Source organism: Cylas formicarius, unplaced genomic scaffold (genome assembly GCF_029955315.1).
Source record: "Cylas formicarius isolate icCylForm1 unplaced genomic scaffold, icCylForm1.1 PGA_scaffold_6__28_contigs__length_40554024, whole genome shotgun sequence".
Lineage (NCBI taxonomy): Eukaryota > Metazoa > Arthropoda > Insecta > Coleoptera > Brentidae > Cylas > Cylas formicarius.
Window position 1 is genome coordinate 4679417 of NW_026844347.1, and position 245713 is coordinate 4925129.

Below are 245713 nucleotides of genomic sequence, written 5' to 3' on the forward strand. Positions count from 1 at the left end.
GGAATAAAAAAAAATATCAGAGCTTGACTGAAACTGAAACTAAAACTGAAGAAACCAACAGGATGATTGGCGAAACGTCAGCAAGTTCGAATCAGCAAAAACAGATGCAGGAGGAATCCAAAAGTTTTGTAAAAAGTATTACAGTAGCCTGTGGAAGTTTCTTTGAAAAATTAGTCAGTCCTCCATTACAATTTAGATGCTCAAGCCCGAGGGTTTCGGCCCCCAGTTTCGAGTACCTGATTCTTCCCGCCACCTGGAATCGACATAATACGTATGTGCTCTGCCTTGTCCTTATCTTCCCAGATCCACCGACACTCGTCATTATTGGTGAGAACGATCTTGTCGGTATTGGAGGCTGCATTGTCAAGTAATTTTTCAGATTTGGTCTTTTAATTGCTTATAAGGTATCGGTTGTGCATTTAGTCATAGGAGATTTTACCACTGTCTTCGGCTGGGTTAACCACCCAGTATGCAAGAGTTTTCTCCGCTATCCACGTTTTGATTGCATTCCTTAGCGATTGACGCGATATAGTCAACATTGTTTGTAGACCTATTGCTGGCAACTTGGCTCCTTTCCTCGCTAAGAGGTTGGCTTTTCTCGTTATCTTTCATATCGCGGAGCCCTTACTTGGCGGCCCTAACTTGGAGGAGCCAGTACTTGTTTTAAACACCTTCACTGTCGTCTGATTGTCCTAAAATATACTTTCGCGCACCAGTTTCTTCCTTTTCAGCATCCTTGCATAGATCCCAATCTGCTTGGCGTATACTTGGGATATATGCCACTACTTCACTACTCCAAATGCCAACTCCAACGGCTTCATGCGCTTTGGAGCCTGCCCCCAAGAGGCCAGTCTTACATTGAATCCACTTATCCTTTTTTGGCAGATTTACTTCATAAGAAAGGTCCGTCAATAATGTCATAGGCAACACGTCTCATAACATCCCCACACGGCTAGAGTAAAGATCATACTCGAGATGTTGTTGCACCGTGTTGCAAGATTTATATGTATATATTTTTTTATATATAAACCTTCCCAATAGGTGCCAAATAGTTTGACTAACTAAGCAGATTTACAGAGTAATGCAATATGTGACTACATCGCTAACACCTGCATTAAAGCGGCGTAACGTCTCCATCTAACTGAATCACTAGTAGCAACGAGAACGAACTTATCTTTCCATTGCAGACAATATTATCCGTAAATGGTAGATTATCAAATCGAATGCAGCGACGAATAATGGCATTGTGTAACAAGGGTAATCGTATTTCCGTGACTATCAAGTTTCCATAAGTTTCCTAATCAATTCCAGAGTGAGATTAATCATAAATTCGTAACTCGCTTGCAATATTTAAGGGAAAACTATTTTAGAATCTGTCGTAAAACGGGTGTTCCCGGTCCAATTTTAGAGGCGAAAATGAAATTTTATATGACGGTATAAGCCAAATTGCTCGCCGCAGGAATACGTAATCTTGCGGCTCTCCTCTCATTCGACACGAGCCATAAAACATCAAATTAAAAAACAACAACACCAAATTAGGTACTATTGTCAGTTTCTACGCATAGTCTTCATATTTATCCTAATAATAATGCACACACTAGCGCCGTTCCTATTATAGTATCATAAGTGTGTGCTATAAATTTACAGGAAAATCCCATTTTGAAATTTTTTTTCAGTATCGATAATTCTAATATTAAACTTAGAATAAGGTCATGATATAAAAGTTATAATTTTTCAAAATAATTTTTGGCTGCTCGATTTAATATTATTTAATTTATTTAATATTTCTGTAGCTGGTTGCAGTAGCATATTCACGGTTCACATAGGCATTTAAAAATTAGCTGACGACCATACCATTGTTACATTTTTAGATTCTATGAGAAATGCTGGAACTTTCAATGAAAAATTCTTGAGCTATTTTTCAGAAAAGTATTTTGAACTCTGTTCTTCGCTTGCCAACTCTGATTAATGCCATGCAAAGTCATAGATGCGATAAAAGTAAATTACAGCAGCTTGTACAAGTTTAAATGCAACAAGCATTTTTACGAGATATTCCTTTGGTCTCTGATATTCATTTTGAGTTACAAAAAATCAAGAGTAATGAAAAATATTAACAAAAATCGAAAAATTCTAAAAGTAACTCTATTATGGACAGTAATAGCACATCTGTGTTCTAGGGACGTATCTGCATGTTGATTACGGAAGAATTGACTCTGCAATGCAATATAATTAGAACTCATCTAGATACTTGCACAACTCAATAAAAATTACATCAGCTGATTGAAATGCTGTCTATGGAAATGCCAGAAATAGAAATAAGAAAATAAGAAAAATAAACAATTTAAAAAAAAATCTGCAGACATGGTTACAACCACAACATAGGCAACATTAATGCACACACGATGTTCATAAAATTAGGCAAATGTGTAAAACAAACGAAAATTTTCAAAGGAAGTCCGGAATTTTGTGGTGACAATAAAAAAGAGCGATTCCATTCTTGATCTAAAAACATTATACAAAATACCGTATTTGCAGATGAAATCGAAAAATGCTATGAGAATAAGTCTTTACTATTCTCAGTACAAAGCTCGCCACAATTTAGTGTATTTGATCCACTCATTTCAATAAAAATAAGCTTTACGTCTCAATATGTAAAATTATTAATTATGAAATTTACTTTTTACCGCTTTTATTCGCTTTAGGCAAATAAAAAGGTATTTTTATATATTTTATTGATTGCAATGAATAGAAACAAGGCTCTTAGCTCCACGTCTCAATATGCGAAACTCTTCGTAGCAACTTGATTCAATCTAGGTCACTGTTACGATGAAAAAAACAAACTTTTCAGTTCTCTAAATATCTCTTTTTAATTTGCTTTTTTGCAAATTCTTGATAATCACAAATATAAAGAAATCTTCGCAAGATATATATTTAGGGAGGTAGACAAACAATCGAATCGAACAAACCGTTTTTCCGCGCTCAAATTATGTGTAATACGTAAAAAAAAGTTACCGGTCCCTCTCAACACAATAGTTTTTTAGAATCATAAATTAATTTTAGTTTAAATTAACATCGTCATTACAAATGTTCGGCGACACAAAATCTGAGAGTAGAACTAAAAGAACGCTCTGGATGGTATGCACATATAATTTAATAAGCAATTTCATATTTCTACTTTTTACCTTAAAATACCCAATCATACCCAAGCATGAGCAAAATATCACTTTGAGACGTCGTCTATCCAGCCGTTTCCGTTACTTGAGTTACGCGTTCGGATAATTTCGATAAATTTTAACCACGAATGGTATTTTTAAGTTTACACATGTGAATGTTACTGTTTGGCAAAAATGTCCCCAAAATGATAGTAGAAAAAATATAGAATCCGACACGTTCACAAACTTCTTCAGTACCGTGCTTATTAAACACTCCCTCCACTAGTGACAATTCAAACTCGTGACTAACATGGCGCAAATTAATATTAATCTTATAATAATTTCACATTTCTTTTAAATTGATGCAATAGGATTCTCATTTCTTCAAATAATCTAAAATTGCACTTTGTCGAACTACACTGGTTACTCTGTAAAGTAAGACCGGTATTTGACACAAATTTCAGATTAAACTTTTAAAAATCTAGTCTCCGCTACCTTTAAGTCTGCACACCAAAGAACGCGCATTCAGCATCAATATTAACAGCAATAAATTTTTACATATAAACCGCGGATCGATTTCTTTCACAGGATAACTATTGAGAAAAAGACCATGAAAGTAGGCCGAGAAATTTTCTCGATACACACACATGCATTAATCATCAATGGTCCTGGCGTTACTTACAGACTTCAGACTCCTGGGAAATTAGAGATATCGATATTTGTGATAACTCCCGCAAGCCTCGTGGTAATATTTCGGAAAATCTCGAGCCCCTTTTAGTTTGCCAATACGGACTGACATGGCGATTGCGATTGAATTGTCGATACGCTTTTTAATAAACTCGTTTTCTAGTTTTAAATCATTGAAAGATAACGAAATTATTGAAGCACAGGAGAGAGAATAGTTATATCAAGCACAAAGGTTCATGTTTCATCCGTAAATATTAAGATTGAAAACAAAATTGAAATATAATTTGGCAATTGTCAAATTTTACCTTTTATTTCCGTAATTGTGCTTTAATAAAGATTTGCATTGGCTAGGAGTATTAAAAGTTACAAATTTTCCTCAAACCTCAAAAATTACAGTACAAACATTCCTTGATTATGAAAATATTATTCATGTTAAAGTGACATAGGTAGGCCTTTAATTGCAGCAAACCTTTAATCATTGATCATTTGTAAATAATTTCGATGAGCACTGAAAGTATTTACAGATTGTCCAGTGTAAAATATGATATATTTCCCAACCTTTACATACAGCTGCAATAGTTTGGTGTTGGTGGACGAACCTTTATCGATTGTGTATTTTAAGCTAATCAACTGTTTTCGTAGCTGATTCTCTTTATAAATATCTGACAATATCACAACCTTTAGGTTAAAAAGAGATGTCAATCGAGTACAGTATAAATATATTGGGTGTACTTTTTTGGACATATCTCGCCATATTAAATTTTATACTTCTTTAGTAATCCAAATACAAGTTTACTAAGTTGGCCTACCTCGTAGCTTCAATACTATATTAGAAACTTATAATTTTTCATAGAGACGAAATTTTTAAAAGTTCGGTGGCTCTCGAATTTCCAAAAGTACAGAGGTACAGAGGTTTTGATTACAATTTGCTAGATCCCGCTTATGGTTTATTGTCTTCGAGAAATAATAAATATACTCTTAAGTACCTAACGCGCATTGTTAAATTTCGCTGAAACCGTGTGGTGCCGGATCGATAATTATGACGGTATTATTTTAAACCTCCATAAATTGAACCGTCATTTTAATGCATTTCTATTCCATTAAACGGCTTTCATCCATTTAATTTCGTCGACATAAATATAAAGTGCAGAGCAAATAAAAGCCGTATTTCGGTTTTATCGACAACTTTATTTCCGACATCCGCTGCGCCTTCGTCCCGGCCATTTACTGTTTAGCATTTATTTACGTAAGAAAATCTATAGCGAAATCTAAATACGTTTACTCACGGTTGTTTTAGACTTGATTTTTCTTTATAACAACATCAATAACAATAACAAATTAAAAATATATATTCCAGCGGAAAAAATGAAGAAATAGGAAAAGATGTGTTTAAGAAAAAAAAGTATCTTAAGGGGAAATCATTTAATTTCAAAAGAAAAAGAATCACCTGAAAGAACGCAATTAGAATCTTGAAGAAATATTCTCCACTTATGAGTTCGTAGTCGATTACGCAAAAAAAAACACAAGGACCGGTTCTGTTTGTTCCTCTTTGACTATTTTAAATTGTTAAATCTCCGTGCGCAAACTCTTCCAAAATACTCACTATGAGGATTAAACATTTAGCGACTTAGCCTAACACATTTATTCATTTGTTATTCTATGAAATTTAATCGGAGGGCATCGTAAGGGCACACACAAACACAGCTTATCTGTATAACGGATGACAGCCTGCCAGCATTCTCCAAAGGTCTCAGCAATGTGAAGGACACCCCGGACTCGTCGACCTCAAATGTCACAGACCAGAGCGGAGCTCGGAGGCTCGTCCAGAGTCTAGGTCTTGAGACACCAGAACTGATGGAAAATTCCTGGTCACAAGTACCCTCGTAACTTCGAGAGTATTATACTAAGAGTGGAATAACCGATGACGCAACGGCGGTGCTCATGTCTTTATTATTGGCACGAACGTGAATTAGAGGAAAAGAGGCGGCCAAACTGCACTATAAACAGACACAGCACTCAACCTCCACAATATTTGGTTCTACAGAACCATCAGGCACAAGAACAACCGCTAAAAAAACCCTTCCGAACAACTTGCGAGAGCTCCCATGCGTAATCTCAGAGAGCAGGTATCCCATAGAAACATACGCTACGTTCAACGTTAAGGTCTTAGTGGCTCTCCCAGCCCTTATTGGATTTTAAATATCACGCGGAAACAAGGTTTGAAAAAGTATCGGGCAAGTGGGACTTTTGAGTCTAGGGACTTCAAGTGGAACCATGAAGGGTCCATTCTATTACCACTGTGGCCGACCAGGGGCGCAGAGTAAAAGTAGGCAAACTCTATGGCGTCACTAATGTTTAACGCCTTTAGGCCTGAATGGAGCCTTATCATCATTGGTGCAAACTAGCGCGTATGTTGTTGGTACTAGGATCGAAATCCCAAGCGCACTGCACTGACGGGACAGATGGTGATAACCAGCTCGATATCTATCGATTAAGGATGCCGATAACAGGTGGGAGGAAAGCACTTTTCCCAATCAAACGCTCTGGAATGTTAATGTCTGACCTAAAATAATCGTGGAGGTCGATCGAGGACCAAACAACCAGGATATCGAAAACCACGGACTCAAAATCACCAACAAAAAGGGAAGTAACCTCAATTGATTGTTTACAGTTTTAGTGGTAGCGAGATATTCCGATGGTCGAAATCTCTAGGCGAACGACCGATAGACGATGCGGCACAAAATGCCTCAAAATGGGAAAAAGACCAACAATTACAAAAAGGTAAAAAAAAAACAAAGGATGAATTAAAAAAAGGATTGGACGAAATGCTTTTGCGCTGTCCGCATGGAGGAGGTATCCTTTTTGTCGAGGTGGGTGGTATTAGGAAAACTTTAGCTGCTCTGTTTCCGTAATCATTATGACGAAACTAACAAAAGTCATTTCGAAAAATTTAGATTTCTCCATTCATTTAGGCAATGATATTTTAAAAATAACCCAGCCCACTGCTATTCACACGCCAAAAAGAATCAGACCGTTTCAGTGGTTAACCAGTCGATAATGTCTTGTCGTCTCCAAGATGAAGTTGGATCATCTCAATACCTTGGTATTCCGGAAGAAATTTTTAAATTTCAGCAAAACAGTCTTCAAAAATATTTGGCACGACTGAAAGATTTGCAATATAGTCAATTATGATTCTCTTCCCTTTTCCTAATCTTCTAATAAAAAAAAAACAACACAGGAACATTGAAAAAAATTCTGTTCGGGATCAAAAATCAATCCTTGCCATTTAAATATTAAATATCAAGTGATCCATACGTTCTAAGTTAGTTTTTCGAGCTGACATCTCACTGATAACGCGTATGAAGTTGCCTTCTAGTACTTAACGCAGACTGATCGGATAAACAAGAGACTTGACATACCCTTAAAACTAGTGTAAAACGGAGAGATGAATTGCTCACCAAATTCATTACGCAAATTTTTCATGTTTTGTGTATGTGACACCGTCTTCTTGAAACCACAGGATAACCGAACTCAGCTCGTGTATTTCCTTTTCTCGTTGTGGAATGACATAATTCCAGTTCTTTCGAACGACGACTAGTAAGAAAATCGAAATCTTCAGCAGCACTAGCGACTACAACTCCAATATTTTCTTTTGGCTACTCTGCTCCGTAAGAAGACCATTAAAATGGTCAAAGAGCGCTAAACATATTTTCAGTTTTTTTTTATTTAACAGATTTTGATAACAAAATTCAACGATTTTTATAGCGTTGTTCGTTTCTAAGTCTTTCCATGATGACATGGGATTGCAAATTGAAAAAAATTGACTGTGACACATGGCATTCATCACGGGTTTTGTTATGCAACAAGTGCGGCAAACGGTCTTTGACTCACGAGTTACTTAAAAATTTTACCGAACGTGTTGCATACTATACTTTTTCTACGACATTTTCGCAAAACAACACGAATACATTCAATGACATGACCGTCAGAACTGACAAACGTCAAAATTCAAGGCGTGAGAAATATTTCCGAACACATCCGATTGCTCCCAAACCCGTGCGGCAAAACCCCAGAAATGTCGTAAAATACCTAATTACACACCGATCTAGCGTGCGGGAACCGTCATTTTACCACGTCAGTTTCGTTTCCCACGAATCCGAGCCACTTCGGACATTTCTGTCAGTTTACCGGGTTTGAGAGCAAACGGATGTTTTCGGAGATATTTCCCACGCTTTGAATTTTGACGTTTGTCAATTCTGATGGCGATGTCAGTGAATGTATTCGTGTTGTTTTGCGACAGTTATAAGTCCAAATCAACATACAAGGACAGGCATCTTTACTTCTTTACTGCCAATTTTTTTTTGGTTATGGAATTAAATGCACGCAGTAATTGAACAAATCGAATGAAGTAATAAAGAATAGTTAAACATTTTGTGCTACCAAATATAAATTTCAGCAAACTAGCATAACTAAAACTGCCACTTAAATATATTTCTAATCCCATAGCAAATCTTAACAGTTGGCAAGCAATTCTTCCAAAGTACTTCCCTATATTTCGCGACCAGCCTCAATTGCGTGCCTAAAAATCGATTTTGCGCCCCTGTTAGGGAAATATCTATTTTAACGCTCGATTTCGCATTGCATGCAATGTAGTCATTGACGAAAGTTGATCGAAATAGAAACGTAATGGTTCAAAGGCACTAAACATGCAGATGATCGAAATAAGTGAAAATATCACTGCAATTTTGCTTTCCACTATTTCGCAGTCCAAAGGATATCTGATTTAGCGATGAGTGAATTAATAGAGTGTTGTGAATAACAAACATCCGGTCGCATACAGTTTTATTCGACAGCTAAGAGCAATTTTGAATTTAGATGCTCAAAAAGGAGGCGGCTTTATATTTAAAAGATGTATTTTTTGTGTTTTGAAAGAAAAAACAATAACCTGATTTTGAAATCTGTGAAGTGAAAAATTTTATTCTCCCCTTTTTATTTTATTTTGAAAAAGCAAGAGCAAAACTGACTTTTATGATTTACAGAATTCCAATTTTTAAATCATTATGTCTCGTAGAAAATGATGATTTTTAGCAAATTATATTTGCAATTTTAATTTCTTATGTATTATATTATAATTTTTCGACTTTCTGAAACCTATTTATATTTTACAACTGATTTAAATTAAATTACATTTCAATCCTTTCGAACAAATTATTTATTGCCACTTTCGAATTTTCTCCTAAATTAAGATTTATGAAGACTCATAAATTTAAGTGTTGCTGTTACTTTTATGCCTTTTTTTATTAATTGATACTTCTGAATAACATAGGTCTATGATGCTCTTTTTAGGACCCTTTGTAGGTAGTTCATCAAGAACTCTCAACGAAGCAACTGCGTTGTTCCGTTGATCTGCGTTTATTTTACCGTATTATATTATTAACTTATTTTGTTTTAATAAACTGCACTAAGTGTTGAATTTTTTTTGTAAACAACAAAAAGTACAATATAAACAACAATATAAACAACAAAAGGATATAAAAGATTTTTCCTGATTCATATATAGTTTTCTTCTCGGAGTTCTTGGTAGAGTGTTGACTAGATATTTTCATCTTTCTTACGTCAGGTCTACCGGGCTTATAACCAAATTATTCAAAAGAGGCTTGAGGGTTTTAGATTTAAATTCGACAGACTTTGCAGATTCGGTTAATTGAAATTATAATTAGTGACCGTTTCTATGCAAATCTGTGAGGTGTCACCGAGCGACAGATGGAGAACAGTCACGGAAAAGTTATTCCGTATGTAGATGCGGGTTTACAAGAATACTAATAATATGGTTTAACCGTCTCGAGATTTTTTTCTGAGCCCCCCCCTACACTCCTTACAAAACCTAAAATTTGGCTGCTTGAAAGATAAAAATTGTAATGTAAAATGCCCAACGAACAAAATTTGTCGAGACTTTCACTGAAACATAAAAATTTAATTCAACTACACTTTGTGGCAAATTGAAACTCGTGAAGGTTTCTAAATATAATTGTTGCACCGGCGAATCTGGGAGTGAATATATAGCTGCAAAACGAAATTGTAAATGCGACAAAGTAATATTTGCATATTGTGAAAGATATGAGAAACTCTCTAAGGTATAAAATGCATCATGTCCTTAGCACGAAGTTTTCCTAGCAATTTTCAGGAAAAGCGGGAAACTTATATTAACGCCAATTTCTCTCATATCTAACTGCAGATGTTAAGAAGTTAGTTAGTATCGAAATATAAGGCTGGGTGAGCGTCGACCGTAAACAAGCGATTATGCTCGCCACATCCCAAATAATGTATTTTAGTAGTAACCTCGTGAGTTATTGATTGAAGTTGACGAAGTTCCTATCAAATACATTACCTGAGATGTAAAGTATATTTCAGTAGGGTGTAGAGTAATAAAACCTCATTATGTATTCAAAAGAAATTTAGAGTGACCTAAGGAATACTTAAACCACTTTCCCTATCGAGTGCTGATAGTACCACCCACTTTATTTGTACATATAATTAGGCATCTTATTTTTTATTAAATTCCCAAGATCCCCGCCTCTTCTTTGATGACTTACTGGACTGCTTTTCGCCAGTTCCCTAATTGACTTCTTCAATAGCTTTATCAAATAGCTCCTTCATTGTGAATGCGGTGTTGTGACTTGCTACAAATCTTTTCACTTGCGCCTATGTAAGTTCTATAAGAGATTCGCAATGTGACTGTGTGCAAAGCACAGTTATATTCAAATTCCGTATGACCTTATTGGCTTCTTACTATTTCCTGAAGGCGCCTTAAAGTCGATTAAATTTCCACTTTTCTAGTACTGCATAAGCGCCATTAATATACGTCTCATCAAGATCAAATCTTTTCTTCTGCTCTATTGGGCACTTCTTTATACTTCTCAAGTATTCTCCTACCAGTAAACAACTTCATCGCGTTCCAGTAAAACTGGATAGCTTTACTATTATACTTTTCCCAGAAAAAAATCCCTATTTTTTGAAGTGGTCTATTAAAGTTTTCTGTGCCACTAAACTGTTATTCATTTCCATATACTCGGTCATAAAGAAATAATCAGGGGTAATGTAACAGGTAAGATGGTAAACTGACAATAAAGCCTATTCATTAGTATCGGATGTATAATTGCGCACATAGCCATTTGTTGACGTTCTAGTCTGATCAGCTCGTATTCGATTGTGTATACGCTTCCAATTGACACATGGTAGACTAATTAAATCCTATCTAACAACATTTGGCAAACATTTTTTTATTTAAAAAAAATATATAAAAAAAATTATTATTTCGTAAAGTATTTGTCATCTCGACGAAAAGCCAGTATGTTGCCGCTTCTTCGCTAGGATGATGAGGACTGCAAAGGAGCAGTTGAAAATTCCCACTACAAATATTAAACGGTTTAGGACAATAAATAGCGTCTGCTATAATAAAATACCGTAAAAATGTTCACGTTCATGACCTACAAAAAACCACTTCCGTTAAAGTTTATGGACGAAATACAGAGATTTAAAGAAGCACAGGTTGTTTTATAACGAAAATCTTCTGGGATTCACAACCATATCGACCGAAAATCGACACAAAAATAAATTAACTGGAGTATAGGATGTGCCATCTGATTGGCAATTTATAACAATAGCAGCAAATATATTCAGAAAATAAAAGAATTCACCCACTCCATTATCGTCTGCAACTTTTATTTCCGAAGGAGTTGGTACAAAAGTGTTTCCAAAAGCAAATTTTTTCAAGTGATAATACTAGATTCTGAAAAGCCTAGAACGTCTGCTAAGTGACAACTTATATTGCGAAACGGAAACTTTTACAAATTTGGCCTAGGGAAGAGGTGTTATGGATAATCATCAGAAAATTAGGGCTTTATTGTCTGATTAATTTTACTCATGCTGACGTAAAATGGTTGTTGAAGTTGAATATGTCGATAGGGCTATCGGATTGCAACTCCATATCATAAAAGCGTTCCATGCTGTAAATTTTGCATTATAAAGAATAATAATAGGTATTTGGCAGTAGATGTTAGGGGTGGTACCTTATAACAACCAATGTGGATTTGTTCTGATTGGTATTTGTTTTCAATTTGTTGTTATGAAAGGTAATATGGCATCGTTATAAGTTATCGGGAAATCACAACAACAGCGACATAACAATCTATGTCTTCAGCAATACAATCAAGCTGAAATGAACCGACCGAAAACTATCAGAGCACAAATTAAAGGCATTTTATTTTTAGACGACGCCGCACCGGACGACACGATTAAGCTTTTAAGTCATATAATATTAATTTCTACAGCAATATGACTTTATAGGTTTATTATAAGAGAACTGGCCGAGTTTAATCGAAATAAGAGGGAATGTAAATCACAAATACATTATCAAAAAGTCACGCACGCAGGTACACCGTGACGACGCTCCGAAAACCTAACCTAAATTATAACAAATGAATGCGCAGAATAAACGTGACAGATAGCCCCACTTGGGCGCAGGGGAAAGAATTATTCCACTAAGTTAATAAACAATGAAAAATGATATTACTGTATTCAGACATTATTAGAAACTAAGGGCACATAAAATAAGATTACTTGGCCATTTCTCTTTGCCCCTGTCGCGGTTTTTCTTCAAATTCTGGAGAAAATTGAGAAACGATGATGTATAATTCCTGTATTTTATTATGGTTTTAACAACAATACTATGCATATTGGCTCCAGACTAATAAAAACTCTAATTTTCGCCTTCTTGTACGCTAGATTAGTAAACATTTAACAAATTGGGTGTACATGTGATATGTGGAATTAGATATATAATTATTTTATTTCCTGTTAAAGAAACTGCAATAACAATTAAATAGTATTCAAGTTATTTAGTTTAGCATTTACATCATTCCATTTATATGTTCATGAAGATATTTTGGATGCATTGCATTTTTTCTACGTACTAAGTACAAGAACTGAGTTAATTCAAACAATTAGTCTGGCCCAAAACCTAAAAAGTTATTACGCGGAATACCTAATCAGGAAAACGTTATACAATTGTTTTGATGTGATAATTTAATTCAGATTTTCCTAAATCGCCGAGAAATTTCCCGAAGAATTCAAGATAAATTCAAAGGAACTGTGTGCATAAAAGGTACCAGGTACCAGGGTGTGGAGCGGAGGTCCCCTCTACGAGTATCCGCTTTTAGGCTGTCGTTGATTTTGGATTGGTTAGGTTTTCTACATATTTTAAAACAATCCAATAAATATTATTTTAAAAAATGATTGCATAATAATGCTTAATATTGTCCATAAGCATTGAGAATGACCTGTAAAGAGTAAAAGTATATACTTTAATTTTAGTGTTATTTCTAGCAAGGGTTTCGCATCTTTATCACCGAAGACAACTTATTCCATATTTCCAAAAAAATTAAGATAAAATTCCCCCGAATAAAATTACCTCGGAGTCTTACGCTTTATTAACATAACTTTGAAAACACTTTTTACAGAATAAAAATAATCCTACGAGTGTTTGAGCGTCTTACCACAGCCATTTCTGTGTTTGCGCATAATAGAGATAATTCAGAAATATGATTTCAGTAAAAATATGTCTGCCCATCGATTTTACTCGACGTCGCGCCATCTCCATGTTTACCCCATTCGACTCGACAATATTTACTAACAATAAAACCGCTTAAATTTGGTATTCAAATTGCTCTGGAGTTTATGTATCGCGAACATCTTAAACTGAAATATACTGTAATATATCACAATTATTATTAGATTTTCTACGAAGCTCTCCATTCTGCAAGAGAAAACTTTTAACTAGAGTTTATCCGAACAATAACAAATATCTTTACGAGAGAGTCTTTACGAAAAAGGCATAAAAATTTAAAAGGCCGGTACTGTTGAAAAGCTTTTCCTTTTTTTTCTACTCCCTTCTTTAAAATGCCTAATTACACACATTTCCGGGATATTACAGCATAGGTTTGGGAGCAATCGAATGTTTTCGGAGATATTTCCCACGCCTTGAATTTTGACGTTTGTCAATTCTGTTGTGTATAGTAAATTTTGATAAATTTTTTAAGTCAATGGATTATTAAGCGCTCGCTTTGCTCGTGCCAAATAAACTCGTGACTCAAATGCCGTTTACCACAATTATTGCAAAATATACTATTTCCATTCACTACCAGTTTTAATATTTAATCTTGTATTGCTTACCGAATATTTTTTGATTTTTTGTTAGGCTGTCGCTGGTCGCCGTCACGTTATCAGAAAATTATCAAAATAATATGATCCGAATAACAAAATAACTTTAATGGGTCAGTTTAAAAAAAAGAAGAAGAGAAATGTAATTATCGTTTTAAAATCTATTCTATCCTGTTAATATCAACCTATCAAGGTAAACGATATAAGATCTGAAAAAATAATTGTTTTAAAAACAATAAAAAACGTAGGAGCACATATGGTAAGATCCATTGATAATTGTTCCTGGATTTACGTCAATCAGCAGGAGCAGGGACAGTTCATGTAGAATTTGTAAAGACCTTCGACTTCCTGGAATAACTAAAACTAACCAAACCAATTTGCAATTTCTGTCGCAAATTCTGATCTTTGTTCACCAAATCAAAAACCCCTTTCATTGCAATTCTATTGGCCGTTAAACGGTGCAAAACGAGAAATAGAAAGATTTAAATTACTTTCGGTTGTTTTTCTGACGATAAAAATTCGTTATATTTTTCGATACGACTGTAGAAACACACTATTCCCATTTTCCCGGCGACTCTGTACTCGACGATAAAATTGGTTATTGATTCTGTAATAAAGCTTTTATTTTAAATTTTTGTGGTAGTTGCCAAGTTAATAGAAACGAAAATGAACAAATTTCGTACCGTGGAGAATTTTTTAATTAATTTTGAACATAGACCATGATAATCGATATGCAATCGATTGCAACGCCGCAAGTAGCAGATGATTTGCTGTGATATGTTGAAGTACAAGTACATAAAATCACCGGGAATTTATGTGCTTCTTGAGAGTCACATGGGACGTAACCGTCAGAACGGACAATCGTCGAAATACCATGACTAAAATCTGCCGAAAACATCCAGTCGCTCCCAATACGTGCCTCATGTACCGGAAACGACCGAAGTTGATATTTTAAATGACACTATCCCCACGTTTGGTGGGTGCATAATAGGGTATATTACAGTATGGAGTAGGAACCACTGCTTTTATATTCTGGTTTTAAATTTTTAACACGCAACACGCAAATCTGGTTGCCTGCCCGCAAACACCCAATGTCGTATTTTTATTGCAACAAACCGATGTAGACCGACCAGCATTTGCGTTAAATGAATCATAATTTATAATAAGGCAACTAACCTCAAAGCGGTATTTGCTCTCTGCGATATATGGCTGCGAGGTAGGCCACACGCGGATTTTAACACTTTAACGCCCGTAAACAGCTTGTAATATTAAAATTGTCGACGCACAAACTGATAAAAAATTCAGGGACACTTTTATGATGATAACATTTATATGAATGTACTTTTTAGCATTTCTCTCGATAAAGGTAAGTCGGTAATTGTCGGTAATGAATCGATCACCTGTTTAAAGTTAGTGGTTCATGGTTGAACTGTGTTCGCCGTAGATTTACTAGTATAAGTAGATATTCGGTAGTTTGACGAACTCTTTCTGTGTTTTTGTTTTCAATTATTTGTCATCTTTCTCTCTCTCTTCCTCGCTATCTATCTATCTATTTCTCTCTCCTTTTCTTTCTCGCCCACTCAAACTTACCCATACACACACTGAGGTTGTGACTCAGACAAAAGATTGTTATTAATTGTTTTATGGCACCGTGGATATTTAAATTTTGGTCATAATTCGGCAGTTAAAAGTAGATAGTAGATAGGTTCGTAGATAACATAAATGTCAGTTGACGCACCCATACTATTTTATATCAATTTTTCATCCATTGTTGGCAATTATTCAATTATCATTTCTGTGTTAATATTAGTTTGCTCATGGCATTTAATTATTTTCCAATTTCATGTACCTTGGACTTATTTTACCGTTATTTGGAATCACTGGAGGAACGCAGGCGATAAGTAAAGTCAATCCAAACAAGATTTTGGATGACAAAGGGGATTTCTTAAGACCCAAAGTTATTTGAAAATTAGTATTTTGAATACATGAGCTTTTGTAAAGTTTTATATATTGAATGAACCAATTACCAGACAAGGTTTCAGTGATAACTTCTTCGTTCTATCCAGTTATTGGCTAGTGAGAAGGCGTCTACTAAAATATGTGTAAGTGGGGGTACCAAATCTGCAAGAGAATGCAAACTATCAGGAAAGATTATTTTTTCACGATTGTTTGGTTGTGGTTGGTTATTACCACTGTGTACAGTAAATTGCGACTTTAATTGTTATATTGGATGAAATAAATTTCCAATTTCAATCCATCCAAGGCTGTGATCCATACGCAGAATGTATAGCAAAAAATAAAGCTTCAGAGTAAATTTACTACCTCTGAAGTCCTTTGTGGTCAATAATCTCTAATAATTTGTGTGGATCACTAGACTTAAAACTACCAAACACTTGTTTGTTCTTTAGTTAATGCGTCGATTGAGACGTCAGTTATCATCAAAAACCACCTAATCAACCTAATTCAATTCACAACTGTGCAATTTTTAGATGTCCATCGGTCCAAATTTCCAGTTCATTACGTAATTAATTCCGACGAGGGTCAAGAAACTACAGCGGTTAGCATACCAGATTTCCCATAAAACTTCTCCTTGCCTTTAAATATTCTAAAAATATATGAAATTATATTATTTTAAGTTTCTCAGAACTTCAATAGAAGAAAGACAATTTTTTGCCGACATCTTTGTTTTATTCTTAAATCATTAACCGTTTTTGCAGCGTTGTTAATGATACTCACAGCGAATTTTCAAACATGTCCTACACTTATTTAAGCAAGACATGAACCGAATCTCTTCCATATTTCACCCACGTGAGTCACCCACCCTGCAAAATGCAGATTTATCAATTTCGGCAGTTATTAAAAGCACTAAACAAACTAATCTGCTTTTCTGCCATCCAACAGAGAATTCGAAAATTTTGATAACGAAAAATGCAGGTCCAGTAATCAAAGAGGAAAATATAAAAGTTTGATATTTTAAAATAACTTTACATTGCAAATATTTAGAACAAACAGTATGACTGCCACATCATATAGATATTGAATATCATCAAAAACCTCTTGGCCCGATTCCAGAAACTAGAGACTGTCCCTTTTGCAACAGATGTTCTGTTTTTATCATTCTTACCTCCTTTTTCATTAAGTTGGTAGAGATAGAGCAATCTTCTCATAGGAATGCGGTTCCCCATATTCAAGAATTAATACCCAAGTTTCATCAAACAGCCAATTATCTCTGTCAGATTATGAACTACACATTTTGTGTTTCGAAGTGGAAAAGTATTCAATATTGAATGGATTTTTTTTTAATTTCGGATTTTTGCAGAATACCGCGAAGGAATTCTTGATTTTGAAAGATAAAGCAAGCAACGAAACATATTTTCTGATTTTCTAAGTTGCTTAATGAGTGCATAAAAAATGAAACCCAAAATTAACGCCAGAATGACCATAACTATCACAGCTTATGTGTTTCCACCTGAGCGGAATATTAAGATATGCAATGTTGATATGGCAAACGGCATGTCCTTTTCAGGAACATGCACTTGGTAAGGTATCCAAGATGGTAGTACAATTGCTTTTTACAAAACTTCTGGATTCCTCCTGCGTCGGTTTTTTCTTAGTCGAAATTCCTGACGTTTCGCCAATCATCCTGTTGGCTTCCAGGATGAAACCTGGGTTTTAATTCTTGAATCTGGGGAACCGCATTCCTATGAGAAGATTGCTCTCTCTATCTCTACCAACTTAATGAAAAAGAAGGTAAGAATGATAAAAACATAGCAGGTGTTGCATAAAGGACGGTCTCTAGTTTCTGGAATCGGACCCAAGAGGTTTTTATGATATTCGATATCTATACGATGTGGCAGTCATATTGTTTGTTCTAAATATTTGCAATGTAAAGTTATTTTAAAATATCAAACTTTTATATCTTCCTCTTCGATTACTGGGCGTGCATTTTTCGTTATCGAAATTTTCGAATTCTCTGTTGGATGGCAGAAAAGCAGATTAGTTTGTTTAGTGCTTTTAATAACTGCCGAAATTGGTAAATCTGCATTTTGCAGGGTAAGCTTGGATGCATTTGGATATCGATTGACTCACGTGGGTGAAATATGGAAGAGATTCGGTTCATGTCTTGCTTAAATAAGTGTTGATAAATGTTTGAACATTCGCTGTGAGTATCATTAACAACGCTGCGAAAACGGTTAATGATTTATGAACAAAACAAAGATGTCGACAAAAAATTGTCTTTCTTCTTTTGGAGTTCTGAGAAACTTAAAATAATATTATTTTCATATATTTTTAGAATATTTAAAGGTAAGAAATTTTATGGGAAATCTGGTATGCTAACCGCTGTAGTTTCTTGACCCTCGTCGGAACTAATTACGTAATGAACTGGAAATTTGGACTGATGGACACCCAAAAGTTGTACAGTTGTGAATTGAATTAGATTGACTAGGGGGAATTTGATGATAACTGACGTCTCAACCGACGCATCAGGATAAACAATCATCGCATCGAGTAAACAATAGTACAAAATAAAATTAACATGAAAATTATTATAACTAAAGAACAAACAAGTGTTTGGTAGTCTTAAGTGTAGTGTTCCACACAAATTATTAGAGATAAGAGACCTCAAAGTACTTCAGAGGTAGTAAATTTACTCTGAAGCTCTATTTTTTGTTTTACATTCTGCGTATGGATCACAGCCTTGGATGGATTGAAATTGGCAATTTATTCTATCCGATATAGCAATTAAAGTCGATATTTACTGTACACAGTGGTAATAACCAACCACAACCACAACCAAACAATCATGAAAAAATAATCTTTCCTGATAGTTTGCATTCTCTTGCAGATTTGGTACCCCCACTTAAACATATTTTAGTAGACGCCTTCTCACTAGCCAATAACTGGATAGAACGAAAAAGTTATCACTGAAACCTTGTCTGGTAATTGGTTCATTCAATATATAAAACTTTACAAAAGTTCATGTATTCAAAATACTAATTTTCAAATAACAGGATGATTGGCGAAACGTCAGCAATTTTGACTAAGAAAAAGCCGACGCAGGAGAAATCCAGAAGTTTTGTAAAAAGCATTACAGTAGCATGTGGAAGTCTCTTTGAAAAATTAAAATGGTAGTACAATGTAAATTTTTTGACATAATGACACAATAAAATGAAAGAATGTCCCAATATATATGTAAGCCCGTTTTATTGACAAGTAGAAACATGAAACATTAAAGAAGTGTGTTAGGGATCAATGTTCCAAAGCATATGAAAATTTGAACATTTACAAATATTATTTTTATCACCTACATATATGTAATATTGTAGAATTCGAGTTTTTCCTGACACATTTTACTAACTAAAGAATGTTAAAGGTACTTCTCCAAAAATACTATAAAAATTAAGGCTCATATAGTGTAGTTCCTTGAATTGAATACGTTTATCGTTGTACGACAAACAAAACAAAAACTTTCCATGCTATTTGTCAGCAAAGAGTAAAATCATTCTTTAATCGTTTCCAAGGAAATTAAAACCGTTGCGTCAAACGCATTTTTCTAGCCGTCAGTGGATTTCACGTCGTCAAAGAAAAGAAAAGGGGTGCAACCATTAAATTCGACGCTGTATGTACTTCAAATATGAAATTGAGGCGAGAAGAAAAAGTTAGACCCTTTCGAGTCGAGCTAAATGAAAAAGTGTTATTGCAAAAGGTCACGCAAAAAACGAAAACTTATAACTAGTTCGTTTTACGAAATACTAACCTTCCGCACACCAAAAAAGGGATAGTTTTTAGTAATAAGTATAATTTGTGAGAAAATACATAGTTATTTGAGATTCCGTGATATTCGCATAGGGTGATATTTTAAAAGATTGAACAGTTTTTGTTTGTTGTACCAGTTTTTTGTGTAATATTGAATAAACCGGCACAAAAATTTGCAATGAAAATCATTTTTTGTAGAAGTGAAATATTACTTAAGACCATAATGAGGTTTAATTGTAATATTCACTTCGCCCATAAGTTTTTTATTTTGTTTAAATGAGTTGAGATGGAAAGATCTAGCCGTCCGTATCATCCGGTTCATTATTCTGGATTCTTTTGTTATGAAGTGGAACCACTATTGGAACCCATGCTGTTAGCAATTTCGTCAACTGCAGCAGCAAAAAAATGCTTATACATTTTAAAATAATCTCGCCAAAAATAAATCCTGAGACCAAAACTAACTAAAACTCCAAGTTAAGTGAAGAATAAAAAAAATAACGCTCATCTGACAAATAAAAAGGAACCGTACTATTTACTCCACTTCTTTCCGGTTCGTTTCACGAAACTTTTCGTTTCACTTGAGAAGCTGCACTTAATTTTAAGAAATGACCACTGTCACTCCTAAACTCGACCTTAGAGGGATTATTTATATAGGAAAACAAATCATTCCCGGGCGTTACAGAAGAATTGCATTCATCTGGCTTACGTCTAAGCTCGTCCTAAAATAGTTTTTCTTCCTTCCGTGACACGTATACAGAAGGATTGTTTTTATTTTCAAACTCTGGCTTTCGGATATTCGAAAGGCAGCTTTTAAAATGGCAATTTAAAGTCGTTGACCGTGTGTACAATTCGCTAAAAAGGGATCGTGCTAATCTTATACTGATAAGACATCCATCAGATTAATAAAACCAGAATTAAGAGTCGGACTTCTGACAGAATATATTTTGTCGTATTTCTCGTCGTCGCAGTCGCCAATCCCATTTAGTTGCTTGCTCAGAGGGAGAAAGGGATGAAGGAGACATTTAAAATTGGTATTTAATTTGAATCTCTCGGAGACAACATTAAGGACGAGTGTTTTAGACTGCGTAATATTTCAATGGGATTTCAGATCAGAATTCTGCACGAATTAAGGAACAAAATGCGAAAAAGGTTGAGTTAAAATCAAAGCCAATGTTTTGATTAGGTTATAATTCATTTCATTAATTTTGCTGGATAAAATACCTTTTGGTCAAACAAAATTTTAATCCCATATTAAAAACATACCACTTTGTTAGGAATACAGTTTACGAATTATACAGTTACTTACATTAATTTTTATTTTTCAATCACGCAAATGTTAAAAAACCGTGAAAAATTTTTTGGGGTATCCAGTGTTTCAACCTGAGAGATCTGCAGATGTCGTCCGAAGTTAAAAAAAAACATATATTTGTATATAATAAATAATATATCAATACTGTACAAGTTTTACAATCACTGTCACAAATTATATTACCGAAAAACCATGACATGCTATTTTGTAACTTTTGTCTTATTATGTAAAAAATACATAAAAACTTGGACTAACATATACTTGTTATTTTTCTGGACAAGTACCAACTTTCCTATTTTAAATACACTACTCTGTATATTAAGGCATTTTGTTAAATTCCCAATTTTCTAGATATTTCAAGTCTTGCCGTTTCTGACATATTTTGAATAAAAATTAACGTTTGGAGGTCTAAATATATCGATTTCTTCGACTGGCAGCCTTTGGTGCACATTTGGACTTGATTTTGAATGTTGATTAATACAAAGTTATCAAAAACTAACACTAATAATTAAAGTAAAATTTATTTCGGATGCAGGCACCCTATTTTTATAATTTTATCGAATTAAATATTTTTAAAAACGGTGACATGGAATAATGTTGCCTATTTAACAAAAACTGTGGATTTCGAAATATTACCAAAAAAACGTTTTTCTATTCGAAAATTGTTGTACGCATATTAATTAGTCAAAAAGATGAAAAATAAAAGAAACAAAATAAATTTGGCACTACAGAAATGGCAATTTCTATAAATCTTATAAATCGTGCCTGGTAATTGAGTGATTTTATCAAAAACATCTTGACATTTACTGTGGTAAACTAAAAAATAAAAGTATAAACATTTTCGAATCGTAGTATAACCGTTATATAAAAAATCTCATTTACTGGTAAATTGGTATTTAATCAAGCAATGATGGCGCAGATGATAAATCATTTAGGAATATCCTCCGTTCGTTTGTCAAGTTTCGATTAACACATACAAGGACCTTTTATTTATATTGAACTCAAGTAGTGTCTCTAACACCTTTTATGTTAAATATAATATATTAGAAAATTAGTGCCTTTTCCAAAATACTGATGCACTCTCTTCACCACACTCTAACTAATGATGGATGTGTTAAGGTAATTAAAAAAAAAATCTTAATTAGTGTTTGTATATATTACGAATAAATTATTACGAGTGTTTCAGACAAATTAGTTGACGAACGATTGGCGAAGGCGCAAGAACAACAAGAGCTCATGGAGAAATATATTATTTTTTAAGAATAATTTTGCTTTAGAAACTTTACTTTTAAACTTTCATCCATTCCCACGCCGCTTTAGCTCATTGAAATCTTACAAGATGTAGCAAGCATCAATTTTATTTTTTGCAATTTAGCACAGTAATCCTCGATTGAAAATGAACGCATAAAATAAGATTGTTTTACATTTTTTATTTATAGGACATTAAAAAGACGTAAAAGTCGCTATTTCCAAACACTAAGTCGTATCACGTAACGTGAGTCGAGTTTGACAGTTTCGAACTATTTTTGGTGTTGTCTATTATTTCGTTGGTTCAATATGTAATGGTCGCAGAATGCAAAAATATAAGTAGTAATGAAATTCGAATACAAAATTACTCGAAAGCTTAACCTCACATAAAAAATTAACAGGTAGCAACTTCGTATCAATCATCTTCGTAGTATTTTGATTACGCAAACAATTATTATATTAAATACATTTTGTGACGATAACAAGTAATCATATTTAGCTTTAACTTTGTTCTCGGTGTCAGTTTGTTCTGATTACTTTTGCATATTCCCATATTTTTTGTATAGGATCGAGCAATCACTGTACTGTTGGCATAATATCAATCAACAAAAGATATAAACAAAATAATGAATGGATACTAAAATAGATACACGTGGCTGAATGGACTTTAAAAAATCTTTGGGGCTTTATTCTCTTGAATTCAGGACTGACATAAGTCAGATTCAGTTCAGATTTTGGGTATTAGATTTATAATCGGACCTGGTTTTATTGAACAATTTAAATTAAACTAAAATTAAGATATTGCAAAAATAACATCAAAACTGAGCCGTGCCTCTTGGTTTTCCAATTCTCCCGAACTTTAAGCTCTGATATCTCAGACCCGGCAAAGTGTTTCAGTTTAAAATTTTAAATACTGTAGGGTGAGTTTAAATTATTTTGCCTTTAAGTTTGCGGAAAGTTAAGTCATTAAATTAGAAAAATAAGAAGTCTTCCAGTAAGCGGTCAGTGATGCGACAAATAAGAAAAATCATCTATAGATTCTTTGAACCGGGAAATCTATTACAGAAAAATTATCCTAGAACGATATATTCCTTTTTTTTACTTTTTTACAATGCACTAAGGTATCGGTCTGTGTGCCTAGGTTTTTTAAAAACAGAGTGACCCAATGTGAAGTCTGATTTTTAATGGTAAAACGTGTGGTGGGGAGTGTAGGGTTTAAATGGCTAAGAAAATCTCGGAGGAGTTTTTGACCATCAACCTAGCGTTTTCATAGTTCGGGTTTTAGATGAAAGGTGTCGCGGGCTTTTTTCTCAAAAATTTATATAAAAATATTTCCTATCACTGGAGAATTTGTTTTTCTGATATTTGTTTATAAATTTGACAGTTATAAGAAAAATATGTTTGATTCCTAATTCTCCCATTTCAATATATCTAAAATAATGTTGAGTTTCGGAAATAGTTATTTAATAGAAACTAGCCATAACATCGTTTGCATCTAATGTAACAGCCAACAGCATATCAGCAAGTACAGAGGAGGATGCGCATCAGTTTCAGTTTAGCTCAGAAGAAGCCAACAGAATAATTAATGATATGTCAACAACTTTGATTTATCAACAACCTACGCAGGAGGAATACAGAAGATTTGTAAGTAGTGCTAAAAAACATGTTGACTGTGGAACAAACCTAATGACGGTCTATAGAAATTGTCACTGGACAGTTCTAGTTCTAGTAGGTGGTGTGGTAGTTGATGTGGTAAATAAAAATATCACGCGAATTTCTGCACCTACAATATAATGCTCCTCGAAATATTTGAGGCGCCCGAACAACCGGGTGTGCTCGTAATCTTTTGTTATTTAGAGTTTTCTCTCACAGTTTACTATGAATAATTGAAAGTATTGTCCCGTTTGGGTTTCGATGAAAGTTCTGATAAACTGAACACTTTTTCTAAATGTCATTGATCACACGCCATGCAGCAGTTTGCTTGAAATATAAAGCAAATTATTAAAAAACGGATTCATCCTTGGTTCGATAAATAAAGGATTTCGTCCGTATACAAATGTATTTTTTCACATGTGAATTACATATGATGCGCGATATACATATATCTATCTAAAGGGTCTATTTAGGTAGATTCCAATAGAACGTAAATGACACCAGCAGTTGTCGCCTTTCCGGTAAATAAATTAAATTATTGTCGTTAGCCGAATATTTAAACAATTTTGCGAGATCGCCTGGTCGAATCGGACTGTGTCGGATTATCGTTTGGCGTATTCGAAACGTCATTATTATGTACGTTTAATTGTCAGTATTATTTTGCGTGTGTTATAATAACGTTAATCTCGGGCGCAACTGGAATTTCCGTTGCCGTCGAATTTTGGTTTATTAAATTATTGCGCATAAGTGAGTCGGCGTCTGTCCATGGACACGCGTTTTGTTAACTTCTCGCAAGCATTATTATAACCTGTTGCAAACTGAATAATTAACTGAATTATAATAATAATTAACTTCCAATGTTGCGAGAATAAAGTTAATTGTTGATTTTCCTAACTTCTCGCCATGTGCAATCGCAATACAATATTTGCACTCAATAATTCTTCTGTATTATATGGGATATTGCTCCCCATTATCATTTTCTCCTTGCTGTTACACGTCCATAAATATAATCGCTCGTAACATTATTATCAAAAAAATATGAGACGAAACTTTTAATATGTTTCAACACAACAATGCCAATAATGTGTTAGAGTGACACTGCAATTTATTTTATTACTTTACCGTGAAATCGAGCTACAATTTCACAATTTCACATGAATTTGTCATAGCTTGACTTAACCAAGATATGACACCAAAATAAGCAAATGCCTCTTGAACTTTGACTTTTTTTGCTGGGTTATTATTTTTTGGATAAAAATCAAGGTAACATAACATGCCTCAATAGACCTTTTAACAATTACCTAAACTACGAAGAACATTCTATTCTCAGTCTCTAACATCCGATGTCGTGGGAAAGGAGGTATAATTAGGAATGAAATAGGTCCCTTGGTGAAGATAAAAGAGATTTTGGAAATGCTGTTGCTTTACTACATCAAGAAAGCATATGGTGTTAAATCGTATGTCTGGTATTAGCCGCTTGATCACTTCCATTGCATAGAAGATTTCAGGTTGTCGACTACAAATTGAAAGCTTCCAAAACGCTATATTGGTTAGTTTTGTTTTTGTGACTTGAAGTAAGTTTGAACATAAAATTCCATAATAGTATTCCTTTAGACTCGTTCAACAGAAATACAGCTATGCGAAATGCAGATTAGGATCTGACATCGAACAAGGAAGCAGCACACACGATCTAACTTCACTATCTTCGGTGGCCTGTCCAACGAAAATATCAATCTATATCAGCAGCTTCTTTATAGCACCTCTGCCCATCAATGGCAACCGGCTTCCATGTTGTTTTTTTTTCTCTTCCGTTCCTTCGGTACATGATTTTAGCAGTCTGGAGGCATCCAAATCCATATTTTCTTAGATAATTTTATTAGGTAACAGAGTTATAAAAAAAAATCTTTAGCGATCTTTGATAACATATGTTTTTCAACCTTCTGTATTGTTATACAAATATTTCATTTTTCACGATAAAGCTGAACAATGTGGCTACTAGTTAAATAAAGGGTCTGCCTATGCTGATAACACAGGAACTTTTGAAGTGACGAACGGAAAATATGTTGAGGACCAATCAATATGCGCATGCGCAGTCGTTTGAGACTTGGCGACTTCCAAGAACGACAACAATTCGACAAGTTTCAGCAGCATTTCCCCTACAGCATTTTCTGAAAATATATCTATATTTCGTTAAATATTATATTGTAAAACGGGTTAAGCGTGCTTCTTTAGGAAGAAAATGGCGCCAAATGCAGGTTAGGTTGTGAAACTTAGAGGCACTCTCGTCACATGTGCCCTGCAATATCTTCCGCAACCTCTCCTTCTTCAGATCCGCAATATTGTTAGATTTTGTTGTCCAGACCTGTTGGATCCGCTCATTGTCATAGTCTTAGCCTTAGCCTTAGTCTTATTGCGCCTGAGGAGCATAAATTTTGACCGTCCTTAGGTCACTATATTATTTGAAGCTATATTGCATCTAAATGATAAAATTAACATTTTTTTACAGGATAATTCGATTGGGATGGACTGAAAATATTATATGAAACCTTGAATAAAATATGAATAAATGAACTAATTTTGGGACTCAAATTCAAGTAACTGCCTCTAATCGATTTTCGGTTATTCAATTTGCCGAATAATTATAACCAACGACCAACTTTTCCCACAAAATGTCAATTGCTGCGAAATATTCGAGCAGATTATTGTCATGTTATTTGTGTGTGGTATTTTTCAAACATTAATAATTGGAAATACCAGTCTAGAAATAAATACAGATACGAAGAAAATATGAACAGCAAATCAAAGTACTCCTTATTAAATAGATAGAAAACTCTACATCATCTTCACAAAAGTGATTTTTAATTTCTCTTCTTACTTTTTCTCTTAATATTTAAAAAATATTAAATTTAAAAATTTAATTTTTTTTAACTTTCTAAATGGTAAATTGTTTGGTAAAGCCTTTACCGTTGCCGAAATCCCTTCGCTGGGTATCCTTGTCTTGAATAGACTATGTATGAGCAATGAATACCTAAAAAAAATATTCTTCTTCACAGACAATTGTCCTAAATTAATAGGAACAGTTTAAAATTTTCATTACAAAAAAATGTGGATGGACAGTACCACGCGCCCTTAGATAAAATCATTATTTTTTGACATTGCCCAAAGGACAACGATTACATTTTCCAATATGCCATGCTAAACCAAGTAATATTGCAGGAAATAATTTTTCCTGCAATCCAGTCTTATGCCAATCCACGCGGCTGAGAAAATTCCGGTATTAGAAATGGCAATCAAAGAATAATAGATAATTAAAACCCAAAGTGCAAGAAGCCGAGATAAGGAAAAACTATTAGCGGCGAAAAAAATTCTATTTTCGTCATCATCTCATTATCAAGATCGAATTGAGCAAGTTTAAAAACACACGTTGACATCTTGACGCTATTTTTCGAAGATGTCATTCAAATTTCTCATGAATATTTTCCTTATATTGGGTCAACAGCCGACAAACGCGTGCGGTATAAGCGCTGCAATTTTATAGGACCGAATTAGATCGAGAATATTTTAAACAAAACATTATATCGATTAGAAGACCTTCCAAATTAGGTTAAAAATAAACATCGACCGATTCAGGGTTTCTCGAATCATCACTAACATGCGTTATACAGCGGTTATTTACTTGTAAACTTGAATTTATTTCAACCTTTTGCGGGTTTTTCGAACCGTAGAGGTTAGATTCATTATATATTAAGTTCCTCGAGCATTCCAAATGCTGAAACAGCCTCACATGTTTCATTTATAATTAGAAAACACCGCCAACGATAATTGCGAGCAAATATAAAATGAAAGAAAACTTACCTGGGTTCGAAAAAGTGTTTTCGGGGATTGTTTCGACACCGACCACCCTCAAAGTAACACGTTTGCCAACTTATTGGCCAGAAACAGAACCGAAACGTGAAAGAACCAGAATCGGCATTCGCGCATTGTGTTTCGCGGCCGAGGATTCGCGATTTTGTCCTCGGCTGAGATCGGAGCTCGGTCGGAAACGCGGAGACCGCTGTCTACCACGATGCCAAATTGTCAATCAGATATGTGCTTATGAATCGGAACTTTTAAATCGAGGAACTAACATCTGTCGCTTAAATGTTCACGAGGTTCGTTTATCAATCAATTTTAGATAATAAGAAAGAGAATTGACACTTTTTTGTTCATAATTCTTATTGTATATGCTAGTTCCTACATAATTGAGGAAACAAACATTTTTTTAAAAGCATTTATATGATTAGAAAGTTTTCTCAAAGAGATAAAAGGTTAGATTTCTTTCATTCGAAGGAAACAATCCCACACTCGCCACCAATAGAAGCATCCCACGACCCAGTTTTATTTTAGCGAAGTGGCAAAGTCGCAGACTGAACGCGACTGCAAGCCCTCCATAACCGTATAGTGGCGGTCCCTTTAGGTTTTATACCGTATTAGACTGCTGTTTCATATTGATTTTTCCGCCCATGTTTTGTGTTCTCTGATAAAGGATCCATAAATTATTGTACATTGCCGCCGTTCCACATTCGAGTCCTGTTAAGTCACGCAAAAAGTGTTGTCTGCAGTTGTGAGGCGAAATTTAGGGCCCGCTCGATGTTTCGCGTTTTTTCAACGTAGACCTTTCCGCTTCTTAGGGAATTTTGCGATCGAATATTATTGTCGTATATTATTACAATATATTAATTAATTAACAATTTTTACCGGTGCTAGAAGTGAGAAATTTTTGTATTTGACTAATGAGAGTGATCGTGGGCGCTCGATCCTCGATCACAAACCAGCTTATTACCTACAGGGTGGCTCAAGACTGTAACAAACTACAATTTTTCCTTATTAAGCACAATTTCGCAAAATTATTTGCACTTGTGCTGCATAAAATTTGACATTTGTACAAGAAACCAGAAATCTTTAAATGGCACCCCAAATATTTTTTAATTTTATTGCGACCTTGGAAAAAATATTTGAGAAAACATGCTTTTCGATTATCTGCTAGAACGGTGAACATAAAATAAAAGTTGACATTTATATTTTAAATTCAAATAATGGATTTAATTTGCCGTCTGCTCAGGAATATGTTTTTGTTGTTACGATATAGTATCTTATTGCTTTGATTTGCCTTCAGCCGAAACAAAAATAAAAACAGATAAGGATAAAGCCACCGTTTACGACAAAGAAAGAAGTACAAATAAGGATAAGAACTTTTTTTGGAAATTCATCGAAATTTGGTTATGGTTTCCAGAGAAGTGTTGAATCATATTGGCTTCTTCACAACTGAAACAGTTCCAGTTAAGCTCTGAAAAAGCCAACAGAATGATTGGCGAAATTTCAGCAAGTTCGATTCATCAACAACCTACATCCAGAAGTTTTATAAATAGTATTACTGCATAAGTTTCTTTGTTTGTTGATTGACATTTTTTTGTTCATAATGGTTATTGTATATTCTAGTTCTTATTTGTAATATTTATGTGCATCTATGAGCCATTTATAACATTAGAATTGTTGACCATTGGTGCAAGTAACTAGTTTCGCGTAAATCTCTCATAATAATGTAGCACTCAGTATAAAAACGAATCAACTCGACGTGTGGGACCATTTTCTGACGCCGGATTGGGAAGCGAACTAGGGGGTCGCAATCAAGCACTTTGAGTAGCCGGATTTAGAATTATTCACCCAGTGTTTATATGCCCCGTTGCCAGAGTCAATTAGGTAATACAGGGGCGGTAGATACCGTAAAATTGATGCACCTCAGGCGGCTATGATGGTTTCCTTCAGGAGGGAATAATCTTCGGTGGATGCCTGGAAATTACAAACATTAACCTGCATTTTGCGCAATTTTCTTTCTAAATAGCGATCTTCAAACACTTAAATGAAAATGTTATGAGATCTGGGCGTATTTTGAACAATTTGGGATGTTCGCTTCAAAAGTGCCAATATAATAAGCATAGGCAACGGCTCTATATATCTAGAAGCTAAAACAACTGCGTCAGATGACTCCGCAGTTTCGATCTCTATGGTCGATGAAATTCCATAACTACGTATGATGGTTTGGGTGTTTAGGTTTGTGATGTAGTTTTAAATATTTTATTGCCAAAAGGTTATGCTTACGATAATGGATCCAAATTGTAAAACAGGCAAGTTTATTTTGAATTACACAAGCGGCCGTAAGCCATGGTGCCCACCCATTTAAAAAGTCTAGTTTAGCAAAAATGGCACCCATTTAATAATATTTTATTATCTTATATATCTTATATCTTCATATCTTATATATCTATATCTTAAACTGCACCTTACCTTTTTTGAAATAAATGTGACCCACAATTGACATAAAAACTTTCCAGTAGGCGGCAGCTTCAGAAAATTCCATTTGTAACGAACCACCACTGCACGGATGCCATTATCTTAACCGCAACGCCTTGAGATGGCCCGACGCAAAAAACCCTTTGATCCCGCTCGGACCCCGGCACGTCACGACTAGTCCGGATTCCGACACGGCAGTTGCGGTTCGACGGCGTTACACGACGGACGCGAAGCTTTATTTTCGTTTTATTCACCCATTTGATCATTCCTTTTGAAACAAATTGTTAAAGATACGCAAACTTAGTAAAATAGTAAGAAGTCTGTTCCGTGTTTTTCGTGCTACTCACTTTGCCCCGAGAGGACCCCGTGTCTTACAGAATTTCTTTTCATACAACTACCACCTCTTTTTAGGACTCCTTGATTTTCTACTCATTACTTTAATGAAAGAAACAAATCACAATACATTTTGCGCTGTATGCGATAAAAACAATGTCAGCGGGTTAATTTCTTAAATAAAATTAAAAAATAAATACCATGCAGACACTATTTAAAAAAACTGCAATAAGAGCGTTTCCAATTTTCCTACAATTTTTTTTCTCAAACACTCTTTTCGGTTTTCTATTCGGTAAATTCGACGAACGATACTTTGTTACCAGAATTCAAGAAATTAGTTAAACAAAATGTGTCAGGCCAAATTATAGTATACGATTGCTGTCACAGTCAGATTTTATCTCACCTTTGACGTCAATCTGTAATTGTAAAAAATACCCACAGCGCCAACATCTTTGTAAATTTTACAATTCAACAAATAAGCTTTCGGCAAATAATTTTTTGGCCAACTGCATTGTAAATATCACGAAAGGTTCCAATCTCACTAGTTTTGGTTAGTTTTACATAGTTCCGCTGGAGATTCGTATTGTATTTGCTGTTTTACTTTAAATAAAATAATATAAAAAAAATCAAACTATTACGAGAACGTCAGGCCACCAAATATATCGAACCAATCAAATAATGGCTAGTTTGCCAAGGTATTTGCTTAACTGTTTCGAATAGATGAACTTGATAGAATTTAATCTTATGTTCTTGACATTAATAAAATTACTGAGAACAATTAATTTTGGGAAGGTTTTTAAAACGCTTGCATTCAATTAAATGTTTTTGAAAATCTCACATTATTCACAATCAAAAGAACAGACCTAAGTTCTATGTAAGCTTTACTAAAATGTAACCAAATACAAAAGATGGAACCCTTTCAAACATACTCTCTAACTCAGAAACGAAAAGGACTAGGCAAATTAAGTTAAATAATAACTTAGCTAGGTATTAATCTGTTAATATCAAATGATTATGCTTATTATTTCCATGTACCATGCGTTCAATTTATTTTAACAACATTTTAATTGCCTGTAACTTTTTTTGATTTTAGAGATATCAGGGCAAACAAAAAAACAAAATGTAGGGTTAATAGCCAAGTTTTTTCCAGGTGAAGTATAAAACTAAATATATGGACTGATGAAAGTTCTTTCACTACAAGAAAGGGTTATAATAGATAAAATACGCGATATTGGTCTTTAAATAATGCTAGACAAATACACGAAATAAAATCCCAATCATTTAATGTATGGTGTGGTGTGATAGATGGACATATTTTGGATCCGATATTTATAGATCAAAAATAAACTGGAGATCATTATTTGCAACTCTTAGAGCACCAAATAGAACAATATATAGAAGAGTTACCCCTACATATATCAGCGCTGATTGTACAGGCAGCAAGGCGGTGCCCCTCCTCACAATGTTGTGCAAGTTGTGCAAAATTTTCTTAACATTGAATATCCCAAGGGTTGGATAGGGAACGGCGGAACTATGGATTGGCCAGCCAACAGCCCCGACTTAACTTTAATTGATTTTTTTCTTTTGAGGACACGTAAAAAATCACGTGCACAGAACTGTAATAATGTCGTTTAATTTCGGCAAAGGATTTCAGAGGCAATCAATCAGTTAAGAAACAATCCGCAAACGTTACCAAATGCAAGACATACAATTAGAGTGTATGAGAAATGGAAAATAGTGGTCACATACCTTTAGTTTTTAAAATAGAGAATTTTTTACTTTAGAAGGTCTTGTTATTTTTAAGGTTTTTGTTCTACTTTCATTTGTAAATAATTATTGTTGTTGCGGTCAGTCACGACACTCTTTCAAATCTTTTAGACGATTTGTTAAAAACAAATGGTCTAAAATATAAAATGTGTTACATCATTATAATCGGAATAAGATATTAAACACATATATAATATACAGGGTGTTTAATTTAAAAAATATATGATGTAGGCTTATATGTCAGAAAATTAATAGTGTTTTGTTTTATACGTTACTTGGAAAAAAACTTGGCTACTAACCCTACATTCTGTTTTTTTATTTGTTATGTTATCAAGATTAATTAAACGCACGTTACAGTTGATGTCGAACAGAGCTTGCAAGGAATTTGCAAAAAAATGGTGCAACAGACCAAATTTTATTTAAAATAATAGTTTTTCAGTTTTCAAAACATTTGATTCACCAACTTGAAACGGTATTATAAAATCAAAATCATGTATCGAAATAAAAATATTAACCACATTTTACTATCGCATTCAACTGCCCTGTCGATTTTGATATGAGTTAACGAGACGTGTACCACACCTGCCTGTTTTGAAGTTTTATTGCGTTGGATTCGTTAGCGCATTGTTCAAACAATAGTCGAACCGTTTTTAACCTAGTGTATAGGATTTGCCAATTAGCTGATTGCAAACAAATTGAATATTGTTCATATTTTGGCGGCAAGTGATTTAAATTTGGTTAATTGTGTATCAAGCATTTCAATTTCGACTCCCAGCGTTAGGATCTGAGAAACGCGAACAGATACAGGATGCAATTAAACTTCCAACCATGACCGACGAAGCTTTTCATCTACTAATGCCTTTTTTTAACGAGGTTAAGTTTGGGCAAGGAACAATATTACCAATTCTATTTAGTATCTCATTGAGACAAACGCATAATAAAACTATTAAAAAAATGGCCACCGAAATCTGCTAAAATTGTAAGAATAAATGAATAAATAAACATTTAGTTAAGTAATTAAAGTCAGGAACTATTTTTGATTCTCTAGCTAGCTACTTCAACAACAAATGAACTTCTGCTTATATAGCACCACATATGGGATAAAAAGCAACAATCCGGTTTCGGTTCTTATGCAGTAATTTTTAATTTTATATGTCTTTCTGTTTTCAAATTCATCCATTTTTATTTATAGTATTACTTGTTGTCCTATGGCGTATATATGGGACGCACTGTATATTCCACCAATTTCTTAAATTTCCTAGTACATTTTCGCTGAAATCAAAAAAATTAAAAATCAACCTCCATCGCTGTAACCCCAAAGTATTTGTACTCCCTATCAATTTCTAATTTTAATAAACCACTGTGAGTGGTATTCACATTTGCGTTCATTTTTTAATTTCGAAAAGTATCTTTCATCCATTCTGCTAATTAAATTTTTCCAATACCTAATATTTCCTATTTTCGAAATCTATGTCTTCTAAAGGAGACCGGGATCCATTTGCTGCGTACCTACGGCGAAAAAATGCATTTGCCGATTACCTGCTCTTTGTACTCTTCAGATTATATCAATTTGTCAGATTCCAATTTTCTTTTAGTTCAGTAGTTAGTTTTTCAAAGCGAAGCCCGAGTTTTTCTCGAGAATTGGTGTACGAAATTTCAAAAGAAGGACGACTTCGAAGTAAAAAGTGGAAAAATTAGGTTTTACTTATTACTGTGTATGTCTGCGAACAATGTATAGGGTGATCCAGGCAGGGAAAGTAAAGTACAATGTCATTGTAATCAAAACGCATTAATTCCATAATGGATGTATTTTAAACAAATATGTATTTTACAGGGCTCTCTAGATAGTGATAAAGTAACGTATTTTTGTAAATGTTTAATAAAAATGAATACTATGCGAAGCCTGAATCGACGGATAAATTTCAAGAGGCGCAATAGGTGAAACCGATAAAGCCGTTAGACATAGTCCATTGAAAAATCTGAGAAAAATTTGTTCAAAATTTGCCAAGTTGGCAACATTTTTTATAACATCCTGTGTGACATAATTACGCTTTCCAAACTCTAAGTAATACGTTTGGCTACCTTAATGTCCATTTTTGATATTGTAAAGTGTAAGGATGGAGAGATCTAGAGAACAATAGGAAAGCTTTTGAAACATTTAATATTTTTGCCAATAAGTTTCATGAATATTCAAAAACAATTAAGGTGTCATGTAAACATTTCTTGGAAGAATCATTAGTGCCGCAAAAGAGGCACCACAGATGCTCCGATCACTGTTAAATTCCTTTTGCCATGGCAGCAACTTGTTCAATTTCCTGTTGGTAAACTACAGGTTCTTACCACTGCGCAACTGCAGTCAGCTGTAAACATTCATCAAAATAAAGTTTATTCTTCAACTCCTTGCACGGTGACTGAAACCATCGTTAAACCGTCAGTGAGAACAACTACTCAAACAGGCAGTAAAGTGGAACTACAACCTGCACCCACAACAACAAACCAGAGAACAGAGGTCAGCAGGTAGTGCTTGGTGGCAACCAGGTGCTGCCAAGGTGGACAACGGGTGAGTTTCACTCTGTCATCTTAATAAAAATCCGTAACTTGTTTTATATTGAATTGAATTTGAGTTCTTTTGCTTTTTTTTTTAGAAATTCGGATTTATTATCTGTGACCGATATTCTGACCTTCCGCTATGACCTGATGATCCATTGCCGCACGCTCACAAAATATTGACTTCTCTGTCAGATTCAGTCCTAATAAAAAGGCAGTTATCCTATGATTGCATGATTTTAGTCAAAGTTAGCTTTTTCGCCACATATTGTAAAGAAAACTAGATCGAACCTGCAGATATTAACTTAAGAACTTCCTGTGTCATGCAGTAACCTCTTTTTTGACGATTTCAATAAAATTACATTCAAAATCGGGTTTCTGCCTTATATTGAACAGAAAACTTCCTGTAAAAAATACCGGCGTCGACTAGGCGTCAATCCACGTCAAAGAAAGACCGCTGCTACTGCCACCCCAGTCCTGAACTGGACTTAGAGTTAGTTTACTCTTTTTAACGAACTCCCAATTTATAACACCTCCCTTCCCTGGTCAAATAGTAGGTTTTCCTTCTTGATTTCTTACAAATTTGAGTCATAATCGGCTTCACCGCCAGTTTCTGGGTCCTAACAAATATAAAGGGTAACAAATCTGAAGCTTTTGTTGTTTCCTCGTTTTATAAAAACTATCGCGCACTCGACATTATTGGCGAGGTCGATCTTGTGGGTATTTGAAGCTGGAGTGTCTAGAATACATCTCTAAGAGAATTTCCGGATTTGAGAACATTCTATCACCGTCTTCGGTCATCACACCTAGTGTGCGCGAATTTCCGCTGATATCCATGCTTTGATTGGATTCCTTGCGGATTGACGTAATATAGCGATCATCGGTTGGCTATATCACATCGGTTTATTGGTGGTGCCTCCGCTCTTTTTGCATTTAGAAGGTTGGATACGCGTTTAGTACCGCCTGACCGATTCCTTGGTGCACAGCCACTTCAATTATATGTTTGGATAAGTTTAACATCGACAGGCTGAACACGGTGCAAAATGATAATTACGGTTTAAATATGCGACCAGGTATTGGCCTTAATAGGTTTTAAGTACATTGTTTAGTATATTTCCATAATATTATAAATTGGGGGCTTTTTTATATTAGGGACCTATCTCCTCAGCATTCCACCTTTTTTAAAAGAATATTTTCCTATCATATTTACATTAATAATAGTTTCCAAATTTGCATAAAATATTTAAACCCATACCTTTAAGTAAGCGTTAAAGAACTGGCTGTTTTATTGGTAGTCCACATTTCGCATTTTGTTTGCAAATATAAACGATTTTTTTGGAGCTGAACTAAAAGCAGTGCTAGAACGACTTTCTGTAAATTTAATTCCGCGTTGCATATATTATTAGTTATTGTAAAGAAAGTTAGAATGCAATACAATAGCCCATATTATTTTTATATCCATTTTGGAATGTCAGAGTGCATGTGCATTTAGGGCAAATATTGTATTGATTCATCATCTGTTTTACATTGCATGACTTGTATGTACATGAGTTTTAGAAAATATTGGGACTGCTAGTACTGCAAAAGTGTTGGGTGTAAGACGGCTACTTTATTTTCGTAAAGGATATAATTTTACAACATGCAAGTTAAAGTTAAGTTGTAAGCACTACCCTGTTCTTTAGCAATTTTCTTTTTCAACAGCAATCTCTTTCTATATATTTAGTAGCTATATGCCTTTATGGCATCAACTTCTTACAGTGAATGTTCCGTTTTTCATTTTTTTTTGTTTTAATTTTCTTGTTTATTGTCAACATTCAAATCAGTTCTTTTCTGATAAACTTAGTCATTTCGACTTTAAAAAACTTCCTATTTATAGGAAACTCGTGCCTAAAGTTGCATTTTGAGGAATTCATTTTCATATTTTTGATTGATACTGTAACAAAGCTAACACAAATTAAATAATGGAAACATCACTAAATTCATGAAATCAAAAATTTTCATATAACCATTCTTCCCTAGGCATATTTGAGAGTTTTGCTAGCCTTGGAAACGCCAACATTCTAGGACCGTTCTCTGCTGACCCAAAGAAACAAAAATATCAAGAACTCCTTCGGGTCTAGAAATCTACATTTTTTGGGTATAGTAATAAAGAATCTTTTATACCGTCATCATATCCAGAAGGTACAGAAATTTCTCTTTGCGAGTAAATTTAGATGTATTAAGTAATTGGTTTTTAGATAGATCCAAGATAAATAGTAATGGCCTCTAAATTTCGTAATAACATTTCGCTTTCAACATAAATCACCACATTTTACAGTCGAAATGACTTTAACTGATTACGCGCACTACGACTTGTGACTTTAAAAATAAAAGTAAAATAGGCAACACTCAGTTGATTGTATTATTTTTAAGTCTATTAATTTACCACACAAACACAAAAAAGTCGTTAACTAAAATACAAAATATATCCCCGTCAAATTTACACGAAACTGTCAGAGTTGCAAAATTTTAATATCAGGAAGACTACATTTTCATTTAAATTGTAATCTTATCCGCCAAGAAATAATTTTCACTGTAATTACTCGGGATATTATTCGCTGCATCGATCTGACATTTTGACCTTTCGGAACCGTGTCATCTCATTCCAACGAATGATTCGAAAACTGTCGTCGAGAGCATATCGTGGAGAGTTTCGTTTACCTGAAATGTTCTGCAATAGTGTGCTACATGTTTAAGATATAAGGCCTTTTGTATTGGTACATTTTAAAACACCCTCGGAATCTTTTCTTTGTAATAAGTCAAATAAATAAGATTAAATAAATAAAAATTTACTCGTCTCTATAAATACCCGAGAACTTAGAAATAACGAAAACACTTACGACTACCGAAAAAATAGCTATAAGTCTCTCAAAATCTACAGTTCTTCAGAATCATAATAAAGAATCTTTATTAAAATCAATTAATAATTAGTTGGATCAAGAACATTTTGAAACGCGAATCTGTGAAGAACAGACAAATTTTAGTTTTTTTGTTTACAATAGTCAGTTAGCGACTTTGTTAAAACCAATAGTCTTTTTTAGTGTAGAGAGAAAAGGTACTAAAACTGATGAATCCTGCCCTTGGTACATAATTATCGAATAGGGTTTTGAATATTAACAATGTTCGTGCCTAGGTTCGCAGTAATAATTAATCCAATGCCTTTTGTAATCCTTGTAGATGAACTAATAACCCTCTCATATTTGATCTTATTAAATTACCGGCAGTCATTACTGATATCACACCGAGGCCATCGAGGTGTACGACAAGCATTTTATACCAGATCCTTGATGCTATTTTTGTCGAATACTAGACTACCATCTTAACAAATATTTTTTCTACTTCTTTCTTTAAATTTCTTAATTGTTCAGCGTGCGTGCCGAAAGTGTCATTTTACCACGTCAGTTTGGTTTACCACAGTTGTAAGCCACTTCGGACATTTCCGGGATATTACCCCACGGCTTTGGGAGTAAAAATATATAAAAAGTGTAGTATGCAACACGTCTACCACACTTGTTGCCTTAAACAAATGAGCAACAGCTATAAACAGCCATTTTCCAGACTATAAGGCGCGGTCCACAGTTGCTCCCAGAAAATTCTCCAAAATTAGTTAAATTAAATTTAGTGGATTTTTTTTTTATGTCCGGGAGGTTACTTTTCTTATAAAATTTCATTTTTTTTTAAATTTCAATAATTTTAATAAGTGGAGGTTTAAATTGTGTTATATCCACAGGTTCCTATTCGAAAAATTTTCGAAATTTGGTATGCCATGTTTGTTTTTTGTGCTTTTCGAAATTTGAATACTTGAATTTGCCATTAGGAAAAGTAAATTTAAAGGATATAAGTAACGAAAACATATTACCAGTTTTATAAAGCAAAATCACTAAATGCTCGCAGTAAAATAAAGAAACAATGAAGGTTTGAAGTAAGATGTAAATGTTGAAAAAACTATCAAAAATTAGAAAAGTCACTAAATTTCAATTTCAAGATTCAACTCCTCCTGACAATCAAATGATCCAATTATACATTATAGATGGATTCATGCTATCTTAACAAAACTCAATATGGCTAAAAATTATTAATTAATTTAATTAATTAATTAATGGATTCATTATTAGACATTTTTGCTAATGGTTTTAAAGTACTTAATTAAAAATAATAAGTTATATGCAAAGTTTTAGAGTTTCTGTTTAATAAAACCCTTGTGCTGCGTCACACTTTTGTTTTAAGTTTAAATTTAAGAATTTAAGACTAATCAAATACAAACAAGCACGTATATTATAACTTCAAAAACACAAGAAAAAACAAAATATTTTTTTAAATTTGAATTAATGCAATTTTCTTGTCCTTTTATAGCAGTCCACTGTCGCTATTTTAATACCAACATAAAGCAGATTCTTCCAAGTCGTTGTTATAAGCCGACTGAGTACCGGGCAAAAGATGAAGCCCAAGGGCGAAAACTGACATATAAAAGAATGTATGAATATTCTTACCGCAATTACTCCAAAGTATTTAGTAACAATATGCGTTACCTTGATTTTATTACGAGATTGTTTATCAATCAATTCGATCTCACACCTTCACAACACTCACAAGCGGAGATCATATCCAGCGGGGATACGACCAATATTAAACGTTGCAGCAGTGACCTGCAATTATCTAAGGTCAAACGGCATCAATTTGTTATAAATGAATTATAAAAATCCGCTGCATCACCCCGCATTTCGATCAAAGTGGGTCAGGGTGAAAATTTTACTGCTTGTTTTTATAAATTTTATTACTTTATACTTAGTTGGTAGAATGTCTATTTTCGTCTAGCGCATTTAACGGCAATTAACATGTCAATGCTCGCCCATTATACACTTCGTTTTGGTTCTGGTAGTGGTTCATCGAGAAAACCACTACCACTGTTATAAATTACGGATCTATTTCGCTGGGTGAGAGTGATCACTTTGTGTGGTTTGTTTGTTTAATTAATTTTTTGACATGGTTTGTATAAAAAGCAAACATTTTCAGCTTTTTCGTAAATCCTTCTCATTAATTATTAACCATTATGCAACCCGTGGTTTATGTGTTTCAAAAACTCTGGTAAGATCGGTCTGTGTTAACTACAACTATTATCGAAGCAGTCACAATTTTAAATGTTCAAAAATATCTCTAATAAAAAAAAATTCTGCAAATTGCAATTGACCGAAGAAGGTTCCAAAATGGCAATCTAATCAAAACATTTTAATGGATTATTTCCACAGCCCACATATACCGACAGATTATAAAGAATGGTCCGAATTATAATGGAGAGCGTATTCAGCAGATAAAATGCTTTGGGCGTCGAAATGTAAAAAAATTGTTTTGTCTTATTTAAAAAAAAATGTCTTCTAGATTTTGCTTTAAAACTTGGTAAGCACATAAAATTACTATTAGGCTTTTATTATAATATCCGCAAAAAACCTTTGGTTTTAGTGAAAAAACTGAAGAGACGATTTTTATTTACCAAGGATCAGAGTGCTATAAATCAATGGCGTATCATATTAAATTAATTATAACGCTCTCGCGAACGCCACTGGTTAAGCAAAAAGTTTATCTATGCTATAAATTTGTTTTTAATTGTCAGATATATCTACTAAGTTTGAGAACAAACTCTAGAAAAAAAGATTTTTTCTCAACATTTCAATACCTTCAAAACATAGTATTTTTGGACATAAGTTTGTATGATTTTTACTGCATGCTGTATTGCTAGACATATTAATATTAGGTAGGTACTTATGGCAATTCTCACCAACCTGCCCCTAAAGTTCTTTTCTTTTTTAGTAAGGTGGTAAAATCGAATTTTCTTTTCATTGTTATTTTGTAATGCAAGAAGTTTGGTCTAGGCCACTTTAGTCACGCGTTTGATTTGGAATGAATTAAATAAATTAGTGACCGAAGAAGTTTATCAATGTGTTACATACTATAATTTTCATATGACAAGTTTTTGTGTACCTACAGTTTTGCAAAACATCACAAATACATTCACTAAGTGACCGTCAGAACTAGAAAAGGTCAAAATACCAGACTAAAATCTACCACAAATATTAGATCGACCGGTCACAAACGCATCAACCTCGTGGTCAAAAAACTGAATTTTAGTCTATCCCAGGTATAACTTCACATCTGGAATCTTGTCAAACCGCGCGTACAAACAAAATATACCGAAAATATAGATGTTAATACCAAGATTAAAGGCACTTTGACATCAAAAGAAGGATTCAAAAAAGTTAAACGAAGGTTTGCAACTTAATTGCACTGCCAGAATTGCATCATAGCAAGCATATAACTCATATTGTAAATTGCGCAAGCTTAACCTAAACGGACCAATGCCAATATCTCTCATTCTAACAGTGGCCAAGGTCCTGGAAATGGTTATTCAGTCTCAGTTATACGAGTGCGCTATAAATCAGAGTTCAACCATCCTGTTAGCTTCTTTACAGCTTCACTGAAACTGGTTTGTATTCTGTTAAGTTCAATCTGTGTAACTTCAGTTAAGCTCTGAAGATGCCAACAGGGTAACTGGCGGAACGTCAGCAAGTTCGATTCATCAGGAACCGACGCAGGAGGAACCCCGAAGATATGTAAATAGTATTACAGTACCCAGTGAAAGTTGTTTTGAAAAATTAGCACAATAATACTTCAACCCGTGCCAATATTACCAGTGAAATTATTGCGGCGCCGGGCAATATATTGTTAGTTATTGTTAGACTACCCAAGCCGTTCAACACTCCAGATCACAACTTATTTGTAAAATACTCGCTTACTATAAGTTCGACCAATAGTTTCATTTTTCCAATCGCACTCACAAAGTAGTGCTGGAGGAGAATGAGTCGGAGTTGAGGCAGATTTTCTTTCAGTAATACACAGCAGACCCGTTCGAAGAGGGTGTGACGGTTTGATTCAAGCGTTAGCAGACGACACTCAATTAGTTCACTTGTTTAATATTGGGGACATTAAAAATAAACAATTATTCGCAAATAATTTTTACCTATGCCATTAGAAATTATCTAAAATTAAATTGAAATAACTGTCCAGTAGAATGGGATTCACCCAAAAAAAATAAAACTGCCTTCCCAAAATAATAACCTTGTCCAATTTATAGATGGACTAAAACTACAAGTTGTGATAAAAGCAAAAAATCTAGTTTTATGCTTCGGCAAACGATTCGAAGAACTCTTTGTATCGTTTAAATAATTCCAGATAATCTCGAGCTACCAGCTCCGTATTAATTTAAGGGTATCTTCAATTATAGAAACTGTTCTTGTAAACATTTATTACACAATTTTGAAGTTAGATTTAGTAAGATCAAACCATTTTCTTTCTTTGATATATAATGTACCTGAGCGCATAATACATAATTATCATTTTAATTTATTTTATTGGATAATTCTGAAAACGCGATTGTCTTATAACTTTCAACCAGATTGTTTTATAGCAAAGCCAAGATAGTCGAAACTAAGGATAAACCTCTGGAGATGTGCAAATTTGGCAATGTCCTGGAAATACATGAAATAGAACATCAAGTTATTAAAGCACAACAGCTTAAAGCTTCTGGCGAAACAGAATATAACTAGAAGCTTTTAAGTTATAATTCCAGTTGTTTGTTTCTCCTTTATAAATATTTTAACAGAGAATAATGATAAGAATTGGATGCGGCAGTTTTTTTTTTCGATTAATAAGAACTACATTATGAATTAAATTTTCCAAAGCAAAGGTTTACATTTTTTCTACTAAGATTTGAAATAGTCTTAGCGCACATATAAAACAACGTTTTTTTAATTCATAAGCACAGCGTATCGACCACCTTTTAATATTTCAAGATTAATCTCAATAATGAGCTATTTAAATAAACTCGGGATAAACTATTGCAGATACCAATATTTTGCTAACAACTTGGGACCTTTGAAGTTAGACTGCAAAAAGAGCTTTGCATAATCAAAATAAATATGAACTAAAAGTTCAGTTTTTCACGAAATTATATATTTTTACATAATAGTTTCGACAACACCGTGTCTTTATCAAACGTTTTGATAAAAACACGGTGTTGTCGAAACAATTGCCATGTCAAAATATATAATTTCGTGAAAATCTGAACTTTTAGTTCATATTTATTTTGATAAATGGATTTTCATCAAGTAAAAGCCACCTCAGTTCAACTTTGCATAATCGTAATTGTGAGAAAATATTATTATCAGCGTCGTTGTTTTTTGTTTTTATCTTTGGTTTTCATTTAATTTTATTGAATTTTTAAGTGGCCGTTGGCAAAACCGACTTTTCTTTGATTATATGTTTATTATTTGTTGTTAACTAAATAAAAATACTATTTTAATTTAGTGCAGTTTTAGTTTTAGTATATTCAATTTTATCTTCCTCGCATAAAATTGAAATTGAGACTCCACAGAGGGGTGTGCTTTTAACGTTCCTGTTTGATGTCTACCAGAATCACCTACCCTAGAGTGTATTGTAGATGCAGATGATACAGTATGTGAAGCGTCGGAGATTAAGCTTTGAGGAGGTTGTTACAAAAATTGAGTTATTCAAAATTTGTTACTGTTTACAATTTGGTTCTAAATGCCAAAATATATGTGTGTTGAATTCTACAAATTCAACAATGTAACATTCTTACTAATTCCAACACTGTTTCACTATCAGAAGGATCCAAATACCTAAGATCACTAATTAATTTTATTCCTTTCTGGCATAGTGAAATTGATATTGCGTTGAAAAAGTAAAACAAAGCTTATAGCTTATGTTTTTTTTAGGACGGAACGACTTTTGGGGAAAAACATTCTTACGTCATGTGAAATCAATTTCTATAAACTATTTCTCTATATTCATAAAAACAAGAATAAATATTTAAAATATAAGGATATCCATGATATCTAAGAATTTTGCTTATCAAAACCATCCCGTGAGTATTATAAAACATACCTTTTGTATAATGGCTTCAGATTTTATGACATATTGCCAAAAAGCATTAAAAATTAATTAAGAGAAGAATGTTTCTATAATATGCAAGAATTCCAAATGTTTGTAATAAAAATGTAAAATTGAAATATTTACTTAGTCTAATATTTGAAATGTTTGCTTAGTGTGATGCTCTTAAATGAAACATATACTTCACTTACAATACTTAGAACTTATGGCATATTCTTTTTTGAAATTTTTATTTAATAATTTTTTATATTGTTTTTACGTCGAAACTTAAATCATACTGGGTAAAGGTAATAAGGATATTGTATTCTACTATTTTTTTAATATATTTTATTTATTTCAAACTGTTTGAAGCAAGACGCACAAGATTTATACCATGGTTAACCAATGGCCCCTGCTGCTTACGTGCTTATTGATAAATGAATTATTCCCTATAAAGACCCGAGACTCTAGTTTCTAAAATGTTAAGCATTTGTCGCCAAGTTTTAAAATAAATTGAAATATTATTAAAATATATGGGATTTAGGTGTGTTTCAAATATTGAGTAAAAAGTAATAGGTATAATGTAATAAAAACATACGAAACCACCCTATTAACTACAAGGATACATTTATTAATCCTGACACGAATCCTAAATAACATATTTTAAGATACAAAGCGGTATTATAAAGTATGTCCCTGACCTCTCTGTTGTGGCCAACTATTTTTATTTTATTTATTTTTTATAACTATTTATGTCACCCTCGCAAATTTGCTTTAAAGTTATTTTCTCATTTTTTACCTTTTATTACCTATCTCAGCCGTTGTTGACACAACCTATCTCCGTTGTCGCATTACAAATTTATTGCCCAACTTCGCGGAACAACGTGCTTTGCAAATCATCTTTGATATTGAGATTAATTTGATATTCAAACGACTTTTACAAAGCCAAGTTCGTCGAGCTTAAAACTTTCATAACGCCTACTCCCGCTCGATAATCTGTGGCGTTTTAATTATGTATATCCGAGGTTAAAGACAATGGTTAACCTGTAACACTGTCATATTGCGCAGTTGTCAGTTTGATTGCAATTTTTAAGTTAACCCCTTACAAATTATTTGCTATATGATAAAACAACGTATGAGTAGCAATAAATAATAAGACACACGGGGTGACCAAAAATAATTCACAAACGCAATGATACCATAAAAATAAAGAAAACTATTAACATTGTGCTTTGCTGCATCTTGTAACTAGCGGTAAAATTTAGGTATTTTAGTATTATGATTCGTTTTTGGTTTTTTCTCACTTTGACTAACAAAAATGTAAAACGAATTAAATTGTTGTTTTATGAACTTTTTTAGTGATTTTTTTAATTAGTAGTATTGTTAGCGTCTGTTTAACACCAGTTCCTAACAAATCTCTTTAATATAAAATGAAAAGAAAAATATAACTTTAAGCAATAACCAAAGTTTCATACTGATATAACTAATGAATTGCCACAAGACAAAGATAAACTCGTAAGAAGTAAACATATTGCGATCCACTAAACCAAACGAAAAGGTGTTTTAATACATTGAATTTGGCAATATAAGAACCTTTTCTCACAAAAAAAAATCTCCCTATATTGCTTTTAATTTTGGAAGTATGTGAGCACAATCCACATTAACAACCAAATACCACTGATGTGACGAAAATTTTGATCTATGAATTTGATGTTTAAAGTATTATTTCAAACCTTTTTCTAAAGACTACCTGTCGTCACATCTTAATGGTCTCTTAAATTATAATCACGCAAAGATTGCAAAACTTACTTAAATAATCCTCTCCCTGACCCCATCACGATATCCCAACCTAACGACTCTACATTGCATCGCATAATCAATAAAGCAAAGAAAATATTGTTGACATACAAACAGAATCACACCAGCTTTAAATCCAATAATTGCAATGTAATAAACAAGTAAGCGACAAATTAAAGACTATTTGGTTAGATATCTTATAACGTTGATGTTTTGCCAAAGAAATGTAATCGATTCTTTCAATTCCAAAGTTGGATCTAAATGAACATTTAAAAATGTAACACAATTTACATTTTCGACTATTTCGACGGTTGAATATTATTTTACAATAATTTATGATATTATATTATTAATTGTTTTAGTCACGTTCAAATAAATCGCGTTTTTAAGAAACCAGTTTGTTTGTTCGTTGTAGCAACTAACCTTTAGCGCACTAAAAATTCTTCAATGGCAATATGGAAATTAATATCTATCTATCTTCTGTTCTATTATTCTATATATTTCATAACGACTTAAATTGTAACTGCTCAGTAGATTTAATAAATCACCCAGCTTTTGAAGGAGCAAAAAACTAAAACTAAAAAATCAAATATTTGAATATTCCTCTTCTTCGTCAACTATAGTTTTAACCTTAGTTACTGAAATAGTTTAGAACAGGCACGCAATAATGAATTTTGCATTAACGGGCAATTTAATATCTCAAAGTGATAGATAGATGGACAGCTTTAATTGAAATATTATGTTAGTTTTCCATAATGTTCGCATCAAGTACTCAGCTCAAAATTAACAATTTCGTATTTTCCCGAGCATAAAATAACTAAGTTAATTTCTAACGCGGCAAACGGAAACCTGCTTTATTAAATTTCAAATATAAACGTCGAACAATAATTTCTTCTGGAAGGAGCTTATTATGAGAAATTACTTGCTTGCTAACTCGTAAGTTAATATTCAACACAACAACAAAAATATTACATTTATCTATCTGCCTACAGCTAAGAGAAATAGATAAACTAAGCTAAATTTGTCCTTCTTTCAGAAAATATCCTTTGCTTTAAGAAATCCTTCCTCTTCTTTACAAAATGGATTTAAAAAAATGCTGGTATTTAGTAAAATAACTCTCATGTCTAGAAAAACAAGATAACATCAAGGGGAAGCCACTAACATGACTGAAAATATCAGCATTCTAGAAAAGTGACAAACATCGGTAAACTTTTGACACACTTATTAAACAATCAATCTTTCTAAACAAAATTTAATTACATCAACATTATTTTTGGAAATAAATCGTTTTTATAGTATATAATAATAATAATAATATGTAATAATATGACTTTATTCTAAATTCATTACCAGAATAGATCACGAAAGGGGAAGTTGGAGTTACAGCCTACAATTGCCGTATATATGAATTATTTGATATGATAGAAGCAAATTACACAGTAGAAAAAAAAAACAACCCCATATCAAACATATACCTATTATTATTTACATCACTTTATTTATATAAAACAGTAAGAGGAAGATAAGGTGATATGCACTCAGAACAAGGCCCAATCGTTTATTAACAGCCATTTTGAATGTTGTAGGAAAAATTTTAATACTACGAGGAATCCTGTTACAATCTAAATAGCATATGTACAGTTGATATGTGTATAATTCATTGCCTCAATTCAAAATTATTAGTATCATATCTAAATATAATTATTGCTAATATATATTCAAGGCATCTTTTGCTGATTATACAATCACTAAGTGATTTATGACGTGACGGTCTGACCGTGGCTAAAATCTAACGAAACATCCGATCGCTACCCAACCCGTGGCTATGAGAGTCAGCAATCTTCCTGTCCGTCATTGCGAGGATCTATTGCGACTCTCTCCACAGCTATAGAGCGTTAATCAGGTTCGTCTCTCGGACCAGACAATTTCGATAGTGGCTGTGTAGCTGATTGCCTCTGGTTTTGTTACGCCCAACAGATGAAAACACTCTCAATAGACCTTCACCCTGACCTAATATTTTTAATCCTGTTTCCTCCTCTTCTTGGCAGAATATGCATTCAATTTTTCCTTTCACTCCCAATAGACTTGAGAGATGTTTCTTAGCAGTGAAGGCGCGTCAGTTGTATGATCGGTCCTCGTGCCCTGCTAAGCCAATAACGTTGAGGTATTCAACAACCAATGTGTCCGCTGGCAGATCGTCAATAAGTTTGGATTCGGCATTTTTAGGGTACTTTTTCTCAAAATATGCCTAGATCTCGGTAAACGTTCCAGAAAAAAGAGTTAAGTGTGTAGAAATCTCTGTCGCGTGCGCATGTTGAATAAACCTCAGGCAGCGCCTCTATATCTCTAGTAGCTATAGAGACTATATATTTAATAATTAGATAGTAGCGTGTTTCACATATTACCACCTTTTTTTATATAATTATGATAAACACACTTAATTTGTTCGACCAAACAACACAAAGGTGGTCTTACTGAAATACTTTTCGATAAGAATCCTTTAGAATCTACAACAAGATGAGCTAGGAAGTTCAACAATTTTTGAATCTCATCATTTTAAGGTATGTGAGCTTCGTTTTTAACGCCATGAAGTGTTGCAACCTGAACTGTTGAATCAACAGGACAGTTTTTTTTAATTAAATTTTATCAGTGTTAGTATAGTCTCCATGAAAACAATGTCACAATTAAAAGGATCCGGTAATGATCCTTTAAATGTATCTTGAAATTTAATTTTATATTACTTAATCCCAATAAAATAATTTTGATATCAAAAATATATACAAAACTATGTACATGATACTTTTAAAAAAATAAAATGAATTTTTTAAAATATATGCACTCCCCTCCTCTATATGCATTTCTAGACCACTTTTACCTATTCAACATATTTGTACTAGGTTTTAAACATTAAAATAATATTAAGCAATTAAAATGACTTTCATATTATAATGTGTCGTCTCACACTTTAGCGTTACGCGGACTGGCGATGTACGTGATGTTGATCTCCGTTTGACACGTTAAACATAACAAACTGAAGTCAGTTGTTGGTGGTGAAAATAGAATTACAATTTTCAAGAGGTGTTTGGCAAGTTGGAGTAAAAATGTTCGATGAGAGTACGCATCTGTTCAAAAACAGCTTGTTCCACCTTGGAAACTATTATATTTCAAATGCTGTCCTCCGGTAACAGGTTTCCACCATACATTGCTTTATTAAAATTATGTTATATATTATTTTTATTAATATGGCTCAGCGAAGAAGAGAACTTCCGCATGTATCCAATGTTATCCTTTTTCAAGAAACTAATAAGGAGTGTTTTTTTTCGATGTATAGAGCTTTAAGTTGCAATAAAACAACGATGGATTATTCGATTGACATAAATTTTATTTATCCAAAAGATAACATATGACCGCCACGGCTGGCGCGGATGTAGTCCAATCTGGATGTCCAATTTTCGATTACTTTTTCCAACATTTGTGGCCGTATATCGCAAATAACACGGCGAATGTTGTCTTCCAAATGGTCAAGCGTTTGTGGCTTATCCGCATAGACCAATGACTTTACATAGACCCACAGAGAGTAGTCTAGCCGTGTTAAATCAGAAGATCTTGGAGGCCAATTCACAGGTCCAAAACGTGAAATTAGGTGGTCACCAAACTTGTCTTTCAATAAACCGATTGTGGCACGAGCTGTGTGACATGTTGCGCCGTCTTGTTGAAACCACATCTCCTGGACATCATGGTTATTCAATTTAGGAATGAAAGAGTTAGTAATCATAGCTCTATACCGATCACCATTGACTGTAACGTTCTGGCCATCATCGTTTTTGAAGAACTACGGACCAATGATTCTACCAGCCCATAAAGCGCACCAAACAGTCAGTTTTTCGGGATGTAACGGTGTTTCGACATATACTTGAGGATTAGCTTCGCTCCAAATGAGGCAGTTTTGTTTGTTGACGTAGCGATTCAACCAGAAGTGCGCTTCATCGCTAAACAAAATTCGCTTATGAAAATCGGGAACAACGGCAACCTCGTTTTGGGCCCCTTCGACGAATCTACGCCTTACTTGATGATCGTTTGGCTTCAATTCTTGCACGAGTTGGATTTTGTAAGCACGTAAACCAAGATCCTTCCGCAAAATCTTCCATAAAGTGGATGGACACAGATCCAATTCCTGTGCTCGATGGCGGATGGACTCATTCGGGTCTTCCTCAATGCTACGCTCTACAGCAGCAATAGCTTCTTCTGTACGCACCGTACGGCGTCTCTAGGGATGCGAGTTATCAATAAGAGTAAACGTGGTGCGAAAACGTTCCATGGTTAATCGAATTAACTGCTCTGATGGACGATTTTGTCGACGATAAAATGGACGTAGTGCGCGATACGTATTCCGCACAGAACCATTATTTTCGAAATAAAATTGCACTATTTGCAAGCGTTGTTCAGGCGTGAGTCTATTCATGAAGAATTTCCAAACCACGAATAAATCACTTGACAGCTGTTAAATCGGTCGCCATCTTGAACAGTAATGCCAAATTAAAGTTCTATACATCGAAAAAAAACACCCATTACAATAGTTTTGGAGCCGTTCGACAAAACAAAAGCCATTTCCACGATTTTTTGAAAATGTGCACACTGTATGTTTATGTGAGTACGAGAAAATGAACTTAGTCGTAAGTAGCATGCACACATCCATCTTGCGTATTTACGTCGCGCATTTGCGCGAAAATAACTGGAGCGTGTCTCAAAGCTTTGTGCCCGGTTCTTTGGGCATGCACATTCCGTGGTTAAATGGCGCTTTTATCTTTAAATTTCTGCAGGCAGTGTACTTATGGCGGCAGACAGTTTCCCATCGTCAGTCTTGTGATTAAGTCTAATAGACTTGCTTGAATTATATATTACATTGCGCATTTTCATTTTAGAGGCGTAGAATTTAAATGGGAACGCAGAAACTTTGACGTGTGTCTCTAATTGAAAATCCCCCTAATCTCGTGTGCCTCTTTAAGATATTTGCTAGAGTAAGTAATCACTACAAACTTCGAAGGTTGCCGTATGCCTGAAAAATTTAATGCTGATCTGTATTTCAACCAAATTTATTGTTGCAGCACAATATTTTGGTAATAGTTTAAGAACTTTTTTTTGTTTTTTTTTTAAACGCATGAGGCAAGTGAATTTTAAAAAAACGTCTGGGTTGTCAAGAATCTGTATATACAGAGATAATAGCTGTATTTCAATTTTCCTTCGTTTTAATTTATGGGCGTTTTCTACATCGGGTTGAAATAAAAAAAAAAACAAAAAATTTTTGTTTATGACTAATATTTCGCATTTCGTAAGACACTTAAATCAAATTGGCCCACTGCCCTTATCATGGTATAATTCCATAGCCAAAAACTAAAATTGCGCTAAATATAGCTCTTGAAACATTTCAGGTACGAGCCTTTAAAGGAATGGAAACGATATGAAAAATATAATGAGATGAGTCTTTCCAATTGCACTAATCTTAATTTCCAGCAGGTACGCTCCATAAAAATAGCCTAAACCGAAAGGAAACCTGTTCGGGAACTGCTTATCCCGTGATTAAATGATAACAAAAATGAAATCTCAGCGTGCATATAATGAAAACAAAAACTGGAACTAGAACTAATGTACTAACGCTGCATATATCCCCAAAGACGTCACGTACAGCATGGTGACAAAATCTATCCATCAGAATTTAATGAAAAAAAAAATGCGGCCTGCATTCCCTATACTGGCCTCTCACACAAACAGTTGCAACTAGTAGAGAGGAAATGTTCTGCAATATGACATTTATTATCTCTATCTTTCATTTCAAGTGTCTAAGGTTATCTTTGCTAAACTATAAAATTTATACAGCGAATTTAGTTGATTTGCCATCATGTTTCCTTCCTCCCTTTTCTTTTTCTTTCTGCTCTCTGCCCTTCTCATTCCTACCTCTATTATACGTTTAATGGTTGAATCCTAAATGCATGTTTTAAGCTTTTCAGTAAACTTAATTTTTATTGCATTATTATTGTTTAACGATTTACAAAATACTACTGGTTGATGAAACATAAACACAAATAAAATTAATCAATAATTGAGGAAAAATAACCTCGAAAGAAATACATAAATAAATTCAATTCAAGAGCGTAAAACAGGAAGAAAACGCAAGGAAGACAAAAGACTCTCTAATTTTATGACCCGTCCGAGCATGTATTTCGAAATATTGATCCCAAGCGTTTCATGTGAAATTGTATCAAAGGTTAAAAAACTACTCAAGTGTGAAAGTTATACGTTGTGTCTTATTCGAACACGAAAGAAATAGTGATCACTTTCATTAACCTTGAAACCAGCAGAACCTTCAACGCTGGTTATGTACAGGGAATGAAATTTGGATTTTTTGCGAATATTATTTGTCGTTTTTAATTTCGCATTTGCCTTTATTTCAAGAACTTCAAAATTTCTATGAAGTCAAAAAAAGTTAACAACTGAGCTAGGTGGTAGGCGGTAGTATTGTATAAATTACGTACGTCTTACATTATTACATTATAGCAGAGATTTTTGTTTAAATAGAAAATTTTAGTTTTTGAATATTAAAGTTACCGTTTTATTGTAAATTTATAATAACATATACATTAAATATTAATTAAATAAAAGAGAAAGTGTAGATGGCATTTGTGAGTCCATTTTCGCTAACAGTGACAGTATTGTTACTAACAGTAAAGCCCACAATTATTCAGATTTTAGCCAATTTTCAAGCTAAAGGAAAATAAATCAAACAATCTCTGGCAGTCACGTTTAATTAAACTACTGCGAAATAATTTTGAAGAAACAACAAAACACCAAAAAGTATTTTATGTACAGTTGAAACTCAACAGCATGAAGGCAGGTCAAATCACAACATTTGTTTGTGGTTAACTGTGTTACTACATTGATAAAATAAAATTGTCGTAATTTCTTCCATTTTTTTCTAATAGACAATTAATAATAAATTATTTTTCAGCATAGGGAAAAGTATAAAAAAATATCATATAGAATCAAGTTTGAGTTAGTCTACCGAAAACATCCAGTAGCTTTCAAACTCATGAATAAAGGTACCCGAAATATTCGAAGAGGCTCGCGGCTGTGGGTAAGCTGTTAGCTTCCGTGCGCTTATTTTGTACATAATTGTGTATTTTAGAGTAAGGAGTAGAAAAAATAATTTCCCGTTTAACCAAAAGTGTTTTTTAATTTCAAAAAACTGTGTATAAAACTGAGTAAAATTAAGGACTACTACCTCTTATTGCAATCTTACTCATCCAATAGAATGTCTCAGTTAAAAATAATAATTCCGATTCAATTCTTATTACATCTGGGGTGCCACAGGGTTCAACATTAGGGCCACTATTAGTTAGAAATGACATAGAACCAAGCATTAAAAAAATGGAGAAGAATATGATTGTAGGATATTGCAAGAGGGTGTTAATAATTAATTTAAGTCGCCATAAGATAATTTGTTAGATAATAATATCAAAAAGTGTCACTCTACGTGATTTAGATATGTAAAATGACTTCATTTTTTTAAATATCAATAGTTATTTATTTATTCTAAAGAATTCTTAGATTCTTAATTCGGAAAGCAGTCGAAGAATGATTATGGTAGCATAAGTTTGTCGCCTCATACTAAATATATACAGATGATCGAAATATTTTTAAAAAATCCTTAAATTTGCCAACTATATTCTAAAAAGAAACCTGGTATTTGTGTCAACAACATAGAACATGACAAAATGGTAACACGGCGCAACAGAAGAGTCCTGATTCAGTTCCTATATTTTTTTATAACCATTAACAATCTAGTCTTTGACAATGCAACATTGAGTTTGTTATTCGTACGTCTCCCTAATAAAATACGTTAAAAAGGCTACAGGACATTTAACGTCAAACGCACACCTAGAATTAATTAACAGTGCAAAAGTCCATTTATGACATCTTATAATCATTACTAAACTAAAATAGACATATTTAGTAATACAAAAGGATTATTGGCAAAATTATTGCAATCTTTATTGCAGAATGTTACCAATGCAATTTATAAATTTTTATTGAACGATTGTACCGCGCGTTCAATTTATCTTGATAATATTTTTTTGACTGCAACTTTTTCGATTTTAGAGATATCAAGGTAAACAAAAAAACAAAATGTAGGGTTAGTAACTAAGTTTTTTTCAAAGTGACATATAAGCCTACATCATATTTTATTAAATGTATATTATATATGTGTTTAATAGAATGGGAAACAAAACTGACGTCGTAAAGTGACGCTTCCCGCACGCTAGATCGGTATGTAATTAGGTATTTTACAGACGGGAGTAGAAAAAATACCTAATTACACACCGATCTAGCGTGCGGGAAGCGTCACTTTACTACGTCAGTTTTATTTCCCACGGATCTGAGCCAATTCGGACATTTCTGGGATTTTACCGCACGGGTTTGGGAGCAATCGGATGATTTCGGAGATATTTCCCACGCCTTGAATTTTGATGTTTGTCAATTCTGACGGTCATGTCAGTGAATGTATTCGTGTTGTTTTGCGAAAAGATATCCAAAAACTAACGGTCGTAGAAAAAGTATTGTATGCAACACGTTCGGTAAACTTTGTAAGTCACTCGTTTATTAAACACTAGCTCCGCTCGTGTCAAATAAACTCGTGAGTCAAATGCCGTTTACCGCACTTGTTGCATACATATACCATTATGTTTGACATATTAGTAAACAACGTTGATGGTTGAATTATTGTCCAAGTCATTATTGTTAACATGTTTTTTCGCAAATTTAGCATATGCTTCAAGTATACTTTCTGAATAATCAAGGGCAACCGCAGCTCGTCGTCAGTATATTAGACTTTATCCAGAGCGAAGAGCTCCTTCAAACCAGATATTTCCAAGGCTGCCAAAGAAATTTGCAGAAATGCTGGAATCATAATGTTTTAGATGAAGAAAATAAGGCAAAATTAGGATTCTATGCACTCCAGTTTGTACTAATATTAGAGTATATGAAGAGACAGGTATTTCGGGGGGATCACTCTACTCAGTTTCGAAAGAATATAAATATAATACATTTCAATTTTGCAAAACTCAAAAACTAAGTGCAGAACAATGTGAAAGGAAGATACAATTTTTTTGTTTGGAAAACCAATTAATGGACTGATGAAAGCTCGCTCACTACAAGAAACGGTTGTAATAGACAAAATACAAGATATTGGTCTTTAAATAATCCTAGACAAATACCCGAAAGACAAACCCAGGGGTACCAATCAATTAATGTAGGGTGTGATGTGGGTCCGATATTTATAGATCACAAGTTAAGTGGAGATCATTATTTGCAAGCCGGAGAGCACCAAATAGAACAATATATAGAGAATTTACCAGTAAATATATCAGCGCTGATTATATGGCAGCAAGACGGTGCTTCTCCTCACAATGCTGTGCAAGCTAAAAATTTTCTTAACATATCCCAAAAATTGGATAGGGAATGATTGAACTATAGATTGGCCCGCCAAGAGCCCCGTCTTAATTTTAATGGATTTTTTCTTTTGGGGACACATACAAAATCACTTGCACAAAACTTGTTATAATGTCTTGGAACTAAGGATTTCAGAGGCCATCAGCTAAGAGACAATCCGGAAACGTCACTAAATGGTCACATACGTGTTTAGAATAGTTAAAGAATTTTTTACTTTAGTGAGTCTTGTCATTTTTAATGTTTTTGATCTACTTTCATTTCTAAATAATTATAGTTGGAGTCAGGGCACTCTGTGGAATTATATAAATATTTCCTATTTTTACCGATTTGTCAAAAACGAATGGACTAAAATATAAAGTGTGTTACATAATTGTAATCGGAATAAGATATATTAAACACTTATATAATATAGAGGGTGTTCCATTGAAAAAAAGTGTGATGTAGGTTTATATGTCAGAAAATTGTTTTATACCTCCAGCCAATTAAAATGTTATCAAAACAAATTGAAGTAACTATTTAGGCATATCGTTATTATTACATTTAAAGTTAATTTTAAAGTAAATTTTAAGGTAATTTCACCTTGTTATTGAGCTTTGTCTTGAAAATCTGAATTTCAAAAATTAAAATTATGTTACTTATGATCCAATTCTAACACCAGAAAAAAATGATATTAACAATTTAAAAGTTGCTGATTTAAAAGATAAACGGCCAGTAAAAACTGCTCCCAGTTTCATGGTTGACATCCTCGCAAACCGTTTCTCCAATTTTGATTTTTATTAAGATTTAAATTGGGAAATAAAAACGTATTTTTACAAAGCGATATTAGCTCTGTTTTAATTAGAGATAGAATCAGACGAAGCTATAAAAATGCAGCAATTAAACATTCGCAGAAAACTAAAAAATAAATAATAATTTAAATATAAAGGAAAATCTCAATAGAATCAATAAGGTTTGTCCCAAATTGTTGTGGAATGCCATCAACTTCTTCACGGAGATTCGAACCTAATGCTTCAACTTGACTGACCAATTCTTTATCTTTATCTGCAAGCTCTGGTTTAGTAGATTTCAGCTTTCTTATTGCCGACTTTTTGGCTAATTGGATAAGTTTGCCACAGATTCGATTGACTGCACTTTAATTAATTAAAAATCGCTTGGAAATTTTGCTTGTCTCAGAGTATTACTTTGTTTTTAGGTTTCGCATTTTCTCGACCCAAATCATTTTGTTTGTGCCAATCCCACTGATTTCTCTAAACTGATATTCTCAGTTTATTTTTATGTGCGAACATTTGCCCTCGTATCGGAATCAGCACCGTTTTTGAAAGCGTTTCCGATGCTTCTAAATGTGAAAACAAAGAATTTTTCCGAACTAATCTTTTTTCAAATGTTTCTTCTGTTCTTTGTTTCTAGAATAAATACATCTTAACCGTAATAGGAACTGCTCCGTCCTTATTGCCGGGAATCTATTGTAAAACATTAACATTAACAATATATTGTATACTACGATCTGGCGCTAATTACCAACGTAAAATTCCCATTAGCTTCACCTGCGGAGTCTGGTAGCGAGTGAGTAATAATTAAGAGGCTTATTGAATTACTGGCGTTACCCTGATTGAGTTTGCGCCTGAAACACATCCCTTCGAGGTTTGGTCTGATAATCTGTTTTGGGACTAAAGCAAAACATCTACGCGTGATGATTAAAATAGCAATTATTAATTTAGTTAGAAGTTTCACAACTGGGGGTCTTAGGAAATATAAGCGTCAGCCCACATCGATCACACCACATAGTATACATATAGCTAGACTATATAAACATGGAAGCAGGTTTTCAATTCATCCACTACTTTTGATTTAGAATTTAGAGTATTGTACAAGTTATGGGGAGTTCCTCGTTCGAGTTCCCCAAACACGACATTGTCTGCTCGATATTTTATATTAAAATCGAACTCTTGTAGCTTCTGGATCATCTTACCACTTGACCTTGATCGTGCTTGTTTTCGGCACTCTTAAGACTCAATTTCAATTCCGAGCTTTTCAAACGTTGAGATACCTCTTTCAAGAATCTCATATAACTTCCGAATTACAAATATATCGTTCAGGTATGTCAAGTCAGTCTACAAATAGAGTCCATTTAATACAACAGTCTCTTGAAAGTGCAACTGCATTGCATAAACCACCTGGCGACACCGTAAATTCCTATAATCTCATGCCAATGGTAAATAAGGTCATCTCTTTGTCTTCTGGTGCCACCTTGGCTAGCCACTAGCCAAATCCAGCGTCGAGAAAATTTTCGATTCTGTCAAAGTGTCAAATGTTCGAAGTCGAGAAGAGCTGTTTTTCGGCGTCAAATTGTTGAATCGAAGATAGTTGACACGAGTAGGACAATATTTCTTCTCCATAAATACGAAAGGTGCAACCCATGTACTGTTAGGCTCAATGATGCCGATTAGGCTTCTGTCTGTCGAGTTTCAATCTACCTCTGCTACTCTTGTCTAAATGACCAAAGTTAGCTTAAAGTTCGATTAGCTATCATTATCTAATTCTTTATCAGTTGTTGATAGTCTCCTCCCAATGTCAACGCAGGGTTGTTTTGAACTGGTGCAAGATCTTTTCCAACAAATTTAAGTGACTTCATACGCATTTCGGGCATTATCAGTAAACATCACTAGACATCGAAATATCCTGCTGTTCTTTATTTTCACTCAAAGACTTTAAACGAGGAAATTTCTACTTATTGTACTTGATGAAAACAGAATATTCTGCTGTCTTCCTCCTTGAATTGACTGTAATTCTGCAAATCCGCGTAGAATTGCGTTGCGAGTTTCTGGCACAATTCTGAAAACTACATTTCAAATAAATAGGATTTTTACCTTCTGTTTCCAAATGTGCGCCAAGTCGTCGTCTCCAAATCTTGTTCCTCCAATTCCCGCTGCCAATCGGCACCCTTTAACTTATGACCACTTTTTCACTCTTTCCTTGTTTACGTCATCCCTAGACGCCAATTAGGAGTTAGGTTTTTCGCGAAAAAATTAAACTTACACTTAAGTCACTAAAAGCTGCACCCAAATTGCCCAACACCGCTACCATCTGCTCCCTCTGTTGTCGAACAGTGTGTCGCTTTTATAAATCGTCATCGTCCTCTCGGATAACAAAGAAAACAACTGCGGACTGGTAATTATCAAATTACGATCTTGCCTATTTCGAATAAAATCTAAAAAAATCAGCGAAAACTGCCATATTGATGACCTTTTAAACACCGAGGACATTGGAGAAATATTAGTAAATACGAAGAAATAACCTCCTCACCAATTTTTGATAATTAGTAATAGCAGTATAACTTTGACCATTCCAAAATATGAAAAACATGCAATTTATTTCATATCGATAATAATAACACAACAGCATAATGCCATTGTATCTAGACAACAGAGGGATATGGTCATCAAATGCTGGCCGCCGTCGTAGGAGGCTGGTTAACCATTTTAAAAATATTCTCACCGTTGCAGTGTTTGCCAGATCTACATACAAGTCATAAAAACATTGAAATTTTAAATGGATCACCGTGTAAATTATTCTATTTTCATGTTCTGCGCAAAATTATAAATTTGATGAATATCCAAAATATAGCAAACAGGCTTAACAGGTTTAAGAACAGCTTCGATATAAGCAATACATAAGAACACTACATCATACATATATGATTCTGGCATATTGACAAGCTAACTATTTATCAATTTAAAAATATATTAAATTATTGAGAACGTCAAGTTTTGAGGTTGTCTTTTAAAATGATGTAACAAGATAGCCAAATGGGCTGAGCTCGGCTATCGGCCAACCCCGTCTGTGTTTCAAGAACTCGCGGGTTGGAGGAGATCAGAACGAAATCATGCTGCTTCTCTAGAAGACGGCTCGAATGTTCCACCCACATAGCGACCAGGCTCAGTGTTAAAAAAAATAGAGAAGTTATATAAGTTATTAGTAGTGTGTATAGTGGGAATAGTAGAGAGGTTGTGACTTCGTTATTTCCAACGAATTAAATAGTTCCATCAAGTTTGGCGCAGAGTGACTTCACCATCGCGCTTGCCCAACCCGAACGATTTTAAGTCGATTCAAAAATCCAAAAATAATTATATATATCCAAAATAAAACATAGCGGCAGGCGAGTTCCATTTCAAAACATAAAGTAGAGTGCGATAGCTTTTTGATCTAACTTTTTGTACTTATTCTGAAGCTGCCACTGAATTCTATGCAAAAAGGGTGTTTCAAAATTCAGTCTCAAGATTTAAATCTTAAAAATGCCTAAATGATGACCTAGAACTTAATTATTAACTGACCAAACTTCAATTTGAATGAGACATTTCAATTAATAGAAAAAATAAATAAACTCTGACCACGTATAGTTCCGATGCTGATCCAGATCGGATGTTTATATGAACTATTTTGCTTAGTGTGATTCATCACCCCTCACAGTTTGTGTTTTAATTTTTATAACATTAACATGGATATGGATTTCATTTGTGCGATCTTTCATCTCACAGAAACTATTCACTCTTAAACCGCATATTTCAATATTTAAAGTTAAGTGAGACATCCAGCAAAAGTGTCGTACATTTTGTACGTTACAAGAAAATAATTAAGGTTCGAAAAAAGGGCAAGAACATACTTTAAACGAAACGAATCGTTAAAAATTGCAGCGTAGATTCGATTCAGACTGTATAATCTAGGTATCCATGCAAGAGTAATTTGCCGCAAACCGAAATATTTTATGCATCGGTTCGTCGCTAATGAACCCGGAAAATTAATCCGCGTGCCGTACTTTTAAATATTAATAGTAAATAATTTTACTTGGCGCGCGAATTTTTACCACAGCGTAATATTTCGGCATATGCAAAAATCACGGTTCAATAGACAAGGGCGGAAAATTCATTTTTTTGTTTTCAACGTTTTAATTAAACCCGGACTGCCCTTTTTCCAACAAATTTTAGTAAATGTTTATTATAGAAAAGTTAATGAACTAAATAAATATGTAAATATTAAAATAAAATAAAATTCTGAAAAAAAAAGAAATTTGCACATATTGAAAAACATCTATTTTCTACTTTTGAGATGGCTATTATATAGAAAATATGTGTTAAATTTACTGATTTTAGGTATTAGTTTCGTTGGCAGAAAATTGAAGAAGAAAAAACTTTTGTAAGTTACGAAAATATTACAATTAAAGTAAAACTATCTTTTTCGAATAAAAACTACCTATTTTTACACTTTACAACTTTTTCAGGAACAATTTCTACAAAAATAGCATACAGTTCCCACTTTTTGTTTGTAATAGTGCTACGTATAATTTAAGCGGGCCTGTATGGTTATTATAATAATTAAATATGTTACATTATAATAATTAAAAATAACAGCAACGAACAAAGTAAAAATGGTTATGTTTCGGTTTTAATAAACAAATTGAAGTAATTTTCCTTAGTATAATTTAAGCACGGTGATTGACAACAATTTACTGACTGATCGCAACACATATATCTGTGACCCATGTTTTTCAACGATGTCATTGTTAACTTTATATAAGTCAACATACGAGATATCAGGATTATTTTAACAAGAAAAATAAATTTTCAATATTTCGAAAACTTTAAACAAAGTTTTAGTTAGAAATAAGATCAGATTACAAAAATTACTGATTTTAATCATATTTAAATAATTTTTAGCATCAGCCTGAATCAACATTTATCGAAATTACTAACTTTTTAAACACATTTTTTTCTAAGTTATTTAATTGAAATTCTAACGGTTTTTTTTCTTCGATCTGGAAGTCTCAAAAAAAGGCAAATTTCACCTATAAGAGTGGATACATGAAATATATTTAGAATTTTCCGAGAAATTGAAAAATACAATATATCCGTCAATAAAAATAAATGTCCCTAAGAATCGTCATAGTCAGCAGGATACAAAAAGGCATACGCCGCGGAGCAGTGAGGGCGCCAAACGATCATTTCTTTACTTTGGAACTTTCTTTAAATCCGGGAATCTAGAGTGTCCAAGGAAAACGTCAAATTTTAGCATTTTCGAGGCACTAAACTAACCAAAAATAGATCATAAATAATCACATGCCGCGTACCTGAGCGATTATCACGTGATATATTTGTGGGTAACAAACTCAAAATTTCCGGGTGGAAAAAGGGGAGTTTCCGATCAACTTTAAACACGCTGTACACATTAATTTGTATTCCTTAGCAAAATATTACAAAGTTACAATTTTTAAATAACAGATGAAAGTAAAAATTCTTTAGAAAAAATGAAATGGCTTTCACGAAAAAAAAAACTAAAGTGGACATTTTAAAAATCACCCAACTCACAACAACGATATTTTCTATTTTGTAGAGTGACAAAATGATAAAGCGGCAATTTCTTTTGCGTATTTTTTCTGGCTATTTGAAAAACATTGGATAATTTTGTACCTCTAGCTTTTATTTTTTTTAAATCTTAATCTGTTATTTATTATTAGAACCAAAAATAAAGCGCTTACACATAAAATGGGGCTCATTTAGATTACCAGTTTAAAACTTGAAACTGGGATTATTATCTCAATAATAAGATATATTATTCTCTTTCTTAATATAACAACGCCATTGCCACTTCAAGCGATATACTTTAGCCATAAAATCTTGCATTGGTGAAAAAAACATTTGCCTTCGAATAAAAAGATTATAGCTTTTCAACTCATTTCACTATCGAATCAAGATGGGGGCAGTGGGGTACAACCGGTCTTCTTGGTCGCGTTCGTAACAGTACGTCGACGTTTCAATCAAATGTGCGAGATTTAAAGTGAAAGGTTTTCAAGCAGGACTTGGCAGTGTTTCTAGTGAGTTCGTATAGTGAGCATTAAACACGACGACAGCATGACCGGGATCAGGGCCTACGTTATAGTTGCTATTGCTGCCTGTTTCGGTGAGTGTAATAAATTACTTTGGCAATTTTCAATTGGTTTTGACCTAAATTTTATAAACAAATATTTAATCCAAACTGGCAATCAGAAGTTAAATTTTTGTGGTACATGATTTTGGATCCAAATTATTATAGACCAAAATAAATTATATAGGACGATTGACAGGGAATCACAGATAAGCAATTTATAGTGAACAAGACTTAGGACCGTTCTAATCAACTTTGATGTTTTAAATCAGAGACCCTGTATATTATTGAATTTTCAATTTCTTGTTATTTCCGTGTAATACATCCCTATACCTTTCTGGAGTGGTTATCGATCAATTAAGTATTTTCCATATTTTTTGTTTCTATATTTTTGTTTAATTTTAGCTAAAGTTTAGGGAGGTTCCGTGCAACAGTTTTATATAGACAAGATAATGAAAGTTTCATTTTTTCAAATATATGTTATCATCATGAATTTTATTATTTGGCATATTTGCCTTAGGTGGATATGAAATTGTTATTATTCATACCTATACCGTGAAAGTGGTCACAAGCATTTAATGGGGGAAATATATACTTGATGAATTTTTCATGGACAATACGGTCAAATTTTAGCAAGAATATACAAAAATTCAACGAATTTTGATTTAGAATCAATGAACAAGAAGTTTGGACTATTAAAATGTGATTTCATTAATTATGTAATGTTTAATAAAGACAACGTAATACATGTTCTAGCATATTTTAACGCTTATCTTCTGCGCACAAATAATGTTATTTAGTCGCGGAATAAAAAATTCATAGAGGAATTAGGTGCCAAAAGAATATTTAGAGAGTTCCAAGTTTAAACATTCAGCAACTACTTTATTATACAGTGACAGCGTTTTTAAATTAATATGTTTCATATTTTTTATAGCATCTCAAAACTAACCTAAACAAAAATGATATTTCTCTAGGTATCAGTTTTCTTCAAAGTAATTTTAAATTTTAAATTCTTGTGTCCGCTGCATAGTTTCATTAAACGTAATCTGTTACGATAAAACAATTTTGATTGCATTTTAATGGACGCGATTACATTAAATTGCGCAGTATTCAGTGATTAACGCTCTTTCGTACGCAATACTGAGTATTGTGTACAAAATTTTTGATAAATGACAGGATTCTACGACACGGCGACATTTAAGTTCAACATCTGGTTTAATTACACCGAGTAATTTCGGAATCCTTTTAAGGAAGCTTGATTTCAAAGTAAATAAGTTCAAAGCCCCAAATGGTGATAAATAAAATATAAATGTTCGTCTTCAAACACGTGTTTTAAACGGTCACATATTTATAGCAATTAATTTAAAAGAACGAATTCAATTTTAAAAAAGTATCGTCATCCAATCTGAGACCACAAACAGTTTTTCTTTATCAGAACTAGATCTGTTAATAACTTATCCTAAATTATATCCTAATATTTTATTAATGCAATTTAACACAGAAGATCTAGTTTCGAAGTTTAAATTAAAAATGTTCCAGAATTTTCAAGGAAAAACTAACCAACCAAAATGTGGACCATCGTTTCGTGCAACGGAACATCTACTTTCAATAAATTCAGTTGAAAAGAATAATAGTCAAACGTATTTGTACACGTTAGACAGGTTTTTGTCGATAAACTCTGTTAAAGTTAAAAAAAGAATTGTTTTAAATTATATTTCACACACATTTTTTTATCATTAAAGGACATTTTTTGCAGCAAAACGTTTTTTTCGTAGTAGTAAGGAGTCTCAAAAAAGACAGTAAAAGACTGAGAATACAAGTTATTTTCAAAATTCCTCTAAAATAACGTGATACACCCTGTATGGGTTTTTCAAAGTTCAGCAACAAGATTTTAGGGGTATAATTTTTCTTTCAAATAATACGTTTCTTTTTTCTTAAAGCATGTATCCACAAACGTTTCGTCGCACATCTACAGAGTGTTTTTTTGAGTTTTTTCTTTGCAGCTTTTAAGGCGTTTAGATCAAATTAAAGCTTAGCTTCCGTGACACGGAAAAATATTTTTAATCTGTTCTTTCTCACTTAAACTTTCTGTGGTAAGTCACTAATGCATTCTAAAATACAAAATTTGCTTTCTGTTTTGTTCAGAAAATATTCAATTCTGCGGGTCGGTCACGAAGCGTTTACGATCACATGTTTGTTGAACAAAAAGATCTTATTTATTATATATTATCTTATATATTATCAAGCAGCGAAACACATTTTTTGATGTGAAATAATTATTTTAAAAATAAACTATTGACCATAACCATTTTTTTCTAAAATAATTATTAATTGCCAAATCTTTATTCAATTTTTAACGAATATGATCTCCTGACTTTTTTCCTAAGAAATAATAATAAAAATGATAAACACTAAAAACCCAAAGTTTAATTTTTTTTGTTTTAATTTTAATCATAATTTTGGTGCATCATTTTTTCTTTAAAAATAATTTCATTTCCAATGAGTGTGCAAAATGCAAGTGCAAATGCAAAAAACAGTGTTTCCAGACATATGTTTATATAAGACACTGGGGCTAATGTTCGACGTAGAATACCCATAAAAATTTGGCGCAATAATTTCTGAACACCCTTATTTTTGCCATAATAAACTTTAACAAGATAAATGTTGTTAAAGAAATTAACAAATATCCATTTCACATCGCAATCGTAATGACTAGCAACGATCCTATGTCCGATTTGTATTATTAAAATTGTAGAAAAAAACGCTAAAGCAACCACCTCGATATCCTTGGGGTCCGATCAATTAAAATAAAATGTAAATAAAAATAGCCTACCAATAAAGAGCTGAAACCGTTGAAAACTAAATTATTATCATTGTTGTTGCTGTGATTAATGCAAGAATTAATTATTATAAGAATGACAGTAGTGTTTTATTGTCGTTGTTTATTTCCTTATGACTATTAGTTCCTGAGAGATAACGTGAATCAAAATCAAATCAATGAATCAAACGTTACAAGGTTTTCAGGGTAATGCTTTGTACGGTTCAAGACATTCAGACGCTTCAAACAAAAAAACTGATGCATTTCTAAGTGCTAATGAATAGTAGAAAATAATAAAAAGTCATACACCAATAGAGTTCCTGAAAAAGATTAGGAATGTGTTTCTTTCCACGATCTATACTTTTTGGGTACACCTGTGGCGAAAGTACCAGAAATGTCAAAAGTGGCGGATAAAAGCTTACACCTCATCGCTGCATAATTGGATATTTAGAATAGGAAGTAGAAAAAAAAAGATTGTGGTGGCTGGATGGGATGATCCTGTTATATAGAGAACTTACCCGAAGTGTCAAAGTAATAAATACCAAAACCATTTGCTATGGGCAATAATTATATTAATGGTTGGCAACTCGCGATATACCGTTGCGACAACAACGTTAATGCATGTGCGAATAGCGTAATTTCAAACCTCTAAGCATACAAAAAACGGCATTACGAAATCCATCAAGAGCACTTGTCTTTATTATTATTACCCAGCAACAAAACATCGGCGCAATAAACATATTTACCCAATTTAAAAGTTCGAAAGACGGGCGTAGAAGCTAACATACTTTCACTTTATGAATCCGCGAAGAGCTGATAAACTAACGAGGCACCAATTTGATAATTTAGATGGTTGTATAGGGTGGCCCGTTTATCAGGGGCCGCTACCTTGTCTCAGAAAATATACGAGACGAAAATTTTACTGGAAATAAAGGGCGATAAACCAGACACTGCTTTTTTTTTGTAAATAATATTCTAAAAAAAATATTTTTCTTATTTTACAATGATTGTTAAAGTTTAAATTAAATTAAAAAACAAATTCCCGCTCTTTTTGATTTCTTTAAAAATTTTAAAATGAAATTGTATTGTATTTACTGGGTAGACGTTGTTTTTGACACTTCAGAGACAGTAAACCAGTAAAATGTTCAAATAAACGAAATTACGGTTTTATAAAATTTAGGCATGTATATGTTTTTCATAAATAAAGGAGAAACAGTTGAAAAAATGATCTGTAAAACGGGCATTAAAAGACATCAAAAGTCGCAGGATAATTTTTTTCAAAGAAACTCTCACAGGCTATTACTATTTACAAATATTATGAATTCCTTTTGCATCCGTTGTTGATAAATCGAATTGGTTGACCTTACGCAGTTTCTTTGGCTTCTTCAGCCAACAGCAGTTTCGGCTAAGCTCTGATGAAGCCAACAGCAAGTTCGATTAATCAACAACCGACGCAGATATGTATTTTCATTTCCAAAATTTGCATTTCAATTCAAAATAATTCGCATAGAATGAACCCGGGAAATAAACATTTGGTATAGTTTAGGCAAAAATCAAAAATCGCTATTTCTAAGAAGTCGCCATTTCAGGTTGAAGAGGTCTGTTTCATATTATTTATTTATTATTTTATATACTCGAAGACTAATGTCATGTTGACTTAATTCCTGTTGCTGGATATTGGTGAATATTCAAATAAAGAGTTTATGATCGTTTCACAAAAGTTTCCAAAATTGAAATGATCTTCCGCAATGGAGAATTTACACAATATAAGTTTGGGCATGACTTAAATTGATACCTGCTAAAAAACAAAATAATTTTCTTTCAACCACAGTTTGCACTGTGGCCTTTTTATAATTACAAAAACTGGTTCCAGAAAGTTTTCTGGAGCAGAAAATTTCTTCTGAGCAGAAGCAGAGTCTGCCGAAAGACAAAATAGTTCTACCTACATTTTTCACAAAAATTAAAAATACCTGTCTACACAATCGACATACATGTTCAAGGTCAAGGTCATCGTCTATTCTGTAGAATATACAGACAAATATTGCTTCTTATATTAAACGTCTGATGATGTAAGCGCGCGCGTATTAGTATTATCGATGCTCGCAATGTATAAATTAAGTTGCTCCACTTAAAAATATTAAATCGAGTGACTTAATATGCCCTGCGGATTATACAAAAATGCAACGCGTGCTGCGCTGCGCCGCATGCCTCTCGATGTGCGCCTTGCCTTATTGTGACTGTTTTTGAAAAATTGATCAATCTAATAAATACCAAAGCTGTTTACAATTTAATTCCGCCACTCTACTCTGAGGATTTCGATAAAACCGACAGACATCGGAATTGAAAATTACGAACAATAAAGTTGCCGTATTCGCAATCTCGACAAATTGGAACCGCCATCAGTTGCGAAACAAAAGACATCTCAAACAAATTTATGCAATTATCTTCGTTTCGTTAATGAAGAATAACCTGAAATCAGGTAGTTACAAAAGGTTTAATAAAAATATGTCTTATTTTCTTAACTATCCATTAGGTCAAACGATTTTTGGTTTATGATCCAAAACCATAAAATGATGTCCGTTTAAATCAGAGCCTTATCTTCGCTTCCATGACGGTATAAGTTTCAAAAAGTTTACAAGTACAAGCACTTTTTACATAAACAGTCATTGTTGTAGTCGCTGTTTGTCAAATTGTTGAACATCGTCGATTTTGCAAAAGAAATTATCGGTTACCATGCGCTTACATCGCTCACCATCGACTTTTACCGCCCACGGTCAAAAAAATTAGGCCATCATAAACATTTCGCCCCATATGCGGTTATGTTGGTTATTATCATACTCTGAGGGATGAAAAGGTGACTAATCATTTAAAAAAATCAAGATCGCCTTTATAACACCCAAGTTGTGTAAATCTATGGTCTTCAAATTCTAAATTTGTGATCGCGAATATTTGACACCTTGAAAATGATTTCGCATAGGTAACAACATAAGAACTTTAAATTAGATCACCTATTTACATACGATGATGTCCACATCCATCCTTGTCAAATAGCCAACGCGGATTAAATTTGAAAATCTAGCCCTTTTTTGAAATTTTCAAAATCTGTGATACAAGTCTGTCGCATCAGCTTGTAACTTCACATGCTTTACTACAATTAAAATGTCGATTTTAATCGCTTAATTATTCACACTGGCATTTTCATGATTAAATGTCGCATTTAACCATATTATGCAATTTTATTATATCTGAATTACATTACAATATAATTTACATTTGATATAAAGAGAAAACGATGCAAAAGCATTTTCGTCGGATAGATATGAATAGTTAGTTAGGTAATAAATAAACGTTTAAATTCAGAAGATGCGGTTGATGGTACATTCGTGTCTACAATTATACGTTTATCCACAAATCTTGAAAGTATATTTCAAATATTAAGCAATTAGAAAGTGTTTCTCGGTAGCCATTTTAGTCTACGAGATAATGCAGAACACATTTTTTTACATGTGTTCGCAACCTGTGTTCGTTTAAATTGTATCATTTATAATAAGTGTTGTACGAGAATTCTAAAAATAGAAAGACAATTTTGTTTTTCTATTACCATCAATTTGAAAATTTTAATTAATTTGGCATTTAATTCATTATTTGCAAAATGCCAAAATTCAACGTTATAAATAATAATTCACAAAACTTGATTAGTATTTAGTACAAACCGGAATACCAGAAACCAAAAAGAAACTTGGAAAATGACATGAGAGGTTTTTGACATTGACAAATATTCCCGTAAACGACCGGTTAGTTTATCATAGCCACAAAGCCTTGTCATAGCTAACATCATCAAAACTTTAAATGTAAAATATAGATCTATACTATACACCGCACTACACACTATACACAAGTCTTACAGACAAGCTCGGAACATACGTGTACAGAACCTAGGACACTGGACGCAACGTTGCCAGTTCTTCATGTTGACTATTATATTTTTGTTTTACGTATCAATTTTGAATCCAAAATATGCGGTTAGGGACATTTTACTTTGGGATATTCGTTTTTCTTTTTTGTATAGACCGAGATCTAGATTTGTTTTGTTGGTTAACGATATTAGTATATTATAATATTAATATATTATTGACTCACGAGTGACTTAAATAAAATAGGTTTACGGAACGTGTTGCATGCTATACGTTTTCTACGACCGTTATTTTTTGGGTACATTTTACCAAAACAACACGAATACATTCACTGACATGACCGTCACAATTCAAGGCGTGGAAAATATCTCCGAAAACATCCGATTGCTCCCAATCCCGTGCGGTAAAATACCAGGAATGTCCGAAGTAGCTCAGATCCGTGGAAAACGAAACTGAAGTGGTAAAGTGACGCTTCCCGCACGCTAGATCGGTGTGTAATTAGGCATTTTACAAACGGGAGTAGAAAAAATATTTTACCGGCCAAACCCGATGGCCGTTTATTCCTTAGAACTAATTAACCTCAGCTGACAAAAACTGGCAAAATATTTAAAGAAAAAAACTCAGTTTCTTTGATAAAGCATTATTTCACAAAAACCTGTAATTGGACTGGAACCTGCGCACTTCCTTGAAATGAAACTGGTTAAGAGCAGAAAATTTCATAACATCAAAACTGGAGATTGGTAGGGTTGTTATTTGATAGAGAAAGGTTTTCAACTATAGCACCCTTATATTTAATAAGACTCGCAAAAGCCCGACCCTTTCAAGTCCCAATTTGAGAGTAGTGAGATTTTTGAGAGTACTGCACCGCAGGTTTCGAATAAAGGTCACACCGGATGACACGACCCTCGCTAAGCAAATGAATTTAATAAGTACGAAATGACTGGCAAATACTTCGCTGTGCATAATAAAACTCGTGCAAACCAACTATGGAGAGAAGCGCTTAAATTTTCGGACGGACGTCCTCGACTATGCTCGTTTGGCTTTATTTGAAACTGCAATGCGAGCCGACGAAATTCATCGGTGTTGCAGATAAAAACGTGCGAGTTTGCAACTCCCGAACGCTAAATTTCGGGAATTAATTCGCGGTTTGTGTGGATGTTTCGTGTCGCCTAGGACAAAGGATACGGAAAACCTTCCCCGAAAGTATGTTTCTCGGAAATTCGTCCCATTGCTTTATGCGAATCCACATATCGTATTTTCAAAGTAGGACATAAAACAACGTAACAAAGTAAGCAACTTTAAATTTGAATCAATTATCGCACTAACATGTGCCTGTGAGTAACTCGCTAAAGAGAGCATCAACTTCGACCGACCCTAAAATTTTCATGATCTACACCAATGGATACGTTTTCAGGCATATTCAACAAAATATTACTAAAATGTTCTTTTTTACTTAATATTGTATTTTTGGGTGGAATTTAATAGATTTCTTTGAATGTATATTTGCAATGACCCTCCAAATGATCGATTTCCGACTTCAAACTTGTTCCATTAAAAACTTTGGCATATTCGGTAACTTGTTTAGGACTGCGTATTCAACAATAAAAAAAAGCGAAATATGATCAAGACGAAAGTATCCGTATTATTTTAAAAAATAAAAAGTAAAGTTTAAAAAATTCTCGCATTTATTTAAGTTTTTTGTAAAAGGTCCAAAAACATATTAAAAAAGATATATACTATTTTAGTCTGACACTTTTGAAGGAACATGGCTCAAAGGCAAAATAAAATAGTGGCAACTACGACTTTGTTTAGAAGTATTGTCTGAAACCTTCAAAAATGCATTCATTGGTACATAAGGATAACAACGCCGCAATTTAGTAAGACCAACACTGCAAAATCCCTCCCACACAGCAAGAAATCTTTCTGATACTTATTTTGCCACTAAACGAAAACCAATACCCACTCATACTGCAAATAATAAACATCAGGAATTTGATATACGAAACAAAGTTAGAGTTGTGAAGGGTCCATTTAACCTGTGAGCCCATAGAACGCCGTAAAATCTTGCAAGAAATCCTATGGAAAATATGTACTTGCACATAATGATGCAGCATGAGAATGAAGGCATAAAGATGGGCGATAACTGCAAGCTTTTTTGGAAAAATTATCCCTTTCGAGCTGGGCTCCATTATGGTCTAAATGTTCACGGATATTTACAAGACATTCTGAAACTTTTTGTCATTCCATTTTCTGCGGAAGAAGGTCTAAACGTTCTTCTTCAACGCGAAACCCTGCACTGTAGCCCAACTCCACACTGGTGACTCATCCTGAAGAACATAATATTGAGCTTTAAGCAGGCTGAACGTAAAACCCATAGAACATTTTTGGGATATTCTTCTGGGATGGTTAAAAGATCGCCAAGTTTGCTTGTTCATTCTAATTTTCTTTATCTTGACAACCAAATATAATTTATTTTGCCTTATCACAGTAGTAAGTGCTACCAGAAGTACCCAACATACCGTGGCGATTGTAACTTTTTAAATATTAAACAAAATTCCCATTTGCAATTTAATGCACCACATTGTATAGAGTTAAGAATGTACAGATGCAGGAAGATGTGCTTAAAGTAAGCAAGGTCACAACCAGGTTGTAACAGTACCTACATATCATTATGCTAATACAAGCGACCAGATATTAATTCTAAAGTTCTGAAAAAAATTAACAACAGCAATATACAAACTCAACTCGTGCCTAAACAACGTCGTGATTAAAACATGTTATGTTTTTCCATTGCAGCAATTTATCTAAGATGTAATAATCAAGTACCATTTATTTATTTATTTGATTTTCTATCAGTTTTTGGTTTCTAGCCTTACAGGCAAAGTATCTCTAGCCTGAAACTGTCAACGTGCCCTCCCTAGGGCGACTACTGGACCAACCGGCCAATTTAAATTCATTTAATGCGCCCTCGGGGGCGAAACTTTTCAATATCCTTTAGAGGAAAACTGCCGAAAGTACAAATAGAAAGAAAAGGGATACGGGTCCTTTCGTCGACCCATGTTTATGTAACTAAAGAGGGGCAATAAACGTCTCGAGATGCGATATAAAAAGAAATGTAAACCAATTTCAACATCGGAGAAAAGTTTTGCCGTAAAAATGAAGGCATTGCCATTTCTTGTGCCACGCATTAGCCATAAAATATAACGTTTTTTTTTATTATTTAAGATCGGTAAAACGATGCTTTATAGATTCCAAACACTATTCATTAAACTCAAAATAACAATTTTCAAATACTTTAATCCGGCATACCTAAAAATTTCAACTTCTATTCTTATTAGATTTTTAATTAGAAATTCCTAATTCACAAGGCCAAGTATTCTATTAAAAGAATACTCTACTCTAGATTACTAGTAATATATTATTAATATTAATAGAGAAGACACCCAAACAGCATCAATTAAATCTTTCGAGAAATGGATGTACTCATTAATGTTTAATAGATTATTAACTAAATGTGTATTTAGACTGCGATATATGAAGAGTTGTATATCATTCCGAAAGAAGTCACACTGATTAATAAAATAACAAACAACCGCCAAACTACACACAAAAATATTTTTTTCTATTCCCGCCTGTAAAATACCTAATTACGCGCCGATCTAGCGTGCGGTCCGCGTCACTTTACCACGTCAGTTTCGTTTCCCACGAATCCGAGCCACTTCGGACATTTCCGGGATTTTACCGCACGGGTTTGGGAGCAATCGGATGTTTTCGGAGATATTTCCCACGCTTTGAATTTTGACGTTTGTCAATTCTGACAGTCATGTCAGTGAATGTATTCGTGTTTTCCGAAAATGTACGCAAAAACTAACGGTCGTAGAAAAAGTATAGTATGCAACACGTTCGGTAAACTTTTTAACTCACTCGTTTATTAAACACTCGCTCGTGTCAAATAAACTCTTGAGTCAAATGCAGCTGACCGCACTTGTTGCATAATATACTATTTTCTACTCCCGTCGGTAAAATACCTAATTACCCACCGATCTAGCGTGCGGGAAACGTCACTTTACCACGTCAGTTTCGTTTCCCATGAATCCGATCCACTTTTACCGCACAAATTTGGGAGCAATCGAATGTTTTCGCAGATATTTCCCACGCCTTGAATTTTAACGTTTGTCAATTCTGACGGTCATGTCAGAGAATGTGTTCATGTTGTTTTGCGAAAATGTACCCAAAAACTAACTGTCGTAGAAAAAGTATAGTATGTAACACGTTCGGTAAACTTTTAAGTCACTCGTTTATTAAACACTCACTCAGCTGGCGTCAGATAAACTCGTAACTCAAATGCCGTTTACCACACATGTCGCATAATATACTATTAAAAAACTGGATTTTCTAGTAAATGTGGGAAACAGAGGCGCTGAACTTAAGAACACTTCATAAGTCATTCATAAAATTGTTGTTTCCTAATTGCTATGGTAATCACGTAGGGTTAATCAATGTCGTGTGAGATTATAATGTATCAATATCAATTTTTTCATAGTTATATAATATATATAAACAAACTTAACACACTTTTAAAGATAATGCAAATTACATCCGATACCTTTGAGGGTGCTTTGGAAATCTTTGAGAGAACATACACAAAAAAGACACAATATACGCAATACGCAAATACACAAAAAAGAAAATAAGTAGATCCTACTATGAAACAGGACGTACACGTGAAATTGGATTTCGGAATTCAAACCGCCAAGTTATTTGCAAACTTCACAGTATTGCGACATTTTTGCTATCAGTCTTTGTAATAGCAATATCCAAAAACACCTTTTTCTACTCCCTTCTGTTAAATTCCTAATTATACACCGATCTAGCATGCAGAAAGCATCACTTTGCCACGTGAGTTTCTTGTCCCGCGGATGGAAACCCCTTCAGCCATTTCCGCGATATTACCGCACGGGTTTGGAAGCAGAGATTTTACCGCACGGGTTGAATTATGACGCTTGTCAATTCTCGTGCCAAATAATAATAATTTCACTGTGGAAAAGTCGTTACAACACGCACCTGAAATCATGGTTATAACCTTACATTTGCGTTGTCATGTTAAAAAAAGATATTTTCTTAGGCCTAGTACAGACCTCGAATCAAAATATGGAAACTTTTTCTAAACTTTTTCAACTATTTTTAAATGTATTTAAAACGCTTTTGAAATAACTTTGAAACATTGTTTCGTGTTTACACCATAGAAAATGTCGAACGGAAACCGCAGGAATTTGTGCGAGTTATATGTATTTTACTTGTAAGGCAAAAAAAACCTAGACGTTGGCGACAGAAGGTTTCTATTGCGGGCAAAATTGAATGGCAAATTTAAAACTGGAAGATGGTAGTGACGAAATTTTCTTCGGATGACGCCATCTAATTTTGAGGAATTTCTGAAAATGATCTTCAATAGTACCAGAAACAAGAAATAAACACGTCCGTTTCCGAAAAACGTCCGGACTTGCAAACTTTGTGTCATGTTTTTATTTAACATTTAAAACTTGTCGAAACTGTTAACTCAATGTCTTGAAACACTACTGAAACAAATCGTAAATATTTCCGAAAGGTTTCAAAAATGGTTTTAAAAATTGCTTCTAAGCAAAAATTTTCTAGGTATATTGTTAAAAAAACAACTATTTGTTATTTCGTGGGTAACGTTTAATGAAGTATTAGCATATTTTAAATACATAAAAATATTATTCGGTATACACTGGCACTCAGACCGTCAATATATTTGCATCATATTAGAGTTCTCTAAACGATATATCGTTTTTAAGACATAATTTATTTAATGTTTTAAATTTTTATGAAGTTCTAACCTCAGACCTGGTTCGCTTCTTCTCTTTGTAACCCTCAATAAATAGATTCGCAATTCCACAATGACGTTCCAGAACCGTACTTCGGTACTTCGTACATATAAATGCTGAAAGCTGAAGGTAAGATTCCTCGATTATGCAGTGAAAAATCAAATTCAAAAAATACTGTTTCATAAAACCGACAGCATACTCCGACTTCACCAACCCCCACAAACCAACCAATAGGAAACTGGAAATCATCCATTACAAATCAATTATCTACATAAAATTTTGTATTTTAAATGTTAAACCCTTAAATTGCAAATCAGTTTAAGCTTTCCAATGTGTTTTTAATCAACATATCTAATGGGCAAATTCTACTTGAAGTCGAGCTACCTCAAGTATGGACTGTTTTAGGAAGATTTATAAAAAGCACACTAATATGAATTAATATAACATCTCAAATACGGCCCTGGCTTGTGGTACACTTGCTGAAAAAAATGGTCGCTTCTGCTTTACAGCAGGCGGGTGTTAAACTTATTCCGAAATCATAACCATAAAATGTTGTAAAAACGGTATATCGTTCCGATAACTCCAACATTGCTTGCTTATATATCTCTGATCTGAACTGCATTCACCAGCGACACAATGAGTGAGCTACCGGATTAACTCATTTTCTGACGCTGGGTAGAGGAAAATTTTATTTAACCTTACTTTCGATTCAACTTTTTTTTTCGAGTAATTGTTCATTCTACCCCAATATGACACAAACCAAACAGGTACATACATAAAACCATACAATATAAAGTAATTTATTTTAATATAAATAAATATCCGATATTCATCACGTCTTTTTTCAGCTGATCCTTGCTAACACAGAAAAAGAGAGAAACATATATATAGGTCGTAACTCAATTTGTTCAATTTTTTAAATAAAGTGCTATTGCGATTATTCTTTTTAATTATTCTCTTTTTATTACTTTTGTGGTATGTGTTTATGATACTGACAGAAGCACGTTCTTCACCTTTGTTCTAGAGGTTTTGATTTAGCGCCAGTTTAACGATTAACAAATAAACAAAGAACTGCTTTTTATGTTCATACAGTTAAATTTTAATTTAAGTTAATTGTAAAATAATTTTTTATCAGACGAGGAACACCTTTATGGGATGCTGTAAAACAATAAATAACGAACCAGTAAAAAAACAATTACGCCGAGAGCACTAGGCGTGACGACGTATTCTCTTTATGAGAAGAGAATGTTTGCTTTTATTAACGAGTGAGAAAATGCGGAAAATTTTATGCACTGCAGAATGCGAGTTTTATATTGAAATTAACAAAAGGTCGTGCATTTAGAATTCAAAGCCCACAATCTCTTATTGTAGAACTTCTGGATCATTAGTTTTCAAGACGTCGCACTCGCGTCGCTGCCAAGGCAAACACCAAATATATTAGTTAAATATTTAGAATATTTGTTGGAGACATTTTCATTTAATTCGTTGGTGATTTAAATATTCATTTACTCAATACGATAATCTTAAATTTCTAATTAACAGCAGCTCATCCTGTCAAATATGTTGTTTGTTCGTTAATTAAGAAAAGTTAAACAATTTTCTAGTTTTATTCATCCGCAACCCGGAATATTGCCAACAGATTATACACGGATACATGGAAAAATAACATCTTTTTAAATTATTAGCATATTAAACGAGTTGTCCCAAAAGTGCAAATTAAATCAAAATTGGCTTTTGGTAGTATAATACTTGGGTCAAAACGTAGTTGTTTTGTTGGATGTAACCTAAATTTGTTGTTCCAGGTATTTCATATTAAAGTTTAAGAAAATGACCAAGAACTGATCTTTCAAATTACCTACACTTGTTTAGCACTTTAGAAAGCTGATAATGGACGAAGCACATAAGATAAGAGTCATTCCATGTAATTCCTTCCCAAATCGCTAAGCAAATTAACAGAATTTGCAGCAGAACCAAAAACATTGCAGAATAAACTTAAACTTAAATTAGGAACCATTCAAAAGGACGAGAGGTTTGCACATATTTCCTCTCTTAAGTAGCGAAGCTAAAGTTAATTAACGACGAGCGAACTTTATTTGCCAAGAATTCTGGTTCAAAAACTACTTTAAACATAATCTCAATTAAAGTTGATAGAGATTTCGATTATTGTCAGTGCATTTTTTTTCTATTATCTTATATTTCTGTACTCTAAATACACTCTATACCATCTATTCTAAAAAACATACAACGTACAAAAATACACAGCGAGATAGTGATTTAATTATAATGGCTTCTGATTTCGCTTGTATAAAACAAATATGTATATAAGTGTCTGAATAATGTAATAAAAATATATTTTTTTTGGCAAACCTCTTATAATTTACAAACCCTTAAAAATTAGAAATGAAGAATGCAAATCTTTTACTTTAAGCAAGTTTGAAACAACCTGTGCATTAATAAAACTAATTTTAAAAAGTGCCCCAGAAATATCACAAGTACTCCACTCCACAGTTCACAGAAATCGTATGTAGGTCATCCATCCACTCGACACACTCTTCCGGCTACAAGAGTATTACTTACACAGGTAAACACAGGGAATAAAACGAAGGTGGCCAATTAACATGCCCTTGAGTAAATATGATAAAAATAGATTCTGTTAAATCGATCCCGTTCAACTCAATGAGCAATCCGTTTGACATTTACTTAAATGTACTTACGGGGTTGTTGTTCTGATTACAGGTAGCGGTAACGGAGCTCAGTATTTGGGGAAGTTCCTGGGTAAACTTTCCGAACTTCACCACGGAGTTTCGGGAGAAGTCTACGCGGTCGACGGACGAACTTTGCACATTAAGGACTTTACATACGACGGCCAGGGACCAGGTAAGTGGTTACTAGCCAACTAATTAGAAGTACATTCGTAATTGACCCGGTACATTTAATTGAAATTATTTAGAGCGCATTATACGCCCAAAAGTTTCAATAACAATAGAAGCATATCTTTTCGGATGCGTTAGAGGTAAGGAGAGTCAACTTGATCGTTTAAAATTTCGTGGAGGATTAACAGGTCTGTTTGTGTTCTTTTGTTTTGGAGAGTTAGAATTTTAAATTTTGATCTAATATGCTTGTAGTTGTGATTTTCAATGTTAATGTTAGTTAAAAATCTGTTTTGTACTCGTTCCAAACTAGTGATGTGGATGTTGTAATTAGGATTCCAAATGACTGAAGCGAACGAAAGTTTACTATGAACAAAAGCAGAGATGTGGGATTTTTAAAATCTATTGAGTTTTTTTTTTTCATGAAACCGATCATTTTATTCGATTCGATTATTACTCTATCCATATGAGTCTTAAAAGTTCACTTTTCGTCCAGCGTTACCCCCAGATCTCTAATCTCCGTCACTCGCTCTAAGTTGGTGTTATTAATATTGTATGTTGAGTTTATTTTTTTTACGTTTATGATGAAGAATATCCTTTATTTGGCGGATTCAAGAAATAGATGATTATTTTGAGAGTATTGTTCCAAGCGCAGAAAGTTTTCTTGGAGATTTAGACAGTCATCGGAGGTTTCGATCTTGGTGTATATTATCAAGTTGTCGGCGAAGAGCGGTATTTCACAATGTTTGAAACATTTTTGTATTGAATTATGAAATATGTTTATAAAAAACAAACGACCAAGATGATGTCAAAAAACTCCGATTTATATCCATCGACTGTCACTCTTCCTTTTCTATCACTAAGATAATTGCTGGACAATCTAACCATTTCGGCCTCAACCCCGACCTCTGCAAGCCTAGTCGACAATATTTGGTGGTCTATCTTGTCGAATGCCTTACTAAAGTCGATGTAGACTACGTCAACCTGTTCTTCACTGTCAAATGACCTAGTAACAAATTCAGAGAAACTCAGTAAGTTTGTTTCGAGAGACCTCCTTGGAAAAACACTATGTTGTTCTTGGATTATTTTATTTTTTATACCGAGAAAAATAGTGTCATACATGAGTTTCTCTAGAATTTTGCCAAAGGCACACAACTTGCTTATAGGCCTATAGTTCTTAACATCCTCTCTATCGCCGCTTTTAAAATTTGGAATAATTTCACTTACTTTCCAACGTCGCGGGAATGTGCCAGACACAAGTGACTTGTTAAATTATGTGGGCATTGTTTAATAAAAACAGGTGGTATGCCATCCGGTCCTGGACATTTGTCTAGATTTAAGTTTTGACATACTTCTGTGATTTTATTACACGAAAACTCGTTCTTTTTCCTTTTATTATTGTTCAATTTCAAGTCTTGCATAAGAATTGTGTTTGATTTAATGTACACACTTTTAAAAGAATACGCAAACGCTTCGGCAAAATTTTTGGCGCCCTTTACGAGAGTTTGGTTATGCTTTACTGTGTAGGGAATTGAGACATTGTTTTTTCTTCTACTTCCAATAAAATTACAATTTTTTTTGAGTTTTCCAAAATGTTGGTGTCTATCCTTGCAGTATATTTATTATAGTCGAATCTGATCATTTGCTTTGATACGGTTCGTAATTCATGGAACCGATCATACGTAGCTTGGCATTTTTTATGAAATTTGTTTTTTCTTTTATTGCTGATATTGTTTTAAAACTAAAAACTTACCAAAACTAAAATAAAAAAAAAACTAAAAAAATCTTGCGAATTGGCACATTTTGTTGAACGATTCTGTCTATTATGTTGCAAAATTGATCTGTCATTGAGTCCACATGATCACCTGTCAGAGTCCGATTCCAGTCTATTTCTGATAGATAGGTATTTATATCGTTAAAATTAGCTTTATTAAAATGATATATTCTTTTGTTTGGGGGATTAAGGAACTTAACGCATGACACAGACCAGAGGAATTCTGTAGCTTTACGATTGGCATTTTCGTGTAAATTCGTGTAAATTTGCAATATCCTGTTAATATTATTTTTTATATGATTACCGCGGACGGAACTCTCAAGTAGAGTTTTTTCATGTTTCGCCATGCCACTCAGAAACGCTGTCGTTGAGTAATTGCATCCAGGTGGGATGTAAGTACAACAGATGATTGCGCTCTCCCGTACTTAACCTGATAACATTGATAAGTTAAGAACTGAATTAATTGACTCAAAACTTTAAAGGTTAATCCAAGGAATTGTACGTAATACCAATATTAAAGAAAATGTAATAAATCAATAACACCTTTGCAAGAAACACCAATAGAATCCTATGGTACAAAACTCAAATAACATAGTGCAAAAACAGGAATAAAAATTTTACAGTTTTTTTAAGACTGCAATATTAACAAATAAAATAAAAGCATGAAAAAGTGTCACAAATCTCCAAGACCGTAATACAAAACGAATTTATTTTAATTATAACTTTTAGATTTTACGTTACCATTTCTAAAGTTACTTTGGTAATACCACTAAAATGGAAACCTCTTCAAAACATATGTATGTAGTACATTGAATCTATGGTTGGTCCGAATATCAAAAAAAGGTCTTTGACATCAGTTTTTCTCCATTTCATTAAACGAATCTGTTCAAATTTTTCTTATGACACAAGTATATGTAATTTTTTTCACAAAATATTTACGTAAGGATTTTTGTTAATTTTGTGCTGGGGTCTTTGTGAATTATCAAAAACAAAGTTGGCAACTCTTTAATAAGGGAGATTTTCTATTCAATCTTGTACAAGGTGACTAATATCGAGTTAAGTTATAATTTTAAAGTCATTATTTGAAATAATTCAAGATAAATATATGCCGAATAAAAGAGTGATCGCGAATATGTAATTTAGTAATGTTCCACCGTGGGAAAATTAATTATTCAATGAATAGTGGTGTAAGTGGGACTAATTAAATTATATTACGAATTCATTCGACTGTATTTATCCCTAACGGAGGTGCGATTATTACTGGCTGTAATAAACGTTCAAGTGCAGGAGTTTTTAGGCGAGAAATAATGGTTTATATTAAATAATGGTTTATGAACATTCTTTATGTCAAACCTAAAACTAGTGGTGGTTTGTGGCCTTTATTTTTGTCACAAAGTAAAGCATAATGGAGTGTGTTGCAGTTTGCAGACGAAAGAAGAAAAACCTTTCAAGTTGGCTTCAAAGGCAATAATTAATTACATAAAACTGCAGGATAATCTACACCTGGCAACACAACGTTGCAAGGCTTTCCAAACCTATTAACGCCCCACACAGATACAGAAACATTCTCCCTATGCTTTAAAATACTATCGAATCTTGTAATATACGTACACTTCTGTCGATTGTTTAACTATTATTTGTATTAGGTATTTTCCTATTCGAATTAAAAATAAAACCTTAAAAATACTATTTGTTGAGCAACTGCCAAAAAAAACCATTTACATCCCCTCTTATAATAGCTTGAACCTTCAATGATTGATAATGGATTGATTTTTGTTAGTTTTAAGGGGCATCGAAAACATCAGATTGTGGGCCTAAAGCGCTACAACGATTTTCCGAATACCCGAAGTATTATTTGCCGAATGTAAGTTTATCAGGACACTAAGTGAATTGTACTTACGAGAATGTGCCATCTAAACAATAAGTGCAACTGTATTTTTATTAATACAATGAAACCGTGACAAGATATTACGAGTTAAAAACATTGCAGAGTCACAAATAAACTCATGAAACTCCTCCATATTTTATTAGACGATAAAAAGCACCAGTAAATCAAATCTTGCACATGAAATAATTGACGACATTTTTGGAGAGAATAAAACCGACAAAAGTTTACAAAACTAGGTCATCTGATAATAATTTGCAAATAACTGGTTAGGATTTCCGTCCTATCCGATTCTGCTTGATTGACCCGATATGCAAATAACTCACCACTCCGAGATAATTATAATACTATCAAATAAAATACAAAGAAAACGATTTTTTTTTAATAACTGGTTTTGAATTTAATAGTACGTCGAAAAAAATACGCGCAGATAACATCGCCGCGTGGCACAGTTCTTATAGAAAGCCGGTATACGCTGTTAACTCCATCAATCTTTTTCTTTCTGATCCGCCATTATGTGCGGGTTTCGTGTTCCCATTTTACCTTTCCTGTCGTAAGAACGCTTTTACATCCCGTAACTGAAGATTATGGAACCTGCTACTATTATTGTATAAGTTGCCGATAGCATAGTCAAGTTTACCCTACCGATATAAGGATCGGGTAAATTTCATTTTAACGAAATTCACCGCGAGTTAAAACAAAGATGACCTGACAAGTCGCTACATTTAAAAATTTAAAATAAACTATTAAAAACACACACGTTATTGCTGGTGGTTTCCCGATTTTTGCGATCTGTTTCAAATTAATAAATTAACCCTTTCCTAAAACTATTTAACTATTAAATTGATAAATAACCATACATTACCTATTATTCCTTAGGTTATAATTTTCATCCTTTCTATCGGTGTTATGGAAATAGCATAATTACTAAAAATTAGAAAAATTAAAATGACTCGTAGTTCCGCTAAAGTATAGTCTTGCGATTATATATTTTTGTTAATTTGCTTATTTTAATTTATCGAAGATTTATTATTGTTGGTTAAGAGTTTTTTTGAATAATTTAACAAATTCTATTAGTTTCATTTTCAAATCAGAATCATTTTTTTTAATTGTGGGGCACCCATCGAGGTATAGAAACAGGTAAAATCAAACTAACCAGCTTTTGATAATTGAATAAGCTAAATCTCAAATAGCAAGTGAGCCAGCTAGATTTTTAATGACCAATAGCTAGAAAGTAACATTTTTTCCTATAGTTCATTGAGTATTCTTAAAAATGAAAGTAAACGTAAGCTGGCACATTTGGGGCGGGGGTAACCATGACGGCCACACACACATGTACAATAATTATTAAAAAAAAAGCAATATCCAAAAGGCTTTACTTTTCTTATATGATATTAATTGCATTGTGTATACTCAACGAACTGTACAGTGGTGTATTATGTCATTTTGCAACGTAAATATGTGGAAGATACAAATACAAAAGAAAGTTGAAATTTGGTTGAACGATAACTTCATTAGTTTTATTTTTAAAAACAGTTCGCCGAGTTTATTCGTGGAGGAGAAGTGCCCAGCTGGCAATCACAAGTTATTACACCTTTTTATTATTACAACCTTTTTGCGTTCTTATATATGTATTATGTAAGAATAAAAATTAATAAATAACAAAATCCAAAAAATCGAGAACTTTATAGAGTAGTTATTAAGTTATATGAAAAATGTTTTCAAATTTAAGAGGGATGCTCAGCTGATGCAATGAAATGTATAACGTGCCTGTGCTTGATCTGTAACTGGTAGCAGGCTGACCACTTTTCAACCGTGAAAAACTCACCGTTTTTTTAATAAAATTTAATAATAAACTAACCGAAACAATCTCTTCACCAAATTTCAGCTTCCTTGATATAAGTTTAACTAAGCAATATTTTACACATGTTTACTAGGGAAGCTGACGTATAATACACAACCGTAGAGTCGGCTGATTATGATTATAAAAAGAGGATATTGATTTATTTGGACACTTTTAACCATTTAATGGAAACACCGCCCACCTACTGTTTCAGTTATATAGTGTTTTAAAAAAGCGCTCACTTTTTTTACAGAAAATTTTGTGTTTCTTTAAAAACAGTTCCCCGCCATTATGTTACTCTAAATTTAATAATTTTAATATAATATTTTTAAATACCTGTTAATAGTATATTATGCAACAAGTGCGGTAAATGCAATTTCACTCACGAGTTTTTAATAAACGAGTGAGTTAAAAAGTTTACCGAACGTGTTGCACACTATACTTCTTGTAAGACCGTTAGTTTTTGGGTACATTTTCGCAAATCAACACGAATACATTCACTGACATGACCGTCAGAATTGACAAACATCAAAATTCAAAGCGTGGGAAATAAATCCGTGGGGTAAAATCCCGGAAATGTCTCGGATTCATGGGAAACAAAACTGACGTGGTAAAAGGTATTTTACAGACGGGAGTAGAAAAAAATATTTTTTTCTACTCCCTTCTGTAAAATACCCAATGATACATCGATATAGCGAGCGGAACGTGTCACACCAAATTAGTTTCGTTTCCCACGGACGTTTGCGGAATATTACCGAACCGGTTTGGGAATTTTGACGTTTGTCAATTCTGACGGTCATGCCAGTGAATGTATTTGTGTTGTTTTGCAAAATTGTACCCAAAAACTAACGGTCGTAGAAAAAGTATACTATGCAAACTTTTTAAATCACTCGTTTATTAAGCACTCACTTGATGCATAATATACTATTACAACCTCAACATAAAAGTCAAAGGCCCTAACAAGACTAGCAAAAGCTTAAAAAAAGTACAGTCCACACGTACACACAGTACCAGAAAAAAAGAATGGGTCAAATGGTTCCTAGGAAAATGTAACCGAGTACGGCTTTCGCGTTGATTGTTAAAATATAACATGCCTTTACAGACAAAATTTGGCAAGGTGGAATTGCCAAAATATCAATATTTTTGGAAAGAAAATTTTAATGTTCTTTTCAATGATCCAAAAATAGACAGGGTATCCACGGTGTAAAAAATCGATTTTTCTATAGATAACTAATACAATAATATTGTTAAAAATAACATAGCATTTCGTTTACTATCAATATGAAACAAAAGCAGAAATCCTCAACTTGCATTCGATGATGACCCAAAAATAGCAGCTGACTAAAATATACCGGTCGAATTTCCTTTACGTGCCAGAAGTAATAGCGTTCTCTGAAAATTTGAAACTTTATTTCAAAAAATTGTGGAAAAACCTTCGTGGTTACCAACTATTCTAATTCTGTTTTCTAGAAAATTTATCTCGCAATGCGTTCAGGAATTCAAAGGATTGATATATCTCCCCATTGTCAGGCTAAAATAAAAGCAACTTACATGTTTATAGTATCACATTAAATTAACTAGAAATGTAAAATATCTACCTGTCGTAATATCAGATATATATTCACTGCCATATTTCAGCGGCCTATTTCTATGCCAGTACCTATAAAACCGCCGACAGCCGGGGATTCAGATTAAGGGATGAAAATAACAACGGAGAAGTGATCAGGAGATACAGGAAGGAAGGGGTGACTATAACCCTCCCAGAAGGGAAGACATTAAGCAGTATCAAGATATTCTACGTGTGGTGCGAGGAATTCGACGTAAGTGTTTACTTCCTTTATGACTTTGTAACTGTCATGGCCCTAGTTAGTTTTGGTTAGTTAGGTACTTTACTTGGATGCAATATTTTCCTGGAGTTATTTATGGTGTTAATTAAATTTTTAATGTTAAATGTTTAATAGATAAGTTATATTGCGAACATTTCATCAAGATAAGAAATATCGTAATTAGATATTCAAGGTTTTCGCGGTAACATGTCACCTGAAATAAAAAGCTTTTTCAGAAATTGTTTTCAGAATCGGTATTGTTTCCCGTCAACAATTTTTTCGCAATAAATGTCTAAGTTATTTCAATTAAATTTTAATTATAAAATATTATAATTTAATACAATAATTTTTCCATATTCTGTCCGTATGAACTTGGGTATAAATCAACGACCGACGATGTCGGTATCTATTAATCTAATGATGAATTTTGGCCACATTTGAATTTATAAATGAAAAGGTTCACATAAATATATAAGTTAGCATTTAATATAATTGTAACAAATATTCAGATGCAACCAGCGGTATTTGTTTTGATGCATTATTATTGCATGCTTTTGTCTTTCAAGTTCTTTTTTATGCACATTTGCACTTATGGTCGGTAATAATATCTTTAGGGTTTCTCCACCTTCTAACCCACTGGCCTTTTAAGCCTTTCTATTTTATTGATCTTCAACACCATATTCATGAATGTGCTATCTTTTTTTTTTCTTGAAAGTTCTGTACTTCTCGATTAGTAGTACGTCGGAGCTCCCTATAGAACAATGTTATACATGTTAAGAAGTATTATTTCGGCTAAGATGAACGTTTTTGCTTCCGCTTCGCCGGCTATGTTTACTTGGTTAAGATGATAAGTTTTTTGTCTCAGATGGCTAGAATTTGGTAAACTTTTAAAGGTTGAGAGTTTGATATCCAATATGATAATTTCTCTCTCTTTGAACGGAAATGACGAAAAGCCGCCTAGATACATTTTTTTAAAGTCGAATGAAAAATAAATGGAGTTAAAAAATATCAGAAAATATTCTGCTAAATCTCAAAATGTAAACAAATACTGTCAGTGCTGTTTGAAATGCGAAACAATCGAGTGAATTTATTTACCCCATTTAGTTTAAGTACTTGGTTTCTTCACTGCTTTTAAGTTCCAAGAAAAAAATATTTCAATTGGGAGGATCAGAATTCAGAAATAAGAAATAAGTAATATTTTGAACATTTTTCGAACGGACATTGACCTGCTACAATTGTCTTTAACAACTTTTTAAATGCAATGGTGATACTGAATTAGACATTTGCACTTTTAGATATTCTGTATTTAGTGATATTGATTAATTAATATACCATTCGTAGATTTAGAAAAAACATTAATTATCAATAAATTATCAAGATGTCATCACTGGTCTTCACAGATAAATACGACACACTCTTTCCGTTAAATTCATTTTCTCAAATGTGACCTAAAAATGTAATTAATTATTACTTAAAGATCCGGTTACTATTCTCTCGGTTTTGCTTATGTGGTTATTATAAGAATATTGCGCTCTATTTAACACTAATTTTATATTTCACATTGGGAGTAACACGCAAGGTATGTGAGAACGTGTAGGCATATTTTCCGCCTAAATGTCATTAAATAAATTATTTGTGTATTAATATGTTCGGGGTGACCCGTTTGTTATGGAATGATACGTTATTTCAGAATGTGTAAAAAATATCAAAAAAGCTTAAAGACAAAAGTTGAATTCATTTGTAAAATATTGTATTATTATACAGTGTTTTTGTATTTTCGTAAATATTTAGCAATTTTCTTATTTTAAATAGATAGATATATACCTAAGTCCGTTTCTGACATGTTTTGAATTTTTCTCGGACTGACGGCTTACCTTATATATTTTCCGTTGATTTCATTATATACGGCGCTCTGTAGATTTCGAAATATTAGCAATATAACTCGTATTCATTGTGAAAATGATGTGACGAAAAAACTTGGCAAAAAAAAACGAACACTACAAAAACGTCACGACTTTAACTTGCTGTGGGTAGCGAAATCAATGTTGATAGTTTTATGGCCACCTAACTAGATCATTTTTTGTAGTTATATATATGTATATCGCAAGCCTATAAGATTTTTTTCTAAAAAAACTAAATAATGGAGAAAATACTTATAGTAAATAAAACCCACAGAAAAATATATAATAATGAATTTTTTTATAAAAATTAATTTATTTTTTATAAAATATAATGATTTTTTATTACAGCCCTTAAATATTTTTCTAATATTCGTTTAAAACAGTGCTTTTTGTAGGTTCTTGACCTTCTAGATATTTTATAGCAAAGGTCTAAATGTGTTTAGTAAAATTTGTTCCATTTTTAAGCAATAAACAAAGTTAAAAGCATTTGTGTTAACTTAATCACCAGACATGATGTAAATCTATAAGAAAATTGTGTTTTATTGTTATTTTTTTCTGTCATATGTCGCCATTATTTTCTTGATCAATTAGTAGCCGTTTAGCAATTTTACAACAAAAAACTTTTTATTGTTAATATTTCAAAGTCTACAAATTTTTGACTTATCAAATCTTATACAAAATGAAATTATAAAAATGGGATGTTCCCATTAAAAAATATATATAACGATTTTTTTCACCGCCCAGTATAATTTATTTTTAAAATATCAACATATACCACTAAAGTAGATCCCCTTATATACGAAAATCCTATAGTTAGACATGCAAACGTCACTTTTGAGATAAAATTAAAAATGTCACAAACCATATAGGTTAGTTAGTTTATAAATAAAATATGCCATTTAAAATAAGAAAGTTCTTAATTTTGGTTAATACAAACACCCTGTTTAGATAGCAAACTTTTATATTTAAGTTTACACAGATTCTGAGATAAGTTATCCTCCCGCAATGTGCATATTTCTCCTGGGTGATAATTAAAATTAGGAAAATATATATAATTACATCAATTAACGTATGAAAAAAACTTTTTCTTGGTTTCAGGTGAATTTTGGGGACGTCAAAATATCCCAAGGGTTCGACTTTCCTCGTCCACAGAAAATCGACGCCCTTAAAGGAGTACACTCGATCTCCTCCGACAATATCGTCATCGTCGACGCTCAAACTTTATTAATTCCCAACTTGTACTACGACGGGGAGGCCCCAGGTAAGAATCTTCTCTTGCCACACTCCCCGCTTCCATTCGCGACGCCACCCTATCGCGAACATTAAACGAACATGCCTAGCATTACTTTCGGATAGTTCACGAGTTATTGACGGCGCTTTCCAAGTCTTATATGAATTTTGTGTCGATTCTGAAGCGGGGATGTCAACGGATTACGGGAAAACTTTCACGTTAAAGGGAGGGTGCTTGAAATTCCGCCTCGAATATCTGCTGTATTATATTGAGCAGATTAAAAATACAGTCTAGAACAAAGTTAACATTCTCTTAATATGAAAATTGCTTGAAATAATAATTTTAAAAACCGTGATGAGTATGCAGGGTGACCTGTCGAAAAGCTTACAGCCTGAGAAAAAACTTTTCACCACTTTCCACTAAATCAAACAGTACATTTAATTTCTTGGTCACAGGGACGAATTTTGACGGAAAAACCTTTCACCCGAATTGTTTCAAATGGGAAGGATGGTGAAGGAACACCTCATTTAATTATAATCTCTTATACTTTGCTACTTACTTTTTGAAAGTCCATCCACTCGTATAAAACTTTAAAATGCCAACAATAAGTGTGAAAAAAAGTAATTTAGTTAATTTTTCTGCACAGCTTATTCAAATAAATTGCAGATACTTTAGGTACATTTTTGTGTTCAAATAATTATGATGTTTCTGCTGCACATTAATATAGGCCAAATACAAGTAGTTTAAGAACCTGCATACAACGAACAGGAACTGGAACGACTAGAACCCTGAATAGGATGAAGGGTTGCTCAGTTACACCATTTAACTCCTTTAGATTTTTATACTCCTGAATACTAGACTAGAAATCTAAAACAAAGAAAATTGCACTGGCTCTGTTTTGACATTGTACTTCTACCATTTCTGAATTGATGCAAGTTTTCTAACAATACTTTAGTAATTAACCGTCTGTAATTCTTAACTTTACTTTCATCTCCCTTTTTGAGTTTGGGGATAATTATGGATATTTTTAACCTACCTGGAAAGTCACCGCAACAAAACGAGAGATTCGCGAGATGAGTAAGTGGTTTTATAATGTAAACATAGCTCGTTTAATTAAAAAGTTTGGAAGCTCATCAAACCCAGTTCATTTTAATTTTTTGTATTTGAATAAAAGTAAATCCGAGAGTTCCTATTCTGTGTAAGCGTAAAATCTAAAATTACATGAAAAACGAAGTTGGACGGTGAGTAAACATGAGTTATCATGACATCACAAGTAGGTACACTAAGGTACACTAGATGAACTTGACTGATATGATATACACCTTGTTGGCATTTCCAAGGTCCATTTTTTACTTTACCAGGCAAGTGAATCAAAACTGTCTCAAAATTAATGCAACCTACGTAACTCCGATCGCTTATTGGGTCACTAAACTCCGTTCAAAAATTAAACAGACTAAGAAAAAGAGGAGACAGTATCCTTTTGAGAAGTTTTCAACAAATATTTTTTTTATATAATTACTTATTAGGCTATAAGCTATTAAGCTAGTATTAAATGAACAGATTTTATCAGTTTTGCTCACGCATCTGCCAAATGGCCATGTGAGAGAGAGAATTTTTTCGCCTGTGCTAAATGTAATTTTGAACTGTTAAGTTGTTGCATGGTATTCCGATTTTATTTTCTCAAGGGCAATTTTAAACTGCGGCATTCTTCCATGACTTCATAGGAGTTAATTAATGACTTTGCTTGAGTTATGTTGTAAATCTAACGATTAACTATATGAATTATAGACCAATTGAAAATGCTTGTGTAACTTCGCCTTATTGAAATTCTGCGCCGTCGAATAAATTTTGTTAAACGCTGAGAAATTGGAGAAATTTATTTATACCTATGTATTATTATACCTGCTCGAACGCACTTTCTCTACGACCGTTTCTGGTTTCATTTAATAAACGACTTTACCCGGATTTCGATGGTTTTTTTGGCGTACACAGTGTGCGTGAATTTGCTTAACAATAGCGAATTTCTTTTAAAAATACGTTAACTAAAAAGTTATTTCTGTAGATATGGAAAAAAATTGTACTTTTAATAGTTGTTAGGAATGAAAAGTTATGTTTATATACGTACATTTAGTCTCATTTAATGTCTTTTAACGACGTTTTACAAATATATTATACCATCCAAATAGGAAATTTATGTTATATATCTTAACATAACTCTTAACTCTATACAACTGTTTTGAGTACAGTGTTTTGCTATCCATTCTAGTAAAATTATTTCATTGTGTTGCAAAATGTGCGTTTTGAGTTCAACCTTCTATAATGTACATGTCAATTTTGATTGATACTAAACCAGTTTTAAGACAAGCTAAACGTAACCGGCAGTAACAAGTTTTTGGGTAACGGAATATTAAAGCAAATTTCTTAATCAAATTTACACACAGACTGTAGGTGATTCACACTTTTTGCTAATTAGACTAAATAATAGTTCTTCCAGAGCTAGTAATATATAGTAAAACAAAACACAAATTCAAATCAGTATGACGATGTCAAAAACATTGTTCTCGAGATTTCAGTACGACTAAATAAAACTAATCGAAACTCACGCCACCTTTTAAAGGCAGAAAATCACTAAAGCTAGAACATTCATAATTTGAAGTTATTACCGTAACTGTTTTTATTAAACGAATTTGATACGTAGCTGTGGTAGTTATATAAACCGGAAGAACAACAGGAAAACGATTCCAAAATTTACTGTAAATTTAATAAGGCAAACGATTTACATTAATTTCTTTTTATATCATATATTCATATGATGGCAAACTACATAAAAGTGACTATGTTCAATTGTTTTGCGCTTTAGTGCCGCTTGAGTTTGTTCACCCTATATATGCTAATTAGGAAATATAAAAGAAAGGGAGATGTTTGATCTGCCCCAAACCCGATAATATTGCAAAAGTTCATCAAAATATAGTTAGACTGTTGAAACTAATATTAGTTTGATGTTATCTTTCACTTGAGAATATTTTTTATAAGCTAATATTCCAGATTGATCTTGAAAACTTCTTTGTGGTGCCCTGTATATAATTATTTGGATGAATGTTAAGTTTTTTTGTAAAATAGTTCAGAATGATAATGAAATATGAATAAATAAATCAATCGAATACGTTATACTTTTCTTATGGTGAATTATAGGACGAATCACATGCCTAAATAACCACATCCCTAATTTTTTTACAGATGCGAAGTTTTGGGTCGGAAGAGGACCAAAACCGTCACCGCAAGGTATACGTGTTCCAGACGAGAATGGCAAAGAGGTACCTCTCAGAAGATACAACGGCAAAACCGTAGTGCTTACCTTGCCAGGCGACTTAACTGTATTTGACATCGGCCACTTCGGAATATGGTGTGAACAATTCACCGTCGACTTCGGCCACATCCAGATTCCTCAAACATTAAACGTACCGCCATCTTTAAAAATGCTCGGCGTTAGCCCACAGGTAAATTTCACTAATTAGTCCACTAAGATTTTGCAATCCTATCGAATCGTTTCAAATTTTCATGGTAGAACATAGCTATTATAAGTGTCCCCCGAACAACTTTGTTGCCTCGTACATGTGCCATTGAAACTGACAGGGCAGTCTGAAAAAAATTGGTTACGCTTAGGTTTTTTTTTAAATTTTTGCTTTGCTTTGCTACTTTTATTATATGATGCTCATAAAATTAAGATCAGGTAAGTACTACTACTGTCGCGTAGTAATTATTGTTCTCCTGTGTGAAGGTTATACGTACGGAAACATTAATTTTCTCTCCGTAGTATATTACACTATTCTCAACGACTACTCAACATTCTTGTACTCGTACCCTTTGTTAAAATTTAAACTTAGGTGTACGAGTTAGTCACGTACATATATTCCCAGTGACTCAGGCTGTTCCTCAGTAAATTTATCCCAGTCAGTAACTGCTCCTCTCTCTGTTGTTGCAGACCCCCCGTTACCCGATCCCGGACAACTCGAGAGAGGTGTCGGTGCACAGGCCAAGAGTAGGGGGACACTTACAAGCGACCACCTATCGACCACCCAATTTTTTTGCAATCGCACAACGCCGCCAAGGAGATTTTAACCTAGCGCCGCAACAAAACGCGATACAACCTCAACCTTATGTGCCTTTTCAACAATTACCCCAAAACCACTATCAACAAACCCAAGCTAGATCATTTGAGTATCAACCCAATCACCAATACGTCCAACAACCAACGCAGTATAACTTCGCTCAGCAACAACAACAATATCAGCCTCTATTGCGCACTCATCCCACTGAGCAACAATATATTCAACAGCCAATACAAAATCATCAAGTTTATCAGCAGCAACAGCTACAACCTATTGCTTATCAACCGCTCGGTCAAAGATATAATGAACATTCGGCTTACAATTCACAGTTGGAAGAGCAACAAAGGATCGCCTCTCAACTTGCCAGACCTAGAAATAGATTTGATTTATCTGGAGCTCATCAGCAATCTTACGGAACGTTTGGTTAGAGATTTAGTTCAAGTGCATTCAGTCAGTTGAGCTCCGATTGAAATCGACCGCACAGTGGGCGTGACAGTATCGGTTAACTTATTTTTTTTTGTGAGATGATTGGCAAGCATTGTGATAGGAAGTATTATTTTATAATTTGCAAATTGAGGCTGTATGTTTCCGAAAAGTAGCTTGGGTATTTTTGAAAAATGACACTTCTAAAACGTTTCGATTACTTTTGTTATCAGAACTACCTGCAACAGAGTGAACAGTCCTAATCATCACCAGTTATTGCCAACCAGTTTAACAAAATTTGCTTGTGTGTTAAAATTTAACAAACTAACCAATTCAACAAAAATATGTCAATATTCAAGAAGAATTTATAACTTGTTTAAATATACAATTATTCGTATACAAATATGTAGGAAATTCACTTTATAAATTTTAACTTGGCTGAATTCATTTCAAGAAAACGTGCGATCTATGGTTGGACCCCGAAATTCTTACGGGTTTAATTATAAACTACAAAAATATGGAAGTTACAAATTGCTGAAAAAACCAGAAGGCTCTATAAGACTTAGAACTCTACAATTATTATTATTATTAAGCTATTTTGCATTGTAATTCTCTGACGTCATAAAGTGTTTTCTTTATTTCGCTTGACGTCTTTCAACAAATTTAAACCAACTTCTAAATTAAATTGATCAAGCATTTTTTTCATACAAGCTGCAATTTAGCATGTATTTAGTATCTATTTTTGTTTTTTGTTCACCAAAACCTCGTTTTCAAAACTTTTTCAGACTCGATGGCTGCTTTTTTGGTTGTCTAACTGCATTTTTTTTGACTGGATGAATTTTTATATCGTCGAGTGTCAAAATCTTGCCGCTTTTGACTAATTTATCTTAAAAATTTAAGATGAAGTTTCATTACCAAATTGTTATTGCCAGTGAGAATATGTGTGATGTATAATAACACACATTATTTTAAGAGTGAAATGTATTTATGTGGCCAGTTTCGCTATAGTTATTAACAGAATAAAATATACATTTTTTATTTAATTTTTGTATATATGTTTGTAAATATTTTTGTAACAAATGCTTCCGAATGCATCTATTGAGTTATTTGATTTGACGTTCCCATAATTATTTTGCTCTGTCAATAAATTGTCGGAATTTGAATATCGATGACACGGGATCCGTCCTAATATGTTATTACGTCGAAGACTAAATTGCTGTATTATGGGCAGATTTATGGTCGTGGTTCCCATTCGGCGCGGTCGTGATTTATTGTGTTCGGTTGTGTGCAAATTTGTGACCTTATTCCAGCAAGTGCGCCTCTATTGGTAGAACAGAGGTGTCGCTTAATTAAAATTTGGATTTGGAAAAAATACGATTGGCTAATAGAAAATAACTTTTTTTTTCAAAATTTTATAGCGTCCTACATATACATACACTCGCTTATGGCTGGTTCTATGAAGTGTGCTAGTACGAGTTCTAGAGAACTATTCCAATGCATGTCTTCTACCTTATTCAGAAAATATTGCAATAGTATAGCAGATGCTTTTATTGTGGTTTTTAAAAACAATAAAATATTTCTATTTTGCGTATAGGTACTACCGAGAATATCAGTAAACCAACTTTTAAATGGCTATTACCCTAAAAGAGAGGAAAGTCTTTTCAAGATTATTAAAATTATTAAACAGGTATAGAGGCGTTGAATTTCTTCACATTTCCATTGAATCAAACAAATGGTATTAATAAAAATTTCCGAATAATACAACTATAATGCATCAGTTTTAGCAAATAGACGGAAAGAAATATGTTTATGGGTTCAAATTCGCTAAAAGCATTCTCATTGGTGATGACGTCAGCGTTTGTATTGGGACATAAGCAGCCGAACATTTCAAACTAACCAAACTTTCTTTTCTTCCGCTAAGTTTACTATTACACGAACTTATATTTATACCTTTCTAGATTTTGAGAGACTATTGGTAACAACCGCCTGAAAACAGCAAATTATCGGTCATGGTTAATTTTGATATTGTCGTAAAAATGTAAAATATAATCCTAGAAGTGGCAAAAACACACATTTTTTTATTTCTTTATTTTTATAAACGATGGGATTGAGAAATTTGACATGCTAGGTTCAAATGCATTGCTGAAAGGATAACTTCAATTTCTGGAGATGCAAAGAACCAATTAACACATCGAGGAGCGAAAAAGGTAAAATATTCATAAAAACTGAAATGTAAGGGAAATTATGCAACAATTAAGCGAGTTAGTCAGACTTTGTAAGTATCAGTCGCTAGAGGCTACAACACTAATAATTGTAAATAGAAAAACGGGATTTCCTCTGTAATTTGACCACCTATTCGGTTCAATTAATGCAAGTCTTTATGTAATGCATGTTTGATACTAATTCCTTTATTCTTCCTCATAAATCATCTGGTTAGGTATAAAAATCGTGAATAATTTCTTCATTTCACTCTCAGTCTAAATAGTCTCATGCATCATAACGTCTATGCAGTAAAAGACAAATGTTATTGTTTTCAAAATATTTGACAATCTAATAGAATCGGTTCATGCGGCCATCCTATATCAGTAACGGGTAAATGTTCCATACTTTTTTGCGAGCTTTGCACTTCAAATAATGGTAGAAACTTTATTGAACTTTCTTTGTCTGATTGCAACCATATTTTTGGAAGTTAAGACTAAGACGTAAAGCTAGTAGTGAAAACCACAAGTTTCTGTTTTTTTCCCTAACGTGGTATTAATAGAAAACTAGACATAAAAGCGTATTCACGCAATATGGCAGAAATATTATCACCAAAATAGTTTTAGATACATGCGGAGGTGTATTTTTTAAAATTAATTTCATATTACACATTATTCAAAAAGTATTAAAGTTGTACATTTTTCCTGACATTTTTGGGGATTATCTGGTCGCAATAAGTATCTTTTTTAATACTGTTTATAATTCCTTAACCTAAAGGTAATTTCAATGTTGTCAAAATATAACCGAATTTTATTTCAATTAATTTAGAAATAGTTATGTTCCGTAGGGGAAATTTCATATATTTATATAAAACTTATAGTTGATTTTTCAAAAGGAATTTAAAATTTAACGAATAAAGTTCGCAGATGCGGATATAACGGATCATAACGCGTTTTTCCGAATACGGTGTCTGGGAAAAAAATCACAGACGGTGAAAATGTATAGAATTTCTTTTAACGGGAGCAGTTTCGAAATAGAATCCTTAAACCCAATGGAAATTTCGAATTTAAAAAATTTGGGTCAAGATGACGATGCCAAAGTTGTACATTCACTTTGATATTTCCAAAATGTGCAATCGCGGGTCAACGTTCGCTTTGCTCACGACATTTCGAAATTGCGCTTTTACCTTTTGAATTGCAAATTATACCCACGTCAGATGAACAGCGGTACTTAATCTTATCCTCTTCAATAATTCTAATCGTTTCGATTATCAGTCAGAAAATGCTAGACATTGCCATCCATAAAATCAAGGACTATAATAAACTATTATAGCGCTCCAAGGACGAAGTTTAGACATTTAGGACCACGTTGATATAAACGAACATAATTTTTTTTTTTAAATATAATCAAATATGGTTCGAAATCTTGAAATAAACGCTCTACTTAAAACAAATTTTATATATACAGATCCGCAAACGACTGTCAAGTGAAAATGACTATAATGGGAACGAAATATTCTAGAAATTATTTTTCCTTTAACTTAAATAATCTTAAATAACTTAATAAATCGCTCAAACTTATTTGAAAGAATTAACGTAATTGTTTTTAAATTATTTAATGGTATTCGATAATTTCAAATACTTTTTTAAATCCCACTGTTGATATTGTAATCGGAAAGCAAATTAAATTTCAAAATGAAAACCTTCGATGCCTTCGCCCTTTTCGAAGTTATTGCCAAGATTTTATGATTGTGTTGTAAGTGATTCCTTTAGAATTAGAAATACTAATTGAAAAATTCTAATAACTCATTATTGTGCTGATACTGATATTAATTTAAAAACGTGTAAGTTTCCATGCAAAGTACTAAATTGGAATAGCTTTCATGTGCTTTAATTTTGACGGTAAGAAAAATTGAATCAACTGTTTACACGTCTAGATCAATGGCATTTTGCAAAATTTTAAGCAATATTTCCTTAAAACCCTAATAGCTACAAAGTTAAAGGCTTAAAAAGTATTTTATTAGAAATGACTGTAAAACTTGATTTTTTAATTTTCCTTGAGTCGTAAATTTAGTCTACTTTATGTATGACATAAAGTTTCCGGGCACAATAACATTTCCCTTTAAACAATATATTCAAATAAGCTTGAGCAGATAAATGGTTTAGAAAATACTTAAGAGCTTCCCTCGAATTTATTGAGACCCTTCATTTAAAAATTTTCGGAGAAGTCTTGTATGCTTCTATGATTCGCCTTTAGAATGAAATATTTTTTATCAAATTTTTTAATTAACACGTTTTAATATTTTTGCAGTCAAAATTGAATTGTGAGGTGCTAAACGAAGATCTGGCATTTGAAGTGCGCTGGGCAGTTGCCGGAGAGAGTATTGTTTTACAATTGGTTGCAAAACTGGGTAAGTAGGTAGTGAAAAAAATGAAAGACATCTCGTCTCACTAGTGTTATCATGTTTCTGTATATTTTTCTATATTACCATTAAAAATTTATTATTTCATTTTACTTAATATATAATATAATATATAATATAAACTATAATTTTCTGATGCTTTTGACCTTCGATTCACATAATACACATTTTGGAGAATAAAAAAACAGAACCATAAGTTATCTTTGCAGCCACTTTTTGCCGGTAGCATAAGGCAAAAAAAGTAAAAAATGCAAAAATGACATCAGTTAATTTATCTATTTATCCCACAAATGGGCCGATTCAAGATATTGTTTAGAAAGAAGTTTAGAAAACTGAATAATTTTAAATGTCGAGATCTAAAAGCTTAGTAAATAAAATAGTACCTGAAATAAATGCTCCTATATGTAGTAACTATACTTAGATTCGTTTGCATAACCATTGTAAGATCTTCTTCAGACATATGCTGATTGATAAGAACTATTCGGTTTTCCTTTTGAGCTGTTCGCTAAATAAATTACATTGCTAACGAAACTAGAAAAGCGCTTCTCATCTCATTGCTTCGATTATTTTGCTCTTGTCGCGTGTTTCCTCTTTTAAAATGTGACATTATTGTCCAAATATAAACATTTATTTCCATCAGAGTTACAACCGAAATTTCAAATTTAGATGGCAACGAATACATGTCATTTGGAGTATCTGGCGATGATTCAAAAAGCGTTATGATTGGTGGCGATGTCGCTGTAGCTTGGGTAGACAAAGAAACTCTGAAAGGGTATGCCCAAGATTACTACCTGGCTGACAAATCACAGTGTTCTGGTCCAACAGGCTCCTGCCCTGATCTACGATTTAGAGTAAGTAGACAAGTTTTTAAATGGCCCGTGATATTAGTACTGCGTTAGAATTCAGGTATCACCAATAAAAAATAATTAATATTTACCAAACAACGGAGCTATGTGTCTTCTAGGAAAACACGGAAAATATTCGCCTTTTGAATGCCGCTCTGGTCAACGGTTATTCGATAGTGACTTTCCAGCGCCCGCTGAAGATGTCTGATGAATACGACAAACCTATATACACCAACGGGTCGCAAGCAATTATTTGGGCAGTCGGACCACTCAATCAAAGAAATGAAGTTTCTTTCCACACGAGTTACCTCAAAAGTGAGCTTTTTGGAAAATAATTTAATTGTTAAGCGCAGTTTGGAGTTTTTTTTTGTACAATTTCCAATGTGACATATGGAAATAATTTTAAATAATTAAGTCAATATTCTGTTACACAGAAAAAAGGTTCTAATTAAATTGGCTATACCCAGTCTTCACTTTGCGAAATTGAATCACAAATAAACACAAAATTATTGTTTGCATAGTTTACAAGAATGCGACAGATGAGTTAGGTTAGCCCACTTCTTGACATTTTTCCAAAAAATCAAATCTACTAATTGATAATATTTTTACTGATTTCTTTGAGTAATTTGATTTCGGTTGTAAATAAAAATAATTCAAATGGTATCGAAATTATTACGGAAAACATTTTTTTTAAAGATTTTTTTAAATATTTTATTAGCCCTCGAATACCCCTGAGCATTGGCTCCACTAAGGAGAAAATTTATTTCGAATTTGCACTATTTTGGCTCTAAGTTCCGGCAATGTTCGATGTGGGTCGACAAACCACTTCTCGATGCTTGGTAATATATTGTTTTGCAGTATTTTTTGATACTTGGAAGCAATTACGCATCACCAACGCAACATTTATTGATAAATTACTAATAAAAATTACTCTAGACCAATCTACTGGCGACTGAATTTTGACCATGCAATTTTGGACATTTTCAGTGGCTTTCCTTTTGTCTAAATGAAAACGTTTTAATGTTAAATACATTTTCAATTGTTATGAGTGTGATTTAATAAAATTTTAGTCAACATTTATGAATCCACTGCCAACTTGACAAATTTAATACAATTTCATTCATTATTAATATTAATTAGGTTCCTGATTGTAACCTTAGAAATATTAAGTGACGTACCCATACCTGTATTACGGAAGTAACTTTTAGAACTGAATAATAGAGGCAGGGATACTACAGAAATTTGATTCTGAATTTTGATTTTTCGTTCTAATTGTATTATAAAACTAATAAAAAGAAAGGCAAGCCCTCGAATTCCTTCATTTCATAGGCAGTTCCCTTTGTCCCATAATGTAGTTGCTATTCAACAATTACGAAATAAAATCGGCTGCAGTTATTTAAAAAAATAATAACTATTAGCAATAGCCGTAGCTGGAAAGGAAAATCGCATTTTCCCTAAATATAAGAGAGATTTTATAACATCACATAAACATTTTGTACCAAGGTAACGGATTTCTAAATTTACTGAACTTTTCAGGACGTTTGCTTTTAAACAAAAACGGTGTTTTTTTATGTCAGAAAGTTCGCGTATTTATATATTATAATAAAAAAATAGAAATAGAACGTTATTATAATTATATCTTGCAGCTGATAGTTTTATTGAATTCGCACGTCCTGCTAAATGGAACTGCCCTCTACCGGAAGGAGAACAACCTAAGACATCAACGTCATTAGATAACATCACTGAAGAAAAAGTTGCCGAACCAGCGCAACCATCGACAACATCAAAAATAAGAAACAACGAACGTAGACGCGGGTCAAACAGAGGTAGTTCAGTACAAAGGTCTTTATTCAAAGATATCCAAACTCCATTTTACCGCTCTCAGGTACATCTACAAGGCAACCAATTACCAATATAGATGATTCGGAAAATGCCAACACCAAACAACATACAAGGACGAGGGGGCCCACGAGAGGCACACAGAAAACTTCCAGGGTGCCCCCACCAACTCCCGTAAAACACATAAAATCTTGGGACATTCCAGCAATTCAATGCGACGAACCCGATGATGGAGTATTCTACGCTCAAATGGGACCGACTGGTGGTAAACGTGGCTATCCTGCAATTACAGGTTTGTTTGATTTTACGCTCAGGAATAATTATTTTAATTTTTTTTTCTAAATTCCGTGTTATTTTCAATTATTTTCTTTTACATTTTCTCGAACTTTGACGGGAACTCATGTCAACAAACTTGATTCTCCAATGATTGAACGATAACTGCTAACCACCGATTATTAAAAAAATATATATGGTTCTAATGGAGTAGATAGTGCTCCTGTTAATATAACATTATATCGCGACCTTAGCGCGATCACATTTGTGAAATCACGTTTCAGTAAGTCTACAAAATACGTAGATATAAAGCAAATAATTTAGAAAAAAATTAAGTCTTTTGATGGGAAATAAAGAAATACAGGACGACCTATTTAAGGAAGCGAGATATTACACATAGAAGCTCTAACCATGACGTGTCACATTGACAAAATATGTATGTATTAACGGTTTTCTTCTATCACACACGCTGCTCGAGATATTTGAAAAAATCCATGTGAAAATCGCCCTCGATATAGACGCGATGACGTCACTTACTATTACGACGTACGGTGCGCTACATTGTTTCAGATAAATATAATTTTCTCCAAAACCATTTACTCTATTGGCAAACTTTATCTACCACGGAACGTGCGAGATTCTGGGTTTTAATATCGATTTCCGTAATTTTTCCGATTATGTACAGGGTGTCTCGGTTATGGGCAAAAGATCTGAAGTACCGTGAAAATTGCCGTTATCGTGTATAAAATATTAGCTGTAATTGAAAAACTGTAAAAGATAGGAAAATTTGGCTTAAAACGTATTATGAACTGTATTGAGAGCTACAATTTTCGGATTTAGAGCTTTCGTCTACTATGCAGGGTGCGTATGTATGAGTATCCTATTTAACTTAATAATTTGATTTTTGATGATTATTTTTTTCTATATGTTCTTCATTCATCTTTCACCAGCACCTGCCTCTTTTTATATGAATTACCGATACCAAATCTCATTTTGATACACGAAATACCACATAGTATGGGAATCAAACATGTTGAGAGGTTGTTTAGAATTTACAATGGAATGGATTCGTTGTATTCTCAATTTTTTTAAATAAAATTTGCGCTTCGTTCGGTTACTGTTATTGTAACATGTTTTGTTTAGGACACGTTGGGTGGGGCATTTCGTGGTACATAAATGGCTTGCTGATCCCTGAAATACACGTGGTCAGGGGACAAACTTATACCTTCGTTGTTGAAGGAGGCAAGGACCCAGAAATTCCTGCCAAGTACCATCCATTCTACATCACTGATGACTCCGTAGGTGGTTACACATATAAAACGCAAGAGGAAAGAAAGGTTGGCGTAATTCCATAAAATATTTATTTTCTTGATAGTAATTTTGATTGTAGAATGTGAGCATATTTGCTGGAGCTCAAACGAGTAAGGATGGTACCGTATATCCAACTGGCACCGGAAGGTTGTGTCATTGGACCGAAACTAGTGATGTAGATGCTGACGATTACGAATCTTTTGGTGCCTACCAGAGAACTTTAGAATTAATATGTGATCCCGGAGAGCCTGGAGTTATTCAATGGACGCCAGATAATGATACTCCGGATACAGTCTACTACCAAGTAAAATTAAATTTTATTTATTCCGAATATTTTGAATACCGGACTAAAGCCAAAATTAGCAAAAACTTAAATTTACAAAGTTCGTTTCACGAGGATGGTATTTTAGCTTTCGCTTCATTTTTATATTTTGGATGCTACAACCGTTTATAAGCTCATAAATTTGTTTCAGTCTATTTTTAATCCTTTTGCATTTGTTAAGAAAGGTGAGGCAATTGATGACGTAAGTATAAGCCTTAGTGAAATTTATACTTGTAAAATTTTTATACGCCGCTCATTGTTTCTCCTGACTATACATACCATACATACATACATAATATAGCAAATATCCCTTTTCGTTCAGCAAATATTCCTAAGAATTAACATTAACTATTGACAAATACAATATTTACATATTAATAAGTATTGTGTGCTATTTGCTTGCGATGCGCGTACTAGAACAAACGCCTTCTCCAACCTTACTTTAATGTCTGTTTAGCGTAACCTCAAAAACTTTATTCGCTGTACTTCAAACAATATAACTTTAGGTACTTTCACTAGTACCACTATTTTTAAATGTTATGAATGAATTGAATAAAATAGTACAGTATGTTTACATTTAACTTAAATGGCCTATATTTTTATTTTCTTTATTCTTTATTTATATATGTTCTGTTTTGTCCGGTTGTGTTTAATTTATTTAACAAAGTTTTCTTGTCATTGCAGTGTTTCTCGCATCGGTACTTGGGGTGGAAAATTCACGTCCACGACTCTTGCGATACGAAAACAGCCGCGAGTGAATTAAAACCAACCATTGTAGCGTCGCCGACCCACACTTTTGACTCATTCTCAGACAAAACAGAAGCTGAACTAGAAACCAGCCCACCAGCGTCTGTACCAGCAGTGACAAGGGTAAATGAAAATAATATCGAGGACGTCATTAAGACCGATAAACCTTATCAAATTACAGTTTTAGAGCAGACCACAGATCCTACCTCAGTAGATCCTAGACCGGCTAGTGATCCGCCACAAGAACCATCACCACATCAGAATGATTCGTTACATCAGATAAATACGACCATGCAATCACATATCTCACGGGTCGCACCCCCAAATTTTCGACCGAGTCCGACATTAGAAGTGTCACTTGAAGAACTTCACGCTTTCGGCACATTTAGCACTACCACTCCACCACAGCGCGTCGCTCAAGGTTACATAATCGCACCGCCATTGCATTCGAAACCGTTTCAAAACAAACCTCTATTCCATACACACGCGCCCGTGAGACCCTCGCCTCCAAGACGCCACTTATCATCAAATCCCGCTAAGCAACCCTACTTTAAAGCCACACACCCCACACGATACGTTAAGCCACATAATACAAAACCACTGCCGAAGGTCATCGCCTTAAATCCCGTAACTAAATCTCCCCCAATTATATTATCCTCTCCTAGAACTGCGGGTGTGTCTGAAACTGATCTTTTGGTAAAAGACATTGAAATTTCCCCAATACAAGCTTCTACTGAAAGAGAACCGAATGTCCCGGCACCAAGCTATTTACTGTCAATTTCAAACTCCTCTGCAGATGTCCTCCGGCTACCGCTAGCTAAAAATAGCGGGTTCAAGCCTGAAACTATAGTCATCGAGAGTGGATTTAAGCCTATTATCGGCAAAGTTATTGAAAACAGAAATGACAATGACAGGATCGACCTAGAGTTGAATCCGGAAGGCCAAACTGGAATTATAGCAACGAAGGGCAAAAAAGTCATACCCATTGATAGTTTCGAACCTATCTTTATACCATCTCCCACAGATAAATCGTCAAAATCGCCAAAAACTTCAAAAAGGCCTCTCAAGAAGCACGCCTTGAAAATAATTTTCCGCACTAGACGTCTGGTCGATCCCAATTTCGAACCCGGAATGGCCGCATCAGAAAGAACCGATTCTTATTATTTACCTCCACCTGGTCACACAGAAAAACCCAAAATATTTGACCCAAAGCAACCATCAAACATAGATGTGGCAAGTCCATCCAGCATGGAGTTGGCGGCATCACCTCCCGATGTCGTAGTGACCTACGATGGTAAAAAGGTGTCGGGAGCAAGTTTAACTGCTAAAATATTTGACAAATCCAGATTGTTTGAACAAACAGGTTCCAAAGCAACAGAATTTATCAAAGCGCGACCTCAGTTCGGGCCGTTTCGAGGTGAATTGCCTCCGCTGGGTTCCGACGTATTATTTGACGGCAAGGAGCCTTACCATCGAACTCCCAAGGCGGGTGTACTAAGTAGAGAGCTTGACACTCCACTTCCGCCTCCACCAGGAAGCAGTTCTACAAGACTGACGAGAGTGGAAAGATCAGCTCATCATAATCCCGAGCACACCGCACAACAGTCTGTATTCAACAATTGGTAGTGGATCATTCGTGCTTACAATATCCTCATTCAAAATGCTGACCCTGGTTTTGATTTCCGTTATGCTTATTCGTTTTTAAGATTAAGTATTGTCGTGGTCTAGTTAAGTTTTCTGATTACAACGGGATGTTTTTATTCGTCCCATTTAATCTAATAAAAATTAGTCTTTGTGATCAGTATCTTTTAAGTATTTTTTTTATATTAATGCTGTTTGTAATAAATATTTTTAATACAATTCTGACGTCTTTTGAATGGCTCAACTACAAATGATTATTCGTCGCCCTGTACTAACCGGGCTGTTGGCTCTTTTCGATGTAGTCGGAATGTGTTCAACAGATTCTGGAATGGATGCAGAGGTTTTTCATTGGAAACCAAATGTAACCTTTATCAAAATTATTGGTTATTTTATTTGGCTGAGGTACAACGTTTTTGCAAAGTATTAGTGTAAAGGGCAGCCAGATAAGAATGCAAAGTAGTGTACTCTCGGAAACTATCTGTTGTCGATATTTGCAGTGGCCAAAAGACCACGGAAAATATTTTCGAATTTATAAGATGCAGGGGACATAACTGCGATCTTCAATTTTTAATCTCAACAAAAAAAAAAGATAAATTGATATAGAGAATTAATTTATTGCTTACGTGTCCAAAAAAGCATTGATTTTCACAAAGTTACAGAGTTAGGAGATTCTATATCACTTAGATCAGTTGAGGTCTTTTAATTTTGGCCTATGGAGGGTAAATTTAAAATAACGTTTACTTTATATATGGGCAAATAGATGGCAATCGATTTATTCCAAAAATTTGATAAGAGATTAACTTATTTTCATTTTTTTTTTAACAAAACACCCTGTATATTATTTATGGCCCGATGCACAATAATACGACCTTCATTGAAGATTTTTTTCTCTATATCTGCTTTCAAGGGTTTTCTTACTATCCTATATTTTCAATCTAAATATCACCTTAACTTTGTTTAAATAAATGAAATGGCAAAAATACACTTTAATTAGCACATGAAACCAAAACAGGAACATTGGAATTTAAAACGTAATAACCAGCTATATATATAAAAACATTTTTCTTCAGCCACTTAATCAACTCTAGTATTATTTGCGTACTAAACCTTCGAAGTGCTTCTGGATTAATAGTACACAATTTATTTTTAGTACAGCCATAGAAACATACTAGTTCGTTTAAACAGCCACGATGTGGAAAATCCAAGGTATACAAATCGGCTGATCGGAAATTAAGTAGAAAAAACTTTGTTGGGGTAGCATGAAATGTTTTCAGATATACAAAAACAAAATTACGTTAAGGATATTCTGTTTAAAATAAGGTAAGGAAGATAAATTCTGTATGATAGTTATCAAATACCCTGTACAATTGCATGCACATTTATAAGAACAATGCAAAATGCAAATACTACGTAAAAACAGGTTACTTCAAAATTTATTTCTTGCCCCACGAATCCGAGCATTTTCCGGATATTACCGCACGGGTTTGTGAGCAATCGGATGTTTCGGAGATTTTACCGCTCTGGTTGAATTTTGGCGTGTATCAATTCTGACAGACATGTCAGTGGACGTATATTCGTGTTGTTTTGCGAAAATGTACCCAAAACAACACGTTTCGTAAACTTTTTAAGTCACTCGCTTTTTTAACACTCGCTCCAGTGGTGCCAAATAAACTCGTGACTCAAATGCCGTTTACCACACTTGTTGCATAATATACTATTTTATAGTAATAGGTCGGTAGGTTGGTTTTTGACCCTACGATTAAATAACAAACAACTCCTTACTTTAAACAAGGTACCCGCCCTTTTGTTCGACGCATGTTTTTTTAAAACACCGTTTCAAAAATTAAAAAATAAGATTTTTTTTTTATAAGAACATGGGACCGGAAATGCAGTCTTGGTTAGTTTACAGTTAGACACAGGGTAGCTTTTGAAAAATCTTGCGTCGTTTTCAAGAAAAAAAACGTAAACCAGTTTCCTGCATGTCCCTGCACTTAAAATTTTTATTCTAGTTAGTTAAATTAGCCTCATATGACTACACATAAAACTGCTTCATTCTAACGAATCTGGATACAATGTTAATAAAAACCGATTAGAATTTGTTGCCAATTAGGGACATAATACAAGGCAAAATACTAAAAAAAAAAATGGACAAAAAAATTGTTTATATTGCTTAGATGTTTTAAAAATTGTTAAGTCAAAAAAATTCGGTAAGGTCCCCCCACCCCCGATTACATGGGACACAACTACACTTCATAGTTTTAACAAAATCGGTCAGTCGGTGAGAAAGATATTTATTAAAAACCCTTTTGTTTAAGTTTGACATGTATCTTGAAAACTACATATTTCCAAATCCATGTTTATATGTAAAAATTTTCTTTCTTAAATCGTTGGAACCCTGATAATGACCAAGAAATAAAACTTTTTTTATTTTAGTCAGGAAATAACTGTAAAACAGTCTGGTACGATATTTCAACAAAGTGACTAGAAGATTTTAAATGAAGAAGGCACCTTAACACACTTATCGTTGGTTGCAAGGCGGGAATCTTTGACAAATATAAAATAGATGTTTCTTTGCTGAACGGTGGGAACAAAAATCTAAAGTTGCACTTAAATGATTTATTGAATTGCTAACCTACATACACAAGTCAATACTTGAACCTTTTCTTTCACCCATGGTGACATAGTTAAAAATAGAAATAAGAACATTTAATTGAATGATGGGACTACTCTTAATCCTGGTGATTACCATTTTCCTTCGGGGCAGACCTGCTCCTGGACTGGGATCTGGACCTGGAACGTTTTTCGTTGGAACGAGAACGGCTACGGCTTCTCTTTGCTGAAGCCGAGCGCGATCTATGTGATCTGGAACGACTGCGCGATCTCGAGTTGCTCCTGTTGCTCCTTGAACGACTGCGGCGATCTCTGGATCGGCTCCTTGATCGACTGCGAGACCTGCAGGTAATTTATATAAAATTGACATGTGCAGATGTTAAAGGTGCCTATAGTTCTGACTAAGTGGGGCCATTCACATTGAATAATGTGAAAAACACATGAAGTGGTATTGGATTATCATATCAGAAATTAAAGCATCAGTAAATGAACATACTATGTATGTCCTAAGACAATCATTGAGTCCTTTTCTTAACTTCCAAACCAATTAAATTAAATAAAATGGTATAAAAGTATTTAGTTGTGTGCAGGTATTTGTCGTCTGCAAAGGAGGTAGAACTCACAAAAGCAAACTGAATCAATATTATGAAGATAATATGAAATTACATATTTGAATGCATTGATTTGGAACAATTTTTTGAAACAACCATATATTATCATTAATGGTTTAATGCAATAGCTTTAGCCAAAGGTAGCACCTAGAAAAACAATACCTGTTTCAACACTCAATACATATTCTGAAGTATAATTAAACACAAATGGGAAATACTTCTATAAAATATCTGACAATGTGGCTCTTTATAACTACATTTTGAAAATAGCCTGCTTGAAAAATTTGAAAAACAACTGCTTTCAAAATAACTACTGTGAATATTTTGTACTAAGAAGTACTATGGAAATTTTAAACAAAAACCATTTTGACAATTTATCCATAATCGTAAGTGGCTTATAGGTGTCTGACGGTGAAACGTAATTTTAGGAAATTATTAATTTGATATAGTACGCCTAGAGTTTTTACAGTTAAACTGCAGATAACTGAACATGGCAATTTTATGTCTCTAAAATAGTACTTTTTATAGGAATTTTTGACAAACCTCTTGCTCTAGAAATGTTTGGTACCATCTTTTCTTGTAACACAATCTTCAAATAAGCTAATGTCACAATAAGAAAACACTGATGACCCATATTTTTGCGAAATATGTGAATTAGTGGGAGCTGCCAAACTTGCTCAATACTCAATTTATTGAATCACGACTGCAGCTTATATAAAAATAGGAAACGCAAACCCTTCCCAAAAACAAATCTTTAAAACTTTTAACTTTACCATTTTTGAATTATAGTAGCCTATAAAATTTGTAAGTTAATTTTTTACCATTTATTTTCATTGTGAGCTTGTGAGAGGCGGTCGAGTGACATTGACGATAGTGCTAATTCAACTAGGGGTAGAAGACTATACTCTCACTGGCTCACATGTAGGGTAGGTAGAGTAGCTTTCTTGTACGTTTTGATTTAAGCAGTCGTGCGTGCAGACAACAGATCGAGCGAGCGGCGTCTCTACGCAGTTCGAAGAGTGTGAAGAGAGGCGTACACTAGTAGGTCGAGTCTCAATGTACTCAATGCTTTCGTTACCTGTCTATCGGCCACACGCTATTAACCTATAAACATGGCATCAACGTCAAGCCAATTTTTCTCAAAACAAGTTTAACAGTTCACTGTTTTTTTTTTAATCACTTCATTGTTTAGTAAAAACTGTACAACTAATAGGAAATAAGTTAGTCAATTTTGACCATGAACTATAGTAAACAAATTTAACACAGTTAATGAAAGAAATGTTGCACAGTGAACAAAATTTAAAAAAACCAATGGGATGTAAAACAACATTAAAATCAAAAGTTACCTATCACGACGACCTCTACGATATCGATTACAATCTCTAGCATAATGTCCTCGGTCTCCACATTCATAGCAACGATCATCTGGATGGAATGGACGCCCCCGAGATCTAGGAGGTGGGCCCCTAAACCTACCACCACCACTCTTACCATTTGACATCTCTACTCTAGCTCTCCGTCCACATATAGTCCTCCCATCTTAAAAAAAAAGTATTGCTTTTCAATTGCATTCAGAAATATGCATTAGTTACCTAATCCTCTGACCGCGTCCTCCGCATCTCTGGAATCTTCAAATTCCACAAAGGCAAATCCTGGAGGATTTCTGGCAACCCATACATTCCTTAGAGGTCCATAATACCGAAAAGCATCTTCAATTTCTTGTTTTGATGCGCTATTTCCCAAATCGCCGACATAAACTTTGCAGTCGGAATTATAACGCGACATTTTTTTTGCAACTGCTCGAAACTAAAACCAAAACGACTTATCGATCCATAGACGCTAAGTCACAAACCGCCCACAAGTCAAACAAAAAAGAGGGTTGCAATAAAATAAGTATAATTTAGCTGAAGATAGAAGAAAACAATGCCTTATGGGACTACCGGCAAATTTACTTTAAAAATGTATAAGAATCACTTACGAAACTGGAAGCGAAAACCCAACAAGCACAACCGCCATTAACAAAACGGAAAAGAACATAGATCAAAAATGCCGAAATGAATAGACATGATTTTTTTCAGTGATCCATTTGGTCACAGACCACACACCAAAATATTGGTTGAAAAGATGAGAAAACAAACTTCGTTCAACTTTTAACTTAACGCATTTAATTTTTGGTAAAAAATAATAGTATTTCACTTATAAATAAAAGCTATATAGATAGTTCTCAAAATTTTAACCACTGTATATAATTCTAAGCCAGATCCGCGGCATTCTTTGGTACATTCTCACCATAGTATTAATTAATTCTGTGATCCTCTCATGTCTCTCTCTCGTAAGGGCTTGTGGGTCGTGATTAAAGTGGTTCTCTGACAAATCATTCTATGAAATGCATAGACATATTTATGCACATAATTGTCAAATGTCAAAATACCATAAGGTGCTAAAATCTACCGCGAACATCCGTGACTAAAGTACTGGAAATGAAGATTATAACATTTTATAAAGAAGCAGATGGGATCTATAAATGCACACGGATAAAAGAGCACACGGCTAGGATTCGACGAGGAAAAAATAGTAAAACGTAGGCTACAATATTGTTATTACGGGAGGGTATAGAGGGAGGGAAGCGATCTAAACCCATGGATGCTATAGCTAGATTCATTGGTTTTTATGATAACCGCGTTCTTTACTTAAAATTTGGATCGAAGCCCTAAATACTAAATATCATAACCTCTACACTAATTTCCGTTAATTTAGAATTAAAAATTAGACAACGCAATTCTCGTCAGTGAAGCAATTAGTTGACAAGGTCAACAGTTTTCAAAAACATTCGTTCTGATTTATCTAATCGAAATATATACTTGTCTTCTAGATAACAGGCAGCAGCCGAATGAATGAATAGCTATAAGGTTCATAATTATGTTTTAGAAGCATTAAATGAATAGCGAGGTCAGTTGGTGACATTGGTAAAGGTAAGAGTTGTTTTTAATTTAATTGATTTCAGGATCCTTTACTTTACTTTTCTTGATTGTTTTTTAGAAATAGCAATGAAATTTCATTTAATTGTTTTTTGTTCATTGTTATCAAGGTAACTTTTATTTTTATATAAACAATAGAAAAAATATATTTTTAGCGGAATGTCGTCATTAAAGTCAGAAGATATATCAGTAGAAAAAAGAAGGTTGCATGTGCCTCCATTGGAAGAACTTGCTAAAGGTAATGTGGGTTATTCACGTTTTACGATACGCACAATTACGGCCGAAAAATTTTGCTTTTGGCGGTGTAGGGGGGTTGTTTATTCTAGTTAATTTTTAAAATTAATTTCATATCATACAGGTTGTCTCAAAACTGCTAAAAATAGGAAGTCATATTTTTGAATTTTCAAGTCAATATGAATGTCTGTTTTATTAACGTTTATGATATCTACGGTTTTTTAAATAAATTTGAGTTTTGTAAAAGTTAACCTAATTATAAAGTTTCCAAATATTAAAGCAGTAAATGTAACAGGAAATTATTTTTTCATAGCAAATTCTTCGGGTTTTCACAGAATACCCGAAATTATAATATAGCGAATTTCGTTTGCATTTCATGACAGTCAGTGCACACTGAGGGTATTGTTATTTTCTATTAGGCAATATCTAAAAAGAGACGAATTCGCTAGTAGATGATTTGAAATAGGTGACTGGTATTTACCACTATAGACACTCCTCATACGTCACTTTCGGTGATTGTAAATGACAGCTGATCAAAAGATGAGGGTGTTCTATTTTGATGATTGATTTTTTGATAATAGACGACCCTATACTGTATACTTTTTGTAACTTTTATACTTCTATCGGGACAACCTGTATCATATCAAAGTAATTTTAAAAAGTAATAACCGTAAAGGCCCCTATGATTACTTTTAAACCAAAAGTAAAACTTTTTAAAAGCCTCATGACAGTATTCCAATAACTTCAATGATATTAAATAAAATTATACAGTAGCGTGTATTCATTATATTTCAGTGTTCAATTCAGAATTAATTAAAAACTTCGAAGAAGTTAAGGTAGAAGTAACTGACAGCCCTGATTTATCTCAAAAGCCTTTTACACTTGCAGATAAAGGTATGAGAAACTATTCATTTTGCTTAATCAATTGTTAATGTTTAATTAAATATTTCAGGTTTAAATGGAAAAACAAAATTAATAGAAATTGGTGGTGTACCTTATTTAATACCTTTGGTTAACAAAGATAAAGTGTATGATTTAAAAGACGTTGCAAATTTAATAGATTCTAATCCTGCTTTTGTTATTGGTGCTGGTGCTGGACCTTATCACTATGCGGGAGTTAATTGCGAAGTACCTAATTTTATTCTAAATAAGTAGTGTATGAGGTGTCCTATTAAAACTTTCGGTGTTATCTCGGGAACTATTAGCTTTATATGGCCTGCGTAAAAAATATGTTCCGAAAAAGGCCATGAAACATTGCTAGTTCACGCAACATCTGTGGCGAATAAGAAAATGAATTTTTGCAAAATTTTGCCTTACCCTATGTTGTACGTTATGAATAATATTAATAACATGCATTTGAAAGTAAAAGTTAGGTTAAAAATATTACGCGTTTTTTTTTTAATTTAAATGCAACAGTAGATGTAGTACTAGGTAGTAGTTAAGACTGAAAACCTTAGCTTGATATCTATATTTAAAGGAAATATATTGGTAGCGCTCTTTTTTGTGAAAATTCTCAAAGAATATGAGAAAAAAACAATGAATTTATTTTGCTATCGATAATATTTTCTTAGTTTTTTTCATAATTATACCGGGTTTTAAAAATAAGATTGTTGAGGAATTAATTTTTCGTATTAATTACTATTTTTGCAAATATCCTCAATTTGAAAATAACATGTAATGCAACAAGTTCGATAAATGTCATTTTAGTCACGAGCTTGATTTGGCAAGAGTGAATCGCAGTTTGGTCTAACCTGATAAAAGTCAAAATAGGATGGCTAAAACCTACTGAAAACATCCGATCGCTCCCAAACCCGTGATTATAGTACCGGAAATGTTCGAAATAACCCTATGCCTGGCGTAACGACGCTGAAATCTTAGTGACACTTGCGGCACGGTTGATCGTTGAGTAGAAAAAAATTTATTAACATACGGTTTTCGCTGACTTTGTAAGGTTTAAAAAGCACTCAATGTTGTTTAATACGGAGCTAACATTTAAATAAAAAACAGATCCAACCCTCTCTCATTTACCTTTTCCATATTCACAATTTTGAAAACTGAATATAATTTAATATTTTTTTTCAGCATCCTGCCCTATTAATACTTTTCGAGTTACAACTGAAATTTTTAGTCGGACAATCGGTATAGGGTGTACAAGTTAGGATATTTCTATAATAACTATATAAACTATGGAAACTTCCCATCGTCTTTCATTTCAATGTTTTACAATCAAAGTTAAATCAAAGCTTATTGGCATTTTGTGACATGCTGCATATCGTTAAAAAGAGAAAAAACTCTTATTGTAAACTTGATCTTATATCCAAAAACCAACGAAATTGAAATTTTATTGGTGCTATTCTATTCTAAGAATTTGTAAAGATCTTTTTTGTATCTTGAAACGATCGAGAATATGCCGTGCCTTACAGTTACCGAAATCTATAGAAACATTTATATTTGCTCACCCTGTGCACACCGTTTAGGAACGTATATTCAACTAAACTAGACTTTAATTAGACTACAATAGAAATCTTTGTCAATTTTGCCCTTTAAAAATTTATCTGCTCGTAGGGAATTATCAATATAAGTATAAAAAATGGAACTGTAAATCAACAGACGAGAATTTCGAAAGTGGTGGACGTGGACGAACACTATCTACAAGAGAAATTACCGGACAGTGAAACTCGAATCTCTTTGCTTGGAAACTTCTTTGCCTCAGAAGGAAAATCTGGAAAGGTATGCTATTAAGTAAATTCAAAAAACCTTGGAAAATTAACCTGAATCGTTCATGGGCTGCGGAAAATACACTTTATGCAAGAGTTAGGGACACTGTTTTTTTCTACGAGGATATGAAAAACAATTTATTTCTGTAGCAATAAAGAAGCGACAATTTATTACTAATTAATATATTAATCGTGAATGATAATGGATGAATGAATAGATTTGTTGAAATTTGACATTTTCGAAAAAGCTTGTTATAAACCCGGAATTTTTTTGTTTAACTTCGAAGATATCTCAAAAAGCTATTAGATAATGAGGCCGCTAATACTGTAACTTCACACACTGAAATGTTAATTTTTCTAAGAATTTAATAGGATCAGGGCATATTTTGACAGAAAATTGAAGAAAAATGCCACATCATAACGGAAAATTGTCAGTAATCATGTTGGTTTTTGCACGTACACGGTTTTATTCATTTGAAAGCGAGATTTTTTCACAGGTTTAAGTTGAGTTTTGTTTTTTTTTTGCATTATAATACAATAATATTCGTAAAATTTAAACGGTATGATCGGCTCATTCCATTAAGAACTGCTACAGTAGAAAATGGTACATATTTATACATTTATACATATTTAGTCCTAACTAAAATGCAATATTTTGAAAACTATAAATATTCGGAATATAGGTACACCTTTTCTTGTAAGTAAAATAAAAGTAAACTTCTCAGATTTTTTAAATTTTAATTTAATTTAAAATTTAAACGACTAACTTAATTTATTAAACAGGCCTTTTTCTAAAAAGAAGAAGTCATTTAAATGTAATTTTAAAAGATTCCGGTGTATAGGTAGGTCTATTGACAAAAAAAAATTGAATTCTCAAAAACACTGAAACATGGGTATAGGATATTATATATGAATATAGAATTTTAAATTAAAAAAATATTTAAGATAAGGGTCCCATTTTCGATATAATCTGCATATAAAAAACATTATTTTTTTTACATTGAAAATTCGCATTAGACTTAAAAATCTCCTAAAAACTGTTTTTATCTTAATCACAGCTGATAAAATTGTAATTTTGTCTTATTTAGAAATATCTAGGAATTTTTGTTACTTTCACAAGAAAGTGGGACAAGACAAAGAAACCTGAAAAATCGAACTCAAATATATATCGGATATATACAAATGTGATGACAATATATTCCGGCATATCATTCGTTCGTTTGTTGAACTCCTACTCGAATTCTGCAGACGTTTGCCAAGATCTCACATGGCATTGAAAAATTGAGTGTGCGAAGTGATTTCGGAGTGCGAGCATTGAAAATGGGCAAGTGAGATCTTAGCGAAACGTTTGCAGGATTCCAGTCGAAATTTGACTAACGAACGGATGATATCCCGGAATATATTGTCATCATATATCGGATCAGATATATGTTCGCAAATGGTTAATTTAGTTTCTGAAGTATCAACTCACTCTTCCAGAACCAGATATGGGCTTTAGTAGTATGTTGTATAGATTTAAAACTCAATTGCAAAACTTTTTACAGGCGCGAAGAATAAACTTTGAAGAATTTTAGGTTGTTAAAGTGCATGCAAAGAAACGCACAGGTTCCCAAAATTTCATTGAATGTCTCAGAAACGCCATTGAAAAAGAGTATGGCGAAAAATTGGTCGGCGTGGGTGGAACATTTTTGATTGCAAATGGAAAGGCAAAGCAGCATGTTATGAGAGACTTTTCCAAAACTGAGCTTGTAACCGATGAAGATGTAAACAATTGGCTTAAATTTTATGAAATGTCTGCTCCTTTAGTGGCTGTCGGGACTTTTGTTAGCAATGATGGGGTCAGCATTACTTTATAAAATTGAATTGATGAAGAGTGTTCAATTGTAGGGTGATTTAGACCTGAGAGTACAGCATTTTCACAGTTTTAGTCATCATGGTGATGCAGGACACTATCATTACGATGTCACACCACATGAAGTGGAATATCTGGGCTATTTTAATACAGCCGAAGAAATATATCGTCTTGATAAACCAGTTGAAACTCACAAAGTGGGTCGGGACTAATATTTAATATGAATAAATTGTGGTATTCGAACGTTTTTTTTTTTTGCATAAAATCCTAAATTTTCTATTTGCGACAAATTAAACATCATCGCTTCAATAATTTGGACGTGTCCAGTTGTCTGAGGTTTTTACCGGTTTTATTATTATTATTAGCATCGCATCGCATCAAGTGAAAGTAAGCGGGAATGTGAATTAGGACTTAATATTAAATGATGAATCGTTTCTATTTAGTGTGGCTTTAATACACGAAAAACCAAACCAAAACTGGCAACGTTATCATCATGCAACGTCTTCATTTGGAAGTGGTGATTTAATAACTATTTTGAACCAATAAATCGCGGGCCAAAACTGGCAATGTTGCTATTAGTCATTTTCTAGAAAAGTAAATTTTTATAAATTGGTTTTTGTTATTTTTTATTTTGTTAAAAACAAAACATGTAATTTTAATTGGTTCTACTACAGGAACCAATTTATTTTTTGTTTGGATGAGAAACCGGTAATCTTTTTCTTTAATGTTGAACTTTAACTTTGAACTTTCCATAAAGCCAACGGGAACTATACAAAACGAACGCAAACATGAAAACAATACAATTTCCAACTTCTCTTGCAAACTATAGTAATACTTTTTTTCGCCAGAGGTCTCATTGAATTGTAAAATTGCAATAGTTTCAAATGTACTTTGGAAAGTTTATTAGGCCTGTCAACCAACGCAAAACTATCATCCGTTATCTATGTATGATATACGTCGGAGATCAATACATACATATAAGATATTTGAGGTTATGAAACGTGTATAAGATGGTTGAAAAATTTTTATATTTTGCGTATGGAAGCAATTTGTTATCCCATAGGATACATATAAACAATCCGAGTGCAGTAAGAAGGGGAATAGGCAAATTGAACGTAATGGCAAATTAACAGCCAAAGCAACGAATCAAAACATTAAGTTGTAGGATTATCGATTAAGTTTTGTGACTTATTCTAAACGGTGGGGTGGTTGTTCGGCAACGATAGTGCCTAAACAATCTAGCGTTGTTTGGGGGGCAGTTTGGGAACTCGATAATTGCCATAGGGAAAGTCTTGATAGGTAACATTCCTATTAAAAATTTGGTTTTCTACGTTTCAATAAAAATTTTCCTTTGGAATAATTTGTTTTATGAAAAATTGACCATGTATAATATTTCAATTCTTTTAGACAAGAGGGAGTTGATAAAAATATATACATTCCAATATCAGTACAAATAGAATTACCAGAAGGTGGCTTAACTCTTTGCAGATCTTATCGACAAACAGCTGATCCTGTTGATGATGCTTTGGAAAATTTACCCCTAGATTTCCGTCCATCAGAACCTTACTTGAAAACAATTATTAAAGGAGCTGAAGAATCTGGTTTACCTTCTGATTATTTAGATTTTCTGAAGACAATTCCTCACAATGGATATCACGGGCCAGTAGATGTTCAGATGCCATTGTATTATCATTAATTTTAATAAATTGTTAAGCTCCCAAAAAGTATGTATTTTTATGTACATAAAATGTAAAATTTGCTTTTGTTGAATTTTACATGGAGCAATATTTTGAATAAAAATTGTTAATTCGTTGTTTTTGTGTAAAGGTTGCATTATATGTTATTTAAAGATTGTTCCTTTGAAACAGAATTATCAGAGCGACATTCTGGAGTTTTGTACATTACATTGAGATTATGTTAGAATGTCTGTCACTCTTAGTAATTATTAGTTTGCTTAGATTGACCCTAATCACTCTATTCTATTTTTGCCAAAAATAACATACCCCTTCTAAAAAGTCATTTAAAAGGATGTAAATTAACCTCCTTTGGAACTACGAACGTTATAAGCGGTTGGGTCCAAAATGTGACGATTTTATTTGTTTTAAAAAACTTCAATTACTGTTATCTGCATTTGACAATAGGTACAGATAATAGAAATCGTTTAGTCCCTAACTAAATATAAAAATAACTGTTATTTTTCGTTTTATAGAAAAATATGGTATAGGTAGTGAAATTGAAATTATAAATTCAAATAAAACAGGAAAAAAATAATCAGCATCTCAAAATTAAGTTGAAGGAATGTACGAATCCAGCACAACATACCTACCGGTATGCCGACTTTTGAGTAAAACGTGGTTGGTTTCAGTTATACGTCACGCGTATAAATAAATATAAATGAATATAATGAATTTCCATGAGTGGCGTAGTTTAAAATTTAGGAGATTAATTTATTTAAAACTTATCAACTTACTAAATTACAAAATATTTGATAGCTTTAGAAGAGCATCCATATGTGGAGGTCACATCATTCCTTTAAGCTATAAAAGAGTAAAGTACATAATTTTTGAATGTGAAAATTTTCCATCTTGAACATAAGAGAAATTTTGGTCGATAGGGGGCTTTATTTCCAACAAGTCATAATAATAATTTCTTTGTTAGTTAAAACTAGCAGCCACTAGCAGATCTTTAATATTCAGTTATATGTTTTGACAACATTAAAAGTTATAGAGAAGAATGGCACAGAATAATCAGCAGCAATTATCAGTTTTTAAAAAGAACTTAAGGCACAGTAACATATTGCCACGTGCCATATTGTAAAGTGCTTCTGATTCTCAAATCAAGTCATATAAGTTCCTTGAAAAGAGTTACACTGAAGCATCTTATGTTGGACGCCATTGCACAAATAAAAAATAAATTTTATCCTATTAAAAAATGCAGCATATGTTTTTATTTAATTTGTTGTGATTTTTTCATTTAAAGTCTTATTAAATAATTCATATATTTATTCAGTTATATTTTCACATTGTGTTCGTTCTCTAACGTGCCACTATATCTTCTATGAACTTCAAAAAGAGTTATTAAAACACTATATAAAATGCTATTATAATTAAAGGTAAGTCGTAGTTGTGGCATAAACCACAATCATGTCTACAAAACCAATCTGGAGTGTGCACCTGGAAAAAAATATTTATTAATAGGATATCTTCCTTTTATAATGTTTCATGTGAGCTTACACTTTGAAATATCCTCAGCATTTCTGGAAAAGCAATTTTTAGATATTTTTGCAGTTTTAAGAGTCACATTTCGTGAATTCGACTTTTACATTTTCAATAGAGGTTAAACCTAAAGTTTATAAAAACAAATTGTTTGCATCGAGTTACGGGCACAAATTCGGAAAAAAATTGCTGGTATCGTGTCTATACTTGACTCCCGAAGCAAAATCTTTGAGTAATCATATCAGGTACATCAAAACCAAAAGTAATCAAAATTATTAACCAACACTATAAAAAAAATGGGGGTGTAAATTTTAAATAATTTACATTTACGTGTCTACGAAGTCACACGAAGACACTGTTTGTAAAAAATCTGGTACTACCGACAGGCCGTACGTTTCTATGAGTAAAATCTTACATATTTAGGCCATGAGTATATTAGATAACTAAAACCATGTAAGAGGGCAAAAAAATAGCTAAAATCCTCTCATTATAATAAGATATTCTGCGAGAGAACGCTTACCACATTCCAATTAATTATCTATGGCAGTTTTGAAAATGACGTGACGTGGCTAACTGAAAATTGTGATTTTTCCGTGGTCTCAGGTGGCAGTGCGGTATTTATTCATCATGAAGTTGTTACTAGTATTTATTTTTTCCACGATTTCCCACATTTATGCCCAGGGAAATACTCTGGTTTTATTGGAGAACCAAGTTATTAAAGAAACTCACTCCTTATTTTTCAAATCTTTGCAAGGTAAGCAGAAAATTTTTGCTGCAACACTGGACCCGGCTTTTCAATTGTTTCAGAAAGGGGTTACACGTTGACTTTTAAAATAGCTGACGATGCTTCACTAGTTTTGTCGAAATATGGTGAATATATTTATGAACATCTTATAATATTTGCACCATCTGTGGAAGAATTTGGTGGCAGCTTAAATGTAGATGTTATCACTCAATTTATTGATAACGGTGGGAATATATTGGTGGCCGGCAGCAGTGTTACTGGGGATGTTCTTAGGGAACTTGCTTCTGAATGTGGATTTGAGGTAAGCAGGGGTAAACTGCAAATTTAATTTTATTAAATACATTTGAACTATTTTAAGTTAAGTATGTGAAGTAGTTTTTTATTTTTCAATTTAGTAATCAATATTTGGAAGAAAAAATTATGTTCTGTAAATTTAGGTTGATGAAGAAGGTGCATTTGTCATTGATCATTTGAATTATGACATTTCTGATGAAGGGGAGCACACTAAGCTTGTAGTTTCCACAGATAATCTTATTGATGCACCAGTTATAGTTGGCTCTAAAAAGGAGCTTGCCCCATTAATTTATAAAGGAACAGGTTTATTGGCCGACTCTGATAATCCTTTGGTCTTAGCATTATTAACTGCTGATAGCACAGCATACAGTTATCAACCCAATCAACCAATCAAAGAGGTATTTCTTGTTCTACAGTCACACACAATTCATCCTCTAATGCATTTTTTTAGTACCCTCATGCTGTAGGCAAGGACACTATTTTAATTGCAGGATTGCAGGCCAGAAATAATGCTAGAGTTGTGTTTAGTGGATCGCTAGCATTCTTTTCTGATGAATTCTTTACTTCTTCATTGGAAAAAGCTCATGTGAGTTGCACTAATGTGATATTTTAATGGTAGTAATTTAAAAAATTTTAATATTAGGGAGGTGTCAAGGCAGAAAAATCAGGAAATGAAGATGTTGCTATTGCGATAAGTCAGTGGGTCTTCAAGGAACATGGAAGATTAAGAGTTAAATCAGTAAATCATCATAAGGAAGGGGAAAAGACGCCACCTCAGGACTATACCATTATGGATGATGTGGTAAGTATACTAATTTCTATATTGCGGTGGCCCATTACAAATGCAAATTGTAGGTTTATACCATTGAAATTGAGATTTATGACAGTGGAAAGTGGAAGTCATTTACTGCAAATGATATTCAGTTAGAGTTTGTAAGGATTGATCCATTTGTTCGCACAACCCTCAGGAGACAGGCGTCAGGTGCATATGAGGCCAAGTTTAAAATCCCAGATGTATATGGGGTTTACCAGTTCAAGGTGGACTATGATAGGGTTGGTTACACAAGACTGTTTAGTACAACACAGGTTTCTGTGAGACCCTTACAGCATACTCAGTATGAACGATTTATTGATTCTGCATACCCATATTATACAGGGGCATTTTCAATGATGCTGGGGGTTTTCCTGTTTTCATTTGTATTTCTGCACATGAAAGATGATGAGAAGAAAAGCAAAAATGAATAAATTGTAATTATTACTTAGTATATAATAATAAAGATTTAAATTAACTTTTTTTTTAAATTTTTCTCTAATTTAAATTTGCTTTTTTAATAATATTTTAATGATTTAATATAAGAAGCTAACAAAAGAAAAAGTAAACTGCAATTTTTACAGAATTTATTAGGAGCAAGTCATAAGAACAAAATGAGAGTTATGGAGATTACAATTTCATTAAAACGTGCTCTAATGGATACCCTAGTGTGAAAGATCTCAAATGTTTGTCATCTCTCAAAACAGATACACCATGGGTTGGTAATTGCAAAACATTTTACAGACAATTGAACTATTTTGATATGTGTATACATATATTTTTTTAATGTTATGATCCCCTCATTTTTAAATAGCTTATTTGGTACAATCGATATTTTAATTATTTAAAAATGCAATAGGTTGGCAATGAATATTTTTGCAACCAGTTCATGATAGGCTAACTTTAATCGCATGAATAGAAGAATATAATTAATAGAAATATTCAATTTTAAGGCCTGGTGATTTCTTGTAAATAGTTAATTAAATAAATTGGGTACAGTTAGTCTTTTTCCACCCTATGGAATAGAGTAAAACTTCATCCAGAGTACTTTTTATGAACAAATAGAAGGATAAGAGAGAGGGACGCTGAGTTTCAGACACCTTTGCTCAAAAGTTAATTTTTAGCAGTTTTCAATACATAATTTTAAAAGTTAATGGATTTAATGTCATTTACGTCCAGCTCTACTAATTTCAAAATGATGTTCAAATTTTCTAATTAAAAGATTTAAATTAACTTTTTTTTTAAATTTTTCTCTAATTTAAATTTGCTTTTTTAATAATATTTTAATGATTTAATATAAGAAGCTAACAAAAGAAAAAGTAAACTGCAATTTTTACAGAATTTATTAGGAGCAAGTCATAAGAACAAAATGAGAGTTATGGAGATTACAATTTCATTAAAACGTGCTCTAATGGATACCCTAGTGTGAAAGATCTCAAATGTTTGTCATCTCTCAAAACAGATACACCATGGGTTGGTAATTGCAAAACATTTTACAGACAATTGAACTATTTTGATATGTGTATACATATATTTTTTTAATGTTATGATCCCCTCATTTTTAAATAGCTTATTTGGTACAATCGATATTTTAATTATTTAAAAATGCAATAGGTTGGCAATGAATATTTTTGCAACCAGTTCATGATAGGCTAACTTTAATCGCATGAATAGAAGAATAGAATTAATAGAAATATTCAATTTTAAGGCCTGGTGATTTCTTGTAAATAGTTAATTAAATAAATTGGGTACAGTTAGTTTTTTTCCACTCTATGAAATAGAGTAAAACTTCATCCAGAGTACTTTTAATGAACAAATAGAAGGATAAGAGAGGGGGACGCTGAGTTTCAGACACCTTTGCTCAAAAGTTAATTTTTAGCAGTTTTCAATACATAATTTAAAAAGTTAATGGATTTAATGTCTTTTACGTCCAGCTCTACTAATTTCAAAATGATGTTCAAATTTTCTAATTAAAAGTTTCCTTACACTTAAAATTTTTGGTCTTCAGTTTTTGGATCAACTATCTAGCGGTGGTTTGGTCAAAAAAATATAAAACAGTTCCATTAGTATTTTATTTACAGAACATTTTGGAAATTTGTTTAATTGCTAATTATATATTCAAAGATCCAAAATAAACGCCAAAGTTTCTATCATTAGGTGGTAATATCAACGGCTCCCTAATAGGCTGTCTTTTCCCTTACCATTGCCTTTATTCTTTATACCATTTAAAAATAGGAAAAAGGAATGGTGAATCGTGTAATTAGTATATATCTTATTACCATCATCAGCATATGGGTATTAAAAAAAAGTTGTTTTTTGTTCTTGAACACAAAAAAAATTTACTTCTTGTCTAACTTTAAGAAACCAGAAGTGTTTGAAAAGTACTTGGCATCAGCCTCATTCGCGTTAACTTCTGCCGCTTGCGGGTTAACAATCTCCAATCCCTGCAAGAAATTGTTAAATAAATCATTTGAAAAGGAGACGCTAATAATTAAATTTAAATGTACCTGAAGCGGGGTGAACGCCACACTGGAAGCGGTACCTGAGATTTGCTTTTTAACAGTGGTACTTCCGCCCCAAATTTGTTGCTTTTGCAGATTCTTCTGTAATGTTTTCGAAATCCTTACTTTAGTTTTTTCATCCACTTGAGGCAGTCTTATTCTGCCTGTTCCTGCTTTGCCTATTGTGCCCCTGGTATAACCTAAATCTTCTTGGTATGCATCATCTTCAATCTACATAAAATCAATATTGAAGAGAATATTCACTCTTGAACTCTATATACTAACTTCAGCAAAATTCATTCTATTGGCGTGCTTTCTGAATTCAGTCAGAGCATATCTTTCTTTCATCTTCCTTACTCTTTTTCCACCCCTCTTCTTTTTTGACTGATCTATTGGTTTTGGTAGTGGTTTTACGAATTTAACTGGAGGCGGCTCTTGTAACTTATCTAACTTGCGTTCGATTTCATCTCGTAACATTCGTCCAATCCTGCCGTCCGTACTTTCGTGGCAGGCATCTACTCTAGCGGCTAAAGTGCATTTGGTTGCTACCAATCTGGCTGCTTTTCTTCTTAGATCCTAATCAAATAAAGTTTATGAATAAACAACTGAAACAAATATGATCGATTTAGTATATTTACCGGTGGCGTGTTTTGAACTATTTCGGAGTAATAAACGAATCCTGTGTGAGGCAACATTGTAACCTGGCTAAAACCTGCCAAGGTTTTCTTTTGCTGCCCTAACAGTTGAACATTGCAGGCCGGGATTTTAGATAATCTAGTCAGTCCTCCTGCAACACCCATTATTTTTGCAGCAATTGATGCTCCAAGAATTATCGATATGTTTGGAGCTATGAATGTCATTCTGCTTTCTACATATTCAAAGATTCTTAACTTGAAGTTGTTTAATTCCATTGCCATATCACAAGCCTCATTTATCTGTTCTTTTTCAAACTTTGTCAACAGCGTCCTAGAATGTGTGTAGTAAATCCTTGTATTACCATTTTATAACAAATTTTAGCATAACCAAGTACATTAACTGACATATTTATTTATTAACTTATAATTGACTTGAAGTTTTAACCATAAATAAATTACTTATTTCATTTAAATATAAGGTCATAAATAGATATAAGTTAATTCTAACAATAAACTGAAAGTATTATAAATTTTCGGTCTACGCAGGTTGGCTATAAGAATATCATCAATATGGAAAATAATTCCCTAATATAAATTCATTATTCTTTTAATTTAGCGGTTGCACTCTCCTATGTGATGTTTGTTTAATATAATTCATGGATTTCTAGTTAGTGAGGCCATACACTCTACTATCCTTAGTCCACTTAGAAGTAACAAATATTTCTGTAGAACATAAATGGCCACCAGATATTTTTTATTCAAATTAACAAGCAGTCGCAATGGAATCTGATAATATTAGGAGCGCAATATTTTGTATCTATAGACCTCAAATATTTTAAATTCAGTAGGTATCAAATAAAGTCTTTTTTAATTTGAATTTTAACAATTTAATACAGAAAACAGAACAGTAAAAATAATGTCTGGAGGCAGTGAAAAAAAGCTTATCAGATTCACAAAATGACAACCTTTATCAGGCAGTCTACATTAAGAAAAAGATAGAATATTATAAATGTAGTAAGTAGTATAATATATTACTGATATTATAGTTTTATTATGTTTTTTTTTAATAAACACTACAGAGTAACTGTAAATTCAAAGTATGTAAGTTAATGGTATTTGAAGCATTTTTTGATAATGAATAGTCAACATTTAAACATGCTTCAAACAACAAATCTTAAATTTGGCGAAATGATAAAATATTATTCTTTGATTTAACTGTTAATTTGAAGTGGTTTTTCGCTACTCACCCCTGTGTTGTGGATGCTGTCACTGATACAACCATAATAGTGGCCTGAGTAAGAAATTGCTGCAATACTTCATTGTTTTTTGCTTGATCTAAATCATTGCCCAACTCTTTCACAGTTCTCACATATTCTAGTGGACTCACAACTAAGGATTCCAACTCGGGAAATCGTTTTTGATATTTATCTCGAACAAATTTGTGTACCGTTAAAATTTCGTTGTCAATATCCTGTGCCATATCATTGGCTTCAACTATTAGCTGATATTCTGGGTCTGCTTCCACAGGGCCCACAATATCTATTGGTTTTCGATGCTGAGTGGAATAGCTTTCAACTTGTTTTATTATAAGTTTTAAACGATCAGAATCTCTCAGTTTACATAATTCCCGAACTGAATTGATTTGTGCCGTATCTATATCCATTGTTAACTGCTTCAAATCAGGCTTCTCTTCTTTAGCTTCAATCGTTTCTTCACATTCCATAGTCTCTTCAGAGCCCTCATCTTCATGATCATTGTCTTCCAAATCAGCCAGTAATTCGTCAGCTAGAGACATTTTCAAAAAGTAGGGTTTAGAAAATGGGCACAGACCACTAAACTAATTATTTTCTGTATGTTCAATTCAATTCAATGATGCGTTTCACAGATAGCTGTTGATTTTTCTGTATGTATTATGTATCTTCTTCTTTTTTCTGGCTGGCAAAATACCACTACGTCTAAAGGAACTTTCGGTGTCGAAAATTAATGTAATTTTAATCGCTGCTTTTAGCAATTAACAACTTTCACAGTTTGATTTATCACAATTTTCATATATATAAATTTGTTAAAAATAAAATTTATAATATTACGAGCGCAGCGAAGCGAGTGTTTAATAAGTGTTGCATACTATACTTTTTCTACGACCGTTAGTTTTTGGGTACATTTTCGCAAAACAACACAAATACATTCACTGACGTGACCGTCAGAATTGACAAACGTCTCAATTCAAGGTGAAAAACATCCGATTGCTACCATACCCGTGCGGTAAAATCTCGGAAATTTCCGAAGTATCTCAGGTCCGTGGGAAATGAAGGATATGGTAGTATATAGAAAGAAAATACAATGTGCCCTAGGCTGGGTCATTTGCACATTTTTTGGTATCCGCCGAGGATTTTCCTTTTGTTCACAAACCAACACGTGAAAAGAAATGTAACCAACAAGCTAATCTAAAAGGATTTTGATCTATACAAAAAAAAAGGGCTTCCCCTTTTCAACTGCGGACTATCCGTGCCCATCCTTTTAACCGGAGTTAATAGTGGTCTCGGCACACTTAAATACATTAAAACATTTACCAAACCCTTCAGAAATAGAAATCACACAGAAAAATCAGAGCTTTTTGAGAGGAATCCAACAGATCCTGGGGACAGCGAGCGGAGGTCAAAGCGCCATGTGCAATGCAATGCTCCACCACAGAACCATGACAGTACATAAACGAAAAAGTAGTTATCTGTAATGGTGGTATATATTTGTGACCTAACGACGAGACCATTTAACTGAATATAAGCGTTTAGTCTATGGATGTGGTCTCCGAGTATTCTTTACGAAGGAAGGTTAATATGTGTTAATATCAGGCTGATTACATATTTGGGTAATATCCTAGTGCAGCTGTGTTAAAGTGACTTCTTTGGGGTATGATATAAATACACAAAATAGTAAAATTTGGGTCAGCATTTTGACATTCAGTTTTGTTATTCGTTTTGATAAAACAAAATGGCAAAGCAAGTGAGATCGCGAAGGTAAGAATATTTAGTTTGTAATTCTGATATTTGATTGCAAACCAGGGTGTTTGGCTATTTTAGGAATCGTAATGCAAATACTAATAAACCATCAAAAACTAAAAATCGTTCGAAAGTGGGTAGGAGCAACCTAAAGTTTAAAAACAAAACTGCACCCAACAAGAAGTTGAAAAAAATAATCGGAGTTGCCAAAGTTCAAGATGCAAGACAAAAAATATTACAAAAAAAAAGGAAAATTGTTACTGATGCTAGAGAGGTATTAACAAAAATGGCAAAAACTCGAGATGCAAGAAGTAAACTGGAGAGTATACGTAGTGGTAGAGAGTCTAACACTCGGGGCCAAACTAACATTAAAGTAATTGGTAACAATATTGTTCAGAAAGTAGACAGGAATGGAAAAATTAGTTTGATCACAAACAAAACAAGAAGTACTACAAATATGAATATGGCCATTCAAAAACAGTTGGGCCTTATTCCCCAGGCACCATCACAAGTTAAGAGGCTGTCCCCTAAAAGAACTGGAAGGTTAAGTAGCCCTACCTTATTGAGAAAAACTATATTGAACAATGTGGATTATGGGGGACCAGTTAATCGAGTTTATGATACTGCATTGTATAAGTGGGTAAAACCAGGTATGAGATCAGCATCTCATTTAATTAGTGGATTGGAACCGGCAAGACAGGCAATGCGAGATGTTATGAGGGAAGAACTTATCTTGGCTAGTAGTAGATGGCCCAACTTAGTTGCCCCAAAGTGAGTTTTATGTAGCTGGTCAATTATCAGTTGATATTAACAATACAAAAATATTTTTAATTATTCCTTACTGCAAAATAATGTTCATAGAATTTCCACATTAAAAGTAACAAATACCTATTTGATTTTGTATAAGTATAGTTAATTATTTGAGTTTAATAATCATATTTGTTACTTACAAACTGAAGTTTTGTAGTTTTGTCTTTATTCGCACTTTTAAATTGAAAACCTAAAATTATTTGACATTTAATTTTGTTAGGGATATATGATTTTGACCCTCTGGGAATAGCCTTATCTTATTTTTTTTAAATTTTATGAATATTTTGTTGGTGTAATAATTAATTTTACTCATTACTTTGTCTTGTGAAATAACTTCATTATATCTAATATACACTGAAAAATATTTAATACATAATAATATCGTATGTTGTTCTAGTGATGTTCTCTGAAGGTCAAGTCTTGATTGAGGTAGATAAACACCAAGGATCTTGCAAATTGTGTCAAAATTTACATAACATAGTTCATTCACAATATGATTTTCAAGCATATGAATTCAGAAGCTATTTCTCCACTTCTAGGCAATCTATTGCCTTAGCTAGGTGAAAGAGAATGTCACAAGTCACATGTATTACTCATATTTTACAAACAATGTATTTTGTGGACAGATTAATAATAATTTATTTAGGCCTTTAAGGTTACAAGCAACCAATTATGTAGACTTGGTAGATGAAGAAGATGAAGAGATGCCAATAACTAGCTCTAGGATATCCCTCCAAGGATCAAAACGAATATCAGATGTTCATATGAGGCTTGATAGCTCACCCAGTCATCCAACAACTCACGGCATACTAGGAGCCCCTAAAACAAAGGTTGTCGTTCCTGCTGGACATAGAATTGTGGTGTCTAATTTACAATCTTCTGTGAGTGAAGATGACATTAAGGCAAGAAACTTCTACCAGTCTGCAATGGGGAAATATTTTATTAATTCCATTTCATTTATAATTTTAGGAGCTTTTTGAAGATATTGGGCATCTTTTGTCTGCCAAATTGGTAAAATCTGGAGTAGCAGAAGTGATTTATAAGAATTTGAGTGATGCTCAAAAAGCAGTGGACACTTATCATAACAGACAGTTGGACGGGCAGCCCATGAAATGTCTGTTGGTTAATAAGAGACCATTAAATCATCCCACTGCCGCTCCGCTTTCGAAATCTGAGAGGTATGCTATATATTAAAAGGTCCGTGGCACCTGTAAATTAGTATATTTCATGTGAAAGGACCCTGAACTTCCTGCTATAGGCAGCTAGTTTCAAAAATCCAAAGTGGCTATGCTATTTGGGACTAATAGGTCCTGCTAATTCAGTTTAAAGAAAAATTCTGGAAACACTTTAGAGGGTTTTATAGATTCCTTTTTCCTATCTTTTGTACAAATTCCAAGCAGTCTCTAATCTAATACTCGCTGAGTGATAATGAGTGTAACAGCTTCTTAGATTAAACTTGTGGAAATGATGATATTTGGTTTAATATGCCTTAATAAAATGTCTCTCATCAAGGACATACAGAGGGCTAGTTACAGTCAATAGTCTCACCATTTCGTGGAAAAGCTTGTTAGTATGTTATTAGTTAGTTTATTATTTTCTATTGCATTGCAGAAGTGGGGGTCCTTTATAAGAAATAATTTGATTGAATGTGTTTTGGCAGCAGCATTAAAATAGAACTCCGCTTTATTTATATTTTTCTGAAAGTAAATAAAGATTTCTATTTTCCTTTAGTATTAGAAAATTGCCATTGACCAATGCTCCTAACAAGTTGGTACCCGACATTGGCACAATTCACAAGGTGTTATTCCAGAGGAAGTAGTCACCAAGGAAAAACCATTAATTAGTAACTGCTGTTCGTTTTTGCAATTTGTTTAGTAATATTTGGAATACTTTTATCCCTGTGTTGACATCTGCTATTTTCTCAATTTTTTTCTTATAAATGGACCAACTAATTTGAAAATAATATACTTATTTCCATAGCGATTATGAAGCATGTTAACATGTTAAAAGCAAAAAAAACCTAATAATTGGTTGGTTCTTTTAAAGCTGGACTTATTCTTTTCATTTTTAAATTATTTCTTGCATTTTTCCCCATGTTTCCGGTTTGTGTGTTAATATATTGAATTTGAACTCATTTAAGAGATTTTCGATTTTTGATATTGGTGATTGTTTAAAATATTTTTTTTACATCAATATGCAGTAGTGGAGAACATACATATAGGTTTAGTAAAAAAATGTAAATTTGTATACTCTAGTACGTAAAATAAGAACAGTTAATATCTCACATTATATAAAATGGAAGTTCACAAATAAAATACCTAAAGTTCAGACAGTTTCTTATTTTACCCAACTTATGTTTTGAGCAAACTCTGGGCCAATTTTATAACACAGTTGTTTATGTTTAAATAACAAATACTAAATAACATTGTGTTTGTGGATCATACACCAGAATACCCAAGTTGTGGTTGCAGTGCTATACATATTTTCCTCTCCCAATAGGGGACTATAGAAGTTGTGATATTTTTTTCTTTACGTGGACTTCATTAGACGAATTAAAAACTTCCTTTTAGGAAAGTAATAACATGTTGGGAATATGACTGTTGCAGTCAATGCATTGACTTGATGCTTGTCCATTTGCTTATTTATTGCATTTTTTCATGACGTTTATTTTATGAAAAATTAAAATCAAACCAGCAAGTGATGATAGTAAAATAATTTAATCACAAACAGTTGTTTTTACAATTTGGGTAAAAATAAATATAAATTTATAATTTGAGGACTGGAACAACAAAAGCAATGGTTGAACATGTCCAGCTTTCTTAGAATATTGATTTGTTTAACAGTTGAAAAACTATTGCTAAATATGACTAAGACTATATTTTAAATTGATAATAACTACCCTTATATGGATTATATATGTTTGTGATTACAATTATAAATTCTTGGCACGCGTAGGCTTCTTAAACAAACCTTCATTAGAAATAATAAAAATTACAAAAAGGAACGATACATTAAATAAATCAATTCAAGTAAAAAAGTGAGTATTCAGTGAGTATTTACATGCGATACCTCACAAATGTAGACCACAAAGATATAATAAAATATTACACCTGCGCAGTTTCCAAGTAAAAGAGCAAAGCGATACAAAAATTCCTTATAAATTAACTGTTAATTCTGTCCATAACATGTAAGCTCATTGGATTCAGTTTGATATTTGGCTTATTTTAAGCATTCCTTCCATTGTAAAAAAACTCATTGCCTTTTATAGATCTAAATATTTGCTACTTCTGCTGTTGCATATTCTGCAGATTTCTATGGTAATATAATTTTTTATGCAATTTTTTGCTTCTAAAGTTTGATCAAAGCAAAAGAAATGTGTGACATATCAAATCGCCATTGACCAACTAATTTAAAGGATTGTGCTAAAAGGATGCTTTTTTACTTGTAGCAGGTGGTGAATAATTTAATAAAAAGACTGTGTATTTATTTCCTTCTCTGCTTGTACAACTCTCTCTTTAACACTTCTGCGTAAGACATGTCCAGTTTCTTAAGCTTGTTAAGGTCGTGTGAGGCGGTACTAGGTTTAAACTCATAGCATGCTTTCCCACTGCCCTGACTTGGTGTGGGTGATGAAACATTTCTGTTTGTTGCCCAAAACTGCAATGTGTTACCGTTCCAATTATTGTCATTATCTGGATGAGTCTGTGCTTTAAGCTCTCGGCGTCTTCTGCCCGAATTGGGCCTGCTGGAGTAACTGATCTTGGGGCTTCCGATTATATGGGTTATTGGAGAGTCAGATCTGTCCGCGTATTTATTTTTGCGCCTAGATGACGAACGTTTTCTAACCTCGACCGACAGATATTCCAGGGGTTGTCGCACTAAGGGCTTCAACACGCATTCAGGCTGCTGGTCGATTTTGGTGGGCAGTGTGTCAGGAATGGGCTGGTTCTGGGATTCAATAATATTCTCCATGATTGTTGTCGGTTCATTTTGAGAGATTGAAAGCTCAGATGCCGTCGTGGACATGACACTGTGGGTGTCGTCGTCTGGAAATTCCGGTAGTTGGTGACTGGAAGGTGTTACGGGAGGCACTTTGGGTGCTCCTCTAGCGTTGTCGTCTAGTAAAGGCAAATCATCGCCTTCTTCTTTGTTTTCCGCCGCCTTCTTTAAAACTTTAAATATTTCCTTGAATAGGACTCTATACTCGGGTCTGTCTCGGAATCGAGAGTCAATTGGACTAGCGTCATCGTAGATACTAAATTTACAGTCTTCTCCGTCAGCTATGGTGCATAAGAAAGAACCTACTTTGCCCTCAGTCTGCGTTCCTTTGTTGCAGGTTTCATCCGCGAAACCAGAAGAGCTAGTTTCCGCCTCGGAAAAGTCAGTAGGAGTGGAGAATGTTTTCCTTGTCTTCTTATGCTCCTTTTCTTCGGCTCTGATGCTACCACCATGACCACTTTCTTCGTCCATATCCTTGATGTTAAAATCTCCAGACAATGCTAGGTCTTCCTGAAGTGAAATTCCCTGATCAGACTTGTTTGAACGTATAGGCTTGCGATGGACTTCGACCAATGCTTCATACTTCTCCACCAATTCTTTGTACGGATTGGAGGATTGTTTAGCCTGAATTGGCGATGATTGGTTTTCAATGTGACCCTAGAATATAAAGAAATTTTTCGATCGTAGATATTTGCGGGGTTATGTAGTAGAATAAATACCCATGTGTATATGTCCAGCAACCATATTAGTAGGGAGATGCTTGCTAAGCTTAGATAATTTAATTTTTGAATTGTAATAAAGGTATGATAATAAAAATTAAAACTTTGTTTTTGTGCCTTTTGAATTAGAATGATGATTACGATATTTTATTAGTTATACTTATTAATTTTCATATTTATTGGACACATAATATAAGCTATTGGCGTAACACTTTTGTAGTTCCGATTTTCCGCAAAAAAAGGACTGCTGATTATTAAGTAAATATTGATACAGAAAATTAATTATATAAATAGGTGAACATTTTTTATACACTGTGTTTAAGAAAAGGGGACATCAAGAATTGAGTCAAATAGAAAAAAAGTTATGCATTTTCATACCTAACAATGTCCAGATTTGAAACCTAAAAGTTAAAAATGTAAATTGTAAAATCCGATCTATCCAACAATATCACATTTTTAGGTTTTTTTTTTTCAAATAAAAAACTACAGATCATTTTAAATATTACTAAAAAAATGTAATTGTATTTATTTTATACTTTTGTTTTATTGTGTTTGGGTGGGATGCAAACCCTTAATTCCAACACCAACAACTAAAAACAATTGTCAACTAAATTGTTAATGGAAGGGAAATGACGAAAATTTTAAATCTGTCAAAGTCCATTCAAGAACAGGATGTTTTGGGTTCACTGCTAAGGTCAAATTTCGCTTGGATTAAAAAATTATTATAATTATAAAATTATAATTTTAAACTGTGCAAAATAGTTTTTACAGCCCGGCCAAAGCCTGCAATTATGTGTCGGATAAATATTCTAATTTAAAGAAATTGTACCTACCATTATTATGTCGATTACTACAACAGCTTTACTAAAAAAAAACTTTCAAATACGCATAAACGAAACTCGTTTATCAAGATAATAAAATTTATTTTTAGTATTACATTGTAAAAATTTTGAGCAGTTTTATAAATTACTACTTCTATAAATTACTAGTGAAGTCGAACCGATAAATGTTTTTACAAAATGCTATAAATATTAAAATCATAAAAAATTATCAGTAATCCTACAGTAAATATATACACAAATCACAGCATTACTCGTTTATAGGTTTTCATTTCCTAATAATCGTGTTAATAAGTTAACAGGAGGAAAGATAAACATGTAATATAAAAACATACCTTAATTGAATACTAGTGCAACTTATGCCTCAGGCAATAATGTAACAAAATAATTGGAAATTTAAGAGGCCGACAAATGGGTAGCAGGTACTTGTCTTTAACAAACAGGCATAAGTCGACTAATATCGATAATAGGTTTGCAGCTGGTGTAATCCACACAATGGACATATCCCTTCGGAGAATCTCCTCCAGGTCTTTGTCCTGGGAAGAAACAAACACAGCAGCTAGAACTGGGCTGAATTTTTGTTCAGCCTTTGACCACTGAACTAACGTCTTCAGATGCAACTTGTGACTGTCTATTTTGCCACGTCATAAGTTTTACCAGGCGCGAATTCCTGCATCTTAATTGTTCTATTTATTTCATTTATATCAGAAAACTATATATTGAATAGCGTGAGCAGTGTGTCAGTGATCAAAAATACTTGAAAATAGTGAATTCAGACCACAAAATTACTAAGTACAGCTAAACATTCCTAATCTAATACACAAATCATAAATATTATAGATACTAGTGGTACGTTACATATATGGCAGTAATACTCAATTCTTATATATACAATACTTTTGGCTGAAGACTATGGACTTTTTTTACAATATAAATATTTTTTACTTTGAAATAATTATTATAATTTTTATTTTTTAAAGTTAGATATGAGTTCATATAAGATTTTACTAATTTGCCCCAGTAAAACTTCGCTTTAAAAAAAAAGGGTGATCTACAGAATCTGCTAAAATTGAGAAAGGTTGCATTTTGTTTTAACATGTCTTAAGCATTTTTAAGTTATGTCAAATGGATCAAATAGTTCTGATGGGAGAAGTATTTATAGATTGCATCTACCATCTTAGTAAAGTTTGTAAATAATTGTTTGCAACAAGCAAGAATACGTTTTTGAAGAATTATTAAATTTTTCATTGTATCCTGTGATAAATTAAATGATTCGTATGCTTGTGGTCTATTAAACAACGAATCCATAAAATAATTTAAAAAATGACGTTTGAGTAGCTCTATAAAATTTTTGATTATGTGTTTAACAAGATTGTGACCAAAAACTTAAGTAAATACTTTAGTTATGAAAGAAAATTATCGCAATATGTAAGTATAAAGGATTAGTGTGGTTATGCGGTCATATCCTTTGAATGGCATAAAACTTTTATATATAATATTCCGTTAGCCTTCGCACAAAACTTGCATGTCCATTTCTGGTTGATAGGTCGATGTCATATGATAATGCAAAAATAAAATAATTCAATGGTCAAAGGCTCCAACACTTTATAGTCTATAATTGGGTTTGTTACAATGCTTCCGTGTTCAATGTCGAAATATAACATTAACCTTATATATTAGTTCTTACAAATGAAACACTATCCGTCTACGGAAAGAATCCTCATAAGTGAAAGCCCCGTTAAAATTAGGCATATTTTAGAGAGAACATTATCAGGAAATAAGTCGTTAATACTGCATCCGAATGCAAAACATCGTCTGTGAGCGACCTCTTGCTACAAAAGACCAAACCAAATTAGGATAAATTAAGATGCATACCGTAGACGAAAAATATTACCCATTTGAAATGCGAGGTTAAAATGTTATGGAATTGTTAAATCTAAACACTTGCTGTAGATGGTCGGTTCGATATCACCATATTATTTTGATTAATGAACGTTGTTTAGTACGACGTTAGTACGTCAGAACGCAAATGTGTGTATTTCTCGAGAATCTCTTTGTATCTTTGTTACTTTTTGAGATTTATCCTATAGAGGGATAATATTTTTCGTATTCGGTATAACTTTCTTATCTAAATAAGAACAGGGACATAATAAACACGTATTGTAGACAAAGCGATTTACAGTTTTCTGTAATAACCTATTCAGTACAAAACAAAACGCAAATAGCAGACTGGACACTAACAGAATGCGGTCTAGGTGTAAAATAGGTCCGAAGTTTATGAAGGGTTAAGAAAACGCAGGAGAAAGCAATTTATTAGAGAATGTCAGTCTTAATATTGAAACTGGAATCGACATGAACCCGTATTCCTAGACATATGTACAAACGTTTCAACTTATGTGGATTAGAGTCAGTTTCGAATTGTGATACTACGATTCTACAAGCTACAAATGTTTAAAAACAATCTTTATTATGTGAAAGATTATATACTAATTCAAGGAAAAACATATTTTTGCTCGAGGTCTTAGGTTCTCTTTAAACCATTTTTTAGTGAAAGTAGATTAAAATTCTTTAATCAAAATTAATTACTTTATAGTAATAAATAATAAATTATTTATTTCGGCTAATCGGACACATTGTAACAACCCAACTTCAACAATCTTTTTACAACGCAAAGTAACAACCACAGCCTTCTAGCTAACATGCACAGCTGCACCGCCCCCATGCATCGTGACTAAAGATAAAAAAAATAAAACGCCCATTGGATAGTTTCATTTCTGTCTATTTACATGTACATTATTGATTTAGGTACCGAATCACAGAAATGAAACTGTCAAATTAGGGCCTTAGAGAACAGGAAAAGGGTTGGTTTCGCAACCAATAACACAAAACTTTTCAAAGAAAACACTCCATTAAACTAAAAAAACCCAGGTGTCTGACAAGCGTGTGTCTCACCTGTACGTTCATCGAAAACGAGCTGCGATGCTGGGTGGTCATCAACTCCTCCATCATGCTGGTGTCGTCATCTTCAGGAATTTCGCTGTCGTTTCGATCGAGGCTGCGCAGGCATCGACTGCACATCTGGCCTTGTCTGTGAAATACAAATAATAATACAGTCATCCAAACCTCGATATCGTAAATATATGTGAAAAACAATGGAAGGTTGTATTGCAAGCCACAAAAATCGAACTGTTTCAAATTATTTGCTGATATCGTTAGTCTCAAAAAGAATTAATAAAATGAGTGCTACGTGCCGCGTGCTACGTCTTGTGTAGTTTGATTTTGTTAAATCGTAATCGAGTTTTAATTAAAAAATTTCGCTTTAACTATAAAGTTCTTTTTTTTTATTATAAATGAACCTAATTGAATTGATCTAAAAAATATAAATATTGAGTAGTTCAATATGGACTTGCACAATGTTTCGTGGCACAAAATTCTCTAGAGCCCCGATATAAATAATAAGGTCAACCTTGTAACGCAAAATATTGTTGAAATTTTTAAGAAGCACTCCTCTTTTCGCGAGGCTCGTATAATAAAGCCAATTGCCCTATGGTTAACTTCAAACCTAAAAATGATTACGAAACAGAGAAATAAAGCTCAATCAAATATAAAAAACATAAAACACCAGAAGCATGAGAATATTACAGACAGCTCCACAATTTTACAAAGACTTCGGTCCAAAGAGAGAAAAAAACAGCATATCTAGAATTTTTACGACAAAAAGTTTCTTCAATATTTTTTTATTAACATCCAGAAAAATAAGATAGGTGTTGAGATACCTTCAAATTTGGATAATCCATAAGAAATTAATCGTTTTTTCGTCTCCTTGTTCGAGAACAGTGATAACAAATGTGCATCAACCATAACTTTTTATAATACCTAATTTTACTTTTAAATTCATTGAAATTTCTTATATCACTGAAATCATATCAGAAACAAAATCTGGGGTGGACGGAATCACATTGGAGGTGGTAAAGCTATGTATGCCAGCAATAGATAAATACATTTGTCAGTTAGTGAATTGTTGCCTTGAAATCGGATATTTCCCAGCTTTGTGGAAATAGGCATTGGACACTTGCGGCTGATAAGCTTATTACCGACTTTGTCCAAAATTATGGAAAAAGTAGTATACAAACAGATAAATGAATATGTGGCTGTTAATGAGCTGCTTCCAATTCACCAATCTGGTGTTAGGAAAGGACATAGCAAGCTTACTTTCCTATTACACTTGTGTGACGAAATCTTGAGAGCAGGTGACAAGTGTACGGCGACTGCTTTGGTTCTACTGGATTTCACAAAGGCCTTCGATACTGTATTGAATTTGATCTAAGAACGTTAAATTTTCTGCAGTCGTATCTACAAAACCGGCACCAAAAGATACTATTAAAAAATCAGTTCTCGTCACCTCTAGATATTTTATCGTGGGTGCCGCAGGGCTCAGTATTGGGACCGTTATTATTTTCGATTTATACAACGGATCTGGGTGGTGTGGTTGCAGAGTACCAAGCTCAGTTTTTTGCAGATGATACACAATTGTATCATAGTTTTGAGTGTGACAATTGTGAATATACAGCGAACATCAGAACATCAAAAGAAAGAAAATCAAGTTCAGGATGAAACTATATGTGGACAATAAACCTATTGAAGTTTTTAAAAATCTGGGTCCACAGATTGATGAGAAAATGAAGTTGTTAGATTATGTCGCGGATGTCTCCGTGTTGTATGAGTTTGAGTATTGCTGTATTCAAATAAAGATATATTGTCGTACGGCATGAAAGTACAGTTATGTAAGAGTTTTGTTCTCTTTCGTTTATCTTACTGCAATATTGCGTATTACTCCTACTTAGACATTGTAACCTCTTGTTTGATACAGAAAATTGAGAATACTTGTTGTCGCCTTATTTCTAACTTACACAAATTTGACCGTATGTCCGGAGCATTCAAGAAATTAAATTGGTTAAAAATAAAAAATGTTTTCAAGTACAAGTTTCTACGCTCTCTGAAATTATAAAATTCCTTAATACTTGGATGATTAATATTTAGGAAATCAATTCATGACCTCACGCTCACTATGCCTTTACATAGAACTGCTGTAATTTTGTTCAACTTCTTAATCGTGTTCTCATATCAAAGTTTCTTGGTCCCTGCAAAACTTTTAGCTTTTATTTAAAAATATATTTACTTTTTCCCAGGCGAAATAACTAAATTGTAAAAAACAAGTACAAATTTATAAGTTGTAATACGGCTGTGATGTATAGTTTAAGGTACATCATATATTATTGTTATAATTTTATGCTTACTTTTACTTGAAATGTGTAGATTGTATTTAGATATGGGTTAAGTGTGAGTGGCTTTAAGGCCAAACTTTGTCCATGTAATCTTAATAATTATTATTATTAATATATTTATTGTTATAAACATACCGGAGTGGCACGTTGTCAAGTTAACTTTTTCACCTAACTTTAGGCATAATCCGGCAAAACAACAAGTAACTGATGTTCCGATTTCGTTGAATATTTATTGAATTTTATTGAATTTATTGTAGCTGTCTAGTAGTTAGGAAATTTTTCAAGTAAAGCAGGCCCATTCGCTCGCATTCACGAATCGGCGCGATGAAACATAACGATAGTCGATTTTTTTAGCTGTTTTTGAAACTTTGTTGCGAAAGTTATAAATTATTAAAAAACCTTCAAATAAGTTCAAAAATTAACAATATTACTATAACTAGGAGCCGAAGATATCCTGACTGGGATCTCAAACTTCGTAATTTTAATTTATTAGGAAATTTCCTTATTTTTTCTTTGAATATGCAGGTCTACTTAATCAGTAATTTAAAGTTGAAATACAGATGACAAAGTCGCTGATATTTTTCGGTAAAACTATGATATTTCTATAAGTACCAATACTCCATAATGTTCTATACTACAATTTAAAAACTAATCAAGAGAGCTAAACGAGTATTATGTAACCGAATACCTAACTCTCGTATTTTTAGGATTTTTTCGTGAAGCTTAGAGTAAAAATTTTTCTAGCTCACTTTTAGGTGAAATCTAACTTTCGATTGTGCTTTTCACTGTCTGCGCTAAATTTTTTCTGGGGTTGTGCGAACGAACTTCCTTTCCATGTCAAAATTAAACACAAAACGCACGAGTTAATACAAAAGGACGAATACCCTACCAAATTTTGTGACCGTCTGCTTCTTCATTACTTAATCATTAAAGTCCCAAAAACAAGATGCCGTCCAAACACGAATGATAGAGTAATTTTACCCTGGAGACACATGCATATTATACGTACCTAACTTCGTCGAGAGTGTTTAACTCCTCATGCATACTCTTCATATTCATGTCCTCCCCCTTATGACTCAACTGAACCACTTGATTTTCAAGCGCCTGGTTCTGTTGCACCATGGTTGACAACTGCTCCTCTAGTTCGGCGATGATTCTCTCATCTTTGCTGCATTGGGCTCTACTCTCCCGTAGCTGGGTCAGCAGCTGGGACATTTGTTCGAGGCCGCTGTCCGTTTGATCGGCTACGTTACAGTCCTGATCGCACTCCGGTTCCGTTTTAACAGAAGCGGGAGGCGAACGGTTGGTTTTGGTAGGTGTTGTACACAATTCCTAAGCACAATTGAAAAAATCAATGAAAAAAAAGGGAAAGAATTTTATTTTACGTAGCATAATAAAATTTTTAAGACATTATTGCAAGTTAAATTAATGTAATTCAATTTTGCCCTGAAATTTGCAACATCGTATTCTAGAGAAATATCACTAAAGATGAACTGTACTACTTTTTATAAAACTTCTTCCTACGTCGATTTTTGTTGACTCGAACTAGCTAACGTTTGGTCAATCATCCTGTTGGCTTCTTCAGAGCTTAACTGAAACTGGCTTTTATTTTACTCTGTACCTGCTTTTTTATTGTTGTCACGGTTAAGATTGTTAGGTTGCTGATAGATTTCTATAGACTCTCGGAACCGGATATAAAATTTTATTAGATAAAACTAAAATTTTTCTATCAACGAAAGATCCGAGAGTCTGTCGAAATCTATAAGCAACCTAACAATCTTAACCGTGACTCAGGTCTTTACCTGTCACCAATATGGAAATCAGTCATCCGAGACGGTGTTCTGTCCATCACCTAGCTCCGCCCCCCTCAAACAATATAAAAATATATAAAAAAGTTTCAGTCAAGCTCTGAAGAATCCAATTGGCGAAACGTTAGCTAGTTCGACTCAACAAAAACCGACGCAGGAAGAGTCCAGAAGTTTTATAAAAAGTACAAATAAGAAACGTTCGAAAGTCCATACGGTTTTCATTAGACTTTTTTAATCCATATAAGAAGTAGATCTCACCCCCTCTGTTTGTAGGAAACATTCTCTTGCAACCAATTGCTCTTCACCTTCTTTGTGCGAGACATGCTTCAAGGTGATATACTCCCTACCAATGGTGTTGCTCGTTGGCGTGGTCTCTGTAGACCGGATCGACTTTTTTCGGAGAACGTCCACTTGCAACTTCAGCTCGTCGATGGTACTCTGCAGGTCTTCGCATTTTGCTTCCAGTGATTCGATCGTTGCGTTCAAACCTTTTATGTGCTTCTTCTCTGCAGAATTGTCTAAGGCCAGTCGATGGTTGGCGCGCTCCAGGTCTTGGATACTGACTTCCAGTTGCTCGTAGATTCGTAATCTGGAGTCATTGACCTCCCGCAGAGCCGCAGTTTGCTTTGTGAGATACTGAAATAAAAAAAATGATCGAGTGAAAGGAAACTAATCTGGAGCTGCCTAGGTATATTTACCGTATTTAAGGCATCAATCTTATAGCTATATGATCATAACTTAGCAAGTCTCATATAGAAGACGCAGCATGGTAGGTTGTTTAAATTATTTTGGAAAGAAATGCATATGTACACTATGTCCATTTTTCGTTGTTAACGGGAGTCATCTCATTCAACACTTCAGTTATCCTTTGTCGGAATGGTGTACCCCAATTTTTGTAACATAATTTTTGAAGTTAAGTATACCTTTGATTTTTATTTTATTTTTATATTTTAAATGTAAAATTTTCTAAATATATATTTTTTTAAATGAACATACATTTCGACATTTCACAAAATATACTTGGCAGCTGACAGATATTTTTCTCAACATTCTTCTTTGGGCATTTACGCGGATATTTTTTTATAATTCAGTGGCGTACAGATTTTTTGTAAAAATTTTTGTGATATAAGTAAGGTGTACACCATGTACATATTTTTTAAATGTATTGAAATTTCTATAAGCATTCTTAAAATAGATAGTAGTTAAGATATTTTTTAAAAAATAAATATATAGTAAGTAATAAATAAGTAAATTAGCACAAATATTTACACTATACAGTTACTTGATGTGCTTATTAAAGTTCCTATATTCCAGATTACACTATTCTCATAGTTAATGTCATATTGCTTTTTGATCAGATATTCATAACAAAACAACTTATACAGTAACCACAGAAAGATATTTACCATATTTCTATGTAGTTTTTATTTTTTTCTGCTAAGAACAATTTTGAATATGTTAAAAGGAATAAAAGCATATTTTTTAATACGTCAAAATATGTTTATTTAAATAATATATTAAAAAAATTAAACATTTTTGAAATGTGTATAAAAAGAGGAATAAAATTTCAAAGTATATATTGTATGTTACATGTAAAAAATATATAACTTTAGCTCGTATCTTAAAAATTAGGTATTTATAGTAATCTATAATAATAATTAAGATACCCCGTAATAAGAACGGAAAAGAAACAGTCTGTACATAGTTAAATATTTTAGTAGATATATAAATGAAATATGCAAGTTCTGAATACAGTTTATGTGACTGCCACTGAATTTAGATCTCCTATTGGCACATTTTTCAGAATTATGTCATTACTAACCACACAAACCGATCAAACTAAAAAAAAACTAAATACAGGGTGTATCAATAGGTACTCAGTATCTTGAAAAAGTTGGCGTTAAAAAATAAAACAAAATTATAGACTATGACAGGTAGATATAGGATTTCACAAAGATATGACGAAGAAATATAGTTGTGATGTTTGTCAACGATTTTCGAGTAAGTATTTCCTTAGGGACCCATAACATTTAGCAAGGACACAGGTAAGGTAGAACAATTTTTTTTCTTATGTCAAAAGCACATTAAAAATCGGGTATCTGTACGAAATCAATACAACCCAATGATCTATTTATTGGCCTATGTTGTTATATTGCGAGATAATGTAATTCTTTCAATTAAAAGTGGGTTTAGTAATAGCGACATAACTGTTTCTATCTAAATGATATATCGGCATTGCAGTGAATTGTAGAAGGTTATTTAGCTGTTTGCATATTTACAAAATATAAATAATGGCGATAATAATCTGGTTAAACCAGTTAGGTTAATTTTAATGGTCGTTTTTATGGCAATCCTTTAAACTGGTAGCACAGATTACGTCATTTATTAAGACAATCCTGTTTTTTTTTAACATTTATTTACCTTCCATACATTTTACTTATATTCGGACCTTTTGATGATTCCCGTACGTTTAATGAAAGTAAAGTTAATGTTTCTCATGGTAGCCCCTCACTAGAAGTTTTCGTGGTTAGAAAAAATTTAGGGAAATATTGCGAATGTTGTCAACTTACTTGTTTTTCTGATCAGATAATCCAAACCCGAAGACAATAATTCGTATTAGGCTAGTCACCAAATTTATTTGTTCTTAAGGGGATTTTATTTCTAAAAATAGTTCGCATTGTTCTTATTTCATTGGAGTATCATTAAAAAATATTAAAATAAATAAATATCAGCATAATGGATAGCTTTAACTTCACTAGATGTGTGACACACGAAGTGGTAGACAAACCTAACTACGAATTAGATTTGACACAAGTGGAATGAGTGTTTTAATAAACTATTGCTTAAAAACTTAAAACTTTTTATACGACTATTAGTTTCTGTGTAAGTTTTTGAAAGACTGCACTTTTTCATATATATATTTCATATCTGTCGTTCCTAATCACCACAAAACTAATGTAATTATCATCTTCATACATATTGTTACAGGAGAGGAACAAAAATCTAGAAAATTTTCAAAGGATGGTTTAGACAATGATAACTAGAACAGCATAAATAACGAAAAGGTTACCTCGATTTCCTGTGTCTGATCTTCAATGATGTTCTGATGTTGTTTTAGCGCCGCTTCTAATTCCTTATTCCTTTCAAGAAGTGTTTTTCCTAGTTCCGCAGCTAATTGTAGATCTGAAAATTTAAAAAAAATCAATCACTTTCAATGTTTCGTTTTGCCAATTTTTTATTCATGAGAATTTGGGTTCGCAAGGTGAGTCAACAATGTGTTGGAGTGAACAGTTGTAGAAATGGTAGAAACCGTACAGAGTGTTCGCTTTTCAATGGGGATTTTTCTGAACAGGATAATATTTAGATGGGATCGATCCGTTGAAATCTATAAGTTTTCAGTGATTCCAAAATCAAAGAGTTATATATTTAATTTAGCTTCTTAACAAATATGGCGCTCCAGGTACAATGTCTAAATAGTAATATATGCTCATATTTATTAAAAATTTGGATTATTAAGAAATACAAAAAAGAGTTCGATTTTTGCTTAATGATGAAATAAATAAAGAAAACAGTTTTTTTCAAACACAATAAAAAATAACATTTTTGGAGAAAGTAACTTTTTTAATTAAAATAAGATACAAAAATTATGCTGATGATGATTTTTAGTGGGTCTTGGCATTTGTTTGCAAATGTTACTTATCAGAAGAACCCACCTTTTCACGCTTTCAGTTTATATCAATTTGTGAAACCTTTTTCAATAGATGCGTAAACAAAAGTATATAAGTGCACCTTTATCTAATACTTTTTTATATTGTTTTTGAGCTGCAGTATGTTTCGTGACAATAACAGTTTTTGCAATAATTAGTACCATACTAACAACCGACTGTCTATCGTGGAAGAAGAAAACCCGTGCTTCGTAAGCTTACCAAGGACAAGGACTGCACGAATCGGAGATTATTGAACTTTGAAAAGAAATCTGCGAATAACGCGTCGTATCGCGGAATGCAAAACGAGTAAAAAGAGTTCACTGTTACAACGTCAAAGCACTTGCATTCTTGATTTCGCGACAATTAGATTCCGACTGCTTCTTTTTAAGTTAGATTCACAAAATACACAAGTTGTCGATATCGAACAATACGTTAGATAAGTTTGGAATTCGCTCTGAAAGCCGCAATGAATTATGTGTATCTTGATGTCTTCTGATAGTCCCTACCCCAATAAACCTTTAACGAAGTTATTACTTATTACTATTGGGTCACCCATCAATAAATAACTGATTTATACTTTTAGGTACAGTGCGTTCAATTTATCTTGATAACGTTTTAATTAGTTGTAATTTTTTGTTTTTAAAGATATCAAGGTAAACAAAAAAAAACAAAATGTAGGGTTAGTGGCCAATTTTTCCAAGTGATGTACAAAACAAAACACTGTCAATTTTCTGACAAAAAAGTCTACATCATATTTTTATAAATGGAACACCCTGTATATTATAGAACATCTTATTCCGATTACAGCACACTTTATATTTTAGTCCATTCGTTTTTGACAAATCGCAAAAATAGGAAATTTTTATATAATTTCCAGGAGTGCCGTGATAGACTGCAACAACAATATTTATTTACAAATTAACGTAGAACAAAAACACTAAAAATAACAATACAGGCTAAAGTAAACATTTCTTTAAGTATTCTAAATACTTCTGTATGTGACCACCATTTCCCTGAACACATTTCTCATAAATCCTTTGACGAAGTTGCACGATATTATTGCACGTGATTTTTTATGTGTCCCCAAAAGAAAAATCCATTAAAGTTAAGACGGGGCTGTTGGCTAGCTAATGCATAGTCCCGCCGTTCCCTATCCAACCCTTGAGATAACCATGTTACCAAAAAGGAGCACGGCCTTGCTGCCATATAATCAGCGCTGGCATATTTAATATATTTAATGTAGTGAACGAACTTTCATCAGTCCATAAAATGTTTGTCAAAAAATTATTATTTTCATTATGTTTATTTCAACAATCCAAACAAAACTGCATCCCCCTTTGACGTTTTTCTGCACTTAGTTTTAGAGTTTTACGAAATTTAAGTGCATTATATTTATATTCTTTCAAAACTGAGTGGATTGATCCCCGAGAAATACCTCTCTTCAAATACTTTAGTAATAGAGGAAACTGGATGTGCTTCATAGAATCCTAACATGTTTGTCTTATTTTCTTCGTTTAAAATATTTTGAGTCCGGCATATCTTTTTAGCATTTAATATTATTCAGAAAGTATAATTAAAACATATCACTCCTTTCATGGATGATGAATTCACGAAAATACACTTTAACAATAATGACTTAGACAATAATTCAACTATCAACGTTGTTTACTAATATGTCAAATATAAAGATATTTTTATTATTCTTAAAAATTTCCTATTTTTTGTCATTTTCAAATTTTTCGATTTGTCAAAAACGAGTGAACTAAAATATAAAATGTGTTACATCATTCTAATCGATATTCTATTAAACACATATATAATATACAGGGTATAACATTTTAAAAAAATATGATGAAGGCTTATATGTCAGAAAATTGAAAGTGTTTTGTTTTATATGTCACTTGGAAAAAACTTGGCTACTGACCCTACATTTTGTTTTTTTGTTTATCTTGATATTTCCAAAAACAAAAAAGTTACAGCGAATTAACATGTTATGAAGATAAATTGAACGCACGGTACTTTCATTCAAATCAAAATTTGGGCCAACTTCAAAGTTTAAATTGTAGCTTTGTACAAACTTATTTAAAAAACATGATTATTGAGACCTTGGACTGGTCTATACGTTTGACATTAAATTCCGTATTTCATTTAATAAGTGAGATAAAAAATGATTAAAAAAACAAGATACTTGGAAAATATGAGACTACGTACCGAATTAAACAGATACCTAATAGTGTTGACAGAAATTCCCGCGTAATATGACAAACTTGAGTAAAAGACCGATTTTCTTAAAACACTAAGTACATGCCTAAAACTTAAATTTAAACAAAATTTTTTCTCGTAACATCATTTCTGAAAATCTAAGCTACAATTTAAAATTTAAACGAGTCAATTATCTTTAAAATTGATCCCAATTTTAGTGGTGCGTACGAACTTTGCCAACAAATGCCGGAAAGTAACTATAATTCTAATTTTAAAGACTAAGGCATGGATGGGCCCCCTGCATGTCCGTCTACTGGCACTCTCGACACCTTTGACAATCTCCAGAGGAACAATACTACGCCTATAGAATACGGCTAAGACCACTATATATTATTCGTTTTATATATTTATTTATTTGTTTTTTTCCATGGAGCTTCTTGTTCCCGGTCATAAAAATAAGCGTAAAAATCCACTCGAATTTCGACTACAATTTTGAATTGAAGATGGCGAGATCACAGATTAGATGCTCGAATATTTTCCTTGGCAGATTGAACATAAAACATGCTATGATCTCAATAACTTCCATTCTGCTGTTTAAAAATATTGCTCGCACATTTTAAATGCTTACAAGCTACAGAATACTTTGTCATTGCAAGTTTCTTTTTTACATACGGTCCACCGGTAAAGGAGAAAGGGAACTCCTTGCTGATAGATTAGCACGGGATAAAATTCATTATTCCAATTTCAAAAGTAAATCACAAAAGAATGCTTTTGTAATTTTTGTATCACCAATCTAGTCTGAATTTTAACAACAAACATGTTTCCCGCGTTCCTTGTAAGACAAGGCCGCGAAAACAACGAAACAACATTATAGTTCTAATTTAAATTGAGGTCATTAATCGCTTGAAATTTGTCTAACGGACAATTGTGCACATAAGCGCGAGGGCGGGGCTAATCGGCGCCTTATTTTAATTTCTTAATTTTGTAATTCTTTATTATTCAATGTCTTTTAAGTCTGCTTTGTAGCGTTGAACATACAATACAAGGTGTGTAGAAATGGTATGCCCAATTAATGTATTTGCATTTTTGATCATTCGGAAACTGTAACTTAATGGTCGTTTTTGTGTACTCTAGTACTATTATTTTTTCCAGTATTTTTTGCTGCTTTTTAGAACAAGACTTAGAAGCCAATAAAACTTTGTTGGTAACTTTTTTAAACAATATTATACTTCCCCGTAAGTATTTTAGCACGCTTTGATTTACGTAGAATCCAGCACAGGACACGAGTACAGAATATAAATGAATATTGGAATAATATCTAACGGTATGTAATACCGTTTAAAATAAATAAATAAAACTAAAACGTCCTTGCTCTTTAAAATCAAAACATTATAATAGTATTGTCAACACACATTGCTTAGATAGTAACCAAAATTAACAATAGTATGCCACATCTGATGCCAAATTGGCTTCCCCGGTCTCTTGATGACCAAAACCGAAATGAACCCAATATTATCTTGCATTTGTCGCCTGGCTTGGTTTTGGGATGGCTTTATCTAGATAACAAACATTTTATCGTGTGAGATTAAACGGTGGATAACATTTTCTGGTTCAGTGGGGTTCAAAGTCAAGGCTATCTTTTGTGTTAAGAGAATGCTGAATCATGTCGGATCAACATTTTGTGCGTAGTAATGTTGGGTTATAGGTTATGCATTTGATTACTGTAAAAAGAAATAAGTTTCGTTTTACGGTCTTTATCTACGGATTTCGAATTTTTGACGCTAATCTAATTTGACAAGATATACTGGGTGGTCCAATAGAAGAGAAATTGAAAATTAACCTATATGCTACGAGATCAATTTGCAGTCTTTAAGAGGATTAAACGGTTTTAAGCCGTATCTTAAAAAATACAAATTTCTCACTATTTTTCGCTTTTGTAAAAACGTTCTTAAGGCAATTTTTGTAAAAAATCGAATGAAATCCTTATTTTTTTGCCCTTGACGGTTGGACGGACCTATTTTACCTAAACTGCTTTGAAATAAATATCATTTATTTATTGGATAATAGGAAATCACCAAGTTAAAGTTTTGGTGAACCGAAATTAAACTCATTAAGTTGAAGTCACAAATAAATTACTCAACCGTAGGCAGTACAATGTTATATATTCAATTGCCGTATTTTCAACAATTGGTATTTCCTATGAAAACTATCCAATTTGGACAATGCTATAAGGGTGTTATTTATCATTTATCGACATACACTATATTGCGGCTATTAAAACTTTCATACATTTAGTGTGAATATATTTACTTGGCAAATGCAAAGAGGGGGGAGGGACTTTGAACAAAACAAATAATTTCCCTTTCTTTCCGTTCGTCACTAATGGATCCGATAAATAACAGCGGAAAATAATCCTTAAACAACCTAAACGATATGAAAATTAACATAGTTAATTATAATGGGACATTGGAAATTAAGTAATTGTTTCTTTTTTGCGTGTTTTTGCCTAAGTCGGTAACAATAGTTTCAACTTGACATGCTACTGTCATACACAACTTTAATACTTAAATAATGTTTGTAATGTCTACAAAGTAATTAATTTAAAATACTAGGGACTTATTCGAAATAACAATGACAACGAAGAACCCTGTCAGTTTGTCTAATGCCACAATTTATTTTATAAATGCTACCAACGTAATTAATTTAAGTAAAGTACGTGTATGAAGTTAGTATGACCAGCAAATTGCAAATAGTTCGATTTGGAAAATTTTTTTGCTGCTGGATAGATCTCTAAAAAATGCACTAGAATCTGGTTTTGCTTACTCCTTCAACTTAAAGTCATGGTCAACTGAGACTATTTAACAAAAGAGAAAGAAGTACTATTACGGATTTTAAAAAAATATATAATTGGCAACGAATTCTTATTCAGTAGTACTTAGAACCCAACTATACTAATTTTGACAATGTTTGAATACACTTAAGGCTGCACATCGTTGTAAAATCTTTGATTAAATGAAATATATAAAAATATATATAAAGTAGTACCCAATAGCCTATTTCTTCTTTTCATCCGCACCATAAAGTTTTACAAGTCTAATCACTTGTCAGTATCTAGGTACTTTTATGATAGACCTTGCTGATAATTTCAATGACAAAAGGGAGTCTCGCCCCTCTCTTAATTGCACATACACTTGCAAATGTCTAGGTGATTATAAAACGAAAATTGTATGTCTCTAATTAGGTACCACCTTGGTTGTCTCATTGTCTACGTAAACTCACGCAGTTTAAAGTAAGCATTCTGGGGGGGCAATTGCCAGTTCCCGAAATAAAGATCTCATAAATTATATTTCATTCCTTAATGCCAGGGAGTAATAAAATGTAAATTTGCAATAACGGTGATCATTAAACTTCGATTTATGAAGGCACCACCATATCATAGGGGTGGGCGACGACAGTACATGCAGGCTGTGTTTAAAAGAGGAGAAAACTCTAATCAGCGCATAACTAGATCGCAGCAGATTAATTTAGGAGTTTAATTCAATGAGCCTAAACTCAACACGAAAGACGTACTGTACATCGTTGAGGGTGCAAGCCTCTTCTAGGGAGGGAAATGAAGACGTGCGGGCATAATGGATAAAAAGTTCTGAATGTAGCGTCCTGACCAAGGACAGGAAAGCACCGCAGATAGAATAGGAAGAAAATAGATGAATTGCAATTAATATTATGATTTTTTAAAAATCTACTATTTGTCCAGATTAGTCAAATAAAATTTAGTCGCTGGACTCAATGTCCCTTATTTTAAAAGTACTATTATGCCTTGCTACAAACCATTTTATTCGACCCCAACACTTCATTGGGGTTTAATTCATAGTGATATTTCGTTTTGAACCGATTTCATCCACGACAAATTTCTCACATAGAGGTTTACTAAATTTTGTAATCTTCATTGTATATCTTTTCAGTATATCTTTCTCAAATTGCTTTTCATTTAAACTAACCAAAAATAATTCCAGTCATATTCGAATACATTTCAACTATTTTTACAACTCCCAATGTTGAGTTTTGGTGGTGATGAGTTTTGAACTTACACCGAATATATTTTTTTTCAAACACAGTTTTTTAATGCGTTTCTCAGCAACAAATTAACGTAATTAATATTCACTCTGGGGATCCTTGATAATCATCGTAGGTACAATACTATCGCGCATTTCCAAAATAATCCAAAAGTGATTTTAATACAACTTTATTTCTATATAATTATATACAGGGAGAATTATAAATAATTGGAAATATTTTAACTGTAGAATCCGGATAATAAAAAAAATATAAAAAAGAAAAATTACATGTTAGCCCGGTATTTTCAAACTATTTGACGTATCTCTGTTACACTCGGAGAGAAGTGTTACGTTTCTAGTTAAAGTTAAACCTAAAGCTGCCCAATTATATTGATGTCAATAAGTAAACATTTTGTTACAATGTAACTAACAAAGCATATTTAATAATACGAAACTATTATAAAACACATTTTATCTAAGTTAAATCTTAATAGTTTGAACTCGAGATTCTAGATTTTTGACGAATCATATTTGGTTACTCTGTCCTTGATTAGCGAAATGAAACATTTTCGAAATCGGAGTTTGATCGTAACATTCCAATCATTACCACTAAGTACTTATTTCTGCAAAAACAGAGAGTCTTAATAGGATATTCGTGCAAAGAGTCGGTGGAACTAATATTTCAATGTCCAAGGACTTGCAAATTATAGCTTATTTATGGATTTAGTACCTAGCAATTAGGTAAAATGTTAAAAGAGTTACATATTTTTTGTTATTAAAACGTTGTTGACTATAACAACAGACCTTGAAAAAATCCGATGCAATTTACGAATGTTTTGCTTCGAAACGGTGGTAGATGCCCAAATAATAACCAGCTTGGTTGCATTCATTCATTGCATATTATCGAAATTACTAACTAAACATGTTAAAGAGACCAAGAAAAATTATAGATATGCTTCGGTCTGCTAACATAATTTCTGACATAAATAATTATATATATAAAAAATACGTATTTTTTTATAGGAATTGAAAAATGCGATAAAATAAAGGGTTAAGAAGTATTTCCAAAGGTTCAAATTTTTGCCAGTTATAATTTTCCCATACCACATCAGAGTGTAACACTTTTTATATGGTTTTGTTTTATATTTCAGCATATACCATAAACCTATAATGTTTTCGCATCCTTTTTATCTTATTTGACGACGACTGTTAGTCAGGATCTGTAATCAACAGGCAACAATCTTCAAAATATTGATTCTAAGAATAATATTAAATATTTCAAACCCAATGTTCGATCTTAGGTATGCGATAAAAAAAGCTGCTCTCACCGGTGGTACCTTGAAGACACTCCAACTCAATTGTGTAATCCCAACAGTCCAAAGAATTCAAGTTGGAGTGGCCCTGGGTTTCCGTATCCCTGCTCATGGTTTACGCGAACTTTTACACACGAATTTAATATAACGCAATGACTATTACATCACGATTGCCGAAGCGCGCGATGGACCTCGGACGTACCTCGACGGCGGTCATCGAGAATCGCCGGTCAGCTGTTCCACCTGTGTGGACCGACGACGTAACGGCGCGTGAATGAACAAATGGAGCCAAGCTTACGGACTGAAATGAATGTTCTCCGGAGTAAAAGCAAAGTTTGTTTTGCCGCTGGGGGACGTAGTGGAACGAGTAGTCGAACAGGTACAGGTAGGGAAGTTCAATAGACGCATTCGAACCTGCTGGTTTTAGCTTTATCGGGTGCGATAAGGTAATAGAGATAAAAGGTGTCGAAGGTAATATTTTATTAGTCGTAATGTAAACCGATCGTATTTACGATTACGGGTTCGTTTGTTTTTAATTAACCGGATTTGGAGAACGATTCATTAATTTGATCGGTGGCACATTCGGGTAACTGACAGCTATTTGTTACTGGATGGAATATTTATATTAGGATTTATTATCAAATTTGCGCAAAAAAATGCAATTTTAAAAGATATAAATGTGTATGTAATATGTTGTTTTAGACAGGTTTAAAAAATCAAATTGAGCAACCGTCAAGATGTTGGGGAGGTAGTATAAGTGCTCAAAATTGTCAGCGAAATATCTCTCAAACACTGCACATGAAGCAACGAACAGCAGGCACTGAACATGAAATTTAGGGCGTCCAAAAGAATTAATTAGTATGGACTGCAAAATTTGAGAATATACTTATGTCGATGGGGGACACCCGCCGAAAATTTCTTTCTAAAAATCTTTATTGATTTCGAATATGAACACCTACCTAAAGAGTATAAAACACTAGCTCCGAAATAACAATTACGATAATAATTATCAACTCCTAAATTACGGTTATACATATAACAAAATAATTATTTACTAGAAAAACAGATTTTTCTGGATAACTTTTTAGGTTCATTTTCAGGATTGCAAGACAATATTAATAGTTTTAATTATTTATATTATATAAATTATTATTATTGTTAATATTATATAATATATTATTATTTGGATGGCTATGAAGAATTTAGCTGCATATTGCACAGGTCTGTAGAAATTCACATTATTTTACTCCAGTCCAAATACAAATTATTTATACTTTTTATAAAGTAATTATTTGCAGTACAATAGTTTGTTAATTAATTGCTTTTTTCTTGCTTACCAATTGAGTTATAGTTTAAAAGTGTTTTGAATATTTTATTTTGTGTTACTTGCATCTTCCCAACAGCAGTTTTATTGCATGTTCCCCAAATAAATATTAAATAACGAAAATGAGTTGTTCGAATATAATCACCTAGATTAAAATAGTTACATTTAATTTTAAATTTATGCTTGACTTGTAGAGCAGAATTTGGTGTGAAAATTCAATATTGTTCTCGGAGATTTTCGCTTTATTTCTTATATGTTACCATATATTTTGAAATTATGATACATATTATCAAAATTATAAAAATTATAGATATTCTTCGTTCTGTTAGCATAATTTCTGACATAAATAATGAAATATCTTTTATATATATATATATATATATATATATATATATATATATATATATATATATATATATATATATATATATATATATATATATATATATATATATATATATATATATATATATAATTATTTTTCCTAGGAATTGAAAAATGCGATAATATAAAGGGTTAAGAAGTATTTAAATAGGTTTACATTTTTGCCAGTTATAATTTTCCCATACCACATCGACGAAATTCAAAGTGTAACACTTTTTATATGGTTCTGTATCCTTTTTATCTTATTTGACGACGACTGTTAGTCAGGATCTGTAACCAAAAGGCAACAATCTTCAAAATATTGATTCTAAGAATAATATTAAAAATTTTATTTCTAATACGTTAAATATTTCAAACCCAATGTTCGATCTTTGGTACGATATTCTTTATCTTATTTATTAATCAATTTGACTCTATAGATTCCAATGCTCTATTTAGAGCTTTCGCGGATAATGTTTAGTCTTTACTTTTAGATAGCTCTGATTGAGTTTTGGAGAGCGATTAATTAATTAAAATCAGTGTTAAAAAATCGAAAACTTGATTCACATTTATTTTTCCAATTTTGACGTAAGACTACGATATGGTGTTTGTGTTTGGAGTTGGTCAAACCTCACTATTATTAGCAAAAAAGCTGGAAAGTCAAAATGTCATAGTTGTTGTTTCAAAAAAATTAAAGTTTTAACTGTACCGTCTTTGTTTCTTTTTTTTATTTAATTTCATTACTAGAAAGTAGTCCTAACTCCCGTACAAATATATTCAAATCGAAATTGGCTTTCCGTTCTCCTCGAAATGAAAAGACGCGCAAATCTTTAAAGCGTTTCAAAAATATGTTAAAAGGCTTTTTATTAGAAAAAACTTTCTATCGTGTAAAAGTCAGAAATAAGAAAGAAAAGTTAAGAATAACCTACGCAGCCCAATAAATGAAAAGAACTTTAAATATATAATCGAAATAAATTAGAATTGTTAACTCATTTTTGAATACTACTTAGAATCATATGACACGGAGATATCTTTGATAGTCAAAGTTTTCATCTTACTTTTTCACGAAGAACGAGAGAAATAGCTATCGAAAAACAAGAAAATTGTATTTCAAACGTCTGGTATATCGCATATCATCTCTACTCTACAAGATAATTAGCTTAAACGTCAGGTTGTAATAAGTTACGTGCGTGGGATTTACACTGCAGGAAAAAAAAAACAAAAGCTTCCATAGCAGTGGTATGTAAAAAGTCATATCTCGTACCGGCTGTTCCGAATACCAAGTGAGTAAAGCAAAATAGAAACAATAATATATTGGGTGGAACAAAATTATCAAAGTATAACTTTCACTTTTCATGAAAGACATTATACTAAGTTTCAAAGCGATTTCGGCAGAAATATCCCCAATTTTCTTTTCAAATTGTTAGTTCAGATTATATTTAATGTAATAATGCCACCAACTTACCTTATTCGGTTTTTATCATAAATATCATGGCAAAATTGAAGCCCATTTAAAAAAATATATATTCACTTGTTATTCGGTTTCAACCAATTCGATCAGTTGAAAATATACTACAACTTCAATAATTTAACTGATTTCATTAATGAAGAGGTAACAGCGGCGACTTGACCGATTATAGAAATTTTACAAGTTCAACTTGTTATAGAGAGTGTCACAGACAGTGCCGTTCGCTAGATATTCTGAGCAAAAAACTCAAGCAGTGGAAACAAAAGGAGAACCTATAAACTGTTTGTGTAGCTTAAGGCGATTCAATTAACCTATTTGTTAAACATAAATACATGATAAATTGCCTGGAAAATGGTTAAATCGTCCAATTATTCTTTACATTTCAGATTGAGTTATCGGTGTACATGTAATTACAAATCGTCAAACCAAACAAATATTTGTCGGTCGGTTTAGTGAACAACTCTTCATAGGGTAATGTTTCAAGCCTCATAATAAAGCGAATCTGCAAAATAGTACATCCTAATATAATATATATATATATATATATATATATATATATATATATATATATATATATATATATATATATATATATATATATATATATACCGGAAATCATATATGACATTTTTATATGTTATGACCACTTCGCATTTATTATTAGCACTTCAGTCGAGGTCAAAATGTAAAACTTCGGAAGTGGCATTGAAGAAACTGATTATTTTGACCGGTTAATAAAACAAAATATTAAATTAAATTAAAATATATTAATTAAAAAAATGCTTAAGTGCATTCAAATTTTCAAAGAAACATCAACTTTAAAATTTATATTCTTTTTTGTAAATGCTGTTTCAACTTTGAACTGAACAAAGTGGAGTTGCTCAAATGTCGAGTATTTTGGCAAATAAGCAAATTTCGGAAAATAAGCAAATCAGTTAGACCAGATGCTTGATCTCGAACTCGAATTTAGTAGTTTCACAAGACTATTTTAAATTTAATTTTTCTAAATATTTCAATTTCTATTTTTACTTTTATTACATATATTAAATAAAACGAGACATTACTGATTTTTTTTCAAAAAAATTGCAACTTTTTTGCTCTTCAAGTACACCCTGCAAGTGCCGACCCTACTTATGAAGTTTGTCAATCAAGTTGTGGTTAGCAATGTCTATAACAAACAAATGCAGGAAGCGTATATAATTACACCAAAAACAACACGAATTAAAGTTTTTAGAGATAAATCCAATGCCGCAACCAATGTGTGAAATTTTATAATATACAGTTATATAATGATGAATTTAGATTAAGCTCTCAAGTTTTATCTACGCATTTTAATTTTAATTAGTGCTGCAATTCTTACCACAAAAGGTTCCGGACGAATTCCCTAAATTTTTTTAATGACTTGTTCTGTATTCTTTTTCCCAGAACTCAGTTCTTACGTGCTTATTTGAAATCACTATATGTATATATGTATAGTATGGCCAGTCTAAAAAAGAATGCATATTAATAACAATTTTCCGTTAGAATATTAAACAAATTCTAGTAATTTACGAAATTTAAATTATTGCAATACACATACTTTTTCAGTTTTAGTTTTCTGAAGTTCTTACTTAATGCATTTGCGAATGATTTTTATTTTTGTCTTATTATTTTTGCTTTATTTTGCTCAAAAAAAGCGGAGACCGTGGCAACGGAAACGGGAGCTTTATTTAAGAATACGTTTCTAAGTCAGCGCAAAAAAAAAACAATTTACAGAACGATAAAAATAGACGCAACCCGAAAAATAGTCGAAATGTAATGTTTCTAATACCTCTAGATACTTTTACAACAAACCACGGCATTCGATAGATGCCTTTCAAAGATTTCAAGTCGTTGGCCATTTCATGTACCTGGGTTCATATATTAGGAACACGGTTTCAAGTCAGGGTGACATCTGAAGGAGAGTAGGAATGGCAGAAGTGTAGTCGACGACCTAGGGTCTTGAAAGAGAGATCTATTACGAAAAACACTAAAATGAAACTAGTTCAATCTTTGATCTTGTCTATCTTTCGGTATGATGTTGAAACGTGGACGATTAAAGCAGCAGAGAGAAAAAGGATTGATGATTTCGTGGTGCTGGAGGCGTATGCTTCGAATCCTATGCACTGCTCGCAGGTCGAACAAGTTAATCCTTAGGGAACTGAACATCTGCAATAGATCACCTGCCTTGGGAGAATAATAAGATTTTTAGGACACATCGCGCGTAAAGACGATAACAACTTGGAGAGGCTGATAGTTTCGGGAAACACAGAATGACGAAGGTCTAGAGGGAGTTCACCAACCCGGTGGACTGATCAGATCCAAAAAACCACCGACACTTCGTTCTACAATTCTGTAAATATAGCCCAGGATTGAAGTTAATGGAAAGAGATAACGGCAAAAGTTGTCAGTGATAACGATTCTCAGTAAGAGAGAGAGAAAGACGAGAAAGACAGATGGAATATTCAAGCAATAGGAAACTTGAACTAAACTTTAATTTGAAAAATATTGCTTATAGTAAAAGTAAGTTTTTTAAACTAACGGAAAATACTAATTTTAAAGTATATTGGCATTGATAACTTGAAAGTGTTTTTTATTTTATATATATCAGGAAGTCATTCCCATGGAGACTGCCATAGCAAGGGTGCAAGTTAGAAGAGTTAAAAAGGGACACCTGAACATAATGTTAACAAAAAACGATGGCTTTTATTTTCTGGTAGATGAATAAAAAGTTTATCTGGCCTTTTATGGGTTGTACTTAAACACGATGGCACGATTTGAAATATTGTTTTTGTATTGCTTCCATAAGCACTAATACAAACTAGCGTAGATTATATATAAACACACCTTTACAAGAGCCAAAAATAAACGTATATAATATAATTCTCGGCCTATAATCTGAGAATAACACTATAACATGTTTCCGTATCGATCGAAAAGCAGCGGTATGAGGTCATGAACATCCAGCACGTTTAGTGTCGTTTAAAAGGAATAACCGCGTGTCACAACTTGAATTATTTATTGCACTTTAAATATTGGGTTTTGAGTTTTGATATTTGGTATGTTCAAGTTCTCTATTGTAGAAATGTGCGGTGATGAGAAAATGGAGTTCGATTTGACTTTTACCTTATTGTTTGAAGGGTTCAGAAAAAATTAATAAGCTCAACAAGACAATTTCCAAGAATCCCATTAAAATATAATAGTTTATCCTGTAAGTGAAGGTATGCCAGAGATCAACAAACTTATATGTACACCAGATAAAAAAATATCTTAACTTATAATATAATATAATATGTAATATATCTTAGAGTATAATCCAAGGCCACCATGCCTCCGGATATGACCTAATGGATCTTAACAAAACTCTAACAAGTCCTTGGTTTTAGTCCACTAATAATTGAAAATCTTAGGAATATATGTCCTTATTGTAAAAGCAATGATTCATTATCTTGATCTAAGATAAGAAAAAATATATATTAGTTCACCATTAATTGAAAAATCGCAATCTTGATTCAAATAGGCATGATTTTTTAAAATCTTTTTAAAGGTATCTTGATAGAAATAAATAAATGCTCTTGTGATAAATCTTGCAGTAAGCTAATTTTACAAAAATATTTACGTCGATTTAAGAATTTAAATTGTCACTCACAATTTTTTAATGAAAGTAGATTTTTCAATGAATAAAAAACAATACCCTTTGCAAAAAATTACGATACAGTCTTGTGTTTTCCTTTTCTTTTAGTTTTAGTTAGTTTCAACTCTCTAGCTTTTAGATAATAGATAAACACGCTAAATTTTGATGCTCCTCGGGTGGCTATGATATTTTCGTAAGGATGGGAAAGATACTTTTTATAAATCTTCTGGATTTCTTCCAGCGTCGGTTTTTGTTGAGTCGAACTAGCTAACATTTCCTGAATCATCCTGTTGGCTTGTTCAGAGTTTGACTGAAACTGAATGATCTTCCGCACATGCTTCTAAATTTCCGCCACTAATCTGCATTTTGCGCCATTTTCTGGATAAACAGTGATCTCCACACATTTAACTTATCTTTCCAACGCTGCTAGGTCTTATTGGCTGAAAACGAGACTTCAAATAACAGCACCTGCGCATATTAAATTGCAACATCTGAAATTTCTTTCGTCAATTATTACATCATCTTGATATAAATACATATTATATGAAGTCCTGGTGCACTAATTTGATCAATCCCACAGGCCTATTGCGCCTCGTGGATAGAACTCCCAACATTTTCATCAAATTTAGTGATTCCACATAAACGATGACAGCCCCCAGAGTTGTCGCCGAAATATTAAAAAAAAAACAATTAAAAACTGGTGTAAAAACTATATTTGAATAAAACTTAAATTACCTCAAACTTAACTACCCTTAAATTGCACAAACATTGGTTTTAGAGAATACAACATAGTAGTGAAATATCGCCAATACACTCGTTTTTAGTTTCGTTTAGGAGTATGTGGATTTTTCCTATATTAACAAAATATGCTCATATAAAAAATATGCTCATATAACAACCAAATCTCCACGAAAACGGTCAAATTAAAACTAAACTAAAAAAAATATCACACCAAAAAATTACCAGCTAAAAATATTTGAAATTGCGAAATTTTGCGTGTTCAGCAAAATCTTTCGCATTTATTTAATTTTTTTATTTTGTCGGTGTTTTGTTAGGATTGTTTTTTTTTATCCTCATAGCTGCTACACACACATGAATTTATGCTTAAAAGCATGATTTTAAAATTTAACAAGAATCCGACAAATTTGCACGCTGGAAGAAACAAATTGAATATAACGCGGGCTATAGCTTGTTTCTTAATGCGAGAGAATAATAAGATGTAAATTTACAAGGACAGGAATCATTAAACAGGGTGGACAACTTGAAGGTTATATTGTAAATTAAATTGTAATCATGTATCATAAATTCCATATTTCCGTTTATAAGACCTAAAGTGAATGAAAGTTATCTGCCAGCGGCATTACTACGGGTACTTTATTAGACAACTAAATATAATGACAATTATACAAGATTATAATTATAGAGATGGACAGAAAATTTAGATATTAATTATTTTTAAGATCAAGTAAATGAAAAACTTTTTAAAGAAGTAAGAGTAATATAAAAATTGATAAATTGTAATAAACATTACAATTAAAAAAAATCTTCTATTTACAATACGTTTCAAGTATTTGTTCAAACCTGAATGTCGAGTTTTGGTGGCGAAGAGGTTTGACCACACTCCCTTCTGTAAGAAAAGGGTTCCGGATGTTTTCGGAGCTTTTACCGCACGGCTTGAATTTTGACGTTTGTCAATTCTGACAGTGAACTTAGTGAACGTATTCGTGTTGTTTTCCGAAAATGTACTCAAAAACTAACGGTCGTAGAAAAATTAAAGCATGATAAAATTTTTAAGTCACTCATTTATTGAACATTCGCTCTGCACGTGCCAAATAAACTCGTGATTCAAATGCCGTTTACTGCATTTAATGCACAATATACTATTCCTATTTTTTGAAATTGAAATTTTACTAATCCGAACAAATTTTGGCAACAACAATAACTAAAACAGTAATTTTATAGACAGGGGTAGGTCAACTACCTGTCTGTCTACCCTTGACAATCACCATAATCGTCTCACGCATTAAGAAACAGAGAATACCACTAAATAATCAAACGTGCCACGCCTACTTGCCGCCCATAATGGAAGAGTTATTTTAAGAAATCAACTAATCGGGCATTATTTAGGTATTTCGAAACTGCATCCAGCGGGCCACGATCCCGCCGGTTTTAAGACAAATGAATGGCAGAGAATTGAAGAGTTGTGAAATCCGTAACAGGGCACCCACGATCGCTTCTAGCGCACGACTCTCATGATAGGTGCGCAACCAAATGCCAAACGAACTGTGGGTGTTTTTCACATGATTCGCTTTGCGATTCTTACCACCGAGCAATTACCAAACGCCTTTTTTCTTTATTCAAAACGAGAAGTACCGAATCTAAAATAGCTTTCAGTCGATGTAATAAGAATTTCTCTCGTCTTAACGTGTACTTAGATCTCGCTTTCCGGTATTTCGTTAGAATCGTTCAATTTTTCCCCATACACCGATTCCCACTTATATCGGCGTCTAAACCTCTTTATTATATTTACTGCCAATTATAAATGGCATTGTGGGAACTGAATTTCTCCTCAAACGGGGTTTGAGCGCATGAATACGAATAATAACCGACTAAGCCATGAATCGGGTTTTATTCCTATTTTAGAATAGTATTTGTATACAAAAATGCATATTGATATCGCTTCTTTTGTGTTCTTCGGTAAAAGTTTTTCAGGTGAGAAGTAGATAATATCAAAGGAAATGAATTGAAGTGTCAGCCGTCTAGGAGTTTAAAAAACTGTATCACGACAGTAACATTTTCCCAACGAAATGAAATGAGGTGAATTGCAGCACGTCCGTAACTTGAGACACTTTTTTCTGTGAATGATATTTTTAACTTTTGTTCTATCGAATATATTTGTCGCAGATTCTGGGGTTTTATACGGAAAAGCTTACGAAAAAAACGTTATCGCCATTTTGTTGTTTATGCTTAAGACCCTCAGCCAGCCTTTTTGCAAATAAATAGCATAACTACCAAGTTGCTAACCAATTTAATTTTCTTTGTGAAAACACCAATATCATGGAACAACAGATGTTCATAAAATTTATTTTTAAGATACTTTTTGGTTTTGCACTTTTTGGGCAAGCATATTTCAGCAAAAAAGTCGTCACTAGTTTGAAGTCATCTTAATTTGTGACTTTGTATACTATTACTTCCATCGATTATAGCGGTTATAACGAAATAAGATTAAAAAAAAATTAAGTCGTTCTAAACCATGCCTATATGTTTACTGAAATTTAAAATATTCCTTGTCCTATTTCTAGCAATAAAACACAAATTAACACACGACTTATCGGACTATAATGAAAACGATGTTTTGAAATGTGAGAGCTGCGAATCGTCTCCGTTCTGGTATTATTTCACTTTTTATAGTTTTTGTAACGGCTTATTATGAATATTATGGGAAGCGATGTCAAAGGTGATTTTTTATCTATATAATTTATGCTCTTGAACTACTATGAAATGGAAATTATATGCTTACCTGCATATCCTGGTGTCTTAAACGCAACGGATTTATGTTAAACAGGAACTGAGAAGGCTTTTAATTGAACAAGTTAAATTCGAAGAGATGATGTGCCACAGTGCATTTATAAAATTCGAATAAATGCGTTGCCGAAACACATGGCATACACCAATTACACAATTAAACACACCATAATTAATTGGAATATTGTAGTCGGATCGATTTTGTGTCTAGATTCTACGCAAAACACAAGTTTGGGTTACTTTTTAAAATTTAGATATTCTTGCACTTCCTCTTGCCTGTTACATCATTTTAAATGTTTTTGAGTTTTAAAAAGCTTAATAGTGTTTATGTTGATATAAATATCTTTTTTTTTTCGAAGCAGTTGCATAGAAAATGTAGGCATTTTAAATGATATTTCAAAAAAAAATTCTGTATAAATAAGAACTAAAAGTTCAGATTTTCAAGAAATTATATATATTCACATGACAACTGTTTCGACAACGCCGTGTCTTTATCAAAAGTAAAAACCACCTCAGTTCAAAATTTCTGTATTTTTATGTAGGTATTTTTTGTATTTTCTTTTATATTTGAATTCCCCCTCCCTATCAAACTCTCCAATAAAATTTTATATGAAACTGTAACAAATAATGAAAGCGGTTTATAGCAATCCCTGGAAAGAAAGAAAATTTTAGGAAAAAGAATAGTGTAATAAACAGTAATAATGTATGAGATATTTCTAGGTACAGAATATACCCTCTATATAATTTAAAGTAAGAACGTATTATGGCGCTATATCTAAATCTAACTAATCAAAACTCGTATTGTAACATTTTATTGTATCCAATTATATGTTGTTTCGCGAATTTCTACCGAAGAACGAGCAAATCAAGCCGCAAATAGAAGTAAGTAAATCGCGATAAAAGAATTGCTTAGTACAGTTTGCAATACAAATAGTACATCAACAAACATTTTAAACATTCTTTTCAGTGAAGATCGATAAAATGTTGCTTTCGTTCGTCACGTGCTAGTTATCGCGTTGAATTTCCTTGTTGATTCGCTACAAAGTGGAATGTAAACCATTTTTGCACAACTGTGCGCGTATAGAAACTGCTTATTTGCAACGTCGCGGATCGCAACGTTTTGCTAGCAGCACGTGTCGTCCTGTCGCGTCTTTAATGGTCCCATCTTCATGCACGCCAGTGCACACGATAACGAAATGTCAACCATGTTCGTGAGATCTGCGGATGGGAAGAGAAAATATCTTGATCTTACGAGTACCGTTTTGGGGAAAACTTTGCAACTTTTAACATTTTCACTTAAATTTTATGCTTGGTTAGATATACTTTAATGTTTTAGATAGTTAGTCGCTAGTCGAAAGAACTACAAGTAAAAATAATCAAAACGTTATTAAAAAATAAACAATATTTTAACCGGGCTTGGATTTGGAGAGAATCACTCTGCTGAGATTGCAGAGATAGACGTTCTATAGAAATTGACAAATAATGAACCAGTAATAATCCTACCATTTGTTGGAGAAAATGTAAGATAAACTGTGGTAATATTTTTTCACAAACAATAGACTGCAATTTAGAAATTCCGCAATCTGATATGACTGTAGTCATCTCAGATAAAGATGACAAGCTTTTGGAGGAAAAAAACAAAATAATTAACTCAATTTCCAAATTGGTATATATTAATCTATATTTTATGCAACTCGTAATATCGTAATAGCATTTGAATTGATTGATAGATTTATCAATAAGAGGTCACGTAAATCCTAGTGATACGTGAAAGTGGGAACACCTTATAACTATTAAACTATTAAATAGTTCGATATAATCATTTGAAAATTGGCAACTGCAACCGGTACTTTGTTACATTTTTGGAATTAGCCGATTATTTCATACACGATAAGGTCATATCTACTACTATACAGGGTGTTTGATTTATCCCTTTTTTGTAAAGAAACTAACCGTTTGCATATTCGGCTTTTGTCAATTTAACTCTCAAACAGCTTGTAAAAGATGGAAGCTAATTTCTGTTAATTTCCGCTTATTAGGATGAAATTTGTTTGTGCAAATGTTTAGCATATGTATTTCTGAATAAAAGAAAAGTTTGCGAAGCAATATTTGAAAGGTTTTAAATGCAGTGAGCATGTAGGCTGAATTTTGGTGATCTTGTATTCACTAGTGAAATCAACATGTATCTTTATACAAACTAAAATTATTTTATTTTTAATTATTTATGCAACCTGCTACGAATATTTCGATAAATTATATATCTAATCAAAATTTATAATTTTCACAAAGGGAGTATGCATAAGCCTTATGTAGTTTTTATTGGCTCATAATTTAATAAGATTTTATTTAACATTTTTTGTTTAAAAAAGTCTCAAATTCGTTTCTTAGGTATTATTGTCGAAAATCGGCAATTTTCTGTAAGTTTTAAATGCTTACCAGACCTTGACTAATGAAATTGAAAATTGAAATGAAAATTAATTTAAACCAAGATTTTTTTTAACCGTAAGATTAAAAATAAAAAGTGGATAGAATTCTCGAAGATGTTTTTAAATATTAGAAGCAAAAGAGGTCTCTATTTGAAAGAAATGAAGAAAGTTTAGGATGCAAGGAAACGAAATGGCGGATTTTAAGTTGCAGTATTTTGTGGAGGACAAAAGATTGCTGTTTGTAATATTTAAAAAAATATATTTCAAACATATTCGAGAAAAAATCATAAAGCAATCGCCGATTTTCGATTTATTTTAATCTTCCAAAATGGCTCAGTTACTAGTTGGAAAATACGCCATTTTGTTCCTATTTCGCCAGCTTCTCTTTCTTACAGTTCAAGTACAGAAGGAATTCTAGTCCTCCCGTATACTGTTTGCTTATATTATAGCATATCCCGAAATTTTTATAAAAATTTAGGCTGTAAATTTTTAGGTGACTATAACATCGTATATCGAAAAGTGCACAGTTTTGGCAACAGAAGCAAAGCCTTCACGCAATTATTTCGCTTTTAACATATCGCACGAACTATTACCGAATCCAATTTGTTTAACTTTTTCGCGTCAGCTTGTGAAATCGCATGAAAGGTCTTATTTGATACACTTTTCCTTCGAGAATCATGTTGCATTTAAAAAATTGATATTAAATTTATAACGAGGCGATAAATAGCTTATTGCGTACATATTAATTGTTTGCAAATCGTGAGTCTATTGTAGTCCGGAGAAATTTTAAATGGTTCCCGATAATCTACACCAAAATTCATGTCCAAGGACCGGTTAATACGAGCGCGTAATATAGTTTTTATTAATATCAGTAAAATTCGGCTGAAATAATGAAATGCAAAAAAAATACAGATATAAACTTTAGGTCCGTGATGTGGGAACTTTGGTCTGGTGTGGGAATATGGTCTGCTAGATTAGAAAGAAATTAGGCAAGTTTCTATAAAGTTTAAAAGATGACTGGCAGTTTCGACATTTAGTTATACAAAATAACATTAACATCATAATAGAACTTGTGATGAAAAACCATTTAACCTCTATCAGAAAAACAAATAAACTTTTCAGCTAAGTCAACACTTTGCTGAGTCCACAAATTCACGGACTAAATAAATATTCTGATATTTCTAAATAATTATATACCATTAGGCTGGATACAGTTAACTTTGAATGCCTTTGGTAAATTAAAAAATAATATGTCCCACATTATTGTAGTTTTAACAATGTAAAGTTTCTACTATATTGGATTGAGTTTTTGTACAAACTGCAAGAGATAAGTGTATGAGATGATTGGAGATATTCAATATGATGCGTAAAATGGATCCTTATTTCGAATGAACGCAGGGGAATTTCATATTTTTAATATAATTGGAAAAAAAATGATTATATTTCTTAACAAGTGTGTATGTCTGTATATCTACTATATGTACAAACTGAAATAGGGCTCTGAAAGATGTCATAGAGATTAAAATAAACGGAAAAGCGTCGACACACTTGGGAAGCAGGAAATCTATTAGAAGCGGATCATATAAACCGCTACAGGTGGGGCGCTGTGATTTAGTTTGGTAATATAAAACGTGATAGACCAGAAAGGTCGGAACAACGGATTGCCTTTAATTAAGTACATCTTGCACGTTGCTTAGGGTAAAAAAAGTGTATTACGGATCCGAAAGCATGCCTTCGCTTATTGAATAACTACCAAATACGGACACTTAACCTTTGGGATAAAATTTAACAATGGTGCCATTAAAATTTCGTTACTTACATTTCAGGATAATATATTAAAGGAAGAGACATAACATGATTGATATGGTTGGGTAATGACCAGTTTTTCGCAATCAATCTTGATACGTCTACACTCTCTGAACACCGATGAAGAGATTAGACTAGTATGAACTTTGGTTCATGAATCATAATCACATCAACAAAATATCCCCATAATGGTTTTACACGTACATAACCAAATTAAATTGAGGAAACGCACAAAGAATAGCTAGGTGCAAGTGCGGGGCTGCAAATTTATATTTGATTCCAATTGGGTATATATTTGTCGAAGAACATTGAGTTCAAATGGTATTTTAAATGTGTCATAAATATTCTTTATATTTTTTGTTTGTTCCTACAAGCACATTTAACAGAAAGCAAAATTTGAAACCTTTCACTGAGTATGTTTTGTGCTTTTCGGAAAATTTTATGGTGTGGAATGGAGAAACATAAAAAAAGGATAGGTAATTAAAATAAATATATAAATAGATAGAATTATAGAAAAAAATGGTAGAACAAATACCAAATTACGAGATCTTTGACAAAAACGTTAAAAAAGTTGGGTAATTAAAATAAATATATAAATAGATAAGATTATAGAAAAAAAATGGTAGAACAAATACCAAATTACGAGATCTTTAACAAAAAGGTTTAAATTTTTTTGAAAAAGAAAAGTCTGAAAACTGAACCCCAAACGACAAAACAAAAAAAAAACTTTTTGAGTTTTCAATATTTCTAGCAGAGTTAGCCAAAAGGGAGAAGACTGGGGTTGATTTTGGAGATAAGTTCCTAGTGGCCTAGAAATTTCGTTTTCGTGTGGAAAGATTTTTCATAGATATTTTTATAAAGATCAAAATAAATAAGAACTAAAAGTTCAGATTTTCACGTGTCGAAACAATATATAACTAAATATATAATTTCGTAAAAATCTGAACTTTTAGTTCTTATTAATATTGATAAATGGATTTTCATCAAGTAAAAGCCAGTTCAATTCCTATAAAAAATTTTATCAAGAACATCTAGTTATCGAGATACCACTCAAAGTTGCTTTTTTATTAAGGAACGCTCAGTTTATTATTATTACACATAATATTTTGTTTAAGTCGATTTTATGACATTCAATATTCTAATGTCAATGTAGGACTGACATAACGAATAATAATAATCCACGGTGGTCCATGTGATATAGATATCATAATTATTTTTTTCTACTCCCTTCTGTAAAATGTTCAATTATACACCGATTTAGCGTTACCACATGAGTTTCTTGTCCTACGGATCCGAGCCACTTCGGACATTTCCGGGATTTTACCGCACAGGTTTGGGAGCAATCGGATGTCTTCGGAGATATTCGTGTAGTTTTGCGAAAATGTATTGAAAAACTAACGGTCATAGAAAAAGTATAGCATGCAACACGTTCGGTAAACTTTTTAAGTCACTCGTTTATTAAACTCGTGAGTCAAATGTCGTTTACCGCATAATATACTATTACAATAGTACAGAGTCATGGTAACTTTCATCATGGTTTTAAAATTATAGTTTGCCATGCCTGGAAAAGATGAAAACTAATTTTTTCTACTCCAGTCTGTAAAATACGTAATTACACACCGATCTAGTGTGCGGGAAGCGTCGCTTTACCACGTCAGTTTCGTTTCTCACGGATCCGAGCCACTTGTTGCATAATATACTATTTACAGACGGGAGTAGAAAAAAATCTTTTCAATTATCTACGTTCATACAGGGTGTTTCATAAATAGATTTTTCGGTTGATAACTAATAAAATATTAGTTTTCTGCTTAAAAAAATGCTCTGCAAATGTCCTTTTCGTGTGCGGTTTTTACTATTACGTTTTTTTATTAAATTGAGCTCCAGCATTTTCCTTTTGAATCAACTTTGGCCCACCGTGGACATATACCAATACAAAACTAAAAAATATATTTGGACAAGAATTTCGGTGTGTTTAGGCTCATTTTATTGGCTATCGCTACCTCATTCATTTTATTTGTATAAAGGATCAAAAAGAGCTAAAATTGAACACACTAACGTTAAAAAAAAGTTATAGTTTCTCAAAAACTGATGCAGATATGAAAAATCGATGCAATTTTTTTTTTACGCATAGACTTTTGGAATGTGGGATAAATACCACTTTGCAAAGTATTTTCTGATTGTATATAGTTCACCACCTGTACTTCGGCCTTCATCATAATCCATCGAAATTTCTAGTGTCCAGCCGTTTATAGATTTGGGGTTTGGTGAAATAAAACCAACTCTCAACTTGTCGCATATAGCTGAAAGGAACATTGCAAACGTAAAAAATGACAATTATGGAGTTGGACCAAACTCAACTGAAAGTTTTTTAGGACACCCACATGAGAACCTCGCAGCACCGTCTCGAAAACAGGAAAACAGATCACGAACTTTAACACGATCATACTGTTAATAACGTTAATTAATCAAATTGTTTATTTGCGTTAATTGAGTTGGGCTCATTAAAAAAACAATCGAACCGCTCATGATCGTGGGCCCCCGCGCCCCGCCACGAATTCGCGCTTTCTAAAAGCAATTCCGCGCACTCTTAATCGGCCCACATCATCTAAAACGAAAAACAAAAAAGCGTAGCGGTGCAAATTTAGTATCATTAACCGATTTATCAGATACCAGAGTAGAGTATTAACCTGATTCGCGAAATAATAACCCTCCGACATTTTATGCGTGTATACCGTTCGATTTTTCCCGTTCGAAAAAGCTCCAAAGTGCAAATCGTGGGTTAAGGATTTTATTTTTCATCTCGTACAAAGTCAAGCGGCATAAACATTACACAGGTCTAAGCAAAGAATAACGCAATTTAATAACATGTTTTCGCGTAGGTTCGTTTAGTGCTTTGCAATCTGTATAATGGTGTATATGGTGACAATTTGGCAGTTTTGTGCTGAGTAATAATTGGGGTCTTCTGGATATAAGCAAGATTGCTGGAAATCTCACTCCTATTTACAATTGTTTATATGTATGCATGATGTATGGCTCTATAGGCTGGCGACGTAAGGAACAAAAGCGATTTGCGCCCATTTCACAATAGCTAGATTAAAGAGACAGGCGTATGTGGTGATTACAGGTTTAGCACATCGCCTACAGCGGCCATGAAAACCATCCTGGATGAAGGCATTCCTAGAAATTATTAAATCGTAGCATTCTGCTACCAGACATAATGCCTAGCGCAACTACGTCCAACTTGCCCTACCAAGTAAACCTGCCAAACTGGACTCTGACGAATAACAGACAGTTTCAAGACCAATGAAAGTGTTAAATGGGGAACGTCTAAGAACCTAGATAAAATTCGACCTTGGTAGATAGGCATATGAAATGCAAGAAGGTTTTTAGAAAGGTAACTCACCCCGAGGAGCATTTATTTACAAATAGCCATGAAGGCAAAATTGTAACGGTGTCTACATCGGACAAACTAGTCAATACTTAAAAAGTCGCTTAAACGGCCATAAATATGACAAAAAAAATAACACTGCTGTTTCGAGCCATTCCAGGGAGAATCGGCGCTCGTTTGACTTTCAAAGTGTGAAAATTTTACGTTCAGAAAGCCACACAAAAAGACGGGAATTTTATGAAATGATTGAGATCCAAAAAAATCCAAACGCCATAAATTCTAAGACTGACACAAAAAATCTCAGCAAAATTTATCACAACTTAATTAAATAAAGAGACAAATTAACCCGTGAATCTCACACAAACAAAAAAAAAAAAAAAAAAAAAAACAAAAAAAAACGCTTTAAAAAAAAAACTCCGTTGTCCTACCGTGAAGAAACGTACATCCGTGGTTCGCATTATTGTTTTGATTCGTCGTCTTATCAATGTGGCTTGTCGATTTACATATTCGATATATCTGTTGTGAATGTTGTAAAACTGTAAATTACCAAACAACTATATAGTGAACCGTTGATTTTTGGCTTAAGGTATGTATGTAATCGTAACATAAAAAATTATGTATGTTTTATTGTTGTGCATCTATTTTTATACTATTTTTAATCACTTTGTACGCTCTATTGACTTGCACTAGTAATTTTGAATCATTTCAATCTATTTTGCTGACCCCTATACAAATTTTTATCTATGTTTTAATTATGACCAGGAAAACAATGCTATAAATAATTTTATTTAAAAATACATTTTTGTAGGTTAAAATTAAATGTCTGAAGAAGGTCTTGAAGGCCGAAACGTCACAAAAAATTAAATGTTTCACAAGTAACGGAAACTTATTTTAATTTCACTAAAAAAGGACCAAAAAAAAACCCAAGAACCATTTCTTAAGTATATATATATATATATATATATATATATATATATATATATATATATATATATATATATATATATATATATATATATATATATATATATATATATATATATATATATATATATATATGATGACACTATATTCCGGGATATCATCCGTTCGCTCGTTGAACTCCGACTGGAATCCTGCAAATCTTGCATCGACTGGAATCCTGCAGACGTTTCGCCAAAATCTCACTTGGCATCTTCAATGCTCGCGCTCCGAAAACACTTCGAACACGCGAGCATTGAAGATGCCAAGTGAGATTTTGGCGAAACGTCTGCAGGATTCCAGTCGGATGCAAGATTTGCAGGATTCCAGTCGGAGTTCAACGAGCGAACGGATGATATCCCGGAATATAGTGTCATCACATTTTTCCATCCGTGAATCAATACGTGAGAATATATATATATATATATATATATATATATATATATATATATATATATACATATAACATTTAATTATATATATATATATATATATATATATATATATATATATATATATATATATATATATATATATATATATATATATATATATATATATATATATATATATATATATATATATATATATATATATATATATATATATATATATATATATATATATATATATATAATTAAATGTTTCACAAGTAACGGAAACTTATTTTAATTTCACTAAAAAAGGACCAAAAAAAAACCCAAGAACCAAACACCAAACATCACATATCAAGCAGAATGTTCTACAAATGTTCTAAAAACAAGAGTTACTTAGAATTTTGTAAAAGGAATTTGGGGCAGTATTTTTTAATAAATCTATTTCCTGCAATTCGTAGTTCATAATAAAACTCTTTTTCTCCGTGAACATTTTAAAGCAAGGAAAAGCAAATCTGTAAATCTTTGAACTAACATGCAGGGTATTCTATTAGAAACTTCAATGTGTCAAATTTGAGCTCTATAAAGTTGTTTTAATTAACAATTTTTTTTAGGTCCAAGTTTCTGACGATATTTTTGTTTAAGCAGGGAGTGGTACTTCATGTCAGTAATGCTGTACGTGGTTGAATAGCAAATGACAAATAAGGGATGGATCGTTTTTTTTGTTTAAATATGAAAGTCATTATCGGATTATCATATGGATGCGGTAAGACGGTAAGCATGTTCATTAATTTCTTTACAATTTGAATATCACTCACTGAATAAGCAAATAAATTACGTTTTGCTATTCTAGCCAGTCACACTCTCTCAAGTTGAATGAACGAAGGTAAATACGTTTCTCTATCCGGAGAATGGGAATATCTATATACGAAAACAAAGAGTAAGAAGATTATGGGAATAAATTAAAACGCTATTAGTCCGAAAAAAACCAAGTAAGAAAAATTGACCTAATCGAAAGAAGGTGTAGATAGTCCAATTGACTTGGAATCCTCAATTAAAAACGTAACGAACTGATAATTTACCTTTACTTTGTAGGCAATTTTTCTGGGGTCGATATTTTGCTGGAGACATGTGTACATACCTGAAACAAATTACAGCAATGTTAACAAAAATACACAACAATTGTCAAACAATCTTTATGGAATCAATGGCGATTTTTTTATGTAAATTTTTCAATATTTAATCATTTGCATATTTACGTGTACTAGACATTTTCAAAATCATATTATGAACATCAGTGCATTTTCTTAAAATAAAAATTATTTTTAAAAACCACGTTTCTAAAAATTTTTCAAATTTTGCGATGTTACATTGTCTAAATTTGGCGGAAAATATCATAATTTAACCAACAATGCCCCTGAGCCCACTTATCGTGCGTTTTTGTTATTAATCCTTTAATATTAAAACATATTTTAAATCGATTACCACCCCAATGCAACAGTTTTTTATTTTGATTGCGTTTTTGATTTAATTCTTTTAATGGAAAAAACATATTAGCCGGTATACTTCAACTTCGAAACCAGTCGAACAATCTCTAATACAGTACAGTACATATTCTTAAAATGACAATATACATTCAGATACGAAACGTCCGATTAGAAAAATTTGAATTGGTGCATACAGATACAGATACAGATTACAGATACGGTTTGATCATAATGTTCTCTTAAGGCGAGCTCTTATAGACTGCTTTGAATTGGTATCGTAGATCGATTTTTAGGTTCCTTCGTGGGCAGTCAAAACTCCACTCTACTACCAACTCCCTCTGCAAACTTCTTGGTTAGAAGTCCACTCTTTCAAGCTATATATTTTTAATTGTATTTGTAGTGATAAATGTAGATGTCAACGATCTAACACTGGTACAGTTTACTTTGACATTAAAAGATCGATTGCTACGTTTCAGGTGATTACTTTAGTAATTGTTTTATATATATATATATATATATATATATATATATATATATATATATATATATATATATATATATATATATATATATATATATATATATATATATATATATATATATATATATATATATATATATATATATATATATATATATATATATAAAGTACTTTATTATATGTTTGCTTCTGTTTGGGCTGGTTTTTACTATGTTCTTTATGTCTTGTCATTGGATATTTTATCTGTTAGGCTATAAGGCTCATTATCATTGTCATTATCATTGCCATTATCATTATTACTATTATTATTATTATCAATTTGAATATCATCCAGGTATCTGATATATCCTATTGTTGAGATGTATCCTACACAGTTACACAGTTACTTCTGCAGCTGAGAGGCTGAATAAATTATTTCTGTTGAAGAAATACTTTGCCAATAAAATAATTAATATTTGTTTGACTTTGCCTCCCGATTTTTGTTTGACATTTTTGTTGTGAAAAAAGGCTAATCTAATTCAATTCAATTGGTCTATGCAAAATATCCAATTTGTATACATTTATCTACCGACAAAAGTGGTCATTGTAGTTGCAAATCATTTGAAATGCGTTTTTTCGTTGTCAACTTTGTTGGCAACTAACCTAAATATGACAATTGTGTTACGCCGACCTCCCGATCGTTTCAAAAATTCTGTTCGCCTAGGGCGAGTAAACGGCGCGACACAATTTCTCGCGGAGGAAATGGCAATAAATTTAACTTAATTAGAAATTGGATAACGGCATTCTATAGTTGAGAACGTGCTAAATTCGACTGTCCATAAATTGGTTTATGCATTCGAAGAAGGTGATTGGTGTCGCCAATATTAGAATTGTTATCGTAATTACTAGTCAATACAAAAAATAACGTGTTGAATTTATTTAAATATTATTTTTGTAAAGTAATCCACGTAGGATCCAATAGTAACAACCAATGAAAAACTGTAATCATGAGCACTTATAAAACATTACCAATTAACGATTATCCTTCACAGCGCATTGTATACAAACCGCTGGGAATCTATAGCGTATAGCACATAGCCCTACTAGGCTAAAATTGATGCACCTTAGGTGGCTATGATATATTCGTAGAGATGGGAAATGATTTTAGCGCAAGCCTCTAAATTTCACTCACTAAGTTGCATTTCGGCCCATTTTCTTTCTAAACAGCGATATGTACATATTTATCTCCTTTTCACCTGAAGATTTAATGAACATGTTTGGATACCACACTGCCGTAAAAATTCCGATTCAAAATTTATTGACTATCTGTCAGCGCATGCACATGTTGAATGAACTCTTTGAAAATTGTTTGACGATGACGGGATCCCTAGAAACCATAATCGGCAACCATGGAAATATTCAGCGCTGGACTTAATTATAATTAAAATTTCCCACTCGCGATTCAGTTGGTGGCACTACACTAAAAAAGTTGGCATCCTTGATTGAGTTTAGGAGGTTATAGTTATATTACCAGTTTTTATATACTTGCTTGACTACTTGACTTTCTAGACGAAATTTGTTTTTTTAGATATATCATCAGATCAAGATGACTTGGCAAAACACTAAACCTTTACGATTATCTTCATATCACATGGAAACTGTTACGCCTGATATGATTAATTTACTCATATAAAAAAAAAAGGTACAGAAAAGAAGTAATGGAAAGCCAGGAGATGACAATGAATAGTAAATGACAATATTAATATCTAAATGTACACTGTGTCCCATTTTAGTTGCGACGGGGGGTACGTCCGTTGTTAGTGAAGATAGAGCCTCGCGTTTTGGCAAACCTTTGGTAGTTTTCTTTGAAACGAAAGAAAATTTTCACGACTTGCTTAGTTTTTTAAATACACGGTGATTTTAGAAAATTTAAGTTTTAGGGCACCCGTCGTATCTCAGGTATCCTATGAAGGTTCAGAAAGTTGGAAATAGATTTTTCCGTGGAATTCAGTGGCGTACTCAGTTTTTTCTAAATGGTTTCGACTTTTTGAAAAAAAAAAGGTTTCTTTTGAAAGGGCAATTTGATTCCACTTAGTATGAGTTATTTGTATAAAGGAAAAAACATTTATTAAATATCTAAAATAGTTACCTTATTTATTCCAATTTTTTTTTTCGAAAAAAAAAAAAACAAAATCATTTAGAAAAGAACCGTCTGACATTCATAGGATACCTGAGATACGAGAAGTGTCTCAAAACTTCAAATTTCCAAAATTACTCTGTATTTTACAAACTAAGCAAGTAATGCAAATTTTGTTAACGTCATCTTTCGTTTCACTAACAGATACATCCCCCAGTCGCGAACAAAATGGGACATAGTGTACTCAACGTTACTGTTATGTCTCTGTTATGATTGATAAATGAGCTAATAAAATAGAGTTGCATTGTTAATATTATAAGAAAGAAATGTTTGCATCTTAACAATATAAAATATTTTGATTAAGGGGAAAATGACGGGACTAAAAGTTTTTTTTGTATGAGCTATAAAGAGTAATAGAGTTTTTGCATCATTTAAATAATATAGTGGATGTAAATTACCTATTTTGTGATTTGTCCGAGGCGGGACCATAAGCAAATCACTGAACAATAACGAACGAACTTTTATTTAGGGGTTTAAGGAATTCATTTTTTTCCTGAGGTCCCTGTAACATACAGATGTGTGAATATATGGGCCGCGCTACAATCTATAATAGTTTCTTATGTAACAAGTTTTATAAACGACAATTTAGACATGAGCTTGTTTTGGTACGAGCGGAGCGAGTGTTTAATAAACGAGTGACTGAGGAACTTTATCAAAGTGTTGTTCGAATATGTTCGAATGCTCCCAAGCACTGAAAATGCCGGAAGATGCTCGTCATAATTTTCAATGAACCTGTCGTCTTAAAGGGACACTTTGCGCATGCCTAAACAATTCATAACTGGGTAGTTTAGAGTAGAAAAAAACGACGCATCTTTTAGTTCAGTTTAGTAAGAACTGTATCATATATTGATAGTGATATTGATGGGATCATTGCCCTGCTCAGCTGTGCATTTTCCGAGAGTCTGATTTTGTGCAAAATGTGTACGAGTTTGCAATGGCCGATGTACATCTCGTTATCTAATGGGACTCTGCATTATCGTTTTCGAATGCCCGACCCCTAGTAATTGACACCAACCTAGATATTTTATCGGTAATTATATACTAATCTTATTATGCTCTCCTTATGCAGCGAGTGCCTTCTGACTCTCGCGCATTTAGAGCAGGGGTGCTCTAGCCTCTAAGACTGTTTAGCGAAAGAAAAAAAATGATCATCCTGTTTCTCAATGACATTCTAAAATATTATACAGAGTGTTTTTGGAGCTATCTGTGTACCATGGCAGTCCATAGCTCGATTCTTTTCGGACGGTTTCGGATTAACTTTTCACTTTCCGAGGTGGAGACGAGGTAGGCCCAGGGAGTTTCGAATGGCACTGTAAATGTGGTACCAAATGACCCTGCTGTCTTTCTAATCCTGGTGGCTTTGGTAACGTAAGTTTCTTTTGACCTTTATATGCCACATGCTTAAAAAAATAACTCGATTTCGCGGATTTTGCAATATCAATATGTATACAGTTGGAATTGAGCCATTAAAAAGTACAATTTCAGACTTGGCGATGTTTACAAAAAACACTATCTTCCTTGGTAAAAATTTACTAGTGCAAAGCGCATTTTGAGATGGAACACGGCTGTAGTTCAAAATAGACTGATTGAATGTCGGGTGAACTGTTCTGATATATAAAGCACCAACTACGCAAAAAGTCACACCTTGAATTATTTTTCCTTGTTGTCGTGACCTTTGTGTTGCCCCGCGAACGAGAACGTGAGAAGTGGGAAGGAAAACTATTATAGCGAATTATTAAAAGTTATGAGAGTTCCTTGGCTATTAGGTTTAATTGTAACTATCAATTATTTCAATTATCCAGGGAAACACATTTTCACGATTATTCATTTATAAACCATTTAATATCGGATAGCGAATTCCATATGCAAGAAAAAATACACAAGAAACGTTTAAAATTATTTAATTTATCTTTGGTATTTTAAAATTCCAACTGTCAAAAGGGTTTTTATATTACTGCAAAAAGTACATACAGCGTTTAGATATATCGAGATCTCACCTAGTATGGAAAGTTTATGTACATGCAGGAAAATATTTAGCTTGGTTCCTTTCGTTTTAGAACTTTTTGTGGACGGTTCTAAGATGATTATTGCATGCGCAGTATGAATTCTATATAATTAAATTCCTAATGCGCGAATCGTGCCAGAATCATTCCATAATGAAACTAAAACAATGCCTTCTAGGGTGGAACAATGTTACCGTTTTTATGAACGTCTACATTTTCTAGAAGTTATATGAAAAATTATCACTAGCATAATTTACTTTAACACACAAAACAAATATCATCTCACCGAAAGATATCGTGAAGGCCATAACAACAGACCCTTTAAGATCATCCATGTTTCCAGATCTTAGTGGTGGGATGAGCTGAGCATTAAAATACAATTACGTTTTTAAATAAACAAAAAATTGGTGGGGATCGTCAAAAGCCTATAGTAATCTATAGTTTTGGTTTGAGTTTGAGCTATTTAAATTTCGAAATCAAAAATCATAAGTGTAAATATATTTTCTGTCTTGACACAGTTTTAGCGTAATAATGGTTTGACAAATATCAAACACAAATTTTGAAAAGTACTACTTTATATCGAATATAAAAAGTACTTGTAGTATCATTCAACAGTTGAATAAATTTTAAAAAAAAAGGCAACTAGTAACAGCAAATTTGAAAATTAAGATCGGAATTAAGTGGCCTGAAAAAAGCAAATTTGATTCCATTAATGACATGCTAGGGGCTGGCTTCCAAAACCAAATAATGAACAGAGTTAAAAAAACTAGTTTGAACGCGAAATGAACCTTGGCGTTTTTCATTTCTTTAATGGTAATTTATAGTCTCCCAACTTTTAATTTGTCTGTCACCATAACGTATTTGTTTTAAATAAACGCGACAACATCGATAAATTATGCAAAAGTTGTTTAAACATTTTTATGTATATAAACTTTGATCGGGCCAGTTTGAGAGCCGGTTATTTTTAGGAGTTGCGCAAATCTACCGGTACATTGAATCTATAAATTAATGGAAAACGAAAAAGTGCGCTTGCGCGAGTTTATAATGTTATGCAATTTGCGTATGTATTAGATACTTTATCGACGACATTGCCTTGTGCGGTTAAAGAATGTGCCACACAAAGCGACGAAATCAATCTTTAAATACGTTACGCAAATTTGTTTACCAGGTGACGCATAGCGGTTAATGTATGCAGGGTTGCCGCTTCTCATATGTATAATAATTTAAATATCCACCCCCTGTACATGATTTAGCGAAGAGTGAATATTATGCGTATAATATCTAATTGCTAATTCTGAATAGCATATTATGTAACAAGTTTCATAAACGACACTTTAATTACGAGTTTTCTTTAGTACGATCGTTCTCAAATCTAAGAGAAAAGGACTAGAATACAATTTTTCTTAATCGACTTCCTTAATACTAAGCCCTAATGACTATTACCGAATATACATTTATCTCCTAAAGAAACATCAAATGCATGTTATTTCGAAAAGTAGGACGATGAGCTAAACAATTTTCTTCTAGTCTTTTAAAAGACACTTTTTTAAATACACTTAGGGTAGTGCCTCAAAAAAAAAAAAAGTAGCTGAAATGGGAAATCACATGACGAGGAATACAGTGTATTCCTTACAACTAAGTTGTAAGATCTCTGCTTAGTGAAATTGACTAAAGTGTAAAGTGTACGCTAAGAAACCTCGCACTATATATACATCGCCTTTCATCAATGATCCGACTGACCGAAATGATTTTAAGAGTGATGCACAACTTTCAAGAGCGGTTATCAATGAGCGACGACGAACATGAGCCTCGCTGGACTGACATTAAAATCCCATTATTATTGCTTCATTTAGATGTAATTAAAAGTATATCAAAGTCCTTTGTGATAGGGGTAAAAATAATTTAGAAAGGATGCATCTGCAGTGAGAAAACACAAAATTTTTTCGGAAAAAACTGTTTGTTGAACTACTTCGTTTGAAACAAATAAACTAGGGGGAGTTTTATCCAGCGGTTGTAAATTGCTGCGCTTTTTGAAAACAGTATTATTTAGATTTATAGTAAAAAGTGGTTGAAATTCGGGTACCTCGACATTTGAATCAAGTTATTGCGATATTATTAGTACGGACCATTCCTGCCTTATAACTAAGCATTTCAAATTTATTTTGTTTTTAAGTACTTTTTTTTAATTTTGAGTCATTTATCGTCGTTCTTGGACGACATTGTTTTTGACAAATAAAAAAAAAATACCAAAACCAATTTTTGTTTACCAGAACCAATTATAATTTCAAAATAAATTTAAACATTTTGGTATATTATGAGTTATTGATTTATTTATTTGGGATAGGGATACACAAGATGATATTGTTAATTGTGTCGTTGGGTACTTGTGTTAAGAAGTAGTTTTGGTCACTCTTACTCTGCTACGAATCTGCTGTATGTAGGATTTTCACGATTTATTATATTCTTTGGGTAAATTTAAACAAAATCATCTGAACAATAACACTCACCCACCTAGATCAAGTTCCCAAACTTCGGTCGAATACAGTTCATCGAAAGATTGTATATAATCCATACCTTCCTCTAACTAACGTTTTCTGAACAACCAAATTGCTGTGTTAATCATATAATTAAAAGCTAAATAATTAAACGACCGACAGTTTGTTACTGCATCGTACGCGTATTATTTTCGACAACTTTTTTATGGTTATTATGTGACATTGAACCAGTGGCGTTGGTGCGAATTTCGCTATCAATACAGTGCATAAAAATGTAAATCAAACAAATCAAGTTTTATGTTTCCTATGGGAATCTCGTTTCGTTCATTGATGATGATTTTCGTCTTTAGATATTTTTAACCGTGCAACGTCCATTTTTTATTAATCATATTATATTATATTCATTAATAATCTGTTACACCATTGGCTAATGAGCTCCGTTAAGCAGAGTAAAGACAAGAACAATGGAAAAGTGTTCCGTTTCTCGGAACGTATATATTAATAAGTTAGATATCTGCATTAAAAAAATTTTACAGTAACAGAAAAATTTAAGAAGCAGCTTTAGAAATAAAATTTTATATTCCATTTCGCGCTCATTGCATCCCCATGATAAATCTTGCAGCACTGTTCAGGTTTTTTTTTTAAACGGAATGGAATACCTAAAAGAAGTACACTTTTGATACAAAAAGGTTTTCAAATTTTGAAACCTATTTGACTATACCTGTTCAGGGTTATTATGGGATTTGGTATAAGTTAAATCTATAGACATGGTTAGAAAGAATTATTCGTTTTCTCTGTACCAAAAAAGCATAAATCCGACAAATGCGTAAAAACGAAAGAACTTTTTAATCCAATTCTCACCCAACTAAGAGATTATACAGAATGATTCACATATACTGACCAAAAACGAAACCTCGTAATCTTTGATGTTCTATCCCTATCGCGAGATGGCGCAGCTTCCTATAAAGGCGTAGGGCCGCGCTCGCTAGTCAGTCAGTTTCTAAAAAAGAACATGGGACGCGCAAATATAAATCGACGTATATAGCGTTGTGGCTTTGTTAATTTCGGCGTCACGTTTGAATAATCCGTATTAATTAATAGTATCAAAGGGTATAGACCAAATGATAAGATTACTGGACGCGCCCTGTTCTCTTTTCAAGTATTTTATATAACGACGGTATCAGACCTAACTACTAACTACACTGGGTGGGAGAGTGCAGGACACTTCTCAGTTCAGTTTTATTTATTTATTTTCTCTTATCAGGCGGGTATTTATGGAGACAAAAAAAATTAAATTCAATAGATTTGTGCCTTTTTTCGTAGAATATCGTGGCGTAATTAAAAATAGATATATATGGATCTTTTAGTTTTCTCGATAACATCAAAACTAACATTTTCTTTATGGGACACTTTGTATCACAGTATATCAAAAAATTGATCTTTTTCGTGCGGTTTTAATAATATATAATACAGAACAGAAATATTTTTTTTTTAGTTGGCCACCGATTTAATTATTATTCCTTTTTTAAGTACAATTGCTCTAAGCATTTTTTGACTCTGCTCTAAGTTCTTCTACATTATTTTTTCGAATTTTGTATATTTTATTTTCCGTATCTATTTTATCCCTTTCTCTTCTTTGCTGTAATTTTTACCAAATGATTCATAATGCTAATCCATATTTATTTAAATTATGACGCACCCTTTGAAATGTAATTTTTTCGCTGTCCTCATTCCGCTCAAAATATAAATGTAAAGCTGAATCGTTATTTGTATTACTCTCGATATAGCACTCAACACGTTTTACTTCGAAAAGAGAATAAGAAAACTAATACTCAATTCAATGAGAATTTAATTTTATTCATTAATTTTCATATATATTCATGACCAATAAAAAATCATTTTCCACTCCGTTAGATGTTTAGTAAAAAGCAAAATATTGAGTGTTATATTATATTGTAATCCCAAGGAAAAACAAAAATGCATTTTGTTTAAAAGCTCAGATACAGCGCAAGGTTTTAATCTCCATATACAGTGTGTCGCACTTAAGCACTGTACACACTGTCAAAATCTTTGTTCATGGTTCGATTTTGATCATTCTGTTTTGCCGGGCAGATCTTACTAAAGAGAAATGAAACGGTTTTTTCGTCTAGCATGGAGTAAAGTCATGGCTAATTAACACAACACAGCGGAAGCAGAAAATCGAGAAGTACTTTTGGACATTTTTTCAAAAAAGTTATGTTAGTGTTCTAGTGTTAGTATATAATGTAAACAATATTAAAATATAAATTAGCGAGTGAATTTGACTGTCGAATATTCAGTTCTCCACGGTAAACTTGGTTTTACAAAGGAAACAGTATACCGACTTCGACCAATTTTGATGTTGTTTTTAGATGAGAATTAAAAATCCTTTTTAATTAAAAAAAATACAGATTCATTCATATCCAATCCTCTCTAATCATAGATATTTAATTTTAAGAAAATCATTAGTGTCTTTCAGTGAAATCTATCCAACCAAAAAGGATTGTCAAAATTGAACCATAAACGAACATTCTACAGGAATAATTCTTAAGCTAACGCCCGCGCTATTTCGAGCACCCTGTAATAGAACTTTACGGAAATTAGTATAGTTAGGTTTTATATAGTCCTGAATAAGAATTCGACACTTTTTTTTTCTTAAAGAAATTTGTAATAGCCTATGTCAATGTTTGGCATAAAAAATTAGTCCCAGTTAGCCATGACTTCAGGTTGAAGTAATAATGTTTTAATGCGTTTTTGAGAGATCTATCTTAAGCGAAACGATATTTCAAACACCCTGTATTGAAACGTTATAAAAATTGGCATAGTTGGGTTCCAATCACATCTGAATAAGAATTCGTTGCCAATTTATTTTTAAAAAGTCTCGAATAGCACTACTCTCTTCTCTCTCTTTTGTTAAATAGTCTCAGTTGGCCATGACTTTAAGTTGAAGCAATAAGCAAAACAAAGTTTTGGTGCATTTTTCAGAGAACTATCCAACAAATTTTGTTTTATCAACATCGAACCATAAACAAAGATTTTACAAGAGTGTTCGGTTCTTAAATGGGACACCGAGTGATCAGAGATAATAAAAACTGCAATGGTTTGTATCTTCTATCTCAACCTAGTTTGCGAAGACTTAATACCGCCATTAAATAAAAGATTTAAAAAAATAGAGTAGATTTAATATCTCAGTTTGTTCGTGTATCTTTCCTTTTATCTCATACCCTCTAATAATCAACAAAACAAACCAGACTGTACGTTTTCGAAAAACATTCTGAAACGTTAACACAAATCCATGTAACAAATAGTAACAAATAATATTATGTTTATACACAAATTGAGTCCTCCACCTCTACTTAAATTTTCGCCTTTCTCCTTTCGAAAGAAGAGTTTGTTTCCCTTTAAAAGTGTCCAACTTGAGCCATCCTGTGCACCCGTTCAATAGGAACGTGGATGGGAGGATGATTCAAAACAGCGTCTGGTGTGATATCCGGTGCATGTTGGCACGATGAACCACATCACAAATCGGGTGCTAGCAGTGTTGTCACGTTGTTGTAATTGTTTTTACTGAATTACACGGATTCGAAATCTTAATATTGAATTCACCCACAAAAAGTTTTATTTTAGTGAGCGACAGCCGCAATCGGTTCCAATCACTGAACAAGGGTAATTAAATGCTCGACCAGGAAATCTGGCGACCCCTGTTGCGACACTTTAATCCAGATATATGATTTTCAGGTTCGCGTTTTTGCGCGGCATTATGTCAACAATGATTTAACTCAATACTCGACAAATATTAATATTCGATCAAATTGGCCCATTAAATCGGTTTTGTTGCTTTTCTATCAAATATATAGAAAGTCGATTTGACGTATAACTGCGGACAAACACGTTATCTAATTAAAGTTTGAACCTGGAAAAATTAAAGATTTTAACGAACGATAAACATAAATTGAAAGTTGAATACGTATATTTTGGTTTTGTTTCTGTGTCACTAACAGGAACACCGTGGCTGGTTATAAGTATGAGTAGATACATGATTTATTCCTTTCATGCCAATAATTGATGATTGGCGTGATAGGTACCAAAATTACTTTCATTTTATTCATATTTCCTGACGGAATATCAATAAAATTTGATTTCAAAATATCGCCAGCTGCGGCAACGCTGTATCCTTCCCTTTATGCTGGTAGCAGAAGATATTGATTTTCCCTCGAATTTTGCTTTAAAATCCGCCTGCCAGAACGTCGCTATCCCCGTCTGGCAAAAAATTGCATGCGCTGCAGCAGAACCCCTCCGGACTAAATTAATCGATTGACGATTGTTATTTTACCTTCCAGCATTCTACTCCTGGCGTATTCGTCCTGCGGAACATCCCCTAATCCTTTAACGGTGTTCATCGTGACGAAAGGCAGCGGGCATCACTCACAAAAACAACATAATTTCTTTCGCGTTAACAACCCTTTCTTCAATTAACTACCAGACGAAATCGTTAATAATTTCATGGCAATACGAGAAAGAAATCGAGCGATGAAAAAAGGAAACCGTCGACACCGTCGCGTTTGACGATCGTTGTCCGAGAACTAAATTAATCAAATCAACTCTGCACGACAAGTGCGACAGCTGATCGCGGGCGGCGACCAAAGTTGCGAAAACGCAGCGCTCACTTGTTTCGCCGGACGTCGGTGGCGTCGCGGCGATCTGTTTACGACCCAAGGCGGTTGCCCGGAGACGGCGGGCGGTGGTTGCCACTGTTGCCGGAGTCACGAGGTTACGGAAATTTTCAAAAAACGAATATGACGAAACTGGGTTTTAATTTCACATATTCAGTGGCTAACATTTTATTATACGTTTGAAATGATAATGGGAAGGTGGTCAAGACTGACAATTATAAAATACCAATTGCATATAAAAAATAGTATATTATATTGGTAAACGGAACTCGAGTCATAAACGAGTGACTTAAGAAGCCTACTACGCGTGTTGCATTCTATACTTTTTTTTGACCGTTACTTTTTGGGGGCATTTTTGCAAAAACAACACGAATTGCGATTGCTCTCAAACCCGTGGGACAATGAAATTGACGTGTTAAAAATGACACTTTCCGCACGCTAGATTAGGTTTTTTACAGAAGGGAGTGGAAAAAGTAATTTCTAAACTTAAAATTTTTAATAGTTTGCTAGTGGGAAGTAGGCTATGGCGAATCTGTTGTCCACTTTTGATTGGAAAACCTTCGCGGATTTTTGTATAAAGTTCAAAATCTTCAATGATCATTTTGTTGAGTTTTACGCTTTATACATATCGTTATTTATCCCACAAGTTTAATACTGAGTGCTATTTAAGTTAACTTCAATGTTAAAAATCATTTTGATTTTTCTTTTTTTTTTTAATGCCATATCTTCACATATTTGTATTTTGTTTATACTTCTTTTTACATTATCATAAGTCTTTTTGAAGATTTTGGAACACTAAATTGATCGCGTTAAGAGTCGAATCTTGTTATGTATATCTAATTTTTTTTTTGATATTGCTTTGCTGTTTTCAACACATTAGTTCTAGCAACTTACTACTACCAATTTAAAACTGTAATTGAGTAACTTATTGAAAAAAGTAAATTTACATATTGTTTTTTTACTACGTTATTGAACAATCCATATGTTCTTAATTAAAATAAAAAAAACAATATACAGGGTGGTTCAGTACAAAAAAATAAGCCTCGATGATTTCTGGTCATTTAAAATTCTAAAATCAATAAAATAATATTCGTGAATGCAATTTGGCAACGCCGCGAATAATTCAACTATCAGGGGGTGATGAATCTTAATGCGGGGTCCACATCATGAATAGAATCATTCCAGCACCTATGGGCATGGCTGCTTATATTGATCCCATCGTGTCACTAGCTGGAAGATGTCAGACAACGCGGCGATATTAACTAATCAAGTTTTACAGGACTATTTATAAGTTGACTCACTCCTTTCCGCACCGCTCCTGCTGCTATTGAGAAGCGGAATTCGCCCTCAGTGGATTTTATTTCTTCTCGATAGCTTGGTGCAGTTAGAAACTGGGTGCGTGCAACTATTCAATTTTAGTGTGTTTCGTGGATCGGTTAAATCCATATAGGTACTAGAGATATAGAGGACCTGCCTATGCTCATAATATAGGAACATGGTATGCACAAAAAAATAAAAAAGGTCCGGTCAACGTGTGCATCTGCGAGATTTTAAATTTCGGCATTCAACAACCAACATGGCCGCTGACAGATCGTCCATAAGTATAAATGAGGCATTTTTATGGCAGTATTTTTTCAAAATATGCCTAGATCGCGTCAAACGTTCTGTAAAAACGACTTAGGTATGTGGAAATCACTATTTAGAAAGAGAATGGCGCTAAGTGCAGCTTAGTAGATAAAATGTAGAGGCTGTACACGTAAAAACCATTGTACTCTTTACAAAATATCAATGTCGCCTGCGGCGTATCAGTTTTGACCATAGTAGGGCCCCTCTTTGTCTTATTCGTAAGACATGGTCTGGTTTTTTTGCAGGCGTTCGGTCTTTACTGTGAGGGGTTCATTTCATATTTTAAAAGGTCTACTAGGAGGTCTTTTTTTATTGGGTTTATTGTCTTTTATCCATTTTGCACATCTGTTCTTGTCCAATCTATCTATATAACTTTTCCAGAATCGTCCCAACTGTACCACATCCTGCAAATGGAGTTCTTCCCGTATGGTCTCACTTCTTATCCCTTATCTCTCAGTCTTAGCCCTTGAACATTTCTTAACACTTTCATCTCTGTTGTCCTTTGTTTTCGGCGATTCTATCCTCATCTCTAAAGCACTGGTCTCAGCTCTGTCCTATAGACCTTGCTCTCAGTGGTCACGTATTTGTTCTTCTAAAATTCACCTCTCCGGTAGACTCTGATTAGTCTCTGTGTGTTGTTATTTCCCTTGCCAAATAGAAACATTTCAAACTTTGTTGTGCGCTGCAAGTTTACTTCTTAATGGATTCTCTTGCATTACCTAGGACTCTGCCTTTCCTATAGATATCTGCATATTGAATCTTGTTACTGTTAGTTCGCGTTTATTAAATATCATTCTTTGCCAGTCGTCAGAACGTCCACATAATTTTTTTCAATGCCTTCTCTTCCATTCTGTATCCTCCATCACGTTTTCATTTTAGTTTTATTGTTTTTGTTAAGTTGTTCTATTGCCTGTATATAATCTTCTAGAATGAAATTTTGCGGCAGTATTTCTATAACGTCAGCTATTCTTGCTTTTTCAGGTCTACCAATCAAATGCGAATTAACATCTCGTCTATAGAAATACAACCAGAAACCCTTAATCCGTAGTTAGTTTTGTGCGCATACAGCAATAAACATTTCTTCATTATCATTGATTCCATGATGACCTCCGATATCTCATATTCCAAAATGTTTTATCCCAGCTTTCGATTCGTCAAACCAGTGTGACTATAATCGTTTTGTCCGTTTCCTCGCTAGATTATTTCCAAATTTCAATCCGTTGTCCGAGACTTTACTTGAAGTAATTTGAGCATTGATGCCTTTTTACACTGGGGAGAGTGCTAGCCTCGCCCACGAACCCTCTTACTCTGTTCGGGCTGAGCGTATGAATCCACATAACCACCAAGAAGGCGCAGAGAAGGAGCTTGTATAACGAAATGATATTGTGGTTCATCTTGTTTTAGGTACTTTCAAAAAACTATAGTGTTTGCATCTAGTTACTTAAAAAGTAGTCCAACATACTTGGAAAATATATGTTATTTTTATTCACATTCATGGAGTATGACCATATAAATATTAGATAACATAGTGGCCCTCCTACTGTAAAAATTGATATGCCTCAGGTGGCTATAATATTTTCGTAGAGATGAGAATGATCTTCGGCAGTAAGCGTATTAGGAAAATGTTGGTCAAATATTATAATAATATTTTAAAACATTTATACAATATATAACAATAGAATTAAAAATTTCTACATCAAGAAAACTAAATTGAATAATATAGATAATTTACATAATAACAACAGCATTATTGTTAATAAATTTACGTTTTCTAATAAACAATATTTATTTACCCTAAATAACCTGATGAGTTCGAATGAGCTTAGAATGTTAAAGTGTCCACGCCTACTACTGCAACTTGTATCCGAAGCCAAGTCAAGTAACAGTCGAATAGAAATGGTTTGCTAATATTTGAGTAAGACAATTAATTAATCTTGTCAATCCTGGAATGCCTCGTAAATGCCTATTCTTATCCCAGTTATCCTCCTCTGGAGTAGACCCAATTAAAATTATATGTTTTGGTTAGTTTATTATTGCTTCTCTGCAAAACACCGGCTTTGCACATTGACATTTAAACACGATCGATATTTTTCACAAACCACACACCACAAAAAATAGGCGCCGTTCTCTGCTGACAATAAATTTATGGACAGTGTTATACATATCCTCTAAAATTTGCTGATATTGCATCTTGTTTGCGTATCTTGCTACTTCACAAATATTGTGGAAAGAGAATTCTAAAAGATTTTTACAATTTCCACTTATAGGTGAAAAATAAAAATTACTTGCCGATATAGCCGAGTTACTGTGCCTTGACTTCGATGATCGGGAGAAATCGACACATACGAGATACAATATGGAAGAGGACGTATCAAATCAGTATCACAACTCCATAGGACATGATACTGATCATTTCGCGTCCACAAATTTTGGTGACATGCGATGAAGATGCAATGTACATCCGTCCTAATCCGATCGATCGATCAAAAAATGCTCATCGAGATGCAAATTATTACAGTATAGGCTAAGATGGAGAATTACTTTCCTCAACAGAGGAGCATCGAAAATCGCATAGAATGATTATATTATATGGAAAAAAATTTAAAATGTATTTATTACAATTTATAAAAGTAAACAATTTGTTTCCTTGATAAAGTTTCGTTGATATTTACTAAGCGAGGCACCAACCACCAAAAATTTTCATCATTATGAATCTGACCATGCAGATACTAAATCAATTAAAGCAAACTCGTGCCACTCCAAATTTTAAATTCCTTTCACCTAATTTGACGAAACGTCTGACATTCAAAAAATGTCTAGCCCGACGTTTCGAGATGAAACGGAAATTTAGATAGGTGACTGGCTGTGAATATTTCGAATTGATCGAGAGGTAATTATCTGCAAAACAATCGGTCACGCAAAAATGAATCTTTATCCCGGCATTGTCTGAAAAGAAATTGGCAGCTTGGAAAGTGTCTGCCGTTGATATTTACAAACTTGAACATTTTGGACGGGTAAAAGGGAAAATAATGCGAATAATTCTTTTCTATCTCTCTCGATTCGTTACCGAATACCATACTTTTTCGATTTAAAATTTTATATTAAAGAACAGACAACATTGGATCGTATTTGCTTATATCTTGATTTTTACACTAATTAAACATTATTTATATTTTGTGGATATGGAAGTGAACAGATATAGAGTAGATTCTTGATAATTCATGATCTATGCCTATTTCAGTTTTTATTTTGGCAGTACAAGTTGGTAAAATGTTGTTACTACAATGATGTCAACCAAAACAGATTTTAGGGAAAACCTGTTTGTTTTAAGTCAGTATACGGTATATGAGAAACGAAGAAAGATGAGTAAGAACTAATTAAAATGAATCACAAATGACTTTTCCTGCAATACCCTACATACAATAATTTTTTCTGCACTCCTATTCGGGTACTTATTCTAAAATACCTAACTATGCACTAATCAGGCGTGCGCACATTCTCACTTTAAATCGACAGCTTCATTAAACACTTTGGCGAGTCAACCAGGGCGTTTCCGGTCTTTTAGTTACAGGTTGGGAGCGATTAAATGTTTCCGGTGGATTTAAAACACTGATGGATATTTTGTATCAGTTATGGTGGTTTTGCATTCATCGCGTCATTCAGTGAATGTATTCGTGCAATGTGGCCAATATCGACCCAAAAAGCAATGGCAGTTGGAAAAGTATATTATACAGCACATTCATGATATTGCTGACAGCTAAATTAATTTATTTCAGCTGTAACGTAAAAACTTTGAAGCAGTTTTTGTTATAACTTACGCCTACAAAACAATTATATTGTGACTTATTCCACTATTCCGCGGTACTTTGAAGCGAGGTTTTAAGCAATTATTTCACAAGAGTAAGATTTTTTTTTTCAGAGTAACATCGGCAAATTTTACTTTTATATTGTTTGGAGAATTTTAATAATGCCGTCCTTAAAAACAAGTGAATGGAGACAAATTAAAGGTGCTTTTCGCATTTTGCCACCGAAGTCTTATTATGGCACAGGGTGTGTTAAATTAGTGAAAATTTCATAACTTGCAACGTCTCTATTAATAGCGAAACTCAGCAAATTACGTAATGTGTACAAGGTGAAGAACGTCATTAAAATACTGTAATTTTATAACAGTTTCGTAAAAAATTCTAATTGTATAAAATGATTTAAATTTTTAAGACCCTTAATGCAATTTACTAAAGACGGTGAGTAAAAAAGGATTCAAAGAGTACGTCTCATTTTTTATGTATGTAAACGGGATAGTCAATTTAAGCAAAGTACACGCACCAGGCTAAGTTGTAGAAAATTTTGCGTATTTTTCATGGTTTCATAAGTACGTCTCTGCAGAATACAAACTTGTCCTAGAAGCCCCAAAACTGCGTTTTAACTTCATTTTTATGCAGATGATGCTGCTGCTGTAGATATGTAGATGTCAAATATTTTGTAATTTTCGAGAAAAATTAATGGATGAAAGTTTTTTTTTTCTCAGAGCGTAGACCAAAATTTTACTAATATAACTGAATACAACTGATGAGACCTTTCCTTTTCATTCAATCTAAAAATAATAATGTGCCATAATAGCATACTATGAGCATAGCATATATGAGTTTGATTTGGTACGCGTGGGTGAGTCGTTAATAAGAAAGTCACTGAAGAAGTTCATCAAAGTCTTGCACACTATACTTTTTTACAGCAATAAGCACGAAAATATTCTCTGAGCGACCAAATATGAGACCGTCAGAATTGCTAAACGATATCCGTGGCTAAAATCTACCGAGAATATCCGCTTCGTGCCAAATCAAAAATGGCGTTTATCAAACTTGTTCAATCTGTTTCCATTTTCCATTTATAAGTTCTGTTGAGTATAAAGTAGATCAGTGTGTTCCTTAATAAGTTTATGGCAACAAATGCGCCTCTAAAATGTATTCTAATAAAGAACGAGTCGTGTATCAATTACAATAAAAATATTAAATAGGTCTAATATTCGTTGAACAGTCACATTTTATTGTGATCGTTGTTATACTTCGGAATTTTATTTATTTTGTGGTTTATTTTTGTTGCTATGTAACTATGTAATCAAGATTATTAGGATCGTGTTTTCAAATCTCATTATTCCAAATTAACGAATTTGATATTTATTTTATATTTTAAAATTAGGTAAACGAAACAGTCGATATAGATGGGAACAGTTGATGTTTGGACGTTCATTCAAAACAAATTAGTTCAAAAAACAAGTACGGTGAAAAAAAATCCTTTAAAACATAAAGAAATACGAGATTCCCGCAGGCATATATTAAAATACCACGCAAGGAAATTAAATTTAACGCAGTAAAAGTACGACCTAAATGGTCGTCAATTTAAAACCATAATAGCTCGTTAGAAGTGTGAGATTTTTTATGCATACCTCGCAGGTCACGTTATCGCATTGTCAGTCTTGAGTGGTTTTTATTTTTTTGCGGAATTCTGTCTACATGGTTTGTCTATAGTAAACAATAACGAAGAGATGATAAATAAACAACTGACGTATTCATGGTCGAATGAAAAGAACTTAACTGAGAAAATCAAATTGAATCGATCGATCGGAAAAATATTCTATAGCATAGGTCAGTGTTTGGGCCGTGGAAAGGTTTAATCCGGCCCGTTTGAGGTGAAAAAATTAAATCGAAGGATTTAATAAAAAATTTATCATGTCAACAACAATTATTTCAGAGAGCTAATCATTCTCAAAGATGCGCTACGAAAGCCAGTTATGTGTTGGCTTATAATATTGCTAAATCTAATAAAGCATTTTCAGATGGAGATTTTATAAAGCAGTGCATGATAGATGTGTACGACATTATGTGCCCTGAAAAGAAAAATGATTTTCAGTCACTGTCTCTCCCAAAAAGAACGAGAGAATTGAAAATATTGATAAAAATCTAATTTCACAATTACCATGGATGAAAGTACAAATATCAGCGATACTGCGCAGTTACTCACTTTGAAATTACAGAAGAACTTGCAGTCAATGAAAGGAACAATGTGTTTACCTATTGATAAGTTATGTAATGTAACTATAGATGGTGCCCCTAATATGGTTGGAATCAATCAACGAATTGTTGGGAAATTTAATTCTAAGTATCCGGAAAATGATGTTTTTTTTGCATTGCCTTATACATCAGGATGCTCTCTGTAAATCTGCTTTATAGTTAATATTGTTGTTAAACTAGTAAATATGATTCGTTCCAGAGGATTATTACATCGCCAGTTTCAACAGTTTTTGGAGTCCGTACATGCTGAGCATTCCGATATCCTGTATTATTCAAAAGTTCGTTGGTTAAGTGTATTTGAAAGAATTTGGGAATTAAAAGACGATATTGTGAATTTTCTTCTTGATTAACATTTATAATCAATGTGACGTCTAAGAAAACGAAACGTGACTTTCTGATCAGTTTCTTCACGATATTTGGCAATACTTGAAGAGTTTCAAATTACAGTTATTATTATTTGCTAATCAGATCTCTAAATCTGATTTTTCTCATTTTCAAAGAATACAATCTTTAAAATTCACTATATCAAACAATAAGATAAAAAAATACGAAATTAAATTGAGAAAACTATCTTCAGAGTTTAAAAGGAGACTTCAGGACTTTAGAAAAATGGAACCAGAGTTTAGTATTTTTGCGACCCCATTCAATGTTAATTACGAAGAAGTTGATGCAAAATTTCAACTTGAGTTAATAGAACTGAACTGTAATACTCTCCTGAAACAAACTTATCATCCAGTACCATTACTAGAATTTTATAAAAATTTAAGTCCAGATAAATTCCCAAATCTAACTACTCATGCAATGAAGATAATGACAATGTTCGGCTCATCTTATCTATGCGAAGAAATCTTTTCAACAATGAACCATAGGAAAATTTTAAGAAACAGAATTACAGATGAGCACCTTCCATCAGTTTTAATTTTTTTTTTTAAATATTTTTATATTATCAATGAAATTTTTTATTTGCAAAACTTGTGTTACGTTTTCAGACAATTTTTATAGCAATCGATAAGGTAGGTACGGTACTAATTTCGAAATAAAGATTATTTTCTTCTTGGTCTTTAGAACCCGCTTTCGAAAGAATTTTTTTATATGAGCGGTAGTTAATATGTGAAAAGTTTAGTATTTTTTTAAAACCACATTGTAATCTCTAAATTCAAATTTTTTGTTTATTATGCTTTGCTCAAGGAGAGTGGTGAGGGGTGATCGTAGAGTTTCGGAAGTAACTTAGACTTACAAAAGAAAAAGAACAAAAGAATAGAGAAGAATTCATTTCTTCAATGGTTTTGCACATTTTAGCATTTACAAATTAATAAAATTGGTAACTGGTAAAGATATAAAATGTTACTTTAGTTATTCCTCCAAGGTATTGGAAAAACGTAATAAAGATAAATAACGAAATGTTATTTCGATTTTTAATATCGTCATAGTATCTTTATCAATTAAAGTTTAATTTGGTAACATAGAGATTTAATTAAAATGGGATTGTTGTGTGTGCTGTTTGGCCTTTATTTGACTCTCTAATCGCCGGAAAAAAAATATCGCTGAATTTATGAAAATGGCATCTGGTGGCAAGGTAAGGAATCACAATCGCGTCACTCATAGCACTCCAAGTTTATTCAAATGCATTTTTGGAATTATCGACATTTCTTTCCTAACATATGTGGATAGCCTTCACCAGTTTCCTTGTAGAGATTGAGCAGAGAGCATTAAACAAAAAATATTTGAATTTGTCTCAGTTTTAAAATAATACTTCCTGTAACCACGGTTAATAGAAAAAAAGCAAGGAAAATAATATGCGGAATTTTCTCTTAGCTGATCAAATTAATAATGTTTTTTTTTTTGCAAATTTCTAGATCCGTCCCTCGTTGCCCTTACTGGGATACCGGGATACCCTAGTTCTCTGAAGAAATTTTTCAACGGTATATTTTTGCAAACCTCGAATACATTCAATCAGTGACGTGGGACGTGGCATCAGAACCGACAACCGGCAATATAGCACCAGTGCCTAAAATCTACCGAAAACTTTCGATCGTTCCCAAACCCGTTACCAAAATACGGGAACCGTCCGAATCCATATGTTTTGGGCGTTGTTTTTGCGCGTCGTGCCTTTTCCGGAGAAACTTTTACTTTGTCAAGCTCTTACTTTCTTTACACTACATACATCCGATACATCTCTTGTAAAGAAAAAAAAGTAAAAGTCACTTACGACCACGTTCCACTGCGACATATTTAACATTGCCAGTTCGGCGCACCGTAAATTGGATTGTACCTATATTTTACTAATGAAATTCCAAGTTCGTAACAATACTTAGTCACTTTTCGAAACACTTAGATTTAGTTTCATTTGCAAAAGAAAGTGGTCCTTAAATTGAGGTTTCTTTTTCTTCTAAACCCTGACTCGAAAAAGATTCTTTCGGTGGTTTAGTGTTTTCACTTTTATTTTATTATAATTGGGCTTTGAACTTATGGTTTGCGTGTTATCAAAATAAATAAGAACTAAAAGTTCAGATTTTCACGAAATTATATATTTTTAGTTTTTATCAAAACGTTTGATAAAGACACGGTGTTGTCGAAACTATTGTTATGTAAAAATATATAATTTCGTGAAAATCTGAACTTTTAGTTCTTATTTATTTTGATAAATGGATTTTTATTAAGTATTATATTGTGTTATATTTTGCTTTGAGTTTTTTTCAGTTTTTGTAAATTTTCCAAACTAATCAAAGATTACAATCCAATAAAAACTATTAACACCTATGAAAAATTTTAAAAATTCACTGAAGAATCAAAAATTAAGAAAACCTTAGCAAATTTGACACCCAAATCTATAATTTTGTCGAACAGTAGGTAACTAACGCAGCCTCCGAAACATAGCATCATTTATGGTTTTGCCCACTTTTGCTTTAAATGAACAATTCTCAATAAATTGGAATGAATGGGCCCTTTATAATTTTTTTTTAATTTGACGTTTGTTTTCCTTGTAGAAAGTGTATCTATGGATTTCTCTTACTGAAACCCTTTGCAGTTGACTTCCTTATATACGCCTGTGTTCGTTACTGGTCTGTGTTGAAATGTTAAAAATAAATATATACAGAGTGATCAAAACACAACATTAACATCTTAAATGGAAAAATATTTAAAAGTAATTTTCTAAAATTTTATCGTATTTGGCATTTTAAATAACGGCGACGTCGCCTATTTGAAAAAGTTCTAGATTTCGAATTATTTGACAAAAAGAACGAGCACTACAATTTTCTAGTTATTTTAATGACAACGTTTTCCTAAAAAAAAAAATCTTCTTCTTCTTCTTCCTGTGCCTTATCCTCAGTGGACGTTGGCGATTACTATGGCCCATCTGATTTTATTTGCTGCAGCCCGAAATAGATCCATAGATGTCATTCCCGTCCATTGTCTTAGATTTCGCAGCCACGATATTCTTCGTCTTCCAGGACCTCTCTTGCCGTTAAGCTTGCCCTGCATAATAAGCTGGAGTAGGCTATATTTCTGGTTTCGCATAACATGGCCGAAGTATGATAGTTTGCGTTCCTTGATTACGTTTAAGACCTCTTTTTGTTTTCTCATACGCTGTAGGACGGCTTCGTTGGTTACGCGGTAGGTCCATGATATTCTAAGCATGCGTCTGTAGCACCACATCTCAAATGCTTCCAGACGTTTACATGCAGCGTCGGTTAGAGTCCAAGCTTCCACCCCATGTGTTAGTATTGAGAAAACGTAGCATTTAAGAACTCTGACTCTGAGGTGTAAGCCTATATTTAGATTGCACAGCACGCTTCTCATTCGGTTGAAAGCTGTTCTACCCTTCTCAATTCGGATCTTAATTTCATTTATTTGTTCCCATTTATTGTTAAGAAATGTGCCCAAGTAGTTTATCGATGTAAAAAAAAAAAAAAAAAAAAAAAAAAAAAAAAAAAATAGAATTGAAATATATAACAATGATGATATTTTTTAAAACACGGTTCTATTAATTGCCTAAACCTAATGGGCCGTAAAGTTTTAAAGTTTTCTATTATTCGTTTTACATATGGCTCTTCTTTTTAAAGCAGAAATGACTAAGAATTGGTAGATTTTCGGCAGTTAATATGAAAATCACACCACTAGTGCTGCATTACCTGCTTTTTTCCTTATTTAATAGATTTTAACACAAATAATGCACCTGAACTTATAGGCTGTTGCAATAACGCCACTTTAGTCACGAGTTTTATGAACGTATTTATAAACTCCGGAAGGGGATGAATACATAAATGCAGATCCACCGCAACTGACTGACTGGAGGTTTTAGGTAGATTTTCCTACGTCAGACGTCACTCAGTGAATGCATTCATGCTGTTTTGCAAAAATGCTCCCAGAAACCAATGATCAGGCTCGTGACTAAAATGTCGTTTATCAAATTTGTTTCATAATATATCAGCTACTTCCAATGATACAAATTTTGTTAGAATTCGCTAGGACTGGTACGCAGCAGTGTTTAGTGTTCAATAAAGCTGAGGTATTTTAGTGTAGGGAGTAGAAAAATGCACTTTATGTAGAGAGGTTAGTCAGTTTTGTTTTGTATTTTTCCTATGTGCGGCTGCACATAGAAAATGAAAATTTTATAGTTTATCTTATCCTTTTAGCGTTGACATAATATAAGCGCCCTGGCGAAAAACATTTGGAAAATCTTGCGCCGCTATTTTCTATGAAACAACATTTACCACTTAAAACAGGTTTGTAATAAATTTCGATTCCTTCATTCTAAATAATCGATAAACCGGTATTTTTGCTCAAAATGAGAATAATAAATTAAATTGTCAATAGTCAATTACTTTAATTACAACTTTGATACTAAAAAAATATTTACCTCGTTTTTCCAGAGATCTAAGAGAATTTCGTAGATTATGCATCTTTTTTGTTAGTTTTTGTAATTTTTAGTTAATTTAGTGTTCATTTACATTATTATTTTTTGAATGCAAGAATTGAGACTTGAACGATAAGTATTTTAGAAAATCTGCGCATAAATTAAGAACGACGGAACAGATGAACCTTATTCCCAGGAATGGTATTTATGCGTGCTTGAGAACTATGAGAAAATGTAGCCTTACGAAAATTTTTGCTTTACAAAATATCCCACGACGAATCCGATCTACCCATTAATATTACAAAGTTCAACCGAAAATAATTAGCTAACATTTGCGCAGCTGTCTTCGTTTACAAATTCTCCGTACAGGCTCAATTAAGTCCGAGCCCGGGGCGTTGGTTTTGTTCTGATTTTTATTGATCGTTCATCGACGTCACGATCCCGGAGAGTGAGTGTTTGTTTTACTTTCGCTGCTTAACTGTCCCACGACGGGCGGTATATGGTACGAAAGATGCACGCGGGATAGCATTTTTTTTTTGTAATGGAGCTTTCGTTAGCAAGTTAATTATATAAATAAGCTGTCATTCATCCTATAAACGTAGCTAGTTAATTTTTAAATTTTAAATTTAAATAATAGTTTAAATTCGGATATCGCTCAACTGGGTCATTATCTCTTTTTTTAACTACTTTGGTTAGATTAATGCACATTTATTTATTTTTCAATGTTTTAAACAAGATAAATATACACGATAATATAGAAAAATTATCGTTACTATGAATACAAAAATGTCATTATCTAGGTTTTCAAAAAATTGTGATAAGGGTTTGAATTACTTTTCAATCCCGGTAGATTCAATATACCAATTCTTAATAATCCTGATGGTCAAATTTTTTCGATATTTTCGAAACATGACGCTTTTAAAACTTCATTACTGGTTTGGTCTAAAACATTGTGGGTGGAAAGATCCCACCATTCTGTTCGATACTCAATACTCAACACTCATTAATAAGTATTTAGACAAATTATAATATAGTTAGTCTTGAGCATGAAAAAATGAAAATTTTGCACAAGTAGACTTGTGTAAATGTCAAATTGGGGTTTTAGCTGTCAAGTTTTAATGTTTCAAATAATTAAATTTGTGCTTTATTTTCTAGTGATGAATTATTTTTGAATTTTTGTACCTCCATAGTCCTGTTTGATTTAAATTTGTTTTTCACCTCAAACTGACTATTAATTAGGTTGTATTGGAATCTTGCTAAAAAATGCCTTTGCTTGCTATCTTTGCATTCTTTGCACAAACTATCATATCTCATTTAGTTGAAAGCCTAAACTGAAATTAACGTATTAGCAACCAAAATCACTAATTAATAATAATATCGACGTATTTGTATTGGACACAGCACTGGCGTGATTTATCACATGAGCTATGTTTTCGGAAATATAATTTTAACTTGTTTCTGTTGCATTATGTCCTATTATACTGTTAGTTTTAAAAATGTCGAAAAACATCAAGTGGGCTATATTTTTTCAACGGTATTTTTAAGTGAATTTTCTGTTGATAACTATTAAACTATCAGTTTTAAGAAAATTAGACAGGCACTCACATTTTCTTTCATATATCTCGTTTAGAAAGGGGAGTCTCCCTGTACATCATTCTGCTGCAGTTTACCCTTTGCTTCTGTTTAATTGTGAAGTTTGCAGATATTTTCAGTGTTGCTCATAGAGGGAACAAAAATTACTAAAAAATGTCATATCATGTCATTTATTTTGTCAACAACGTTTCCCTATCCTGTCGTCTAATGTCAAACAGCTTTATTTCTAAATCTGAAAAAAATCAATATTTTCTGTCACATTGTTAATATCGCTTAGTTTAATTGAGCGTTTGGGAGAATTAAATTTAATATCTTTATTGAGAATATAATTTTTTTATGTAAAGGAAATTGTTTCCAAAAGTTTATTATCAATTTATTTATTTACCTATTCTTTATCAATCTATTTAGACGTTGACGTTTATCAAGTAGGCGTATTTTGTCACACGATATAATGTTTCGTTCTAGTCGTACAAATAACTTAACTGTTCATAAGACATGACATGACTTCTCAAATGTGGTCAATCCACAAACTGTGAGACACTATTTGAATAATGAGAGAAAAGAGAAATGATTTTGTAGAAAAGGTGAGTTACAAAGCCTATAGACTTTTCGGAAAATGTGATATTGACTGACGAAACAAAAATTAATATTTTTGTGTCTATTGAGCGAACGCGAGTGTGGAGAAAAACGAAAATTGCATTTAAACTTCAGCATCTGTGTCAAGCACAGGCATTATGCATCGGCATGTTTACCTAAATATACTGAGAGAACAATTTATGCTGGTATTCAAAAATTGGGACTTGGAAGGCGATACTTTTTTCGACAAGACTAAACTGGTGCAGACATGGTTAATATCTAACTTTCGGCAACAAGTGCGTCCCATTTTCATTGACCAGATATAACTGTGTGCAATAAATGACTACTAATAAGTTTCGTCGTTAATAAATAGTCAGTTTGCGATTCTACATGTTTATTTACTACAGAATAAGTTTTCGGATAAAAATAGAGCCTTTATTTTAAATTAATACTCACAAAAATTCAAGGCCTTTATGTACTGACTTAAACCATTTAGTTGATAACTTTTTTGATAGACTGTACCTGCGAATACTTTTTAATTTAGTCTTTTGTTTGCAGAGATATTTTGATGTACCTAATGCAAACTGGACAATCCCGTAAAAAAATTAAAAAATAACACGACATATAGGTTTATTCTAATAGCTGTACGAAACAAGTTTAAACTATGCACATTAGAAGACATTCGATTGCTTTTTGTATAGAAGTTCTGAATTATCATCTGATAATCAGAAGTGTCCAGAACATGCGCATTCTTTACCATTCCCGAATCGATGCGATAAAAAATAACGTTGGTTGGTCTTTCTCACTGTTTTGGAAACTTTGTTATGAAAGTAATGAGAAAATGAGTTATTTTAAAACACCGCGTTGGTATATTTGAAATTCCTGATTCGTGCAAGGATACAAACCGAAAACTACTGAGATACTAACATAACAACAACAATAACAACTTATAAATACAATAAATGGTAATGGGGTTTTAGCTTCTTCTATGTTATTAAGACCAGTTAATTCTAATAAACTAATAAAGAATTTCGATAGCTGGAATATTGTAGTTCAGATTGATTTATTTGTTATTTATTTATTATACCTTTAAAACTTCTCGAAAATTATCTTAAAAATAGATCGCAGCTGGTTTATTTTAATAACGAACTTTCAAATGCTAAGAAACTAAAATTTGGAGTACCGCAAGGTTCCATTTTGGGTCCGCTGTTTGTTGTTTACGTGAATGACTTGAGTCATCACGTAATTTCTGTAAAATGTTCCCGTTTCGCGGATGACACGACATTTATTACTTCTAGTACCAGCATTGAAACTCTATCTATTACTTCCAAGAACATTTTAGATTTAGCTGAAAAATGGTTTAGTGCCAATAATCTCCCTTTAAACAAAGATAAAACCCAAACGTTAAAAATATCTACCAATTCCAGGTTAACAGAGGGAAACAGTGTAAAGCTTGTGGGTCTCAGTTTGGATGACAAATTATCGAGGTCACAACATACCGATGAACTCTCCAGAACTATATCTAGTTAAATATTTTTGATACGAAGACTTCGATCCTACGTAAAGTTTGACACCCATAAAATTTGTTATTTTGCACTCCTTCATTCAAAAATTTCTTATGCAATTCCCTTATGGGGACACAGTACGGCAGCACAGACGATTTTTAGATTGCAAAAGAGAGCAGTTAGGGATAGGTGTGGTGTGCAATATCGTGCCCACTGCAGGCCCCTCATTCTGATACACAGAATTATGCCCTTGCCGTGCACGTTTATTTATTTTACTGTAATAGAAATTCATCATAAAAAATCAAATTTGCCATCCACCAGTAAAAACCACTCTTATCATTTAAGATTTGATTTGATCACTATCCCGCTACATAAGTTAACGAAATCTGTTTCTAATTCCTTGAATTACGCTCTGTATAATGAACTGTCTACATCTATCAAAATGCTCTCCAACAAAAAACAACAATGAAAGAATACCTGCTTGGTCATTGTTTTTATTTCGTTCAAGAATACCTTGATGGCAATTTTTGTTTTCGACAAAAAAGGAATTCAACCTACTTTATGAAATGTATATTACCTCTTTTAGTGCTTTTATCTTTGTCTCTTTGTTCTTTTTTTTGTATTTAAAATGTATTGTTATTTATATTGTAACGTAGTGTTTATATTTAATTGTTTTACTTTTTATACTTAAACTGTATTTTTAATATTGTACAATATTATTACTCTGACCTGCTATGATGTACTTTGTACAAAAATAGTTAACAATAAATCTATCTATCTATCTATTTGCTTGATCCTCTGAGTCATATTATAAACCTGATTTTCCAAACTAGCATTGTTCCAGACCATTTTAAAATTTCCGTTGTCCCTCCTATTTAGACTTAGACCAGCTAAAGTTGATTCAGAACTATATTTTATATATATTTTTCAGAACTATATTTACACGGTATGGAACTTTGTCTATAACAACGCCCACAAACAGACGTATCTGTCACACGTCCGAGCAACGTTGCCCGATCGATTGTGTATTAAAGTACATATAAATTGATATCGTATTTAGGACACGCTTCTCCTTTTTAACATGACGGTGCACAGCGGGTATAAGGCGATTCATATTTTCGCCATATTTTGGAAAAGACTTTCTTGCGAACTGTTTTATATTTTTGTTTTATTATATTTGTTTTTGGTAGATTTGTTAGTTTTTAAAGCTCTTTGCTAAACTTAATTTCTTTGTGTAGATGTTTTCTTTAATACGTCGCCCGATTGATTAATTTTAATGCAATATGTTTGCCACAAATATTGCACTTGCATAAAAGTGAAATCTACACCATTTTTTTTTACAACTTAATAATTGAAAATGAATACTAATATTAATTTTTCAAAGAATCTTCCACAGGCTACTGTAATACTTTTTACAAAACTTTTGGACTTCCCCTGCGTCGGTTTTTGCTGAGTCGAACTTGTTGACGTTTTGCCAATCATGCTGTTGGCTTGTTCAGAGCTTGACTGAAACCGGCTCGCATTTTACTCTGTACCTGCTTATATATTATTTGAGGGGGCGAAGCTAAATGAGGGGCATAAACACCGTGACAGGTAGAGACCTAAGTCGCGGTTAATATTGTTAGATTGTTTGTAAGTTTCTATAGACTCCCGGATTTTTCGGTGGCAGAAGAATTGATTACATGCAAGAATTTTAGTTTTGTCGAATAAACTTTTATGTCCGGTTTCGTGATTGTGTTCGGCAACAGCTGCTAAGTTTATTTGTCTTAACCGTAACCCTCTTTCGTGTTCTTTCTGCCTAGTTGATATTTTTTGTCCGGTTTCTCCAATGTATTCTTTGCCGCATATGCATGGAATGCTGTAAACTTCTAGCATCTCAAATGGAATTTTATCTTTGACGGACCGAATATATTGAGAGATTTTGGACAAGTAGTAAATCTATTTTTGACGTTATACTTCTTTAGAACTTTTGATATGTGGTCAGTGATATTTTGAATGTAAGGAAGGAGTACAGTGCCAAGTATAGGATTGCTTTTGGCCTCATTGCTTTTGGAAGGTTGTGGTGAAGTGTATTTTTTGATTGAACGCTCAATATCTTTAATGTGGAAATTATTAGAGAGAAGAGCAGAGGTAAGGTGTTTTAATTCTGACCACATATCAAAATTTCTAAAGAAGTATAACGTCGAAACCAGATTTACCACTTGTCCAAAATCTCTCGACATCTTTGTTTCGTCAAAGTTAAAATTCCATTTGAGGTTTCCAGGAGTTTACAGCATTCCATGCATATGCGGCAAAGAATACATTGGAGAAACCGGACGAAAAATATCAACTAGGCTCAAAGGACACGTAAGAGCCTTACGACTAAGGCAAATAAACCATCAGCTGTTGTCGAACACAATCACGAAACCGTACATAAAATTTTATTCGATAAAACTAAAATGCTTGCATGTAATCAATTCTTCTAAGAACGAAAAATCCGATAGTCTATAGAAATCTATAAACCTAACAATCTTAACCACGACTCTGGTCTTTACCTGTCAGCAGCATGGGAATCGGTCATCCGAGACGGTGTTTCTGCCGCTCATTTAGTTCCGCCCTCCTCAAACAATATATAAGCAAGTACAGAATAAAACGTTAGCCAGTTTCAGTCAAGCTCTGAAGAAGCCAACAGGATGATTGGCGAAACCTCAGCAAGTTCGACTCAGCAAAAACCGACGCAGGAGGAAACCAGTTTTGTAAAAAGTAAATACTAATATTCAAATATTATTTTTTTAAATTGTTTTCTAAGTTCTTGGCACTTGACTTATTTGCAGATCAATAAATTATTGTACCAAATGAAGAAAAACTGTTAATTTGGAAATTAATGTCATTTTCAATTATTTTCTTTTACGAGGATAACTGGGGCATCATAGTACTTTGTTGTGTGTTTAATGTTGGTCTAAAATGGACCGATGTTAGATATTTGGAATATTTAGGAGGAATAATTAGAAGTTACTATTTTAGTTTTAATAAACATAAGGATTTTTTAAATCTTTATAAAATTATAAAGAACACTTACAACAGCAATGAGAGCGGTATTCGTTAGTTGTCAAAATTAACATTTTCTTCAGAAGGCTATTTACAAATCTTCTAGATCTCTTCTGCATCGTTTGTTTATAAACAAAGCTATCTGACGTTTTGCCAATCATCCTGATGGCTTCTTCAGAGCTTAAGTGAAGCTTGCTCACATTCTATTCTTATATACTTTTATACTTTTTGAGAGAGGTGGAGCTAAAAGAGGGACATCAACATTGTCTCAGATTTCCATATTGCTGAAAGACAGAGTCGCGGTTAAGATGGTTTGGTTGTTTAGAGATTTCTATGGATTCTCGGATATTTCAGGGTAGAAGAATTGATTACATTGATTAATTTTTAATTTGATCGAATGAGATTTCGGTTTTATTATTGTTCTCGGCAACTGCTTATGACTATTTGTCATAGTCGTATATTTTTTGTTCTGTTTCTCTGGTTACTTTTGACATAGCTCTTTGCAATTCGGGAATCTGGAATCAAACCGATTCAACCGAATTGAAAAATACTTGTCTGAAACATATTTTTTGTAACGGTGAAATTTATGAACAGGACCATCTCTGAGATCTCCAGGATGATTGGCGAAACGTCCGCAAGGTCGATTTATCAACCACCGACGCAGATAGAATGCAGAATATTTGCAAATAGTCTTACATTATTCTGTGAAAGTTTCCTTTAAAAAAAATCTTTAGAAATCTTTTGCTAGACAAGTTTGATAAACGCCAGATTAATTTATTTGGCACCAACGGAGGGAGTGCATCAGAATTGACAAACCAAAGCCCTGGCTAATATATCACCGGAAATATCCGAAGCCGCTCGTAGCCCTAGGTAACGTCTTTAAGCCACACTGTATAATGTATAATGTAATGGGTATTTTAGAGCAGGAATTTGAAAGGGCGATTTTTTTAAATCAATTTGGGAAAAAAATTTAGATTGTATCCAAGGAACTAAAGAGACACTTTTTATCCCGAGGCAAAAGTTTATAGAGAATATGTCGAAAATCACCTAAACAGATACTTTACTTCCGAGGTTTATACACTAGTTATGCACCTTGAGAGTATATTTAGAAAAACATTGTTAGGATTTAAGTTTAGGTACATTAAAAAAAGTAATATAAGAAAATATTATTCGGTGGTAATGGTGACACATTATTGAATATTTCGTAGTTTACTTTTCATCCCTGTCACTCCTTGTTTAATTTTATTTTTATTTATATCTTAGGGCACAATGAAGAAAAATAACTATGAAAACGAACACTTTTATCGAATAACTTTTATCAAAGTTCATTTCAAAATAATAGTTTTTACTAAAATTTAGAAATGTTACTTTTCAAATTTATTTTGGTTTGATTAAAAGCAAAAGTCAAGAACTTAAATCGTTCAATAAAATAGTTTCAAATAGTTCTTATATGTTGCGGACTCTAACAGGCGACATATTAATATTAATATAATAAGACGATAAAATCAAAATATTTTATTACCCAATTATTTAGATAAGTATTTAGCAAATGATATTTTAATTTGCAAATTCCAACAACTTCTTTTCCTATTGCATTTGGCAACCATTTTTAGTGAATATTTCTATAATATAAATATTTATATTCGATATTTTTAATATTTCAAACACCGCTCTAAACAGTATTTAGAAAGAAGTAATAAATCTAAAAATGTACAGAAAAATTAAAAAAGATTCAGAAGTTATTGCATAATATTTGCATATAAAAAACCAAAACTTGTTGGTGCCGCTTTGTTTAATTAAAACATTATTTTAATAATGTTGCTTAATGGAACTGAAGATTATATAATGCAATAATATTTAAATAATCGAAAAATAGCAATCCGTGCAACTAAATAAAAAAAATATATATTTTTTTAAATGATTGATGGCTCGGTTGGTAAGTCGTTAGACCTGCCAACTCGACTTGCAGCAGAGGTTGTTGGTTCGATTCCCACTTGGAGCCTTTGGTGTTGTTATTGCGTTTGTTGTCCGACTTTAACGACTGACTTCAATCTAGTCAGCCTTATAAGTAAAGACAGACACGAGTTCATTGAATTGAGGTAAATAAAAATTGCAACGGGCGGATAAGTAGTTGAAAAAAGAATAACTTTATGCAATGAGCGGATTTTCTCAGAACGAAGAGATTATATATATATATATATATATATATATATATATATATATATATATATATATATATATATATATATATATATATATATATATATATATATATATATATATATATATATATATATATATATATATATATATATATATATATATTCTCACGTATTGATTCACGGATGGAAAAATGTGATGACACTATACTCCGGGATATCATCCGTTCGCTCGTTGAACTCCGACTGGAATCCTGCATCCGACTGGAATCCTGCAAATCCTGCATCCGACTGGAATCCTGCAGACGTTTCGCCAAAATCTCACTTGGCATCTTCAATGCTCGCGCTCCGAAAACACTTCGAACACTGTGTTGAATGTTCGAAGTCTGCAGGATTCCAATCGGATGCAGGATTTGCAGGATTCCAGTCGGATGCAGGATTCCAGTCGGAGTTCAATGAGCGAACGGATGATATCCCGGAATATAGTGTCATCACATTTTTCCATCCGTGAATCAATACGTGAGAATATATATATATATATATATATATATATATATATATATATATATATATATATATATATATATATATATATATATATATATATATATATATATATATATATATATATATATATATATATATATATATATATATATATATATATATATATATATATATATATACTTGCATTGCATTATATCACTTATCTTCCATAACACTAATAGATTATTATAATATGTGCCACACAGGTGCGCTGGACCTACGAGCATTAAGAATGTTAGACCATGTTAACCTATGAACCTACTATGTACAGTGATGTAACTTTACTGATTAAATATTATTAAATATTAAATAAAATACTACGTTGCAGTTTAATAGATGAAAATGTAGCGGACATTTACAAGCAAGTCTGAATCTATCAACACAATAGCAGAAATCAACACTACACTTTCTACACACAGCAGGAAATTGATCTATCCAACAATGCTATTCGATATAGATAGGAGAAATAAGACCTTTATATTTTATTTGATTAAAATTATATATAAGTATATAAGCACTATATGAAAAAGACTTCTTCACATTATCCCGAAGACTTGTTTTGCAAGAAACTTGTTGATTATTTGTCTAACAGGCAACAACAACAATATTAGCGACCAATCGCTCTTTAATTTGGCACCATTTCGTTCTTTCAATGTTCGTAATGTGGGTTGCACATATTCCCACGGAATTTCTTTAGCAAAAAACTTAAACAAACTGGGAGAAACAGTCAACGTTGTAAAAACAAATATCGATTTACCCGAAGTCATATCCTTCTTTACTTTATATGCCTTCAATAATTAATAATTAATGCTAGAATATCGCGGAATCATCGCCGTTAATTATTAATGTAATTAGCGCGTTTATAAGCCTGATGGGCGCCGCGCTGGTTGAAATTTATATTTGTTACTTTTCTTTTGTTTTACCTTTAACTTTTTTTTTTAAGTAAAACATTCATGAGTAAACGCGTCGCATTTCTTCGATCGAGTTAAGACGATAAACGAGTTGTTATTCTGCATTCTTGAGCTGTTATAATACGTGCCACTCCTTTTTATTAAATCGACTTGCGATAGATCAAGATCGAGTCGGTGTAGATCTAGCTGTTATGTTAAATCTACTTGCTGATATGTTTATTAATCCGCAGTAGCCGTAAAGTATATTGTAGATGCAAATAGGAATTGCGCATGGATAATTTTTGAGTTATTTTTAGTAAACTGTATATTGCAAAAAAGCTAAAATATATAGAACAAATTCTTTTTTTTTGTCTTTTTTTCCAAAAATTTGGTGTGTTTTAACTTGTCGAACATAAAGTTAATTAATGTCACATATACGTTTCAAAAATGATATACAGAGACCGTCAAAATTTGCTGCCGTTATTGGAAAATTGGTTAGTTAAAAGCGTAAATAAAAGTGGATTGTAATGTTTTACATTACATCGCTACATAGGGTGTGAAAAAAACTATTGAAAATAACTCTTTGCACAGGAGTGTGTGAATGTTTATCAAACAACGTGTAAAATGTTCACAAATTCGATGCAAATTTGCGGGCAAATAACAAATATGCAAAAATTCAGTTTTCAAAGACTCTTTTTTATAACAGTTAAATTACTAGATTGTAAACGGATGTCGGAAGAAATGTTGCCTACTATACATTTTCTACGACCAGTTTTTGGGTATATGTTGGCAAAGCTACACCAACACATTTACTATCAGAAACTATCATCAGTGTTTTAAATCAGTCACCACCAGCCACCAGTCACTCCGTCCCCCACACGTGACTAAAGTACCGGAAACGCTCGAAATTGTTCGCGATTAGGCCGAGGTTTTAAAGTGATACTTTGCGCATGCGCAATCAGTCCAACAAGTTTGATAAACGTCCCTTTAGTAACGAATTTGTTCTCGTGCGAGCGTGAATACATTCACTGAGTGATGTGTGACATGACCGTCAGAATTGAGAAACGTTAAAATAACATTCGTTGCAAAAATCCACCAAAATCATCCAACTGCTTTCAATCCCTTCATTAAAATGCCGCACATATCCAAAATGGCTATCGACTATTTATTGCGTCTTAAAATAACACCTTTCGCACGGTATTTTACAGAATGCACCATTCGATATATGTTTTGGACAGTCTTCGAATCAAAGTCTGCAATTAGAAACAATGAAAAGACTTTTAATGTTTGCAAGAAGCCAAAACGTTGCTTTCTTTCCCGACATTCGTAAATAAAATAAAAAATGCCTCATAACGCAAATAAATTATGTGCCCCACGTGCAATGACATGCAGAGCAATTAAGTATAATTTGGTAAGAAAAGTTAACTAAACGTACTTATGAACAGCGGCAGATTTGCAGAGAAAGGATACATTGTCAGATAACTTTTTAAATTTTATTAACTTCAATATAAAGTGAGAGTAGGTACGATTCTAGACACAGGTAACAGTAACTCCTACATTCCTTAGGTTTTCGAGATGGTCTTATCTTCGTATTAATGAAGCCAAATGGGTCCGCTTTCTATCTAAGATCGAAAGATAGTTTTCCAAATGAAAAATACAGCACGTGGACTTTACACGAAAAACTAATAGGCAGATAGTATTTTTGGCGTTAATTACAAAATTGAAGAAAATTTTTAGATTTGGTGGTTTTACAAAACAAATATACATGCATACACAGTGGTGTTTGAAAAATGCTTGCCGTTGTTCTGTTTATTGTTATCCAATTTTCAAAATTTAAAAACCACATTGTGTTTCAAGTTCACAATGTAACAATTTATTGTATTCAACCGTATTAATGTAAAAATCGACAGAATAATTTCGATTTTAAGCTCGCTGAAAAGTGTAGAAGCATTTTTTTTATTTAAAAGGTCGGGTCCTTAAGTAGCATGCCAATCGAATAAAGCTATGATAGTGTTTAGTAGTGCATGCAACTGGGTTACTTTTGATTGACTCGATGTGATCACTCGGTCTTATTTTAAAACCTTTGCGGAATTGCTAATTGGCTAATTTTTATGCATATATAGAGTATATATCCCTTTTTTGATACAGTTTCAGTATTTAGGTAAAAAGTTTTTGAATATTTTGTATAACAATTGTAATAAAATAACAAACCGCGAATAGAAAAAAAACAGCGGGGTGAAAAATATTCTTAACCAATTTATAGCTTCGATGACGACCAACTAAATAATAATATCGTCTCTATAATCAGCGAAAATTTAAGAAATGATCTCTTCTGCGATGTAAGAGAAAACTTACATTTAACTGTATTTGGGAACACTATTACAACATTTAACAAATAAAACGGAATATTTAACGTCGCATTTACTGCTGACACAAAAATAAAAATGACAACAGCTACACGGTGATTTATTGTGCAACAACCTAGAAGCGATAGGATATTTCGTGTTTGCCAGCAATCAGTAGACATAATCAAAGGCGCGATTATTAATTGCAACTGTAATTAAATTCTCACATTCAACTTCTAAATTGGTCTCATTAACGACAATCTCCCATCGTTTATTTAAGGTACAAACGTTCGATTTCCATAGTTATTCCTTATCTATAAAAACATATACGGAAGCAATCTAAAACATCAAATGAATTGCCACACTAAAGAAAATTGCATGCTACATTTTCACTAACGACAAACTATTAATTTTTCTTATTTTGCTTTATTTTCACTATGCAAATGACGAAAAGTCTGTCCGGTTTCAAAATTTTAACTGGTGAATTCGGTTCATGGATTGAACATATATAGGTCGATATCAGTAGTAAATTACCTTAGAGAATGGACTTTCATAGATTTGTTTGTAATTTTTTCGTGCTTTCTAAATGAGAAGCGAGTCATTTCGTCAGAAATATTTTGCGAAAATTTAGAATAAGTTTATTTTAAAAATACCATAATAAACTGCGCTTTATTTTCTCGTCTAAAGCCAAATTGATGTTAAAAATTATTTTTAGCCGGAATTTTTTTGGTAGCAGAGACGATACCATTTTTGCCAGGAAAATATATTTGATTATTCGTGTTTGACACTTAAAGAACGAACGTTCTCTGTTAGTATTTGAACGTTTCATTGAAACGACTAAAATTTATACAAAAATATATTTTCCACGACTAATATAAAAACGAAAGAATAGAGAGAAGATGTTTAACGTTCACATAATATCAAGCTGCTTCTATATGTATTAAATAAATTCTATATTTATTAAATAAATTGTCCACTGGAATGTTTTTTTCTTCTTATAAAAGAGCAACTCGCCCATCCTCGAAAAGAGTTGGTTTCACAAAACACACAAATTGTGCCTGTGTGCGTTTGAGTATCAATGATGATACCTGTGTCGCCGGAAAACGCCTAACATTTTAATTTTTCAAAGAAACTTCCACAGGCTACTGTAATGATTTTTACAAAACTTCTGGATTCCTCCTGCGTCGGTTTTTGCTTAGTCGAAATTGCTGACGTTTCACCAATCATCCTGTTGGCTTCTTCAGAGCCAGTTTCAGTCAAGCTCTGAAACATCAGCAATTTCGACTGAGCAAAAAACCGACGTAGGAGGAATCCAGAAGTTTTGTAAAAAGCGTAACATTTTGTTAATAATTATTTTTGGGACATTGACATCGAAGTGTGCTTAAATCTTTATAGCAAAGCCCTTATTTCTTAGTTTCTGAGTTCTTTTTCATACAAATAACGCTTGGAAACTGGAAATTTTGCTATTTCGAAGACGAAAATTTGGTACCACTACCGGTTTATGAAAAATTAGGGCAGGAATGCTAATAACAACGGAAAAAATACTCAAAAATATCGAGAAATGGACACTCGTACATTGACATTCTTGTTTATTTTAATTAAAAAAAAAATTGTAAAAAATAAAATCAGGAACAAACAAACATAATTTTGTCCGCAAACATGAGTTCCGTTGGCCATATCATTTTATCCACCTTTATAAAGACCACAATTGAGAATACATTACGAAGAAAACTAATGACAAAACACTCGTAAATATTAGAGTATACTATTTAGGAGTAGCAGTGCCATAGGCCTTTCACCATCTCCATATTTGTACAGGAAAAAGTGAACGTTATATGTGAGCTAAAAACATCCGACCGATAGGGAATTCAAAACCAAATCTAAAATTTATTGTTAATTCCAACCATTTAAGTACCTAGTCATAAATTTTGGTTTTAAACACTTGCTTGCATTGTAAGAGTAAACTGAGCAACATATGCATAATTTTGTAAGTGGTAATTGCAATTTATAATGGCTTATTTTTAAAATTATTTTCATATTAAACGAGTCGTCCCCGAGTCCAAAATGCATTAAAGATGTCTTTTTTTGTAAATGTACTTTTTAAATTTTATTATTTTGGACTCCCGGGCCAAAATAAATGTTTGAAGTCTGAGAGCGTTCAAGCATGTGAAGTTAATTGCGGTGCACAAATGGAAAGGATTTTTTAAAGATCAGTCCATGCAGTTTACCCGCCCATTTTCAATCGAGAACGGTAGGGTTTGCAAATTATTCGGTTTTTTGAGAATTTTGTACCGACGTCCAAGTACGTTCTTAATTATGGTGTCCCTAATGAAAAGGTTTTTGGTGACATGCTCTAACAATTGACAGAAAACTATATTTTTATATACAAAAAAATCCAAATAAACATAAAATTACTTCTATGGTTCTACGATAAAGTGTTTCATATAATAATTGTTTTATTCTCGCTTAAGCATTAAAGAGCAGTATTTAAACCAAAATATTTTTACCCTTAGTATCCATGATGGGTATTGTCTGAATATTCAATATTCAATCGAAGCGAATTTTCGTAAGCATAACCGCGTTCCCTGAAAAACACAAAACCCGTTTATACGAATTACAAAATAGGTATGGTATTTTGTATTTTTATTATTTTTTTAATAGAGGCCCTTTCGATTATTTCAATTTAATGCTGAAAAATATTAGTAAACAATGACCATTACCTTTTTTATCCTTTTCTACGAATTTGGAGACCTATATCTCTCGCAATTTAGAAGATATGCTGAACTCTAAATATATAGTTATGTCATGGTTTGATATAATTGTGGAAATTTTAAAATTTAATGGTTTAAGCTGAATTTACTGGTTTTTAAACTTGTTGGACCTGGTTTTTGGTGACAACCTCTCACAGTTGATAGAAAACAATTTTTAATGAAAAAAGACCGGCATATCTCCTAAATTAGGAGATATAGATTTCGAAATTTCTAATAGGTGAAACTGCAAATTGAAAGGTCATTTCTAAACTGACGTGAAGGAAGTATTAGCATAGCAGACCATACCGCATAAGGATAAAGATTAAAATGTGTTATTTTGATGTTCCTAGGATGGTCACTCGATCGCTTCATAAGACGGGATTTTCAAACAAAACTTTGTATTTTTTGTTTATTTTAGGAGAAACGATTCCACTTTTACAGGAAAATGTGTTTGATTATTGTTGTTTGACATTTAATAAACAAACTTTTTTTGTTAGTATTTGTACGTTTTAATTAAATGACTAAAATTTATTCAAAATTGTATTAACCACGCGCAATATAAAAACGAAAGAATAGGCAGAGGATGTGTAATGTTTGGGCCATCTGCTTCTAAATTTAGGGTTAGTTTAGGTTAGATTGAAATATAGCTTTTTAAACAAATTATTTATTGGCACTTTTTATAATAATTGATTTTAGTTTTCCTGGTTAAATTACATACAATATAATATATTCACTTTTATGAAATAAATTGTTCACTGGCATGTTGCATAAGAGGATTGGAATTGATTTCCTTATTGTTTTTCACCTGCTTCTTAAACATGAACCTAAATGGCTTTATCAGGCATCGCCTATCTTTAAAGAGACTTGGTTTCACAAAACACACAAATTGTGTCTGTGAGACCTTGATATCGGAGTGTGTTTGAATCTTTATAGCAAAGTTCATATTTCTTAGTTTTTAAGTTTATTAGTCATTTAAATTTTTTATAAACACAGTCATAAATTGAAAATTTTCTTATTTTTAAGAAGAAAATCTAACCGTATAGAACAAACCAAATGAGTTACGTATTCAGTATTCTAAGTTATAAACAATAATATTATGAATTTGACAGTAGCCGCTAAGTGGTCTTATAACTTACAAGACACTGCGAGTTTTTTTTTTATATTTTAAATTTAACATGTGTATGTGTAATCTTAGCTAAAAGTAAAGAAGAAAGTAAAGTTCAAGTGAGCAAAAACCGTAGCATGATTACCTTAACTACTTTATTTTTCAAACGGTTGCGCATTTGATTATGACCATTCCAAAAAAATACAAGAAAGGAACGATTAATTTGCCTTGATATCGATAATAATACCAGACCATGATGCCATATGGATTATTAAGTAATAATTAAGATGTCAGATGTGATTTGTTGGAAACCTGCCTTTATTTTAGCAGATAGGGCAACAACAACAATCCGAAATTTGCTGAAGCTTATTATTATTTCCGACACAATTTACTGAGAAAGTATAAAAGATAATATAAAAACGATCAAAATTTGGGTAAAATATAATACATATATAATAATAAATATGTGGTAATGAAGATCCTTTATATTGCAAATGATTTTTATTTCTAAAATCAATCTTTGTTTTGTTACAATTTATATTTGGTTATACGAGTAAGGCACTAGCCGTTTTCTCTGCATCGCAAAGCGGTACTAGAATCCGTTCAGGTGCGTTATTTATTCGCGTTCTTCGTTTGTTTGACAGTTTGAGAACTAATTGCGATTTATAGGTTGAATTCGAAATTGAATTAATAGACACGGAATATTTATCCGAGCATAACGCCTCTTGTAGTTTATTAATATTAATTTCGTAAATAAAGCGTTCCGATGAAATAATCCCGATTTACAATAAATTTCATAGCCTACTTTATGATGCCGTCTTACAGTTATGATCGCAATTTGTGCGTTTACGAGGTTCCATTAAAACAGATAGATTAAGTGATGACCTTCCAGTCGTAAAGAAATAATTGTAAGCAGCGGTGCCACACCCTTTTAAAGACATTTAAATATTCGCGTTCTGGAAAGTCTTTCCTTTTGACTATAGTTGGTATAGTAGAGTTATCCAATGAATATTTATTTAGCTTAAGTAAACTTTGTGAAACAGACTATTTTTGATAACGATTGTAAATCCGATACTAGTAAACAGGCTTTGTTGTCATTTTTGCCAACCTTTGTGAGAAATTATCACGAATTACCACTCTTTTGGTGGTATATATAAGTATATATAAGTGCTGCCGGCTCTGTTGTTGTTGCCATCCCCGCCGATTTAAGGTCGGACGGACCCAGATTGGCGGGAAACCTTTTTTTTGTGATCGGTCGTTGGTGAAATTAAGTCAGTGTATATTTGTCTATGATCAAATGAGGACGAATTTCCTGAATAGAAATGCCCACTTGAAAAGCAAGGAGAGGCAAGGAGAGAGAAAGAGAAACTGGGATCTTGACTACTGGATCGATCGAATTATCGACCCATTAATTATCAAATCAAGAGATGATAAAGAATATTATGAATTTTTACCATTTAATTTCAGTAAAACGTATTCTTGGTATAACGGTTCATAGGAAATAAGGCTATGTCTATAATCTTTAATTTTCATCCTGTTAAAATATAATTCTTTTCTTTTTACGAGTATCCTATTCCGCGGAACGCGATTGGAACACCAGTTTCAGCATTGGTGAGTTTATAATAGGCAAAACTCTACTGCCTGCACTGGACAAAAAGAAAGAATTTTTCAATGCTAAGTAATAAAAGTGTATATGCGAAGTGGCAATATAAAAAACTGGGAGAAATTTCTTTTATGGCGACCTTCGAAACTTTAACAAATCAAAAGTTTTTTAAACTTCATAGCAGGTTCAATATTAACATAACTATCCATTTAGTACTTTGCCCGATGCATAAAACACATTACAATAAAATTTCAATAAATTGTGATAAAACTGAGCACAGGTCAAATTTAATCAAATTTGTTTATGTTCTATATTGATCTAAAGTAACTTTTTTCGTTTATATGCGAAACTTTTACTACGATTAGTTTGAGCATTAGAGGACACCATTAAAGTGTATTGTAGAAGTAGTAAATGAGTTTGCCACTAATAACTTCCACCTAAAATAGTAAATTTTATTGCGGCTTCTAGCCTAAATGAAAAACATCGCATACAAAATTTTCACGACCCTTTTAATAATAACAATAAAAATTGAAGAATTAAAAAATACGTTTTTCTTGCAAAACTATAAAGTTCAATTTTCCTGGCTCCATTATTTATAGGTTTCCAATCTAATAATTTTATAATCAACAATTATAATGTGGTGCCGGATACAGAATAATGTTCTTTCTGGACTTTAAGAAGCTTGAAAAATGTCACTGGACAATTAAAAATAAATTTAAACATTCATAATAAACCAATGTAAAGCAATCACAATATTAGTTCTTGCACAGTTTTTACGATTCTAAATTACAGAGTATTATGTTGTTTTTTGCCTGCTCCAATTCCTTTATTATACTCGAAAGAAACCAGTGCATTCCGATAAACAAGCTCCGAATCCGAACGATCAAAATGCGCTTGTGTGTGAATTAAATAATGCCAGTTAAGCGGCGGTCAGACTGCTCTGCTTTGCCAACCGTTGGTGCCTAGCAGCGCAGTATGAACTTCTTCCAGCCACTGTTTAAATTACTAGCAGCTAGTTGCGTAGTACGTGTTCTACTTTAGTAGCCGCTGGTTAATCGCGTGAGTTTCTTTGTGCTGTTGATAGCGTCTGCATCGGCGGGGATGTTAGGAAAGTCTATATTTTTGATAGGTTTCAACCAGACATCAAACCAAATAATAGGTTTGCTATATATACCAGAAATTTGATTGTGGGATGACTCAGCATCCAGAGAGCTGGTCGAAGAATTATATTTCATCAATTTAACAATGACTTGACTTCCTTAGAAATAAATGAAAATAATTCGATATACGCAATTTACTTCTTCGACTTTACTGTGTAACCGATATGTGTTAATAATTCTTTATGATTATAAATAAAAACAGATAATAGAAATTATAATAATTTTATCAGAAACTCTTTCGGTTGAGCCACAAAAAATATAATTTTAACAGAAAACTCGACACTAATTCGCCTCGCTAGCAGCAGCAATAATACCCCTATTATATAAAAAACTAATAAAAACCAGCGGCTATTTTCTGTGGATGTTAGCAGCAAGCACCAACAAGCGGCTGCTAAAGCAGACTGGTATAAACGCTGCTTTAATATTCGGCGCTACAACTTTGTTTTATGTAAATTATAACTCACTGCATTTATTGAAAATTTCTTTGCGTTCACCGTATGCGTCGGTTGCACGTAAGAATTCATCAGAGCAGATAAACTAACCCGGTACCCCATCCCGTCTCACACACACGCACGCAATTAATTACTCCGCGAAAACATCAAATTCCGCCTAATTGCTCTGGATTTAATTTATCTAAATTAATTTGCCCGTTTCCACGTTTCTATAAAAAGGCGTGTAATCGTTTGCCGTTTTCATGCTTAGCAAGCACGGTATACCGTAACAATGGTAATAATAATGACAATTCGAATGGGAACTGTCAGAAATTACCCCGATTAAAGCGGTTGCTCGTAATTTGCTAAATAAGTTGAAGGGATAACGTAAACGGGAACTATAGAGGAAATATTATCTCCATTTTGTAATTTCTTTAATGAAACGCTTCGCCAACCAATACGTAAAGTCATACAACGGAACCTTTGTTACGGCTTTGCAGCTAACAGTTTTATTTTCCTGAGCTAATTCATTCGTAAAGAATTCAATCAAGTTTGTAATTACGAACAACTAAACCATCCTCGACTTGTGCAGAACCATTTTCGTACTTTATTACTTCCCAAAAATCGATGAAATCGAATTTTTCGAAAGTATACGCGCTCGGCGACACAACTCACATCTCGGGAATCGTGCGTCGTACAGCATCGCCAGCATTATTTTTTTGTCCGTTCTCCGTTCTCTGTCGACGCTTCATAAAAACGCGAATAATTTCGGAACCGTTGAAGCCAGGATACTGAAATTTTTCTTCTTTTAAACGGGCCACGAGACACATAAGCCCATACGAAATGGCCGTAATCAGAAATTAAAAGTAAATGTTTTTCGCGATGACACACGATAAATGTCCGAAATTTGTAGCTACCGAGTTCAAAGTTGACACAAATATAAAGTAATGAAATTGGGGGAGCTGGGAGGTCGGGAAGTATTTTTAAAAATTGTGTACCAAAAGATCCATAAGACCCAGTGCTTTAAATTTTTGTTCTCGACAACTTTTAAAATGAACACGGTGTGGCCAGCATTAAAGAAAAGCTGAAAATGCGGTTCCCTTTTTAATAAAAATGTAGCATAACTATAATATTGTGATTCAGATGCTAATTTGTTTTACACCAAAATAAAGCTCATGTAGGCGGCTAAAACTTTTGTATTTAAGGTTTTGACCTAATGTACAGGGTGTCCGCGATATTCCGTGAAATATTAAAAAACGTAACAGGTGTCCCGAGTTTGCAGCTACCGACTTCATATTTGGCAGACAAGTAGAAGTCCGGATCCGCATTTTAACTATTAAAGTTGGGTACAATCAAATGGCGCATTGTATTTTTTAAAATTTTTTGATTTTTTTTTTAATTTATTTTGGTTTTCAGAAAAAAAACTGTTAACTCTCTCGGTAAAACTCTCTACCCAGCCGATGCGGAAGATTCATTACTATAACTTCTATTCCTAGCATTTTTTCGATTATATACAGGGTTTTTCAATTATGGACAAAAATTTAAAAGGCCCTGAAAATTGTATTTTTTTAGAGAAAATTATTAGCTGTGAATCAAAATTCGTGAAAAATATTGCCAATTGGTTTAAACAGTTTAACAAGAGTTACAATTTTTGTATTTACAGTTTTCGTCTATCACATACGCTGTTCGAGACATTTAAAAAAATCCAAATGCATGGTTAGTTGATTTGAACAGTATCGTAGACCGTCTCGAGAGAGAGAGTTTCAGGTTTCGTCAATTATACTGGACGCGCGAGATATTTGAAAAAATATCATTCGACAACGCTATTATTTGTACAAATTTTAATATTCAACAAAGTTTGCAGTAACTTAGCACACGTTCCATAGTGGTCTGCAGAAAAACAATGTCTCTCCTTAGGACAAGAAACTGCGAAGCGCCTTGCGAACTTGCCCCGCCACCGAAATCAATCTTGTTCAATCTTCTGAATTATTCTCGGACTGTTCAAAATCGGTCCATCCTTGGAAAAATCGTTTTCGAAGTAGACAAATTTCCGAATTCCTAAATTAAATTGACTCACTAACGACTTTAAAGGAATGAGTAACCAAAATAATCATTCTTAAATACTTATCCACTATTAAACAAAAAAAGGATTATTTTAACATCTAAATCTAATGTGTTAAATTGTTTTCTCGTTGTCTGTGACTGTTTTAGAATAATATGAACGATTACACCCATTGTCCCGTTGTAATGAACACTTGCAGCCAGTTTTTATGAAAAATAAGATAACCTTAACCAGTAAGTTTAATTCATAATTCTGCATTGAATGGCCAACAATAAAAAAATAGCAATTTGTATTAAGTTCTCAAACACTTATCTTATTCTAATATTTTGAGATGCACGACGAATATCGAAGCGAATGTGAATACTTTTCTTGACTATCTACTGCTATCTTTCTATCCTCTACTTGCTTGCAAAATTTTCGACTAATACCAGTTTCTTACACCCTGCATCTATGATGCTGAAAAAACATTTCCAGTGAGTACGCATAATGTTTGCAATGCAGATTATATCCCCAACGGCTTCAAGATCTAGGGGAATTATCATAAATAAGCAAGTTGTGAATATGTGAATATTATCAAATTATTGTATTTCTCCTTTTTTAATTGAAAATTTGGGTATGGTTCAGCGTTTTTTAATCCAGCATTGCAACATTAACCGCATTGAATCTGTGCAGCAAAGATTTGTTTTCAGAGGTGACGGAATCTATCCGGAGGTTGAGGGTGACACTATAGCATCTCCATAGACTATTACATTATCAAATTGACTGTGGGTAGTTACCAAATAAGAGATGTTATTTAACTCCAAGGCTAAAATCTATGCAACTCGGTCACATTTCATTGTTATTATTTAAATCACCCATATTTTTCAACTGCAATGTTTGTGCAAGAATAATCACATATTCCAACAATCTTTGAGTGTAATATCGGATCTTTCATGCAACTATTTAGCTTTGTAATATTTTTTTTCTTTTTTCGACGTTTGTAGATTAGAGTTCAATTGATCCATATTATTTCTATTCATAGTTAAAATTGTTCTCTGTAACTGGGTTTGACATATTGGAAATAAATGGGAAACCAAATAAATTTTAAATAAACGCCAATTTTGTTTTTTATTTTCATTTATACTCGATTTTTTCACGATGTCTATTCAGTATTCTGCATCAGGTTCAACCGATGAAAGTCAAAAACACTTTCTTCTATTCCCAACTCATACAAGTTACAGAATGCGACTTATTTCCCACGCATTGAGACTCGATTCTTCTTGGCTGTATTGTTTACTGATTGTTGCGATGAACTTTTGTCAATGCTAGTCGCATTTCAATCAACCGCCTGTAGGAAACATGTTATTAACAAACTTTTCGCCGGCATATTAGGTAATTTATTTCATTGGGAACGCATCGGTAAGCCAAAGGAAATAACAGACATTAAGTATACGAAAATGAATTTCTAATTGAAATATTATACAACATTCAGACGTCTATGCAAATATCATGGGAAACGTACGTATGCCCACAATAAAAAAAAATGGAATTTTATATCCATCAAAATACCATATTAATAAAAATTATTGCAATAGTTTTCCTCGACAAAGTTCTTTGTGGTTATTTTTGGATATATAAAAAATGCATAAAACACTGACAGTGAAGAATTTGATGGTGACGATTAAGCTTGTGAAGAAATGAACCTAATCTAAACTGAAATGGGTCTGGTAATGCAAGCAATATCGATTGTGTGAGGAAACTTTCATTAAGAGGAAGGCAGGAATGAGCATTCTTGTCCTTATCAGGGACGTTAATACAAATCTTAAGTAGCTGTAATAAGAAATTGTTTTATGGTACTCTATGAAATCATTTTAATTATTTGATGCAATGATCATAAAGAAACAATCAAACTTCCAACCTAGATGTAAATGTTATACCATATATCTCCTGCTTACGTCGTCTTCAAATGGCACTTCCAATTAAACCAACTTCATACCAACAGTCAAAATAATTAATGACGAACGCTCTCTCGTGTAACAAGAATATTTGGGCACCAAGGAAATGAAACCAATAAAATTAACTAACCTGAAGCTTAACGAATTGCGACATACTCAAACTAGACTAAAGCTATTTAATGAAGAATTCGCAAGATGAACCAATCAACCCTTTGCAAAACTAGTAGCTGTGTTGGTTATGTCCCTCATATGTTTGTGCCATTTAAAATGTGAACTTAGAACTATTTTCTAGCTTTTTTATTATCATGTAATATTCAATTTGTAGTTTACAATTTCTCAAATTTGTTTTTATCATTTACTTACCTTATTGTATTAATATGTTTTCTTTTCGATTAGACTGTTGTGTTTTTTTTGTTTATGCTTTTTAGTGTTTCGCTATATAAAATCATCATCATTCCCAGGCACCCGATGTCAAAGGTCAGATCTGTAATTCCTAGACTTTATCAACTTGAAGTACTAAATTTCGAGGCCAAGGGCTAACTGTAAATTTCACTTAAGTAATCACCTATTTCTCGGATCAATAACTTTATCTCTTTTATCTCCGAACGATGTTTCTTATCAATAATAACAAAGCAACAAAACTTCTGGTCCGTGGTCTTGGCCGCAACATTTCAAACTCTCTGACAATCCTAACCCAACGAATATTTACAAGTGATTAAATAACTAAATTTTAAGGTGTGTTTTATTGCGAAGACCTATCACAAGATTATTATAAATTTTATTAACAAATATTTAAAGAATATGCTGTTTGGTCATCAAACAACAAAGTATGCAAATGATTTCAGTAAAAATTATATCTGTAAATAGAAGTAATTAAACACTCCATTCTCACATTTCTATAAATGGCCAAGAGAAAGACAACACCCCCTTAACAGCAGTCTTTTTCTATTGTTCAATTCTCTTCAAGCTGTTCCAATGCATTCCTCAATTTTAAAATTTCTTTTGGTAGAAGTACTTAACTAACTAATGAAATAATATTTACTTATTTATAGATTTATTATTATATATTTATATTTGTTATCAGTAATTTTAATAAACAAAAATTATTACTTCGATTAAGTTTGTGAATACCTACTTCATCCAAATACTTTTTATAATTAATATTGTCCAATTAGATATACCCGGATGAAAATTAGTATTAAGTCTTTTTATTCTAATCAATGCAATCACTCATATTATTTTTTCTAATCTTCCCTTATTTACTTTAATTTCCATATTTCCAAAGTATTGTAATTATTACGTACAAGTCGATTATAATTTGAAACAAATAAATGAAAATTTAATGACTTTCTATCTGAATAATACAAAAAATAAAACTTAAAAACCGCATTATTTGCCCACGACCATATCGATGGCATTTACTTACAGTGTTGCAAATTACTAACTGTAATTTACCGATAATCGTTTTGCGACAATCTTCGGCATGTTTCACGACGCTTTCCAACTTTAATAACACAATATTATAGTCTGATAATGTTAATTATATATATTCAGTATGATAACAAATGTTGGAAAAAAAATATTGTAAATGTTTATATTGATTTCAAACATTTGACACACTTGTACAACCAAAACATGTACTAATCAAGCGGCAAATGTAGATCCTAATACCATCAAACAGGAGTTACGGAATAGCGAGATGGTAGACGAAGTCAATGACCATTTTCTCAATGGCATTTTAGCGGCAATAGCAGGTCCGTAGTAGGGAAATATAAAAATTTTTTCGAATTCATTGCAATTTGGTCTAGCAGATTTTGTATATTTATTGAAATATTCAAAAACAGTAATAATTTTATTATATTATTATAATAAAACCAAAACTAAAACCCTGATATAACTCATTTTGTGTAACTTTTTAATAGAACGTAATATTCTATATTTGTGAAAACAGAAACATTAAAATAAAATCAGAATCATCCACAGTTGAATAAATAGATGTAGGTATATTTTAAGTCTTTTTTTTTAAGTAAATGCATCCCCCCCCCAAATAAATTTTGATAGTCGATATCTAAAACACCCTGTATAACTGGCTAAACTGTCTAAGTTTGTCCAGGTTTTTAGTATTAAGTCAATGGCATCTTTTTCAAAATACCAAAATCCTTTTACATTCCTTTCAAAAAAGACCTTCCCAACCTGTCGTTGACCCCTCAGGAGAAAACAAACTACATTTGTTATTCTAAAAAAAACAATTGAAACATTTTTTTTATATATTTTTTTAATAAATACCCAGCAATAGGCATGATCCTAGTTATGGTTGTTGAGTTAAAAATTTCAGTTAACAATTTTTCGTATTCAAAGCTTTTGCTGTCGAACCCAGTCGCATGCAAAATCCCGCTTTAGGTGTGACTTTGAATATTAAATAAACGGTTAAGAACATCGTTAGGAACATGTTTGTTGATATTCTTTTTCCTTTTTAGCTTAGCTTTGCTTAGGTTGGAGACGGACGATTCATCCGCTAGAAGGAAAGGAGCATGAACTAACAAAAATTGATCAAAACTACCATAATATTTACAACACCAAACGTTATCAAAAATTGCAATGGGTCATGCGAGATCCCCACCGTAAAAAAATCAAAATTATACAACAAAGAGAACTATTCTTTTTGTTTAACTAGGGTAGTTAAAGTCTTACAATCATCATCCTTTATTGATTATTAAAAAATTATAAAGAACTTTTGTAAGTTATTAATTTCTCCTTTATCGATTTGTTCCCGTATATTGATTGAGTGACTTGAATCAATTTTTTGAACTGTGCTAAGGCCTGTAAATCGATATTTTAAATTTCCTTCATAATTGCTACAGAATCTCGACCGCTTAAAATTTTTCCTGTTATTTAATCCCGATAACCACTATTGAAGTTTTGGTACTGTGCCGTCTTTTACAAATGAATCTCTATCACAAAATATCTTAGGCGCAACTGCCAGAGCCGTTACCCAATTTTCCAGGCTATCAGTATCGTTCAGGTATTTTTTAATTGAAGTAACCATAGCTATAATTTCCAAATCAATATTGTCCTCGAAAGTTAATCAATTTTTGTCATGCTTTATGGCATTTTCGTTTAATCCGGGATTGGACAATTTTCTGGAATACTCTATTTTTGACCATAATCATTTTCTACTCTCACTACCAAAATTTTCTCCAACGCCAGACAGTGTCTTGCTTCAATAACTCTGTTATATCTCTGAACCGATAACTCAAAGGACAAGTTTTTACACCAAAAACTATTATTTGGATAACTACCCTCGGCTCCTTCAGTGCCATATTGAATCTCAAACAGCATAACTCGTTAAGCAAGACAATTCCAGTCGCGCATTGCTTATACCAATTTGGTTTGTGGTGCTGAGTTAAGCATACTTGATAGTCCTACCAAAATTTGGTTATTTATTCACAATAAGAAGGCAGATTCGAGAATCCCAGCGACGGTGTCCTATTCAGTCATGACATGGGTCTAGTATCGTTGCTGCAGCTTTCAGTCAATAGACCTAACCTTAACATCAGCAAGGCACTCAAAAACAAAATGACTGCCGGTTCTGATGGCACACCAAGATTTATCGTGAGAGACTTTTCCCATGTACTCCTTTATGTCACAATTTTAACCTGGTACTTGAAACGGGGGTTTATCCAGAACCTTGGAAAATTGCCAAAGTTTATCCTATTTTCCGCAGTTGAAAATTACCGACTTATTTCGATGTTGTGCAATTTTTCGCAAATATTGGCGATTATATTACATAAATTTATTTTTGCTCAAATTCGTAATAAACTCTCTATGCAACAACATGGTTTCTATGGCAAAAAAAAAATAAAACGTTTGACTAGATAGATCATCACTTACTGATTCAAAAAGCGTCTCAAAAATTTGGTTTCTCCGATTCACCGATTTCAGTGTTGAGGTCTTATCTGGTGAATCGTCGATAGTTCTTCGAGATTGAGGGGTTTAGATCAGTTCCTTTTGTTCCAGCTTCTGGTGTGCCTTAACTTTGCTTGCCTATGTGGATGACCTAAAACTATATCACTGCATTAAAACTGGCACGAACTGCATAACTCTCCCGACCAACATCAATATTGTCAGTCAGTGGTGTACTAAAAATAATAAAATTATGTGGTTTCTTACCACCGCACAAAAACTCCTTTAGTCTTTAACAACAATATGGATTGTACTATCCTGACTAGACTTGCCACTGTAAAGGATCGGGGCATTTTATTTGACCCAACGTTCTCTTTTGTACCGTATATTACAAAAGTGGTTTCCAGTGCAATGCAAGTTTTACGATTCGTTATAAGAAATTGCAGGCATATGTTTAGCTCAGCTACTAATTAATTGTTATTTAACTGTTACGTTAGGTAAAAGTTTGACTATGGTTCGGTGGTATGGTTACCAATATATAACTGCCACGCTCAGTCCATTGAGAGTGTGCGGAGGAGGTTACTGAAGTAACTAATGTTCAGGGAGGACTGTTCCTATGCTAAGAGGGGAATTGATCATGATCTTCTGCTGGGAAGGTTCGCTGTAGAGCCTCTGAGCTTACGCAGATACTTGCAATCTGTTTCTTTTCTCTGCAAGTTAGTTTATTACGAAATCAATTGACCGTTTCTTTTGGAACAATTATGTTTTCATGTGCCGATGCTGGAAGGCAACTCTTTCCTACCGCAGTTACCCAGATCTAATATCCATTTTCAAAACTCTATTTACAATATGTGTGTTACCTTCAACAAACTATCATCGCACTGTGACTTATATTATCATGGTCTTCATCCAATAGCGAAAATTTAGGTTAGTTTTCTGAACGAGACGCTTGAATCTGTCTGCTGATTTTGAAATCATGTCAATAAATATTTGTGACGGAAATATAAAGAGAATCAATATTTTGAAAACGGTTAGTAAAAAATGTATCGTTCTAAATGTTGCTTGAAGAAAATCCCCACCGTAAATCAATTTTATTAATGAAATTAATACAAATTCAGCGGTCATATTTAAAAGTAAATATGGAAATCATTCTTTCAACTATCACTGACATGTAAAATGATATAAAATCTGGTTCGGAGTGTATATCAAATTAAAATTTTAATAGGGATTAGAACAGGTATTAAAATAATTCAAACTTTCATTTTAGGTAAGGACACTCAATTTCTCATAACATCACCTAAAGCGTACTATCTATGTAAGGCCCATTTCTAAATAATAAACCTAATAAATTGCAATCGAACAAAAATGTAAATCTATAGTACACTAACAATAATAAGGGTAATAAATATCGCGTTACAACAAAAACACTATTGGAAAGTACACCAGGCATTAAGCTTTACCCTAAAGACAGAACGAAATGTTATCAATAGTATCCGAAGATTTCTGGCGTAACTGTGTGTCATTTACAAAGAGACCATTGAATTAAAGAGTGTAGTAAACTACAATAAACTTGCTCACAGTGGCGATATTAGTTTTGTTTTTTTAATACTTTTTGATAAAATTTGTGTCAACCGCAGCACCTGACTATTTTATGATTTATTCATAAATTCTAATTAAATCAAAAAAGAATTGACCCATTTCAAATCCTCATTATATATATATATATATATATATATATATATATATATATATATATATATATATATATATATATATATATATATATATATATATATATATATATATATATATATATATATATATATATATATATATATATATATATATATATATATATATATATATATATATATATATATATATATATGATGACACTATATTCCGGGATATCATCCGTTCGCTCGTTGAACTCCGACTGGAATCCTGCATCCGACTGGAATCCTGCAAATCTTGCATCCGACTGGAATCCTGCAGACGTTTCGCCAAAATCTCACTTGGCATCTTCAATGCTCGCGCTCCGAAAACACTTCGAACACGGAGCGCGAGCATTGAAGATGCCAAGTGAGATTTTGGCGAAACGTCTGCAGGATTCCAGTCGGATGCAAGATTTGCAGGATTCCAGTCGGATGCAGGATTGCAGTCGGAGTTCAATGAGCGAACGGATGATATCCCGGAATATAGTGTCATCACATTTTTCCATCCGTGAATCAATACGTGAGAATATATATATATATATATATATATATATATATATATATATATATATATATATATATATATATATATATATATATATATATATATATATATATATATATATATATATATATATATATATATATATATATATATATATATATAAAACAGATTATGTATTTACAGAAGTCTTGCCGACACAGTAGAAAAAAAGCAATTCGAATGGTACGATCATGTGATACAAAGCACTTAGAATGATACGGTTATGTGAAAAAAATGCCAAATAGATTAGTAGCCACTAAACTAAAACTTCTTAATTATGACTATGACTACAAAAATAGCAAACGGCGCAACGAATGCGTTTAATTCCATTCAATCACTTAGTAGTATCCCTTTCAAAAAAAATATATAAGATAAAAATGTAGAGCAATTCTCTCCAAGGGTAAGAGTTTAAAATGCCAAGACTATTTCCTATTTTTTAACACATTTTTTGTTCTTCTTAAAGTCGATTTCCTAAAGGAACAGTTTCAAGAAAAATATATTTTAGATTTATCAGAACTTAATAACATCATTTATATTATCATATTGCATACGACCAGAATATTTTTAGCTGTGGAAACTTTCGTAAAACAATATCTCTTCCTTAAAATCAACTTGTGAATTCTCATTTTCCACGTACGTGTTCGAATCGATGACCGTTAACGGTCGGCAAGAATGGCATTCCATTGCGAAGTCGCACCCGCAATAACAAGTAGAAAAGGAAGCAGACCTGTTAAGTCGACAAGAAACATGCATCACTGTAGGTTTACGCCCGAAGGGTAGTGCGGACTTCGGAGAAAGTAGCCATTGCAATACGATAGCCATGTTGATCGAATTTATAATTTTTCAAGATATAACGTATCATTTGATCTGATGATAATACACATGGATACCCATAAAAATGTTTTCTGAAAATAGTAACATACAATTTTTACAAATCACTGAAAAACGCATCGATCTATTAACTAACTAGATTTTATCGAAAGTAGGTGTGAGAGTAATTCCATATAATAAATACAACTTTACATAAGTTGGAATTCAAATATTTCTATTTCAACTAGCACTGTTGGAAAAAAAATAAAAAGTAACTATTTGCATAGTATTTTGCTATCATTGCTATAATTAAGCAATCTGTTTGACACTTGAAACGAGTAAACAAAAGGTATGAATTATTTCCAAATCTACAAAGATATTTTGTAAATAAATAATAAAATATCATTTTCATTCATAAATTTGTAATAAAAATTACTAAAAATTGCTAAAAATTAAAGTTAAACTTTTTGAAAAAAATATACGCAAAATCTGCAAAAATTAGTGACAAATAGGTTTCAATCTTATTATCCACATCAAAACAATTGCCATTTTCCACCATATTGCATAGTAACAAATGCATAACTGATTTCTTTTAAAACTTAAAATTGATTGAATTTCAAATTTAAAGGAAGTCACGGACTAACAAAAAGACGCAACCTGGAGCAATTTTGTAATATTTTAAATTTGAAAGCAATTTGGGAAGTCTGGGCAATAATTATATTTAACAAAATCATGAAAACCTGACATTTCAAGAATGTACAACATCCTCGGCAAGAAATGCCACGGGAGTGTAAATAAAGTTTATTGTGTTTAATGACGGTTTTCCTGTTATCGTGGTTATTATATTAACACTTTCACTTAACCGTACGACAGCCATTCAGTCCAACGTGATAATAGATTTCACATAAAAAAAATATTATGACACAAGGAGATTAAAGCAAAATAATCTAAACAGTTCAATTATTCAAAAATATTACTTCAGGCTTAGGCCATGGAAAGAATTTCTTGTTTCGAAGCCATAATAGTAATTTCGCTTTACAGCTTCTGCTATAAATTGCTCGCACATCGTATATCAACAATTAACCGTTTAATTATTGACTCTGTACGTACCAATTAAAGATACAGTTTACAAAATTGAACTATCGGTACATAATATCCGAGTTATATCTCGCGTTTCTGTTTATGGAATAGTTCAAAACATAATAATAAAGTCGTTCTAGCGCGTTTAGATATAATTGCTTTTATACGGCCAATAAACACCATAAACGTTTTAAAAAGGGGTATTCTGTATTAAAATTGATTATTTTTCTATCTGAAATAATCAAACTCTTTGGAAATATCCATAAGCTTTCAACTGAACGCAAAATGACTCCTATCCGCGAGTTATGGGGTGGAATTTAATAGATTAATAGTTGTCCACCACTGAGTAATAATTGAAAGCAAATTCTTGAATCACTTTTCAAAAATCGTTTATTCAGTAGGAATCTGGCTTTAAAATAAGAGAAAAAATGGTACAGACTAAGAACGTTGATTAATTTAAGAATTAGAAATTTTAGTATAATTGACATATAAAATTTTGACCGAAACTCATAGCTCTGATTACCTTTTATTGCTCAGTTTTCGCAATTTTTCATTTGAAATAAAACAAATAAAAAAATGTTTGTTTGCTGGACACTTTTAAGTAACAATTGTGAAAATCATATTTAATTAATTTAATTAAAGAATTAAAATTTGGATCTTAGTGGTTCAATATTTTTTTGTTGTTTGTTTTTAGTTGTATAATTGACAAATAAAAAACTGTCCGAATTTTATTTTAACACTGGCAGTTTTTAGAAAAAAAAACCATTGAGTCATCGAAGTTTCCAAATTAACTGGTGAAATTTTAAATTGAAAAAAGCTTGTAGTACAATATGTCAAAAGAGTCAAATTACTCTAAATATTGCGTTTTTCATATGTACGAAGTGTTTCAAGTTTCACCTAACTATTGTAACATGTGATAAGAGTGCACTTCAATTGCGCAAGAGAATCACATTCCAAAATTTAACTAGCACTCGCAGATGTGGTCTTGCTAATTTACGCTAATAATAACATATCTTGATCGATGCCCAAGTTCAAGTTCCTTCATTAATGGTTTATTTTAAGTATCAAGAAATTTCCGCAGGCCTGTAATACTGTTTACAAAACTTTTGGATTCCCCCTGCGCCGGTTGTTGATGAATCGAACTAGCTGACTCGCCAATCATCCAAATTTTTTAACAAACGTTGAGAACAGCTATGGGATCTACATTATCACTAGTCTAGAACCAAGAATCTAACTAATAATAAGCTCCCGTTCTTGGACATTCTTATCCATAGAAAATCAAACCTAACATTCGGTCATTCGGTTTACAGAAAACCTACGCACATAGACCGATATCTCATCACTATCCGGCCCAAAAATAAACGGTTATCAATTCTTTGTTTACAGAAATAAAACACCCTACAAGCACTTCCACATTAGAAATATTAACCGTTCTATCAAAAGCAGTTTCGGTTAAGTTCTGAAGAATCCCGCAGGATGATTGGCGAAACGTCAGCAAGTCGATTCAACAACAACCGACGCAAGAGAAATCCAGAAGTTTTGTAAATGGTAAAACAACATCCTCATCACGGAACAAATGCCGGTAAATACTTTCTATATTATATAAGAAAAGTTCAAAATTTTGGTCAGTTACCTCATCAAAATATACACTCCACGCAATCGATTAAACAATAACATCGGTAATTTTTTTTATGAAATAAAAGTTTTTTCCAATAATTATGAATGCGGTCGTGACGAAATGGTGGATGCCTTAAGTGCTTGTAGATAAGTGTTCTAAATAACTTAGTGGTGTCGAACAATAATAAATCTTCATATATCAATATTTATGTTATGCGATCTTTCTAAAACTACTAACTAACTAACCCAAACTACCAATTACTTTTTATAAAACTTCTGCATTCCTCCTGCGTCGGTTTTTGTTGAGTCGAACTAGTTCGACTCAACAAAAACCGACGCAGGAGGAATCCTGAAGTTTTATAAAAAGTATTACAGTAGCCGGTGGAAGTTTCTTTGAAAAATTAACAAGCTACCAATTCATTATACACCTAGCAATAATCTCTACGAAATATCCCAGAAGGCTCCAATTTTTGAGAAATACAATATCATAAGGTCTTTCCAAATTGTTAGCATCGTCGAGTAGCATGTTGGTTTAAAAAAACCTTAACATTTTTACAACGCCAAAGAAATGTTTTCAAAAGAAGCTTTTTCGAAAATTTATTTTGGACAAGCCTTAAAATAAATTAGGGAATAAACATTTAGGGTTTATAAAACTGATCACTTCCAAACTGATTCTATTTGATATTTTGAATGCTTTATTTCACAAAAATTTTAAATAACAGTCGGGAAATTTCGGATAAGATAAACTGCGCCAAAGTTTTATTCGAACAATGGAGACAGATCTGGGATCCATACAAGTTACGCGACATTACGGCTCATCTTCACCGATCGTATCCAATGAACGTTTAGAAAGTTGTTTAAGATTGCTAAATTGTATGCAAACACTTGCAATGTTTAATTACCGAGCAGATACAAAAACCTGTCGTAAATCCAATATAATCAATGCACACCGAGCAAAAATAGTTCTGGGCGTAACAATGAGATAGTAAAACGATTTTTTAGAGTCTGAACTTCTAATTTTTGCTTTGATAGCCGCCTGGTACGGTGGGCCAAGCCCATCTAAATTGACAATTTGCCGGTAATGTACAGGGTGTGGGAGGCTTGCGGAGAAATTGCAAAACAGACAACAATGTTATCGTTTAAGTAAAAGTTTAAATTAGATGATTTTCACATTTTCGTCGTGAGGCGTTGGACACGAAACGGGTACGATGTGAACGACCTTAAAACATTTTTTTGTTTTTACTGCGGCACAATGGGAAAATATTCACGTAGTTCATGAAGAAAGTCAGTTCTCAGAAAGTACAACATGATGTGAAATACGAACCTTTCGAAATCAATAAATAATAAAATAAAGTAGACAGAGATTACCAATAAAATATTTGCAAAACCGTGTAGTGCATAAAACAGGATGCCGCATAATATATGGGGGGTTATGAAAAGGATTCAAAAGTTAAATGTTTACTTTTGTTTTTTGTAAATAACTTCTGATTTACTTTTCATATTTCAGTGAAAATTGGCATTTGGGATATTTTTCATATGAGGAGTTTAAATTTAATATTACGAAGACTATAAAAAAAGTACATTTGGTCATGTGCCAACCGGAGGAAAAAAATTATTAATCTTATTGTAAAGTGTTATGGAAAAAGTTCTCCATTTATCTTCCTGGGAATGGCAATCAACGGTCCCAGCCCACACGTTAATGAGTTCGAGTTTGTGCTTATGGCATGTCACTATGTCACTTAAGACATTTAACATATGTTGTTATAGTGCAACATTCTTACGTCTTTTGTCTATCGGGAATCGTTCCTAGTACAACCTTCTGACTCTTCTGATCACATCACATGATGCTGAACAAACAAACCAAATAATTATTTTTTTATAAACCGTTAAAGCATTTCAAAAGTTTTTCATGAAAAACAAAAATTTAAAGTACGTTGATTTATAAAAAAAAATTGCATAACCATTTCCCGACAAATCTAATCGAAAATACAGATACACCAATAAAACATTATTATATATAACAAGTAAACATAAGTAGTAGAACTACGTAAGAGATTTACCCCCTGCAAGCATGTTGGTTATGTGCTATTATAGTATAATGATACTTTCGCGCCCTTAATAATTTTATTAATTAATTATACACACAAATCAAAGCTTGTTTGGACAGAGATCGTTAATTATTGAAGTATAATGACATTTCAAAAGTTAAAAAAAAACATCAATGGTGGGGAGGCTTTGTATTCATTTTTGTTATTTGAATGTCAATGTCAATTCTTAATTAGAAAAAATAAAATCAATTTTTGTTTTAACCCTTGCGTTCAAGACCAGGGAGTAGCAATGCGTAAGCTATTTACCCCCTGAAACTGAAAAATAATCAAATGTTAATGACATAATAATAGTTATTTCGCTCTCTCATCGTTCCGTGGCTTCTTAAATAGTTACGTCCACTTTAATAACTTAATGATACACAGAAGTAACAGCTTATTTCGACAGAGATTAACTTATTAAAACTCGCGCCCCTTAATTCAGACGATCTTGAAGGCTTTTATTATTTATACATAATAAAAGTCGCCTGAAACACCCCACTAAAAATGTCAAATCCAAGGTCAATTTTTCATGTCAATTTTAGCACTTGAAAATATTATATACTTAAATTATGTTCAAAACAAATGAATGAACTGATGATGCAAAAAAAGGTATTATTATTCAATGAATCTTTAAAAATACCAATGAATAATTCTGTATTTGGCGTGTTGCTCAGCGTGTTGCCGAGAAAAAGTCTGGTACCATTTTCCAAGGACATTAAAAACGGTGAAAAATTTCAAAATCGCAACTACAAGTGGGAAAGCAAAACATAGTATATATATATATATATATATATATATATATATATATATATATATATATATATATATATATATATATATATATATATATATATATATATATATATATATATATATATATATATAATAAAAAAAATAAAATGAAAAAATTAAAAAATTTTACTTTGGTTACGTTACGTTAACATTGGAAAAAACAGGCAGCATATATATATATATATATATATATATATATATATATATATATATATATATATATATATATATATATATATATATATATATATATATGTGTGTGTGTGTGTGTGTGTGTGTGTGTGTGTGTAATTTTAAGCCAAACTATATATATATATATATATATATATATATATATATATATATATATATATATATATATATATATATATATATATATATATAATTTCTGAGGTTAGTTCTTTTAACATCCAATTCCAACGTGGATTGACGAGTGGAGGATTCCTTTATATTCTCAAAATGTAGTAGTATATCCAACTGCTTCTCCTGTGTTAGGCCTTGCCGTGGCCTTTTCTTGACCGTTGGTAGAACGCTATCATCTTGCCTAAACTTTGCATAAATTTTTTGAAATAGCTTCTTCTCTGGAATCCGCCTTACAGAAAACTTTCTTTCATACTCTCTAAGAGTCAGAGTTGGACTTTTAGAATTCGATAAAAAACATTCAAGCATATTTTTTTTTGTTGCACCGTATATTCAAATCACATCTTTCAAACTCTGACTCTTAATTATAACGTCACTTAAAACAATTATTATTTGGTTACCACAGCCTACCAGGGTAAAAAGTACCTTTCATAATAACATTATCATGCCCTTTATAGAAATGGGAGTTTTTTTACTATTAATGAAAACTTTATTGAAATATGCGAAAACATAATAAAAAGTCTCATCATTTGTTGAAACAATCATTAAAATTAAATAAAAATTTAAAATATTCGCCGGCGAGTTTGGTCCTAAAAATTTCGAAAACCATTAGAATTAGGTATGGGATATGTATACCTAATTATATGTATTTTGATTCGCTTTGAGAAAAAATATCAAAAACATTTGCGTCTCAGTAAAAAAAATGAATACTGCAAGTTGAAATTAAAAAAAAATGTACTTCAATTTAAGACACCCTGTATAATTGTAAAATACCTAGTGCATCGGATATCGTTAGAAGGAAGTCTTCTAAAAATGTGTTTAAAATTTGATCAAGTAGTCATTACTGTCAGCTGTAGAAGCCCATATTTACTAAGAATATAATTTGGCATAAAAAAATATATAATCTCAATTTCTGTCTAAATTACACAAAATTCGAATAAGTAATTTCTATAAAAGGTACCTTTATTTTTGGCAAGAGTTCTAAAAATATCAATATATAGAGCCTGTTCCATTTCAAATTTTAAAACTAATGGCGCTCCAGCACTTATTAGATACCCTATATATATAAAAAATAAATAATTTTAAAATTTAATTTAAAACATAAAACTCTTGAATAATCTTTTTTTTCTAAAATCAATAGTTCCTGAAAAAAGGTACAGGCCCCTAATAAAGTGCCCCCCCCCCCCTGTACTTCAATTATCCAAAAATATTTTATAGTGACCGATTCACTCAACAATTTTTTTTCAAATCTTTAAGATTGTACGTTTCCCTATTACGGTACCTTATTAAATTATCCGTACTGGTACTGGAGTCCTCCGTATATAGTATATAATAGAATCAAATCTATTAAACTTAGTAAATTATAAATTTCATTTAAGCCTACAAATTTTTTTAGTTTGTTTGTTTTCCAAAAACACACACCCTGGCTCGATATTCAGATAATGAAAAAACCAAACTGCTGCCGTAAGTACTTCAAAAACGCCGCTACGCTGTCAGCCGTATGAAAAAATCCATTCACCTTGTATGAGATTTCATATTACTCATATTTTTTCAATCACATTTTCATCTCGTCTTGAACGGAACCCAACCAATCAAAATGTTATTAATAGAAAAAAGGCGAGTCATCACGCCCTTAGAATTGAGCAATATGAAAACACCAAAATTATATTATTAATGACCGCATCCCCACATTACCACGTTAAACGTTCAAGCTGAATTTCACTTTCTAGAAGCTATTATTAATGAATAGATGGATATTTATTGAAAACCAACAATCGAAATTTAACAACAATGAGTAGCCTCGCGCATTTGATGCAACACTCAAATCGTGCGGAAAATTTAATTGCTGCACTTTGCAGTTTAATACCACGACAGCCGATTGATTTGACAGATAACATCCCCAACGTATTCGAGAAATGTTATAACGGCAACCTTATCCCATTTTAAAATATCCGATCGACCTTATTTGGTTTGTTTGATTTGTGGTTGCGTAATCATTTTTAATAAACTGTTACGTGTTAACGCGAATTTTTAACGAATCGAACAATCGATCTTGATACCACGATTTAGAATTCCCAGACAAAATTAAAGTACTGGGAATGTTCAACTTTACTTATCGCGACATAAGCAGGTCCTGACGAAACAGCCGGACCAGCACCGTTAAAAAATATCTTGATTTCTATCTTTTTTTTTCAAATTTGATTTCTCATAACAGATCGCATAGTTAACTCTTGCAGCTTTTCTATCAAAAATGACACTGATTAAAATTTACTGCAAAGCTGCTGCCGGTCCACTTTATTATCACGGGTCTTTTCACATCCGGCGCAGTACTTCTAGATTGGTAATGTGATCTGTTCAGTATATGATGATTGCATTTTTGCATTTAAAGAAATTAAAATTAAATATGAGATGTAAAATAACAAGTGTTGACAGAGATATTAGTGCCATACACTGTTGCTTACAAGGACCATAGAAAAACTGGGTTTGTTTACAGCCCAAACGGATGGCGATTGTAAAAAAAAAGCTAATCAGAGTATCATCCAAAATAAACTGATCTGATACACTGACACACCCTAAAGATTTTCTATAAGGTTGTTCGGAAAGTCATTTCGTTTTTTCCCGTCAGAGGACTTAATTACGTTTTTTCGAAACCAACTTCACACTTAAGCCGCATAACCATTATATGTCTTGAGAGCTGATATTGCAAGGCTTGCGTGTGAAAAAGTTCTATTAATTCTACGCAGTAGTTTTTGGTTGGTGCCCTTTTAAATGTGGAGAGCAATAAGCAGCATTTTCGTCATATTTTACTTTTTTACTTCAGAAATGGTAAAAATGCTGTCCAAGCAAGAAAAAAATTGACGGATGTGTATAGAGAAGGCCTGTTAACAGTACTCCAGTGCCAGAACTGGTTTGCAAAATTTCGATCCGGCAATTTTGATGTCGAAGATGCACTACGGTCTGGAAGGCCGGTCGAAGCTGACAAAGATGCGATAAAGGCATTAGTTGATGCAAATCGGCAAATAACCATACGAGAGATCGGTGAGAGATTAAATTTGTCAAATTCGACTGTTTATGGTCATTTGAAAGGCATGGGCTTAACCTCGACGCTCGATGTGTGGGTGCCCCATGTCCTTACGGAGCGAAATTTGTGTCGTCGCGTTGACGTGTGTGATTCGCTCCTCAAACGTCAAGAAAATGATCCATTTTTGAAGCGGATTATTACTGGGGACGAAAAATGGGTTGTATACAACAATGTTAAACGCAAGAGGTGATGGATCAGAAAAGATGAACCGGCTCAAAGCGTGTCAAAAGCCAACATTCACCAAAAAAAGGTGATGCTCTCCGTTTGGTGGGATGTCAAAGGAATCGTTTTTTTTGAGCTTTTGCCGGACAATACAACGATTAATTCAGAAGTCTATTGTCATCAACTGGACAAATTGAATGATTCACTTAAAGAGAAGAGGCCCGAATTAATCAACAGGAAGGGTGTAGTGTTCCACCAGGATAATGCGAGACCTCACACAAGTTTGGTCACTCGCCAAAAACTTTTACAGTTTGAATGGGACGTACTGCAACATCCACCATATTCTCCAGATCTGGCGCCTTCCGACTACTATTTGTTCCGGTCCCTGCAAAATTTTTTGGATGGCAAAACCTTTACCTCAAATGAAGATGTCAAAAACCACCTGAACCAGTTTTTTGCCAGCAAGGACCAAAACTTTTATGAGAGGGGAATTATGTTACTGCCAGAAAGATGGGAAAAGGTGTTGGACCAGAATGGCCAATATATAATTTAATAAAATATTTATTCATTATACGAAAACTGTCTTTCATGTTCCCCAAAAAAAACGAAATGACTTTCCGAACAACCCAATAATTTCGAGTACCTTCAATTTCGACATCTCTTTCCGGATGATGGAGAAATTTCCATTCTTTAGTGAAATATTCGGAAAATTATGTTGGGAGCCTTGTTTTTATTTTAAAATTAAAACCGTACTTCATTCACTCACAAGGATTGGGGATTTGCACAATTGGTTGAAAATCTAACATCGGACCTAGTCAATAAGGGCGTGTAGCATTTCAACTACCGTTTAGTTTATTTTATATCATAATTTTCTTCCAGATCTCATTTGACCAGGACAGGCCCCAGGTTGGTCTAGCAACGCCAAATATCTACCGATCTATCACGTATCTACCTAAACTTGTGATGCCAATTTTAATACCAGATAAATTATTGAGTGGTTAAAACCATTATTGACGTATATTTATTGTATTCTATAGATGTGCAAAATATGGCGACAACCTGCTCACTAAATATAACACACTCAACAATCGTAATGGTTTAAACTAATTATCTTCCGTCTTTTGCAATATCTCATATAACGTGTCCCGCCAGGTTTAGCACATTTTTTCTAAACCAATGACATTTCCTATTATTTACTTGTTACGTGGGTTTCTGATCGATTGCCCAATTTACCGGCGTAAATAAGTTTGCGCCGAATACGCAAGAGTAGTTTTATAGTCGCCGTCGTATGAATGTGTTTGATCGACCTGTAATCTGCGCAAAAATTGTACCGAACATCAGTTTTCCTTGAGGGATGTCTATGAATACGACACATAGTTTATGAGATACGAGGGAAAATTGAATTACCTCGCAACTTTAAAAATTCCAAAAATAATGTTATTATAAAGATAAGGAAAAATATAACGGGGTCGTATAAGTTATGCAAAAAGAAATGAAGTCTTATTAGTTTTGGTTAGTTGTAGACTCTAGGGCCTTCTCGATAACATTTTTCTTTTAGAAAGGTGTTAGTGAACGGTTATTATAATGTCGAGTGGGTGCTTTTTGTCAAAAATTGAATTATGGTGTCTTTTTTTTGACAAATAGAGGATTTATTACGATTATTATTATTATTATTATTATTATTATTATTATTATAATTATTATTATATTATTGTTATTATTATTATAGTTTTGCCCGAATGCATTGATTGATTCCAGTAATGTACGACATGACGATGAGAACTGATAAATGTCAAAATACACTTTGGGGAGTGGTAGAGAGACAAAGCTCTGTCGGAGAAAGAAAGAAAGGAATGATGGTTTGAATGATATGCGCCTGCGGGAAACTCTATGCAATAAGTTTCATTAATTATTATTTGATTATTTGATTAACCGAATACATCACAAATAATTAGTTTATATTTTTTCTACGTACTAGAAGATTTTCAGTTCTAATGTAGAACTTTTTATATTAATTACCTTCTGTAGGTATACATTCGCAGGTTTCTTTTAGCGACTTGAAAATTGAGCGATATTGCCGATACGCAATAATCTCGTTCCCAAAAAGTTTCTTTCTGATACATGGATGTTCTATATTCGTAAGTGAATCGGCTTATGTGCTGTCTATACCAGCTTTCTAGAAGTGTTAATTAACTGAGTAGCTATAATCTTCCGACATAATCCGATTCCTTCCAAATCCGTGATTCAAGTATCAGAAACATCCCAAGTTGCTCGCGACAGTGTTTAACGAAGCTGACATCTTCAAGTGACACTTTGCGATCGCTTCAGCCGTGAATAATTTGGTATTTTAGAGTAGGAAGTATTAAAAATTATTTATAAAGTCAAAAATATTATTTTGCATATTTGTATTAAGGAAGATATTTTTTCCCAAAAAGAAATTTAATATAGAAACGGCTTTCGATCGATATTTTTAGGTATATTTTGGGTATAGAAGTACAAAATTACTGATTGTGATATATCATTTCAAAAATAAAGGTTAGGGCTATTTAAAGTTCCTTTTTAAAAAATGGTAGGAAAAAAATGGCCATGTCCAAACATCCATTAAAAATCATTTTTATCAAAAGAAACTATTGAAGTAAAGGGTAGGTATCCTTCAAAGTGCATTCGGTAACTTCCAAAGTTGTGGAAATATCCAAATACGCGATGCGCCATTAAAGTTTTCCAATGTTAAAATGGAGTATTTTTAATGATTCTTAAGATACATTATTAACGAGGAAAGCGTAAAGCTTCCAGAAAATAAAATTTTTAATAGAAGTGAGCAAAGAAAAATTGCGAACAATCATGTTTTATTATTTAAATTGATTAATATATCCGCTAGAGGGCGAGATACTAATCGCAAATTTAAAAATTCCATTTAATCTCAAAATTTTTTACATAACAATTTTGGTTAGTTTTGCATTTACCCTTTAAACAAGGTATTAGGAAAACACAAATATTAATTTAGAAAATGCACACTATCTAAGTAACACGTCATTTATTTTAACTTTCAGGGGCTTGCCTTGTCCATCAGCTGCGCTGTAAACGAGAATCGTTGATATTTTACCAAGCTTGATATATGCCCCTTTGCCCTTATCAGCCTCTAACTTGAAATAAATTCCGTGAATCAGCGAAATTTTTTTGAGAAATAACGTCATGAGCAATTTTTTTAAATAGAAATCCTAATTTCTACTGAAGAATTAAAAAAAAAATCCTCATTCCGAAAAGATATTTAATTTTGTTGTAGTGGTTTTTGTTCACCGTTTGTCGAAAAAAAAATTACTACAAAATTTTGTTTTCTGATGAATCACCGTTTATGTTAAATGATTAAGTTAAGTTATAATTACAAAATGTTTGTTAAATATTTTTTAAATCAAAATCAATCAATCTAAAATACAAATCGCGTTCGAGCATATGACCGAAAAAAAAATTTTTTTTGATTTACTGAATTTATTAAAAGTTACATACTGTATATTTTGCAGTACTATTACACAAAATATTGAAAAGTAAACTGCTGGAAACAGCAATCTTCTTTTTTTCTAATTTAAATGTTAGAAAATTGCAAACTACTGACTTTATTTTCTTATCTCTCAGGCATCCCAACTCAGTCACATTGTCAATTCATTCCTTTGAATTTGTGGTCTTCTATGTACTTACTCTCGTCACAATTCGTGTTGGGATATTCTTGCGCCATGCTAGTACTCAATGACTCTTCGAAAACCCCATTTTGTCTGTAACCCGTCGGCTGCGAATTATTGTTACAGTTAAATCGACCTTTACGCATGCAGATATAAGTGACCATAATTTAGATGTTGCAGTCGTAAATATATAATATTGTTTCCAAAAAGAATATAAGAATATTAAAATTTATGGATTGTCATTTGTAATTGTCGGTGTAAAATTAATTATGTAAATATTGCTTCATTAAATGACAAGTTGTTTTAAAAGGCGTCGAAGCGTTTTTAAAGTTGGTGTGCAACACTCAAAAGAGATCGCTGATAACCGCCGTAAGAACAGAAAATGTCACAAATTTTAACGTTAACAGCCAGTCCAGTAATTATAATCGACAAAAAACCAGGTACCAACAACTTTGAATCATATTTTTAATAAGGCCATCAAATAATTCATACTTGCCGGACCATACAAACTGCAAATCGAAATTCATAGTCTAGTGAACAAACCACCAGTAGCAATAGCAAATATTTCGAATACCGTCCGCTTAAATACGCCTCTCAAGACAGGTTATATTACGTATAAGTAAGGTCCCACGCACAATTCTACCCGATTTATTTATCTATTCTCAACGCGAATTTCATCATAGGCTACTGAATTATACGACCTGCATATTAAACTCTGCAACATATACCTAAGGTCAGTATCCCGCCAAAGTGTAACTAACCAAAATTGACAGACGATCACGATAACATACTTACACTTATTTGGGTTGATATATTTTCTTACCGGTCGATCGAACATGAAGTTCTACTTTTATTTTCACACAACCGCGGGCATCTAGACTGTTTACATAAGTTGTTTGTCGGCTAGGAATCTAGCAAGGAATCTAGGTAACCGCTGAAGCCGCTTTGAAAATTTTTGGTAGGTTTCCCGAAATTGTAGGCATACACAAATTCCGGTTTTCAGGAAATTATATATTATGACATGACAATTGTTTCGACAACACCGTGTCTTTATCAAATGTGATAAAGACACGGTGTTGTCGAAACAATTGCCATGTCTGAACTTTTAATTCTTATTTATTTTGATAAATGGATTTTCATCAAGTAAAAGCCACCCCAGTTCAATACACAAATTCATTCAACATATTCAAATAAACCATAGTAAAAGAACATTGTTTTTATCAATTTCCACTTGAATGCAAAAAAAAACTTCACCAAGTATATATATTCTTGAGTGTCCTGACTAAGGTAAACCATCAACATTGTAGATTTCCGAGAATAAATTTTAAGACTTACCTGAATATCCAGCTCTATCTAAATTGACCTTTAACAGCGCAGAGTAATCCCGTTCGAATTCTTCGGAGCTGGCCATGATTTTTGAATAGTTTTTGCGCCCGTTACAAATTCACAAAACACAAACGATCTATACAGACAAAAACATGACAAGTCGAACGTCGTTTTCTCATAAAATAGTAGTACCATCAAAGAAAAGTTTCCATCAAAAAGACTATATTTAAAAATTCTTTCGCGATAAACTCGCACACATAACCACAAGGACGAATACCGGCCAGCTTGATCGGATACGTGCCTCATATAAGATTAAAATGCGCACGAGTACCGAAGAAGAATTCACGAAGTGGTCAATCGTAAATGTTTTTTTTTGTGTGGCATGCGTACTTACCTGTTTTTCGATTACATTCTCTTTCTACACATGATTCGTGCGCTAGCGTGTTCGAAGTGTGGTCGTTTTCTGTTTTCTCGTTCTTTCTTTGGTGGTTACTGTTACGTGGATTTTGATTCTAATTAACCAATTTACATATTTTTTCCACTTCGCATACTAGACGCTTCAAATTTAATCGAAGAATTAAAATAATAATCGCAATTTAAAACAAATCGTAGATTGCGATTTTCACGTTAACTTCGTCCTTAAGTCAATTTTCCTTAGTACACGTTTTAGGTTGCGCCTGGATCATACAGCTCGTAAAAAATATAATGGCCCTACTTCTAATATTTTCGTCGAGAAGGTGATGATTTTTCCACAGACTTAACTCGTTTCCCCAGAACATTTAACTAAATCTAGACACATTTCCAGAAAATACTATAGTAAAGAAGCTTATTGACGCTCTGTCAGCGGCCATGTTGGTTATTAAACGCCGCAACGTCATTGGTCAAAAAAACAGATTTCTAAATCTCACACATGTGCATATTGAATGGACCTTCTCAAAAAATTTTCATGGTTGCTTTATAAGGTATTATCAGCATATCTCTAGTGGCTATATGGGCTGGATAGTATGAAAATTTTTTTCGCGTAGTAATGGCTGTAGAGCTGTAGAAAAAGTATAGTATGCACATTTATAAACTGCTGCGTTTCGCAGGTGTCGAATCAGACTCGTTTATGTCGCATGTTGTATAATATATCAGTGGGCGTAAGATAATGGCAAGAGGGGGTTTTTCACATTTTGTGTTTAAAATAATTTGAGATACTAATAAATTTGTTTTTAAATGAAAGTTTTCTGATTAAAATAAACAGCAGCTATTTAAGATTTGCTTCGTCAAGAGGCTGTTATTTAGCAAGTTCGGCTCAACTTTCATTTGGCCGAAATCATTCACATAAATGAGGACTGTACTTGGAGTCTGAAGAAGTCTTTATGAACATAGAAATTCCATTCCATTTTCTGCGCTTTAGAGTATTTGTGGAAACGATTTTGTAAAAAAAAACAGACTCTCAATTAATATCTTTTCTTTTAATTTCTAATTTTTACGTGTTTGTAAAAGGCAAACATTGACAACCGATTGAGACATGTCATACCATCTTACTGCTCTTAAAAACGTGTCTAAATAATGTCACATTTTGACAGCTCTCAATTTAATCGTTTTTGATTTACTGGCGAAACACGACAAACCAATTTACAGATCGTAAATTTGAAGCCGGTTGTCAAATGCACTAGGTTTCCATTAAAACTTTCGCCATTCGCCCTTTGTTGTAGGTATAATACGAACGGAGATCCGGAGAAGCGAATTTGGGACACTTTGTATATATGACTTTTTCATATAACATATAAACGAAAAATTTGCCCCATTATTTTTTAACGAAACGATATATTTCACCAAATTTGAAAAGTAGACTAAATGTTCTAGAAAAAAATGTTAAAACTTCTCAAAAACATACCTTGAGTGGTGACGTATTAGATAATTAAGCCCAATATTGAGACAACTCCATAGTTTTAATGTCGAACTAATCATCATTTAATTCTGCTAATGTCTAATACTGTCTATTTTTTGCAGGCCCTCTAGACGAAATAATTTTAAATGTTACATTCTGCCAGAATAATGACCGCGTCTGGTACCTCGGCCACCGTGTTAACGCGTTCATCCATTATCTCGTAATATGTATCATAATAGTTTTAATAATCGACTCTAAATGGAATAGTTGTAATTTTCTCGAGGTGTGCGCTAGTTAAAAGGGTTAATGTTCCAAACTGTATTATCGTGCTCTTGATCGTAATCTACGGAACCGATCATGTTTTAATTGTCTGTTTATTACCTGTAACAATGCAATTGTTGTACAATTCAGTTTTAAGCGAATTATCGTTGCTTGGTCACTTTTTCATTCGGATGCTTTAATTGTATGCAAGTATTCTTAGCAGAAATTCCTATTAAAAAGTTTGACTAGTAATTTTTCGGTGATAGACACGATGAAATTATTTTTCTTAGCAAAATAATAATAATAATAATAATAATATTTTTATTTAAGGTATATATACACATTAAATAGTGTCAACAGAATTTTACAATTTTATAATTTTGGTATAAAACTATGTTTATGTTTTAATTGTCTTGATATTTCATAATGTTTCTTACTTTCATAATTTTATTTTTATTTCTTTCTTACCCTTTAATTTCGTGAAAAATTGCCGGTCTTGCAAATTGTCATATTCTTTCTTTTTTAGAAAGTACCATTCCTTATTCTAATTGATTTGATTTTTATATTAATTATTTATTAATATGGAACTCAATATATTGTCTATTCATGTTTCACTAATATGTGTTCTGCTTGTATAGTAATATACTTGCTGCAACCTATTAAATGACTTAATCTTTTACACTCAGAGTCTTAGTGTTAGACTTAAAATCTATGTTAAAATCACTTGCAGTAACTTAAATTATTTTGCTCTCTTGCAAGAGACACTCTAGATTATATAAAAAAATCTTAACATCTCCTGATGGTGCCCTGTTTACAGCAACTACTGTTTCATAATATATATCATTCCATATCATGTGACTCAAATGTCGTTTACCACACTTGTTGCATAATCTATTATGTGAACGACCTTATGACATAATCATTTGAAGGAGTTAGGTACAAAGGTCAGAAATTTAATAGATACTGGTTCACAACGCTCCTGTTAGATTAGAGTATGTGCCTAAGAAAATGGACCAATGGACAATTGTGTGGACAGCGCACCTGATGCAACTCTTTTCGAACGTTTTTTCAGGGAATGTACGACAACCATATACAAAGTTTGACTTTAGACTACAGTGTTAATCAAGACATTGTTTTTATCTATAACTCAAAGAATATTTAATTAGCTTTTGCTGCCTTGCCATATTACAGCCGAAATTATTATTGCAAGAAATGTAGCAAAAGGAAACTGGTTGGCTTCGATCCCGAAGATTCCGTACGATTTAGTTCTCAGACTCCAGTTTGGAAAAGAGGTTACGACAATAGCCTTTTCCGACGATCCTCTTATCCTGCTCACAAAATCATATACATACAATAATTGCCTAAGAAGATTAGACACCAGAGATCAATTAGAAAGCTGAGAATTCATTTGGACGAACGCACGAAGTATAGGGGCATGATGGAAAGAGTCCACAGCAGAATGGATATGTAAATAACTAGCGCTCATAAAACTGCCCCTTAAAAGCCGCACAGCTAATAAGTAGTGCAATTCCTATACAGCTCTTCGTAGAAAAGAGACAAAGATACATTGGCCTGGGAAGAGAAGTACGACAAGAAAACCAAAAAGAGAAAGACAATACACACACAGGTGTGAAGAGGATTGGAGTAGACATTACAGGAGGACAGTGTAGAGAAGAGCTAAAACCAGGCAATTAACTGAATTAAATGCGAGCATAAAATTTAAAAAAAAATAGAAAATGCCATTTGCTAAGAATGGGGGTTTAGTAATTGTACGTACTTGTGTCAAAAATATTTGCTAGACAGCACGTAATAAAAGTATTTTAATTTTAAGATATCGCTCGCGATCGTGGCACTTTCTGCATCCTCGATGAGGGGATAATTGAATATTTTAGATTAATACATATATATATATATATATATATATATATATATATATATATATATATATATATATATATATATATATATATATATATATATATATATATATATATATATATATATATATATATATATATATATATATATATATATATATATATATATATATATATATATATATATATATATATATCACTCTTCCTGGTGACGGTTTCAGAAAGTCGAAAATAGTTTCCTTCTTTTTTTTCTTGGTCATCATACTTAATAACCTTTTTTTTAAGTTTTGGGATCATCCGTTCTCTTGAAACCGTACCTCGTTGTCTTTACTGGGACACCCGGTATATGTAAATGCGATTTACTTAAGTTTGAAATATATTTGACAATTTTTATAGCACAAAGTACAGATATTAAAAAATATTTTTAACTTATAATTGTCAATAATTTGAGGCGTTATCACTTTAATCACTTTAATATATGATGACACTGTATTCCGGGATATCATCATATCATATATATAT

At 32.9% G+C, this 245713-nt stretch overlaps 10 protein-coding genes across 20 annotated transcripts in view; 6 read left to right on the forward strand and 4 right to left on the reverse strand.

Moving 5' to 3' along the window:
• Positions 1–39589, reverse strand: part of LOC132702990 (complexin) — a 444845-nt gene extending 405256 nt beyond the window's left edge. Inside the window, exon 1 of one of the 5 annotated variants that reach the window (XM_060671970.1) lies at positions 39570–39589. The gene's annotated coding sequence lies outside the window, so the exon portion shown is untranslated. Of the gene's footprint in view, positions 1–15233; positions 15438–27879; positions 28019–39569 lie in introns of those variants that run through there. The other 4 variants (XM_060671968.1, XM_060671967.1, XM_060671971.1 and 1 more) reach the window with 4 other exon arrangements.
• A 22482-nt stretch (positions 39590–62071) lies between these two features.
• LOC132703020 (protein Skeletor, isoforms B/C) lies at positions 62072–102913 on the forward strand. 2 transcript variants are annotated; one of them, XM_060672030.1, is made up of 14 exons: positions 62075–62232; positions 77511–77651; positions 84785–84966; positions 87972–88134; positions 91342–91601; positions 97146–97245; positions 97924–98108; positions 98222–98417; positions 99749–99928; positions 99988–100233; positions 101358–101551; positions 101605–101829; positions 102532–102717; positions 102776–102913. In XM_060672030.1, the coding sequence occupies exons 1-14, from the start codon at positions 62184–62186 to the stop codon at positions 102779–102781; spliced, it is 2313 nt and encodes a 770-aa protein (XP_060528013.1). In that variant the 5' UTR covers positions 62075–62183; the 3' UTR covers positions 102782–102913. The 2 variants fall into 2 exon arrangements, with proteins under 2 accessions (XP_060528014.1, XP_060528013.1); XM_060672031.1 differs by lacking the exons at positions 97146–97245; positions 97924–98108; positions 98222–98417; ... (4 more) ...; positions 102532–102717; positions 102776–102913 and adding an exon at positions 92087–93719 and having other exon boundaries at positions 62072–62232.
• On the forward strand, positions 102886–104220 carry LOC132704193 (protein Skeletor, isoforms D/E-like). The gene has a single exon (XM_060674072.1). It carries the CDS (start codon positions 102886–102888, stop codon positions 104218–104220), a length of 1335 nt encoding a protein of 444 aa, XP_060530055.1.
• A 2603-nt stretch (positions 104221–106823) lies between these two features.
• Positions 106824–109492, reverse strand: LOC132703022 (serine/arginine-rich splicing factor 7-like). Its single transcript, XM_060672032.1, has 4 exons — positions 109435–109492; positions 109049–109262; positions 108803–108995; positions 106824–107187 (listed from the first exon to the last, which is right to left on the reverse strand). Exons 2-4 carry the CDS (start codon positions 109239–109241, stop codon positions 106965–106967), a joined length of 609 nt encoding a protein of 202 aa, XP_060528015.1. The 5' UTR covers positions 109242–109262; positions 109435–109492; the 3' UTR covers positions 106824–106964.
• Positions 109493–109787: 295 nt separating this feature from the next.
• Positions 109788–115499, forward strand: LOC132703718 (ester hydrolase C11orf54 homolog). 2 transcript variants are annotated; one of them, XM_060673149.1, is made up of 8 exons: positions 109788–110037; positions 110329–110428; positions 110590–110672; positions 111464–111562; positions 111621–111796; positions 113234–113398; positions 114960–115223; positions 115273–115499. In XM_060673149.1, the coding sequence occupies exons 3-8, from the start codon at positions 110594–110596 to the stop codon at positions 115447–115449; spliced, it is 960 nt and encodes a 319-aa protein (XP_060529132.1). In that variant the 5' UTR covers positions 109788–110037; positions 110329–110428; positions 110590–110593; the 3' UTR covers positions 115450–115499. The 2 variants fall into 2 exon arrangements, with proteins under 2 accessions (XP_060529132.1, XP_060529131.1); XM_060673148.1 differs by lacking the exons at positions 109788–110037; positions 110329–110428 and adding an exon at positions 110446–110544.
• A 594-nt stretch (positions 115500–116093) lies between these two features.
• LOC132703426 (gamma-glutamylcyclotransferase-like) lies at positions 116094–117049 on the forward strand. Of its 2 annotated transcripts, none has more exons than XM_060672674.1 (3): positions 116094–116352; positions 116403–116536; positions 116645–117049. In XM_060672674.1, the coding sequence occupies exons 1-3, from the start codon at positions 116248–116250 to the stop codon at positions 116931–116933; spliced, it is 528 nt and encodes a 175-aa protein (XP_060528657.1). In that variant the 5' UTR covers positions 116094–116247; the 3' UTR covers positions 116934–117049. The 2 variants fall into 2 exon arrangements, with proteins under 2 accessions (XP_060528657.1, XP_060528658.1); XM_060672675.1 differs by having other exon boundaries at positions 116098–116352; positions 116726–117049.
• Positions 117050–119022: 1973 nt separating this feature from the next.
• Positions 119023–120780, forward strand: LOC132703683 (dolichyl-diphosphooligosaccharide--protein glycosyltransferase 48 kDa subunit). Its single transcript, XM_060673091.1, has 6 exons — positions 119023–119206; positions 119260–119498; positions 119635–119889; positions 119943–120077; positions 120135–120293; positions 120347–120780. Exons 1-6 carry the CDS (start codon positions 119080–119082, stop codon positions 120734–120736), a joined length of 1305 nt encoding a protein of 434 aa, XP_060529074.1. The 5' UTR covers positions 119023–119079; the 3' UTR covers positions 120737–120780.
• Positions 120781–122360: 1580 nt separating this feature from the next.
• LOC132703682 (U4/U6 small nuclear ribonucleoprotein Prp31) lies at positions 122361–125270 on the reverse strand. The gene is made up of 5 exons (XM_060673090.1): positions 124686–125270; positions 123442–123769; positions 123089–123379; positions 122810–123034; positions 122361–122746 (listed from the first exon to the last, which is right to left on the reverse strand). Exons 1-5 carry the CDS (start codon positions 125231–125233, stop codon positions 122642–122644), a joined length of 1497 nt encoding a protein of 498 aa, XP_060529073.1. The 5' UTR covers positions 125234–125270; the 3' UTR covers positions 122361–122641.
• A 936-nt stretch (positions 125271–126206) lies between these two features.
• On the forward strand, positions 126207–129566 carry LOC132703117 (polymerase delta-interacting protein 3-like). Its single transcript, XM_060672191.1, has 5 exons — positions 126207–126452; positions 126516–127205; positions 127891–128146; positions 128214–128422; positions 128976–129566. Exons 1-5 carry the CDS (start codon positions 126427–126429, stop codon positions 129061–129063), a joined length of 1269 nt encoding a protein of 422 aa, XP_060528174.1. The 5' UTR covers positions 126207–126426; the 3' UTR covers positions 129064–129566.
• A 382-nt stretch (positions 129567–129948) lies between these two features.
• On the reverse strand, positions 129949–241467 carry LOC132703348 (cerebellar degeneration-related protein 2-like). Of its 4 annotated transcripts, none has more exons than XM_060672539.1 (6): positions 241187–241467; positions 142965–143077; positions 140153–140530; positions 139096–139418; positions 135754–135889; positions 129949–131900 (listed from the first exon to the last, which is right to left on the reverse strand). In XM_060672539.1, the coding sequence occupies exons 1-6, from the start codon at positions 241260–241262 to the stop codon at positions 130728–130730; spliced, it is 2199 nt and encodes a 732-aa protein (XP_060528522.1). In that variant the 5' UTR covers positions 241263–241467; the 3' UTR covers positions 129949–130727. The 4 variants fall into 4 exon arrangements, with proteins under 4 accessions (XP_060528522.1, XP_060528523.1, XP_060528521.1 ...); XM_060672540.1 differs by lacking the exon at positions 241187–241467 and adding an exon at positions 183451–183801; XM_060672538.1 differs by lacking the exon at positions 241187–241467 and adding an exon at positions 151196–151496.
• Between the last annotated feature and the right edge of the window lie 4246 nt (positions 241468–245713).

Coding starts and splice junctions, on each gene's coding strand:
- LOC132703020 (XM_060672030.1), top strand. CDS start 62,184: ATGACCGGGATCAGGGCCTACGTTATAGTTGCTATTGCTGCCTGTTTC. Junction 84,967..87,971: donor TGTGGTGCGAGGAATTCGAC/GTAAGTGTTTAC, acceptor TCTTGGTTTCAG/GTGAATTTTGGGGACGTCAA. Junction 98,418..99,748: donor CCACACGAGTTACCTCAAAA/GTGAGCTTTTTG, acceptor TATATCTTGCAG/CTGATAGTTTTATTGAATTC.
- LOC132704193 (XM_060674072.1), top strand. CDS start 102,886: ATGCAATCACATATCTCACGGGTCGCACCCCCAAATTTTCGACCGAGT.
- LOC132703022 (XM_060672032.1), bottom strand. CDS start 109,241: ATGTCGCGTTATAATTCCGACTGCAAAGTTTATGTCGGCGATTTGGGA. Junction 108,996..109,048: donor GGACGCGGTCAGAGGATTAG/GTAACTAATGCA, acceptor TTTTTTTTTAAG/ATGGGAGGACTATATGTGGA. Junction 107,188..108,802: donor CGTAGAGGTCGTCGTGATAG/GTAACTTTTGAT, acceptor AATTACCTGCAG/GTCTCGCAGTCGATCAAGGA.
- LOC132703718 (XM_060673148.1), top strand. CDS start 110,504: ATGAAATTTCATTTAATTGTTTTTTGTTCATTGTTATCAAG. Junction 111,797..113,233: donor ATGCGGGAGTTAATTGCGAA/GTACCTAATTTT, acceptor ATCTGCTCGTAG/GGAATTATCAATATAAGTAT. Junction 115,224..115,272: donor CTTTTGTTAGCAATGATGGG/GTCAGCATTACT, acceptor GTTCAATTGTAG/GGTGATTTAGACCTGAGAGT.
- LOC132703426 (XM_060672674.1), top strand. CDS start 116,248: ATGGTTGAAAAATTTTTATATTTTGCGTATGGAAGCAATTTGTTATCC. Junction 116,353..116,402: donor GGGGAATAGGCAAATTGAAC/GTAATGGCAAAT, acceptor ATTAAGTTGTAG/GATTATCGATTAAGTTTTGT. Junction 116,537..116,644: donor CATAGGGAAAGTCTTGATAG/GTAACATTCCTA, acceptor CAATTCTTTTAG/ACAAGAGGGAGTTGATAAAA.
- LOC132703683 (XM_060673091.1), top strand. CDS start 119,080: ATGAAGTTGTTACTAGTATTTATTTTTTCCACGATTTCCCACATTTAT. Junction 119,207..119,259: donor ATTTTTCAAATCTTTGCAAG/GTAAGCAGAAAA, acceptor CAATTGTTTCAG/AAAGGGGTTACACGTTGACT. Junction 119,499..119,634: donor CTTCTGAATGTGGATTTGAG/GTAAGCAGGGGT, acceptor CTGTAAATTTAG/GTTGATGAAGAAGGTGCATT.
- LOC132703682 (XM_060673090.1), bottom strand. CDS start 125,233: ATGTCTCTAGCTGACGAATTACTGGCTGATTTGGAAGACAATGATCAT. Junction 123,380..123,441: donor TAGTTCAAAACACGCCACCG/GTAAATATACTA, acceptor TTATTTGATTAG/GATCTAAGAAGAAAAGCAGC. Junction 122,747..122,809: donor TGGCGTTCACCCCGCTTCAG/GTACATTTAAAT, acceptor AATTTCTTGCAG/GGATTGGAGATTGTTAACCC.
- LOC132703117 (XM_060672191.1), top strand. CDS start 126,427: ATGGCAAAGCAAGTGAGATCGCGAAG. Junction 127,206..127,890: donor CCCAACTTAGTTGCCCCAAA/GTGAGTTTTATG, acceptor TAATTTATTTAG/GCCTTTAAGGTTACAAGCAA. Junction 128,423..128,975: donor CCGCTTTCGAAATCTGAGAG/GTATGCTATATA, acceptor ATTTTCCTTTAG/TATTAGAAAATTGCCATTGA.
- LOC132703348 (XM_060672537.1), bottom strand. CDS start 151,283: ATGAGCAGGGATACGGAAACCCAGGGCCACTCCAACTTGAATTCTTTG. Junction 140,531..142,964: donor ATCAGACACAGGAAATCGAG/GTAACCTTTTCG, acceptor TTTTTATTTCAG/TATCTCACAAAGCAAACTGC. Junction 135,890..139,095: donor AACACTCTCGACGAAGTTAG/GTACGTATAATA, acceptor TGTATTTCACAG/ACAAGGCCAGATGTGCAGTC.